This window comes from Ochotona curzoniae, unplaced genomic scaffold (genome assembly GCF_017591425.1).
Source record: "Ochotona curzoniae isolate NIBS_2020 unplaced genomic scaffold, NIBS_Ocur_1.0 contig_1274, whole genome shotgun sequence".
Taxonomy (NCBI): domain Eukaryota; kingdom Metazoa; phylum Chordata; class Mammalia; order Lagomorpha; family Ochotonidae; genus Ochotona; species Ochotona curzoniae.
The window spans coordinates 36,655,612-36,943,969 of NW_024465023.1; the positions used below are offsets into that span (position 1 = coordinate 36,655,612).

The window sequence follows — 288,358 nt, forward strand, 5'->3', positions numbered from 1 at the left end:
AGGAATAGACAGAGAAATCCTCCCCAGTTCAATGGACTGGATTGTGTCATATAGAGGCATATCTCCTTTTGAATGGTAGGATCTTTGGCATTTGGTCTGTTCTCATGTAGGCTGACAGTTTGGGGTAACTATTAGAACTCTACATCTTGCTCCACTGCCCTATACCTTTCAGAGAATGTGAAAACAATATTAATGTGGGATGTTTCCCACCCTCCTCAGTTTCAGCAGTCAAAACAAACAAAGCAACTTTAAAATGAAGACACAAAACAAGTATCAGATAAACCATTGAAACCGTTTATAAAAGGATAACAGCCTTTGAAAAACAGCCAAGCAATTGAAAAATGTGAAATCAGTTGCACTGCAAAGCAGAAGCAGAAATAACAAAATACATTTTTAGATAGCCTCTGAATTTCCAAAGCCAGCACCTATGCTCTTTCTTTGATGAGCTGCTATCATGGCATTCACCTCAAGAAGCAATGTGAAATTGCTTAGAAATTCCTTGTAAAGAAAGTGAAATCATTAAAACAAAACAAAACAAAACAAAACAAAACAAAACAAACAAAAAAACTGACCATTATACTGAATCTTCGATTCCTCTTTCCCAAAATAAAAGCATATGAAAATTACATAAAAAAAAATGCAGTTCTTTGTGGCTAAATGGGCCCAACTGGAAACTATAATGCTAAGGGAAATGAGTGAAGCCCAAAAGGTTAGATACCACATGTTTGCCTTGATTTAACCTGTAATTTTTGTTTGGTTGTTTGTTATTTTTTGAACCTGTCATTGATACTGTCTCAACCCAGATGCTTTGAAGAATTGAACTTGCATTATTTTTAACATATTGTTTACTCAATACTATGTCAATTAATTCCATAATGTTGTATATTGATGCTGATGTTATGTTGGGGATCTTAACTGACTGAAACTTTACTCTGTTAGCTCTACCTTCAGACCAGAGAAGGTCTCCCCAAGAAGCCACTGAACTTATCTGGACAATAAGATGCTGGACTTTATGCTAGGTATATGCTTGCAATGAAGGAATCTCAACTGAACTTGAACTGAGGTTATGCAGCAAGGTGGAGGAATCCACTATGGGGGGAGGGGTGTGGGAGGGGTGGGGGGAATCCCCAGTGCCTATAAAACTGTATCACACAATACAATGTTAATAACAATAAAAAAAAAAAAACAACGAAGTGAAGTTTGTTGTTTGTAGTGGATTAGATAGAGTACAAAGGAATGTAGACATCATACGAGATACCCAGGGAATGAAGATTGTTCCATTTTTGTCCCTCTCCACTTAACCTCCTCTAAAAAATCCATTTCTTCTCTTCTCCTCTCTTCTCCTTCTCCCTCTCCTCTTACTCTCTCTTTTCCCCAAAAACTCTTTCAAATAAGCTTTCTATATGTATATATATATAATTCTATATGTATATATACATATAATTCGAAAGTGTATATTTATATATCAGAAGTAATCACACAACATGCTCAGATCATGACTGGCACTATCTCCTATTTTGAGACAAAATCAAACAAACAAAAACATCTACCTTTGCATTACCAGTTTGGAATTCCCATGCTTTGATTCCATTTCAAGGTGCCAAGAATCCCAGTATCATGCCATGCTAGAGAATGGGTTACCAACCCTACTCTTATAGCAGGATGCAGTCTTCCCAAGTATAATTCAAACTAAAAATATTTCTATAGAGTAAAAACCATCAACTAGCTGAGGAGTAATTTTGGTTGCATAAGCAGTTAATGCCCTATTGCATTAGAACCAAACTGCTTCCTTTTTACTCGCCCCCAATAAAAGATGATGAAAACTTCGAAATGGCATTTTGGGTTTACTAGTCTATGAACTTAAAGCATGTCTAGTTAATGTCAAGACACAAGTCAAAGAACAGCCAACAAGAACATCACCTAATGTCACCCAGGAGTATTCACACACTGAGAAACCACAGGAATCAAGCACATACAACAGGTGGCAGGAAATGGGGAATGGGAAAACAAAATGATGAAACTGGATGAGGGTTGGTTAGGAAGGGGGTAGGGTAGGTCTAAGCACACCAACTAAAAGTATTACTTCAACATTAACTTAAGCAAGCTAGAGGCAATGTATATTTCAAGACATTTTCATTAAGAGTAATAGAGTGGGCATGCTCACAATGTCTCTCTAAAGTTGACTGGTCACGGTCATCTCAGTAATGATGTGGAGATTGAAGGATGTTAAACTTGAGGAATAGGTTTCCACATTAACATTTTAACTCAGTTCTGGAGGTATTTGGCAACTTTGAAATATGTGCTGTAAACAGTCTCAAGTCTTATGAGTTACACTTCAATAAATTCTCTGACAAAAGTGATCATCCACAATGAACCAGTTTGATAGTCAATAGAGGCAGCTGAGCGCTGGAGCAAATCGCCCACTCCTGTGTCCAGGGAAAAGCTGCTCAGTTCTCTGGACTTGTGCAGGGGCCCTCACTGTGAGCAATGCTTCTCTCCCTGGGGTGATACAAGAAATTGCATGTCACATATATGGGGAAAACCACATCTTGGTTCTCCAGATTCACCACCTCTAGCTCTTCATCCTTCCCCAGGGAAAGCATCTGATATCCTGTGTCTTTCCTGAAAATGACTCTTCCAACTCTGTTCAAGGAGGTCACGCGGAGGCGAAATGCTACTTTTCTCTGCCACAGTAAGCTGACCCCTAGGCCACAGGATTTGTTCAGTGCACTGCGTCGGAAAATGATGCGCCGGTTGGCATAGCACACCACCAGATCCCAGCCAAAATTGAAGCCAGCCCACCTCCAGCTACGCTGCTCATCCCTATGGAGCTGCCCCCCACATCGCATGCTGTTCCCTTGGATGTCAGACACGTAGATGTTCATAGGTCCCAGCTCCCTGGTCTGTTCAGCCTGGAGGAGTGCAAGCCACTGCTCTTTGTACACCGGGGTCAACCAGGAGGCAGGAATCAGTGCATCCTGATCAATGACACGAGCAGAAGGCAAGTCGCATATTATGTAGGCAAGCCGCAGCTGCTGGAATGCTGATACAAAAGGTCTGCCTTGCTCGCTCTCCAGAAAAGGGGCTCCCTCTCGCTCCCTCTTGTACCTGGCAAAGCAAGAGTCGGCGTCCTGCAGCAGTGCTCTTCGGGAGCCCTTCCATGTTGGGTGCAGTTGCAGAAACATCCACTTTTTCAGTGTGGTGTACACATCCATCTCCACTTCCATCACCAAGAGATCTGAAGAGGCGGTGAGCTCCTTCATGAGATCCAGGCTAATTTCTCGCAGTAACTCCTCACTGCAGTGGGGCATTAGGTTGTCCAGAAGCCACTGGAAGCATATGGCCCTGATATTTTGTAGGCCGTAGCTGTCGGCAGCATAGAAGTAGCTGCACACGGTCTGGGCACTGATCCTCTCCTTCATGATCTCCTCGCACTGCAGAATTAGCTCATCCAACTGCAGCATACTGGCTGTGGCCAGTATGGCAACAACTCGGCTGGGGGGGATGGCCACTGCATTGCGATATAAAGAGCCCAAAGCTTCGTGCAGGGCTTGAGTGTCAATGTTCCTGTCAGGCATCTGCAACTCTATGGTGTCCATGTTTGTTTCCCGCCATGCACCACTGAACATGCTCGCAAAGTACCCGGACTGGCACAGGTAGACCCTGTGTAAGTTCCATTCCTCCCCTAAAGCCCGGATCTGTACATCACTGCCTTCACCCCTCAAAAAGAGCGCCTCATAAATCGGCAGGGATTTGTCTTTACAACGCTTATGGCCGAGGGTTTTTGCCAGCGGCCCTTCCGGACTGGTCTTCCGCTTGCGGACGCCATGACTGGTGGTGGGTCTGTCCTCTTCACGCTCCTCCTCCTGCTCCACTGGCACTTCCGCCTCCCCAGCCACTGCCTCTTCTTCCCTGGCGGCACCTGGTTCTTCCGGGACACGTACTCCCTGGCGCCTCAGGAACCGACTGCTTAGTCCTCCCATGGTTGATACCTCAAGGGCAGAAAGCTGTACTTCCTCAATCGCCGAATCTTCCTCAGGCGGAAGTTCTGCCCGGGTGCTGCTGGGAAAAATTTATGCTTCCCCCAACGTCATTATGACGCTAAGCCACGCCGCATTGTTTCTATCTTTACTCCGTTAAATAGTTGCGATCCCTACCGTGGCGGACCTTTTTCTGTTACAATGATGTTACTGTGATGTTCAGGAATTTATTGATACTTTTGTTTCAATTTCTTTCATTACCTTTGAGGATACCAATATCACATGACTATCTTTCTAAATAAATTACATGTTCGTCATTTTTGGATTTTTTTCCCCCTTATTTATTTCACATTAGTGAAAGCGTCTTCTATGCTAAATGTTTATATTTGCCACCGTCCTGTCTTTATTTGCTGAAGTTCTCTCGCGCTCTCTCTTTAGAAAAACATTACTGGTTATAGAACCATTATTAATTATGCTCCTTTGAATCCCTTAATGTAGGTCTCAATGTTTGATTCTCAGACCTACAAAGCAGTACGTATAAGGAGTATAATTTTTTTTAAAGATTTATTTATTTATTGGAAACTCAGATATACAGAGACGAGGAGAGACAGAGAAGATCTTCTGTCTGATGATTCACTCCCCAAGTGACCGCAACGGCCGATGGTATGCCGATCTAAAGCCAGGAGCCAGGAGCTTCTTCCGGGTCTCCCACACGGGTGCAGGGTCCCAAGGCTTTGGGCCGTCCTCGACTGCCTTCCCAGGCCACAAGCAGGGAGCTGCATGGGAAGTGGAGCTACTCGGATTAGAACCGGCGCCCATATGGGATCCTGGGGCGTTCCAGGCGAGGACTTTAGCCACTAGGCCATGCCACCAGGCCCAAGGACTATAGTTTTTAAGTTGTACAGTTTATTTAAAAGATCAGCACAGGGCCAAGGTGTGCTAGCATAGCGGTTAAAGTGCTCACCCTGAACACCCCAGGATCCCATATGTGCGATGATTCTAATCCCGGCAGCTCCACTTTCCATCCAGCTGCCTGCTTGTGGCCGGGAAAGCAGCCGAGGACAGCCCAAAGCCTTGGGACCCTGCACCCGTGTGGGAGACCCAGAAGAGCTCCTGGCTCCTGGCTTTGGATTAACTCAGCTCCAGCCACTGCGGCTGCTTGGGAAGTGAACCATGGGTGGAAGAGCTTCCTCTATGTTTCTGATCTCTGTATATCTGACTGTGTGATAAAAATAAAATAAATCTTTTTTTAAAAGATTTGTTTATTTATTGGAAAGTCAGATATACAGAGACAAGGAGAGACAGAGAGGAAGATCTTCCATCCAATGATTCACTCCCCAAGTGAGCGCAACGGCCAGTGGTGTGCCAATCTGAAGCCAGGATCCAAGAACTTCTTCCAGGTCTCCCACGCGGGTGCAGGGTCCCAAGGCTTTGGGCCATCCTCGACTGCTTTCCCAGGCCACAAGCTGGGAGCTGGATGGGAAGTAGAGCTGCCTGGATTAGAACTGGAGCCCATATGGGATCCCGGTGCGTTCAGTGTGAGGACTTTAGCCGCTAGGCCACGCCGCTGGGCCCAAAAATAAAGTAAATCTTAAAAAAGAAAGTTCAACACAGATGTAGGAAGCACATATATATGTGTGTGTTCGTGCATCTATGTTTATATGTGTGTATATATATAGAGAGAGAATGAATGATTTTACATAGTACTGATATAACTGTCCTTCATTTATGTTCTATCTCTTTTCAGAAAAATATTTAGCCATTTAGCTTAATGCCTGCACTCAGAAACTGTCAGCCATCCACAACTCCACACCTGTCCAATACCCACATACTTACACTTAGTTCACATCAGAGTAACATACTACAAGTTATGACTTAGTGGTCTTGACCAATTTCAGTGATTTCTTACTTGTGTATATTTTGAGGCTTCATTTTAATTATACACATCAGTCAGAAGTGCCATCTGTACATCCTATGTTCCCACTTATCATAGAAGAATTGAAGGGATAAAAAGTATGTCCACAAAGAGCCTATGGATCCATTATCAGTTTGCCACAGTAATTTCTATCTTAATAGTTGTTCCTGTCATCTTATTTGTTTCTTTTTCAGTGCTATTAATTATTTGCCCCTCAGGTTCTCTTGTCTTCTCTCTTCCTTTTTTTCTCTGCTGATAAAATTGATTCTTAACTACAGTTTTATGGATTGAGTGGTCTTTATTACCTCAGGCCTTCTTGTGGTTTAAAAGAGGTTTGTAAAACATGTATTTAGTATTATTTGAGTAGAGTGACATACAGAACGAGAGCAAAAGGAGAGAGAGAGAGAGAGAGAGAGAATCACACCACTTGCTATACTTTCCAAATGACCACAGCTGTCAGGAGTGGGACAGACCAAAGCAGGAGGTCCATGAATGTCTTTCACATGGATGGCAGCAGCCCTGAGTATTTAATCTTTTTCAATTGCTTTTCCAAATGCATTAGCAGGAAGTTGGATCAGAGACACAGTAGCCAGGACTGGAACTGTCCCTCTCAAGTGAGTTGCTGGCCTTGCAAGTGGCAGCTTAAGCACTGACTCACAATGCTCACCCCTGTATTCTACTTCTGTTTTTTTTTTTTTCTTTTTTTCCTAGCCATTTTAACATACATTCTAAAATCTTCAGTTCGGATGTGATACCATGAATGAATAATACTGGCCTAGTCGCTTCTCAATGCAAACCTTAAGCTTGCAACACAATTTAATGGATATTGCTACAAAGACTGAAAATATTTAGTTTCCCCTCAGAGTGGAGCAGTTGTGGTGGAGCAGGGTACTTAACATGTACTGAACACTATTCTGAATACTTTATGTACCTTTCTTCCCTGATTTTTCCCATATAGACATTTTGACAAATATGAATCCTTCTGTCAACATCGGAGATGAGAATCAGAGAGGTTAAGTAACTCTTCTCTCATTATATAGCTATACTACGAATTGCTGGGAGAGGATATAAATCCAACCTGCTTGGCTGTAAATTTTAGGGCTTTCCATTCTGCATCATTTTCAGAATGAGATACATAAACTGTTGCCACATGTGGCCTCTTAGATGTGAAGCGTTAAATTTGAGAGACTTGGGTCATGCTCTTTTATAAGGGAAAAATAACCACAAAAATAGTGAGTTCTTTTGTTCCAACTGCATGCAGTTCGTCCTTGATGGACCATTCTCATAAAGGGAAAGCCATGCTTTATGCCTTTCATACTTTTACTCCAGTCCCCCATTTCTGTCTACTGATTCCTTATTTCTTAAAGAAGCAGAAATTTCTTCAATGATCTTCACAAACACAGATACAAGAGACACATACATGTGTATATAGGTATGTGTGTATGTACCAACAAATATTTTATATATGTGTGTATAATCTTTCTTTGTGTGTCTATCTTTCTATGCCTTTATATAGTACCAAATGCCTTTTCCTTCTCTTATTTTTACCTCCTTTCAAAATGTTCTTTTTAGCCATTTTTCTAATGCCTGTGCTTAGAAACTGCCAGCTATCCCTACCTCCACACATGCCCAACATATGCATACATACACTTCATTCACAATAGGGGTTTAAAGCCTCAGGTTCCATATCTGTAAATTAGGACTACCTCTAACACATCAAAAACATAGCAAGTCAGAGATGATATCCAATCCATGTACTATTATCGTGGCATTAAGAAGAATAAAACACTACCATTTGAAGCAAAATGGTCCCTACTTGAGACAATTATGTTCAGGGAAATAAGCCAATCACAAAAGGAGATATATCATAAGTTCTCTCTGATAAAAGACAACCATTATGCAAATCATGTGTGTATGTATACACAAATCAAATAAATATTATCTATCAATCCCTCAATCTAGTTATCTATGTCTATATATATACATATATGTATATGTAAGCAGATATGTGCATATATTCATCTAGAAAAATTGTGTAATGGAAATTGGCACATGGAGAAATGAAGAGAAATTGCAGTATGCATCTCTATTGCCAAACAGAAGAAGTACATTTGATATATCTTATACCTAGCAAGAACTCAACATATTGAGAACATATTCATAGTATTCTTGACAAAAGTTCTGAATAATGCACTGCATTGCCAAATGATTTTGTGACAATGGAAGCCAGGGGCAACATGACATTTTTGGCCACAGAATTTAAAACAAAGTTAAGAAAATTCAAGAGGAGAAATAAATTCTCCCACAGTTAAACATCACTAAACACTCTTTTATTTTACTTTCTTTGAAATTCTGATCCTACTGGATTCCTTCTAAGTCATTTGCTGATTATTTCCAAAACTTTTTAGGTATTTCCAAAGCATGCATTTCGGGCACACATTTTTTTCTTTCCTTCACCCCATAATACATTCAACGATCATTCATACATTAGAGAAAATTACAAAACCTGTGTCCACTCGGGTGATACATTATTTATTTCTAGTCAAGGTATGTGGAATGCCTTGTATTTACTTTCTAGCATAAGTGCTTTCAAATTAGATTCACTGAGATACTAGATGACATAAACTGTTAGATCTTTCTTTTATAAACCGATAAATCTCTGAAGCTCTGTGCATTTTCTTTTTCACTGTTTTGTTTTTCAGTCTCAGTGACTGCCATACCTCTATTTTCATATTTATTGATTCTTTTTTCCATCTGCTCCATTTTTATCATTAACTAAACCGAATTGAGGATTTACTTAGAAAAATAACAAATCTCACATTATTACAATTTTTGTTGCCAGCCTGAACTAAGCATTGGTGTGTGTGTGTGCGTGAGAGAGAGAGAGAACAAGAGAAAGAGGAAAGAAAGAGAGAGAGCACTCCAATAAACAGCCTTGAAAATAAATGTGAAGTATAGGTGTTATCTTGTTGTGGATATCTATCGATTATCTTTTCTCATTCAACTTGGTATTTTTACCCATTCTCCTGATTACTTTGGGTGTTACAAGACTGAGTATATTTTTAAAATCTCCTGTTTAATCAAACCTCCTCTGACATCTTGCCAGAGGGTGAGATGGTCAGCACCTATTTATTCCCAGAGGAGTGGTGGAAATTCAATGTTAACATGCTGGAAGAAGTAGGGGGTTGCCCCACAGCGGCCTGTACCCAAAACTCTTATAAATGATAGGAATCTTGGGCCCAGCAGCGTAGCTTAGTGGCTAAAGTCCTCGCCTTGAATACGCCACAATCCCATATGGGCACCAGTTCTAATCCGAGTAGCTCTACTTCCCATCCAGCTCCCTGCTTGTGGCCTGGGAAAGCAGTTGAGAACAGACCAAAGCCTTGGGACCCTGCACCCGTGTGGGAGACCTGGAAGAAATTCCTGACTCCTGGCTTCAGATTGGCATAGCACTGGCCGTTGCGCTCCCTTTGGGAGTGAATCTTTGATGGAAGATCTTCTTTGTCTCTCCTTGTCTCTGTATATCTGGCTTTCCAATAAAAATAAAATAAATCTTTTAAAACAGTGATAGGAATCTTGATATTGCTGGATGGTTGTGTCTGCATCCCCTTTTATAATACATATAAATGCCTACTGAGAGGAAACTGTTCCAAAATTGATCACACAGAAAACCCAATTATGACATATGATATACACAATATGGCATGTGCAAGATAAGCAAAGCTTGGGAATTAAATATATACTAAAGTGGCAATGAAACACAAAGAGAGCAGAGGGCAGCGTAACAGCATTGTAAGATTCAGAAGGAAGATTATGATATTAGGTAAAATATAGAATTCAATGAAGAAACCGTTTACAAATAACTTTATGCCAAATAACATGGACTACACATTTGTGGGTTTTGGCTCATACTAACCTCCCCATATGAGAGCAAGCATGTCATATTTGTCTCTCTGTGTTGTGCTTGTTTGACTAAGTGCAAAGATTTCCATTTCCTTCAATCTTGTTTCAAATGCCAGGGTTTCATTTTCTTTTTATGCCTGAATGCGTTAATTTCCTATTGCTGCAACAAGTTGACACAAACAAAATAGCTCCAAACATAGGTTTATCTCACAGTTCTGCAGGTCAAGAGTTTGGTAAGGATCTCTCCAGAATAAAACTGACATGTCCAAATTCTGTGTTTCTTTCTGGAGGTTCTCGGGAGAGTCTGGTCTCTATACATTTGGGTTATTGAAGAATCCAATTCCCTGCGGCATCAGGACTTTCTTCCTGTGTGTTGAGGGCTAACCCCATCTTCTCGAGGCTGCCCCACTCCTTACTTCATGGCTGCCCTTTCTCCAAATTCAAAGCCAACAAAGCTGGTGGGCCACATCCTTCTAGCTTCACATCATGTTAACCCAAATATTTCTACATACCTCTTTTGCCTTTTTAGGTTTTGTGTGATTACGTGGGGTCTAATCCAGGAAAATTGCTCTATATTAAATTCAGATTATAATCAGCAGGTTTAACTTAAGCAGCAATCTTAGTTACATTTTACTACAGAAGACGACATAGCTCAAAAGTCCTGAGACTAGGAAGTGGACAGTAGGAAGCCTGGCACAGTTTTGCCTGGTACAGCAGTGGTCAGGACTCTACTAAAACATCTCTTCTGATATCATTCCACCATCCCATCAATGAAGGTAAAGGTCACCTCATTTTTGCTCTGAGTGAATGAAAGGGCTTCCCACACAGCATTATTTGATGCCAACCTAGCAGGCAAGAGGTAATTGAGTCAGCTCATTGGGGCTGTATGAGGGAAGAACTGCATGCTTTCTGATCTATATTTGTTGTTGAGAGTTGAGGGTGGGTATGTGCCCACTGTCTCCACTCTCCCATGGCATTTGGCAGGTATTATCTGAAAGTTTTCTGTTTTGCTAGACTAACCCTTCTTCCGTGTTCCTTCAGCTAAAGAGAAGGCTTTTTTGGAGAGTCTCATGTGTGTCCATTGTACTTTTCATCATTTCTGATTTTTCCATTTACCAGTCCTTGAAATGTGAGCTGAAAATCAAATCCAGGAACATAGTATGCTGTTGATTTATGGGGCCCTAGTTCCTACAATGGTTGGTCTTCTTTCTGGAGACTTTGAACCTTTGTTTCATCCACTTTGCAAAGCCTGAATTCCGAAGACAAAATTCTGCTACTCCTAAATTGAAAGTGAGTCCTTCATCCTGTTGCGGGCATCCGCCAAGGTTCAGCGACCCAGCAACGGTTCATCCCTGTGACCTCGGTACCCAGCAAATCAAGCCACAAATCAGAAACCCCAAAGTCAGAGGCCCATAAGGCATCACAATCTCTCCCACACATGTAGTTAAAGCCGTATCCCCTTACCTCAGGGCAATGGCGTCCGTTACCTGCACAGTTAGTGGAAGACACTTTTGAGGTAATCCTGGTCCAACTCTTGACCTAAAGCCTCACCAGTGCCTCACAGAAAGCACACAGCATTTCTTATGTCCGTGCCCACTGCCTGTGGATGGTCACTTAGAACAGAGAAGCACCTGGAGCACCACCTGTATCCTGAGAACTTGCTCTAACTGCTCACATCTCCTTGGAACTCTTTTCCAATGGCTGTACAAGTTTCTGAAGCACAGCCACATCTTAAGGCAGACAAGGACCAAAGATAAAGATATTTTCAAGCTGGTTATGCAGTGACTGTTTCCCAGAGCTTAAAGAATCCCAGCTCCTGCTTGAAGTCAAGTCATCCAAACTACACAAATGGAAAAATTTGATTCCAGCTTATCAACTAGCAGTGAATAATGCTTTTGTTATTTTTTTTCTTCATGGACTATTTTTTTAGTATATTAACATTATTTTAAAACAGAAAAATAAATGTGATCAAATGTTACCAATGCAGGACCACATCATTCTTTTATCAAAAATATTGTTTTCCAGCATATTGTTTTATAGGTATAGGGAATCCATCTTGCACCTTCCTGTCCTCCCTCCCCATTCTCCTTCATCCTCCAGTGTTTCCCTGCATATTATCACAATAATGCAGTCTTTAAGTTAAATACACCTTGATACCTGCATACTAGATCTTCTACCTCTCCCATAGCCTATATGCTCAATACCATGATAGACTTAAATAGCACAAATTTGGGCTTGTGTCTGTTGGTTTCTTCAAGTGTGCTTGACGACGATGATGGCATGCTGTATGTACAGTATCTATTCAACTGCCTGCTCATTCCAGTCAAACCTGGATGTGGTTAGGTAGTATGAAGTGCACAGTAGGGAATAGATCCATGAGGCAAAAAGAAACCTCCTTTGCTCATCACTGTGCTGAGGAGGCTGCTGTCACTCAAATTTGGTTGGTTCAGGACTTTAAAGCAATTGTGTCGTTTTCAATCAATTCCCTGAAACCTTGAGCAAACTTCAAACGCAGGCGCTACATTCAGTAAAAGTATATGCGGAGAAACCAGAATATAGCCACAAATCAGATGGATTCTCAACTGACAGAGCTCTCTCTCTCAAGGGTAGCTTGGTGAAAATCTGCACACTCTGACTGGTCACAGTTAGCCCCACATGGAAACTATTCTGGGGAATAGTTGGTTGAGAAATAAATCAGATACAAGAGCAAGGTCCCCACTCATACTATATATCCTTCCTCCTCAAAACTCAGGTTTCTGTAATAGTTTTCTGTTTTGCTAGATGTGCAAGATGGATTGATTCCCTAAGGATTTAAGGGATTGTAAGAAACCCTACCTTTGCTGGGTTTCCTGTTGCAAATGAGAACTGTTCCATGCATGTATTAGTGCCTGCAGTCATATATTCACCCAATATTTGCTGAGCACCTAATGTGAGTGCATCTGGTCCTACATGCGTTCATCTGGTCCTGTACATGGGCGTTACAGATATGGTAGTGAAACGGGGAGACTCCCAGAAACCCAATAAGGGAATAAATGAAAATGTAACCATGGGGCCGGCAGATACTGAGACACAGTGAGGAAACCTGTGGCACCAGCATTCCATGCCCCGGACGCTCCATTTCCAATATAGCTTTCTGATACTGTTCTGGAAATGCAGCAGAAGATGGCCAAGTGCTTGAACCCCTGCCACACATGTGGGACCCATTTGAAGCTCTGGGCTCTGGGCTTCAGTCTGTTGCAGCACTCGCCATTGGGGAGTGAACCAATGTGCACAATCAATCTCTATCTCTCTATGTGTCTCTTATTCTCACTTGGTTATACAGGGACCTGTGGTTATTTGAGCTTAGTTCAAAATGAGAATCAGAGAGTCAGTCATATGGAAACCTGGTGTAATAATCATTTGCCACGTATGTCTTGAGGAGGTGGATGTAGAGGTTTTCGATACCAGTCCTACATGGCAGCTCCCTTGTGAACAAAACAGAGATGAGTATGAGACGAGGTACTAGAGGTAGACAGGCATCTGATGGCTGACAGCCCAGTGTACCAAGTTGGAAGTCTGAAAGTTATAGTGCAGAGAGAAGCCACTATAGCATCTGAAATCAGCACATGATAGGAGAATATTTAAGCTTCAGAATGGTCACTATGTCTACTGTGTAGGCAGCAGAAAGTTGTTGGCTAAAGGAGCCACCCCCACGTTCTCACACCAATGGTCATTACACAGTCTCTGCTTAGGATGAAATCACTCAATTTTGCCAGAGACACTTTGTGGCCTACACAAAATATAGTCTCAAAAATAATGGGAGTGATTCTGAGAATGCAGACAAAGTGGAAATGTGACAATTGATATGACCTCCTGTTTTTCCTACTGCCTTACCACACTCCTTAGGCCTGACACATTGGCATGGTGGCTGGAGTTGTAGCAACGACAAAAATCCACGGCAAGGTCCTGAGTGCTGAAGCCATGTATCTTCATGCAGGCTGGTGCCTGAGTCACTTATGACTCAATGGAAGCTTCATACCCAGGGAGAATGGAGACAGAGAAGGGGGATGGAGACAGAATCTAAGACACGATCATGTTTCTTTTTCTTTTATAAAGATTTATTTATTTTTATTGGAAAGGTGGATATACAGAGAGGAGGAGAGACAGAGAGGAAGATCTTCTATCAGATGGTTCACTCCCCAAGCGACCACAAGGGATGGAGCTGAGCCAATCTGAAGCCAGGAGCCAGGAGCTCCTCTGGATTTCCCACGCGGGTGCAGGGTCCCAAGGCTTTGGGCTGTCCTCAACTGCTTTCTCAGACCACAAGCAGGGAGCAGGATAGGAAACAGGAACGCCGGGATTAGAACCGGCACCCTATGGGATCCTGGTGCATGCAAGGCAAGTACTTTAACCATTATGCTATCGCGCTGGGCCCCACGGTCATCTTTCTATGGCCTGTGTTTGAACACAAACCAGCAAACGTGACTAAAGAGGAGTGTTTGAACAGATGGGCAGAGGCGGCAGCAGAAGGGGAGGCAGCAGCATAATTGGAGTCCGAAGCAAGAAGATGAGGATGAAGAGCCACTCAATGATGGATGGGACAGAGATAGAAAAGGAAAAAGCACAAAGGTATACAAGCAGAGACACAAATAGTCAGGGGGTGACACAACAATGGCAGGCATGAAAAAATGAATAAGCATATCATGGTCACAGAGTCCAAACAGGAACAACAACAATGAAATACCAGTGTGTGGGTGTGTGTGTGTGTGAGAGAGAGAGAGAGAGAGAGAGAAACAGCAGAATGGATCCATTTGAGGCAGACAAGACAGAGAAAATAAGTTGAAAGGACAGACCAAGAAGAATGCAGTGTCAGAGGCTAAAAGGTAAACAGTCCAAAGGTTAAAAAAAAAAATCAAACACACAAAAAAGAAAACAAAACAACAACAGAAACACTGATGGAGAATCAGACATAAACAAAAAGATAAGAGGGAACCAGATTGTGTGTCTCAGAGCTAAACAAAAGGAGAGCTAGACAGGCAGGCTGAAGCATATGGAAACCAAAGCAGACACTAGGTCTTTCTCTATTTCTTTACCTTCGTCTTGCACTGTCGGGAAGGAGAACAATCAAATATCAGAACTTGGAGCCAGAGCACCCAGAGTATAGCAGCCTATTAGCTACAGAGCAGAAGAGTTTCTTTGATAGTGAAAGATACTGATTCCAAACTATCCAGTCCCATCAGCTTGGTAGGCAACTAGACATCATAAAACAAAGTGATGGAGACAGAGAAGGGGGGTGGAGACAGATCCTAAGAAACGGTCATATTAGTGTTTCTTTCTTTTACTTTTTAAAGATTTATTTTTATTATTATTTTTTTTTTATTGGAAAGGCGGATATACCGAGAGGAGAGACAGAGAGGAAGATCTTCTGTCCGATGATTCACTCCCCAAGTGAGCCTCAAAGGCCGATGCTATGCCGATCCGAAGCCAGGAGCCTCTTCCGGGTCTCCCACGCGGGTGCAGGGTCCCAAAGCTTTGGGCCGTCCTGGACTGCTTTCCCGGGCCACAGGCAGGGAGCTGGAAGGGAAGCGGGGCTGCCGGGATTAGAACCTGCGCCCATATGGGATCCCGGGCGTGCAAGGCGAGGACCTTAACCACTTGCGCCACGGCGCCGGGCCCTACTGTTTCTTTTATAAAGATTTATTTATTTTTATTACAGCGTCAGATATACATAACGGGGGAGAAATAGAGAGGAAGATCTCCCATCCGATGATTCATTCCCCAAGTGAGCGCAATGGCCGGTGCTGTGCCAGTCTGGAGCCAGGAAGCAGGAACTTCCTCCAGGTCTCCCACACAGGTGCAGGATCCCAAAGTATTGGGCCCTCCTCAACTGCTTTCCCAGGCCACAAGCAGGGAGCTGCATGGGAAGTGGAGCTTCAGGGATTAGAACCGGTGCCATATGAGACCCTGGCGAGTTCAAGGCGAGGACTTTAGCCACTAGACCACGCTGCTGAGCCCAACTCAGCTATTTTCACCACAAGAATTGGAGGACAGGTGTCTTGTAAGATACATGCACTTATATTCTAGGACAATTGTCCAGTATGTGTTTGGTCTTTATTTATAGCAGAACTGAGGTAAATGTTGTGCTTTGGTTTATAAAATGTCAGATTGCTATGCCTACCAGTAATTGAGACATTGTTTAACCTTAAGTGGCAGGCGTGCAAGTGCTGCAGGCTAACCCTCTGCCCTGTAGTAACAACATTCCAGCTTCCTGGCATCCCATTATAGTTGCAGGTGCATGTCTCGGTGAATCCACTTCAAATTCAACTGTCTGATTTGCACCTGGAAAGCAGCAGAGAATGGGTCAAGATTTTGAATCCTCGAACAAACATGGAAGACCCAGAAGGAGCTCCTGGCTTCCAGCTTTATATCAGCTCAGCTCTGACTGTTACAGCCATTTGGGCAATCAAAGAGGAGATGAAGACCTTCTCTATCTATTCTCTCTGTGTATCTCTCTCTGTGTATCTCTCTCTTACACTCTTCTCCCGACTCTGTATAAAATCTGCATGAAAGTAAGTTCATCTTAAAAAAAAAAAAGACCCAGCTTAAGCATTGCAAATGACTGCTTTAAAAAGATTTATGTATTTTTATTGGAAAGTCAGATATACATAGGAGAGGAGAGACAGAGAGGAAGATCTTCTGTCCAATGATTCACTCCCCAAGAGTCCGCAACAGCCGGGGCTATGCCGAACTGAAGCCAGGAGCCAGGAACCTCCTCTAGGTCTCCCACACGTGTGCAGGGTCCCAAGGTTTTGGGCTGTCCTGGACTGCTTTGCAATGCTACAAGCTGCGAGCTAGATGGGAAGTGGAGTTGCTGGGTTCAGAACCAGCACCCATAGGTGATCCCGGCCTGTTCAAGGCAAGGACTTTAGCCGCTAGGCCACGGTACTAGGCCTGCAGATTATTTTAGTTCTACTTTGTTTAAGAAGGTTGCAGTTTTCCTAATAATGCTGTAGAAGCAAATAAAGTACCTCTGAGAAATCCTCTTGGCATCAGAGATGACCAAACATTAAACTCCTAGCCCAGGTAGCTCTGATAGAATTGAAAGTACCTCTGGAAATTGACTGTTCGCTGCACCCTACTCCCCCTGGTTGAGGTTCTTGAGACATATGGAGTCAAACTACATAAATATGTAAATAGTCTAATTTTTCATAAACTGACTGACTAAATTGTGTGATCATTAGCACAAGAAGCATACTTGATATTTGGGAGAGAATCTTCTCCTTCCAAACACCCAGGACAGTGTTTTTTTTTTTTTTAAGATTTATTTTTATTATTTTTGTGTTGGAAAGGTGGATATACAGAGATGAGAGACAGAGAGGAAGATCTTCCATCCGATGATTCACTCCCCAAGTGAGCGCAACTGTCGATGCTATGCCGATCCGAAGCCAGGAGCCTCTTCTGGGTCTCCCACGCGGGTGCAGGGTCCCAAAGCTTTGGGCTGTCCTGGACTGCTTTCCCGGGCCACAGGCAGGGAGCTGGAAGGGAAGCGGGGCTGCAGGGATAGAACAGGCGCCCATATGGGATCCCGGGCATGCAAGGCGAGGACCTTAACCACTTGCGCCACGGCGCCGGGCCCAAACCCAGGACAGTTTTAATCTAGACATCCTGGTCCTAGTATGAGCCAAGATACAAAGAGGATATTTTGACTGACCGCAGTGCTTGAGACTGGTTCTCACCCAAGTTCAATCATCTCAGAAAATTCAGAGATACGGTTGCTGTGCATAACTTCTATGGTACTTGAAGCAAACCTCAATTGCAAGTTCCAGAGTCTGCTGATAATTAAAACAGACAGCAAACAAACATTGAGGGAAATATGGGCATGCCCTTTCATCAGGGAGATTGTTGAGTCACTGACACAGCCTTTTTATCCAAAGACCCCTGATGGCGATTGGAGAAAAACATGGAGACTGAGGGTTTTGGAAAACACATACAAAATTAAATAAATGAGTAAGTAAGTAAGTAAGTAAGTAAGTAAGTAAGTAAACCTATGCAGCGTGCCCCAGGAAGTAACCTGACTACAAATATTGTGAAATTACACTGGTGAGAAAAGTGTAGTTCGCTCGCACAGTAGTACACCCTCAGTTTTCATCACATCTGCCAGATGCCTGAACCTAGATAATGTGTGAAGGTGCAACAGAGATGGAGACCACAGCCTCAGAACTTCTGTATATCTTCAGCTGAAATTTATGCATGTTCCTGTGAATGGCTGCCTTTCTTCTGGATGTCTGGAGTTTTCTTCCCATGGGAGGCAGTGGCTCCACTTTTCTCTCCATGGTGCGGGAGATACTCATTTATCTTTCCAGTGAGGTAGGAACTAATTCCACAGTGCAATTATGGAAGGTTGTGAGGATTTTACCATTAACAATAAGCTGCCCCATCCTTACCATCTTAAATATCTGTGAGTGCGCACGTGTAGAACTGAAGACACCATTTGAAACTTGAAACTTGCTAGACCCTCTGAAAACCAACTGTTACCTTAGTCTATGTTTAGACTTTCCACTTTGATGTTAACTGACTTCTAGTCACCTCCCTCTGGAGATCACACAGTTTGGTCCTCTACATGAACAAGTTCAGTAACATTTTGAAGTGAATCAGACAATTTTCCTGCTGCTTGATTGTCATAATAAAAGAAACATGGACCCCTAGATGTTTAATAACAAACATTTCCATTGCAGTGCTTTCATGATAATTTCAACAGGAAAAATGTAAATATGATAAAACAACTATAATAAAATTAGTTGATGAATAATTAGCGATCCACATGGTCTGGCGCAGTAGCTTAGCGGCTATTGTCTTTGCCTTGCACACACCAGGATCCCATATGGGTGCCAGTTCTAATCCGGGCAGCTCCAATTTCCATCCAGCTCCCTGCTTGTGGCCTGGAAAAGCAGTCAAGGATGGCCCAATGTCTTGTGACCTGCACCCGCGTGGGAGACCCAGAAGAAGCTCCTGGCTCCTGGCTTTGGATCGGCTCAGTTCTGGTTGTTGCGGCTGCTTGGGGAATGAATCATCACATGGAAAATCTTCTTCCCTGTCTCTCCATTTCTCCATGTATCTGACCTTCCAATAAAAACAAAGAAAAGTAATTAGCAGTCCATAAATTGCATTTTCCATTTCATAGAGTTTAACACCTCATTTTCTATGTTAGAAAAGGAATTCTGCAACTAAATATATGTCTGGGTCTATGTATACACTTATGGGGGTGGGGTAAAGGTGGCAATGAAAAATTCGGAAGCCTCTGTGGCGAGTTTCCCAGGTGATGTGATTCTGGACAAGTAGTGAGTTTGCTGTAGGACTGTCTCTAATTTTCTAAACTTCACATAACCTAGACACCAAGGATGATGAAAAGTTCAATGGTTCACTAACTTTTATTTCTCCAGTTTATATCAAAGTGTGCATACTTTGATCAAGGTATATATCAATCCTTTCTCTGTCCTTCTGCCATATCACCTCCTCTCGTAACCACATGTGTATTCAAGCACTTCTGTGAGATCTACATCTTCTATATTTCACACTTAAGTGTGACCACACAACACCGGTCTTTCTTTGCTTACCCTACTCATTTCAATTATGCCCTCCATGTCTATCCACACTGTGAAAGTTAGAAATTCCTTGTGTTTTTAAAACTTTATGTATTTGAAAGGCCAAGAAAACATTTTGGCTTAAATATAAAAAAGAAAATGCTAAAATGCATTCAACATCTATAAATAATTTATAGGGATTGCATTAAATACATAGAACAATTTGGACAGTGCTGTGATTTGAATATGGTCTGTCTCCACCAAAAAACATGCTGAGGCTCCATTCCCCTCGGTACTTGAATAGACAAAGTGTTCCCAATAAGGGAGATAATTAGGGCACATGAGCACTGCCCTTCACTGGATTAATGACAATCTTACCGAAGTGGATTCTGCCTCATAAAAATTGCAAAGTAGTTATTGCAAGATTGTGATTAAGTGAGAATTGGTTTTATTTTGATCCCCCTCTTTCAAAATGCAATCGTAACATCTTTAAGGCTCCTGGAGGGGAAACAACACCAGCAGCATGCTTATTTTACAATCTCCAATTTATCCACTTTGATGTCATTGTACAGAAACGTTAGGTGTTTGGGTAGGTTCATTTATCTAGGGAATTTTATGAGTGTGTTTGTTACATGGAACAGGTTTTTGGTGAACACTTTCTTGAGTATTCTATGTTTAGGATCACATCTTCTGTAAGCCACATTTATTTAACTACTTCCTTTGAATGTTATGCCTCTTATAATTTTCTCTTGTCTAATTGCTCTAGCTAGTACTTCTAGTACTACACTGAACGAAGGTAGGGAGAGTAGGCATCCTTTTCTTCTCCATGATGTTAGAGAAAAACACAATTAACACATACACGCTTCAGGATGTGGAGAGGTATCCTTCATGCTCCCAAATTGTTAAGAGTTTTCATGTGCGATGGCTCTGGAGTTTTGTCAAATGCTTTGTCCTGCCATGTTTAAATGACCTGTGTCACTCATTTTGTTGATATAGTGCATCAAATTTATTGATTTACAGATGGTAATGCATCTTTTCATCCCTGGAGAGATTCCTACCTGTTCATAGAGAATGATCATCTATTTTTAAATAATTAATTGTTTTTATTGAAAAGGCAGGTCAGCTTCATGGAGAGGAGAGACAGAGAGAAATATTGCTATTCAGAGTTTCACTCCCCAAATGGCCACTGTAGCTGGAGTTGAGCCTACCCAAGGCCAGGAGCCAGGACTGTCTTCTGGGTGCCCCTGCAGGTACAGGGTCCCAAGGATGTGAGTCATCCTCCACAAGGCCACAAGCAAAGAGTTGGATGGGTGCCAGGACATGAACCAGGGTACATATGGAATGCTGGAGCTTTTAGGCAGAGGATTCGCCAATTCAGCCATCATTCGGCCCATTATCCATTATTGAGCATTTGATGTTTTATTTGCCTCATAATTTAAATATGAAAGCTTGTATTTGTCCAGAAATTGAGCCAATTTCCTGATGTACAGATTGCTTCCATTTCTTCATTTCCTATTTAACATTTCTGTGGTATCTTAGTAATGATTCCCTTTTTGCCCACAATTTTGTATCATCTTCCTTCCTTCCATACTTCCTGCCTTCCTTACTTACTTCATTCCTTCCTTCCTTCTCGCCTTCCTTTCCCCCTCCTTTCCCCCTCCCTTTTCTAATTAGTGGCATTGTCAATTTGGATTTATCTTTCCAAATATGTGAACCTTGATTATGTGGAGAGAGAAAGATGGGTGGGGAAAAGGTTGAGAGAAAGAGTCATCTGCTGGATCACTCTGCAAATGTTCTCAATTGTAGAGGCTAACTGGGTGGAAGCCACAACCTGGGAACTCAATCCATGATTCTAACAGTGATATCAGGAACACCACCGGCTCCCAGCATCGGCATGTTTTCCAGAGCTTCATCCAGGAACCAAAGCTAGATATTATTTCCATATATTGCACTGTGGGAGTAGTCATTTTAAAGATTTTTTTTAAGATTTATTTATTTATTGGAAAGTTGAACCAAAGCTAGATATTATTTCCACATATTGCACTGTGCGAGCAGTCATTTTAAAGATTTTTTTTTAAGATTTATTTATTTATTGGAAAGTTGAACCAAAGTTAGATATTATTTCCACATATTGCACTGTGGGAGCAATCATTTTAAAGATTGTTTTTAAGATTTATTTATTTATTTATTGGAAAGTCAGATATACGGAGAGGAGGAGAGACAGAGAAGATCTTCCGTCCAATGATTCACTCCCTAAGTGAGCACATCGGCCGAAGCTATGCCGATCTGAAGCCAGGATCCAGGGGTGCAGGGTCCAAAGGCTTTGGGCCGTCCTTGACTGCTTTCCCAGGCCACAAGCAGGGAGCTGGATGAAAAGTGGAGCTGCCAGGATTAGAACTAGCACCCATATGGGATCCTGGCGCGTTCAAGGCGAGGACTTTAGCCACTAGCCCAAGCCGCCAGCCCCATGGGATGCAGTCATTTTACATGGCATCTCAAGAATTCAGCTGAGCACCAAACTGCTTTTGCAAAGTTGTGATTGATATGAAATGCTTTAATTGGTGTTCATGTTACAGAGGAAAACTTCCAAAAAAAAATTACATACAGCATAAAGCAATCTAGTTTTGCTGCTGGAATTTTACCCCCTTTATTGTAGATAACTTGTTTTGGGAAGCTGCCAGATTCTCTCCCGCAGTTATCGTTCACCACTTAATGCACTACAGTAAATTAAAGCTGTACTGTGGAACTGCGCTGTGATGTTTACCGCAGTGTGGAACACTAGAAATTGTTACTTCTCTATGGCTATGTTTTGCTATTCATGATCCTATCTCCCTCTATCCTCCTCTTCCTACTCAGCGTAACCTGTAGTGCTCAATAAGCTCAGTTAAGGTCAACTGTCTTATACCTTCCTCATGTGAGGGAAGACACATGGTATTTATCTATTGGTGTCTGTTTTATTTCCACTTAACGTAAGTATTTCTGGTTGGATTGCTTTCCTACAAAATGCTGGAATATCTTTTCTCTAATGCCTAAATCATATTCCATCGTGGACACATGCCATAGCTGCTTCATCTTTTTCTCTCTCACTGGCTGGCTGCATTGTGAAGCTGCAGTGAGCATGGGCTAGGCATCTCTTTCACATGAAGAGTTGGATTGCTTCATACATGTACCCAAAAACGTGAAAACTAGGTTAAATTCTAGATCCATTTAAAGAAAAATCTTTTCTTTTTTAAGATTTACTGTATTATTTTTTTATTAGAAAGACAGATATACAGAATTGAGGAGAGACAGAGAGGAAGATCTTCCATCTGATGGTTCACTGCCCAAGCAGCTGCACTCCTCCGGGTCTCAAACGTAGGTACACGGTCACAAGGCATTGGACCATCCTCAATTGCTTTCCCAGGCTAGAAGCAGGGAGCCGCATGGGAAGCGGGGCTGCCGGGATTAGAACTGGTGCCCATATGGGATTGCGGCACGTGCAAGGTGAGGACTTTAACCACTAGGCTATCATGCCAGGTGCAAGAACAATCTTCACTGTGAAGATTTAACTCTGCTGGAAAACTGCAAGGATGGGTTAACATTTGAGGCCTCCAGTCTTTTCCCTTGGTCAGCATGTCTGTTTTCCTGCCAGTCCCAAGTTCTATTCATGTGTTTATTTTAATATTAGGACCAGCTGCCATTTTTGTCAGTGAGGTCTGACTCATCCCTTTAGCCTTTCCTTTGAAATTTCTTCCATTCTCACACACAGTGATGATGCCTGTTCAGAAAAGGAAATGGGACAGGTCTATATAGCGTGTACTTAAGGAGTACTTGATTGCCCACGAATGGTCTCTTGTTTGGAAACACAGTTTCCATAGATGTAATTACTTAGGTGATGATGCATTCACATAGGATGATTTCACATAGGATGTAGGATGATTTGTTGTGGCAGCCATTGGAAATAATTATACTAATTTGCTGACCTTCATGCCCAGAATTTCTCTTTAAAAAGACAAAAACACTAGAAGGGAAGAACTTGATGTCCACAGACACAAAGAAATTACGAATGCTTAAAACTATAGAAATGTTAATTACCCTAGTGGGTAATTATGCATTGTCCAACAGTACTGAATTCTCACACTCAATCCAAAATCTAGGGTAAAACATCATGGACCAATCAGGAACACACACACACACAAAGTAAAAAGAGGAAGAAGAATGAAAACAAATGGGCAAAATGAAAAATTTTCCAGTAACATGTCCAAACAAATGATTAAAATGTGATGGTGTGAATCAATGTAATGTGATCTGACCTATAGCATTCTCTGTTTTGATTTTCCTCAACTAAGTACTACTGCTAACATTTGCTTAACTACAGTATAAATAAAGGCTGCCTCGTCAAAGGCATAACTACATAAAGGAAATCAGTATGGCTAACAGATTACTTAAGCATTTAATGTATTAAGTATTTAATATATTCTATTCTTTCATAAATGCATGTTCATCGTGATAAAAAGTATAGATGAGGTTGAAGCTTTATTCAGCTGAAAATTAAAAATTTATGTAGATTAATTAACTAAAAATAGTTGAGTAATAATTTTCCTGTTCTTAATCATTTTTGAAAATTTAGTGAGGTATTTTATCTTTTGAATTTTGTTTCTTTAATTTTTTATAATGTCTAAAATCTCACATTTTTATGCTACATGGAATAGTTCAACACACATGTATCACATGCAAATGTATCAGGAAATAGCCATCCTATTTGTGTGTGTGTGTGTGTGTGTGTGTGTGTGTGTCTGGAGGTCTTTTGTTCCAACTGTTTAGACACTGTATGACCCTGTATGCTTAACTGTAGTCATACCACTGTGTTGTGGAACAAGACTTGTCATTTCCAGTTATATAATGGTATGCACTATCCAATACCCTATATTGATCCTCACCCCAATAGTTCTAGTAACTGATTAGCTCAGTTCCGATGGACTACCTGTTACTTTCACAAATGAGACAGAACTTACACTATGTGTTTTCCTGTGTCTAGATTGCCTTATTTAACATTTCCTGCTTCATATATTCTACTGCATGTGTCAAGATTTTACTATTTTATATAACTGAAAACTATTCTAATAACTGGATGTGATTGTGTGAATGTGTTCATGCAATCCTCCTTATCCATTCATGCAGTGACAGAGACAGGAATCAAGATAGGAAGTGGAGCAGCCAGTAATTGAGCTAACACAGCAGAATGGTATACAGACATCCCAAGTGGTGTCTTAACTCATCATTTCTTTTTAATCCATTAAGCCATATTGTATATTAAATTGGGCAATTGTACGCATTTTTACAGAGTTTGATTTTAATCAATACAGATGTATTGATTTTATGTCTTTTTTACATTTAAAATTTCTTCAGGTTATCTTGAACATGCTTTTCTCAGTTCCCATTAAATTTCATGTGTCTTGCTTGCTTTCATAATGGTTGTTATCTTTCTTTGATTCTATATGCACTATCCCTTTAAGATTCATTTTTACTGCTCGTCTTGTGCTGCTACACTTTCTCATCTTGGAAAATCTGCATGCCACCTTGATTTAAGAAAGATAGTTTCTCCAGGTAAAATGTTCTTAATTGACAGCTATTGTTTTTCAGAATTCGCAATGTATAATTTCTTTCCCTATTGGTTTGCAAGATTTCGCTTGAAAATTTGCTCCTTTTTTTCCATGTTGGGTTTTTTTTTATTGCATTTATTTTTATAACAACTTGTGCTAATGTGAGCAACCTTGAAAGTGACTGCCACAAATGTTAAACAGGTGAACTCAAACATTCAGGTTCTCTTTTTCAATCCTATCTTTTGCACATTATCTCTCTTTTTTTTTAAGATTTATTTCTTTTTTTGTTACAAAGAAATACAGAGAGGAGTAGAGACAGAGAGGAAGATCTTCTGTCCAATGATTCACTCCCCAAGTGAGCACAACAGCCAGTGCTATGCCGATCCGAAGCCAGGAGCCAGGTACCTCCTCTGGGTCTCCCACACGGGTGCAGGGTCCCAAGGCTTTGGGCCGTCCCTGACTGCTTTCCAGGCCACAAGCAGGGAGCTGGATGGGGATTGGAGCTGTCGGGACTGGAACCGGCGCCCATATGGGATCTTGGCGCGTTCAAGGGGAGGACTTTAGCTGGTAGGCCACGCCGCCGGGCCCTGCAAAATGTCTTGAAATGTAAACATTACATATATGAGCACCTGTCTATGTCTACACTATTTTCATGGGGAAAAAGGATATAGTGTTACAAAGTGAGAGGTTAACATTGCTAAAGAGTGTGCATTGTCATTCAAATGGGATGAATGATTGAAGCAACATTTATTATCCACATACCAAATGGTAGGACAGCCACTCCTTTTATGCATTTTATTTATAACTTCTAACAGAGTGCAAGGAATCATGTGATTACCTCAACTGATGGACAAAAGCACACAAACACAATTCAACATACTTTCTTGGGAAGAACTCTTAACATTTTAGGTATGTGAGCGATGCTCCTTGACACAAGACACCATTTCTAAAAAAACCACAAATAGTATCATAATCATTGAGAGAGAAATGACAGCTTTTTCTCTAATACCTGGCATATTGCAAGAATACTCACCCTCACCACTTTTTGGTCATCAGTTTTGCTTGGAATATAATAATTGTACTATTCTATAGTACGATGCTGTCTCCTGTAGATGAAGTCGTTACACCAGCTGCACATCAGCACTGCTCCTGTTTCTTTCCACTGGCTATTGAATTCTCAGTACGGTTTTCCACTGCCATAATTTCCTAATGAGAACTTTACATCAAGCAGTTGCTGAGAAAATGTCGCTGCCCATATTGTTCTGATAGTTTTCTATGGTTGATTTGAACGAGCATACACACTTAACAAAAAAAATATTTGTTTATTATTATTAGAAAGTCAGATATCCAGAGAGGAGGAGAGACAAAGAGGAGGATCTTCCGTCTGATGGTTCACTCCCTAAATGTCCGCAGTGGCCAGCACTGCACTGATCCAAAGCCAGGAGCCAGGAACTTCCTCTAGGTCTCCTATTTGGGTGCAGGGTCCCAAGGCTTTGGGCCCTCCTTGACTGCCTTTCTAGGCCACAAGCTGGGAGCCGGTTGGGAAGCGGGACTGCCAGGATTAGAACCGGTGCCCACATGGAATCCTGGAGCTTCCAAGGCAAGGACTTTTGTCACTAGGGCATTGCGCTGGGCCTGAGAATAAGCTCCTTTTAGCCACTCTAGCTCCTTCCTCTAATTTTTTCCTTTTTGTATTGCTATAACTAAATCCCACACATTTCCAATGGTTGCATGTTTAGGTCCTTAACTTTCTTTACTCGTTTTAAAATTTTTATTTTGATGATCTTCACATAGTTGATTAGGGGGCAAAGGGTCAAGGGCTACAGGAAATTGGTAAGATCATTGTTTCCACATTCTCTTTTTTCCTTCCTGTTTCTGGGAGAAGGGAAGAGACAAAGGGAGAAGCCACACCCACCCTCCCAACCATTCCAGGGTCCCTGATGTGGGGCATGTTCCAAGGGCATTGCTCAAGCGGCTTTGATAGTTCAGCTGTTCTGGATTGCTGCCAATCTTGCCATTCCAAGCACAATGAGATCTCTTCAGAATACACTGGCTGACATAGTCCACTTTAGCTTCTCCACTTGCCTAGATTTTCACTGCGAAAACTTGGCTGGGGTAGTTGATCAATTAGTTCTGTCCTCTGTTGTGGTATCCGATGTCCCCTGCAGGCTCCAATGTTCTACAATATCCTCCATGTGCACGTGGATATGCTGTCCGCTGCTCTGAGCCACGAAGGAGGCTCAGATCTGACATGGCTGGGATTCTGAGTCTGGCAGTTCGATTGGGGGATCCCCAGATAGTCTTCAACTCAAGTGATCCTAGACCTGATTCTTTTTTTTTTTTTTTATTTTTTTTTAAAGATTTATTTTTATTATTTTCTCATTGGAAAGGCGGATATACAGAGAGGAGAGACAGAGAGGAAGGTCTTCCGTCCGATGATTCACTCCCCAAGTGAGCGCAACGGCCGATGCTATGCCGATCCGAAGCCAGGAGCCTCTTCCGGGTCTCCCACGCGGGTGCAGGGTCCCAAAGCTTTTTGGGCTGTCCTCTGCTGCTTTCCCGGGCCACAGGCAGGGAGCTGGAAGGGAAGCGGGGCTGCCGGGATTAGAACCGGCGCCCATATGGGATCCCGGGCGTGCAAGGTGAGGACCTTAACCACTTGCGCCACCGCGCCGGGCCCTCCTAGACCTGATTCTTATGTGTGCATGCCAGTACAGGACGGCACAGTCCATCACCCCCATCAGTTTATGCGTCTACTGGTGGTTGCAATTGCTGGGTCAGTTCTGTTTCCAGCCCTGTCTTCCACACAAACCAATGAGTGTTGGAGCCCTTCCCAGGAGATCCTGCCCACAACATACTTGGCCATGTAAACCAGTGGGAGCTGCAGCCTAGTAGGGGTGACTGCCAATAACCCTCACCAGGACTGCCCCCTGCCCTGGTTTCCCTGTTTACCAGTGTACAGTAGACTGCCCCAGCCTCTCCCACATCCCATTCAGCTAGACCAGTCTGCTGTATATAATTAACTTTCAATGGATTGTTAAATCTCCTTTTTGAAACATTTTATTTTATTGAAAGTCATATATACAGAGAGGAGGAGAGACAGAGAGGAAGATCTTACATTCCATCCTTCACTCTCCAAGTGGCCGCAAAGGCTGGATCTGAGTTAATCTGAAGCCAGGAGCCCAGAGCCTCTTCCAGGTCTCCCACATGGGTGCAGGGTCCCAAGGTTTTGGGCTGTCCTCAACTACTTTCGCAAGCCACAGGCAGGGAGTTGGATGGGAAGCCAGGCCACTGGGACATGAACTGGTGCCCATAGGGGACCCATGTGCCTGGCAGTTGAGGACTTTGGCTGTTAGGCTACCAAACTGGGCTCTCAGTATCCCTTTTGGCTTTTCCAGTAACATGTAATTCACTCAGGTGTATGCTGCTCAAATTCTGTGCATTTGCATGGGTTTTAGAGTATGTTTGGTTAATAATTTCCAGCATCATTCTGTGCTTCTATGCTGGTTACAAAACACACATGGTTAGATTTCTGTTTCTTTCTTTTTTTTTTTTTTGAGTTTGTTGGTACCTGTTTCATGCCCTAATATATAGTCCACCCTATAGTTGGTTCCATCTCCTGACGGAAAGAATGTGTTTTCTATGTTCCTGTTACTGGGTGCAAGCAAGACGTCTAAGTTTTTATTAAGGAGTCTTTCTTTATCAACCTTGGTGATAACAGAACATACTAAGATAGCAGACCACTAGTCCAGCCAAAGCAATATACAGGGACCATGCTCACGGGGTTACCTGTCCTGGATCAGCCAAGAGTCAGGGTGCTAAAGTAACAGGAATACCTGACCAGAAAAAGAAATAGAGCGAGCCCGGATTCAAGGAGTTTAAAAGGGGCTGGTGAGGGGAGGGGTTACAAAACAATGCAATATGATCCCCTCTCAGTTGATGGATGAGTCACAGGTGGGCAGGAGCAAATACCTAAGTGTTGTGAATTAAGGAGCTAATTGGCGCTCAGTGGGATGGGCAGGAACAGGAACTGGGCTTGTAGCTAAAAAGACTAATTCGACTAATCTGCATCCAACATCCCTACCGGATGAGGACATGGTGGGAAGAGTATATACGGAGAGATGAAGGAACAATCACTGGCTGCACTCCATAAATTCCTGGTGCTGTAGCCTAGTTGGAAAATTCTTGCCTTGTATCTGTCGGTGCCCTATATATATGGGCAAAGGTTTGTGTCCTGGTTGCTCCACTTCCCATTCAGTTCCATTCTTGCAACCTGGAAAAGCAGTAGAGGACGGCCCAAATCCACGGGACCCTGTACCCAACGTGGGAGACCTGGAACAAGGTCATGGATCCTGAACTTCTGCTCAGCTCAGCTACGGCCATTGTGGCCACTTGAGGAATGAACCAGTGATTGGAAGATCTTTCTTTCTGTATCTCCTCTCTATATATCTACCTTTCCAATAAAAATACATAAAAAAAGATCTTTTTAAAAATGTGTATCCTGCATCTGTAGAACATAGTATAAACTTACCCTGTTTTTTTGTTAGTTCTCTTTTAATTTTGTGTTACGTGCCCATTGATGAATAAATGGGAGTTAATCTGTCCATTGATGAAAGTGGGTGACTTAACTCCCCTTGGAATACCATATTGGAGCTTGTGTCTTCATTTAAATTAATAGGTAGTTTATAAACCTGGTGCTCTAGCATTGCTGCAATGCACATTAGCAGAGGATACACATTCTTGCTGAATTTGTCCCTTGATTGTCACATAGTAAACTCCTTTGTGGTTTTAACAGTTTCACCCTGAAGTATCTTTTGTTTTATATTAGTAAAGTTACTCCAACTTACCTTGATTTTCATTTGCATGTGATAACTCTATTTATATTTTGCCTTCATTCTGTGTGTATCCTTACTTGCGAAGTGGTTCTTTTTCTTTTCTTGTAAGCAGCATATAATTGAATAACTTATAGACTCCACAAATCAGTTTATACTGATTAGGTTAAATTGTTCCTTAAATCAAGGTTTCAAAGATGTGGTGGCTTGGTCTGTTATTTCTTCCTACACATTACTATTGACAGTATAGAATATGTCTGGTTGTTATACTGGCATGTTTTCTACTTTGTAAAAATGTTCTGATGCTAATCCCCTTTCTTTTTCTGAATGTAAAAAGGACATGACCACGTGTGATTAATTCTATCAATTTTCTTACCTTGCAGTGTCTTTATTTCACCATTATTAATAAATTCAAACTTCAATGGGTAAAGTATTCTGGGTTTCCGCCCTTTTTGCTCTCTCTCTTCCTCTCCTTGGTTCCTCTCCCCTGCTCTTCCTCCCTTCCCTCCCCTTCCCCTGTTCCTGCCCCACTCGGTTCTCTCTCTCTCTCTTGCTCTCTCTTGCTCTCTCTCTTGCTCTTGCTCTCTCCTTGGTTCCTCTCCCCTGCTCTCCCTCTCCTCCTTCTTACCTCCCTTCCCCCTCCTTCCCCTTCCCCTATTCCTGCCTCGCTGGAATAAACTTCCTAAGATAAAAAAAAAAAAAGTATTCTGGGTTTCCTAACTTGCACTATACCTCTCCATTCTGTCCAGGCTGGCTCTGTGCATATACCTGCTATCAGTTGTGTAAGAGCTCCTTTTAAGGTTGACCTATCAACTTTCTCTTGAATATCTTAAGATAATCTATTTCTCTTTTACTTTTAGAAATTTGAGTAATATGTTTCACAATACAATTATTGCAGATCACATTTTTTCTTATAACATTTAAACATTTTTTTTTTAAAATTTTACTTCTTTTAGTGATTATCATTATATGATACAGTTCCATAAGGCCTGGGATTTCCCTTATCCCCTCCTCATTCCCTCTTCACCGCCACTGAGTTCCGCTAATCATTACGATAGTACAGTTCTTAATACACAGTCATAGGTCCATTATTGCGGGCATGGACAATGGAAGAGTCCAGCATCCTATTGTTAAGATCTGGTAAGCAGTTTCATTGAGAGTCCATCTTTGTCTGGAAGTAGAGATGCATACTGCATTGTTTCATCACATCTGGATGTGATAGTCTCCATTACACAGTTACTGTATGTCCCCTTAAATGAAAAGTCGCAATACAAAATCTACAACAGGAGGAAAAACAGAAATTTACAACGCCATGAAGTTAAATAACATTCTGCTAGATATGATAGTCTCCATTACACAATTATTATACATCCCCTTAAGTGAAAGGCTCCCAAACAAAATCTACAAAACGAAGAAAAAAAATACATTAACACCACCATGAAGTTAAATAACATGCTACTGAATGTCTAATGTGTCACTGAAGAAATGAAAAAGAAAGTCAAGACCCTTCTTGAAGAAAATGTTGCTTGTGCATGATCTATGAGTTATTGAAGAATTTAATCAGAAGAAAGTGTTTTGAAGAGATGAAACTCCTGTAAGCAATAAAGAAATGGGTTTTGTTTTTGTTTCTTTTTTTTTAAGATTTATTTATTTATTGCAAAGTCAGATATACAGAGAGGAGGAGAGACAGAGAGGAAGATCTTCCATCCAATGATTCACTCCCCAAGTGAGCACAACTGCTGCTGCTATGCCAATCTGAAGCCAGGATCCAGGAACTTCTTCTGGGTATCCCACTTGGGTGCAGGGTCCCAAGGCTTTGCGCCGTCCTTGACTGCTTTCCTCAAGCCACAAGCAAGAAGCCAGATAGGAATGGAGCTGCCTGGATTAGAACCATCACCCATATTGGGTCCTGGTGCGCACAATGTGAGGACTCTAGCTGCTAGGTAGGACACGCTGCTGTGCCCTGGGTTTTGTTTTCTAATCTTGTCTACCAATCTGTGACATTTGATGGATGAGTTTAAGCTGTTTACATTCAAGGTTAATACGAATGGGTGTTGATCTGGTTCTGTCATTTTAGCAATGAGCTGTTCTTTGATTTCGTCTTCTGTTGTTTTTTTCCTGGGATGTTCTTCACATTTGCCTTTGGTTTTGGTGGGCGCTATTCTTTTTCTCTGTCAACTTCTTATCAACACTTCTTATAGACATTTTATTGAAAAAGCATTGTATTTTAAGCTAGAGTTGTTTTCAAAACAGGAGCGTGGTTAATTGATTACATTTTTGACAAATGCTTGAAAGTCATCCCACAAGCAGGGGGACACATCAAAATACATGAAAATGATAGTAAAAATGATTCGTTTGATAACAGTATGGCTATTGTAGGAGAAAATGGAGAGTTGAAAAAGAAACTCTAAAAGCATTCATATATGTGGCGTAAGATTAAAATTTTCAAAGCATCAGTGAAAGTGCTAGTGCTGTGACTCACCAGCAGTTCCTCCACCTTCACGTATCACCAACTCATATGGGTGCTGGTTTGTTCACGGTTACTGTGCTTGTGATCCAGCTATCTGTTGTGGCCAGAGAAAGTGAAAGAAGATGGCTCAGTTCTTAGGACTCAACATACATGTGTGGAAGACCCAGAAGAGGCTCCTGACTTCAGATTGGCTCAGCTTCAGCTGCTGCTGCCTTTAGGGGAGTGAACCAGCAGACAGAGAACCTTTCTCTCTGACTCTCCTTCCCTCTGTAAACGTGAATTTTTCCATAAAAATATATAAACTTTAAAAAGCAACAGAGAAAGAAAATAAAAAATGAAATGATCTCAGGTTCATTTTCATTGTCCTAATAGGCAAGTGATGAACTTGGTATGTAAGAAGCAAGTAAGATCAGAAAACTGTAAGCTTTCACTTACTGAGAAAAAAAAAATACTTGAAAGACTTTGTAATTGATGTTATTGCGCTATAGAGCTGGGGTTCTAGGATCTCTCTGAATTGGATAGCTTTATCTTTTTCTAAATTGGTTTACTTTTCAAGAAGGCTTTAAAATTCACTTAAGGAATTTCAAGACGCCCTTTAAAAGTTTTTTTTTTCATTTATTTCTTTATTGGAAATACAAAATTATAGAGAGAAGGGGATACAAAGAGAAAGATCTTTAGTCTGCTGCTTCAGTCCCCAAGTGGCTGTGGTGTCTGGAGCTGAGCTGAGCCAAAATCAGGATCTAGGAGCTTCTTTTGGGTCTCCACGTTGGGGCAAGGTCCCAAGGCCTTGGCCCATCCTCTACTGCTTTTCCAGGCCACAGGCAGGCAGCTGGATAGGAAGTGGAGCAGCTAGAATGAACCGGTGCCCATATGGGATCTGGGTGGTTACAAGGCAAGCATTTAGTCACTAAGCTATGGCACCGGGACCTCCATCGTGTTTTAATTTGCTTTATTGAGTGCTTCGTGTCTAACATTTGTTTGAATTCTTTTTCAGTAGCTTCACTCTGCTGAACTTCACTGTCACATCATACACTGATTTGCTAATTTAATTTTAACTGGTTACCTGTGTTTGTATGTCTGAGTAACGTCTTGGAACTGTATGTTTTAGCAGTGCAATTCATAATAGCTAAGACATGGAATCAACCAAATCCCTTCCACAGATGAACTGATAAAGAAATGTAGTGCATTTACTTCTTGGGGTGCCACTCAACAATAAAATACATGATTTCTTTTATAAAATTTTTCAACCCAAGTGTTTTAAGTCCAAGTGCAAATAAACTTGAAAGCAGCAAGAGAGATATGTCTTGTTACATACAAATGGTATCTAATGCAAACATGGAATGTACAACATGGTGAAACAGCATTTACAAAGTATTCTAGGGAAAAGTGGTTTGTCTCTGTTGAATATTCTTAACTCATTGATAAATACATATAAAATTGAAAATAAAACTGAGCAACTCAGTGATGTTGAGTACACTCATGATGTTGTGTAATCACCATTTGTTAGTTTCTGTAGCATCTTTTAAATTGTTTACGTTTTTTGGCAAGGCAGATTTACAAAGAGAAGAAAATCAGTAAAGAGCTTTGATTTGGTGGTTCACTACCGAAATGAAGTCAATGGCTGGAGCTGAGCCAATCTGAAGCCAGGGTCCAGGAGCTTCTACCAGGTCTCCCACTCAAGTGTGGGGTCCCATGGCTTTGTGCTGCCCTACACTGTTTTCCTAGGGCACATGCAGGGGATTGGATCAGATGTGTAGCAGCTGAGACACGAACTGATGCTTGTATAGCATCAGTGCTTGTGAGTGGAGAATCAGCTTGCTGAGCGACCTTTTCTGTCTCCATTCTATAGATTTTTTTTTTTGGTGGAGATTCTACATAATATGCAGCCTTTAGGATTAATACGTTTTTAAAGCTTATTTTCATTTTTATTTTATTTCACAGTTATTTTATGTTGTTGTATATAAGGTGAAACTGTATGTATTTCATATATACTGATTTAAGAGCATAACACGCTTCATACACTAATCACACTCCAAAACACTCTCCTGCCATCCCTCTTCCTTTTCTTATTTTTCTTCTAATTTGTATAATCGTATATTTGTAGTTTATTTTGTCATCACAATTTCACTATCATTTAAGCAATTCATCATATTTGCTTAAATGTAAATATGTTTGCATGTGCATACACATGTTTGAGTGTAAGTGTGACTATATCCCCACATAATGTAAGATTCATGAAATTTAAAAAATTAAAGAAAATTCAGCAACATTTGCCAGAAGTCAGCCCCAGCTGACTTGAGGCTTGCAAAGGATGAACGTATTGGTGAGAAGACAAGAAGAAAGATGAACCACTACAGTATGATGCTTATAATGGATAACTCATAAAGTTGCCATCTTTATTTGTACAGAATTCATCGCAAGCTTTTGCACAACATCCAATTGTTTCATTTTTACATCATGGTTAAGAGAATCCAAAAAACGATCTTTACAACGTTATTATGATTTTACTTCAAACAAAACATTTTCAACACATCATCACTCATTCAAACCTGCAGTCTCCCTGCTGAAGCCAATGAACTCCACATTTGGCAGCACTTCCGTTTACATAGTGACAGGTCGTTTACTTATATATCACAGATTTTTTTTCATTAAATCATATAATCAATAATATCCTGACTACCATCACCTTCAGCTAGTGCTGATTCAATTGTTTTCAGTTCTTTTGTTAAAAGGCAGTGAACAGGATCAGGGCAACTCAGCTTTTCTACGAATGGAGAGCCTTTACAAAGAAAACTTTTTATCTTTTCAAACTATTTTCTTTTCTTTAATACAAGTGCCAATACAAGGTAGAAGTTTTAAAGCATTTTTCTTTGGGGTTCACATTTGTTTCCCTGTAGAGAAGCCCCATATACCTTCTGCTTTCCGTGGTGAGAAACCAAAATGTGTCATTTCATGTATTGTAACAGTCCAAGGCTGCACCGTATACAAGCTTTGTACCTCCATGATTGCCATCTGTTCCAAGATATTATCAAACCATTTCTTATGGAGAACATCATGTATCTTAGAGCAGATTCCGGGTCAAAAGTGGGTACGCAATGAGACATTTGGGAACCATATAGGTTGAATTGTGCTACTGTATGCTTTTAGCTATGTCTCATTGTCTTAAGGTGCTAAAGAGCCTTTTACCATAACATGATCGATAAAATCAGTTTTCAGTGTTAAACCAGTTAAAAAATCATTTCACATTTGCAGAAAAATAACAACACCCTCAGAACAATTCCATGAAATATCAGAGAGGTGATTGAATGTCCATAAAATGGGGTGAGGCAGCAATGAGGTGATTAGAGAGACATTCTTCCAGGCCTTGCCATGCAGCCAGAAACTCCTTGTAGCCTTACAAACAGAGGAGCCATGCTTATCAAAGCCCTTGCCCTCCACCCCACTGCATGTTCCCCCGCAATTTATAATTGTAGCATATCAAGTATTTAGATACACACATTTATAAGTATAAATGTAAATATTTCTATGTGCATGCATGATTCTGTATGACAGTTAAGCATATAGTATATGTCTTCCTGTGTTTGGCTTATTTAACTTACAATATTGATCATCAAATTTATCTACTCCATTGTAAATGTCAGGGTTTCACTATTTTTTATGGCTAAGTAATACTTCAATATATGTTTGTGTGTGCAGGTTTTTGTTTTTTTTTTTGGTTTGTTTCCTAACCCAATTACACTAATAGACATCCAGGCTCACTCCATTTCTTTGTTGTTATAAATTAAGCTTCAGTAAGCATGTAGGCAAAGGTATGGCTTTCATTTGCTGATTGAATTTTCTTTGTATGAATTTTTTGAAGTGAGATAACTAGCCCATGTCATAGACAGATTTTTAGTTGTATGTGTACTCTCCAAATTGTGTACTATTTAGTTCTTTTGCCAACAGTGTGTTAGAACTCAATTTTCTCCAAATATTCATCGGTACATTGCTAATTTTCACTTTTTGAAGTTGTGTTTCACATCTATTGTCATTGAGATATTGGTGTATAATTTTGTTTTTGTTCCATCCTTGCCTGGTTTGTTCAAGATGAAGGTAATACTATCCTTACATAATGAGTTTGGATAGCTTCCCTCATTGCTGGTGTTTTGAGTCAGTTTGAGAGCAAATGATATTCAATTTTCCTGACAAACTATGTAGGATTTAATAGGAACACCATTGGTTCCTAGAGCTATACAAAAATGATTAAAATACTGGTCCCTTTGAAGATAATAGTGAAATTTGATCAGAACAATTCTGTAATTACAAATAGTCCTCCCATTAGATAGGTTGACAGGGGAAGAGCAAGGATAGCCGTAATCAGCATGCTGTTTTAAGGTGATGACAGTCTGTATGCCTCATGCTAGAAGCATTGTTTGGTGACCGGGAAACTCTTTGTCACTGATTGAATTATTTCATCAGCTGTTGGTATTTCTGTTCTTTCTTCAATGTGTTGAAAACCAGTTTTGCTACACGATGTTGGCACATTGCTGTTCATGATAGATTTGTACTTCCACATTATCTGGCATATTAATCTTCCTTGTCATATTTGATTCTATTGATTTAATGCTTCTTTTTCCTTGCATAGACTGGCTACCTATCAACTTTGTTTTATCTTTTTCTAGGAACAAACAATTCATTTAATTAATATTCATTTGTTCTATTACAATTATTTCTGATTTCTTTGTTGAACTATTTTTTCTCACTGATCTGTCCATTGATGGAAGTGCAATACTGAAGCCTCCCAGGAATACTGTATTGAAGCTAATGTCTCCCTTCAGATCTGCTAATCCTTGCTTGATAAAATTGGGTGCTCCATAATTAGGTGCATATACATTTAAATTTTTTTGTTAATTTATTAGTATAACGAGAACAGGTTCCATGTATACCATAGGTAAAATTCTTTTTTTTCTGTTCAAAGACAAAATCATTATTTTATTTTTTCTGTGGGGGAGGAACAAAAATAACAGCACTGTGTGCATTCTCTTCTTAAATAAATGCATTTAAATTTTAGATTGAAACACATAATTTTGCAAAGAACCCACTTCCTGTACCAAACATTAACCAAGACCTGCTAATATTTATTTCGGAAAATTGGGTGCTCCAAAATTAGGTTCATATACATTTATAATGGTTATAGTGACCATTATAATATGGTGTCCTGCTTTGTTTTTTAACAGCTTTTCCCAAATATCTATTGTTTCTGATATCAGTATGCCTACTCCCTGCTTTAGAGTTCCATTTACATGTAATAGGTTTTCTGACCATTTGCTATTACTTTGTGTGTGTAATAGTAATAGTAATAGTGCAATACTTTGTGTGTGTAATATTTCCTTGAGGGAAATAGTGTGTTTCTTAGAGGAAGCAGTGTTGGATATTCATTTATCCATTCTGTCACTCTGCATGTATTCATTGTGGAATTTGGTCAATTTATATTTAAGCTATTGATAAACAATGACATGGCCATTTGATTTTCTCCTTAAAATTTTGCTTAGTGTTCGTTCATATTATATTTATATAAATTGAACAGATTTCATGTATTTCATATATATGTATATATATATGTGTGTGTATATATATATCCTATCTTCTTCCTGCCCTTTCTCCCACCTTATTTCTTTATTTTTCTTTTATTTTTTTACATGATGTATTTCCAGTTTATTTTATAATCTTAAACTTAAAATACTGAAACAAAAAAATTGAAAAACTGCTATTTCTCAAGAATATAGACAGTTGCTATAAACAAGTTAATTTAAAAATCTCAGTTTTGCTCATATAAATTACAATTTTGTGCTCTTTATTAATTAAAGCAAATCAGGGAAGATATGTTAAATCTGTCTCATGTCCTGACTAAGTTCACTAAATGTAATTGCTTCCAATTGCATCCATTTCAATTCAAAAGAGGATTACATTCATTTTATTTATTCCATAGTGTATGTATAACGCATTCTATCTGTCCAGTTATAAAATGATGGAAATCATTTTATGCTTTTTTTTTTCATTTTATGATTAGGTTTCCTATATTGGCTATTGTTAATTAGAATGCAATAAACATGAGAGTGCAGGTGCTTCATCTACTGATTTCCTTTCCTTTGCCAATTTCATTTCCATTTTTCAATTGCCTGGAGTTGTGTGGCTGTGTCATGTGCTAATTCCCTTTTCGAATTTCTGATGAATCATCATGCTGTCATCCACAACAGTTGTACCAGTTTACCAACCAAACAATTGTGAATTAGGATAACATTGCCATTCTAACTCAGATGAGGTGAAATATCATTATGTTTTTTATTTGTATATCCTTGATGGCTAGTTAACCTGAGCATTTTTTATGTATCTGCTGGCTATTTAATTGCCATCCCTTAAAAATTCCTGTTTATATCTTGTCCATGTCCTAGTCAAATGGTTTGCTTTGTTTTTGAACTTTCTGAGTTCTTTATAGATCCTGGCTATTAATCCCTGATCCATTGCAGAGATGCACATCTTTTCTCTCAATTTGCTGGTTGCCTCTTCGCTTTGTTTAGACTAACATTTGCAGCTCAGAAGCATCTGTTCTTGATTTGATCTCATTTGCTCTTTGTCTTTAGTTGCCTGTATTTCTGTCTTTCAGTTAATTTGGATATTCTTCCCTTTTTTGGTTTAGGAGAACCAGTAGTGTATCATTTTGTTTGTTTTTTCAAGAAACCACTTTTATTTTCGATGACTTCTGCATGTATTTTCACTTCAGATTTGTTTCTTCTCTAATTTTAATTATTTACTTCTTAAAATTTTGACAGTGTTGTTCTTGTCTTTCTAGATCTGTGAGATATGTGGTTAGGTCATGGTATCATTGTATCATACATTGATGACTTTCCAATTACTTCATGTAAGCACTACGTGCAATAAACTGCCCCCTCAAACCAATTTTGCTGTGTGCTATAAGATTTGAAATATTGTGTTGTCATCTTCATTGTTATCCAGGATTTTTTTTTAACGTCCCTTTTGATTTTTCTAGAAACCAATGGTCCTTCAAGAGTGTGTTCAGCACCGTTTTGTTGGGATCACAAAATATATACATCATGATTTGTTTTCATTCAAAGACTTGTTCTATGGGTGATCATATGGTCTATCCTAGAGAAAATTTCATACAATGTTAAAAAGAATATGTATTCTGAAATTGTTGAATAGCTCTGTAGATATCATTTAAGAAGAATGGTTTTTAGTCCAACAGGTTCTGTTTTTTCTTGATTGTTATTATATCTGATCTGTGCATCAAAGAGTGTTGGATGCTCAAACTTCCTATAATTACTGTATTGGAACCGATAAATGACTTTAGATCCATTTGCATTTACTTAATATGGAGCAGGGCACACAAGGATTGTGTGAATATACATTGTATGTTACATAACCTCATAGAACTAATGCTTTTGTCATTTTACAAAGCCATTCCTTGGCTCTGATAAATGTTATTGGGTTAAAGTCAGTTTTCTCTCATATTAGAATAACTACTCATTTTTTGGATTTACATTAAGCAGAAAATATCCTTTCTACCTTTTAACTTTAAATCTGTCTGTATCTTGTTTTGTATGCCTGGAAATGGTGGGTTTGTTTTTAAATACATTCAGCTAATTTGCATCTGTGGTGAATTTAAACCATTTACATTTCATTGTGGTATTGATACATAGTGATTCTGTCCTCAATTTTTACATGTTTTTTCAGCTTTATACCTCCTTTATACTACCAAATTTTCTGTCTTCACATTCTTTCATTTTTTTAAGATTTACTTATTTTTATTGGAAAGGCAGATACACAGAGAAGAGGAGAGACAGAGAGGAAGATCTTCCATCCAATGGTTCACTGCCCAAGCAGCTGCAATGACTGGAGCTGAGACGATCCAAAGCCAGGAACCAGGAGCTTCTTCTGGGTCTCCCACATGGGTGAAGGGTCCCAAGGCTTTGAGCTGTCTTTGAATGTTTTCCCAGGCCACAAGCAGGGAGCTGGATGGGAAGTGGGGCTGCAGAAATTAGAATCAGTGCCCATATGGGATCCTGGGGCACTTTGAAGGCAAGGACTTTTGCTGCTATGCTATTGTACCAGGCCCAGAATCTTTTCTTTCTGCTTTTCTGATGAAAGATAGACTATATTTAGTCAAGGTGAAGATATTAGCTGAAAATATTTCTTAGTTTTATAAGTTTCATATACTTATATGTCCCTATATTTAATCAAATTAGTAATGTTTTCTGATATTATTTCAGTTAATAGCCCTTCTAATTCGTTCTCTCTTCCACACACTCAGGAGTCCTTAGCACTCGCATGCTAAATCATTTGATAGCATACCATAGACTATATTATGCCAAGAATAGTTTCAATTTTTCTGATGATTTCTTATACTATTTGTTATGTATCCAAAGGTATACTTTTTAAAAAAAAGATTTATTTATTTTTATTACAAAGTCAGATATACAGGGAGGAGGAGAGACAGAGAGGCAGATTTTCCATCTGATGCTTCACTCCCAAAGTAAGCATAAAGGCAGGTACTGTGCAGATCCGGAGCCAGGGTCCAGGATCCAGTAACTTCCTCCAGGTCTGCCACACGGGTGCAGGGTCCCAAGACTTTGGGCCGTCCTTGACCGCTTTCCCAAGCCACGAGCAGGGAGCTGGAAGGGAAGTGGAGCTGCCAGGATTAGAACCAATATGGTGTCAATATGGTGCTACTATGGGATCCTGGTGCTTTTCTTTTTTTTTTTTTTTTCCTTCAGTCTAGGCAGTTGAGATTTATTCAGGAAGTAAAAATTCTTATATAGACCAGCGAACAGCCTCAGGCCAGAAATTCCAGGAATTCCAGGAGGGAGAACTAAGCGCCAATTTTCTTTCTTTCTTTTTTTTTTTTTTTTTTTTTTTTTTTTTTTTTGTATCAGCACATCTTTAATTAGCTTCTATTTTGGGATTGCACACCATCATCAAGAGGAAGGTGGGATTCTTAGTCTGTGCCTCTAACAGGCTTCTTCTTTTTTTTTTATTAATAAAATTTATTTTGACATTCTTTACATACTTAGTTAGAGTAAGAAGGTTCAAGGGCTACAGGAAAGTGGATAATACTAGTATGTTTTCCATATTGTTACCTTCATGTTTAAAAGGGGGTTATTAAGGGGGAAGGCCCACCTAATTTCCCACCCTCCCCAAGTCCCGGGTGTAGGGCATGCTCTGAGGTTCTTGCTCAAGTGGTTTTGATATTGCCACAGTTATGAATCGCTGTCAATCTTGCCACTCCAAGCACTACTGCTACACTTACTGGCAAACCAGGGTAGGGACGGTCCTGGTGGGGGTTATTGTGGGTCGCTCCAACTAGGCTGCAGCTCCCACTGGTTTAGGTGAGGGCCAAGTATGTGTGGGGCAGAACCAGGCTGGACCGCAACACCCATTGGTTCCAGTGGAAGTCGGGAGTGAAAACAGAACCAACCCAGCAATTACAACCACCAGCTGATTGGAGCGATGGACGGTGCCAGGCCCTGTACTTGTTAGCACATACAAGAAGTTTCTTTGGAGATCTTCCTAATCTAAATGCTGGACTCAGAACCCTAATGAAGAAAAGAGAGAAGACAGAACGGGTCTTAGCTATGATGGACTATGTCAATCAGTGGATTTTTCAAAGTGCCAATTTTCTAAAGAACGACTGCAGAAGCCACCTCCCATAGGCCAGGGGCAGATGAACCAGATGAACAAAATTGTCCTGGGAAATCAGTCTTTCTTTGAAATGACCTGACCTTTGGCAGTCATCTTGCTCGCCACGTGTAACCCAGTAACTTTGACTGTTACTCGCCATCTTGTTGACTTAGTGACCTATTCACCCCTTTGAACCCCACAGCTCTGGTAGGCAACATTAGCTCCTTTCTCTAAAGCTGCTTACACTCCAGGGTAGGCAGTGCCTCTGCCCATAATATATGCAAAAACAGAGACCCAATGGAGGGTGATCTCCCAACAGGGACAGGACTTCATTTCTTCATTAGTGTGGTCTTTTGCAGGAAAAGACGTTGAGTGAATGGCAGGCTTTGGAGAAAAGATCACGTTTTCAAGAGTGGAATTGATCTTAGCTCCGTTCCCAGCACAGCTGTTTATTAGCTATATGACCATGATCAAAACAGCTAATTCCACTGCACAAGAACAGTTAAATGGGGGTAATAGTTTTATCCCTACCATAGTAGTATTTAGATCAACTGAAACTGGCACAGTATCAGGAGTATTCTATGCAAATTTCTTCACTGATTCTTCCACACAAAATGACTTAGTTCACACTTAGGTCCCTGCCAGAGTACCCTCCCCAAGTTGCAAAGCAGATTCTTGAGTGCCTCCTTGGGTCTGTTAGGATATATGGGTTGAAATACTTTTAACTAAGAGACCAAAAAATGACAGTAGCATTCAGAAGATAGGAATTTCCTTATCTCTCTCTCTCTTTCTTTTTTTTATTGATTACATTGCATTATGTGACACAGTTTTATAGGTACTGGGATTACCCCCCCCAACCTCCACCCCATGGTTGAGTTCTCCACCTTGTTGCATTACCACAGTTCAAATTCAGTTGAGATTCTTTCATTGTAAGCATCTACCAAGCATAAAGTACAGCATCATATTGTCCAGAGAAGTTCAACAGTTTCTTGGGGAGACCATTTCTGGTTTGAACGTAGAGCTGGCAGAATATCATCCCAATCAATTAAAAGCCCCGGCATTACATCAGTAACAATTTATAATGTTATGGAATTAGTTGACATGGTATTGAGTAATCAATATGGTAAAAGAGAAAAAAAAAAAAAAGAATGCAAGTTCTGAACCACATCCTATGACTTCGACATTGACACTTCAATTATTTGTTTATATAAAACCTGATTCTATACACCTTAAAATGGCTATAGATTACTATTCAGCTGTCTCATGTCTATTTTAATTTTTGTATTTAACAGTTTATAGCGTTGAAGCATGATTTTGCTGAACCTGGCTGTTTTTCAGGTAGTCTAACTCTATAACTCTATAACTCTAACAATACATATGTCAACAGTTTAGGCAAACAGTTTTAGGTGGGTTGTACAGAGAAATCCTCAATACACTAGTAAAGGAGTATTTAATCACTATGTCTCACTCAGTGAGTTATAAGTGCATCCCCGCTGACCATTTCCTGTCTGATTCCAAGCTTTCCTTGTTGTTCTCTATCTATTCTAGTTTTTTCTTGTTCAATTGTTTGTTTGTTTGTTTGTTTTGAGGGGTTTCTGGAGCGATGCTGATGATCATTGCAAGAGAGGGTGGGGACCCAAAGTCAGAACCAGGCAAGAACCAGAGAGAGCTCCTCTCCCGAGTCCCGAAGGAAGTTTACTCTTCTTCTGTTTCTGCAGACCACTCAGTGCTCCTGGTTGTCATTCTGATGCTCTTGGATCCTGCGAGGCAGGATGTGGGCTTCTTCCATCCCATGTGGTGGATCCAAATGGGGGTGAGTGGCTTCAGAGTTCTTGGCCTCCAAAGGCACTCCAATTCCCCGTCGCCTCCTTGGCAGTTGGGATGTAGTCGTTGGCGCTCGTACTGATAGTCTTTGGTGAAGATCTGGGAGTCTTCAGGGTTGGGATACAAGCCTCCTCCTGTCTGCCTGCTTCACTCTGGGTTCTCCCCCTGCTCTGTGCATATGACCTCCTCTTAAGAGTTTGTTAGGTTCGCTCCTGATTCCCCCCATATGCCTTTGTAGTTTAACTATTGTCTAATGCTGACTCGAGTCTGTTGTCTATGAGTTACCAGTTATGATCCTGATAGGTTATACTTCCCATTTTCCTCATACCTTCTAGGGTGATGGAAGATTTCTCTGGTCTCCCTCCCCATTTCTGATTAGCATAGGGCCTTACAAGTATATTATGTTTTACAATTCTTTGATGTAGATCATAAGCAGTCTGACTTACATTGATTATTGGCTCATTGGTTACTTCACAATATCTTATTCCATGAGATACAGGCTGTTTGAGGTTGAAATAATATTACTGTTTTTTGGATTGGCATAATTTCATAAAGGCCACATCAACAACAATAACAACAACAACAATATCAACAGCAAATTATACCACCCTGAAAAAAATAACGCGCCACTGAGTAACCAACACATGCATGACGAAAAGGGAACACAGAAGTCTCTTGGGGAAAATGATGTCATCGTATACTTCATGAGCACGTGATGAATTCTAATAGAGAAAAGATATTATTTGGAAGGAACTAAACTGAAGCAAAAACATGAAAACACAAGGGATACAGCCAAAAAAGCAAAAAAATGATTAAAAAAAAAACAGTGTAGATTGGACTATTGGAGTTACACTTTCCATATTGGCTTCATTATATGAGAAAGCATATATAGTATTTGTTCTTTTGTGATTGACTCATTTCACTGAGCATAATGGTTTCTAGTTGGGACCACCTTGTTGTAAATAGAATAATTTCATTCTTCTTAATAGCTGAATAATATTCCATGGAGCAGATATAACACAGTTTCTTTAACCACTCTTCCTTGGATGCACATCAGGATTATCTCCATGTCTTTGCTATTGTAGATTGTGCTGCTGTAAATATAGGATTGCAGATCCCCTTCTCACATGCAGATTTCACTCCTTTTGTGTATATTCCTAGGAACGGGATAGCTGGGTCATATGGCAGGTTTATTTGCGATTTTCCAAGCACTCTCCATACTGATTTCCACAGTGGTTGTACTAGCCTACACTCCCACCAGCAGTGAAGGGGGGTGCCTTTCTCCCCACATCCACGCCAGCAGGTGTTGTTATTCGAGTTCGAAATGTGGGCCAGTCTCACTGGAGTTAGGTGGTACCTCAACATGGTTTTCATTTGTATCTCTCTTATGGCTAGGGAGACATAAGACAGACAAGGATAGTGGAGAGGAAGGCCCCGTGCCACCCCCACTAGGCAGGAGGAGAAAAGGGGTGGTACTTGCAACCCCTCCAGCACTGAGGAGGAACAGGGCTCTAACCCTTGCCACCCTCCCCTCCTCCCCACCTCCACACCCCTAGACTGGGCTGCCGCTTTTGGGTGGGGGACAGTGGGTTCCAGCTTGGCTCACACTTGAGAATGTAAGAACTACAAATGAAAATTTCTATTAAATTAAGTTTGCTGTTAAAAAAAATCTAGGATCCTGCTATCAAAGCATTTAATGCATAAATGAAAACCATCAACCATATAAAAAATGAAATCATAATCCTTGTTTATGGTTTGGATTAAATAATATCATTATAATACCTGTACTACACAAAGCAAACTACAGATTCAGTACAATCATATTGAAATATCAATGACATTCTTACATTTGCATCTAAAATTTGCATGGAATTGCAAAATATATTGAATAACCAAAGTAATACTGAGGGGGTGAAGGAATTATGAAATTTCAGCTTTATCAGTCATAATGAAAATATGTTGTAAATAAATGCTACTGGCATAAAAGTTGATATATAGAAATTTAAAAATTCAGAGCAGAAAATGTAGAAATAATGTCACCCATGTAATTCAACCAACATTTCATATAAGTACAAAGGCCATACATTAGATAAAGGAAGGTCTGTTTAATAATGGGAATTATATTCCCACTTCTCAGCACTTATAAAAATCAACTCAAGATGGAGAAAACCCTAAATCTAATAACTGAAATTGTGAACTTACTACAAGAAAGCATAAAATAAAATAATTCAATACCCTGGTGTGAGTGATGGCTTCTTGGATAAAATCTGGAAAGCATAGCTTTTCTCCTTTTCTCCTGCCTGCCTAGTGGGGGTGGCGGGGGGCAAAAGCATAAGCTAGACTAAATAAATTATATGAATAAATTATATAAAACTCAGAATCTCTGGCATGACAAAGGAAAAAAATAAATGAAAAGTCACCCAACTAAATGGAAGAAATCATTTGACACAAGATTAATATCCAGAATATATCAACATTTTTAATGATATAATCAACACAGTTAAGTAATGTTAAGTAATGTTATCATTATCGCAGTTAAGTATTAGTTATCAAAGGAATAAATATAAATGACCAAACAAAGCATCAACATTTCTCAGAATCACTACCTGTCAAGGAAATGAATTCAAAACAGCAATTTAATGTCACCTGACAGAATGGTTGTTACCCAAGACAGCAAAAAATGCTTGTGAGGGTCTGGAGAGCAGCTGTAAATACCCTCTGAGAAACAGTAAAGATGTTTCTTTGAAAACTACACACAGATCCACCATGTGATCCAGCAATCACATTAATAGACATATTTTCAAAAAACAATAAAGCATTGCATCAAATAAATGACTGATCATTATGTAGCAGTCCTTCTCACCGTAGTCAAAATGTGGACTCAATCACAGTTTCCATCATCAGATGAAAAAATATTATATATATATATGTAATTCATTTATAAAAAGAATAAAATTGTATAATTTGCAGTGGAGTTATTTGAACTGAAGGACATTGGGTTGATTGAAATAAACAAGACACAGAAGACACATGCTGTATCTTTTCCATTATGCATTGGAGTTAAAATTAAAAAGAAATTGATTCACGCCTACAGGTGTGTATCACTTTTGTCAGTTGTACTTTGCTAAACTTTGTTTAAGCCTTTCGCAAACAAAAGGATAGTAATTACATGGTACTATGGCATTAGGGAATTTGTGAACATTTTGAAATTTATGTGAATGAAGTTAAACAGCTTTTATTTTATTGCTTTTGCCATCTTAATGTATTTTCCTGCTTGATCTTATTACAAAATTGATTTTGTAACAACATTCCTTTCATACACAAACCACACAGGAGAATATATGAAGAGAAAACCACCAGCCAATATTCCTGACAACCATAGATGCACACACACCCAAAATGCTAGCATACCATACAAAATGACCAAAATGACACATTAAAATAAACATGTCACAATCACGTGGTATTTGCCTCTGGGATATAAGGATTACGGAAGTATTAAAATTATGAGGAGATCTAAAGAGTTAACAAACATTTGAAGTAATTTTAATTCTTTAGTGATAAAAGTTGTATAGAAAATTGATTTAAAAATAATACACCTCAACATATATGACCAGCTAGCAACTATTACCACCTTTAGTAATGGTTAAAAGCTGGAATCTTGGTACCAGGATAATGGTGAAGTAGGTTAAGTCACTGTCTTCATGTTAAGACACCACATCAGAGCACAGGTTCCAGTACCAGTTGTTTGACTTCTCAACCGGCTCAACACTAATACATCTGGGAAAGCAGCACAAGTTTGAAAGAAAATGATGCTAAAATGCTAATGGGAACCCCAAAGACCCAGAATAGCTGAAGCAATCTTTAAAACATATATATTTATTTTTATTGGAAATGAAGATCTACAAATAGGAGAGAGAGAGTGATAGAGAGAGAGTGAAGAGTGAGAGAGAGAGAGAGAGAAGAGAGAGAGGAGAGAGAGATATCTGGTTCACTCATCAAATGCTGAAATGACCAGAGTAGAGCAGGTTCAAAGCCATAAGCTTCTTCCAAGTCTCCCTCATGGGTGCATGGGCCCAGTGACTTGAGACAGCTCCTAAACTTTCCCAGAAAATAGGCAAGAAGCTGGATCAGAAGCAGCACAGGCAGAGGTTTATCCTGATGTGCCACCTATAAAGCAATGTTTAACAGCAACAACAAAAGCAACGAAGCTGAAAGCATAACAAACTTTGAATTCAAGACACACTACAGAGCAGTTGTAATAAAAACTGCCTGATCCTGTTGCAAAAACAGACATGAAGATTAATGAAACAGAATAGAAACCCAAGACATTTTTGCATACATTTATAATTGACTAATTTTTGACAATCAAACCAAATCCAAAGCAGGGAGGAAGGAAATTCTCTTTAACAAATGGTTCTGGGAACATTGGATCTGCATGTGCTGGATTAAGACACAAGACGCCTACCTTATACAAAAATAAACCATAGGGCCCGGTGGCATGGCCTAGCGGCTAAAGTCCTCGCCTTGAATGCGCCACAATCTCATATGGGTGATAGTTCTAATCCCAGCGGCTCCGCTTCCCATCCAGCTCCTTATTTGTGGCCTGGGAAAGCACTCGAGGACAGCCTTGGGACCCTGCACCCATGTGGGAGACCTGGAGGAAGTTTCTGGCTCCTGGCTTTGGATCAGCACAACACCAGCCGTTGCCCTCACTTGGCGAGTGAATCAATCGACGGAAGATCTTCTCTGTCTCTCCTCTTCTCTGTATGTCTGATTTTGCAATAAAAATAAGTAAATCTTTAAAAAAAATGAACTATAAATATATCCAGGATCTAAATCTATGAACTGATGCTAACAAATCAGTAGGAAAAAAAAAATCAAGAATACTGTGTAAGACAGTCATAGACAATAACTTGCTGAAAAATATTCCAAAAACATAGGAATCAGAAAAAGATATACAAATGGGGGCCCGGCGCGGTGGCGCAGTGGCACAGTGGTTAAGGTCCTCGCCTTGCACGCCCCAGGATCCCATAAGGGTGCCGGTTCTAATCCCGGCAGCTCCACTTCCCATCCAGCTCCCTGCTTGTGGCTTGGGAAAGCAGTCTGGGACGGCCAAGGGCTTTGGGACCCTGCACCCGAGTGGGAGACCCGGAAGAAGTTCCTGGATCCTGGCTTCGGATCGGCATAGCATCGGCGGTTGCGCTCACTTGGGGAGTGAATCATCGGACGGAAGATCTTCCTCTCTGTCTCTCCTCTCTGTATATCTGCCTTTCCAATAAAAATAAAATAAATATTAAAAAAATATATACAAATGGGCCTATATAAAGCTAAGACGCTTCTTCACTGCAAGCAAAACCAGTAAAGAATGAAACGGCAGTCAATGGAACTGGGGAAAATATGTGCAATCCATGCAACTGGCAGGGGATTAATAGCCAGGCTTCATACAAAGCTCAAGAAATAACAAACAGTTCTGTTGAGAAATGGGCAAAGTACAGGAACCGACATTTTTAAAAGCATGACATTGAAATGTTCAACAGACAAATGAATCGCGTCTTCAGGAAAATAAAACTACAAGCCAGCATGAGGCTTTACCTTACCGCAGATACTGACTTATCTTCGAAGTTTCTATCCTACAAGAGAAGTTTTTCATTCATGTCATTTGGAAATCTTAATTTTTGGATTTGTTTCTTGTTTTGGTAACCTTGCCATCATTTTTAGAATCGTTTTAGAGGCAGGCCCTTAATCTCTTTAACTTTGCATTCTAATACTGAAGTGTTTTTGTGTTTCTTTGGGGGAGTCATGTTGTCTCTCATTTATATAATTCATAATCTTAAATATTAATTTGTGGGTTTTCTCTCTGATGGTTTTTGTCTTTTAACTGTATCTGTGGCTTAATGGAATAATGGAGTAACTGTTACTTTAGTGGATACCCTGGGAAAAGTGCTAACAGAGGCAATGCACTCTTGTCAATGTTGAAATGAAGGGTCAGTCCAGCTTAACCCCCAAATTGAGCATTGTGTATCTCCCCTTTTGTCCACACAAGAAAGGAAATGATCATGACTGTTAGTGTAAATACTCCCAGTTCCTTGGCTGATTTAAGATGATTGACTACTGAGATTATTCCACCATGATTATAACCCCCTCCCCACCCAACAAAAATAGCATTCAATAGATCTATGCAGTTCTGTGTGTGCCCTGAGACACAATTACACATCATACATTACCACATGATTGCAGAATAACCAGGTTTTTTTTCCTACAAGACTTCCACAGTTACAAGGTACTGGGATTCCACTCAGCTTCATGAGGCTGTTACAAGCTATGAAGAGCAAGCTGATTTCCCACACCAGCTACCTCTGTGTTCTCTTTGTTGGTTGCTTAGTTCTCAGATGGGTGGCAGGACATGTGTGCACACTTCTGAGTTTCCAATGAGGGAATGGTTCCCTATGTAAAATTTCTAGTTTCTCTAAGTCTAGTTCCTATTGGGAACACATACTTACTTTCTTAATGGAATTAGCAAGATGCATTCACCACAGTTGGTAAAGTGGATACATATAGAGAGCTAGACATGTGTTCCCACAAGCCCAGCTGCACGTTGAGGTAAATGCCAATGCTTGTGTTTTCTGCAGTCCCAATGTGGATTGGGCTAACTGTTTCAGCTTCTTCTCTGGGACTCTGCTAATATGTTCCCTTCTATATGCCAGTCTTGGAGCTCCATGGATTAAGGAAGGAAGGAATGCATTACCCTCCCACAAAAACCCACAGGGAACTCACTCCTCCAATCTGGTTCTATCTAAACCTGAGTCAGTGAAATCCCAGGAGTTTGAGTCAGGCAAAGTCACCTCCTATTCTGGATCCCACCACTTGTCCCATCTTTCTGTTAGAGTGTTCCAGTCAGATGCAGAAACCCTGCTTGCTGTAATGCAACCACATCATCCACATCACTCCGTGATGTCTCCATGCCCCCTGAAGAATCTCCATCATTGTGTAACTCTCTCCCAAAAGCACGGCTTGCCGTATGCTCCTTCACTAACGCTCCATTAACAAAAATAGCTTTCTAACCTATATTAATTCATGTTAGACGTCCTCTCTTGATATATTTACCTAATTCGGTATTATACCTGTGATCACAAAGTGAAATAACAGTATGTCATATGTCATTGTACAAATTAGGGGAAAAAAGAAGAAAAAAGAGTGTCTGTCAGTAGGGATGTGGATAGGAGAGAAGGTAGCATGGAAAGTATCACTATTCTCTGAAATTTGTATCATGTAATTTACACACTTTAGATGGATTTCAAAAAAGAAAAGAATGTAGGGGAATGATGTTTCACAAAATATGAACGATAATAGCAAATAGAAAATCTGAATTTAAAAGTACAACGACTAGGAGAAAGCAGTGACAGAGCAGTTAAACTGTCATTTAGGATGTCAATGTCCATATGGGATTGACTGAAGTTAAATCTTGGCTGCATTTCTGATTCTGTTTAATACTAAAGCACTCTTAGCAAGAGCAGATGATGGAATCAGGTATTTGTGTCCCCATACCTAAGGTAGGAAACTTAAAATAAGTTTCAGGCTCCTGGCTTCAACATGCCCCTGCCTCTGCCATTGTGTACATTTTGGGTAGTGATTGAGAAAACAAAAATAATTCTATCTCCCTCTCTCTTTCTCCATCCCTCTTTCTCCTGTGTGTGTGTGTGTGTGTGTGTATAATGTTTTAAATATATGGCCATTTGTCACAGACGTCGTGCCACCACTTAAGACATCCACAACACATATCAGAGTATCTAGTTTGAGTGCCAGATGGTAAGTTCCAATTTTGCTTCCTGCTAGTGTGTATCCTGGGAAGTAGCTGTTAATAGCTCAGGTGCATCTCCGCTACTCACATGGGAAATCCAGACTGAGTTCTTGTCTACTCCATAATTGTCTGTTGCAGGCATTTAAAGCACACACCATTTACTGTATAATCTATTTTCTCTCAGTGTGTTCACTTCGTATGAAACAAAAATAAACTTTAAAAAAACAAAAATGTTAAAATACTTTAAAGGCTATAAAAGCTTACACAGATGTTATGAGGAAGTGAAATAAAAAATCAGTGAATAGTATGGTAGGTTACTTGAGATTGTTCAAGAGGATGAAGAGAAAAATAAGAGAGAAGAAAATTAAGCAGAACCCCAAGGCCCTATAGATATCATTAAGGATACCAAAATGTGTGTAATATGACTCTGAGAAAGAGAAAAGTGAGTGAAAGAGGCATCAGGAATTTTTAAAATGGTAATTACCAAACACCACACAAACTTGAACAACATCACCATATACATACATTAATTACAGTGCATTTTTAGTAGAATAAACTCAAAAAAGATTAATGCTGAAGTATCATAATCAAAGTACTATAAGACCAAGTGGCTGAGTTTTTTTCTCCGTCTTACCTTAAGTTCTTACTAAAATACAATTTGGGAGGTGATAATGACTGCTCAGGTCGTTGGATTCCTGACACCTTCCAAAAATACCTTTTTTTTTTTTTATTATTGTTGTTAACATTGTATTATGTGATACAGTTTTATAGGCACTGGGGATTCCCCCCACCCCTGCCGTTCCCCTCCCCCCATGGTGGATTCCTCCACCTTGATGCATAACCACAGTTCAAGTTCAGTTGAGATTCATTCCTTGCAAACACATATCTAGCATAAAGTCCAGCGTCTTATTGTCCAGATAAGTTCAGTGGACTCTTGGGGAGACCTTCTCTAGTCTGAAGATAGGTCTAACAGAGTAAAGATCCGGTCAGTTAAAAGCCCCAACAAGGCCTCAGTATCAATATACAACATTATGGAATTAATTGACATAGTATTGGGTAAACAATATGTTAAAAATAGCTTTTCAGAGTAAAACGGTAGTGAATAGTAGCTCTTTCTATCTCACAAACGAAGAAAATAAAATCTAAAAATCAGCATATTATTTTGAATAACATATGTTTACCCTTTTAAAAATCAGTTTGGTCTGCCTTTCAGAGAAACTTTTTGGCAGTGTTCTTAAAAAATTGTGAGATAAAATCAAGATTCTAAAAAAAAAAAAAAGGCTGAGGAACATTTTGAAAGAAAACAATGTAATATGACAATTTGTAATGGGCTTGAAAAAGACGCGTGTGTCCTATGTTAACCTGATACTGTGTAGTTTGACCTCTGATCCAAAAAGTGTAACCATGCATTCCATGTCTTAAATTCCTAAATTTTATATTTTCTCGTTATACAGCATATTATGATTATATACTTGTATTTCAGAACATTAGGATATGGAATGTTATTGTCACTAGCCATATATTCTGCTCAACACACCAGTGTACAGATATTGTACAATGGTTGAAGTTCAAAACTAGGAAACACTAAAAATGCTATATAAAAGGCATACTAAAATGTTCTGATAGTCATGAATTAGAGTGTCAAAAATGTTAAAGGTGTTTATTCTGCAATTATTTTATTACATCTGAATCCTTGTACATTTTATTTGAACAAAATATTATCTGTAAAGCAATCAGAAGAAAAGAATCATAAATGTGGAAAATTTTAAAAATCATCCAAAAAAGCCAGGGTGCCTTGGTAGGAATAACAGCTTACATCTCAGAAAAAAAAAAAAGAAGAAGAAGTCAGAATATGATAGATAGGATAGATACATAATATAGGAATACTTCAAATACATATGGAAACGTGGAGTTAGCAATAAATTTAAAGGTCATGATTGTAGCCAGGGGGTTAAGCCATGGCCAAAAACACATCGGTTTCTCATATCTGAGTGTTTTCAACATGTCTGTTTGAAGAACAAACAATGTCAAACTGCACATTTCCAATTTAGCTCCCTGATAATGCACTTGGGAAAGCAACCCAAGATAGCCCGTGTACCTGAGTGCCTGCCACCAATAAATGAGTCCCAAATAGAGTTTCTTGTTATATGCCTAGCCTGGCCCATACTTGACAACACTTGATAACTTCTAACAGTGAACCAGTGATGGAAGATCTCTTGCTCTCTCCATCTCCCTCTCTCTGTCACTCTGCCTTTAAGATACATAAATAAATATTTTAAATATATATGTATATTTACATATATGTATATCTTAAAATGTGTAATTGTAAAAATCCTAAACATAAACTTTCTGCAACTTAAAAGTATACGTTATTTAATTTCTCCATTTCAAATCTATACAGGGAATAGACAAAGAGAAAATATTTGTAATGCATGCACATCTAACAAAGAATGTTACCTCTGAATAAATAAATATCTCTTACAACGAAAACAGAAAAAGATTTGAACAGATATATTTTTTAAAACTGACAAAAGCACATGAAAATATGTTCAATATCATTATTTCCTACCTTCAACCTGAATATTTGCGCACCTTATGTCTTTGACAAATCTCTCAAAGCTTTAACCAAATTTGGAAACAATCATTAAATTAAGGCAGGGTAGCCCGTAAGTAGACCTGATAAAAGTATCCTACCTCAAGCTATCTGCAACCCTGGTGACCTGTATGAGATACCTGAGAGCCTGGGGCGTGATATCACCACTGCCTCCACAACAACATATGCTCACTAAGGTGATTACTTGCCTGTACTCATCATGTATGCCTGAGCAGCTGTGAAACAGTATACTGGAACAAACCAGTTTGAAGCAGAAATACAGTAAGGTATCAACATAATGTCAAGAATAGTCCTGTCCAAAGAAGAACTCTGAAGATGATTCAATCTTCCTCAACCGCCACATCTCTTGTTGGAAGAGAAACTTAGTTAATCAAAAGTATATCAAAACACAAATATTGAAATGACCTAACATTTGAGATTTCCAGCCATAATGTTGTTATTGTCACAGGACACAGTGAAAACAAAAATTTTGAAGTAGTCACACAAGAAACATTTGATCCTATAGTTAAAGAAAATACGTCCTCCCAATATTGAAAAGATGAGGCAGAAAAAAAAAAAAAACAGGTGAAGGTTCTCTATGAAGCAATTAAGAAAAATAAGAAAGTATGTATTGAGTAGCTTATACTATATAAAACTGTCCTAAGAGTGTTTTCCTTTTCCTACATAGTAATATGATTACAGCATTATAAAATAGCTTTACTGTTAGCCTGTTATTTTAAAAAATAGTTTGAGAAATACACAGGTCTCCTTCCTGCTTGTTCTTTTCTCAGACGCTCATATCTGGGACAGGGCCAGGTAGAAGCCAGGAGCCAGGAGCCAGGAGCCTTAATCAGGGTCTCCCACATAGATTACCAGAACCCAAATACTTGAGTAATCATCATCTGCTTCATCCCAGTTTGTGCATTAGCAGGAAAATTGGAAGCACAACCAGGACTTGAACCCAGGCACTTACAGATGGGTTGTAGACATCCCAGGGGACATCTTAGCTATGGTCCCAAATGTCTGTGTCCTAATAAGAGCTAAAGTCAAAAGGTATCTGTTACCAACGTTAACACACAAACCAATCATGTTAGTAGAGTGCCCTAGGCTGGACCATGCTGCCTGGGCCCTGAAAGTTACTGGGGCTGTGTGCAAGGAGACAGTCTGTGGATTATCAAAATAGGGGCCACAGAGGGAGTATTTGAAAGGAGTGAAATAGTTTCTGAGGACTTCCACGGACCATGTCACTACACTCACAAGTAACTAAGAGAGCCAAATGGGGTAGCTCCGAAAGGGGAATATAGAGGGCATTTCTGAGTCAAGCCAAGGTATCTGCTCACATGGAAGAGCTGTATTGAGCTAGGTAGCATCGCAAAAGCCTGGACGGGCCAGGTCATGCTTGGCCTCAGCACACACCAGTGAGTGTATGGATAGGATTGGGCTACATCAATCTTGGTTACATACTTAGGAAAGAGAAGGGAATCATAAGACTATGGCAATCAGTTCACTCTGTGTCTCTCTCTGAAAATTTACCTTTTCAATAAAAATAAATAATATTTTTAAAATGAAAAAGAGGAAATTAAGCTAGAATAATTTGCAGATTACATAATTTTTATACAAAGGAGCCAAAACCTTTACTAAGAGACTACTGGAATTCATAAGAGAATTTTTCAAAGCTGCACGATATATAGTCAACAGATAAAAATGTGTAACATTCCAGAAGCCACCCTTGTGATCTAACAAGTCAAACTACTTCTTGCCGCACTAGCATCCAATTTCTGTACCAGTTCATGTCCCAGTTGCTGAACTTGAAATTCTTTCCCACATGGTGTAGAAGCAGAACACAGTCCACATGCTTGAACCCCTGTTGTGACCCAGTCGTAGTCATTGTGGCCACTTGGGGAATGGATCAGGGGACAAAAAACCTCTGATCTCTATGTCTCCCCCCTTTTCTCCTTTTTTTCAAATAATAAATAAATAAATAAATAAATATTTTTTAATTGACAGTTTTCATACATATCAAAAATGCTTTGGCTGAGAGAGATATAAAATTAGTTTCATTCACAATAGCTTCATGACATTTATGCATCTTTGTTAAGTTTAACCAAGGTGGAGAAAGATCTCTGCCATCAAAAGTATGAAACATTTAGGAAAGAAACAGAAAAATACTCAAAATAATGAAAGTATCTTCCATTTTCAAGAATTACATCAGATGAATTATTTTCAAAGTTTTCATACAACCCAATGCAATTTACTAATTTAATGAGATTCCAATAAAAAAAAAAAACCCTAGGACATTCTTAACGGATTGAGAAAAAATTCTAAAATTCTTATGAAAATAGAGGAGACTTCAAATATCTAAAACTATTATTAACAATAAAACAAAGCCAAATCGTAACAATAACAGATATAAAGAAATACCACGGGGTAGTGAAAGTCAAAATATTCTGAGAGCAACACAGAACTGTGTATAGACACAGGATGGAACAGAACAGCAATGCCAGAATTTAGTCCACATCTACAACCAAGAACTATTTCAAAAGTGAGCTGAAATCACTTTTTGGATGAAGAACTGACTCTTCAGCCAATCGTGTTGGGAATATTGGATTTTCACATACGGAAATTTGATTCAAGTCTGCTGCCTTACACCCCATACAGAATGCAACTCATAGCGGGTTTTCATCCTAAGATCTGAAATAATTGAATTACCAATGGAAAACTGGAGAAACGCTTTAAGGCTTGGTATATGAAAAGACTTTTTGGATAAGATCCCAAACGCACAGGAAAAAACATACAAATATGATCACATAAGGGTAGGAAGCTTCTGCACGAGAAAGAAAGCAATCAACAACGTGAAGGACCAACAGACAGAATGGAAGAAAAACTTCGCAAATATGCATTCAATAAAGGTTTATCCAGAACATATAAGAAGTTAAAGAAACTCAATAGTAAAACAAACAGTTTTTAATGGGCAAAGAATATAAAAAAGCATTGTTCCAAAGGATAAAATACAAATTTCAAAAAAACATGAAAAAAAATTCCTCAAGGCCACTATCCATTAGGGAAATGCAAATACAAACTACAATGAGATATCAACCTACCCTAGTTACAATTACTTTTATTTTTTTAAAAAAGTGGCTAGGATGTACAGGAGGAGGTACTCACAACCGGCAATTGGTGAGAATGTAAATTGGTACAATCATTATGAAAAGCAGTATGGAGAATTCTTAGAAAATTAAATATACAAATATCATATAACTAACTATCCCAATCTTGGTGATATAGACAAAAAAATTAAATCATCATATGAAAGCAACTTGTACCCCCATGTTTATAGCAGCTCAGTTAATGATAGTAAATCAAAACAGATTATCTCTCAATGAATGACTGGATAAAGGAAATGTAGTTTTATGGCTTTTCATTTAAGGGATGTATAATAACTGTCTATTAGGGATTATCATATCCAGATGTGAAGATGCAATGCAGTATCGATCTCTACTTCCAAATCAAAGATGGACTCCCAATGGAACTGTTAAATATAACTGGACAATAGGATGCTAGACTGTCTGCCATTATCTATATCTATAATGTCAGGATATACTAAAATAGCCAAATGACAGACTTATGACTATTTATGAAGGAATATATTATTGAAATAATATAGGGGAAATCAGTGGAAGGGAGAATTTTGACCAGAGGGAACGGAAATCCCAAAGTACCTGGAACTGTATCATAAAATAAAATAAATAATTTTTTAAAAAGGAAAATGTAGTGGATATACACGATGAACTATAACTAAGCCATAAAAATCATGAAATCCTGACATTTATAATAAACTAGATGCAACTGGAGATAATTATGCTGAGTGAAATAATTCAATCTAAAAAGAACCACACAAAATAAAATAAAATCTGTTGTAGTTAATATAGAGAATAATAATAAAAACTGTGTGGATACACAGTTATGATAATGTTGTAACAAACTGTATCAAGAACTAAATGATTAATTCTTCTTTCCCAGTTTCAGAAAATGGAGAAGGGGAAAATGCTTAATACTCCTGTGATACAATTAATGCTCTAAGTTTCTGCATAAGCTATGAGTATGATCAGAAAACCAAAAAAAAAAAAATCTGTAAACTTACATGAATTTTGGTATGTATATTATTTTTCAATAAAATAAGATTTTTCGGGCCCGGCAGTGTGGCCTAGCAGCTTAAGTCCTTGACTTGAATGTGCCAGGATCCCGTATGGATGCCGGTTCCAAACCCAGCAGCTCCACTTCCCATCCAGCTCCCTGCTTGTGGCCTGGGAAAGCAGTCAAGGATGGCCCAAAGCCATGGGACCCTGCACCCACATGGGAGACCTGGAAGAAATCCCTGGCTCCTGGCTTCGAATCAGCATAGCATTGGCTGTTGCGCTTACTTGGGGAGTGAATCATCAGATGGAAGATCTTCCTCTCTGTCTCTCCTCCTCTCTGTATATCTCACTTTGTAATAAAAATAAATAAATCTTTAAAATAATAATAATAACATTTTCAATAAAATAATAAAATGGTTTCTATAAGGAAAAATGGAAGTATCTCAAAGCTTCAAAAAAAGAAAAAATAATTCATTAAGAGGCGCCAACAGACTGTATAACTTTTTTATTGATTACATTGCATTATGTGACACTGTCTCATAGGCTCTGGGAATCCCCCAACCCCTCTTTATACCCTAACCCATGGTGGATTCCTCCACCTTGTTGCATTAACACAGTTCAAATTCAGTCAAGATTCGTTCATTGCAAGCATAGAGTCCAGCATCTTATTGTCCAGATAATTCAATGGCTCCTTGAGGAGACCATCTCTGGTCTGAAAGCAGAGCTGGCAGAATATCATCCTGGTCAACTAAAAGCCACAATATAATATCAACGACAATTTACAACATTATGGAATTAATTGACATGGTATTGAGTAACAAATATGTTTAAAAAAAAATTCAAGTTCTTAACCACATCCTGTGACTACTTCATTGACATTTCAATTTTAGCTTATACACAGAACCGGCTGCTATACACCTTAAAATGGCTCTAGGGTACTATTCAGCTTTCTCATGTCTATTTTCATTTTAGACTGTATAACTTTAAAAAAAATGTGTACAGGTCAGGAGGAATTCAGAAAACAATTCGATCATATTGAAAAATATCTTCCCAAATACTTAACCCCGCCCCCCAAAAGCCATTCTTCCAATAAGAAGAAAAAAAAGACACTGAGAAATAGGAAAATAGCTGATAAAACAGATAGTCACCAGACCTGTCTTCCAAAAAATGAAGAGGAGAGCTCTTCAAACTCTGAAAAAGAGAAACACTAGTAACAAGAAAACATTGTTTGCTGAATACCCACCAGAATGAGTCATTCCAAAAAAATCCAGAATGTCCTAAAATAAACATGGTATTTAAAACATTCGTATCTCTATTGGTGAAATGAAACACAAAACAAAAATAACTATATTAAGATGTTATCAGGCGAAATAGAAAATTACACAAATGAAATATAAAGAATTCAATTTTCTCCTTATTTTTGCATTCCATCTTCAGTTGCTATCATTTCAACAGTTTATTATTACCAGAGGTCGTTTGCATATTCTGAATGATAACACGAAACCAAAAAAGTCTATCATAACTTTACCATGAATACTAAACAAAAATCAAAGAACACTGCTGAAGAAATCATAAAGGCATATTTTAATAAATGAACAAAGAAGGAAAGGAATAACAATCAAATTAGAAAACATCTATTAAATGTCAGCAGTAACAACTTAAATAGAAATAATTATTTTAAATAAAAATAAAGAACATTTTCAATTAAAGACATAGGATCCCCAGATCTAAGCATATGATTTTTACAAGAAATGAAATTCATAACAGAGGTCAAACAATTATGAAAGTGAAAAGATACACCATACAAAACAACTCTACAATAAGATAGGAATACTTATTGTTAGATCTAATGATGGAATTATTATCAAAATCTTCCAAAAGAAACAAGGTATATCATAACATGAAAATAAACTATTATATGCAAAAAAGGAACTAACAATTGTAAATACATATGCAGTCAACATCAGAGCACCCAAATACAAAAACCAAATATTAATGCACATGAAGAGAAAAGCTGAGTCCAATACAATAGCAGTATGAAAGTCCAGCATGCCACTCCCAAAATTGGAAAGAGTATCTGGAAAAAATTTGATAAGGAGGATGAAGAGGTAAACTGAACTATAGGTCAATTGAAATTAGCAGACACTTATAGAACAGAATAGACATTCTTCTCAGTAGCACATGAACATTTTACAGGACAAAAAAAAAGAAAATATTTTTAAATGTATGCACAATTATTAACCATATTTTCTGAAGATAATTCAATGAAACTTGAAACAAACAAGATAAATTTTCAAAATTGTACACAAAGAATAAGCATAATCAATGAATCAAGGTAGAAATTTAATGCAAGTACAGAAATGACTTCAAAGGGATGAGAAAACAAACACAACCACCAAACCTGGGGAAACAATAAAAGTAATAGAACTATGGAATGTTATATGAATCCATGTGTGCATCCAGAAAAAAAAGGAGGAAAGGAGGCAGTGTTTGGTCTAGTGGATAAAACAACTGCTTGCAATGCTGAAATCCTGCATGGCTCCAGTTCAAGCCCTGGCAGCCTCACATCTGATCCAGTGCTCTACTAGAGGCCTGGAAAATGCAGCTGCTTAGGTGCATGACACCCACAGGGGGGACTGGGGAAGAAAACTTGATTCCTGGCTTTAGCTTTACACAACCAGAGCCTGGCATCATGGTCACCTGGAGAGTGAACCAGTGGATAGAAGATTCTCTCCCTCCCTCTCTCTCTCTCTCTCGCATTCTCTCATTCTCTTGGTTCTCTCTCCTCCACCATTTCCACAGTCACTACTACTCTGTATCACTGTAACTATGGCTTGTAGATTTTAAAAAAAATCTCAAAAAAATCAGAAAAATCTCAAATAAAGAATAGTCTGAAAAAAAAAAAACAAAACATCAAATGAAGCACTGTCAAAAGTTAGATGTCAAATAGAAAGTTGGTAGAATGGAAGAAATAATAAAAGATAGAGTATATAAATACATGAAAGAGCAAAAAACAAATACGATGCACTCCTATGTTCACTGCAGCACAATCAGTAATTGTGATCCAGCTCTCTGTTGTGGCCAGAGAAAGTGAAAGAAGATGGCTCAGTTCTTAGGACTCAACATACATGTGTGGAAGACCCAGAAGAGGCTCCTGACCCCTGACTTCAGATTGGCTCAGCTTCAGCTGCTGCTGCCTTTAGGGGAGTGAACCAGCAGACAGAGAACCTTTCTCTCTGACTTTCCTTCCCTCTGTAAACGTGAATTTTTCCATAAAAATATATAAACTTTAAAAAACAACAGAGAAAGAAAATAAAAAATGAAATGATCTCAGGTTCATTTTCATTGTCCTAATAGGCAAGTGATGAACTTGGTATGTAAGAAGCAAGTAAGATCAGAAAACTGTAAGCTTCCACTTACTGAGAAAAAAAAATACTTGAAAGACTTTGTAATTGATGTTATTGTGCTATAGAGCTGGGGTTCTAGGATCTCTCTGAATTGGATAGCTTTATCTTTTTCTAAATTGGTTTACTTTTCAAGAAGGCTTTAAAATTCACTTAACGAATTTTTTTTTTGTTTTGTTTTTTTTTATTGTTGCTTACATTATATTATGTAGTACAGTTTTATAGGCGCTGGGGATCCCCCCCACCCCTCCCATACCCCTCCCCCCATGATGGATTCCTCCACCTTGTTGCATAACCCTAGTTCAAGTTCAGTTGAGATTCATTGCTTGCAAACACCTGCCTAGCATAAAGTTCAGCGTCTTACTAGCCCTTTAAAAGTTTTTTTTTTATTTATTTCTTTATTGGAAATGCAAAATTATAGAGAGAAGGGGATACAAAGAGAAAGATCTTTAGTCTGCTGCTTTAGTCCCCAAGTGGCTGTGGTGTCTGGAGCTGAGCTGAGCCAAAATCAGGATCTAGGAGCTTCTTTTGGGTCTCCACGTTGGGGCAAGGTCCCAAGGCCTTGGCCCATCCTCTACTGCTTTTCCAGGCCACAGGCAGGCAGCTGGATAGGAAGTGGAGCAGCTAGAATGAACCGGTGCCCATATGGGATCTGGGTGGGTTACAAGGCAAGCATTTAGTCACTAAGCTATGGCACCGGGACCTCCATCATGTTTTAATTTGGTTTATTGAGTGCTTTGTGTCTAACATTTGTTTGAATTCTTTTTCAGTAGCTTGACTCTGCTGAACTTCACTGTCACGTCATACACTGATTTGCTAATTTAATTTTAACTGGTTACCTGTGTTTGTATGTCTGAGTAACGTCTTGGAACTGTATGTTTTAGCAGTGCAATTCATAATAGCTAAGACATGGAATCAACCAAATCCCTTCCACAGATGAACTGATAAAGAAATGTAGTGCATTTACTTCTTGGGGTGCCACTCAACCATAAAATACATGATATCTTTTATAAAATTTTTCAATCCAAGTGTTTTAAGTCCAAGTGCAAATAAACTTGAAAGCAGCAAGAGAGATATGTATTGTTACATACAAATGGTATCTAATGCAAACATGGAATGTACAACATGGTGAAACAGCATTTACAAAGTATTCTAGGGAAAAGTGGTTTGTCTCGAAGATTCATAACGGATTGATAAATACATATAAAATTGAAAATAAAACTGAGCAACTCAGTGATGTTGAGTACACTCATGATGCTGTGTAATCACCATTTGTTAGTTTCTGTAGCATCTTTTAAATTGTTTATGTTTTTTGGCAAGGCAGATTTACAAAGAGAAGAAAATCAGTAAAGAGCCTTGATTTGGTGGTTCACTACCGAAATGAAGTCAATGGCTGGAGCTGAGCCAATCTGAAGCCAGGGTCCAGGAGCTTCTATCAGGTCTCCCACTCAAGTGTGGGGTCCCATGGCTTTGTGCTACCCTACACTGTTTTCCTAGGGCACATGCAGGGGGTTGGATCAGATGTGTAGCAGCTGAGACATGAACTGATGCTTTTATAGCATCAGTGCTTGTGAGTGGAGAATCAGCTTGCTGAGCGACCTTTTCTGTCTCCATTCTATAGAAATTTTTTGTGGAGATTCTATATAGTATACAGTCTTTTGTATTAATAGGTGTTGTTTTTGTATTTTTTTGTGACTGATAAAGTTGTACAGTTTATTATTTGTGAGCATGTACTAACATGTACACAGCAAGACATTTCGATGGTATGAGATGCCATACAGTGAGAACAAAGTTCTCTTTTCCTGGACTTCAGTCATTGTGTCTCCTTCTTCAGAGATATTTTCTTGTGCCTGGCTAACTAGCATGCGCCTGGGCTGGTCCTCATGTAGATGGCCGCACCATTCACACTGAGGCTTAGTATATGTCTGCCTGAAAACACTGCACACGGTTATATTTCGTGTACTATTTTGCCACTATATAAGTAATACTAGCTCTGTTTTTTTGTTTTTTTTTTTTTGAATAATGGTACAATATCCATAGTATGGATTTTCCTTGTTTATAATCCAATCCTCAAGTAAGGGATATCTGATTTTATTGGTAAAAATAGTAGTATGGTAATATCCCTATTATTTGAGTTTCATTATTGCTCATTGAATTATAAAATATTTACCTATTTGGTATTGATTATTGTAATGTAGATAATAAAGGTATCCAATGTTCACTTTTTAAAAGATTTATTTTACTTCTATTTAAATGGCAGAATTACTGAGAGGAGACAGAGGTCTTGAATCGGCTGGCTCACTCCCAGATGGCCTTAATGACCTTAATGACCAGAGCTGAGCCAAGCAGGAGCCAGCAGCTGCCTCCAGTTCTGAGTCACGGGGTAGGAGTTCAAGGACGTGAAACATCCTTTACTGCTTTCCCAGGTCCCAGGCAAGAGCTGAATCAGAAGTAGAGCAGCTGTGGCCCTGCGTGATAGCTTAGTGGCTAAAGTCCTCATATGGGAACCCCTAAGGGTGCTGGTTCTTATCCTGCTGGCCCCGCTTCTTGTCCAGCTCCCTACCTGTAGCCTGGGGAAAGCAGTCAAGGATGGCCCAGAGGCCTTGGTACCCTGCGCCTGTGTGGGAGACTTGGAAGAAGCTCATGGCTTCGGATCAGCACAGCTGTTGCCACACTGGGAATAGATCCTCGGACGGAGGATTTTCCTATCTCTCCTTCTCTCTGTGTATCTGACTTTCCAATGAAGTAAATAAATCTTTAGAAAAAGAAAAAAATAATAAAGTAGAGCAACAGGCCACAAATTGACATCTACATGGATTGCTGGTGCAGCAGGTAGAGACTTGGCCTACATGGTGCCAAAACCTACAATGTCATTTTACTTTTTTTTATTAATTGCATTGCATTATGTGACACAGTGTTACAGGCACTGGGATTCCTCCCACCCCGCTCCAAACCCTCTCCCCATGGTGGTTTTCTCCACCTTGTTGCATTACCACAGTTCAAATTCAGTTGAGGTTCTTTCATTGCAAGTATTTACCAAGCATAAAGTCCAGCGTCTTATTATCCTAGTGAGTTCAACGATTTCTTGGTGAGACCATCTCTGGTCTGAAGGTAAAGCCAGCAAATTATCGTCGTAATCAATTAAAAGCCCCAACATAACATCAAAACCAATTTATAGCATTATGGCATTAATTGACATGGTACTGATTAACCAATATGTTAATAGGAAAATGCAGGTCCTTAACTGCATCCTGTGACTTCTTCATAGACATTTCAGTTTTGGTTTATATTCAACCTGGGATCTATGCACCTCAAAATGGCTAGAGATAACTGTTCAGCTGTCTCGTGTCTATTTTCATGTTAGTATTTAGGTGTTTAGAGTGTTGAAGCATGATTTTGATGAACTTGGTTGTTTTGTGGATGGTCTGAATTGGCTTATAACTCCAGCAAGATATGTGTCGTCAGTTTAGGTACAGATCATTTTTTTTCTTAGGAGGTGTGCAGAGAAATCCCCAATACCCCAGTGAGGCGTAACTAACCTTTGTGTCCCACCTAGTGAGGTATGATTGAGTCCACGCTGACCATTTCCTGTCTGATGCTAAGCTTTCCTTGTTGTTGTCTGTCCATTCTAGGTTGTTTGTTTGTATGTTTGTTCGTTTGTTTCAAGGGGTTTCTGGAGTGATCCTAATGGTCATCGCGAGAGAGGGTGAGGACCCAGAGCTGGAGCTAGGCAAGGACCAGAGAAAGCTTGCCTCCCTAGTCCCAAAGGAAGTTTGTTATTCATCTGTTTCTGCAGACCGCTCAGGGCTCCTGGTTGTCATTCCCATGATGCTGGCTTCTGTGCAGCAGAGTTTGGACTTCTTCCATTCCCTGTGGAAGCTCCAGATGGGGGTGGGTGACCTCAGAGTTCTCGGCCTCCGAAGGCACTCCTATTCCCCGTGGTCTCCTTGGCAGTTGGGATGTAGTCCTTGGTGTCTGTACTGATAATCCTTGGTGTGGATCTGGGAGTCTTCAGGGTTGGGATACGTGCCTCCTTCTGTCTACCCGCTCCACTCTGGGGTCTCCCCCCTGCTCCATATGCATGACCTCCTGTTAAGAGGCTGTCAGGATCGCTCCTGATTCCCCCCTCATGCCTGTGTAGCTTTACTATTATCTAGTGCCAACTCGAGTTTCTTGTCTATGAGTTACCAGATTTGATCCTGATAGGCTATATTTCACATCTTCCTCACACTTTTTAGGGAGATAGAAGATTTCTCTGCATTCCCTCCTCATTACGGATTAACATAGGGTATTAAAAGTGTTTCAGGTTTTACAGATTTTTGATGTAGATCATAAGCAGTCTGACTCACATTAGTTGTTGTTTTATAGATTACAACACATTATCTTATTGCATTGGATACAGGATGTCAGAGATTGCAATAATATTACAATATACAGGTAACTATAATGTCATTTTTTTAATCCAGATGTGAAGTATGCTATTATTTACCAAATTCCTTGTATAGATAATAAAACTTAATACTTGAGGATATTTGTTCTGAAGTCCAACTGTGTGGATTTGAATAGTTCCTGCTCTTACCAATGGTATGAACTTAAACTATTATCTTTACCTCATCACCATCATCTAATAAGTGAGGATAAAAATAGTACCAACTTCATGGAATAAGTGATGATGACATTTGTGGAAGGCGCAGATGAAGCTGCTGGCTACTGACCTGGGCATGGTCCAGTCCCAGCTGCTGCGGCCACCTGGGGAGTAAACTAGAGATTGGAAGATGTCTGTGTATTTCTCCCTGTCTTTCTCCGTAACACTTTCAAATAAATAAAATTTTCCATGGGCTTTCAAGAGTCTCCTAAGTACATGTGAATATTAGCTTTTCACGTTTGGAACAAGAAAGCACAATGTTTGTCAGCAATGTGACTCATATAGCTACCAGTCACTGCAATAAGACAACAACAAAAGAATTAGAAGTATAGAATTTCAGGAGAAGAAATTAGTGTTAAAAGTTACATGTTTTTTATCTGAAAAACCCAAGAGAATCAACTAAATAATACCATGAATAATAAAACCATTTAGATAAATTCTGCATAAAAATTAGTTTTTATATTGACAAATAAGAATCACTTTGATTTAGCAAAAACTAGATACTAAAATACTTAATGTAAAAACTTTATGACACTGTAGTTTGTGGACAATAAATTTAAAATCTGGGAGTCCAGTGTAATCTTAAATAGGAAGCCTTGATATAAAATCATTACTCAATATATTTTAATTGAATTCAATTCCCCAAAAATGTAATTTTTAAGCTATAGGAGCTGATTTTTAAATCATGATAATATAGGAAGGCCATTTGTGAAATGGAAAAGTAAGGAAGAAGAATAAATCCTACCGCATACTGAAACATTAGAATTCTGGATTAATAAGTGCATGGACGCCAGCCTCACACTTCATGAGCAGCAGGTAGTTCAACTGGAACAACACTGTGAAGGTAAGAAATATTAATAAAAGAAACAATGAAAGTCAAAATTTTGTAGAACTTCATGTATCATGCCAATATTTTAAGCCCTTGTATTTATTTTAAATGTATTTATTAATAAACGTTTTTAAAGCTTATTTGTCATTTTTATTTCACAGTTATTTTATGTTGTTTATATAAGGTGAAACTGTATGTGTTTCATATATACTGATTTAAGAGCATAACACGCTTCATACACTAATCACACTCCAAACACTCTCCTGCCATCCCTCTTCCTGTTCTTATGATTTTTCTTCTAATTTGTATAATCGTATATTTGTAGTTTATTTTGTCATCACAATTTCACTATCATTTAAGCAATTCATCATATTTGCTTAAATGTAAATATGTTTCATGTGCATACACATGTTTGAGTGTAAGTGTGAATGCAAGATTCATGAAATATAAAAATGAATGAAAATTGAGCAACATTTATAAATGTGGTATATCAAATAATCAGACACACATATTTATAAGTATAAATACGAATATTTCTATGTGCATGAATGATTCTGTATGACAGTTAAGTACCTAGTATTTATCTTCCCATGTTTGACTTATTTAACTTGTACAATTGGTCATCAAACTTACATGTCAGTGTTTCACTCTTATGGCTGCATATCATTTCAATGTGTGTGTGTGTGTGTTTATGTCCATTTTTTTTTGTTTCTTGTTTTGAAATTTAAAAAAAAATTAATAACTACTGGTCCTTCAGTAGTGTGTTGCTAAGCTTCAGAGGTTTGCATATTTTATACCTTTATTAACTTGTTGATTTTCAGCTCCACTCCATATGTATATCATGAAGTGTTTTCCTTTTTTAAAGATTTATTTCTTTTTATGGGAAAGTCAGATATACAAGGAAAAGAAACAGAGGAAGATCTTCCATCCAAGGATTCACTCCCCAAGCAATGGCAACGGCTGGTGCTGAGCCAATCTGATGCCAGGAGCCTGGAGCTTCATTCAGGTCTCCCAAATGGGTGCTGGATCCCAAGGCTTTGGGCAGTCTTTGACTACTTTCATAGGCTACAAGCAAGGATCTGGATGGGATATGTGGCTGCTAGGATTAGAGCCAGTGCCCACGTTATCCTGGTGCTGCTAAGCTATCGCTCCGGGCCCATGATGCATTTTCATTCAGAGGCTTATTTTATAGATGTTTGCATGACCTATCCTAGAGCAAGTTCCATGTACTGCTGAAGGAATGGGTATTCTGAAATTGTTGAAAATTGTTTTGTAGATACCAATTAAGTACAGTGATTCATAGTGCATCATATTCTATTATTTCTTGGTTGTTTTCTTGTCTGGTTGATGCGTACATCAAAGAAAGTTGGATGCTGAAACCCCCATTATTATTCTATTGGAACCTATAGCTGAGTTTCGGTCCATTTGCATTTCCTTCATATGTAGCAGGGCACATTGGAATTGTCTGAGTATGTATTTGTTATGTCATATAACCTTTAAGATTATTTCTTTAGTCATAAAGACATTCCCCATCTCTGATAAATGTTCCTGCACTAAATCATTTTTCTGCTACATTAGAATGGCTACTCATTTCTTTTCTATTTATATTAGCATGAAATGTCCTTTCTACCTTTTCGCTTTCAGACTGTGTATATTTTCTTTATGTGTGCATGTAATGATGGGTGTGTTTGTAGCATTGATATGTAATGATTCTGCCCTCCATTTTTACATATTGTTTCTACTTTGTATTTCCTTTATAATTTTTTTTCTTTTTAAAATATTTTTGATGATTTTTTACATAGTTGATTACAATAATAAGGGTCAAGGGCTACGAGAATTTGGGTAAGATCACCATTTCCACATTCTCTTTTTACCTTCCTGTATCTGGGAGAATGGGGATGATAAGAAGAGAAGCCACACCCTGTCTCCCAAACGCCTCTGCACCCTGAGATGGAGGGTAGCCACCGGACAAGATCCCAGGGTCTTTTATGCAGACATGCTCTGAGGGTCCTGCTCAAGAGGTTTTGATAGTTCAACAGTTTTGAATTACTGCCAATCTCACCACTCCAAGCACGATGAAATCTCTCGAGAAACTACTGGTTGACACAGTACAACTTAGAGTCTCCGTTTGCCCAGTTATTCATTGCCAATATTTGATTGGGGTAATTAATCAATTTGTTTCATCCTCCCTCTTCAGTTGTGGTACCAAGGGTTCTCTACAGACTCCAATGCATGGCCATGCCCTGCATTTACACTTGGATATGTTGTCCACTGCTCTGACACACTGAGGAGGCCCAGCTCTTACACATGCACTCCATGGATCAAACCATGGAACCTGAAATTCTCTTCATGGTTGGGATTCTGAGTCTGGCAGTTTGACTAGGGGGATCCCCAGATTCACATCAAAGGGGTGAATCATTATTTTTTCAAGCATCACTTCAACTCGTTATTCTTCATTGTTCAACTTGGTTAAAACAACAGATACATTTAACAAATGACAGAAATTTAGTTATATTATTAATGACTGAAGAAAATATATACAGTGACGTGTCAGATAATCTGAGAGGCTCTCAAGGACTCACCAGAAGGACATCTGTGAAGAAATGATCCCAGGGGCCAGCTTTGTGGCCTAACAGGCGATGCTGCTGCCCACCTGCTCTGTGTGCCTCTAATCCAGTGATCCCTGACCTGATTTTTGTGTGTGCATGCCAGACCTGATTCAAGTGATCCCAGACCTGATTCTTGTGTGTGCATGCCAGTACAGGGTCTGGCACAGTCCGTCACCCCCATGAGTTTATGCATATACTGGTGGCTCCAATTGCTGGGTAAGTTCTGTTTCCAGCCCTGAATTCTACACAAACTAGTGGGTGCTGCAGCCCAGCCTGATTCTGCCCAGCACATACTCAGCTCCCATGTAAACCAGTGGGAGTTGCAGCCTAGTCTGAGTGACTTGTAATAGCCCCTTCCAGGCCTGCACCCTGCCCTGGTTCCTGTGCTTGCTAGTGTGTACAGCAGACTGGTCCAGTCTGTCCCACATCCCATTCAGCTCTCATACATGTCAATGGGCATTGAAGCCTAGTTCAACCCAACCAACCCCACTATCCAGCCCACACAGCTACCAGTGAGTGTCATTCTGTTTAGCCATGCTTGCCCCATTCCTGGTATTCATACTTACTAGTTGGAGTGGCAACCCAAGAGGGTTGTGCCCACTGCTTCCCTACTGGGCCCACCCCTGGAACATGCACTCTCCAGGTGATTCTGCAGTTTAACTTTACGGAATGTGCTGCCCATGCAGGCATCTGCCAGCTGATGCTGCAATAAAACCCAACCAACTGACACACATTTTGACTTATGCATGCACCAGCAGGAACAGTCATGCCAGCCTGGTTTTCCCTAATCCAGCTCGCATTAAGCCATCAGGTGTTGTAGCCCTGCCAGGCCTGGTCTGCTGCCATCCCAACTCACCCTCTCCAATGGGAGTGGTGGTCCAGCAGGGGAGCCTCAAGCAGCACCCTTACAGGGTTCAGCCTCTCCCCTTAAGGTCTCATGTGTACTGTATTCCATTCTGGCATGGCCCGCCTCACCTCAGCATTTGTCAGTGGGAGCTGTGCTTGGCCAGGCCTGCCCCCCCACCCCCTTCCAGCTCACTCTGGTGGAAACTAGAACCTAGCCTAGCCCAGTTAGGCCCCAGTCCTGGCTCTCATGTGAACTGGCTTGTGCTGTGACCCAACTTGGCCCAAACTCACACTCCATTCTGGTTCTCAGATTCACCAGCAGGTGATATTAACTGGCCCATTCTGGTTCACCCCCACCTGTGCCAAATGTATTCCAGTGGGTACCATTGCCAGATAGGTTCAGGAGCCCATGGATTTGTGCCATGTTCTTCTGCTTTCCCAGGATCATTTTCTTTTCTTTTCTTTTTTTCTTAGGTGGAAGACCCAGAAGAAGCCCCCAATTCCTGGCTTTAGATTGGCTCAATCTGAACATTGTAACCACGTAAGGAGTGGAATTATGGAAAGTCTTTCTCTCTGTCTCTTCTTTTTTTTTCTATAAATTTAACTTTCCAATAAAAATAAATATTAGCAAATACTTTGACAGAAATCCATCCAGTCAGTATTTGAAACTGTTCAAAAATTATTGAAGTTCATTGCACTTTCGATGTTTGCTGAACTATTAGATCCTGTTTTTTTTTGTTTTTTTTTTTTCCTGGATGGCAGACATTTGGTTATGACCACAATCTTGCATTTAGTGCTTATGCTCATATTGATTCAATTTTGGTAGATTATATGATTATATTCATCAAAAATTTATTCATTTCTTTTAGATTTTCCAGTTTAAAAGCTAATTATTTTTCATATATATTGGCTATACTGTTTGTATTTCAATAGTGTTTATTGTTATATCTCTCATCTATAATTTATTTCTGATTTTCTTTTCTTTGTTTATGTACATAAAGTTGTGTTCATTTTTTTGTGCTCTCAGAAAGCATAGGTTTTCTTGAATTTTTGTGTTTTCTTTCTTTTTTATGATTTATTTTCATTTTTATTGCAAAGCCAGATGTACAAGCAGGAGAGAGAGGGGGATCTTCCATTTGATGATTCACTGCCCAAGTAATGGCAATGGCCAGAATTGAGCCGATCCAAGCCAGGTGCTAGGAGCTTTATCTTAGTCTCCCATGTGGGTGCAGGCTCTCAAGGCTTTGAGCCATCCTCTACTGCTTTCTCAGGCCACAAACAGAGAGCTGGAGTGGAAGCAGGGCTGCCGGAATTACAACCGGTGTCCATATGGGATCCAGCTGCATTCAATATGAGACTTTAGCTGCTAGGCCACTGTGCCGGGCCGTTTCCTTCCTTTCAATCTCACTTATTTCTACTCAGTTCCTTTATCCTCCTCTGCTGATTTGATATTTGGTTTGTTTTTGTTTTACAGTGTGGGAAAGCAATATGTACACCATTTATTTAGACTTTTAAACGTGAAAACTTAATGCTATAAAATTCTATCCTAATACTGCTTTAGCTGTATCCCATATATTGTGATGTGTTGTGTTTCCATTTTCATTTATTTCAAGAAAGTTTCTGGTTCATTTGAAAGATTTTTTTTTACAGATTTATTTATTTTTATCAGAATGTCAAATACACAGAGAGGAGGAGAGACAGAGAGGAAAATCTTCCATCTGCTGATTGACTCCCCAAGTGGCTAAAATGACCACAGCTGAGCCAATCCAAAGCCAGGCAATTCTTCTGGGTCTCCCACATGGGTGCAGGGTCCCAAGGCTTTGGGCCGTCCTCAACTGCTTTCCCAGGCCACAGGCAGGGAGTTGGATGGGAAGCAGGTCCGCCGGGAACATGACCCAATGCCCATATGGGATCCTGGTGTGTGCAGTGCAAGGCAAGGACTTTAGCTACTTAGCTACCATGCTGAACCCCAGTTTTGATTTGTTGAATAACTCATTGATCATTCAGCAGTACGTTTTTTTTTTTAATGTGTATGCATTTATTGATGCTCTTTTTCTCTCGTTTTTGATTTTTAGTTTTAATTCTTTGTGGTATGAGAAGATGCATAGCAAGATCTCAATATTTTAAAATTTGATGAGGCTTGATTTTTGATCTAATGTGGTCTACTCAAGAAAATGTTTTCTATGCTGATGAGAAGAATGTGCTCTCTGTAGGCATTCAATGAAGTGTCCTGTGTATCTTGACTTTATTTTGTGTCTCATTGACATAAAATTATCACTCAAATATCTTTAAAACATGAGCATAACCTTTGTTTATTCGAAGCAATGAGATCTTAATGAGAGGTTGAAATCACAAAAAGCACCTTACTATGTAAAAATACTTGTAGATAATAATTAGCACATTAATTTAACTCATATCTTGAGGCAATTGAACAATGACTTAGAGTTCAGTTTTCTACCAAGTTATTTTCATTATGAATGTTACATTTTAGAAGATGTTACAAACAATATCCTAAAAGTTACCAAAAAGAAAGAAAGAAAAACACAAAATAAAAGGAGTATTTTCTTTGAGTTCCACAATCCTAGCATCAAGGCCCAGATTGCCTGGGTTGTGCAGATATCAGCAGTCTGTTAATCGCAGGTAATCTGCAGCAAGCCTCAGAAACATGGAGAAACCAAATTAAGTTACAAAACAAGTTTTAACAACTAGGTTTTTATTCTTTTATTTGAATAACACAATATAAATTTGATGTTGTTCAAGGGACTATGTGGTTACTACTGGCAGGGGTGCTGTCTAGTGATAAGCATACTAACTGAACATGTCTTTAAAGAAAGTTCAAACCCTCATAGAGCCAGCAAAGTGGCTGACTTTCCTGCAGGCTGAACCAGAGAACACAATGGAGACAGTTCTTAAACTTGCTTAGCTGGAACATAGGCTCAAAGGCAAGGGTCAGGTGGTGGAGAGAATGGCACAGCACAAGTGGTTCCAGTGCCATATGAGAAGGCATAGGGGGAGCTTGATATTGATTCAGACAGCCTGCTCTTGGCAATGAATAGTCTCCCTAGCTTCCTCAGGAGCCAAGTCACAAAAAACAACAGCCCTAAAACAGCTCTCAGAGCAATATGCTCCACAGTAATGTCCCCCTGTTGGTCAGAATTATGTGGACAGCAGGGTCTCACTACCCTCATTCACATTCAGAATGGGATTCCCTTGCTTACCTCTGAGAAATCCATCTCAAAGGCTTTTGAGTTCATGATTTGAACTTGAAATCCATTGAATTTGTTTGATCCATGGCCACAGTGAAGCAATGTATTTACAAAGAAAACACCCACAAAATGGGTGAATGTTTATGTGATGCAGAGACACAATTGAATGGTGATATTTTTTTTTTCCACAAAGAGACAGAGAGAAATTATATTCTCAGAGCCCCACAAGGGTGATATCAGATAGCCTAAAGAAGTTAAACAAAGGATACACACAAATGAGGGCATAACCTGGGGCCTGCTACCTGGGCAAAATACGGGCCCTTCCAACCAGGGAGCAGGCCTCAGCTGAATTTACCTGATGTCCCTGTTTGGGATTTACCAAAAGTCCCTGTTTGAGATTTCAGTTCTTTTTTTTTTTTTTTTAAGATTTCTTAATTTTTATTGGAAAGTCAGATATACAGAGAGGAGGAGAGATAGAGAGGAAGATTTTCCTTCAGATGGTTCACTCCCCAAGTGACTACAACGGCTGTAGCTGAGCCAATCCAAAGCCGAGAGTCAGGAGCCAGGTCTCCCACGTGGGTGCAAGGGTCCCAAAGCTTTGAGCCATCCTCGATTGCCCTCCCAGGCCATGAGCAGGGAGCTGGATGGGAAGTGGAGCTGCCAGGAGTAGAACCAGCGACCGTATGGGATCCTGGGCGTGCAAGGTGAGGACTTTAACCACTATGCTATTGCTTCAGGCCTGAGATTTCCATTCTTGTGTGAACTTCCTGACAGCAGGCGCTGAGATGACTAAGGGGTGAGGATAATGTGTTTTTTGGCTATAGAACCACAAAGCACAATCTAGGGATGGAGGTCCATTTATTATGAAGCCAATACAAACTTATATAGACTAAGAAAGGGGGTGGGACAAAACGACATTCCCAGAAATTCCTGCCACTCAACAATGAAGCTGTAATTGGCTTAAAGGCATGTCCAATCTTTCAGACTCTCCACTCATATCACATATCACATTTTGCCTGCACAGATGGAAGTTGTGCTTCAGGTTATGGGCAGGTAAACCATGAGTAACACTAACCAAGTAGCAGGCAGAAGTCCAGGGACAATCTCCCACAGCACAATAGCTTCATTTGCTTCAGGAAGGTCTTTGATTTTTCTTTTTCATTTCTTTAGCAACATGTTAAATTTCATTCAGTAGCACATTATTTAATTTCATGTTGTAAATTTTCTATTTTTCTCTATTTTTCATTTTGTTTTATGTCTTTTCATTTATGGGGATATATAGTAACTGTTTAGTAAAGATTGTCGGGCCCGGCGCGGTGGCGCAAGTGGTTAAAGGTCCTCGCCTTGCACGCCCGGGATCCCATATGGGCGCCGGTTCTAATCCCGGCAGCACCGCTTCCCTTCCAGCTCCCTGCCGGTGGCCTGGGAAAGCAGTCGAGGACAGCCCAGAGCTTTGGGGACCTGCACCCGCGTGGGAGACCCGCGTGGCTTCGAATCGGCATAGTATCGGACCGTTGCGCTCACTTGGGGAGTGAATCATCGGACAGAAGATCTTGCTCTCTGTCTCTCCTCTCTGTATATCCGCCTTTCCAATGAAAAAATAATAAAAATAAATCTTTAAAAAAAAAAAAAGATTGTCACACGAAGATGCTAATGAAGTGTGCATCTCTACTTCCAAATTAAAGATGGACTCTCAAAGAAACTATTTGACAAGAGGATGTTGGACTCTGCTGTATTCCTACAGTGTCAGCATACACTTAAATAGCAGAATGATAGACTTATGACTGATTGTAAAGGATTATAGCATTGTAATGACAAGTGGGAAGTTAGTGGGATGTCAGGAGTTTGGGCATGATGAAGGGAAATCATGGAGCCTATAGAATTGTAACATGGAAAAGTAAACTTAATTAAATAAATTAAAAAATTAGTTTGATGGACATGTAAAAAATCCAGAATAACTAAGCTAATACGGAGCAAACAAACAAAACCTGAAAATGAAGCTTCACCATTGCCAATATCTCATTACAAATCAAACTACACATTTATAGTCAAAAAGTGGCATGGCATTAGCATGAAAGTTGACACACAAGTCAAAAGATCAGAGTAGAGTCCCTAGTGTGATAACCTAGTGGCTAAATCCCTTGCCTTGCTTTCACCAGGATCCTGTATGAACACTGGTTGTAATCCTGGCGGCCCTGCATCCCATCTATCTCCCTGGGAAATCACTGGTATATGTGGCCTGGGAAACAGTGCAGGATGGCCCAAAACCTTGGGACCAGGCATCCACATGAGAATCCTGGAAGAGGATCCTAGGTTTGGACTGGCACAGCTCCAGCCATTGTGGCCACTTGGGAAGTGAATCAATAAATGGAAAATCTTCCTCTCTTATCTCTCCTCCTCTCTGTATATCTGATTTTATAATAAAAAGAATCAGAGTATAAAGCATTTGTATCTGAAGTTTGATGGAAGTGCAAATGTCATACATTATAGTACAAATAGTTCCAACAATAAATCATGATGGCAAAAAGCAAGTATCAAGGTGGAACAAAAGACCTAAATTAAATAACTGGAATTGTGAACTTGCTGGAGAAACTATAGTATTTAAAAATTTCAATACACTGGTATATGTGAGGATTTCTTGGATAAGACTCTAATACCATAGGCAACAAAAACAAAACTAGACAGTTTTTATAACAGAAAATTGTGAAGTATTAAAAAATGATAAAGTGGCTAAAATATGTGCAAGCTAGTTAACTGACAAATGATTAGTCTCCAGAAATATGACAGTAGCTTCAAAAATTCAACAATAAAAGACAATTCCGTTTAAAAAAATGGGCAGAAGACCTGAACACAAATGACCAAAAACTATATGTAAGTTTTTTCAGACACACTATCAGTCAGGGAAATGAAACCAAAATAACAATTAAAATGCAGATTAAAATGAAAGAGACCAAGAAATGGTAATGAGGATCTAGAGAACAGTTGATTCCTTTACACTTGTAGTAGAAACTTGAAGTAGCGGTAGTACAGCCACTCTTATGTTCTTAGGCCTTCCCCCAGACTGTACCAGCAAGTGCTGTAGCCCAGTCTGAGATGCCCCATCACAGTCTTGGCATTCACCAGCAGGAATTTCAGCCTGGATTAGTCCTGTCTGCCCTCAGCCCCAGCTCTCACCAATAGGTGCACTAGCTTATCACAGTCTTGCTCATTCCAAGCCCTCATATGAACTGGTGTTCAAACTGACCTGACTTGCACTCCGTCCTTGCTCACATGTGTTCTAATATGTGCTATGGACTCACACTGCCTTTTTTCCAGACCCAGCTCACACATTTGCCAACAGTTGCTGCAATCAAGGAAGCAGTAGGCTGCTCTCAACCCCTGCTGTCATGCTCAACACACAATAGCTGTGCCTAACATGGGAGTTACCTGAGTTCCAGAATCAGGCCTGCCCCAAGTAATGGATATCATGTTGCCAGCATGTCCTGATTCCCAAACTGACAGGGCCAGCTTCCAGTTCTGGCACTCACCAGTGGGTACTGCAGCCTGGCCTGCACCCAACTGGCCTGCACCCATTCTGGCTCTCACTAGTGCAATCTGCACTATACCTAGCACTCATGTGACCTGGTCAGTGCTCTGGCATAGCTTGGCATGTCCCATCTTGGATATTGTAACAATGGAGCAAGTGTGGTAGGCAAACCCAGTTTGATCTGCTCCAAGAACCAGCACACAGGTATGCCAATGGGTCTGGTAGCCTTACACAATAAAAGCAGACCAAACTCCAACTCTTGCTTTCAGCAGTAAGAGCTACAGCCCAGCAGAGGTATCCCCAGAGCTCCCCAACAGGCCTATTCTCAGCCACAGTCTTGTTTGTGCTGGCAGTTTCTTCAGTCCAGCCTGGCAGAGCCCACCCACAGTCTGAGCTCTTGCTGGTGTTACTGCCAAGCCCAGTCGAATAGTAGAACATGGCCCACATCCTGTCCTGTCTCTGATGAATGCCAGTGGATGCTAAAGCCTGGCCCAAGAGTCATGCCTGGTCTGCCTGCCCTCCCAGCTTCCACCCAGTTTCAGTTACCATGTTCCACACAGGGAGCTGTGTAGTAGTAAGGGAATTTCACAAGTTCTCCTATGAGACTTGCTACCAGGCCTGGGATTACATGTGTTCCAGGAGATGCAGGGGCCCAGCTTGGCAACGGCTGCCCTCAGCCTCTTAACCTTTGCATGCATCAGCTATTATTGCAATCTGGCCCCACTGAAATTTCTCCCGGCCACAGCCCCTGTGAGTGTCTGGTGGTCTCTTGCCAGGTGAGTTCCATGGTCCAGGCTTGGTTGACCTGTCAGCTCCCCAGCTCTCTGTGTATATCAGCTGGTGCTGCAGTCTGACAGATGTGAGTCCACAAGTCCCCTACAAAATCTATTCCCAAATATGGTTATCTAGTGTTCTGATAGGTGCTATGGCTCAGCCTGATGTAGTCCATTCTTAGCTCTAACAATCTGAAATAGGTACTGGGGACAGCTTTGCCATCAGCGCCAGCTTTTGCAAGTGTCAGGGACAGAGGGTGATGCTATTTAGCCTAGCCTAGGTCTTACAAGTTGGTGGGTCCCTTGGCCTGACTCAGACATGCTCTCTTGTTTCCCCTTCTGATCACTCCATCTCAGTTCCTCTGAGAGTGCCTTGGCCTGGTTCATTGAAGACCCCAGAAATAATTCCTTCTCTGTTAAATATGAGTTCAGGTGTGCCCACCCCAATATAGGCCCAGACCCCTTCCTTGGTCGATCTTCAGCCCCCCATGTCAAACCATGAGCCTGGGAAATTGTTTTACTGCCTGGAGTTGCCTCTACAACTTGTCTTACTAACAAAAAACCAAGCAACTATGGTGGCATACTCGTGTAGTTAATAAAAATATGACATTTATCACACCCAGAATGCCCACTAGCTATTGCATGCTTTTCTCCCAGTAGCGTAACACTTGCCTAGATATAAGACAGTCTTAGGCAAAAAAAAAAAAAAAAAAAAAAAAAAAAAAAGATAATTATATGGTACTACTAATTAGTGAATTTGTGAAAATTTCAAATTTTATTTTGCATAAGTGAGTGCAATTAAGCTCTTTTTCATTGTTTGTGGCCCTTCCTTATTTTTCTGTTGTGCCAATGTCCTTTTATTTCATTTTATTGAACTACAGCTATGCCGGTTATTAAGATTTTGACTGTAATTAATATCCAAAAGATTTTTATTATATTTTTTATTGATTACATTGCATTATGTGACACTGTCTCATAGGCTCTGAGATTCCCCCAACCCCTCCCCAATACCCTCCCCTCACAGTGGATCCCTCCACCTTGTTGCAGTATTACATCAAGGGTAATGAACAAGTTATTAAAGAAAAATTCCATCTTATCCAGATACACTAAAGCCACCAAATATCTTTTCTCAAGTAACTGTCCAAGGTATCTACTATGAATACCTGTCAAAAATGTGAACAGGAAGTTGACAGAATAAGAGAAAATAAGTGCATTCTGTGCAACTGTTCAAGGATCAATGCTCAGAATTTATAAAGAGCTCAGGAAATTCATCAAACAATCAATCCAGTAAATCAGGAAAAAATGACACAGACAGGCATTTTAAAGGATGGAATTCAAAGAGCTGAAAAACACATGGAAACATGTGCCTTCATTTGGAGTATCATGGAAATGTAAAAAACATAGCACAATGATATTTTATGCCACCTCAGTTAGAAATGGCTATCACTCGAAAGTGAAGAAAACCAAAACAAAACAAAACAATAAGATGCTGGCGACAATGTTGGAAAAATGGTACCCTAATCCACTGTTGTTTCATGTGTAAAATAGTACAACCATTATGGAAGGCAATAAGGAGATTCATCAGAAACCTGAAAATAGAGTTAATATAAGACACAGTTGTGCTAATCTTGTCAATTTATTTCAGGAAATGAAAGCAACAGATGAAATGATTATCTGTACCCACAGGTTTATTGCAGCTCAATTACCAATGGCTAAGGTATTAAATAAACACAGATTTTCATCAACTGATAGCTGTATAAATAAAATGTCACACACAAACACTATGGAATTCTACTCTGCTGTAAAGGAATGAAAGAATAGCTTTTGCCACAAAATGGGTGAAACAGGAAGCCATTATGTCTAGAGGACTAGGCCTGGATCTTAGAAACAAATACACATGCTTTTCCTGATTTGCTTTAAATAATATACACAGCAAAAATATGTAGTTTATGTGAACAAAATTGACATTTTGAAATTAATTAATTAAAAATTTATTTATTTTTATTGGAAAGGCAGATTTATAGAGAGAAGGAAAAGCATAGAGAAAGATCCTCTGTCTGCTGATTTACTCCCCAGTTGTCAAAAACAGCTGGAGTTGAGTTGATTTGAAACCAGGATCCAGGAGTTTCTTATGGATCTTCCCTGTAGGCACAGTGTCCCAAAGCCTTGCTTTCCCAGTCCACAAGTAAGAAGTTGGATGGGAAATGGAGTAGCCAGTACAGGAATCAGAGTCCAATGAGATTCTGCTGTGAGAATTTAGCCAATGAGCCATCACTTCAGGCCTCCATGTTTTCTTTAGAAACCATTTTTATATGGCAAGTCCTTTCTTGCTGCTTTTAAGTCTATCTCTTTGCCTTTGAATTTTGAACACCTTATCACATCTCTAGGTGTGTATATTCTGACTCCAAATTTATCATACTTGAGGTATCCATTAACATTGGCGGGCCTGTAATCATTTCATCAAATTTGGGAACATCTAGGATATAATTCAGTCATTATTTCCAGCATTTTGTCTCTCTCTCTACTTTATTCATATTGTGTTTCTGTTGGTAAGCTTGAGGCATTGTTTTTCTATATCTTTCTCAGACTATGATCTCACTAAAATATTTTGTAGGCAGTTGGTTCGTTCTTTCAGTACTCAAATCTGGTTAACACATTTTTGTGCCATTTGAATTTTGCTTCAGTTATTTACTTTGCGTCTCTAGAGTTCTTTTTCACAAATCCTGTTTGTTAATTCAGAACTTTTATTTGACAGAATGATGCTTCCACACTTTCCTTTAAGCTTTCTGTATCACTCCCTCTGAATTTATGAAGAGGTTTACGCAAGCTAAATTAAAATTCTTTTCTGTTTAAATCAGTTATGTGCTTCTTCAATGAGTGTCTATTAATTATACACTATTTTCCTGCTTGTTGGTTGTGGTATCTCGCTTCTTTACATGTTTCAAAGTATTTAGTTGGAGAATGAATATTTAAGTAAAATGATGCTGTTATAGTCATCATGCTGTGAAAAGGTTAGCTACAGGCTGTATATTTCTATGCAATATCTGAAGTAGAGATATTAACAAGCATAAGAGCATGTGACAGGAAAACCAATACAGACTTGGGCTGCTTTCTGATGTTTCCTATTAGAGAAATGAATGCATTGGCATGGCTACTCATAAGAAAGACACGTATGCTTGACCCTGGACACATTTTTTTCCTAGGGCTAGCAATGATTTAAGCATGCATGTGAATCTGAATCCCACATGATCAAATTAATTCTTTTGCCTTTTGAATCTTCAGCATTCACATTTTGTTTTATTTTTTCTGAGGGCTGGGACTGGGTTAGACTGCAGCCATTAGCCAGGGACTTCATCTGCATTTTCCAGATAGGTTCAGGAGCCCACGGATTTGTGCCATGTTCTTCTGCTTTCCCAGGATCATTTTCTTTTCTTTTCTTTTTTTCTTTGATTTCTACACTGACATTTCAATTATTAGTTTATATACAACTGGGTTCTATACACCTTAAAATGGCTACAGATTACTAGTCAGCTGTCTCATGTCTATTTTAATTATAGTATTTAGCAGTTTATAGCGTTGAAGCATGATTTTGCTGAACCTGGCTGTTTTTTGGGTAGTCTAACTCTATAACTGTAACAAGACATATGTCAACAGTTTAGGTGAACAGTTTTAGGAGAGGTGTGCAGAGAAATCTTTAATACCCTAGTGAGGAGTAACTAATCTTTGTGTCCCACCCAGTGAGTTGTAAGTGCATCCCCGCTGACCATTTTGCCCAGGATCATTTTCATGGAGCTGTATCTGAAGTGAAGCAGCCAGGATCACATCAGCTGGGGTTGGCAGGCACAAACTTCATCCATGTCACTGATGTGAAGGAGCAACATGAGGACTTTAGTCCCTTCCAACTGCTTTCCCAGGTGCTTTTGTTTTGAGCTATATTGCAAGCAGTGCAGCCAGGAATTGAACCAGCATCAGATATGAGTGTTTTCCCATCCTAAGCTCAAATTTCTAAATAAAATGTAACCTGCAATCCCTAATTTAGACAAGCAATCCACTCTGTAGCTTGGAAACAGGAAAAGATCTGGGTGTACTTAGTATTAGTTGGTTCTACTTTCACAATCTGTGGTTCCTTTTCCTAATTAACTGGATTCAGTCTTTACAGAATGTGCTGCATGCTTATGACCAGTAACTTACACATTTGCTGGAACAATAGCAATAACAATAATACACAGTTAACTAAGCCAAACTTGAAGTTCAAACTCCATAACAGGTGCAAGGAATTCTAGGAAAAAAAAAAAAAAAAAAAAAGGACACCAGTTGGTAGTGGCTGGAAGTGAATAAGGTTCTTCATTTATATTCATCTGAGATCACTTAAAGTATACCAAATCCTCAACCTAGGTACTCTACTGCCATCTAAAGGCACAAAAAAAAAACCCACCAAACAAACAAACAAACAAACAAACAAAAAACCAAACCTATCTCACTCTTGTTACAGAGATCATAGAACATGTGTATCTAAGCTGACCTGATTTGTCAGATAGAGACCTGGAAAACCAGATGCTAAATACTTTGCCAATGGCAGATAATTTCCGCAGATATGAGGGAAAAAATCAGAATATCCTAAGCAAGTGATAAAAGCTTAGATATTTCCACAAACAACTTAGGTTCAAAATGCTGAACTTATTTTTTGACATGATCCTCACAATTACCAAGAGATCAAAACTCAGTATTCCATAGACCACAAGTATGATTTCCTGTGTTACGTGTGTGCATCAATTTATAATGAAAAGGCTTACTGGTTGCAAGAAACTCTCCCATTTAGGCGAAGGAGAGATTTGAGCTTTATTCAGGCAGTTTTGGAGCATCTGGAAGTTTCTCAATTTTCCACTGCAGGGGACAAGAAAAAGAACAATAACTATTCACTAGCAGACATGAAGCATATAAGGCTATTGCTTAAAATGCATTTTAGAAATGGTTCTAATACCTCAGACTACAGACAAAATAATATCACTGTATCATTCTATATAAATTGGGCTCACCAATGAGGTTGATATGAAGATGCCAAGGGATGGGGCTATTAAATAATGATGTCATATTCAGAATTGCCTCACAATGAAAATGTAATAAAGAAATATATTACTTTTCCCATCCGGAAAGATGTGTTGTAATGGAAAGATTTTTTTCTCTATATTTTAGGTAGAATAACAACACCATTATAAGGTGGTCTTATTCTTTCTGTTTATAAAGTTGTGCTAATGGCCTTACCAGATTATTCACTCCAGTTTAAAGCACAAGATCCATATAGGTAATTGTTAACAGACAGGCTTCATTATTTGTATCCCAAAGAAATGCATATTAATTGGTTAATACATTCAAGCTTCATTCCATGGTTGCTCTGAACATATGATGGGATTTCAATTTTCCTTTATTTAGTTGATATCTGTTTATTGTCCTAGTATATGGTCCACCACACTGTTTTTATAATCCATTCATCTGTTGATAGGCATTTGGGTAGATTCCATGTTTTAACGATCATGAACTGTACTGTTATTCATTGATCAGAAACAAACCTTTCTTGAAAGAGAATACTGACACTTCTTAAAGTAAACACAAATAGAGCATTTTAAAATATTCAGGAGAAAGTTGGTAGAAAAGAGAAAAGGAGCTCTTATGCAACTGACAGCAAATTTGTTAACAGACAGCCCAGGAGAGAATGGAAAGGTATAGTGCAAATTAAAAAGAAAAAGAAAAGGGGAAGAAGGGGGATCCAGAATATTTTACACATTGAAGCTTGAATTTATTAATGATGAAATAAAGATCTTCCCATCCAACAAAAATTGATAAAATTAATCACACGTGGTCATACCCTTTTTACATTCAGAAAGAAGGAAGGGATTCGACATAAGAAAATATTATAAAGCAAAAAACATACTAGTAAAACAGCAAGACATATTCTATACTGTCAATAGTAATGTTTAGGGAAAAACTGTTAGATCAAGTCACTACAACTTAATAACCTTGACTTAGTGAACAATATAACCTAATTAGTAGAAACTGATTTGTGGAGTCTATAAGTTATTCAATTCTATGCTGCTTACAAGAAAAGAAAAAGAACCACTTCGCAAGTAAGGATACACACAGAATGAAGGCAAAATATAAATAGAGTTATCACATGCAAATGAAAATCAAGGTAAGTTGGAGTAACTTTACTAATATAAAACAAAAGATACTTCAGGGTGAAACTGTTAAAACCACAAAGGAGTTTACTATGTGACAATCAAGGGACAAATTCAGCAAGAATGTGTATCCTCTGCTAATGTGCATTGCAGCAATGCTAGAGCACCAGGTTTATAAACTACCTATTAATTTAAATGAAGACACAAGCTCCAATGTGATATTCCAAGGGGACTTAAGTCACCCACTTTCATCAATGGACAGATTAACTCCCATTTATTCATCAACAGGCACATAACACACAAAAAATATGCTAATGAAAGTGGGGTAACAATACACTGTATGTAAAAATGCAGAATATAGTTTTTCAAATGATCTTTTTATTTATTTTATTTGAAATTTATATATGCAGAGAAAAGTGGATTCAGAGAGAAAGATCTTCCATCCACTGGTTCATTCCTCAAGTTGCAACAATGGGCACTTGAGCTGATGTGAAGCCAGAATAGGAGACTCTTTCAGATCTCCCATGTGCGTGCAGGATCCCAAGGATTTGGGCCATCCTCTACTGCTTTTCCAGGTTGCAAGGAGGGAGATGCATGGGAATTGGAGAAGCTAGGATACAAACCTTTGCACATATGGAAGTCTGGCAGGTACAGGGCTATGACTTAGCCATTAGACTGTGACATAGGACTGCAGAATGGTGGGACCAAAGTATCGTGGACCATACACTAGGACAATAAACAGATATCAACTAAATAAAGGAAAATTGAAATCCCATCATATGTTCAGAGCAACCATGGAATGAAACTTGAACTTATTAACCGAACATACGCTAAAATTTATGTGAAAACTCAGTTTGAATAGCATACTCTAGAATGAATGTTGTATCATCAGAAAAATCAAAAGGGAGATTAAACAATCCATAGAAACATAAGGAGGGGAGAGCATAACAATTGAAATTCAAAACCCAAACAGAAAAACAGGAATGGTGCTATTGTGCAGCTGCTGTGATGACTTTCTCTGCAGGGGATGACATCTTACTCTGTAAAGGTACAGTTATTACATTCCAATTAAAATTGATAACTAAAAAGCAGTGAGAGTGAGCATTCTTCCAATGTACCAAATTTTAGAGGAAAAGTTGTCATTTGTCTGTCACTGATTATGATATTACCAGTGGGGTTTTCAGAAATAGATTCTTTGTGTAGTAGTACATGTAGGGGAATTGTCCTGGTACTCTGAGGACATCTCTACTCATGTCTCAGGCGCCTTCTGGAGTATACATAATCGCTGCTTGAAGGCTTTCCTTTTAGTTGCCAAAAATGTCAGTGGGAACCTTCATGGAAATTTCCTCAAGATGTCAGAGGTACTGGGTTAACACTAGGGGTAAGTTTGCTGGCATTTCCCAGAATGTCAGGACCTGACCTGCAAGTTATTCTCTGGACACTATGGGGGATTCAGGGCTGTGTGTGGCATGTTTCACATGGAGTTGTGCATTCTTTGATGTTAACAGGGGAAATGGAATATCATTGCAATGCAGGTATTCCATTCATTACCCCTGAGTCTTCCCTGGGTTGACTCTTGAGGTGGCTGTTGCATGACCCCAGAAGACTTTGAGGGTCAAGGAGTGCTTCAGGAAGCTGTTTCAAAGCCAAGTTTTGTTGTGCATTCAGAGTATCTTGGAGTGTCCAGGGACCATCATCTATCTGCCAAGGTCTCAGTTGGCAGTGGTAATTGTACTGAGAGTGCTCCCATGAAAGACTCTATAGGGTTTTCAATGCAATCTTTTTGTTATGGTTTTATTTTGACTTTTTAAATTTCGTGGTACAATTTTGTGTAGACTGAGATTCCCCCTCAAGCTCCCACCCCCTACAGATTTTCCCCATGTTGCTACAATAATATAGTCCTTCATAAGGAGTCATAATTCCATCAGTCTCTAATGTAAATGTTCCCCGACATTGCTGGTATAGATGATGTCAGACTGTCCAGCATCCCATTGTCTACACATTTCCAACGTTTCATTGGGTGTCTGTCTTTTGTTTGGAAGCAGGGATGCATGTTACATTGTACCTCCACATCTGGATATGATAGTCCCCAGTACTCCATCACTATACATTTCAATGCAATTTTGATGTGGCTTTGGGGCCTCTAGGAGCTTTCCTTTTGTGCCTGTTGGTATGCTTTAATGGATCCTTGAAGTACTGCGAGTGAGTCTGAGCTGAGTTTCTGACATGTGAGTCTATGACATTATAGTCTCTGACCAGGGTTTTGGAGAGAATCCGGCTGACAGTTTGGGGACATTTCTTGGGATTGTGGGAGAACTTCACTAAAGCATCAAAGGATGGTATGGGGCTCCTGAGGGCCATTTGGCATCTCCCTGAGAACCACAACATAGAGTCTTAAGGCATTTGGGAAGATATATATGTACGAACATCTGGGACTTCTCAGGTGGAGAAGATGTGGTTCATAGCTCTAGGAAAGCTCAGCTCAACATTCTCACTAGTACTTCTCTGGGACAAGGCAAGTCAAGGCTAGAGTCATGGTATCTGTGGTTTGTTGTGTCTTCTCAAAAGGATTCTCTCAAACCTTCCTTTATAGAGTAGGTCTTAATGTACAGTTGGGATTTCTGCACATGGTTTCAATGGGCAACTCCAAGGACTGATGTGGGATGTTTGTAGGGCCTCTCTGGTAGCAAAGGAAGGGTATCAGTTGAGTGCTATGGGTGGTTTTCATGAGAATCCATAGGAGATTTCAGGAGGGCGGGTGAGTGAGCACCTACTGAACCTCTTAGGCCTCTGGTGGAAGGAGAGTGTCTAGGCAAAACTTTGAGGGGGCAACTCTGGAATTAAGCAACAGGATACTTCCAGGGGGACATTTACAATGTCATGGATGGTACATGTGTAATGCCCATATTGTTTCTGAGGGGTTTGTATGAGGGCTATGCTAGTGAGCTACTTTGATGTTGTCCTAGAATCTCCCTTCCACATTTTGTAGTATGCATGTGTGGCCTCCTCTGTGTTGTTTCGGAAAGTTCCTCATGGTCCTGTGGTGGCTCTCACTGTTGCTTGTGTGGGATGATGCTAGAATGGTTTTGGGGGGTGGGGGCTGTGCTTGGGAATTTCCTATGGTGCCAGATTCTCCAACCTAGATTCCAATGGTTGGATCTGTGGAATCTCTGTGTACCTAGAGCTTTGCCCTGATGTCTCAAAGGGGCTTCTCCATTGGATGATACCACGTCATTCTAGTGTCTGCAGGACATTCTAGTGTCTGCAGGGATTCTAGTGGCACTAGAATATAGGCACCCTAGGTGTCATGGGCATCTCTATGACTATATTGAGGGTGTGTCTAGGAGATTTAGGAGGTATTAAGGGTCCAGAAAAAGCTCTTCTGGGACTCCGAGGAACTCCCTACTCATTTCCAGTGTGCCTTCTGGAACATGCCTAAAGGATGTTTGAGGACAACCCTGTTCAGTGTTCAGTGTCTTTGTGATTTCTGTGGGCATCTGCATGAATAACACTTAGAGCTTTCACAAGGGTCCTCAAGTGAAGGTTGAGTACTTCTCTGGGTTCACACCAGCGGTTAGTGTGCCTATATTTCCTGGAAAGTCCAGGAGAAGAACAACTTGTTGGTTTCAGAAGTTTGTGGGGCATTCCGGATTTTTTGGCATGCCTCACATCCTATTGAGTATTTTTTTGAGATTTTCTGGGGGCATGAAATATCACTGAAACTAAGGCATGCCAAAAATTTCCCCTAAGTCTTCCCTGGGTTGTCACTTGGAGTGGCTGTCAGATGAACCCAGCACACATGAGGGTTCAGGAAGGGCATCAGGAAGCTGTGCAAAGGGCATCTGCGCATTCAGATCATTCAGGAGTCCATCTTACGTTTGGCAGGGTCATCTGGGAGCTGTGGTGGTTGCGTTCAGTGTGTTCCCACTGTGTTAAGGTCTTCAACGCAGCTGTGAGGAGGCTTAAGAGAATCCAAGAAGTTTGTGTCCATGTCTTTTGTATGCTTTCAGGGAACCTTGATCTATTCTGAGGGAGTCTGAGATATATAAATGGAATATATGAGGGTCTCCCTGGAGTCTTTTACCAGGATACTGGGGGGAAACAAGCCAGAAATTTGAGGACATGTCTAAGGAATGTTGGTGAAATAAAATAAAGCATCAAAGAATGGTCTGGGGAATCCTGAGGGTTGTTTAATAGGTTCTCTGAGTATGACTCAATACATTCCCGAAGGTATTTTGAGGACATATCTGTAGTCACATCAGGGACATCTCAGGCTGAGAGGATGTTGTGCAGGCCCTTAACAAGATTCTGATTTCCTTACTAGTAACTCGCTGGAACAAGGCAAGCAATGCCAGAGGCATGATGTCTCTGGTTAGCAATGCATTCTCACAAGGATTCTTCCATGACTTCCTTCAGAAACAGGACCCCTGTGTGGTAATCAGGGATTCTGCATATGGTGTATTGGGACATCTCTGAAGGCTATTATAGGACATGTGTAGGGCCTCTCTGGCAGCGCAGGAAGAGTATCATAGAATCTCTGAGATTTTGCCAAGAGAATCCTCAGGAGATTTTAGTAGGGCAGCTGCATGGGCACCTCTGTAACCTTTCAGACCTCACGTGTAAGGGCAGTATCTAGGCAAAAATTTTGAGAGGGCAACTCTGGGAATGGATGTCAGGGTGTGTCCAGGGGAATCTTGATGACATCTTAATGGTGCATTTCCGACCTGTACATTGTTTCTGAGGTGTGTTTGAGGCATTTGTAAAAGGAGATTCTCTGTGGCTCTCCTAGAGTAACTCTTTCACGTTTGACAGGAAGCGTCTGAGGCCACCTTTGTGTTGTATCAAAAAGAGCCACAGAGTCTTGTGGAGGTCTTCAATGTTGCCTGTGTGGTATGATCTAGAATTGTTTGGGAGGAATTTTCAAAGAGACTTCCTAAGGGCGTCAGGGTATGCTACCCAGAACCTAGTTGTTGAATCAGTAGAATCCCTGAAAATGTATCTAGTGCGTCACCTTGGTGTCTCCAGGGACTTCTCCTTCGGTTCATATCGTTTCACTCTAATATCTGTAGGAACTCTAGGGGTTCTCTGAGAATGTCACAAAGACCTTGTTAATGACTATGATTACGTGGGGGATGTGCATAGGGCTTTTGGGGAGGCACTAAGGGGTCTACAGGGAGCTGTCCTGGGACTCTGAGGACATCTCTGCTTGTCTCTAGTGTGCCTTCTGGAACATACCCTAGGAATGCTCGAAAGCCATCTTGTTAGTTGCTTAAGGAATTAACAGGAGAAATTGTCTGGACACCAGTGGAGTTTCAGTGTTGTGCTCAAGTGGTGCTTGAAGGCTTTCCTAGGTTCACATCTGGTGTGTGCCTCCTATCGTTTATAGGAATGTCCACAACTGCAACTGCAGATCAGTTTTAGAACTTCTGTGGAATTTCAGGGGCTTTCTGTAATATGCCATGTATGGATTTATGTGTTGCTTAAAGCTTTCTGGGGGATTGCAGTGACACCGACACTAGGGTGTCTCAGACATTGCCCTTGAGTTTTCCCTGGTTTTCTCTTGAGGTGCTGTTGCATGACACCGATATACTTCAATGTAGGCATCAGAAAAGTGTGTCAAGGTCACCTTTCTGTGTGTACTGAGAGGATCTTAGGAGTCTCCAGGAGTCCATTGTCTTTTTGCCAGTGTCATCTGGGGACAGTGGTAGCTGTGTAGTGTGCACCCATGAGAAGTTCTATAAGGTCTTCCATGCGATTGGGAAGAAGTTTGGCGGACTCCAGGAGGTTTCTGACTGTGCCTGTTTCATGCGTTCATGGATTCTAGTTATACACCAAGGGAAAATTGAGGCCTGTAATCAGCCTGTGTGAGGGTCTCCCTGTGTTTCTGAGCTGAGTTCTGGAGCAGATCAGTCCAGCCATTCAGGAACATGTCTTAGGATTATTGGAGAGCCTTATTAAAGCATCAAAGCCTGGGGAAGCCTGTGGGAAATTTGACAGCTTCTCTGAGGATGACTCAAGAAAGACCCTAAGAGATTTGGGAGAATGCATCTGTAGGCCCTTCTGTGGCTTCTCAAGCAGGGAGGGTGTGGTGTGACATCCCTAGGAAAACTCTGACCACCTCAGCAGTAACTCCCTGGAACAAGGCAAGGCTAAGGTTGTGGTGTCTCTGGTTTATCATAGGTTCTCAAAGCAATTCTCTCATGGCATCCTTTGTAGAAATGGAATCTCTAAGGCACATTCATGTCTTCTGCAAGTGATTTCTGAGAGCATCTCCAAGCACTGCTGTAGGACATCTGTAAGGTACCTCTTGCAGTATAGGGAATGTATCAGTAGAGTGTTTTGTGGGGTTAGATAAGCAAAAACATATTAAAATTTAGGAGGTAACTGGCTATTCATGTGATGGGCCCTCAGACCTCAAGTGGAAAGGAATTTTCTACTGCAAATTTTGAGGATATAGTTTGGGAATCTGTAGCAGGCCATGTCCGGGGGATTGTTATGATGTCCTGGAGTGTGCATTTTTGATTTGCATATTGTTTCTTAGCAGGTGGTAGAAGCATTAATGAAATAGGCTTCTCTGTGGTTGTCCTAGTATGTCTCTTCCCCATTTGGCAGGGCATATGTTTGGCCACCTCTGTGTTGTCTCAGGATGGGTCTCAGGGTCCTGTGGAGGACCTCACTGTTGCCTGTGTGGGGTGATGGTAGAATGGTTTGTCTTATTGTCTAGGCGAGTTCCCACTCATGTCACATTATGCCACCCGGATCACCAAATTAGAATAAGTGGAATCCTTGAATATGTATCTAGGCTGCCAGTTTAGTGTCTCCAGGGTAGAGAATACCCTGGTAGAGAATACCCATGGTGTTGCAGCATGGCACCCTAGTGTCAGTAAAGACCTCCAAGAACTCTCTGATGGTGTCACAAAAGTGACATGGGGGATTCTCTTTGTATATGGATGGTGTGCCTAGGGTTTCAGGTGACATTAAGTTGTCTAGTGGGAAGTATCTTGGGACTATGGGGACATCTCTAATTGTCTCTAAGTAGACAAGTATTTTTAATTGCCTTTTGGAACATACTCAAAGGATGCTTGAGGGCAAGCCTAAGAAATTTTTTTTTCAGCACATGCGTGGACAACAGTGTGAATTGTCTGATGGGTCCTCAACTTAAAGTTGAAGGTTTTATTGGGTTTACACCAGGTGTGAGTCTATTGGTGTTTCTAGGAATGTACAGAGACTGATTGGCAGGCCAGCATCAGAAATTCAGCAGCACTTCAGGGCTTTTCTGCGGCATGCTTCACATGGAGTTGGGGTGTTCTTTGAGGACTTCTGGGGGATCGAAGACACTGTGTCTGTTTCTACTGGGCTTTCTCTGAGTTTGTCTTGGAATGGCTCTTCCAAATTTTGTAGGGCATTTATATGCCTACCTCTGTGTTGTCTCAGGAAGGGCCTACAGGTCCCGTGGAGGTCCTCACTATTGCCTATGTGGGATAATATTCAAACAGTTTGTGAGGTATCTCTAGGCGTTTTCCTAAGGTGTCAGGATTAACCCATGCTCAAATCAGTGGAATCCCTGCAATTGTATCTAGGGTGTCGCCATGATGTCTCCACAGCTCAGACATTGCCCCTGAGTTTTCCTTGGGCTGTCTTTGCAACGACCATCAGATAAAACCAGCATACTTTGGGGGTTAAAGAGGGAATACAAATGGTGTGTAATGATCATTTCTAGCTGTGCATTCATAGCATCTTGGGAGTCTCCAGGGTGTATCCTATATTTTCCAGAGTCGTCCATGGGTGGTAGAGGTTGCACTGAAGGTGTGCTCATGAAAAGCTCTATTAGTTCTTCAATGCAACTGTGAGAAGTCTTGGTGCACTTCATGAGGTTACTGTCTCTGCATGTTATACCTCCCTGTAATCTTTGTGGTTGTCCTCTGTGTCTTTGAGATGTGTACACATTATGTGTGAGTCTCTTTGGGTTTTTCAAACCGGGTTCAGGAGGGGTCAAGCTCGCTGTTTGGGTACATGTCTTAGGACTATTATTGGGCTTCATTAATGCGTGAATTATTAAGACTTCTTACCAAGAAAATATGTTGAATAGTGTTTTCATGCATTTTTCCATCAATCGGATTATCATGTGATTCCTTTTAATCTTTTAGAAATTATAGATAATATACATAAAATGAGTGGCTGTCATATAATTTGGTATGTAATTACAAATGTTGTTTCACTGAATCACTCCATTTAAATGACAACATACCTTCTTTTCTGATATTAACCCATCACTTTTTAACACTATAATTTTTCTCAAGAAAAATAGTGCAGACATAGTTATAGATATGTGTTTATCTCTGTAATCTTCGCATTTCAAGGTAATGTACCAAAGATAAGATTTAAAAGAGAACTTTATCATTCATTTGAGTCCACATTTTAACATTTGTGGCAGTTCAATTTTAAGGTTACTCACATCAGAATAACAAAAGATTTTTCAAAACAGATCAGTAGGGAAAGGAATTATACATTGAAGATTCTGAAGAACAATAGCTGTCAATAAAGAATATTTTAACTGGAGAAGCTATTTTTCATAAATCAAGGTGGAATGCAGACATTCTAAGATAAGAAAATGTATCACACAAGATGAGCCTTAAAAAGAGAGGCCTGAAGGAGTAGTAAATATAGAATCAAAGAAAAACAACAACTGTTAGGAAAGCAAGCAAATCATATGAAACTTTGACTCAATATCTGGAGAAATGCAACCTTCCATGATTAAATCATGTGGAGATTAAGAATAATTAAAATAATCAATAATGGGTAAGGGAGTTCTTTTTTGGCAACAAAAGTTCTCTCTCTTAAAAGGAATTACCAGGAGCTAATTACTCTACTCAGGATTCTGTGAGCATTTACAGAGCTAATTAATCACATTTTCCATATTCATCCAAAACACTGAATTGAAAGGGTGTACTAAATCCCAACACCTTTTATAAGAAAAGCACTGCTCACAGACAGGAATATTCCAAGCAAAAAGAAAAGTGCAGGGGAAAATTTCTGTAACTAGACATTCAAAATTCCTCAAGACAACGCTAACAAACTTTAAACAGTGCATCAAGATTATTCTTGGGATTGGTATAATGGTTGAATTCGTGAATCCTCTGCCTAAAAGCTCCAGCATTCCATATGTACCCTGGTTCATGTCCTGGCACACATCTAACTTAGCTTATGGCCCGGAAAAGCAGTGGAGGATGATTCATATCCTTCGGGAAAGATCTTGCATGGAAGACCCAGAAGTCATTCTGAACCCTTGACTTTGAATAGGCTCAACTCTGGCTACAGTGGCCATTTGGAGAGTGAACCTGTGAATAGCAATATTTCTCTCTGTCACTCCTTCTCTCTATTAAGCTGACCTGCCTTTTCAATAAAAACAAATAAATCTTAAAAAAAAATAAATGACCATTCCCTATAGTTTGGTAGGATTCTCTCTAGGGATGAAAGGATGCATTGACATCTGTAAATCAATAAATCTGGTACATTATATCAACAAAATGGGTGACACAAATCATTTAAACATGGCATGCCACAGCATTTGACAAAACTCCAGAGCCATTGCACATGAAAACTCTTAACAGTTTGGGAGTGTAAAGGATATGTTTCTACATCCTGAAGCGTGTATGTGTTAAATGTAGACATTGAAATAATTTTCTCTAACGTCATGGAGAAGAAAAGGATGCCTACTCTCCTACCTTCGTTCAGTGTAGTACTAGAAGTACTAGCTAGAGCAATTAGACAAGAGAAAATTGTAAGAGGCATAACATTCAAAGGAAGTAGTTAAATAAATGTGGCTTACAGAAGATGTGATCCTAAACATAGAATACTCAAGAAAGTGTTCACCAAAAACCTGTTCCATGTAACAAATACACTCATAAAATCCCTGGATAAAATGAACCTACCCAAACACCTAATAATTCTGTACAATGACATCAAAGTAGATAAAACGGAAATTGTAAAATAAGCATGCTGCTGGTGTTGTTTCCCCTCCAGGAACCTTAAAGATATTACGATTGCATTTTGAAAGAGGGGGTAAAAATAAAACCAATTGTCACTTTAATAACAATCTTGTAATAACTAACTTATAATAAACTGTAATAATTAACCAAGTTTTATGAGACAAGATCCACTTCAGTAAAATTGTCATTAATCCAGTGAAGGGCAGTGCTCATGTGCCCTAATTATCTCCCTTAAGATACTTAGGATACTTAAATACTTAAGAACATCTTTAAGTATCATTTGTAGGACAGGTTTGGAAGAGGCATATTTTTTACTGTGGAAGTATTCTATTTCATTTTAAAAGACAAAGGAAAGTCTTGCTGTGTATGTTATCCTGGATCGACAATATTTTTCTTTTAGAATCTGGAATATGTCGCTCAATTCTCTTCTAGACTATAGAGTTTGCTGTGAGAGGTCTTTCTATAGCTTAGGAAATTTTCCCTTATTATTTCATTTAATACATTTTTAAACCCAGTTTCTCTTTTTGCACCTTCTGGGAGTGCCATAATTCTTATATTTGGCCTTTTAATAGTGTCTTTCAAACCTTGAATACTTTTTTTAGCCTGATCCACCTCTGCTTCCATCTTTTTGTTGGTTCCCCCTGGTGACAGGAAATATCTTCTAGTTTTGAGATTCTTTCTTCTGCCTCCTTCATTCCATTTTGGAGACTCTACATTATACTTTTCATTTGTTCCACTCTATTCTTCATTTTTGATATTACAGCTCTCATTTGATTAATTTCCTGTGTGACATACTCCTTAAATTCCTTGAATACCTGCTTTACGTGCTTCTCTTTCTTGATAAGAAGTTTTATAACAAGTGTTTTGAATTCTGTATCCTCCATTTTCTTGATTTCTTCCTCAGTGAACTTTGAGGTTGGCAAAGGGCTTTGCTCCTTTACAGGGTAGTCTTCAGTGTGCCTCTGTCTCTTCTTTTGCTTTTGGCCATTTTACTTCTAGCTATCAGATTCTTTTCCTTAAGGCAGATTTCTAAGCACTGTCACCCACAGATCTGCAGTTTGATTTTACTTATTACAGTTGCTACACGGCTCTTTGTTTGTAATTACTTGTGCTACTCCCTACAGTGATTTCCAGGTCTGGGCTATTATGTTAGATATCCACCATGATCTCCAAGCCCCAGCTCCTAGCTCACCAAACTCCACCCCCTATGACCCGTGCTGAGGCTGCACCATTGACTCACAAACTTTCTTCCACTTCCAGTTGGAGCAGATCCCAGGATTAGGGAGCCACCAGGTGTCCTATATAGCTAAATTGTTGGTGTTGCTGATCTTGCCAGAACCTATTGGCTGCTAGGTCTGAGGGCCTCATGGACCTATTTTGACCTACATGAAACCATAGTTGTTATTATTTTCTTGTGGGATCAGTGCAATGCACTGAGCTCAGTGAGAACTCACTGAGCTCAGCTCATGTGCAGCTTACTGTTGTCCCTGCTGTGTTAAAGCCTTTGGTATATTGTAAAAAGTGACATCTGATGTGCCACTGCTGGAGTTCTTGATTTGCTGGCCATCAAGTCTGAGGGCTACCTGGACCTATCTTTGGTGGAACCTGTAGGATGCCACATTATTGCACTTCACTGAGTCAGAAATCAGTTCACCTCCAACTCATTGCATGTACAGTCCTGTCCCGTAGCCTTGCCTCCTTATACAAATGCCACCTCCACCTTATACAGCTCTAGGATGCCAACTGGGCTATGCAATTCATCCTGTTCCTGTACCGCCCATCTGGGACCTGATGCTCTCTATTTGTTCCTGGTTAAATTAAGCAAATGTGTAGGACGGGCAGTTCTTTGTATGGATTCACTTCCTGAGCTCACAGTGAATGCTCGTTCCCACCTTGTTGCTGGTGAATTTCTGGCTGCAGGTGGAGTTGAGATCTCCATTTGCTGAATGTCACTGGGGTATCAGTCACTGCTACATACACCGTTGTGTTTGCTGCTTTCCTGTATCTGTCAGTCTTCATTTGGCCCTCTGTTGTTCTCTCCTCTCCAATTTCCTGGAATGTGCCATCTGTGTTTCATACTGGCTAAGGATTCTTCATCTGTTTAAACGTGCCCTTACCTTATTCTGCCATCTTGATTCTCCTGTCTCATTTCTTCCAATGGCCTTAGAGCACTCTGTATGGAAATGAAGCATATTGAGTATCCCAAACAAAACAAGGTACTAGATTTTGTCTCACTTTGCTAGAGTCTCCACATCCAAAGATAACTTCAAAGACCAAAAGATTTTGAACTTGCATTTCAATCAATGTAATAGCCTGAAAGTAACAGCACACGTGTTCTACTGGAAAACAACTCCATTTGCGTCACTAATTTCACATCCCAACAACCTTGCAAGCAGCTGTAACCGAAAGCCAGTTTTGTCACTTTTCATCTAAAGTCAATAGAGCTCACTGTATCAAAATGAAGCATGTTGAGAAGTCCAAACAAATTAAGTTTGTAGATTCTCGTTCATTAGGTAAAAAAACAAAAACAAAAACAAAAACAAAAAACCCTCCATATCAAAAGAGAACCTCAGGGTCAAAGTGATTTTCAGGTAGCATTCAAAACAACTTCTCTGGCACCACATTCTGCTGAGAGGGTATGTGAACCTAGGGAAGTTAGCATGTTGGTGAATGGCATAGTTCATAGGACATGGCATAGGTATTCTACTGGCAAAGCAACTCCATTTGTATAACAAAAAATATACCATCACACTTACAAGAAGCTCTCAGGAAAACCCAGTTTTGCCATTTTCTGTGTAATGGCTATGGAACACTGTATTGAAATGAAACATGCTTAATATTTCAAAGAATCAAACCTTGTACATTCTGGCTCAATGTACTATGATCTCCACATCCAACGAGAACCACAGCACCCAAGTGATTTTGAGCTAGAATATAAAACAATTGATCTGTCTTTCTATAATCTCTCATGTGCATGTGACAGCTAAGGAACTGAGCATGCTGGTGAATGGACTACTCCAGAAGATACAGTAGAGCTATTTTACTAGCAGAAAAACTTAATTTGGGTAAGTAATTTCACATAACATCAGGATTACAAAGAACTCTAATGGTAACACAGTTTTGTCACTTTTTGTCTAATGACCAGAGAATGCACTGTATTAAAATTAATCATGTTGAGCACCCCACACAAATCAAGGCAGTAGATCCTCGATCAGCATGCTAACAACTGCACATCCAGAAAGAACTTCCGCACAAAAGCAATTTCAGCTAGCACTCAAAACAACTGCTCTGTCACCACATAATGCTGAGTGTGCATGTGACAGCTAAAGGAACTGAGCATGTTGGTGAATGGCATTGTGCAGAAGTCACAGCAGAACTGTTCTACTGGCATTGTAATCCATTTGGCTCACTAGCTTCAAAGAGTGTCAGGCTTACAAGCAGTTCTCACTGAAACACAATTTTGTAACTTTTCTTCTAATGCCCATTAGAGCGCATTATATGAAAGGAAGCATGTTCAGCATAACAAATAAAACAAGGTTGTAGAGCCTTGTGCAATACACTACAGACTCCACAACCAAGGGGAACTTAAGTGCACAAGATTTTTGAGCTTGCATTCAATTAAATTTACACACTATCAAGCATACAAGTACTTTTCATGGAAAAATTTTTTCAGTTTTTGTAAATGCTGATAGAGCGTACTATATTGAGATGAAGAGCTGTGAGAAAAAAAGCTTATAAATTCACCTACAATGGGAATTGAATTTGACATCCAAGGAGTACTCCAAATGCTCTGACACCACATAATGCTGAATATGTTTGTGACACCAAGGGAACTCAGCATGTTGGGGAATGGCATCTGCCTTGCAAACATCCATCTTACAAAGGTTTCTTAAGCAAACGCAGTTTTGTCATTTTTGTACAAAGACCATAGAATGCAACCCTATTCAAATGAAGCCTGTTGAGCACAACTCACAAACCAAGGTTGTAAATTCTCCTGCAACCCACATGAAACTCCACATGCAGAGAGATCCTCAGTGCCCAAGTGATTTTCAACCAGCGTTCAAAACTCCTACTCTGGCTCCAAATACTGCTGAACGTGCATAGGACACATGTGGAAATCGACATGATTATGAATGACTTAGTCCTGAAGATAAGCACATGTTTCCTAATGGCCAAAAAATACTTCTTGCATCACTATTTTCACATATCATCAGGATTAGAAACAGCTCTCCCAGAAACCCAGGTTTGTCATTGGTTGTCCAATGCTGATTAAGAGCATTGTTTTGAAATGCTGCTAGCTGAGCACGAAAAAAATCCAAAGTTGTTGATTCTCCAAAAACACAACAACAAACTCCACATCCAGAGCATATTTAAGCACAAAAGCATTTTTCAGCTAACAATCAAAACAACTGCTCAGGCATCACATACTGCGGATTTTGCATGTGGCAAGTTGGGAACTCAGCATTTTGGAAAAAGCATATCTCAGAAAATATAGTAAAGGTGTTCTACTGACAAAGCAACTCCATTTGGGTTACTAACATCATGTAACAAAAAACTTACAGTCAGCTCTCACAGAAACCTAATTCTGTAACTTTTTTTTAAAGCTGATCGATCTTATTTACTGAAATGAAGCATTTTGCACACCCCATAAAAACCACAGCTGAGGCCCAGCGCTGTGGCCTAACGACTAAATTCCTCACCTTGAACATGCCCAGGATCCCATATGGTCGCTGGTTCTAATCCTGGCCGCCCTGCTTCCCATCCAGCTCCCTGCTTGTGGCCTGGGAAAGCACTTGAGGACGGCCAATTGACCCTGCAGCCACGTGGGAAACCTGCAAGAATTCCTGGCTCCTGGCTTTGGATTGGCGCAGTACCGGACATTGCACTCACTTGGGGAGTGATACATTGGACGGAAGATCTTCCTCTCTGTCTCTCCTCCTCTCTGTATATCCAACTTTGCAATAAAAATAAATAAATCTTAAAAAAAAAAAAACAAAGCTGTAGATTCTCACGCACCTGATTACAAATTCCACATCCAAAAGACAACTTCAGCTCCATTGATATGTACGTAACAAATCAAAACAAATCAAAACAAATGCTCTGGCACCACATATTGCTAAATGTGCTTGTGACAGCTGCATAATTCTTCATTTTGACTAATGGGATAATTCAGAATGTATAGCAGAAGTGTTGTACTGACAGAGAACTCCAATTGGGTTACTAGCTTCACACATCATTAGGTTTACAAGCAGCTCACATGGAAAACCACTTTTGTCATTTTTCATCTAATGCCCATTGAAATGAAGCATGTCGAGCACCCCACACAAACCAAGACTGTAGATTCTAACTCAAAGCACTAAGAACTCTACATTCAGAGAGAACCTGAGTGCCCAAGTGATTTTCAGATATCAGTGAACGCAAATGCTCTGGCAGGACGAAGTGCTGAATGTGCATGTGACACCTGGGGAACTAAGCAGGGAGGTGACTGACACAGTCCCAAAGATACAACACAGGTGTTCTAGTGGGGGAAAAATAACTACATTTGTGTCACCAACTTCACAAACCATCAGGATTATATGGAGCTTTCACAGAAACCGAGTTTTGTTTCTCTTCGTCTAATGAAAAGAAATTACACTGTGATGATATGAAGCATATTGAGCAGAGCACATGAACCAAGGCTGTAGCTTCTGGCTCAAAGTGATGTTAATCCAAATCCAGAGGGAACTTTTGTGCCCAAGCATTTTCAGCTAGTATTCAAAACACCTGCTCTGACACCAACAATGCAGGATGTGCATGTGATACCTAAGGGAGTATAGATGTAGATGAATGGCATAGTGCAGAATATTCAGAAGAGATGTTCTACTGGCAGTAAAACTCCATTTGGGTCATCAGGAGTAAAAACCATAAGGCTTACCAGCAACTTTCACAGAAACCTTGTTGTGTCATTTCTCATCGGGTGTACTATGTTGAAAGAAACACAACTGAGAACTAAGAACAAAACCAGGCTGTCGATTTTTGCTCATCCCACTATGAACTTCACATTTGAGAGAACTTTAGCACTAAAGCAATGTTCAGCTAGCATTCAAAACAAATGAACTCACTTCACATAATGCTGAATGTGCATGGGACACATATGGGACTCAGCGTGTTGTTCAATGGCATAGTCCAGAAAATACAGCAAAGGTATCCTACCGGCAAAATAAGTAAATTTGGGTCACTTATTTCATATAACATCAGCTTACAAGCACCTCTCATGGAAAACCAGTTTTCTCACTTTTCGTCTAATGCCCATTGTGTACACTCTCATGAAATACAGCATGTTGAGTACTCAACACAGAACAAAATATAGATTTTCACTCAGTGTGCTACAGATTCCAATCCAGAGAGCTCTTCAACACCCCAGTGATTTTCAACTAACATACAAAACAACTACAATGGCGGCAAATACTGCAAATTTGCATGTGACAGCTAGGAAACAGCATATTTGTGAACTGCATAGTGCAGAATATACAGCTTATGCTTTCTACTGGCATAACAACAAAAATTTGTATCACTAACTTCACATACCATTAGGCATGCAAGAAGCTCTCATGGAAACCCACTTTTGTCACTTGTCATCTAATGACCAGAGAGCATAGTTGTATTAAATTGAAGCTTTTGGGCACAACTCAGGAACCAGGGTTGTAGATTCTCACTCCTGTCACAATGAACTCCATATCCAGAGAGAACTACAGCACCTAAGCCATTTTCAGCTACCATTGAAAACAACTGCTCTGGCACCACATACTGTGGAATGTTGATGTGACAAGTTGGGAACTCAACCTGTTTGTGAATGACAAAGCCTGGAAATTAAAGCAGAGGTGTTCTATTGACATAACAACTCCATTTGGGTCACTAAAGTCACATACTTAGGCTTACAGACAGCTCTCACAGAAACTTATTTGTGTAACTTTTTTTCTAATTCCAAGAGAGCTCACTGTATTGAAATGAAACATGTTGTGCACCGCATAAAAATTAAGGTTGTAGATTCTCATGTAACAAGCTACAGACTCCACATCCCAAGATAACTACAGGCTCTACCAATATTTTGATAACATTCAGAACAAATGCTCTGGCACACATACTGATGAAAGTTCAGGTGACATCCACATAATTCTGCTTGTTGGCAAAATGGATAATCCAGAAGATACAAAAGAGGTGTTAGACCAGCAGAATAACTCCGTTAGGGTCACTGGGTTCACACACCATCATGCCTACAAGCAGCTCTCACGGAAATGTTGGAGTTCAATTTTCATCTAATGCCCATCTAAAGCAGTCTTGTTGAAATGAAGCATGTTGATCACATCAACAAACAAAGTGTGTTGGTTTTCTCTCAATGCCGTGTGAACACAACATAGAAAGAGAACTTCTGTGACCAAGCAATTTTCTGCTAGCATTCAAATCAACATCTCTGACACCACAGACTTCATAATGCACATCGACACCTAGGGAACTCAACATGTCAGTTAATACAATAGTCTAAAAGGTAAAGCAGACATGTTCTACTGGCAGAATGACTCCCGTGGGGTCCCTAACTTTACATACCATCAATCTTAAAAGCAGCTCTCATTGTAACCCTGTTTTGTCACTTTTTATCTATTATATGGTTCACTATATTGAACGAAATCATGTTGAGTACTCCAAAAAAAACAAGATTTTAGATTTTTGCTCAAATCACTACGAACTCCACATTCTTAAGTAACTTCAGCCCCAGAGCGATTTTATGCTAGCATTCAAAACAAACAAACAAACTCATCTGTATCCATATACCTCTGGTTTTGTATGTCACACCTAGGAACATACAAAGTTGATGACAGGGATAGTCCAGAAGATATAGTACATGTGATCCACAGGCAGAATAACTCCATTCGGATCACTAACTTCACATACCATCAGGCTTACAAGCAGCTCTTACAGAACCACACTTTGTCATTTTTTGTCTAATGCCCATTGATTGTACTCCTGTTGAGATGATTTATGTGGAGTACCACATACAAACCAAGGCTGTAGATTCATCCACTACCAATTAAAAACCCCACATGCAGGGAGAATTTTAGCACCCAAGCAATGTTCAGCTAATATTCAAAACTATTGCTCTGGTACCTCATACTTGTGAATGTGCATGTTTCTTCTGGAAAACGTAGTATGTTAGTGAATGGCATAGTATAGAAAATACAGAACAATTGTTCTGTCAGAACAATTCCATTTGTGTGACTAACTTCACAAAACATCTGGCTTATAATTTGCTCTCACAGAAAATAACTTTACCACTTTTGTCTAATGCACACAGTCCTATTGAAAGTGTATTGAGCATAACACACAAACCAAAGTTGTAGATTCTCGCTTAATGAGCAATGAACTCTACATCCAGTGGGAACATCAGTGCCCAAGCGATTTTAAGCTAGCATTATAAACAGCTGCTCTGACACCATATACTTCTGAATGTGCGTGAGACACCTAGATATCTCAGCATGTTTGTGAATGGCATGACTCCAGAAGATACTGCATAGGTGTTGTATTATCAGAGCGACTCTATTTGGGTCACTAACTTCACATACCATCAGGCTTATAAACAGCTCTCACAAAAACCCAATATTGTCACTTGTTGTCTAAAGCCCATAGAGTACTCTGTATTGACATAAAGCATGTTGAGTAAAACACACAAATAAATGTTATTAATTTTTGCTGTATGTGCTATGTACTTCACAAATAAAAAGCACTTCAGTGCCCAAATACTTTTTAGCTAACATTAAACAATGTCTGTGGCACCACATACAGCTGAACATGCATGTGACACATAGGGAACATCACATGATCTTAAATGGCCTAGTCCACAATATATGGCACAGATGTTCCACTGGCAATATAGTCCACAATATACAGCACAGATGTTCCATTTCAGTCCCTAACTTTGCATACCATCAGTGCACGTTTACTTTACGGGTTCCTAGGGTAGTTATGTGACCAAAAAAAAAAAAAAAAATGGGACAGTGATTTCTTATGCAACTGACAAAGTTTATTTCCAGGGTTCCACTTTATTCAGCAAAACAACACTTTGAGCTTAGTTCAGGTCATATATTAGAGTTATCAGGTTTGATATACAACTCATGTCACATGTTTTTAAGCAGGTAGTTCCAGGACAGCTAATAAGGCACCAGGATCAAAGCAACATTGGTATGAGATATTGGAATGGACACTATTTCATCTAGGGTAATTGGCTAACTAAGCACAGATGTTCACCATATATCAGGGAACCATGAAAGCACATCCAAGTACTCACTGGGGGCAAGAGTGCACTCTGGGTGAGAGGCCCTCCGCCTCCACTTTCCTGGAGCATTTTTTCAACAGGATCCCACAGTCCTCTGCTGTCTCAGTTATTCTGTTGAATATATTCGTACATCTTTGCCTTTAATGACAAAAATTAAAAAAATTGTTTTTAAATGACAGCAACATCAGTGTAGTGACCGATCTATTAGCATTCTGAGCATTTAGTCATCCTTGGAACTATCTTTATCCTATAAACGGAAAAGGGAGACAAATAAGAATAGCTACAATAGTAGCTGGTCGCCAGCTACTAAAACACTTTGTCACCAGGCTTTAGGGTCCATCTTTTGAAGTTCATTAGCAATGCTCTCAGCCAGCCCTTGGCAGGAAGTTATTTAGCAAATATTTGAAGTATCTCTTTTTCAAGGAGTGGACGTCGAGGAATTGGTTCCCTCCAAGGTCCTAAAGATATTTTAACATTTCCCAGGCATATTGGCTATGGTTAAAATGAGCAGGGTGATACAGAAAAATGTCACATTCCAATCACATTACAATGACAGTTGTTTTGTAAATCTAAGACTTGTTCTCCCAATCACTGTGTAGGAGTTTGAACATCCTGTAGCGTTGATTCTATCTGCTTATCAGTATGAGCCTGCAGTGTCCATAGGATGTGAGAGTCATTTTGTCATTGTTCCACAAATTGGTGTGTCTGGATAAATGAATAAAATGCCACTCCAGAGACTGCAACTGTCTCCGTAATAGCAATAAGTTCGATAATCCCCAATAAACCAGTAGCAAATTATTTACTGTGACACAGGAGATGTTGCAACATATATTGCATGATTCCTGCCATGGGACTTACCTCTCAAGACCTGCTAAGGTTTACTGGTAGCCAAATCCCAAGTCTTTGCTTTAGGGGAAAAAGTATATCAGAAGTAAAATCAATAGATACAGAAGCATTAACACATAAATGCAACAATTACAACAATCCAGGCTATTAAGAGTAAGATTTAATATCACTTGACCAATAGCTATAACAGGACAGTTTTACACAGGCTTCTAAATATCTGGTAAGATTTTGGTGAAAAGTGTAATTTGTCGACTTCTGCACTGAAGTTATTCCTGTTCAGGTAGAGAGGAAGCTTGTATCCGCAGGCAATTTCCAAAGATACCATTGCTCAGGTCCAAAAAGTCCTTTAGGTAAGACTATTCATGGCCTAGGTGGGGCAAGCCCTCCATCATGCCATGTAAGAATTCAGTATCCTGCTTCCAAATATTCAAATTAGAGATGTTAAACAATACAGTATTATTATTGCAGTGTGATAACTGAGAGTCACCAGTAGAGTTTGTAATAACGAAACCACGAGAGCCCCAATCAACAAATGGATAGCCTGCATGAATGGAAACTTTTCCCATTCATCATCCACAAGTGGACCAATGTATATCAGAAATATTATAGCATTTCCAGGTGACTGTTTAACAAACTGGTTCATTAGTCTGTCTAATAGTACATGTCTGACTCCCCATAAAGTGCTTATTATTCAGAACTTTTGGAAAGACAAATATTAGAGCGCCAAACAATCCTAGATGTAGCCTTTTGTGGATGTTATATCCCTGTAACTGAGACTTAGACCTCAGGCATAGTTCATGGCGTCTGACACATAGGGGCAAGGTGTCAAATCCTAAGAATACGTAAATAGTGTTGCCTTCTTTTGTGTGAAAGGCAGGTCCAGAGGAATGCCAGAAACCAGGCACATTTACAATATCATTAGTATGCACCATGGGCCCAGAGTCAGTCCAATCTACCAATTGTAGCAGAGGTGAATGGGTAATATAGGACCAATAAACACGTTCACCACTCACCATAATAGCACAAGTAAGCACTGCTACAATTGCCAACAGAAGGTTTTCTGCTGTTTTTGTAACCCCAGTATTGGTAACTATCCCTCCAGTCTTTTTAGCCAAAGCCTTTACCTGGCCCCAAGTAGGAAAGTCACTTTTATGTTGATACTGTCAGTATCTCTTTAGTCTCTCCTTGGGGAGGTTTAGCACTGCCATTTTCTCTGTCACCTCTTCTACTGGTGTTCCTCCTGGTATCTGCACCCTCCTGGGATCAGATACACCAAAGAGAAACCCATACAGCTTGGAGAATCCATCAGGAATGACAAGAGCATATCCCTTCTCAACCCTTGTCTTTTTCCCTGCTTGTCAAATTCCCAGCTGTTTATACCACACAATGGTATCATAATGTTGCATGTAGCCTTGTCAGTCAGAAAAGTGACAAGATGTCCTAGAAATATATCCTTGTGGCAAATTGAAAAAGAATAGTCAACAGAGTAAAACAGAGTATATCTTTTGGGCTAGGGCTTACTCCCGCTCTGTTGTTTTTATAATTGAAGACTTAAGGTCTGGTGGGGTCTTTCAACAAAGCCTTGTCCTCATGGATTGTAAGGTATTCCTGTAACATGTTAATTTGCCAATCAGTGCAAAATTGCCTCGATTTTCTGCTTGGAAAAACAGGACCATTATCAGTTTTTAATTTTTGTGGAACAACTATGAGGGTAAAAGTTTGTGATAGAGCTGAAATAAGAACTTGGGAAAGATTCAGATGTATGTAAAGTAGCCCAATTGGACTGAGAATAAGTGTCAATTACCACACAGGCCTAAAGTGTCTGTAGGAAAGGAACATGTGTAAGGTAACATTGCCACAACTGATTGGTTTGTAATCCTCAAGTGTTCAGCCTTCAAGATGCTCAGTACAATGTAGGGGTTGACAAACAGGGCATTATTGAGCAATACAATGAGTTTGGTGAACAGGTATCCTGTAATTAACATGTAAGCATTGTCCATCAGAATGCAAGGCTGAATGCTCCTCCTGAGGGGGAAAACAAAAACAAAAAACAAAAATAACAACAAAACAAACAAACAAGACAGGACAAGTTAAAAGATCTTCTTGGTAATTTGCTTATGTTAAGGGTCCTGGAAGATTTGAGTGAGAATGAATATGTCCAACATACAAAGGAAAGACATGTTGTTGAAGCAATAGCTGCAGAGAAATAAGCATTGTTAAAAGATCAGTATCATTGTTCTGGAATGTTGCAATGATAGTATCAGGGAACAGCTTTAGTACATGCATAGAATCAGAAAGGACAGTAAGTCAAAGAAACTTTTTTTCAGTAATGTGATAATTGTGTACAGCTTGACTTTTTGAGCAGACACATATGGAGAGTTAATTGTGAGATGTAAATCTGGGCCATGTATTCCACGTTTTGCTGTGCTGGATCCATCTACAAAACAAACAGGAGCATTAGAGATAGGAATAGGTTGAATAATGGAATTAATAATAAACTCAGTTTTCTGTAAAAAATCCCATAATTTTTCAGCAGGATAATGGTTCCCAATACATCCATAATCACCAGAAAAAGCTATTTTAATCTTTTCATTTAATATTAGTTCTCTCTCAAAGTCTTTTTCTCCAAGGGGCAGTATAACATCATGGGGATCAAAGGCCTGACAGACAAGTTCTGCAACCTTATGGAGATGAGGAGTTAAAACTCTAGTTCCTTTATGGTGCAAATATATCCATTCTAATGGGAGGTTATTCTGTGTCAACAGACTTGTAGGAGATAATTTTGTGGGAAGGATCAAAAGAAGTGGGGGACTAAGATCTATTCTATGGGCAACAGCTTCCCTTAATTGTTGTTCAAAAAGTGCAACTCTTTATTAGCCAGGGGGTTTAGAGTGCGCTCTCTGTCAAGTGCAGTGTCACCCTCTAATGTAGCAAACAAATTCTGTAATTGATAATTAGGAATTCCCAGCATAGAATGTAGTCAATTAATACCACCTAGCAGCTTTTAATTTAATAATCATTCAAAGTTTTTAATGTGGACATTCTAATTGTGACTTTTTATTTGCAACAGAATTATTTTTCTTTTAAAATTCTTCTTATTATTATTACTACTACTTTTACTGTTTTATTTTGATGATCTTTACATAGTTGATTATGGCGCAAAGGATCAAAGGTGGGAAATAAAGGCAGCAGCCATACCCAGCCTCCCAACCATCACAGGGTCCCCAAAGCGAGGTATGTTCCAAGGGTCCTGCTCAAGTGGTTTCGATAGCTCAACAGTTCTGAGTTACTGCCAGTCTCACCATTCCAAGCATGATAAAGTCTCCACGGGCTGATATAATATACCTTAGAGTCTCCGTTTGCCGAGAATTTCACTGCCAACACTTGGCTAGGGAAGTTGATTAATTTGTTATGTTCTCTTTCATGGTACCAAGTGTCCTCTACAGGCTCCAATGTACTTCCATATCCTCCATGTGTATGCTGTTCACTGCTCCATGTGAGCCACTGTGGAGGCTCAGCTTTGAAACATGCACGCCACAGTCAGGCCATGGAATCTGCAATTCTTTTCATGGTTGGGGTTGAGTTCCACAGTTCAGTTGGGGAGCTCTCCAAAGAAACCTTGTCTGAGGTGGTCCCAGACCTGATTCTTCTGTGTGCTTGCCAGTGCAGGGTCTGGCACAGACCATCACCACAATCAGCCTATGCATATGCTGGTCGTTGCAATTTCTGGATCAGTTCTGCTTCCAGCCCTCATCTTCTCCACAAATCAATGGGTGCTGAAGCCCAGCCAGATTCTGTCAACCCCACACTTGTGCCTCACACAAACCAATAGGAGCTGAAGCCTAGTTGGAGGGATACTGTTCTTTGTACTTTCTTAGGAGTGATAACAAATCCTTGTTGTTGTAAATTTTCTTGGAACATACCATAGGCTTTTTGTAGCATGTCAACATAGGCAGCAGAAAGTAAAACATCATTCATATAATGAATAAAATAAACACTTGGAAATGTTTTGGAAATAGGATTTATAGCCGTTGCAACAAAGTATTGACACATTGTAGGTGAATTAGTCGTGCACTAGGGGAGCACTATATTGATTTTATTTAAGAGGTTACTTACTGTAAAAGCCAGAACTGAAAGGACCAATCTGGGCCTATCAGTCTCATGGATAAAAATATTATACAAACAGTCCTTGAGCTCTAACGCTGTAAGTTCCCAATTCTCAGGAACTGTAGGAGATGTAAGACCAGGCTGTAATGGTCATAGTAATCAGAGTGGCATATACATTTCGTAAATCAATTCACAGTCTCCACTTTCTCGACTTCTTTTTTGTTGTTGTTATTTTTAAATATTTATTTTGAAATTTTATTTCTTCTTATTATTATTATCATTTTATGATACAGTTCCTTAGGCCCTGGGCTTTCCTTTTCCCCTCCCCAATCTCATCCCCCCTCACTGGGGATCCCTATATTACTATAGTATAGTTCTACATAAACCGTCATATGATCATCATTGCGGGCATGGACAATGGCAGAGAGTCTAACATCCTATTATCAAAATATAGTAAACAGTTTCATTGGGAGTCCATCGTTGCTTCGTGAGTAGAGATGCATACTGTATTTTATCTTCACATCTGGATATGATAGTCTCTATTACACAGTTACTACACATCCCCTTAAATGAAAAGCCACAAAACAAAATCAATTACAGGAAGAAAAAAGAAATTAACAACGACACGAAGTTAAATAACATGCTACTGAATGACTAATGTGTCGCTGAAGAAAAGAAAATCAAACCTTCCTAAAGAAAATGATGTTACGACGATGTTCTATGATTATACAGTAACCCCGACTTCTTTTTAATAACAAACACAGGGAAATTCCAGGGGAGAAAGAAAGTTTTTTGTGTGTCCCTTTACTAATTGCTCTTGTACTAATTCTGTAAGAACCTGCAATTTCTCTTGATTTAGGGGCCATCGAAAAGTCAGTCCATACCAGTGTATCAGACTTCCATTGTATTTTAACAGGCTCAATTGTCTCAACAGTCCCTATGAAAAACCCAAATCCTGGCGATGCGAGTTAGCAGATGGACTAAGCAGCTCAATAGTTTCTTCCTGATATTTTCCTAAGCCTTTCCCCCTTTCGTATCCACATGTAACCATGATATATTCCACCATGGGTGGATACTTTTATTGGGGGGGTGTTGGTAAATAAAGTTGTGCATTGGTTTGCTGAAAGAAATCTCATCCTCACAAATCTGAACTTCAGTAATTAGAGGATGGATCACTGCCTGTATGTCATCAGGCCCCACACAATGCAATTTATGACTGCTGAGCCACACTTGAGAATGGCTTTTTCCTCCCAAGCCGATTAACCCTATAGTAGCCTCCTGCAGAGGCCTGTTTTCAGGCCATTCACTTTCCCTAATGATAGACACATCAGCTCCAGTGTCAAAACCCAGTAAAAGTCCCTCCTTGTATTACCAAATCAAAGCAGTAGTTTTTCAGACTCATGGAGAATAATGCTGAGGGCAATGACAGCACCTGTGCTGCCACATTGCACATGACACTTTTTTTTTTTTTTCTTTTCAAGGGAGGACTTAGGGTAACAACAGAAGCTGTGCAATGTTACCTCCCTTTTTAACAGTCATCACAACAGCAATTTCACCAGTGTAATCTTCATCAATTATTTCTCTCTCTATATATATAGTAATGCCCTTTGAATACAGCCTGCTTCGACCTAAAATCAGACCCACCACCCCAGAGCAAATGGGTGAATAACATCCTAGAGAAATCTATGGACACAGAAAAGGATGTATGGTCAGATCATAGGGACCAAGCAGAGCAATAGCAACGCTACCCGTAGTGGCTTTGGACAATTCCATAATATTCCTGTTCCTTAATTTTGACTGGGTGCCAGCGACTGGCCTCCCAGAAGTTTGCTGTGGTGGTGGTATCTGGGTCCTAGGATCCAAATTAGGAGCAGACAGGAGATTTCCATCCTTATCATACTTAGAGTCGCGTTTTATTAGCCAAGTGATTAGCTATCTTGCATTGAGAACATAAGCCTAGTTGAGAAATGTTTATACTCTTGTCCCCTCTCACTTCTTGCCAATCAGAGGCTATAAAAGGGGCATGACATTGTCTTTTAAAATGTCTGGGCTTGCCACAATTAAAACATTTGGCTCTCTGTTTTTTATTAATAGATAGCATCTCCACGCAGCAATTCTGGACTTAGGATAAAGAGTACCAACATTTCGACACAATCTCAGATAATCCATTAAATTTCCCTCCTCCTTTTGAGGCTTTATAATGCTCTGGCAGTCCGAATTTTATCATAGGCCAACTGCCTGGCCTGAACAATAGAGTTTGTAAATCAGTGCCACATACTTGTTTCTCTATGGCATCCTTAATCCATCCCACAAAATCCAAATCAGGTTCCTCTGGACCTTGTAAAATTTTTGGATACTGCCAAAATGATCAGATCACACATGAATTTTTCCCAAGCCTTTAAATTTACTTTTCGGGTGTGTCAAATAGCACAGGGCCAATATTAGCAGCTCGATGTGCCACATTGGCCCATACACCATTGCTTGTAAGCATATCAATAGTTACTCCAATTTTCCTATCCTGCTGACAAAACTGAGTTTTCCCTAGCTTCATCACCAAGCCACATTTGCCATTGTATAAACTGTGATTTTGACAACACCATTTTTGCTACAAGATAAAAATCATAATGAATCCATTTACCATGATCACTCCTGCTTGAAAGAAGCTCATAACAAAAAAGGAGAATTTGGTCCATAATTAGAACATGCTTTTTTAAAAATTGGACATAATGTTAAGATCAAATCCTGATCACACATTACCCTCATGCTGATTGATGGTAACAGGAACGATTAATCTTAAATTATGCGGCCGGGGCACCACAACAGTGTGAAGGCTGATCCGCAAAATGCACCTTCTGAACTTGTTTGCACTCTGTACCCTGGGGTGCTGTCTCTTTTCCATCCTTTCATCATCAGATGTAATCGTTAACTCTTGGAAAGAACTTTCCTCCCACTCCTCAGTATCACTAGAGGGTAGTAGGGGATAAGGATCTGGAAAGAGCAGCGCAGTCAGCTTAAGGCCTTCATTTTCTCTCTCAGTTTCAGGAGTGAGCTGCATTAATGCGTTTACTTTTATTTCTCGATTCTTATTGCACGCTGGGAAAAACTCCCGTTTAACCTTCTCTATTTCTTTTCAAGTTTGTTCATCCAGCTCGCATTCATACAGAGTCCTCAGTGGCTTTTTCTAAATTTTACAGCTTTTACCCCACTAATAATAAGAAGCGCAACTCAGAACAAAGCAAAATTTATTAAAAATTGGACCAGAAGATGTATATTTTTCCTATCTGTTTTTAAAATATTAAAATACTTCACTCTCTCCCAGACTCTTAAGTCTAAGTTCCTTCATCAGGCAACCAAGGATTATGTTCTAACATAGTGTCCCAGCACTGCTGCAGTTGTGCCTTTGAAAACCACACTGAAGTTCTGCTCCAAAAACTGATGAAGCAGCTCAATGTAGAGAATATACTTCCCCTTTTCTACTTTTTGCCCCATTCCATTCCTGCTTACCTCCTGCAAGGACTGTTATACATTTATTTTTTCTTCTTACTTCAGTCCCATATTGTAGTGTCAGTTAACAAGTTTACCTTTCAGGTTCCTGCAGAAGAGATGCAACCAAAAAGAAATGAGGGACAGTACTTTCTTAGGCAATTGACAAAGTTTATTTCCAGGGTTCTACTTTATATATATTCAGCAAAGCAACAATTCAAATATAGCTCAGCTCAGACATTGCTTACAATGATCAGGATTGATACACAAAATGTGACGTATGTGTAAGCAGGGAATTCCAGGGGAGAAAACGAGGCACCAGGATCAAAGAACTATTGGTGTGATTTATTGTGAGACATTGCTTGAATCTAGGATAATTGGTTAACTAAGCACAGATGTTTGCTACATATTTGGAAAGCATGAAAGCACATGGAAGGACTGACTGGGGGCAGGAGTGCAATCTGGGAGAGAGGCACACTGCTCTACTTACAGGAATCTCTTCTCAGTCCCACAGGCCTCTGCTGTCCCAGATACCACATTGGATGTATTCCGACAATCAGGCTTATAAGCAGCTATAACAGAAACTCAACTGTGTCATTTTTCTTTGAATGCCCAAAGAGGCACTGTGTTGAAATGAAGTATATTGAACATACCACAAAAACCAAGCTTGTAGATGCTGACTCGGTGTGCAAAAAACTCCACATACAGAGAGAATTTCAGCATAAAAGTGATTTTCAGCTACCACTGAAAACAAATGCACTGACACAATATACTTCTGAATGTGCAAGTTACATCTAGGGAAATCAGCATGGTGGTGAATTGCATAATCCAGATATTACAGCAGAGGTGTTTTACTGGCAAAACAAACCCATTTGGGTCACTGCCTTCACATACCATCGGGCTTATAAGCATCTCTCCCAGAAACCTAGTTTGGTCACATCTTCACTAATAACCACAGAGTCCAAAGTACTGAAATGAAACAAATTGTGCACCCAGCACAAATGAAGGTTTTAGCTCAATGCCATATGATTTCACATAAAAGAAAATTTAAGGACACAAAGAGATTTTCAGCTAACATTCAAACCAACTGTTCTGTCACCACATACATCTGAACATGCAGGTAACACCTAGTGTATACAGCATGTTGGTGAATATGGTAAGTCCAAAAGATGCAGCACAGGTGTACTAATGGTATAACAACTGCCCTTGGGTCACAAAGTACACATATCATCAGCTTTACAAGCAGCTCACTAGAAACCCAATATTATCATTTTGTCAAATGACCATAGAGTACTTCTATTGAAATGAAGAATATTGAGCAACAAACACAAAACCAAGGTTGCAAATTTGGCAAAACACACAATGCACTGTACACAGAAAGAGAACTTCAGTGCTAAAATGGTTTTTAGCTAGCATTCAAAATAACTGCTATTGAACCACATACTGTGAGACCTAGGGAACACAGCATGGTGGTGAATTGCGTAAGAACAAAAGAGAAAGCACAGGTGTTCTAAATGCAGGAGAACTCCACTGGGTTCATTAAGATCAAACATCATCAGGAATACAAGATTTCTTATGTAAATCCACTTTTTTCACTTGTCTTCTGATGCCCATAGAGCAAATTGTATTGAAAAGAAGCACGTTGTGCAGAACACACAAACCAAGGTGTAGATTCTCAAACGACGCGCTACAACCTCGACATGCAGAAAAAAACTTCAGGTTACAAGTTATTTTCAGCTAACATTATAAACAACTGCTGTAACCCAATACCTAATGTATCCAGCATGTCAGAGAATGGCATATCCAGAAGAAAAATCACAGGTGTTCTACTAGAAGAACAATTCAATTTGGCTCACTAACTTCACATACCATCAGGCTAACAAGAAGCTCTCCCAGAAATGCAGGTTTGTTCCTTCTCGTCTAATGCTCATAGAGAGCACTTAAATGAAGTGAAGCATGTTGAGCACCCCCACACTAACCAAGTTTGCAGGTTTCATTCAACACTGTGCGAATTATACAATAAAGAGAAATTCAGCACACAATCTATTTTCAGGTAACATTCAACATGACTGATCTTGCAGCACGTACTGCTGAATGCGCAAGTTGCACTTAGTGTATTCAACTTGTTGGTGAATGGCACAAGTCCAAAAGATACAATAGAGGTGTTCTACTGTCAGAACAACTCCATTTGGGTCACTACCTACACATACCATCAAGTTTACCAGCAGCTCTCACCTAAACCCAGTTTTGTCACCTTTTTCTAATGTCCAAGTAGTGCATTATATTGAAATGAAGAATGTTGTGCACCCCACACAAACCAAGGTCATAATTTTTGGCTTGATATTCTGTACACTTCACAAATGAAGAGAAACTAAGCTCCTAAACCATTTTTATCCAGCATTCAAAACAACTGCAACTGCAAAAGATACTACTGAACATGCATGTGTTCTACTGGCATAACAATTCCATTTGGGTCACTAACTTCAAATACCCTGAAGCTTACAAGTAGCTCTCACAGAAACTCACTTTTCTCACTTTTCATCTTAGGCCCATGGAGAGCACTATATTGAAATGAAACATCTTTTTCACAACACACAATCCAACATTGTAGAATTTTGAACACTGTGAACACCACAACCCAAGAAAATGTCAGACTGCAAGGGATTTTCAGCCAGCATCCAAAACATCAGAATTGGCAACACATACACCTTAATGTGCATGTGGCACCAAGTGTATTCAGCATGGTAGTGAATGGCATAGTCTACAAGACACAGTGCAGGTGTTTAGTGCAAGAAAAACTCCATTTGGGACAATATGTCACATACCATCAGGTTTAGGAATAGATCACACAAAAGGTACTTTGGTCACTTTCCAGCTACTGCCCAGAGAACATACTGCATTGACATTAAGTATGTTCAGCACAACTCACAATCCAAGATTGTAGATTCTCGCTCAATATGCAACGAACACCACACTAAGAGAGGACTTCACCACACAGGCAATTTTCAGCTATAATTAAAACAATTGTGGCGGCACCACATGCTTATGAATATGCATGTCACACCTAGGGAACTCAGTATGTTGGTGAAAGGCAGAATCCAAAAATGTACAGCAGAGATGTTGCACTGGCAGAACAACTGCATTTGGGTCACTAATGTCACATACACTAATTATTATGAGCAGTTATCACGGAAACCAAGCTTTGTCACTTTTTGTCTAATACCCATAGGGTTGAAACTGTTGAATTCAAGCTTGTTGAGCACCACACACAACAAGGTTGTAGATTCTAAAATTGCAACAAACTCCACCACCAGAGAGACCTTCAGACAAGCAATTTTTAGCTAGCATTTTAAATAACAGCCATGGCATCACATAATTCTAAATGTGAAAGTGACACCTAGATATTCAGCAGGTCGATGAATGGAACAATTATAGAAGATACGGTACAGGGGCTCTACTGGCAGAAAAAATATATATATTTTAGTCACTAAGGTCACATATTTTCAGGGTTACAAGCAATTTTTACAGAAATACACTTTTCTAACTTCTCCTCCAATGCCCATAGAGTGTACTGTGTTGAAACAAATTATGTTAAGCAGAACACAAATACCAAGGTTTTAGATGATTGCTCAACACCCTACAAACTCCACATACAGAGAAAAGTTCAGCAACCAAGCAATTTTCAGCTAGCATTCCAAGCAATGGCTCTGGAAGCACATATTCCTGAACGTGCATGTGACAGCTAGGGAACTGAGCATGTAGGTGAATCGCATAGCCTAGAAGATACATACAGGCGTTTAACTGTTAGAACAACTGATTTGAATCCCTAACTTTGCATATCAAGAGGATTATAAACGGCTGTTATGAAAATCCACTTTTGCCAGTTCTCTTCTAATGCCAAGTGATCATAGTCATTAGAAATGAAGCATGTTGATTTTACTACAGAAACCAAGGTTCCAGATTTTTGCTCAATACCCAGGGAGTAAACATATGAAGAGCACTGCAATACCCAAGCAATTTTCAGCTATCATTTGTAATGACTGCTATGGCATCACATACTGATGAATGCACATGTGACACACAGGGAAATAAGCATGAATGTGAAAAGCATAGCACAGAAGATACAGCACAGGTGTTCTATTGCCAGAACAAGTCCATTTGGTTCACTACCATCACAAAGCATCAATTTACAAGAAGCTCTCACAGAAACACAGTTTCGTCAATTTTTGTCAAATGGCAATAGAGGCACTATGGTGAAATGAATCATGTGGAGCACAATACTCAAACAAACGCTGTATAGTCTTGAGCAATCAAGTACATACTCCACATACAAAGACAGCTTCATATTGTAAACAATTTTCAGTTGTCATTGAAAACAACTGCTCTGCCACCACATACTGCAGAATATGCATGTGACAGTTAAGGAACTCAGTGTGTTGGTGAATGGCATAGTCTCGAAGGAGCAGCACAGGTGTTCCAGTGGCGGAACTACTCCATTTGGGTCATTAACTTCACATACCATCATGCTTACAAGCAGTTCTCCCGGAAACCCAGATGTGTCGATTGTTTTTTTCCTAATGCTCACAGAGCACACTGTATTTAAGTGAAGCAAGTTGAGCACAACCAAAAATCAAGGTTTTAGATTCTTGCTCAATGTACCTAGAACTCCACATGCAGAGAGAGTTCCAGTGTCCAAGCAATTTTCAGCTACCCTTCAGAACAACTGCTCTGGCAAAACATACTGGTGAATGTGCATGTGACATGTAGAATGTTGGTGAATGGCATAGTCTGAAAAAACAACACACACATGTTCTACTGGCAGAACAACTCCATTTGGGTCACTAACTTCACATACCTTCAGCCTGACAAGCAGCTCTCCTGGAAATCCCCCCCTCCTTTTTTTTTCCAGTTTTCCTCTAGAACACATAGAGCTCTGTGTTGAAATGAAGCATATTTTGCACTCCCCACACACCAAGGTTGTAGATTCTCACTCAACAAATTATAAACTACACATCCAGAGAGAACTTCAGAGCCTAGGTGATTATCAGCTAGGATTGAAAACAACTGTTTTGGCACCACATATTGCTGAATGTGAATGTGATACTCCTTGGAAATGAAACCATTACCTTTCAAAATTCATTGGAGAGAGGATCAACCAATATGGACAGAACAATGGCCTTTAAGTAATGAAAAACTTGAAGCTGCTACTCAATTAGTAGAAGAACAACTTAAACAAGGACATATTGAGCCTTCCACATCTCCTAGTAACTCTCATTTTTGTTATTAAAAAAACCTCTGGTAAGTGGCAGTTACTTACTGACCTTAGGACAGTTAACTCTTCTATGTATCCTATCAGAGCCTTATCACCGGATTTACTTCAAACTTCATTGATTCCTATGGACTGGCATATTATGGTTATTGATTTACAGGACTGCTTTTTTTTTACCATTCCTGTTCACTCTGATGATTGTGAAAGATTTGCATTTTCTTTGACATTTTTAAATAATGTCGGTCACCATATTCACTATCAGTTAGTTGTTTTGCCTCAGGGGATGATGTTTTCTCCTACTATGTGTCTAATGTATATTTCCACCATTCTATAACCCATTAAACATCAGTTTTCTGAATTATTATTTCTCTATTTTATGGACGATATTTTGCTCACCTCTCTCAAGGCCGGAATTCTTAATCACGTTTTAACTGTACCTATCAATCACTTTTACCACTTATGGCCTTAAACGACTATCTTGTTCATTATCTAGGACAAACTCTGAAATGTCATTTTATTAAATCCCAGTAGTTTCAGATACACAGAGATTATCACAAAATGCTTAATGACTTTAAAAACTTTTAGGTTGTGAGGCTCAGGGGCAAAGAGGTCACTATGCCAATAAGATGGGGACTAACAGTCCAGGTCACTGGCGGGCAAGATGGCAGCCAAGGACAGAGCCCTGAGTGTGAACCAGGGCAGAAGTCGCATTGTTTCAGAGAAATACTGATTGGTCAGGGCCATCTTGCTCACTTACCCCTGGCCTATGGGAGATGGCTTCCACAGTCATTCTCCTAGTAATTGGCTCCTAGTTTCTCCCCTCCTGGAACTCCTGAAATTCCTGGCCTGAGGCTATCCCTTACCGTATATAAGAAACTGAATTTCCCCAATAAATCAGAACTGCTTAGACAGAACCCCTGTCCATATGTTTGTCTCTTGCACATCCCAGGAGGCTGGGTGGCAGGCAGCAGGTTCACCTCCTCCGGCAATGGGGTACTAAAGGAATCTGTGGGGGAGATCCCACATTAGGTGATATAAATTGGCTCAGACCTTTCTTCGGGATGCCTACCTATGCCCTTCACAATTTGTTTTCTACTTTTCAAGGTGATTCCTCACTTAACAGTCCACTAATTTCCATTCCTGGGGCCAAGCATGAATTTCCAGTAGTAGAAAATGCCATTAAAAATAGCCTTCTGGGCCCAGCACAGTGGCCGAGCAGCTAAAGTCCTTGCCTTGCACATGCTGGGATCCCATATGGGTGCCAGTTCTAATCCCAGCAGCTCCACTTCCCATCCAGCTCCCTGCTTGTGACCTGGCAAAGTGGTTCAGGATGGCCTGAAGCCTTGGGACCCTTTAGCTGCATGTGGGAGATGTTGAAGAAGTTCCTTGCTCCTTGCTTTGGATCAGCACAGCATCAGCTGTTGCAGTCTTTGTGGAGTGAATCATTGGAAGGAAGATCTTTCTCTCTGTCTCTACTCTCTGTATATCTGACTTTCCAACAAAATAAATAAAATCTTTAAAAAATAACCTTATTACTACAATGGATTTGTCCCAAACTATTGAGTTTTTAATTATTAGTACTCAGGATTATCTGACTGGGACAGTGGCTCAGGATAATCTCCCATTGGAGTGGATTTATACCAAACATTACTTCAGGAAAACTTTGATGATGTATAAATATATTGTGCCTGCACTGATTCAACAGATAGACTGCACAGCTGACATCTTACAGGCTTTGATTCTCATTACATTATAAATGTCTTTTAATAAACAACAACTTAATTTTTTGTTTACCACCAATGAACCTATTCAAATAGCTTTGTTCTCATATTTTGGGTAAATTTTATACCATCTTCTTGCAGGAAAAATGTGTGATTTTTTAAAAAGAACTCATGTTGTTTTCAACTCTATTATTTCTCAAAGTTCACTATCCTTAGCTGATAATGTATTTATTGATGGGATAAAGAATGGCAAAAGTGCTTTTTTGGACAGCTAAACAATATAAGGTATTTTATACTTGTTATCATTCTGCTCAACAAAATAAGTTATTTGCTCTTATCAAAACACTGAAATATTCCTCCAGCTCTATTAATATCATTGCCTATTCTGCCTATGTGGTTCTGATAACTATATGGATTCCAACCTCTGTTATTTCTAACTATAAGGAACCTTTATAAACTTCATATCTACAATTGCAAACCTTAAATAGACAGAAAAATCCACCTCTTTTAATTACCTATATTCACCCAAATTTGGGATTACTAGGACCCCTAGTACAGGGAAATGGCAATGTAGATGCTTTCCTTTGCCTCAGCAGAGGAAGAACTTAAAGCCTTACATATTAACACCAGAGGGCTACATATAAAATATAAAATTCCCTATTGACAAGCCGAACAGATTATTAAAATATGCCTTATCTGTAGACCTTTGCACTTAAGCTGTCTACCACAAGGAACCAATCCTTGAGGATTACAACCTAACAAACTATGGCAGATGGACATTTATGTTCCTTTATTCAGCCATTCCAGTTTTATTCATGTTTGTGTTGATGATTGCTCTTCTTTTATTTTGGGCTGTGACATTACTAGGAGGGAAAAAAAAAATCCTTCCATGTAGTCCAACAGTTGTTAGAATGCCCTGCAGTTATGTGAATTTCCGCACAAATAAAAACAGACAATGGCCCTGTCTATCTCAGTCATAAACTCCATCCTTTTCTTGAATTTTACAAAACTCAACATTTAACTGGCATTAACATAATCCTCAAGGACAAGGTATAACTGAGCACATTCATGGAATCCTAAAGTTACAAATTAAAAAGTTAAATAGTTGGAATGTCTACCCTGAAACAGATGACTGTACTTATGTGTGTATAGTAAAAGGATTTAATTCACCGAATACAATATTCATGCCAACTCTTTTCATTATTAATTTTTAAACCTCCCTCAAGGAGATATTTTATCTAAAGCAGAGAAACACTTTTTAGACTAGGAAGGAACAGGTCCTTTAAATCAATCATTATGGATAAAAATTACACTGACATCAGAATGGGAGAAGGGGCTCCTCCTAATGAAATGCAAACAATATGCTTATGCTTCCACAGAGGAGTGCTCAATCTTTTGGCTCCCACTCCACTGTGTTTAGCTTTGAGAAGAAGGAGGATACTTTGCCAATAAAAACGGAACACCAGAAATGTGTTCTTGACAATCCTAATAATAATTGGGAATCTGAAGACCACCAGGAAATGGAAAGGTTCTTGGACTCCTACCACTTACCAAAACTTAGCCCAAAGGCAACAAAAGACCTGAACATATCTATAACCAAGGCAAGGATTGATTCACGGATTAAAGATCTCCCAACAAAGAAAAGTCCAAGTCCAGAGAGTTTCACTGCAGAATTCTACAAAATATTTCAAGCAGAGCTAATCCCAATCTTCTACAAACTCTTCAAAACGGAAAAGGAAGCAACCCTTCCAAACTCATTCTATGAAGCCAATATCACCTTAATCCCAAAATCGGATAGAGAATTAACAGAGAAGGAAAACTACAGACCGATCTCCCTGATGAACATTGATGCTAAGGTCCTCAACAAAATCCTAGCCAATAGAATTGAAAAAAAAAAAAATCAGACAGATCATTCATCCAGATCAAGTATGAATTCATCCCTGGAATGCAGGGATGGTTCAATACAAATCCAAAAATATAATCCATCACATCCAAAAACTGAAAAACAAAAATCATATAATAGTATCAATAGATGCAGAAAAAGCTTTCGACAAACTCCAACACCTCTTCATGCTAAAAACTCTAACCAAGATAGGCATAGAAGGAAGAATCCACAACATAATCAAAGCAATATATGAAAAAACCAATGCCAGCATCATACTGAATGGAGACAAACTGGAACCCTTCCCACTGCCATCTGGGACAAGACAAGGATGTCCACTATCACCACTACTATTAAACATACTACTAGAAGTACTTGCAGAGGCTATAAGACAAGAAAAAGAATTCAAAGGAATTCAAATGGGAAATGAAGAAGTCAAACTTTTACTATTTCCAGATGACATGATCCTATACGTAGAAGAACCAAGAGACTCAGTACAGAGAATGCTAGAACTTATACAAGAGTTTGGCAGAGTGGCAGGGTAAAAAATAAATGAACAAAAATCAACAGCCATATTTTATGCAAACAGCCCCAAGATGGAAAATGATCTAGGAATAAGCCTAACTAAAAATGTAGAAGACTTCTTTGAAGAAAACTACAAAAAACTGAAAAAGAAATTAAAGAAGACCTGAAAAGATGGAGAAACATACCATGCTCCTGGTATTCAAAAGAATATGTACATTCAGCACAATCCCAATCAAATTACCCAAAACATTCTTCATACAACTGGAAAGAATGATACAAGGGTTCATCTGGAAACACAAAAAAACCACGAATACCTAGAAACATCCTGAAGAATAGGAAGTTAACCAGGGAAATCATAATTACAGACCTCTGGACATACTATAGGGCAGTGGTTATAAAAACAGCCTGGTACTGGCACAATGATATGCCTACCCCTAAACTTAATCCTAAGCCTAAGCATAACCGTTACTTTACCCTAAACCTAAGGCTAACCCTAACCCTAAGACTAACTAAGCCAATGTAAGCCTAACTGTACCGCTAATCATATACCTCACTATAGCCCTAACCTTAACCTTAACCCTAACCCTAACCCTAACAAAAACATAAACCTATCCCTGTCTGTAGCCCTAAACCTAACCCTTACCCTAAAACTAGCTCTAAACAAAGCCTAAATTTAGGCTTAGCACTAAGCCTAAATTGTCTAACTCCTGACCTAACCCTAACCCGAATCCAAATCTAACTGTAACCCTAAGGCTAACACTCACCATAAACTTAACCCTAATCCTAACCCTAAGTGTAAGCCTGACCTAAATCTACCATAACTCTGAGCAGAAGTGTAATCCTAACCCTAACCAGAACCCAAACCCTAACCCAAACCTGAACACTAAGTTTAACCCTAACTCTAAGCCTAAGCATACTCCTAACCTTATCCCCAAACCTAACACCAAGCTTAAGAATAACCCTAACTGTAATCCTAACCCTTACCCCAAACCTAAACCTATTATAACTCAGCATAACCTAACTCTTACACTAAACTTAAACCTACCATAACCATAAGCCTAACCCTGACACTGAGCCTGACCCTGAACATAAACCTAAGCCTAAGTCTAATATTGATCCTGAGCCTGACCCTGGATGTAACACTAAATCTAACACTAAGCTCTGCCATAACCATAAACATAAATCTAACCCTAACATTAAAAATGAACCAATCCCAAAACGTTAAATAACACGTTTGCCTTAATTTGAGCTGAAAAGATGTCAATCTGGAAAATAGAACCTGTATATTGTAATATTATTAAAATCTCTGACAGCCTGTATCCAATGCAATAAGATAATGCGTTGTAATCTATAAAACAACAACTAATGTGAGTCAGACTGCTTATGATCTACATCAAAGAACTGTAAAACCTGAAACACTCTTAATACACTATGTTACTCCGTAATGAGGAGGGAATGCAGAGAAATCTTCTATCTCCCTAAAAAGTGTGAGGAAGATGTGAAATATAGCCTATCAGGATCAAATCTGGTAACTCATAGACAAGAGACTCGAGTTGGCACTAGACAATAGTAAAGCTACACAGGCATAAGGGGGGAATCAGGAGCGATCCTGACAGCCTCTTAACAGGAGGTCATGCGTATGGAGCAGGGGGGAGACCCCAGAGTGGAGCAGGTGGACAGGAGTAGGCTCATATCCCAACCCTGAAGACTCCCAGATCCACACCAAGGATTATCAGTACAGACACCAAGGACTACATCCCAACTGTCAAGGAGACCATGAGGAATAGGAGTGCCTTCAGAGGCTGAGAACTCTGAGGTCACCCACCCCCATCGGGAGCTTCCACAGGGAATGGAAGAAGTTCAAACTCTGCCGTGCAGAAACCAGCATCATCGGAACAACAATCAGGAGCCCTGAATGGTCTGCAGAAACGGGGTATTGGGGATTTCTCTGCACACCTCCTAAGAAAAAAAATGATCTGTACCTAAACTGATGACACATATCTTGCTAGAGTTATAAGCTAGTTCAGACCATCTGCAAAACAACCAAGTTCATCATAATAATGCTTCAACACTATAAACACCTAAATACTAACATGAAAATAGACACGAGACAGCTGAACAGTTATCTCTAGCCATTTTGAGGTGCATAGATCCCAGGTTGAATATAAACCAAAACTGAAATGTTTATGAAGAAGTCACAGGATGCAGTTAAGAACCTGCATTTTCCTATTAACATATTGGCTAATCAGTACCATGTCAATTAATGCCATAATGCTGTAAATTGGTTTTGATGTTATGTTGGGGCTTTTAATTGATTACGACGATACTTTGCTGGCTTTACCTTCAGACCAGAGATGGTCTCACCAAGAAATCGTTGAACTCACTAGGATAATAAGATGCTGGACTTTATGCTTGGTAAATACTTGCAATGAAAGTACCTCAACTGAATTTGAAGTGTGGTAATTTAACAAGGTGGAGAAAACCACCATGGGGAGAGGGTTTGGGGCGGGGTGGGGGGAATCCCAGTTCCTATAACACTCTGTCACATAATGCAATAAAATTAATAATAATAAAAAAAGATATTACAGCACGCCAAAACCAATATGAAGGCTTTGCCATTCATATTCAGTCAATAAATTAGAGATGATCGGGCCCGGCGCGGTGGCGCAAGTGGTTAAAGGTCCTCGCCTCGCACGCCCCAGGATCCCATATGGGCGCCGGTTCTAATCCCGGCAGCCCCGCTTCCCTTCCAGCTCCCTGCCTGTGGCCTGGGAAGGCAGTCGAGGACGGCCCAAGGCTTTGGGAACCTGCACCCACGTGGGAGACCCGGAAGAGGCTCCTGGCTTCAGATCGGCATAGTATCGGCCCATTGCGCTGACTTGGGGAGTGAATCATCTGACGGAAGATCTTCCTCTCTGTATCTCCTCTCTGTATATCTGTCTTTCCAATGAAAAAATAATAAAAATAAATCTTTTAAAAAAATAAATTAGAGATGATCCTAAAAAAAAAAAAAAAACTAATCTTAAATCTAACAATAAGCCATAGCCTAACACAAACCCTTAACCATCACACTAACACAAAGCATAAGCCTCACACTAATACTAAACATAAGCCCAAACCTAACCCTAACCATAACTTTAACCCTAAGACTATTTCTAAAAATAGCCCTAACCCTAACCCTAGGTCAAAGTCTAACATTAAACACAAAACCTAAAACTAACCCTAAAGCTAACCCAAACCATAACTCTAAGTCTAATCCTAAATCTAATCATAAAACTAAGCCTAAGCCTAACTCTCACCCTAACCCTTAACTCAAACCTAACCTTAACCCTCAGCCTATCCTTAACCTTAACCCTAACCCTAACACTATGCCGAAATTTAACTCTAAACCAACCCTAACCCTAAGCTTAACACTAACCCTAACCCTAAAATTAATCCTAATACTAAGCATAAGGCTATGACTAACCCTAATGGTAACCTTAGACATAACCCTAACCCTAAATCTCACACTGAGTCTGATTCTGAGGCTAAACCTAAGCCTAGGTCTAAGCCTAATCCTAAAACTGGCCCTAACCTTAGTCTTTGGTTTCAGATTAGCGTTAGGGTTGGGCTGAAGGTTAGAGTTAGGGTTGGATTAGGGTTAGGGGCAAGGTTAGGTTTAGGATTAGGATTCGTGTTAGTTTTAGGCGTATTTTTACACTTAGGCTGAGTCTCAGGGATAAGATTGTGCTTAGTGTTAGGGTTAGGGTTAGCATTAGATTGATTCTTATGGTTAGCATTATGGTTAGGCCTAGAATCCTAGACTCTTATTTAGTGGGAAAATAAATTCCTCAAAAAAAAAAAAATGGCAGCGGTGCCCAGCGGGCAGGGGCCTAGAAGCCAATAAGCTGGGTGGGCACCATGGGGTTGTGAAGGCTCCCCAGCCGCGGCTTCGGTTCAGGAGGATGGTCAGGGGCAGGAGGCAATGGCCAGGACAAAGGGCCCATGTGGTCCCCCAGCCCTGCCAGCCGGCAGGTACCTGCTCAGCATGGGGCTGGAGACCAGTTTATCCAGCAACCGGTTGCCTCACCCCAGCTCTGGAAGGAGCACCTTCTGCTCCATCATTGCTCAGCTAACAGAGGAGATCCAGCCACTATTAGAGACCACACTCAAGTCTAATTCTGTGTACGAGGACAGCGACATCAGGTTCACCTGCATTTTCACAGGCTACCAGGAGCCTGAGGTGACCTGTTACAAAGATGACACAGAGCTGGACCGCTACTGTGGCTTGCCAAAATACGAGATCATTCACCAAGGTAACTGCCACACACTACAGCTCTACAGGTGTCGAGAAGAAGATGCTGTCATCTACCAGGCCTCTGCCCGCAACACCAAGGGCATTGTGTCCTGCTGGGGGGTCCTGGAAGTAGGCACCATGACTGAGTACAAGATTCACCAGCATTGGTTCGCCAAACTGAAGCGCAAGCCTGCGGCCAAGATGCTGGAGACTGAGCAGAGCTGGAAGCACGGGAAGGAGGCTGGGGTGGGGGGGTGGGAACACCGATGTTCCGTGCAAGTGGTAGCTGAACAGAGGCGGGGCACCCAGCCCCTCCGCTCTGACTGTAAAGGTCAATGAGGAGCCCTGGCCTTGGCAGGAGGGAGATGACGAGTCTGGTCAGCACCCAGGCTTGGGCGTGATCACCAGTTGTCCTCCTGAAGAGCTGCTCACCAACGGGGAGGCCGCCTCTGAGAAGGGGGAAGATGCTGAGCATGGCCTGCTGATGTACATCTGTGAAGCCATGGAGCTGGGGCCCCACAGGGCCCCCAGGAAGCAGTCCCGGGCCAAAAAGAAAAAGAAAGAGGAGGAGTCCAAGCAAGGTCAGCGGAGGCCAGAGTCAGAGCAGGCAACCCAAGGCCAGCGCTCTTCAGAAAACTGTGTCCCTAGTCCCTGACCCGCCTAACTCTCCAGCAATGTAGGGATCCAGGGATACAGAGTAGGTCCACAGCCAGCCCAGAAGCAGAGCCCCTCAGGGCCCTTGGTCCTCCAGGACTGATAATTCTCCCTGAAGGGCATGTACTTGGAGAACACCTGGGCAGCCAAGCCTCAAGGGGAGGAAGTGTCCCAGGTCCCAAGTATCAAGGTACCCAGAGAGACTCTTTCAAGGAAGGCCAGAGATGAGAGGGTACCTGCTGCTCCTGGCCAGCCCGTGCCCTCCTTGGCCCCCCAGCTGACAAAATCTTTGAACAGGAAAAGATTTGCTCCTTCAAAGCCAAAAGCAGCCAAGAGGTACCCGGAGCAGCTTCTCTTCCTGGGTCTGGCCTGGCAGATAGGCCACAGGAGGGGCTGCCCCACAGCCTGGCTTCCACACACAGCTGTCCTGCTACTGTCTTGCCTGCTGTGGATCAGTCCCTGCTGAGTTCTGCCCCCACACTGCACCTGGGCCCAGGACCCCCTCCATAGGATCCCCCACCAGAAACCATGGCTCCCAGCGGTGAGGGAGCCTATGCCCAGACAGCCCCAAGGGAAGGGGGCACCTCAGGGCCCCGCAGCTGTGACCCTGGCTCCTCAGGGAACCCTTGGGCAAAGGTACAAGCAAAGAGCTGCTGCAGGCAGAGGCATCTACCCCATCCACTGTGGCCCCCAGTATGGAAGTGGCTGGGCTGAGTCCATGGACATTGAGGCACATTCTAGAATGTGTGGAGAACAACCACTTGCTGCAGAGTGCACAGAGCCTGCTCCTGAGCCTCTGCACCTCCCGCCACCTCACTGACCTCCTAGACCAAGAGGTACAGGCTGGCCAGTGGGCCCTGGCCACAGCTCAGGGCTCCTGTGCCCCAGGTCCCAGCCCCCTCACCATCCCTTCCATTGTGGTGGGGGAGGAGGGCACTGGGCAAGCATCAGCAGGAGACCATGAGGGGGAGGAGGAGGGGTCCCTTGAGGGACCAAGAGGGCTCCTGGGGCAGGCAGGGAAGCCAGAAGCCCCTGAGCAAGGACTGCTCCCATCAGGGGGCTGATCCCAGGAGGCCATCCCAGATAACAAGGTCCCAGGGGAGGATGTGGCAGAGCTGACCGCAGCCACCCCTGGGGAGCTGGCTCTGGGTGCCCCGAAGAAGCAGTTTCTCCCCAAGGTCAGGGCGTCAGGAGATGGGGAAGCAGTGAGGCCAAGGAGAGAGCCCTTCAGTGTCTCCACAGAGATCCCGGAAGAGCCTGGCACCTAGGTCCCCAGGGACTCCAGGCCGGGAGAGGCGTTCCTCCAATCAGGGTAGAAGGGTGAGCATGCTGGAGGTGCCCAGGATGAGGAGGAGCTGACCCTGGCCAACCCCCAGGCCAGTGGGCTGCACACAGAGCCGAGCCCAGAGGAAGGCAAGCAGGAAGTTCTGACCAAGCCCAGGTAAACCAGAGACCAGCTCAAAGCCTCCCAGATAATCCGGAAGATTTGGGTGGAACAGTTTCCTGAGGCCTCTGGCAGCCTGAAGCTCTGGTGTCAGTTCTTTAACATCTTCAGTGATTCAGTTTTGACATGGGCCAAGGACCAGTGCACTGTGGGTGAGGTGGGCAGGAGTGCATGGGACGAGGGCCCGGCGACCTTGGCCATCATGCAAGCATTGCCTGTGAACTGTGGCGTGTACCGATGCCCATCCACAACTAGTGTGGCGTGGCCTCCATGGACTTCTGCCTCAGCCCCAAGGTGCTGTCTGGATTCATCTCTAGAGAAGAAGGTGAAGTTGGAGAAGAGATTGAGATGGTCTCCTAAGGGCCTGGCAGATTCTGGCTGCTGAGGGGACAAGCTCTTCAGACGGCTGCTGAGTGAGGACCTTCGAGGGTGTGGACGCTGTTGTGGCCTTTGGAAGGCCTCCCAGGCCAAGGTCATCTATGGACTGAACCCTCTGTTTGAGTCTGGTGGCACATACATCATCAAGGTGCACAGTCTGCTGGTGTTTAGGCCCGTTAGTGAGACTTCTCTCCTGAGAAGGAACTACGACGTCACTATCCAGGGGGTGCAAGATGCAGAACACGAGCCAGGAGTAGTGCAAGATCTTTGTGGCTGAGGCCTGGCTGTGCTGGCTTCAGAGAAATGCCTGAGATCACCCCCCTGTACCTCATCTACCGGCCCGCCATCGCCATCCCATACACCACCCAGGAAGTAGACCTGGGCAGGCCTCTGGAGTCCTGCACAGGACCACCCACAACCACAAGCCTCCCTGAGGCAGTGCACAAGTGCCAGACCTTCCAGCACTGGCTGTATCAGTGGACAAATGGCAGCTTCCTGGTCACAGACCTGGCAGGAGTGGACTGGAAGATGATTGATGTGCAGATGACCACCACGCTGCACGAGTACCAAGGCCTCAAGCAGAGCTGCTACCCAGCCCTGTTGGACCAGTTTGCCTCCTCCCACCAGTGCAACAGCTACTGCGAGAGGCTGGGCCTCAAGTCCCTCAAGGGCCCCGAGGCCCACCTCCAGGCCAAGGCCATCTGCTGGCAGGAAGGGCAAGCTGAGTCCTCAGCCCCAGAAGAAAGTCCCTTTGAGTCCCCAGTGTGCCCGCAGGAGTGCCTCAAGCACCAAGGCCACCCTGCAGGTTTCAGAGGCAGCTGCCATCCAGTTCCTGGGACAGCCTCCCACCTAAGAAGGGAGCTGCAAGGCCCAGGGCATATGGTAGCCCCACCAGGATGCTGGGGGATTCCACGCAGCAGCAGATCCAACCGGAAACAGCTTGAACCAATGGAGACTTTCTCAGTATGGAACAAAATAGAGTGAGCAAGTGTGCGGCAGAGGCTCCAGCAGGGTCTCCCTGAGCCGCCGCTGCTCACTCAGCTCCTCATCTAACACCATAGGTGTGGGGCCCACAAGTCCTTGGCCTGGGCCAGGGCTGTTGTCACTCAGGGCTCCAGGTACATGACAAGTTTAGTCACCGCTGCTGGCCCCAGCCCCCTGCAGGCCTGGCCTGGTGACTCTCATGTGCCTTCTCCATCAGCAGCTGCCACGTTTGATTCACTGCATTCTCCTGCACTAACCTGTCCCTCAGCCCAGTGATGAACTTTTGGGCTCTTGCATGTGCTCTCTAATGATGCGTATTTCTCAGCACTCCCCAATTCCCACTCCCCACTGGCACACACATCCTTGGCCTGGACCCCAGCTGCAGCTGCACATGCCTCTGCCTGCTGCAGCTCTTTGCTTGTACCTTTGCCCAAGGGCTCCCCAATCCTGATCCCCCCAACATGCGGGTGAGGAACAGACCCCAGCCTTGACTGGCCTGTGTGCTCTGGCCCTGCTTTTCTTGGGGCCTCTGCCTGGGCCAAGGGCTGGCGTGAGGTTCACATCAATCATTGTAGCTCAAAAAAACGGGGTTGATGTGGAATCCCCTTGTACCCAAACTGAAGGATGTCCCAGGATGTTTACTTCCTGTCCTTCTCACTAGGGTAAAAGGCCTGGGGGCCAAGGCAGCAAGGTTCAGCCCATTGGTGCCCTCTGGTGGCAGGCCCTCTTTGTGCCTGCCCCTGCCATCAGCTGCAGCCTTGGACCCCCAGTAAGAGCAGCTCCCCAGGGATTTCTGCATAAGCCAGTGAGGGCAGCCCCTTGGGTTCCCCAGGAGTGCAACACCCCAAGGTCTGCAGTGGGGTGCATCTGGAGTGAGCCTGCCTCCCTGAGCCTGCCTCCCCTGGAATGCAACGAAGGCAGCAGTTATGCATTTGGGGGAGGGGGGGAAACGAAAAAAAATGAGGTGGGGAGCGACAGTAGGTGCAGCAACAGCCAGCAGAGCCATGGTTAAGGAATATGTAGGTTTTGCCGCTCTCCCCAGCCAGCTGCAATGCAAGTCCGTGAAGAAGGGGTTTGACTTCACACTCATGGTGGTAGGGGAGTCAGATCTGGGGAAATCCACCTGCATCAACAGTGTCTTCCACACCAATCTCTATGAGGAGCGGCAGGTGCAGGAAGTCAGTGCTTGCTTGACGCAAACACTGACCATCAAGCGCCAGGATGTCTAGATCGAACAGGGAGGCATAAAAGTGAAGCTGTGAAGATGTGGTGCATACATCTGCCTTTGGGGACGCGGTGGACTGCTCCGACTGCTGGCTGCCTATGGTGCACTATATTAAAGAGCAGTTTAAGCAGTATCTTAGGGAGGAGAGTAGCCTGAACCGCATGAACAACCAGGACTCCCCGAGTCCACTGCTGCCTCTACTTCATCTCGCCCTTTGGCTAGGGGCTCCAGCCCCTGGATGCAGTCTTCCTTCAGGCGGTGCACGAGAAAGTCAACACCATCCCAGTCATCAGCAAAGTAGACACTTTGCTGCGCCAGGAAACCTAGGCCCTCAAGCAGAAGATCCGGGATCAGTTGAAGGAGAAAGAGATCAGCATCTACCAGTTCCCAGATTGTGATTCAGATGAGAATGAAGGCTTCAAGAGGCAGGATGTAGAAATGAAGAGCAGCCTCCTCTTCACAGTCATGGGTTCCTGCGACGTGGTGAGAGATGGCAGGTCACAATCAGTGAGGGGACGCCACTACTTGTGGGGCACTGTGGAGGTGGAGAACCCACATGACTGAGATTTCTTGAACCTGCGACAGATGCTGGTGCAGGCACACCTGCAGGACTTGAAAGAAGTCATACAAGTCACTACAAGGGCTACCGGGCCCGCTGTCTCCAGAGCTTGGCCCAGCCTGGGGCACTGACCAACCATAGTAAGCTTTCCCGCCAGAGCACCACAGAAATCCCCCTGCCCATGCTGCCCCTGGCCTAGGCGGAGAAGTTGATCCGCGAGTAGGATGGAGAGCTGCACCTCATGCAGGAGATGCTGGAGAAGATGCAGGCCCAGATGCAGCAGAGCTAGGCTTCAGGCTAGCAGTTGGATGCTCTCTGAGGTACCCCGCCCGACTGGGCTCACCTGTGCTCTGCCTGCAGTTTGTCTCCAGTCCTATGCTGCCAGGCGCCTTAAGGGCTCTCCCAGAGTCCCGGAGTTTGGAGCCCCGCTCCATGCCCTGCCCCTGAGCTGCGGCCACGCCCCTCCTCCAGCCAACTCCTCCAGCTGCCCTGCGGCAAAAAAAAAAAAAAAAGGGCCCAGCGCGGTGGCGCAAGTGGTTAAAGGTCCTCGCCTTGCATGCCCCAGGATCCCATATGGGCGCCGGTTCTAATCCTGGCAGCCCCGCTTCCCTTCCAGCTCCCTGCCTGTGGCCTGGGAAAGCAGTCGAGGACGGCCCAAAGCTTTGGGAACCTGCACCCACGTGGGAGACCCGGAAGAAGCTCCTGGCTTCGGATCGGCATAGTATCGGCCCATAGCGCTCACTTGGGGAGTGAATCATCGGACGGAAGATCTTCCTCTCTGTCTCTCCTCTCTGTATATCCGCCTTTCCAATGAAAAAATAATAAAAATAAATCTTAAAAAAAAAAAAAGAAAGAAAAGAAAAAGAAAAAAAATGTTCAGTCTTAGTTTTAGGCTTAGGGTTAGGGTCAGGGTTAGGTTTAGGCTTATTCCTAGGCTTTGGTTTAGGGTTAGGGTTAGGATTAGGGTTAAGCTAGGGTTAGCATTGGTTTACATTTTTATGCTTAGGGTTAAAGTTAGGTTTAAGATTTGGGTTAGGGTTAGGATTATCATTAGGGTTTGGATTAAGGTTAGCTTTAGGGTTGTTCTAGTCAGAGTTAGGGTTATGGTTGGGCTTAGGTTTAGGATTAGTTTAACTCTGAGGGTTAGTGGTAGCTTAGGCTTAGGCTTTGCTTAGGGTCAGGTCAAGTTCACGGCCAGGGTCAGCATCAGGGTCAGTGCTGGCTTAGTGCTAGTGTTAGGGCTAGGTTAGGTTTAGGGCTCGGGTTAGAATTGAGGTTAGGGATAGGGTTAGGATTAGGTTTAGGCATCGTTTTAGGTTTAGGCTTAGGCTTTAAACTTATGCTTAGGGTTAGTTTTAGTCTTTGGCTTAGCCTTAGGACAAGGATTAGCATTAGGCTTAGGTTTAGTGTCAGGATCACGGTTTGGGTTAAGGTTAAATTTAGGATTATGGTTAGGTTTAGATTTAGGCTTAGTGATAGTGTTAGGCTAGGATTAGTGTTAGAGTTAAGTTCATGGTTAGGAATAGTACTAGGGTTAGGGTTAGGATTAAGGTTAGGATTAGGGCTAGGTTTAGTCTTTTTTTTTATTATTGTTATTAACATTGTATTATGTGGTACAGTTTTATAGGCACTGGGGATTCCCCCCACCCCTCCCATACCCCTCCCCCCATAGTGGATTCCTCCACCTTGCTGCATAACCACAGTTCAAGTTCAGTTTAGATTCCTTCATTGCAAGCATATACCTAGCATAATGTCCAGCATCTTATTGTCCAGATAAGTTCAGTGGCCTCTTGGGGAGACCTTCTCTGGTCTGAAGATAAGACTAACAGAGTAAAGTTCCGGTCAGTTAAAAAAGCCCCAACAAAACATCAGTATCAATATACAACGTTATGGAATTAATTGACATAGTATTGGGTAAACAATATGTTAAAAATAATGCAAGTTCCATTCTTCGAAACATCTGGGTTGAGACAGTATCAATGACAGGTTCAAGAAATAACAAACCAAACAAAAATTACAGGTTAAATCAAGGCAAACATGTGGTATCTAACCTTTTGGGATTGGCTCATTTTCCTTAGCATTATAGTTTCCAGTTGGGCCCATTTAGCCACAAAGAACTGCATTTTGTTTTTTTTAATAGCTGAGTAGTATTCCATGGAGTAGATGAACCAAAGCTTTCTTATCCAATCTTCTGCTGATGGGCATTTCGGTTGCTTCCATGTTTTTGCAATTACTGATTGTGCTGCAATGAACATAGGGATGCATGTTGGTTTGTCGTGAAACAGGTGTTTTGGATATATTCCTAGGAGTGCTATTGCTGGGTCATATGGTATGCAGATTTTGAGTTGTTTGAGTGTTCTCCAGACTGATTTCCATAAAGGCTGTACCAATTTGCAGCTCCACCAGCAGTGGAGTAGGGTTCCCTTTTCCCCACATCCTCGCCAGCAAGCGTCGTTGGTGTTCTTGTTTATGTGGGCCAATCTTACTGGTGTTAGGTGGTACCTCATCGATGTCTTAATTTGGATTTCCCTTATTGCCTGGAACTGGAATATTTTTTCATATGTTTGTTTGCCATTTGGACTTGTTCCCTTGTGATATGTTTGCCCATTTCCTGCACTCATTTCTTGAGTGGCTTGTTTGTTTTTGTTTTTGGTTGTTTTGAAGTTCTTTATATATCCTGGAAATTAGCCACCTATCACCTATGTAGTGTGCAAAGATCTTCTCCCACTCTGTGGGTTGCTTTTTTACTTTGTTGATTGTTTCCCTTGCTGTACAGAAGCTTCTTAGTTTGATGAGGTCCCATTTGTTTATTCTGTTCTCAACTGCTATTGCTTTTGGTGTCCTTCTTCGAAAGTCGGGACCCACTCCTAGGTCTTGCCGGGTATTTCCTACATTTTCTTGCAAGAGTTTGAAGGTTTCTGGATGTAGGTTTAGGTCTTTTATCCATGTAGATTGGATCTTAGTGTATGGTGATAGATATGGGTCTATTTTTTTGTTTCTACAGGCTATCAGCCAGTTGTCCCAACAACATTTACTAAAGAGGCCTTCCCACTTGCTTGGACTGTCATTGGTCTTTTTGTCGAAGATTAATTGGCTGTATCTGTGTGGGTTTCCTTTTGGTGCTTCTATTCTATTCCATTGATCTTCCTTTCTATCTTTGTGCCAGTACCAGGCTGTTTTGATAACCACTGCTCTATAGTATGTCCAGAGGTCCGGGATTGTGATTCCCCCTGCTAACGTCTTATTCTTCAGGAGGGTTCTAGCTATTCGTGGTTTTTTGTGCTTCCAGATGAACTTTTGAATCATTGTATCCAGTTCCGTGAAGAATGTTTTGGGCAATTTGATTGGAATTGCGTTGAAAATGTATATAGCTTGTGGTAGTATAGACATTTTAATGATATTGATTTTGCCTATCCAGGAGCATGGGATGTTATTCCATCTTTTGAGGTCTTGTTCAATTTCTTTTTTGAATAGTTTGTAGTTTTCTTCGAATAGGTCTCCTACACTTTTAGTTAGATTTATTCCCAGATACTTCATACTTCTCTCTGTTGTTTTGAATGGTATCCTGTTGGTTAAATCTTCTTCCATCTTGGTATTATTTGCGTGCACTATGGCTGTTGATTTTCGTTCATTAATTTTGTACCCTGCCACTCTGCCAAACTCTCGTATAAGTTCTAGTAGTTTCTGTACTGAGTCTCCTGGTTTTTCTATGTATAGGATTATGTCATCTGCATATAGTGAAAGCTTGACTTCTTCGTTTCCTATTCGTATGCCTTTGATTTCTTTTTCTTGTCTTATGGCCTCTGCAAGTACCTCTAGGACTATGTTGAATAGCAGTGGTGATAGCGGGAATCCTTGTCTTGTTCCAGATCTCAGTGGGAAGGGTTCTAGCTTTTCTCCATTCAGTATGATACTGGCGTTGGGTTTTTCATAAATTACTTTGATTATTTTGTGGATTTTCCCATCTATGCCTGCCTTGGCTAGAGTTTTTAGCATGAAGAGGTGTTGGATTTTGTCGAAAGCTTTTTCTGCATCTATTGAAACTATTATGTGGTTCTTGTTTTGCAGTTTTTGGATGTGGTTTATAACATTTATGGATTTCCGAATGTTGAACCATCCCTGCATTCCAGGGATGAATCCTACTTGATCCGGATGAATGATCTGTCTGATGATTTTTTGAATTCTATTGGCTAGGATTTTGTTGAGAATTTTAGCATCAATGTTCATCAGAGAAATAGGTCTGTAGTTTTCCTTCTCTGACGGTTCTCTGTTCGGTTTTGGGATTAAGGTGATGTTGGCTTCATAGAATGGGTTTGGAAGGGTTGCTTCCTCCTCTATTGTTTTGAAGAGCTTGTAGAGGTTAGTTCTGTTTGGAATGTTTTGTAGAATTCTGTAGTGAAGCCATCTGGGCCTGGGCTTTTTTTCGTTTGGAGATCCTTGATGACTGCTTCAATCTCTGCCTCGGTTATGGGTTTATTTAATTCTTCAGTTGCCTCTGGACTAAGTTTTGGTAAGTGGTGGGAGTCCAAGAACTTTTCTATTTCTTGGTGATCCTCAAATTTGTGGGAGTACAGTTCTTTGTAGTAATTTCTAATTATTTTCTTAATGGTTGCAGTGTCTGTTGTTTTGTTGCCTTTTTCATCTTTAATGTTGTTGATTCTCACTTTCTCTTGTTTTTGGTCAATCGGGCCAGTGGAGTGTCTATTTTGTTTATTTTCTCAAAAAACCAACTTTTTGATTTGTTGATTTTATGTATAGTTTTTGATTTCTATTTGGTTTATCTCCTCCCTTGTTTTGATGATTTCTTGTTTCCTATTGTGCTTGGGGCTTTTTTGCTGCTGTTTTTCCAGATCCTGGAGGTGTGTGGTTAGTTCCTGTATTTGGCGTCTTTCTTGGGCCTTGACATGGGCTCCAATTGCGATGAATCTACCTCGTAGCACTGCTTTGGCGGTGTCCCACAAGTTTTGGAATGTTGTATCAGAGTTTTCATTGGTTTCCATAAATTTTTTGATCTCATCTTTAATTTCTTCTCTGACCCATTGTTCGTTTAATAGCATATTGTTCAATTTCCAAGAGTGCCTATATTTCTTGGGGAGTTTTGAGTTGTTGATTTCCAGTTTCATCCCATGGTGGTCTGAGAGGGTACATGGTTTGATACTAATGTTTTGGAAGTTATTTAGATTCGCTTTATGTCCTATCATGTGGTCGATTCTGGAGAAGGTGCCATGCACCGCTGAGAAGAATGTATAGTCTGTGGCCTTAGGATAAAGAGTTCTATATATGTCTTCTAAGTCCAGTTGTTCTATTGTTTGTGTGAGCTCTGTTGTTTCTTTGTTGAGTTTTTGTTTCGTAGACCGGTCCATTGATGTTAGTGGCATGTTGAGATTGCCTACAAGAATTGTGTGGGTATCTACGTCTTCCCTTAAGTCTGTAAGTAATTGCTTTACGTAACTAGGCACATTGAGATTTGGTGCATAAACATTAATGATGGTGATTGCTTCTTGATGGATCATTCCTTTCACCAGTATAAAATGGCCTTCCCTGTCTCTTTTGATGTTAGTTAGATTGAAATCTATCTCGTCTGAAATTAGGATAGCTACCCCAGCTTTTTTTTCTCGTCTATTAGCGTGAAATATCTTTTTCCATCCCTTCACTTTCAGTTTCCTTGCATCCTTTCTGGTTAGATGTGTTTCTTGTAGGCAACAGATGGTTGGGTCTTGTTTGATGATCCATTCTATTAATCTATGTCTTTTGATTGGTGAATTTAGGCCATTTGTGTTGAGAGTTAAAATTGAGAGGTTGCAATTTTGCCCTGCCATGCGATTGTGTTTTGTTTGTGTTGTTATCTGTGTAATTGCCTTCTTTGTGTGGGCTTTAGTTTGGAGACCTTCTTATTTGCCATCTTTGTTTGTGGTTTGCCTCCTTTTTTTCTGGGATTAGCGCATTTCTAAGGAGACTTTGCAGAGGTGGTTTTGTGTAAACATATTCTTCTAGTTTTTCTTTGCTATGGAAGCATCTGATTTCGTTCTCATATACAAATGAGATCTTTGCTGGGTAAATTATTCTTGGTTGACATTTGTTTTGTTTCAGGGCTTGGAAGATCTTTGTCCATTCTCTCCTTGCTTGTAGGGTCTCTTCAGAGAAGTCAGCAGTGATTCTGATGGGTTTTTCCCTGTATGTGATCTTTTCTCTACTTCGTACTTGTCTCAGGATTCCTTCTTTGTCTTCATTGGAGTAGAACTTGAGCACCGTGTGTCTGGGTGAAGATCTCTTTGGATCATGTCTGTTGGGGGTTCTCTGTCCGTCCTGTATGCGGGGTGGATTCCTATTCCAAATGTTTTGGAAGTTTTCCAGTATAATTTCGTCAAGCACTGCTTGCATTCCTGATTCTCTTTCTACTCCCTCGGGGAGGCCGATGATCCGAATATTCAATTTTCCAAGGTGATCTTTGATTTCTTGCATCATTTTATTAGTTTTGCTGAGGCTTGTCCCCAGCTGTTTAACTAGCTGGGCACCTTCATTTTGTGTGTCTTCTGTTTCAGAGATCCTTTCCTCTCCCGTATTTATTCTGTTGATCAGGCTTTCAATTTTATTATCTTGGGCATCCAGTTTGGTTTTGATTTGTTGTATTTAGGCGATTATGCGGTTCTTGAAGTCTTCCCGCTTCATGTCCTCGTCTCTGATAAATTTTAGCATTATTTTTTTAAATTCCTTGTCTGGTAACTCCTCCATGTCTTCATCTCACATCTCTGATATTGATAATGGCTTTTGGCCCTTTTTGGTGGGGTGCTGGCTCTTTCATCTGGAGCACAACTTTTTCTGGTGTTTTTTCCCATTGCGTTGATGTATTTTTGGTGAGGCCAATGAACCCTTGTGTTGAGGGGTCGTCAGGCGCTTTCCTGTAGAGATTGGAGCCTGCAGGTGTGGTGTTGCAGGGTGTGGGAATTTTCAAGTCACCTTTGGTGCGTTCTCAGTGCCCGGGACTGTAGGGCACCACCTTGGGGGCCCAGTGGATTCCAGGCACACTCTGGGCACCTGTTCTACAGGTATGGCATCCCAGGGCATGGAGGGATGAAGGCGCTCTCTGGGTGTGCCCTCTGCACGGGAATCCACAGGACGTGGAAGGTTTTATGTGCTTTTTCCCTGCGTTCTCCGTGCCAGGGACTGCAGAGTTTTTCAGAGCCCACCTGGTGTGTCGCCCACACATGGGACTGTGGGTGAGGCACTTTCTGGGCGTGGCTCTTGTGCAGTGATTCCACCACTCGTGGTGTGTGGGTGTTCAGAGCCCTCCTGGTGTGACTCCCTCACACAGGACTGCAGTGGAAGAATGACCCAGGTGCCTTGTTAGAGTGACTTCGCGGCGGGTTTGCACAGTGCCAGTGTGACACAGGAGTTTTCAGAGCTCTCCTGGTGGGTCGCCCACGCTCAGAACTGCGGAGTGAGAGGTGAGGAGTGGGCAAGTCACTCTATGGGAGTGGCTCCTGCGTGCCAGGGTCACACAGCGCTGCACGTCCCAGTGCTCAGAGCCCTCCTGGCTCCTGCGCTGCGGAGGCGGTTTCTGCAGGCGGGACCACCCAGCCTGGCGCGGTGTTCAGAGCCCTCCTGGTATGTCGCCCACCCACAGGGTATCAGGGTGTGGGGGATTCTAGACCCTCGCTGGTAGTTTCTGCGCACTGAGATGCACTGGCCCACACAGTGTGGGAATATTTGGGGCACTTTCTTTGTGCCTTCTCAGCACCCAGGACTACTGTGCGCCACTTCCAAGGCACAGATTAGGCAGTTTCAAGGCGCTTGCCCTGTGTTCTCAGAGGCTGGAACCTCTGCAGTGAGGGAGGGTAAAAGGAGCACCCCAGAGGCTTGGGCTTTGTGCCCGCCCCTGGAATGCGGGCTCCAGAAGCTGTTTACCCTTCCCTGGCTCACCCGAACTTCCGGCTGTTGCAGTCTGCCTCTGCTGCTGTTGAAGACCTTTGCCGGTGACGATCCCTCCCGGTTTCCTTGTCTCTGGGTCGGCTGCGTCTCCTGTCGGCTGCTCTTAAAGGTGACTCAGCAGGTCTGGAGCAGGATGCCGTCTTCCCAGCCTTTTGTTTTGTTTTGTTCCCTCCAATTAATTGTTCAAAGTTACTCCCTAAAGGTAGGACCCATTAGGGTCATGGTAGGAGACCTCTCCAGACTGTACCACTGGCCGCCACAGAAATATCCAACTCAACTTTCTCTGTGCTTGGTTTTAACCCCACTCCCACCAGAAGCACGCCGAGATCTACTTCTTCAGTGACAAGTCCCACTTCCCCTAGCTGGACAACAGGTGATCTGTATAGTTCAGATCCTCTCTGGACCCCCATTCAAGTGGCATGGGGGGCCTTTAATATGTCTGGGTTTAATTTCACTCATCCTTGCTGGCTATGTTATAGTGCCCAACACCCTTTCTATGAGGGTCTTGCGGTAATGGGTAATTTTTCGAACCAGCCAATGCCTCGTCAATGCCACTGGCAACAACTGGGCACAGCAAGACTCACTATCCCATCTGTGTCTGGGCAGAGTCTCTGTGTTGGCAAAGTCCCCCTCAGACACCAGCCTCTGTGCAAACTATTACGGACACCTCCAACTATGATTATTTGGTCCCTGCTAATGGAACCTGGTGGACTTGCCAAACCGGTCTGACCCCTTGCACCTATGGGAAGGTATTAAGTAGTAGCAGCAATGATTTTTGTATTTTAATCGTATTGCTTCCAAGAATTATATATCAGGAAGAGATACATCCCCCAGAGCTCTCTAACCTATTCCTGAGAGTCAAGCGAAAACCAGTGACTGCTGTCACCCTGGTCGCCCTAATGGGCCTGAGTCTTATGGGAGCAGGTATGGGCATCTCTGCCTTGGTCCAACAAGAAGAGGTTGCAGGCATTACAAACTGCTATTGACCTAGATATGCAGAGGATAGAATGGTCCATAAGTTATTTACAGGACTCTTTAACATCCTTATTTGTGGTGGTCCTTCAGAATAGATGAGGTTTCAATCTTCTCTTCCTCCAACAAGGTGGACTTTGTGCAGCTCTCAGAGAAGAATGTTGTTTTTATACTGATAGTTCAGGAATAGTTAAAGATTCTATGGCCAAGGTCAGAGAAAGTTTAGCAAAAAGGAGTAGAGAACAGTATCAAGAACAAATGTGGTTCAAGTCATGGTTTAATTCCTCTCCATGGCTCACCACTTTATTTTCCACTCTTGCTGGCCCTCTGATTATCCTATTACTTCTGCTCTCCCTTGGCCCCTACATTTTTAATAAACTTGTTCAGTTTATTCAACAGTGCTTCAGGACCGTGACACTATTGTCTGAAGTGGTTGAAGATTTGGCCACCGAGCACTGCCCACCCGATGCCTGGGTTCATGTCGCCCTTCAAGAAATCGCCAAAACAGCCTACCACCCCATAAGCCCTTTAAGCCCATTTCATTGGCTTAACCGGCTAGTCAATGATGGGTAAGACCTCGGAGAAGGGCAGCCTAAGCCGGACATGGTCACCCAGGGTCCTGTGATGGCTGGATAGTCAATGACGGGTAAGATCCTTAGAAGAGGGCAACCTAAGACAGGCACAGCCACTACGGATCCTTGCCCCATTTAACAAAGAAAGAGAGAGATGTGGGGCTCAGGGGCAAAGAGGTCACTAAGTCAATAAGATGACGACTAACAGTCCAGGTCATTGGAGGGCAAGAATAGAGCCCTGGGCGTGAACCAGGGCAGGAGTCACATAGCACCATGGAATTACTAATTAAGCAGGGCCATCCTGCTCACCTACTGCTGGCCTATGGGAGATGGCTTCCACAGTCATTCTCCTAGTAATTGGCTCCTAATTTCTCCCCTCCTGGAATTTCTGAAATTCCTGGCCTGAGGCTATCCCTTACCCTATATAAGAAATTGAATTTCCCCAATAAATCAGAACTGCTTAGACAGAACCCCTGTCTGTCTGTTTGTCTCTCTTGTGCACTGGGAGGCTGGGTGGTAGGCAGCAGGCTCATCCCCTCTGGTAGTGGGGTACTAGAGGAATCTGTGGGGGAGATCCCACAATGTATCACGTTTGTTGATTTGCAGACATTGAACCATCCCTGCATGCCTGGGATGAATCAAGCCTGGTCCCAATGAATGCCTGATGTGTTGTTGGATCCTGTTGGCTAGTATTTTATTGAGGATCTTTGCATCTATGTTCATCAAGGATATTGGCCTGTAGTTCTCTTTCTCTGTTGTTTCTCTATCTGGCTTTGGTATTAAGGTGATATTAGCTTCATAGATAGAGTTTGGAATGGATTTCCTCTCTTTCTGTTGTTTCAAAAAGCTTGTGTAGGATTGGGGTACATTCCTCTTGAAACGTTTGGTAGAATTAATCAATGAAGCTATCTGGTCCAGGATTTTCCTTGGTTGGGAAGAATTTAATTACAGATTCAATTTCAGTGCATGCTATTAGTCTGTTCAGATAGTTAATTGCTTCTTGATTCAATTTTGGTGGATTGTATGTTTCCAAAAATCTATCCATCTCTTCTAGGTATTCTGATTTATTTGCACGTAGTTGCTGATGATTCTATTTCTGATGTTTCTATTGTTATATCTCCTTTCTTGTCTTTGATGCTATTGGCGTGTATTTTCTTCCTCTTTTTTTGATTAGTTGGGCTAGTACAGAATCTATTTTGTTGATTTTCTTGAAGAATCAGCTTTTTGATTGATTGATCTTATATATAGCTCTCTTGACTCTATTTGGTTTATTTCCTCCCTTATTTTGATGATTTCTTTTTTCCTACTAATCTTGGGGTTGCTTTACTGTTGCTTTTCTTGTTCCTTCTGCTGCAAAGTTAATTGATTTACTTGATGCTTTTCTCGTTTCTTGACATAAGCACTGTTAGAAATGAACAGTCCTCTTGGCTTTGATGGTGTCTCACAAGTTTTGATACTTTGTGTTGATGCCTTTATTTGTTTTAAGAAATTTTTAATTTCCCTCTAACCATTTGTTCATTTAGTAGCATATATATTCATTCTCCATGTGTTTGCAAGCCTTCCTTGGTGTTTTGACTTCTTGGTCTCTAGTTTAACTCCATGATGGTCTGAGAAGATGCATGATATAATTTCAACTTTTTAAAATTTGCTATGGTTTGTCCTGAAGCCTATAGCATCATCAATCCTGGAGAAGGTTACATGTATTGATGGGGAAAAAAAGCATGTTCTCTGTCTGTAGGATGAAAAGTTCGATAGATGTCAACTAATTCCATTTGCTATAGAGTTGGGGTGAATTCTATTGTTTCTTTGCTGAGTTTCTGATTTTTTGATCTGTCCATTAGTGTCAATGGGGTATTAAATGTCTCCCTCTATGATTGTATTAGAGTGTATTTATCCCTTTAAACCCGTTAATATTTGTTTCACTTAGCTAGATGCTTTGATATTTGCCGCATATACATTTATTATGGTGACCTCTTCATTCTGAATGCATCCTTTGATTATAATGCGATGCCCTTCTTCATCTCTTTTGATGTTCTTCACATCAAAGTCTATGTCATCTGATATAAGAATGGCTACACTTGCATGTCTTTCCTTACCATTCACTTGGTGTATCTGTTTCCATCCTTTCATGTTCAGTTTCCTCTGATCTTTGTTGGTGAGATGTGTCTCCTATAAGCAACAGATGGCTGTGTTGTATTTTCTGATCCGGTTCTCTATTCTCTGGCATTTGACTGATGAGTTTTTAAGCTGCTTACATTCAGAGTTATTATGGATAAGGGACAATTTAATCCTGTCTTTTTAGGGATGGGTTGTTCTGTGATTGAGTCTTCTGTTAGCATTTTTTGGGACGTTCTCCACATTTGCCTTTGTTTTTGGTAGTTGCTATTCCTTTTGTCTTTTATGGGAAAATCTTTGTGTATCATTTGTAGGGCAGGTTTAGATGAGGCAAATTTTTCGAGTTTTTCATTATTGTGGAACAATTTAATTTCATTTTCGAAGACAAAGTAGAGTTTTGCAGGATATGTTATTCTGGACTGAAATTTTTTCTCTTTTAGAATCTGGAATACCTTATCCCATTCTCTTCTGGCCTGTAGTGTCTCCTCTGTGAGGTCAGCCGTGAATTCGATTGGGGTTCCTCTATATGTTACTCAATTTTTTTTTTAATGTTCATGTTTAAGGATTTTTTTTTTTCTATTTGAGCTTGATTATCATATGTCATAGCGAAGTTTGTTTTTGATCAACACTGTTGGGAGTTCTATGGCCTTCATGTATATTGTTTTCTAGTTCTTTGTTCAGATTAGGGACGTTTTCATTTATTATTTCATTGAATACACCTTTAATCCCAACTTCTTTCTGCACATTCTGGAACTCCCATGACTCTTATGTTGGGCCTTTTAATCATGTTGTTTAATTCTTGGATACTTGTTTCAGCTTGATTAAGCTCTTCTTCCAGCTTTTGGTTTGTTTCCTCTTGATGAAAGAAAATATCTTCCAATTCTGAAATTCTTTCTCCTGCCTCGTTCATCTCATTTTTGAGATTCTCCACTGTGCTTTTAATTTGCTCCACTGTGTTCTTAATTTCTGGTATATCAGCCTTAATTTGATTCATTGTTGCTGTTTCTTGTGTACCATATTCCTTAAATTCTTTGAACTCTTGTATGTGCTTTTCATTGTTGATCAGAAGCTTTAAGATGCATTTTCTGGACTCTGTGTCCCCCATTTTGTCAATGGCTTCCTCATTAACTCTAAGGGTGGGTGGGGCTTTTGGTCCTTTGTTGGAAAATCTTTCTTTTACCTTTTGTCATTGCCATTCTGGTTGGCAGAATCGTCTCCTTCATGTAGATTTCTAAGATGTATTGTATACAGGTCTATAAGTTGATTTTTATGTTCAATCAGTGCCCTGGATTTGGAAAACAACAATTGTTCTAAAAAATTGCTTTGTAAGCAGCACTGGTCTTGTCAGCAACACTGATCTTGTGGCTACCTGCTGTCTGATAAGTCTGAGTTCCTCCTGGAATTATTTTGGGTGGAGTTGGTAGCATGCCTTATGGGGCTGGGTTTTTTTGTTTGTTTGTTTCTGCAGAGGTTGTGCAGTGCTCTAAGATGTAGGTAATTTTGTTCCCAGCTTAGCTCTTGTTCAGCTCAACTGTCCTCTCTTCACTCTGACGGTGCCTGGTCCTGTGACACTGATATTTGAGTGCTACTGATTCAGCACATACACAGTTTACCATTGCTCCTCTTGCATTTTATCAGTGTTCACAGCTCTTGCCTGTCTGTGTAAGATGGCACCCATAGGGGCACCAACAAATATCTCAGGCGGTCAAGTCCAGCAACCACAAAGACCCTGCAGGCTGCAAGGCTGACGTTGCTTTTTCTGTGGGCTCAGCTAAGTCAAATTAGCTAGTAACAAGCCCACTCTAGACCTTCACTTGAGATCCACACTTGTCCTGCTACATGAGATGGCATCAGGCAGGATGCTGCTGGAGAATTGGGGCTGCTGATTTCAGCTCCAGGGACCACACAGACACTGCTGGGAGTGAATGTGGCACTATTCTCCCTGCTGGATCAGTTCTGTGTAATCAGCCAGAAATGAGCTATGTTTGGGCAGTTCCGTCAATTCTGTATTCTGCTTCTCCACCAAGATGGTTCTTAGAGTCCCTTATTTTTTCCTCCGCTTCAGGCTGGCCCAAGATATTAAGTGTGATTGGCACTTCTAAGACTGCATTCAACTCCCGAGCTCCCTACTTGGACCCAAGCTCACATCTGGGTGCCACAAGAGCTGAGCAGAGGCCACTGCTGGATATATGGCTGGTGCTAGAAACTGATTGCCAGAGTCAGAATTGCCCCTGACCGCTGGTGGATTTTTCACTCCACTGTGACACTACCTGCTGCCACCAGTATTGTTGTTGTGTTCAAGCAGTCTCCAGGTACCCCCTGCTTACTGCCTGAGCCCTATTCATTCTCTGCATTCTGCTTCCTGTACTTCACTCTATCTAATGATTCAGCATAATATCAAACATGTGTGTACCCTATGCTGCCATTTTGCCTCCCCTGCTATCAAATCCATTTCAGTCATGACCTTCTCATACCATCAGGCTTAGAACCAGCTCTACTTGAAACTCTGTGAAAATCTGTTTTCTTACTTCTCATCTAACAGCCATAGAGCCCAGTATATTAAATCATGCATGTTGAGCACCCAACACCAAACAAGGATGTAGATTCTCACTCAACACACTAAGAACTCCTCACCCAAAGAGAATTTCTGCACCCAAGCCATTTTCAGCTATCATTGAAAACAATTGCTTTGGCACCATATACTACTGAATATGCATGTAAAACATAGGGAACTCAATTTGTTGGTGAATGGTATAGTCCCAAAGGAGCAACACAGGTGTTTCACTAGCAAAACAACTCAATTTGGGTTATTAACTTCACATACCATCAGGCTTAGAAGCAGCACTCCTGAAAGCTTGTTTTCTCATTTCTCGTATAAAGCCATTATATTCAATCATAAAGAGATCAGGCATATTGAGCATCCCATACAAAAAAAAACAAAAAGTTCGAGATTCTCACTGAACACCCCCCAAAAAATCCACATCCAGAGTAAATCTCTGTCGCGCCCACGTGTCTTACCGCCCAGCAATAAGACGCAGACGCGAGTGAAGCCTCCTGCGGTAAAATTTATTGTGCACACCAACATGAAGAGGAGGGACGACGAACCCCGGCAGGCTTTCTGCTCTTATGTGCTGTCTGTCCCCGCCTCCGCCGATGATAGGTCGGCGTCATGATTACGCAGGGTTCTGGGCGACTGGATTCGTCAGTCCCAGTGTTTACGTGCCTGCCGCGCCGCAGCTCACTGCGCATGCGCTAGGCGCCTGCGCAGTACAGTGAATGCTACGTGACTCTGCACCAAACACCAAGATGTGGCTTTTCTGGCCGGCGCCATTTTGGGTACGGCATGTAGCCAGTACATACAGATATGGCTGGCAACAAATCTCAGCACCCAAAAACTTTTCAGCTATCATTGAAAACAAATGCTCTGGCACTACATACTGCTGAATATGCACATGACATCTAGGGAACTCAGTCTGTTGGTGAATGACAGAGTCCTGAAAAGGCAGCACAAGTTAGCAGCTCTCCCAGACACCTTGTTTTGTAGCATCTTGTCTAAAGGACTTGGAGCTCAATATAAGGAAATCAATCACGTAGAGCACCTCACACAAACTAAGGATGCAGATTCTCAGTCAACGCACTAAATTCCACAACCAGAGAGAAGTTGTATCCCCAAGCAATTATCAGATATCATTAAAAACAACTACTCTGACATTATATAATTCTGAATGTGCACCTAACAGCCAGGCAACTAATTTTCTTAGTAAAAGGCATAGTCCCCATGGAGCAGCACAGCTGATCCTATTGCAAAACTACTCCAATGGGGACATTAATATCACATATCATTTGGCATAGATGCAGCAATCTCAGAAAACCTGTTTTGTCACTCTTGCTCTATTGACTATAGAGCCCAATATAATTAAATCAATCATGTTAAGCATTCCACAGATAAAAAGCACAAACATTATTACTCCACACTCTGAGAACTCCACATGCAGGGAGAACTTCAGGGCCCAAGAGATTTTCAGCTACCACTGAAAACAACTACTTTGACACCACATAGTGCTTAATGTGCATGTGACACATGAGCAACTGAGTGTGTTGGTGAACAGCATAGTTCTGAAGAATACCACTGGTGTTCTAGTGACAAAATACTATTCCATTTGGGTCATCAACTTCACATACCATCAGGGTTACAAGCAGCTCTGTCAGAAACCCTGTATTGACTCTTTTCATATAATGTCCTTATAGACCAGTATAATGAAATCAAGCATGTTGAGGACACCACGCAAAACAAGGATGTCGATTCTCTCAACATGTTAACAATTCCACATCCAGAGAGAAGTTCTGAACCCAAGCAATTTTCAGCTACCAATGTTCCAGTTTCAGAACTACTGCATTTAGGTTACTAACTTCACATACCATCAGGCTTACATTATATCTCACGGAAACCTAGTTTTTTCTCTGCTTGCACAATCCCTCAAAAGCAAACTGTATTGAAATGAAGCATGATGAGCATCCTGCATAAAACATGGTTAAGCATTTCACTCAACACGCTAAGAACTCCACATCCTTCTATATCCAGAGAGAAGATCCATGAACAAGTGCTTTTCAGCTACTATTGAAAGTGATTGCTATGGCACCGCATACTCATGAATGTGTCCTAGGGAACTCAGCGAGTTGGTGAATGGCTTAGTTAATAAGGAACAGCACAGGTACTGCAGTGGCAAAACTATTGCATTTGGGTGACTAGCTTTACATACCATCAGGCTTACAAGTGGCCCTTCCAGAAAACTCTGTTTTGTCATTTCTTGTCTAATGCCCCTAGAAAGCACTGTAATGAAATTAAGCATGTTAAGTATCCAGCACAAAACATGGTTGAAGATTCTCACACAACATGGTAAAAGCTCCACATCCAGAGAGAACTTCAGTGCCCAAGCATGTTTCAGGTACCATTGAAAACAATTGCTCTGGCAGCAAATACTTCTGTATGTGCATGTGGCAAATGGAAAACCAGATTGTTGGTGAATGGCCTAGACCCGAGTAGCACAGGTGTTTCAGTGTGAAAATTACTCCATTTGGGTCACTAACTTCACATACCGTGAAGCTTACAACAAGCTCTCCCAGAACCCAATTTTGTACTTTCCCTTCTAGCACCCCAAAGCACACTGTATTGATTGAAGCCTGTTTAGTAGGAACACAAAGCAAAGTTGTAGATTTCACATCAACATGCTAAGATCTGCTCATCCAGAGAGAACATCAGTGCTGAAGCACTTTTCTGCTAACATTGAAAAAAAATCTCTGGCATAACATATGCTGAATGTGCATGTGACACCTGGGGAACTCAGTCTTGGAGAATGGCACAGTTTCAGAGGAACTTAAATGTTCCAGGGACACAATTGGACCATTTGGGTCATTAACCTCACATACAATCAGGCTGAGAAGGAGATCTCCCTGAAAACCCAGTTGTCCCAGTTGTGCCTTTTTTTTTTTTTTTTTTTTTGTCTAATGCCCATAGAGCACAGTGGGATGAAAAGAAACAATTTGAATATCAACATAAAGCAAGTTTGCAGATTCTGGCTCAAAGTGCTAACAAATAGACATCCATAGAGAACGTCTACATGCAAACACTTCTTAGCTACCTTTGAAAACAGCTTCTCAAACACCACATATTCCTGAACGTGCCTGTGACACCTGGAGAACTCAGTGTGTTGCTGAATGGCATAATTGCAAAGGAGCAGCACAGGTGTTCCAGTAGCAGAACTACTCCATTTGGGTCACTAACTTCACATACTATCAGGCTTACAATCAGCTCTCCTGGAAAATCAAGTATTGTATTTCTTGTCAAATACCCCCTAGAGTGCAATTTATTGAAACCAAGCATGTTGAGTACCAACACAAAGCAAAGTTGTAGATTCTAAGTGCTAAGAAGTTCACATCCCGAAAGAATTTCAGTGCCCAAGCACTTTTCAGGTCCCACTGAAAACAATTGCTCTGGCACCACATATTGCTCAATACGCTTGTGACACTAGGGAACTCAGTATTTTGTTGAAGGGCATAGTCACAAGAGACCAACATACGTGTTCCAGTGGCAGTTCTATGGCCTTGGGTCACTAACTTCATATACTGTCAGAATTACAGGCATATCTCACTTCTCAAATGATGTAGATCGAAATTATGATGAAATTGAGCATTATGCGCACCCAGCACAAAACAAGTTTTTAGATTCTCACACAACACGCCGAAAACTTCTCATCCAGAGAGAAGTTCAACACACAAGAAATTTTAGGTGCCATTGAAAACAATTGCTCTCACATGACATATGCTGAATGTGCATGTGACACCTAGGCAACTCAGTGTTTTGGTCAATGGCATAGTCCTGAATGAGCAGCACAGGTGCTCCAGGTAGAACTATTGTATTTGGGTCTCTAACTTTACATATCATCAGGCTTAAATGCAGCTCCCCCAGAAAACCCAGTTTTGTCTTTTATTGTTCATGCCAACAGAGAGCACTATGTTGAAATGAAGCAATGATCACCCCTCTAATATAAGGTTTCAGATTCTCATTCAGTGCATTAAGAACTCACATCCAGAGAAAACTTCAACATCCAAGGCGTTTTCAGCTGCCATTTTAAATAACCTCTCTGGCACCATATACTGCTGAATGTGTATGTGACACCTAGGGAACTTAATGTATATTCTCATTCAAAACGTTAGTAACTCCACATAAGGTAGAATTTATGCACCCAAGCAATTTTCAGCTACCAATGAAAAAACAACTGGTAAGCCAGCACATATTGCTGAATGTGCAGGTGATACCTAGTGAACTCAGCATAAATTCTCAATCAATATGCCAATAACTTCACATAAGTAGAGAACTGACACACCCAAGCAATTTTCAGTTTCTATTAAAAAAAAAAAAACTGCTCTGACACCACATAATGCCGAATGTTCTTGTGACTTTCAGGAACTCAATATGTTGGTGAATGGCGTAATCCCAAAGAGCAGCACAGGTGTTCCAGTGGCAGATCTAATGCATTTGAGTCAATAACCTCAAATACGATCAGGCTTAAAAGCAGCTCTCCTGCAATCCCAAGTGTGTCACTTTTCGTCTAATGCCCATACAGCACATTGTATTGAAATGAAGCATGTTGACCACTCCACACAAAACAGGATTGTAGATTCTCACATAACATGTTAAGAACTCTTCATTCAGAGAGAACTTCAGTGCCTTAACGTAACCCTAATCCTAACGCTAAGCCAAACTCTAAACCTAGCATTAAGTTAAGCTTAATCTGAAGCCTAATAATATACCTAATCTAATTCTGATGCTTAGTCTAACCATAATCCAACCCCATAACTAAGCCTAAGCCTAATCATAACCCTAACATTAACACTAACCCTAACTCTAAACCTAAGCATAGCACTATTTTGAAGACTGATTCTCACCCTGAACCTAACCCTGAACCTAAACTAAGCCTAAACCTAAGTCTACGCTTAACCCTAAGCCTAAGGCTAAACCAAATCTTAAACCTAATGCTAATGCTATCCCTAAAACAAATCTGTCACTAACCTCAACAAAACCCTGACCCTAAAGCTAACACTTAGTATAACCCTGACCCTGACCCTAAGCCTAAGGCTAAGCCTAAGCCTAAACCTGAACATAACATTAATCTTAACCATAACTCTAACACTAACACAGACCATAACCTGATTCAGACCATGAGCCTAACCAAAGCCTAAGCCTAAGATTAAACAAAAACCTAATCTTTTTTTTTTAATTAAAGATTTATTTATCTATTGGAAAGTCAAACATACAGAGAGGAGGAGACAGAAAGGAAGATCTTCCATCCGATGATTCACTCCCCAAGTGAGCGCAATAGCCGATGCTATGCTGATCCGAAGCCAGGATCCAGGAACTTCTTCCAGGCATCCCACCCGGGTGCAGGGTGCCAAAGTTTGGGCCATCCTCGACTGCTTTCCCAGGCCACAGGCAGGGAACTGGATGGGAAGTGGAGCTGCCAGGATTGGAACTGGCACCGATATGGGATCCCGGGGTGTTCAAGGCAAGGACTTTAGCCGCTAGGCCACACTGCCAGGCCCAAAAACCTAATCTTAATCTTAGTTCAAAATCTAACACTAAACCTACTCCACATCTAAACCTAAATGTAACACTAACCCTAAACTTAATCCTAAACCTATGCCTAAGCCTAAGCCTTACCCTAACCATAAACTTAATCCTAATCATAACACTAACACTAATTCTGACTCTAAATCTAACCATAAGCCTAATGCTAATCCTAAACCTAAGCATATGCCTAACTCTAACAAGAACCCTAAACCTAACACTAACACTAAGCCTAGGCCTAAGGCTAACTATAACACTAATCTGAGCCCTAAGCTTAATCCCACCCCTAAACATAAGCATAAAACTATATGTAGAGCCTTAATCCCCACGGCTTTCCCAACTGCCATGCGGTGAACTTTTTTTTTCCCTCTTCCATGAAACTGATCTTTAATCTATTACATCTGCCCCCAGGAGTACTCTTAGCAAGACTTTGACTGGGAGTGTTTGAATCATAACACACTCTACAGCTTTGTAGTTCACCTGGCTTTCCTGGTATACTATACCATCCCAGACTAAGGTCTGTCATGGGTGCTCGTTGGACCTCAATAAGATCATTTTTAATTGGGGGAGACCAGGAAGCTCCAGCCAGTACTTTCACATCCCCAACTTCCACAATAAAAATATTCAGGCCCACCACATTGGTCTTGTCTTCCCCTGCTTCTAGCTCCTCCTTGGCAGACGTAAAAGGGGAGTTTGGTCATAGAATATCTCCAGCCCAGATGGCGGCATCCATACTCAGAGAAAGGCTCTTGCTCAGTAGGATTGAACATATGATCCGTGAGGTCACATAGATATTCATACAGATCTGCCCACCAGGTTCCCTGGGGGGCTATACTGGAGGTGCTATTGGCGATCTTTCCTGTAGAGGCATTTCTACAGGATCACCCAGGTTAAAATATGGGGCAGATGTGGGGTAGATATTACCATCAGAGGGAGTAGGAATAGTCCAGTGATTCTCATGGTTCATTTTTCAAAAGATTTAATATATTTAATGTAAATAATGCTAGGCCTAACTGCTGATATATGGCCTCCCATATGCAGATTATCAGGATCATAAGGACACCGATGAAGGATCCAGAACAGCCTTTTTATGCGTCCTGTGAAGAGAAGGATCAGTCTCAGGAACCTCCGGTTCTTGGGCATTATGAGTTAAATTCTTAGAAGTATAGAATTTGAGGCTTCTGGCTGGTACCCATAATGGGTTGTTCTCCCCTATGGGAAAGACACACCCAAATCCTCTGCCCATTGTTAATGGATTTGGGCCTCTCCATTGTCTAGTCATTGAGTCCTTCCATCTTACCATGACCTCAGGCTTAACTTCTTGACTGGACCAATGTTTTTGAAAATGGGTTATTGGTTCATTTTTCAAAAGATTTAATAAATTTAATGTAAATAATGCTAGGCCTAACTGCTGATATATGGCCTCCCATATGCAGATTATCAGGATCATAAGGACACCGATGAAGGATCCAGAACAGCCTTTTTATGCGTCCTGTGAAGAGAAGGATCAGTCTCAGGAACCTCCGGTTCTTGGGCATTATGAGTTAAATTCTTAGAAGTATAGAATTTGAGGCTTCTGGCTGGTACCCATAATGGGTTGTTCTCCCCTATGGGAAAGACACACCCAAATCCTCTGCCCATTGTTAATGGATTTGGGCCTCTCCATTGTCTAGTCATTGAGTCCTTCCATCTTACCATGACCTCAGGCTTAACTTCTTGACTGGACCAATGTTTTTGAAAATGGGTTATTGGTTCATTTTTCAAAAGATTTAATAAATTTAATGTAAATAATGCTAGGCCTAACTGCTGATGGGGACTAACTCCCCGTTTTTGTTTTTGTAATTGAGCTTTTAGATCTTGATGGAATCTCTCTATAATAGCCTGTGCTTGGGAGTTACAAGGGATTCCAGTAGTATGGCTAATCTTCCAACCTTTGAAGAATTCTTTTAAGTTTTGACTAACAAAGCATGATCCATTGTCAGATTTAATCTGTTGTGGCAGGCCTAAGACAGTGAAACACTGTAAAATATGACTCCGAGCATGTCTGGCTCATTCTCTGGAATGAGCTGGTGCCCAGGCTGCATGAGAATATGTGTCCATCATCACAAAAACATATTTTAATTTGCCAAATGGTGTATAGTGAGTAGCATCTCTCTGCCACAAGACATTTAGGTCTTAGCCCTTGGGGGTTTACCCCAGGAGATTGTAGGGGTGGCACCTGGGTAAAAGGCCTGCGTGATTTACAGGTATGGACAATCCTTTTAAGATCTTCAATTGGCACACAAGGAAACAAATTGTGGAGGCCTCTCCAATTAACATGGGTATGATCATATAGCTCCTGGGCCGCTTATACTGAACTAATAAGGACTCTTTGAGAGGCTAACTGATCAGCCATAGAGTTTCCTCATGAAAGAAAGCTAGAGATGTTTTGGTGGCCCCTGAGATGTGTTACATACAGGGGATGGGCCCGCCCTCACAGCAACAATCAGGCCTGTATCATAAGAGGGGTGATAGGATTATCATCCAACCTTATGTATGCCTGAGACAATCCTGGCAGCAAATTTACAACATACAGGCTATCAGAGAAGAGATTAAAGGGTTCTTTGACTTTTGAGAGAGCTAAAACTACAGAAAATAATTCCTTATACTGTGCTGATCCTTTTCATGGCTTAAAATATATCTCACAGACATGATCAGGCAGGAAAACCACACCGTGGCCCCTTCTCTGCCTCTGTCGGTAAAAACATCATAAGCATGGCATAATGATTTTTTGGTAAAAAGAGCAGGATTTTCCCAATCCAAGCAGTTGAAGGAGCTGACCCATTTATGTGGCCCATAATGGCAGTCAATGGCGCTGAGATAACCTTCAAGGAAGGCTGCCAGCCTGTCACTGTTTCTTCGGATAAATTCAAAGTCATTCATTCGGTAGGGGACAACAAGCTTTGTTGGTTCAATACCATAGCACCTAAGGGCCAGCTCCCTGCCTTTTTGAATCAGATCTGCCAGATGATTGGGGCAAGTATAAACTCTGGGTGGCCTTCCAACAGACAAATGGACCCACTGGAGGGGATTATCCTCCTGGACAAGGGCAGCCATAAGCATGAGAGAGTTTGAGAATGTCCACAGTTGTAATTCCTTCTGAGGGCAATAAGGAACAAGTTGAGCCTTACTCAGGGCCTTTTGAATCTCCTGTAAGGCTTGTAGATGAGGGGTGTCTAGGGAAACCCTGTCCCCTGGAATTTTGTCTTTTAACAATTCAAATAATGGAACTAATTGCCCTGTGTGCACGGGTAGCCAAGGGCATAGCCAATTGATCTCTCCAAGAAGCCTTTGCAATTTTACTAGTGAATATTGTTCCTTAATGCTTAGGTGGAGTTTTCAGGGGGAACCCTTTTTGAGACATAACTCAGTGCCTAAAATCTTAAAAGGGGGGGGGTCATCTGCACCTTCCCTGGGGAGATATTCATGTTAGCTTTCTCTAAAAGTTATTTTACTTTTCCCCAGACCACTTGCAACTCCTGTGCTGTTGGGGCTTCTAAAATAATATCATCCATATAGAGATACAAAAGGATAGACCCCAAATCCTTTACAGGTTTTAAAAGATCTTTCATAAAATTTTGGCAAAAGGTAGGACTGTTGGCCATCCTTTGAGGGAAGACAGCCCACTCAAAATGCTCATCAGGTTCCCTATGGTTAATTGCCAGGACAGAAAAGGCAAATTTCTCACAATCTCAGGATTGTAAAGGAATGGAGAAAAAGCAATCTTTGATATCTATCACCATTAACAGTAGATCACTGGGGATGGCTGGAATCCAAGGCAACCCCCGGGATGAAGTCCCTTGGATGACCATGCACTCATTAACTTTTCTAAGATCCTGTAGTATCCTCCAATTCCCGGCGGCCTTTTTGATGACAAAAACAGGAGTATTCCAGGGGCTAATGGAAGGGCGTATATGTCCAAGTTGTAGCTGTTCTGATACAATCTGCCTTAGGGCCAAGAGTTTAAAAGAAGGTAACGGCCACTGCTGCACACAAACTGGTGACCCTGGATTCCATTGTATTGGCAGGACCTGGGGGGCAGTGGCCTTTAGGATTGGGGGCGAACAAGAGATGATCTTTTACCTGATGCTTTAGGAGGGACAGTAGTATGGGGAGCGATAAAAGGGCCATGATCAAAATCCTGTCTACCTAATCGCCTGTCAGCGGGGGTAATTTCCTGGTCAGTGGTAATGTAAGCCTCAGCTTGTCCTAAGATATCCTGGCCCAACAGATTTGCACTCAGTCCAGTCACCACAAGGAGACGAACTTGCCCTGCGACTCCATCAGTATCCTCCCATAGGAGGGGCCGAGCTGCCTCTGATAAGGGAGTATTGCCCCCAATGCCCAGGATGTGAAGACCAGTGACTAATTCCCAATGAGGAGGAACCTCTTCCTCTCGGAACACAATTCAGTCAGCCCCAGTATCTATAAGGCGTCTAAACTTCTTTCCCCCTATAGTTATGTTCATATTTGGTCTCAGGCCAGGCACAATGGGGATGGTCCAATTAGCTTGGGAAGTCTCAGTCTGGGTGGACCTAGGGTTCCCCCCTTTGGGTAACGGGGCTGGGGGTTGCCCCTTACCTCGTTTAAAGACCTGCCTTCCTTATCCATTTTAGATCTACAATCATTCTTCCAGTGGTATCTCTTCTTACACTGGGGAGAAGGTGTGGTTAGTGGGGGCCTAAAAGAGGGCCTTTTTCTGCTGGCTGGGCAGTCGTATTTAAAATGTCCCTCTTGGCCACAACCAAAGTAGAGTCCCATCCTGAGGGACTTATTACCACTTGGCAACCCTCCTCCTTGTCTCGGAGTGGCCCTAGCTGAGAAGGCTTTACTCATAGCCTCAGTGAGGGCCTCCGTTTGGGCCTGGAGTGCGACAGCAATGGCCTTGGACTGATGACTTTGGGTGGCGATATCCTTACTACTGACTACCCATCGACTCATAGAGTGATCTTTCTGCCCTGCACCAGCAAGCTTGTGGTCAGCATTCATTTCGTCCCACACTAGCATCTTAATAAATTGATCTCTAAGGGGACCTGGGGGAAACTTTCTCTGGAGACTTTTATCAACCCTATCGATAAATGTAGGGAGGTCCTCATCAGCCCTCTGATGCACTCCAGTGGTCGGGGGGGTTGGTTGGGCCATCATTCAGCTTTTGCCATGCTGCTAAACTCAGGGTCCGAACCTACTCTACGTAAGGGGCTGGAATAGCAGCCTGTTGTAGCCCTGTGCTATATCGGTCTGAGGTCCCTGTCAGCATACCGTGTGTAATGGGAATAACTGGATCAGCAGCTTGATTTCTCTGCACCTGTTGGCGGCATTCTTCCTTAAAGAGTGCACACCACTTGATATACATGGGACTTGGGAAGACCACCTTGCACAGTGTCATCCAATCAGCTGTGGAGCAGGGCTGGTGGGCAAGACCCTGAAGAATAGTCTCAGCCCAGGGCGAGTTAGGCCCATCTTCTGCTACGGCTTTCTTCAGTTCCTTCCACTTCCCAGGGATACCATGCCGTTGGGTGGTTCATTCCAGGGTTAACATTTAACAGGGAAGATGTGCAGCGCCTTACCAGGAGGCTCATGGTAGCAAGGCAGAGGCTCCGAGCCCCATGAAGTGGTGCAATGAACTTTCAAAGGAAGGACTGGGGGAGTGGGGTACGGGGTTTCCTCTGGCGCACTGGGGGCAGGATTTTCTTCCAGGGTCGGCGCCCCACCAGAAGGCTCTTCACAACTGGGGCCACACTCTTCCTGACTCTTTTTGGCCTGAGGGGGGCTCCCCCCAAATCTGAGCGTCCCTGAAGTCCTGGCCTAGGTGGCTTAGGTGGACCAGGGTCAGCACTGGGTGTCAGTTTCACCCTTACTACCATTTTCTGGTGAGAAGCAGAGTTTCTACGCGGATATGGTGGGGTGAAATCCCGGAGAGGGGGCTGCTCTCCGTGTTGGACTTCCCTGCACCCAAGTATCACAGGCAAATAAATTAGCCGACGTTATCCACGGAGCCAATCTGACCACAGTCTCCCAGACCTTAATTGCCTTTGAGTCTGATATTTCCAGCCCCCGGGACTTCAGTATGCATTTTAGCGCCTTAAGCGCGGGGTCATCGATTTTCCCACCATTGTTGCCCATGGATCAATAAAGACAGCAGAGAGGAGAGAGGTACTTGTATACCCAGTCGGGCTGTCGGCCCAGGGGATCCACTGCAGAGTTTCCGGTAACGCGGAAGTGTCACCTCAGCCAGAAACCGTCAGTCCTCAGACAGGTTCACCCCAGAGCTACGCATCCACGGCTGTCCCTCAAAGCAGAAGATGAGAGGATAGGATAGAAGCCAATTGGGCACCTAACACCTCCCTTCCCTTCCCTTAATACCACTCAGGGGATTCAACCGTAGCTACACCATGGCCAGTGGTCCCCACGTTCGTGCACAGCTGCGGGATGCTAATGGTCACTTCTGCAGTGTACACTCCCACTTGAGAGGAGGAATACTGTACCTCATGTTGCCTTCTTTTCTTTCAGGCTCACCTGAAGAGCCACCACTTCTCCGGCAATGTACTTCTCTGGGAAGTGCTGTGCTGAAGCTGTTTCTTGCTTCTCTTTCTTTCTTTCTTTCTTTTTCTTTTTCTTTTTTTTTTTACTGCAGTATGTGACACAATGTTAAAGGCACTGGGATTCCTCCCACCCCTCCCCGAACTCTCTCCCCATAGTGGATTTCTGCACCTTCTTTATCACCACAGTTCAAATTCAGTTGAGGTACTTTCATTGGAAGTGTTTACCAAGCATAAAGTCCAGCATCTTATTATCCTAGTGGATTCAACGATTTCTAGTCTGAAGGTAAAGCCGGCAAAGTATCATCCCAATCAATTAGAAGCTCCGACATAACATCAACAACAATTTACAACCTTATGGCATTAATTGACATGGTATTGATTAATAATATGTTAATAAGAAAACGCAGGTTCTTAACTGCATCCTGTGGCTTCTTCATAGACATTTCAATTTTTAGTTTGTATTCAACCGGATTCCATACACCTCAAAATGGCTATAGATTAATATTCAGCTGTCTCGTCTATTTTTATTTTAGTATTTAGCTGTTTATCATCAGTTTAGGTACTTAGGATGGGTGTGCAGAGAAATCCCCATACCCCAGTGAGGCATAACTAATCTTTGTGTCCCACCTAGTGAGGTATGATTGAGTCCACGCTGACCATTTCCTGTCTGATGCTAAGCTTTCCTTGTTGTCTGTCCATTCTAGGTTGTTTGTTTGTTTGTTTGTTTCAAGGGGTTTCTGGAGTGATCCTAATGGTCATTGCAAGGGAGGGTGGGGACCCAGAGCCGGAGCTAGGCAAGGACCAGAGAAAGCTTGCCTCCCTAGTCCCAAAGGAAGTTTATTATTCTTCTGTTTCTGCAGACCACTCAGGGCTCCTGATTATTGTTCCGATGATGCTGGTTTCTGCACGGCAGAGTTTGAACTTGTTCCATTCCCTGTGGAAGCTCCAGATGGGGGTGGGTGACCTCAGAGTTCTCAGCCTCCAAAGGCACTCCTATTCCTCATGGTCTCCTTGGCAGTTGGGATGTAGTCCTTGGTGTCTGTACTGATAATCCTTGGTGTGGATCTGGGAGTCTTCAGGGTTGGGATTTGAGCCTACTCTATCCACCCGCTCCACTCTGGGGTTCCCTCTGCCTGTTCCATATGCATGACCTCCCGTTAAGAGGCTGTCAGGATCGCTCCTGATTCCCCCCTTATGCCTGTGTAGCTTTACTATTGTCTAGTGCCAACTCGAGTCTCTTGTCTATGAGTTATCAGGTTTGATCCTGATAGGCTATATTTCACATCTTCCTCACACTTTTTAGGGAGATGGAAGATTTCTCTGCATTCATTCCCCATTATGGAGTAACATAGTGTATTAAGAGTGTTTCAGGTTTTACAGTTCTTTGATGTAGATCATAAGCAGTTTGACTCACATTAATTGTTGTTTTATAGATTACAACGCGTTATCTTATTGCATTGGATACAGGCTGTCAGAGATTGCAATAATATTACCATATACAGGTATTATTTTCCAGATTAACAACTTTTCATCTAAAAATAAGGCAAACATGTGTTATTTGTTATTTAACCTTTTGGCATTTGTTCATTTCTCTTAGCATAATGGATTCCAGTTGGGCCCATTTGGCCACAAAGAAGTGCAGTTCATTTTTTTTTTTAATAGCTGAGTAGTATTCCATGGAGTAAATAAACCATAGCTTTCTTATCCAGTCCTCTGTTGATGGGCATTTCAGCTGCTTCCAAGTTTTTGCAATTACTGATTGTGCTGCTATAAACATAGGGGTGCATGTTGGTTTCTTGTGAAACAGGTGTTTTGGATATATCCCTAGAGTGCTATTGCTGGGTCATATGGTATGCTGATTTTCAGTTGCTTCAGTATCCTCCACACTGATTGCCGTAGAGGCTGTACAAGTCTGCAGACCCACCAGCTGTGCAGTAGGGTTCCCTTTTTCCCACATCCTCTCACCATCAAGTGTTGTTGGTGGTTTTTTTGTACGTGTGCCATCCTTGCTGGCATTAGGTGGTACCTCATTGTTGTCTTCATTTGGATTTCCCTTACTGCCAGGGAACTTGATCACGTATTCATATGTTCGTTTGCCATGTGGGTTTGTTCTTTTGTGAAACATCTGCCCATTTCCTGTGCCCATTTATTGAGTAGTTTGTTTTAGTGTTTTGGTTGTTCTGGAGATCTTTGTATATCCTGGAGATTAGCCCCCTATCACCTATGTAGTGTGCAAAGATCTTCTCCCATTTTGTGGGTTGCTTTTTTACTTTGTTGATGGTTTCCCTTGCTGTGCCGAAGCTTCTTAGTTTGATGAAGTCCCATTTGTTTATTTTGGTCTTGATAGCTATTGCTTTTGGAGTCCGTTTTAGGAAGTCAGGACCTACACCTAGATCTTGTAGTGTGTTTCCTACATTTTCTTCCAAAAGTTTGAAGGTTTCTGGGTGTACGTTTAATTCTTTTATCCATTTAGATTTGATCCTAGTGTATGGTGAGAGGTATGGGTCTATCTTCTTGTTTCTACAGGCTATCATCCAGTTGTACCAACAGCATTTTGTTAAATAGACCTTCCCATTTGTTTGAGTTGTCGTCTGTATTTTTGTCAAAGATTAATTTACTGTATCTATGTGGGTTTCCTTGTGTTGTTTCTATTCTGTTCCATTGATCCTCTTCTCTATCTTTGTGCCAGTACCAGGCTGTTTTGATAACCACTGCCCTGTAGTATATCCAGAGGTCCCGAACTGTTATTTCTCCTGATAAGTTCCTGTTCTTCAGAATGGTTCTAGCTATTCATGGTTTTTTTGTGTTTCCAGATGAACCTTTGTATCATTTTTTCCAACTCAATCAAGACTGTTTTGGGTAATTTGATTGGGATTGCATTGAAAGTGAATATTGCTTTTGGTAGTATAGACATTTTAATGATATTAATTTTGCCTATCCAGGAGCATGGGATGTTGCTCCATCTCTTGAGGTCTTGTTCAATTTTTAAAGTATTTTGTAGTTATCTTCAAAAAGGTCTCCTATATTTTTTGTTATATTTATTCCTAGATACTTCATACATTTCTCTCTTATTATGAATGGTACCTTGCTGGTTAGATCTTTTTCCATCTTGAGGCTATTTGCATAAACTATGGCTGTTGATTTTTATTCATTTGTTTTGTACCCTGCCACTCTACCAAACTCTTGTACAAGTTCTAGCAGTCTCTCTATTAAGTCTCTTGGTTCTTCTATGTAAAAGATCATGTCATGTGCGAATACTGAAAGATTGACTCATCTTTTCCATTTGAATTCCTTTGAATTCGTTTTCTACTCTTATGGCCTCTGTGAGTACTTATAGGACTATGTTGAATAGTAGTGGTGATAGCGGACATATTGTCTTATTCCAGATCAGAGCAGTTGTTATCAGTGGTAGCTGAAAATGGCTTGGATGCTGATCATCATTCTGAATATGGAGTACTTAGCATTTTGAGTGTGGATATACACGCTTGATTTGTGTGGGTGCTCAACATAATTGATTGTATCATACTGGCTCAATTGGCTATGGATGAGAAGTGACCACACAGGATTACCAAGAGATCTGCTAGTAAAGCTGATAGTAAATGAAGTTAATGACCCCAGTGCAGTAGTTTTGCTATTGGAAGAGCTGTGTTGCTGCTTTGGGAAGATGCCATTCACCAACAGCCTCAATTCCCTAGGTGTCACATACACATTCAGCCATACGTGCTGCCAGAGCAGTTGTTTTCCACTGTGGCTGAAAATGGCTTGGGCGCTAAAATTCTCTCTGGATGTAGAGTTCTTAGGGAGTTGAGTGAGGATCTATATCATTGTTTTGTGTAGGTGCTCCACCTGCTTGATTTCCTCATCCTGGGCTTTTTGGGCATTGAATGAGAAGTGACCAAACAGTGTTTCGGCAAACTTTGCCAATAAAGCTGATGGTATGAGAAGTTAATGACCCCAGTGGAGTAGTTTTGGCATTAGAAGAACTGAGCTGCAGCTTTGGGAAAATACCATTAATAAATAGCTTCAATTCCCTAGGTGTCACACACCAATTTAAGCTGATGGTATGTGAAGTTAATGTCCCAGTGAAGTAGTTTTGGAACTGGAAGACCTGGGATTCTCATCTGGGAAGTTGCCATTCACTAACACCGTGAATTCCATTGGGGTCACATGAATATTCAGACATACGTGCTTCCAGAGATTTTGTATTCACTGCTAGCTTGCAATGGGTTGGGCGCTGAACTTCTCTCTGGATGTGAAGTTCTTAGTAATTTGCCTGAGAATTCATATCATTCTTTGTGTGGATGCTCAACATGCATGATTTCATCATACTGAGCTCAATGGGCATTGGACAAAAACTGATAAAAGAGGGTTTCCACAAGACATGCCAGTAAAGGAGATGGTTTGTGAAGTTCAAGATCCCAGTGGAGTACTTTTAATGCAGAATGGAATGTGCAGGTTAATCAGGAAATTGCCATTCTCCAAAAGCCTCAATAGTTGCAGGTAACCTGCACATTCAGCCATATGTGCTGCCAGATAAGTTGCTTTTGACAGTAACTGAAAATGGCTTGAGCAGTGAACTTCTCTCTGGATGTGGAGTTCTTAGTGTCTGGAGAGAGGAGAGACATCCTTGTTTTGTGTGGGTGCTCAACATGCTTGATTTCATCATTCTGGGCTCAATGGGCATTGGAGGAAACACGACCATGCTGGGATTGAAGGAGATCTGAAAGAAAAGCTGATGGTATGTGAAGTTAATGAGCCAAGTGCAGTAGTTGTGGCACTGGAAGACTAGGGTTTCTTCCTCGGGAAGTTGCCATCCATCAACACCCTAAAGTCCATTGGTGTAACATGCGTGTTCAGACATATATGCTGCCAGAGAAGTTGTTTTCTCTCCTGGCTTACAATAGTTTGGGTTCTCAACTTCTCTCTGCATGTGGAGTTCTTAATGCCTGGAGTGAGGATCTGCATCGTTGTTTTGTGTGGATGCTCAACATGCTTGATTTCATCATTTCATCATCCTGGGTTCCATGGGCATTGGACGAGAAGTGACAAACAGGGTTTCCCGGATATCTGCTAGAAAAGCTGATTGTATTTGAAGTGAATGAGCCAAGTGGAGTAGTTTTGGCACTGGAAGAGCTGTGCTGCTCCTTCTGAATTTTGCCATTTAACAACATACTGCCTTGTGTAGGAGTCACATACACATCCAGATACACGTGGTGACAGAGCATTTGTTTTCAATGGTAGGTCGAAATGCCTTGGGCATTCAACTTCTCTCTGGATGTACAGTTTTTAGCACAATGTGTGAGGTTCTGCATCCTTGCTTTTTGTGGGGACTCAACATGCTTGATTTCATCATCCTGGGATCCATGGGCATTGGAATATAGGTGACCAAACTGGGTTTCCCGGAGATCTGCCAGAAAAAGCTGATGGAATATGAGGTGAAGGACCCCAGTGGAGTAGATTTGGCACTGGAATACCTGGGGTGCTCCTTCAGGAAGTTGCCATTCACTAACATACCTAGTTACCTTGGTGTCATATGCACATTCCAACATATGTGCTGCAGAGAATTTGTTTTTTGTGGTAGCTGAGAATGGCTTCAGCGCCACACTTGTCTCTGGATGTGGAGTTGTTAGCGCCTGAATTGTGCACCTGCATCCTTGTTTGTGTGGATGCTCAACATGCTTGATTACATCATCCTGGGCTCTCTGGGCATTTGATGAGAAGTGACAAAACAGGGTTTCTGGGAGAGCTTCTGGGAAAGCTGAGGAATGTAAGTGAATGACCCCATTGGAGTATTTTTGGCACTGGGAGACCTGTGCTGCTCCCTCAGTAAATTGCCATTCACCAGCACACTCTGTTCACTAGGTGTCATGTGCACATTCATACAAACATGCAGCCAGAGCAGTTGGTTTCAATGGTAGGTGAAAATATCTTGGGTGCTGAACTTCTCTCTTGTGCGGTGTTCCTAGCAGATGAAGTAGGATCTACATCCTTGTTTTGTGTAGGGGCTGAACATGCTTTTTTCAGCATATTGGGCTCAATTTTCATTGAACGAAAAGTGACAAAACAGGGTTTATGAGAAATCTGAGAATATAAGTGATGGTATGTGAAGTTAATAACCCCAGTGGAGTTGTTTTGGCACTGAAAGACCTGGGCTGCTCCTTCATTAAGTTGACATTCACCAACACAATGAATCCCCTAGGTGTCATATGTACATTCATACCTACATGCAGCCAGAATATTTCTTTTCTATATTAGCTGAACATGGCTTGTGTGCTGACATTCTCTTTGTGTGTGGAGTTCTTAGTGCATTGAGTGAGGATCTACATCATTGTTTTCTGTGTGTGATCAACACGCTTGATTTCATCATCCTGGGCTCCATGGGCATTGGACGAGAAGTGACTAAACAGATTTTCTTGGAGATCTACTATTAAAACTGATGGAATGTGAAGTTAATGACCCAAGTGGAGTATTTTTGGAACTTCAAGACCTGTGCTGCTTTTTCAGGAAGTTACCATTCACCAACAGCCTGAGTTCTCTATCTGTCAAATGTACATTCAGACATCTGTGCTGCCAGAGCTGTTGTTTTCAATGGTAGCTGAAAATGCTTTGTGCAGAACTTCTCTCGGGATATGGAATTCTTTTTTTTTCTCTTCTTATTATTTTATTATATTTTTGACAATCTTTACATGGTTAATTTGGGCAAAATTGTTCAAGGGCTATAGGAAAATATGCAAAACTATTATTTCCATATTTCTTCTCCATGTGTCTGAGGTAAAGGAGGTTAATGAGAGAAAAGGAACACCCAGTTTCCCACCCTCCCCTCTTCCCTGATGTGGGACATGCTCTGAGATTCTTGCTCAAGTGGTTTGATATCTCACTATTTATGAATCGCTGCCATTCTCACTACTCCAAGCATGATGAAGTTGTTGATGAATCCACTGATTGACGTAGTCCATCATACCATCTCCATTTGCCCAGTATTTCGCTGCAAACATATAGCTGAGGTGGTTGATTGACTTGTTCTGTCTTCTCTCTTCTCTTGGTTAGGGTTCTGAGTCCAGCATTTCCTTTGGGGATATCCCCAAAGAAACTTTGTCTCAGGTGTTCTCAGACTAGATTCTTGTATGTACTAGCAAGCGCAGTGCACGGCTCAGTCCATTACTCTGATCAGCTGTTTGTTGCAGTTGCTGGGTTTGTTCTGTTTTCAGCCCCAACTTCCACTAGAACCAATGGATGTTGCAGTCCAACCTGGTTCTGCCCAGCACATACTCGGCCCTCACATAAACCACTGGGAGCTGCAGCCAGGTTGGGGCGACCCACAATAACCTCCACCAGGCCCGCCCCCTACCCTGGTTAGCCAGTATGTATAGCAGACTAGTCTAGTCTGTCCCACATCCCATTTGGCTCTCTTACATGTTGATGGGTATTGAAGCTTAGTTCCATCTAACCAACTCAACTATCCAACCCTCACAGGTGTTGCTGAGTGCCTCTCTGTCTAACCACCTCAACCTCTGTCCTAATTGTTGTGCCCTCCCATGGGAATGACAGCCCAAGAGGGAGGAGCCCACTATTTCCCTCCCAGATCTCTGTCACTCCCGGATTATGCACTCGCCAGGTGGTTCTGTGGTTTGACTTGACAGAATTAGCCCCCAGTGCCAGCTTCTGCCTGCTGATGCTGCTACTAAGCCCAAACAGCCCTCACCCATTCTGATTTTGTTTGCACCAGTAGGGATAATCAGCCCAGCCTTGCTTTTTCCTGATCTAGTCCACATGAGGTACACAGGTGTTGTATCCCTGCTTAGTCTGGTCTGCCCCCATCGTAGCTCATGCTCTCCAGTGGGAGTAGCTGTCCAGCAAGGGAAGGCCTCCTTATTCCCCCTGCTGGCTCTGCCCCCTCCATTCCTTGTTCTCATGTGTGCTGGTTGGGTGCTGTTGGAATTCCATATTGTGCACTGGTTTTTGTCATGACCGAACCTGGCCCAACCCACACTCTCTTCCAGTGTTTGAATTTGCCAGTGGATGATGTGAACTGATTCAGCCTGGTCTGCCCCCAACCAATGCCAAATGCATGCCAGTGGGACACTTTCCATGACCTCTTGGCTGTTTCCTTCCATGCTTCTTGTGCTTGCCTGTAGGGTCTGTGTCCTGCCAGAGGATTTGGCCAAGCTCCTCCTTCAGAACCCCTCCAAGTGCCAGCTTTCCTGCATACCGGTGGGTCCATGTGCCAGTACTACTCAGTTTGCCTTCTGTCCTAGCAGAAACAGTGGCTTTTAACTGGCCTTCAAACCATTCTCATTAGGATGTTTCAGCCCAGCCATGGCTCATCCATACTCACATACGGCTCATACAGGTCAGTAGGGGGTTGAGACCTACCCTGGTCCTACAGGACACCAGACGGTATTGGAATCTGGCCCTGCAAAGTGCATCCAGTCCCAGTCTACACTTGTGCCAAGGGAGACTACAGCCGTTTCCTGATCAGAACACAGCTGCCATTCTAGCCCATTCATCTCATGGTGGGAACCTCAATCCTGTTAGGGTGTCCCCTTAGCTCCACAACAGGACCTGTTTCCAGCCATAGATCATGTGCATGCTAGCGGTTGCTCTGACTCAGCATGGCTCAGGCCCTCACCTATCCTGGCCTCTGCCTTAGACACTGTGGCTTAGAGTCCCTGACTCACACAGACCTGTTGGTGCAAGAACCTAGCTTGGCATAACCAGTGCTTGATCCTGTTTTTTTGATATGCTTGGAGGCTAAGGTTTGCTCAGTCCTGCCCAGCAATTCATGTACCATTACCAATTCACGCATTAGCCAGCTGTTGTAGCTACTTTGCCCAGCTTGAATGACCCCTAGTTATGGACAACATATTCCCCAGTGGGAGCTTTGAATCACCAGGGGAGTTTCCCAAGTTCCTCCAACTGATTGAATGTGGAGATCTCAGTGCATTGATTGTGCATCTACATACTCATTTTGAGTGCTCAACATGCTTCATTTTATCACACTGGACACAATGAACATTGGACGAAAAGTGACCAAACAAGGTTTCTGGGAGATCTGCTAGAAAAGCTGATGGAATGTAAAGTTCATGAGTAAAGTGGAGTAGTTCTGCAAATGGAAGACCTGTGCTGCTCCTTTGGGAAGCTGCCATGCACCAACACCCTGTATTCCCTTGGTATTACATGCACATTCAGATAAGTGCTGCCAGAACAGTTCTTTTCAATGGTAGCTGAAAAAGGCTTGGGTTCTGAACTCCTTTGTGGATGTCGAGCTTTTAGCACATTGAGTGAGGATGTACATGCTCGATTTTTGTGGGTGCTCCACATGCTTGATTTCAACATATTCGTCACAAGGTACATTGGCCCAGAAGTGACAATAGAGTGTTTTTGGCAGATCTGCTAATAAAGCTGATGGAATGTAAAGTGAGTGACATAAATGAAGTCGTTTTGGCACTAGAAAACTATGCTGCTCCTTCTGGAAGCTGGCATTCACCAACACAGTGAATTACGTAGGTGTCAAACGCACATTCAAATATATGTGCTACCAGAGCAGTTGTTTTCAACGGTAGCTGAAAACAGCTTGGGCGCTGAACTTGTCTCTGAATGTAGAGTTGTAAGTGCATTGAGTGAGGATCTACATCCTATTCTGTGTGGGTCCTCAACATGCTTGATTTCATTATACTGGGTCAAAGGGCATTGGACGAGAAGCGACCAAACAGGGATCCCGGGAGATCTGCTAGTAAAGCTGATGGAATGTGAAGTCAATGACAAAAATGGAGTCGTTTTGGCACAGGAGGACCTGTGCTAACACTCCTTCCGGAAGTTGCAATGCACAAACACCCTGTGTCTCCCAGGTGTCACATGCACATTCAGATACACGTGCTGTTTGAGCAGGAATTTTCGATGTTACCTAAAATGGCTTGGGCACTGAACTTTTCTCAGGATGTGGAGTTCTTAGCGCCTGGAGTGAGGATCTACACCCTAGTTTTTTGTTTTTTGTTTTTTTGGCTTTTTTTTTTTTTGGTAGAAAACATGCTTGTTTTATCATCCTGGGCTCAATGGGCATAGTACAAGAAGTGACCAAACAGAATTTCAGGGAGATCTGCTACTAAAGCTGATGGAATGTGAAGTTAATGACTGAAGTAGTTTAATTTGGTTCTGGATGGCCTGTGTTGCTCTTCAGGAAGTTGAAATTAATAACAGCATGAATTTCATTTGTGTCACATGCACATTCAGAAATGTCGGCAGCCAGAGCAGTTGTTATCAATTGTACCTGGAAAAGCCTTGGGTGATGAACTTCTCCCTTAATGTGAAGTTGTTAGCGCCTCGAGTGAGGAACCACATCCTTGTTTTGTGTGGGTGCTCAACATGCTTGATTTCATGATAATGGGATCAATGGACATTGAATGAGAAGTGACCAAACAGGGGTTCCGTGATACCTGAGAGTAAATCTGATGGAATGTGACGTTCATGACCCCACTGGAGTAGATTTGAAACAGCAAGACCTTTGCTGCTCTTTCAAGAATTTGCCATTCATAAACACACTGTTTTCCCTAGGTGTCACAAGCATATGCAAATGTTTGTGCTGTCAGAGAAGTTGTTTTCAATGGTAGCTGATAATGGCTTGGGAGCTGAAATTCTCTCTGAATGTGGAGATCTTAGCAGGTTGAGTGAGGATCTACATCCTTTTTTCTTGTGCGTGCTCAACATGCTTGATTTCATCATTCTGGGCTTCATGGGCATTGGATGAGAAGTGGCCAAATGTGCTGGAAAAGCTGATGGAATGTGAAATTAATGACTAAAATGGAGCAATTTTGGCAAAGAGAGACCTGTTTTGCCGTGTGGAGTAGGTTTGGCACTGGAAGAGCAGTGCTGCTCCAATTGCAAAGTAGACATTCACCATCAAACTGAGTTCCCTGGCTTTATCATATACTTTCAGGTATGTGCTGCCAGAGCAGTTGTTTTGAATGGTTTCTGAAAATGGCTTGGACGCAGAATTTCTATCTGGATGTGGAGTTCTTATCGCATTTAGTGTGCATTTACATCCTTGTTTTGTGTGTGTGGTAAACATGCTTGATGTCGTACCCGGCGCCGTGGCCTAGCGGCTAAAGTCCTAGCCTTAAACATGCCAGGATCCCATATGGGCGCCGGTTCTAATCCCGGCAGCTCTACTTCCCATCCAGCTCCCTGCTTGTGGTCTGGGAAAGCAGTCGAGGATGGCCCAAACTTTGGCACCCTGCACCCGGGTGGGATGCCCGGAAGAAGTTCCTGGATCCTGGCTTCGGATCAGCATAGCATTGTCTGTTGCGCTCACTTGGGGAGTGAATCATCGGATGGAAGATCTTCTCTGTCTCTCCTCTTTTCTGTATATCTGACTTTCCAATAAAATAAAATAAATCTTAAAAAAAAAAAAACCATGCTTAATGTCATCATCCTGGGCTCAAAGGCCATTGGATGATAAGGGACAAATCAGGATTTCTGGGAGAATTTCTAGTAAAACTGATGGAAGGTGAAGTTAATGACCCAGTGGAGTAGTTTTGGAACGGGATGGCTTGTGATGCTCCTTTTAGAATTTGCCATTCACCAACACACTGAGATTCCTTCATGTCACATGCACGATTTGATATATGTGCTGCTAGAGCAGTTGTTTTCAGTGGTAGCTGAAAATGACTTTGGCACTGGACTTCTGTCTGGATGTGTAGTTGGAATGGGAATTGGATGAGCATTATCTAAACAGGGTTTCCAGGAGATCTACTAGAAAACCTGAGTGTATGTGAATTTAAAGATCCCAGTGCAGTAGTTTTGGACCTGGAAGACATATGCTGCTCCTTCAGGAAGTTGTCATTCACCAAAACCCTGTGTTTGTTAGTTTTCACTGTCATATTTAGACATATGTGCTGCCTAAGAAGTGGTTTTCAGTGTAATCTTTCAATGGCTTGGGCACGGAACTTCTCCCTGAATGTGGAGTTCTTTGCACATTGAGTGGGCTTATGTATCCTTGCATTGTGTGGGTGCTCAACGTGTTTGTTTTCATCATACTGGGCTCCATGGGCATTTAGCGAGAAGTGACCAATCAAGGATTGCAGGAGATCGGCAATTAAAGCTGAAGCGATGTGAAATTAATGAATGGAGTGGAGTGGTTTTGGCACTGGAAAATCTGTGCTGCTATTTCAGGAGGCTGTCATTCATCAACACACTTAAGTTTCCTAAGTTTCACAGGTACATTCAGACATACATGCTGCTAGATCAGTTGTTTTCCATGATAGCTGACAATGGCTTGGGCACTGGATTTCTCTCTGGATGTGGAGTTCTTAGCACCTGGAGTGAGCATTGCCATTCTTGCTTTGTGTGGTTGATGCACATGCTTGATTTCATCCTCCTGGTCTCAATGAGCTTTGGATGAGAAGTGACCAAACAGTGTTTCTGGGAGATATGCCAGTAAAGCTGATGAAATGTGAAGGTAATGAGCCAAATGGAGTAATTTTGGCACTGGAAGACCTGTGCTGCTCCTTTTTGGAAGTTCCCATTCACCAACAGCCTGAGTTCCTGAGGTTTCATATGTATATTCAGCCATGAGTGTGGCCAGAGCAGTTTTTTTCAATGGTAGTTGAAAATGCCTTGGGCACCTAATTCCTTCTGCATGTTGATTTCCCAGCACCTTGAATGTGCATCGATATGCCCACTTTCTGTTGTGTTACACATGCTTGTTTTCATAGTAATGACCTCAATGGTCCTTGGATGAGAAGTGACCCAACAGGGTTTGTGGCAGATCTGCTATTAAATCTGATTTTATGTGAAGTAAATGACACAGGTGGAACAGTTTTGGTACTGGAAGACCTGTTCTAAATTTGCCATTCACCATCAAACTCAGTTCTGCAGGTATCACATACACTTTCAGGCATATTTGCTGCCAGAGCCGTCATTTTCCATGGTAGCTGAAAATGGCTTGGGCGCTGAACATGTCTCTGGATGTGGAGTTGTTAGCGCCTGGACTGAGGCTCTGCATCCTTGTTTTGTGTGGGTGCTCCACATGCTTGATTGCATCATCCTGGACAAGAAGTAACCAAACACGGATTCTTGCTCGAAAGTGAACAATCCGATTTCAAAGCAATCTGTTACAAAACCTGATGGAAAGTAAAGGTAACAAACGAAGTGTAGTAGTTTTGTAAACAGAAGGCCATTGTGCCCCGTTTGGGAGGTTGGCATCAACGAACACATTTTGTTCACTAGGTATCACATGCAATTTCAGGCCTATGAGCTGCCAGAGCAGTTGTTTCCAATAGTAGTTGAAAATGGCTTCGGTGCTGAACTTCCCTCAGAAAGTGGAGTTATTAGTGGCTGGAGTGAGGATCTACACCCTCATATTGTGTGCGTGTTCAACATGCTTGATTTCATCATATGTGGCTCAAAGGGCATTGGACAAGAAGTGACCAAACAAGGTTTCTTGGACAGCTGCTCGAAAAGCTGATGGTATGTTAACTTAATTACCCAAGTGGAATATATTTGGTACTGGAAGACCTGTGCTACTATTTTCAAAATTTGCCATTCACTTACACCTTGTTCCTAACATATCACATACACTTTCAGGCATATGTGCTGACACAGCACTTGTTTTCCATGGTAGCTGAAAATGGCTTAGGTGCTAAACTTCTCTCTCAATGTGGAGTTGTTAGTGGCTGGAGTGATGATCTACATCCTTGTATTGTGTGGGTTCTCAACATGCTTAATTAGATCTTATTGGGCTCCATGGGCATTGGATGAGAAGTGACCAAACAGAGTTTCTATGAAATCTGTTCTAAAAGGTCATGGTGTGTGAAGTTAATCAGCCCAGTGGAATAGTTGTGAAATGGAAGACCTGTGCTGTCCCTTTCAGAATTTGCTATTCTTCAACACATTGAGTTCCCTTTGTATGATGTACGTTTTCAGGCATATGTGCTTCCAGATCAGATGTTCTCAGTGGTAGCTGAAAATGGCTTGGTTGCTGGATTTCTGTTGATGTGGAGTTCTTAGCACCAGGAATGAGGATCTACTTTGTTGTTTTCATGTGCATGTTCAACATGCTTGATTTTATCATCCTTGGCTGAGTTGGCATTAGATGAGAAGCGACCAAACAGCGTTTCTGTGACATCTGCTAAATTGCTAATGGTAGGTGAAGTTAATGGCCCCATTGGAGTTTTTTGGCATTCAAAGACCTGTGCTTCCCCTTGCTGAAGTTGCCATGAATATATTCACTTCCCTAGTTACTATATACACTTTGAGGCATATGCTATGCCAAAGCAGTTGTTATCTTTTCTGCTAAAAATGGCTTGAGCGCTGAACTTCTCTCTGGATGTGGAGTTCTTTGTGCCTAGAATGTGGATCTACATTGTTGTTTTGTGTGGTTACTCAACACGGTTGATTTCATCCTTCCTGGTTCCTTGGGCATTGTATATGAGTGACCAAACAGGGTTTCCAGGAGATATGCTCGAAAAGCTGATAGTATGTGAAATTAATGACCTCATTGGAGTTGGTTTGGCACTGGAAGACCTGTGCTGCCCTGTTGAAAGTTGCCATTCAGCAATACACTGAGCTCCCTAGGTATCATATACACTTTCAGGTACATATGCTGCCAGTGCAGTTGTTTTCAATTGTAGCTGAAAATGACTACGGTGCTGCATCTCTCTCTTTATGTGGAGTTCTTAATGGCTGGAATGATGAATGTACCATCTTGTGTTGTGTGGGTGCTCAGCATGCTTGACTTCATTATAGTTCACTCCATGGGCATTAGACCAGAAGTGACCAAACAGGGATTTCTGTGAGATGTGTTAGAAAAGCTTAATGACCCAAGTAAATTCGTTTTGGCAGTTGAAGACCTGTGCTGCACCTTTCGAAAGTTGTGTTTCACCAACTCATCGATTTCCTTTATTATCACATGCACTTTCAGGCATATGTGCTGCCAGAGCAGTTGTTTTCTTCTTTTTTTTTTTCCTTTAACTTGTTTTATTGATAACAGAAACTGTACAGTTGCAGATCTGACTAACGACTTGCATGTGACAGAATGTTCAGCTGTGAGCAAATTGGCACGTTCATTAAACATATATTCACAGAGTTGCTTTCATCAGACAACTCTTGTGTAATAAATTCATTTGAGAACATTTTGCTGTGTTTTTACAAAACCTTCATAAAATGAGGTAGTTTCCTTTGCCCACTCAATTGTGCATTCCTCTGTCATTACAGTTTACAAGCTTCCATCCTTTCAACAGGAGCCTTCATCAATTCTCCATGAAAGCCCATCCTCACTAACACAGTTTGTCTTTCTACTCTCTCTTTTTGTTGAAGAGAATTTCAAAAAACGCACAGTGGGAGAGACTAAAGTCTTGCCATCATGGTTGGGACTCATCATTACAACATACGCTACTGTCAGATTCAGATGCAAGAAATCAGGTTCTAAAAATGCCACAGCAAACCCAATATCCCATTCCAATCCGTATGCTCTGATTTGACAGCTTCTCCCAAATACTAATTTTCCTACAGCTGTCTTAGCAGGCGGGCACAGTATTTCTGAAAGTGTGAGCACAATTCTAACTCCCTGTGTTGACTAAGTGGGCATATTGTAAGATTACTCAGTGAAAAAACTCAACAAGGAAATATCTGTAGGATTTTCTTATACATACAGGTTAGTTAAATTATTTCTAGAATCTGATTTGGCATCTTCTTATTGCCATATTCTTGAGAATTTCTGGGACTCTTCAAAAGTATTTGCAACCCTTCCTAAACTTTGAGAACTGTTTTAATGACTATGAAAAAGTAGTCTGAGAAAACTGGAAGTCTGTTGTCACATATTTCAGTTAATCAGCATGTAAGTTATTTACTCTCACTGAGAAGCAGAGGATAGTGGTTTCTTAAGGTTAAATCAATGGCAAGGAGTGTATCATGGTATTTGTTTTCTTGCCATTGATTTAACCTTAAGAAACTTTCATGAGACTTTAAATAAAATGGTTTAGAATGGACACAACAGTTCTTACAGACTATGTAATTATAAAGTTCACTCCCCTAACGTCCACAGTGTCCCGTTGGTCACCAGGAGCTTCATTCAGATCTCCCATGTTGGTGTCAGGGGCCCAAGCACCTGAAAAATCCCCCACTACCTTCCCAGTCAATTAACAGAGAGATGGATGACAGGTAGAGCCCAAGCCCAGAGCCAGGGTTCAGACAGGATGCTGGCATTGCTGCCAGCTTAATCTGCAGCAGCACAATGCCAGCCCAAAGCTTCGTAGTATTAGCTTCCCTGTCAATGTCCCTAAGAAAGCAATGGAAGATTACCCAAATACCTGGGACCCTGCATGCAGTGGGAGACTTTGAAGAAGCACCTAGCTCCAAACTTCAGCCTAGCTAAACCCTACTAGTTGTGGGTATTTGTGGAGTGAACCAGTGAATGGAAGCCTTCAGTCTGTTTCTCCCTCTGTCTAATTCTACCTTTCAAAATAAAACGCTGTGGTGGTAGGAGGAGGTGGTAAGGGTTTTTAGGCAATAAGAAAAATGCATCTCTTTGTAATGCTTTTAATGGTCTTTCTTAAGAACCTCAAAGTATAAGAGACTTTGGTTCTTGAAAAATTCTTTCCTAACTCTTTCCTAACAGACATTTCCTTAACAAGTTCACTCTAGCCTCATTTTCTTAGTTTATTGCAGTATGATTGGCTTAGAAGTTGACAAAGATGCTGTAATCTGCAGGGTTTGTTAGATAAAATACACAAACAAAGGCATGAGATCTATAATGAGGAATACAGAAGAAATTCATTCACACTATGCAGGTCATGGCTGAATAACTACATAATATCCTTTTGAACACATTTGAAACTGCAGGAAAAGAAAGGTTAATAAAAAAAGGACACATTTCCTAAAATAACTATGATGGAAGTGGGAACTGGGCTCAGTAGTGGAGATACCACTTGGGATGGCTACACCCCAGATTGAAGTGGCTAGGTTCAAGTTTCAGCTCAACTTTGGGGTCCAGCTTCCTGCTCATGTGCACACTGGAAGGCAGCACACTAGTTCAAATATTTGATTCTCGACCATATCCTTCTGAGGGAGGACACTGAGTGCCTGGCTCCTTGATTTGGCCTGGTTCAGCCCCAGCTACTGCAGGCATTCAGGAGATTGCCCACTGGATGGAAGATTCCTTTCTGTTGGTCTCTTGACCTCTCTCTGCCTCTCAATTAAGTTTTAGAAATAACTAAAAAATTAGGAAGAGATATTCATTGTGATTTCTTAAAGAGACATGCACTTTGACCTTTCTATACTTATTATAAACAATTAACTGTTAAACACTGGTTCTATAGATAAAAAAAAATTGGTCAAGTAATGGACAATAAATTGCATGAGGGTAATGCTTACATACTATTCTCTTCCAAATCTAAGTTTTTAATGTCAGCATTTATTACATAACCTCTATAAACATTAGTTAATATTTTTTCTAGTCAACTACACAAACTCTGTCAATTAACAGGCAAGGCTTCTTTAAAAGATCACATTTCCTGTACTACCTTTTGACAGTGTTTGGGGAGGACTTTACTTGGAAAACTGATAGCTGAACAATTTCTACTTCTGGCAAACAAAAGATAGTTGTTATAAAACATCCTCTAACTAACTTTATCAATTGTAACTTCCATGTTTGTATATCCAGCTAGACAAAACCCATATATCCATATTACAATGAAGTTATTTGATCTTTGATCGTGTTATGGATCAGTTAATGAAGTAAAGTGTTTCTCTAACACTTGCTAAACAATTTTCCCAGGTGCATCTGCCAAACATTCATCGCTTGAAATATTTTAGACAGTATCACTCAATGAAGATGAATAAAGGTAGTTTTCTACTTAAAATCCATTCTCCCACATCTCCCTAAGGGTAAAGTGAACACAGATATTTTTAAAAAGGAAACAGAACCCAGTGATGGAGCACTGAGTGGAACTGGAACTGGGGAAAATAAGCAAGATTATTTTGGCAGCTGTTTTCACAGCATAATTACACTAAAGCAGAAGTGAAACTGCAGTTTTAATAATAACAGCTTGTACATTTTTCCTATGATATAAACTGCTTTCAAGTGCCCCAGAAGGCTCAGACTGGAAAGCACCAAATGAACCCAAGAGCAAACCCAATACAGGTAATAGGAGTGCTCAAGGGTGCTTCGAAACATTTCTGGAACAACTATGAGTTTTGGGACAGGCATTTGGCACAGGTCTTATGTTGCAGACGGAAGCATCCAGTCCATGTAGAGATCTGGCCAAAACAGTGGGATTTTATTGTCTACTCCTCAGAATGCCTTCAGTTCTTCAAACAACAGGAAAGACTTGGTCACCACTCCAGCTCCAACAACTCCTCCCCATTCCACAGCACATCACTAATTGATGTCCTGAAGGGAGAAGGTTGTGGAGGCAAGGGACAGACTGGCCATGGTGGGGTTGAAGGGTCACTGGGAGGTAGACGGGGGTAGCAGCAAGAAGCTCACAGTGGATGGGAGAATTGGCAGCACAGCAAAGCACAGGGGCAGGGATTGGAGCCAAGCAACACGATCCCACAGCAGTTGCTTTCAATGGCAGTTGAAAATGGCTTGGGCTCTGAAGTTATCTCTAGATGGGGAGGTCTTAAAGCTTGGCTAGAGGAGAGACATCCTGGTTTTGTGTGGGTGCTCAACATGCTTGATTTCATCATGAGGGGCTCAATGAGCATCGGACAAGAACTGACCAATCATTTTTTTCAAGGTGATTTTCTACAGAAGCTCAAGGTATGCGAAGTTAATGAACAAAGTGGAGTAGTTTTGGAAATGGAAGGCGTTTGCTGTGCCTAGGAGAAGTTAAAACTCACCAACACATTGGGCTTCCTAGGTATCACATACACTTGGAGGCATATGTGGGGCCAGAGCCATTTTGTTCTCAGTGGTAGCTGAGAATGGCCTTGGTGCTGAACTTCTCTCTGGATGTGGAGTTGTTAGCACCTGGACTGAGGATCTGCATGCTTGTTTTGTGTGGGTGCTCAACATATTTGATTTCGTCATCCAGGGTTCAATGGACAGGGGGCAAGAATAGACCAAACAGGAATTGAGGGAGATCTACTGGAAATGCTGATGGTATGTGAAGTTGATGAGTCAAGTGGAGTCATTTTAGCACTGGAAGACCTGTGCTTCCCCTTGGGGAAGTAGCCTTTGACCAACACACTGAGTTCGCCAGGGATCACATATACGTGAAACCATATGTGCTGCCAGAGCCATGTTTTTCAATTGTAGCAGAGAATGAACTGGGCGTTGAACTTCTCTCTGGATGAGGAATTGTTAGTGCCTGGAGTGAAAGTCTACATCATTGTTTTGTGTGGGCGCTCAACATGCTTGATTTCATCATCCAAATTCAATGGGCATTGGCAAGAAGAAACAAAACAGGGTTTCTGTGAGATCTGCTGCAAAAGTTAAACATATATATATTTCATGACTCAAGGGAAGTCGTTTTGGCACCTGTGCTTCCCCTTTATGAAGTTACCATCACCAACACATTGAGATCTCTAGGTATTACAAACACTTGGAAGCATATGTTCTGCCATACCGTGTTTTTCAATTTATCTGAGAAAAGCTTGGCAGCTGAACTTGTCTCTGGATGTGGAGTTCTTTGCGAATGGAGTAAGCAACTACATCCTTGTTTTGTGTGGGTGTTCAACATGCTTGATTTCATCATCCTGGGCTCCATGGACATTTTCGTGAAGCGCCCAAACAGGATTTCTGAGAGATCTGCTGCAAATACTGATGGTATGTGACATTCATGAGTCTAGTAGAGTTATTTTGGCACTGGACGTGTTGTGTTTCAGCATGCTTAACCTGCCTTTCACCAACACAATGAATTCTCTAGGTATCACATACATGTAGAGGCATAAGTGCTGCCAGAGCTATGGCTTTCAATGGAAATTGAATATGGTTTGGGGCTAAACTTGCTTCTTGATGTGGAGTTCTTAGTGCCTGGAGTGAGAATCCTTCTTTCTGTGGGTGCTCAAAATCTTTGATTTCATCATCCTCTTCTCCATGGGCATTGGGCAACAAGCGAACCAACAGTGTTTCCAAAAATCTGCTAGTAATGCTGATTTATGTGATGTGAATGTGTCAAGTGGAGTCATCTTGGCACTGCAAGAACTGTGCTCCCAGCTTCAGAAGTTTAAAATCTTCAAGACACTGCGTTCTACAGGTATGACAAAGACTATGAGCCCTAGGTGCAGCCAGATCATTGATTTTGGATGGTAGCTGAGAATGGCTTGGGCACTGAAATTTTCTCTCTGGATGTGAAGTTGTTCAAACAAGGAATAAGGATCTTCATCCTTGTTTGCGCCTGGGTGCTCAACATGCTTGATTGCATCATCCTGGCCTCCATGTGCATTGGACGAGAAGTGACAAAACAGGGTTTCCCACAGATCTGCTAGAGAAGCTGATTGTATGTGAATTGAATGAGCCAAGTGGATTTGTTTCGGCACTGGAAGACCTATGCTGCCAATTTTGAATGTTGCCATTCACCAACACACTCAGTTCCCCAGAGATCACATACACTTTCAGGTATATATGTGCTGACAGAGCAGTTGTTTTAGTTGGTAGCTGAAAATGGCTTGGGCGCTGAACTTGTCTATGGGTGTGGAGTTGTTAGCGCATGGAGTGAGGATCTATATTATTGTTTTGTGTGGGTGCTCAACATGCTTGATTTCATCATCATGCTCTCCATGGGCATTGGAAGTAAAGTAACCAAACAGGGTATCCCGAACATCTGCTCGACAGGCTGATGGTATGTGAAGTGAATGAGCCAAGTAGAGTTGTTTTGGCACTGGAAGACCTGTGCTGCCCCTTTCAAATATTGCCTTTCAACAACACAATCATTTAACCAGGCTTGACATACACTTTCAGGCATAAAAATGGCTGGGTCGCTGAACTACTCTCTGCATGTGGAGTTGTTAGCACCTGCAGAGAGGATCTACTTCCTTATTTAGTGTGGGTGCTCAACATGCTTGATTTCATCATCCTTGGCTCAATGGGCATTGGACATGAAGGGAATAAGCAGGGTTTGCTGAAAACCTGCTCAAAACGAAGATGGTATGTGAACTTAATAAGCCATGTTGAGTCGTTTGGCACTAGAACACCTGCACTGCCCTTTTCAAATGTTGCCATTCACCAACACTCAATTCCCCAGGCATCACATACACTTTCAGGCATTTGTGCTGCCAGAGCCGTTGTTTCCATGGTAGCTGAGAATGGCTTGGTCGCTGAACTTCTCTCTGAACAAGGAATTGTTAGCGCCTGGAATGAGAGTCTATATCGTGTGGTTCTCAACATGCCTTTTTTCATCTTGCTCGGGTCCAGGGGCATTGGATGAGACGTGACCAAACAGGATTTCCCAGAGATCTGCTCAAAAAGCTGATGGTATGTGAATTGAATGATCCAAGTGGAGTAGTATTGGCACTGGAATTCCTGTGCTGTGTTTTCCAATGTTGCCATTCACATGTATACTTATTTTAACAGCTATCACTAACACTTTTAGGCATATGTGCTTCCAGAGCACTTGTTTCCCATGTTAGATGCCAATGAATTGGGTGCTCAACTGTTCTCTGGATGTGGATTTGTTTGCACCTGGAGTGAGGAGCTACATCGTTGTTTTCTGATGGTGCTCAAACTTCTTGATTTCATTTTCCTGGGCTCCATGGGCATTGGACGAGAAGTGACCAAACAGGGTTTCCCGGAGATGAAATCGAAAAGCTAATGGCAATAAGAGGTGAACTATCCAAGTGGAGTCGTTTTGGCACTTGAAGAACTGTCCTGCCCTTTTGAAAGTACCCATGAAGCAACACACTCAGTTCCCCAGGGATCACATACACGTCCAAGCTTATGTGCTGCCAGAGCCACTGTTTTCCATGGTAGCTGAAAATGGCTTGGGTGCTGAACTTGTCTCTGGATGTGGAGTTGTTAGTGTCTCCAGTCAACATCTACATCATTCTTTCGTTTGTGTGCTCCACATGCTTGATTTCATCATCCTGGGCTCCATGGGCATTGGACAAGAAGTGACCAAATAGGGTTTCCCAAAGATCTGCTAGAGAAGCTGATGGTATGTGAACTGAATGAGCCACGTGGAGTAGTGTTGGCGCTGGAAGATCTGTGCTGCCCATTTCGAATGTTGCCATTCACCAACACACTAAGTTGCTGGGGATCACATACACTTTCAGATATATCTAGAGCCAGAGCCGTCGTATCCATGGTAGCTGAAAATGGCTTGTTTTCTAACTTCTCTCTGAATGTGGAATTGTTAGTGCCTGGAGTAAGGGTCTCCATCGACATTTTGTGTGGGCGCTCTATATGCTTGATTTCATTATACTGGGCTCCATGGGCATTTACCAAGGAGTGACCAAAAAGGGTATCCTAGAGATCTGCTCGACAAGCTGATGGTATGTGAAGTGAATGAGCCAAGTGGAGTCGTTTTGGCACTGGAAGACCTGTGCTGGCACTTTCAAATATTGCCTTTCAACAACATACTGATTTCCCCAGGGATCACATACACTTTCAGGCATATGTGCTGCCAGAGCCGTCGTTTTCCATGGTAGCTGAAAATGGCTGGTTAGCTGAACTTCTCTCTGGATGTGGACGTCTTAGCGCCAGGATTGAGGATCTGCATCCTTGTTTAGTGCGGGTGCTCAACATGCTTGATTTCATAGGCTGACAAATGACCAACAGGGCTTCACGGATATTTGCCTGATAGTTGCTGGTGTGTGTATGAATGGACCAAGTGGAGTCATTTTGGCACTGGAAGACCTGTGCTGCCCCTTTCGAAAGATGCAGTTCACCAGTACAGTAGTTCCCCATGGATCACATTAACTTTCAGTCATATTTGCTCCCAGAGTACTTGTTTTTGCATGGTAGCTGAAAATGGCTTGCGCGCTGAACTCTTCTCTGGATGTGGAGTTGTTAGCGCCTGGACTGAGGATCTACATCGTTCTTTCATGTGCGTACTCAACATGCTTGATTTCATCATTCTGGACTCCAAGGGCATTGGAAGCAAAGTAACCAAACAGGTTTTCCCGGAGATCTGCTCGAAAAGCTGATGGTACATAAAGTTAATGAGCAACGTTTAGTCATTTTGGCAATGAAAAACCTGTGCTGCCAATTCTGAATGTTGCCATTCACATACATGTTAATTTCCCTAGGGATCACATCACATTCAGGCATATGTGCTACCAGAGCACTTGCTTTCTATGGTAGCTGAAAATGGCTTCAGCGCAAAACTTCTCTCTGGATGTGGAGTTGTTAGTGTCTTCAGTCAACATCTATATCATTGTTTTGTATGGGTGTTCAACATGCTTGATTTCATGATCCTGGGATCCATGGGCATTTTCGAGATGTCCACACACATGGTTTCCCACAGATCTGCTCAAAAAGCTGATGCTATGTGAATTGGATCAGGCAAGGTTAGTTGTTTTGGCACTTGAAGACCTGTACTTCCGCTTCGAATGTTGTCATTCACCAACACACTCAGTTTCCCCAGGAATCACATAATTTCAGGCATATGTGCTGCCAGAGCCGTCGTATTATATGGTAGCTGAGAATTTCTGGTTCGCTAAAGTTCTCTCTGGTTGTGGAGTTGTTAGCGCCTGGAGTGAGGATCTGCATTCTTGTTTTGTTTGGGTGCTCCACATGATTGATTTCATCATCCTGGCTCCATGGGCATTGGACGAGAAGTTACCACACAGGTTTCCTGGAGATCTGCTCAAAAGCTGATGGTATGTGCAGTGAATTAGGCAAGTGGAGTCGTTAGGCACTGGGACACCTGTGCTGCCCCTTCAATATTTTGCCATTCACCAACACACTCAGTTCCCCAGGGATCATATACACTTTCAGGCATATGTGCTGCCAGAGCTCTTGTTTCCCATGGTAGCTGAGAATGGCTTCTTCGTGGAAATTCTCTCTGGATGTCCAGATGTTAGCGCTTGAGTTGAGGATCTATATCGTCATTTCGTGTCCGTGCTCTACATGCTTGATTTCATTCTCCAGAGCTCCATGTACATTGGACGAGAAGTGACCAAACAGGGTACCCCGGAAGTCTGCTCAAAAAGCTGATGATATGTGAAGTTAATGATCCAAGTGGAGTAGTTTTGACACTGGAAATCCTGTGCTGCCCGTTCAAATGTTGCCATTCTCATATACACTGATTTCCATAGCTATCAATTACACTTTCAGGCATTTGTGCTATCAGAGCCCTTGTTTCCAATGCTAGCTGCAAATAGCTGGGGCACTGAAATTCTCTCTGGATGTGGAGTTGTTAGCGCCTGGACTGAGGACCTACATCCCTGCTTTGTTTGGGCATCCAACATGCTTGATTTCATCCTCCTGGGCTCCATCGAAAATGGACACGGAGTGACCAAGCAGGTTTTCTATGAGACCTGTTTGAAAAGCTGATGGCAACGAGAAATCAATGAGCCAAGTGGAGTCGTTTTGTCTCTGGAAGACCTGTGCTTCCAATTTCGAATATTGCCACTCAGTTCCCAAGTGTCACATACAATTTTAGGCATATGTGCTGCCAGAGCACTTGTTTTCTATGGTAGCTGATAATGTCTGGGGCACTGAACTTATCTCTGAATTTGGAGTTGTTAACGCCTGGACTGAGGATCTACATTGCTGTGTTGTGTGGATGCTCAACAAGATTGATTTCATCCTCCTGGCCTCCATGGGCATTGGACGAGAATTGTTCAAACAGAGTTTCCTTCTAGACCTGCTCAAAAATCGAATGGTATGTGAATTGAATGAGCCAAGTGGTTTTATTTTGGCACTGAAAGACCTGTGCTACCAATTCTGAATGTTGCCATTCACCAACACACTCAGTTCCCCAGGCATCTCATATTCATTCAGGCATATGTGCTGCCAGATCACTTGTTTTCTATGGCAGCTGAAAATGGCTTGGGCGCTGAACTTCTCTCAGGATGTAGACTTGTTAGCACCTGGACTGAATATCTACATGATTTTACTGTGTATTTGCTGAGCATGCTTTCTTTCACCTTCCCGGGCTCCATGGACATTGAACGAGATGTGACCAAACAGGGTTTCCCGGAGATCTGCTCAAAAAGCTGATGGTATGTGAAATGAATGAGCCAAGTGGAGTCATTTTGGCACTTAAAGAATTTTGCCACCCCTTTTGAATGGTGCCATTCATACATACACTGATTTCCATAGCTATCACACATACTTTCAAGTATATGTGCTGCCAGAGACGTTGTTTTCCATGTTAGATGATAACGGCTTAATTGCTGACCTTCTCTCTGGGTGTGGGTAGTTTGCACCTGGGTGCTCAACATGCTTGATTTCCTCATCCTGCTATCTATGGGCATTGACTGAGAAGTGACCAAACATGCTTTCCGGAAGATCAGCTTGAAAAGCTGATGGTATGTGAAGCGAATGACACAAGTGGAGTCATTTTGGCACTGGAAGACCTGTGCTGCTCCTTTCCAATGTTGCCATTCACCAACAAACTCAGTTTTTCAGGGATCACATATACAATCAAACTTATGTGCTGCCAAAGCTCTTGTGTTCCATGGTAGCTGAAAATGGCGTTGGTGCTGAACTTCTCTCTTGATGTGGAGTAGTTAGTGCCTGGAGTGCGGATCTATATTGTTGTATTGTGTGGGTGGTCCACATGATTGATTTCATCATCCTGCCCTCATGATCATGGGAGAATAAGTTACCAAACAGGTTCCCTGAGATATGCTGAAATAGCTGGTGGTATGTGAAGTGAATGAGCCAAGTAGAGTTCCTTTGCATTGGAAGACCTGTGTTGCCTTTTTGAATGTTGCTATTCACCAACACACTCAGTTTCCCAAGTATCACATACACTTTCAGGCATATGTACTGCAAGAGCACTTTATTTCATGGTAGCTGAAAATCGCGAGGGCGCTCAACTTCTCTCTGGTTGTGGAATTGTTAGCGCCTGGAGTGAGGATCTGCATCCTTGTTTTGTGTGGGTGCACAACATGCTTAATTTCATCATCCTGGGCTCCCTGGGCATTGGGCGAGTTGTGACCAAACAGGTGTTCCCAGAGATCTGCTCGAAACGATGATAGTATGTGAAGTGAATGAGGCAAGTGGAGTCATTTTGGCACTGGCACACCTGTGCTGCCCCTTTTAAATGTTGCCATTCACCAACACAATCAGTTCCCCAGGGATCATATACACTTTTAGGCATATGTGCTGCCATACCACCAGTTTTTCCATGGAAGCTGAAAATGGCTTGATCACTAATATTTTCTCTGAATGTGAAGTAGTTAGCACCTGGAGTGAGGATCTACATCCTTGTTTGGTGTGGGTGCTCAACATGCTTGATTTCACCATCCTGGGCTACATGGGCATTGGTAACAATTGTCTAAACAGTGTTTCCTGGAGATTTGCTCAAAAAGCTGATTGTATGTGAAGTTGATGAGCCAAATGGAGTCATTGTGGTGCTGGAAGACCTGCACTGGCACTTTCAAATGTTGCCATTCACCAACATCTTCAGTTCCCCAGGTATCATATACACATGTTCAGGCATATATGCTGCCAAAATATCCATTTTTCCAGTAGCTGAAAATGGCTTGGGCGATGAACTTCTCCCTGGATGTGGAGCTCTTGGAGTTAGTATCTACATTGTTGTTTTTTGTGGGTGCTCAACATGATTGATTTCATCATGCTGGGCTCCATCGGCATTCCACAAGAATGAACCAAACAGGGATTACTTGAGATCTCTCGAAAAGGTGATGGTTTCATTCCTATAGCTGACAAGTGCTTAATGCTGTAGCTGGTGCCAGTGTCTTGGTTTCAAGACTCACTGATAATTGCTTTGGCGCTGATGTTCTCTCTGGGAGTGGAGATGTCTGCATTTCAAAGGAGCAGCTAGAACATCACTCTGTATGGAATACTCAGTAAGCTTTAGCCCTAAACCTAAATTTACTGCCTACCGTAACCCTAAACCTAAACCTTATCCAACCCTAACCTTAATCTTAACCCTAACCCTATCCGTAACGCTAACCCTAAGCATAACAATAACAGTAACACTAACCCTATCCCTAAACTGAACTCAAACACATATGCACACTGTGATAAAATATGGTCTACATGATAGCTGGCTGTAATTGTAAATGTGTGTGTGAAGTCAGTGACCTAAATCGAGTTGGTCTCACACAAGAACCGCTCTGCCTGATTAGTGTTGAGCAGAAACATTTTCACTTGCTGCCTTTTGTTCCTATAGGTAACTCGTTCTTAGAGCTGTGGCTGGTGTCAGAGAATTGTTTTTCAAGCCTAGCTGAAAATTGCTTTGGGATTGACATTCCCTCTGAGAGTGGAGTTATGTGCATTTCAAAGGAGCAGCTAGAGTGTTACATTGAATGGAATACTCAATAAGCTCTAGCCATGAATGTAAACCTATTGCCAACCCTATCCTTAACCTGAACCATAACCCTAATACTAACCATCACGCTAATGCTAATCCTCACCCTAACCTAACATGGGCTTAGTGATGTTGCGGGTGAGAGAGCCTTGATTTTCAAACGTAGCTGAAAATTGCTTTGGCATTGAAGTTCTCTCTGAACGTGGAGTTGTCTGCTTTTCAAAGTAGCAGCTAGAACTTTGCCTGTGTGGAATACTCAATAAGATTTATTTCAACATATTCCATTCTACGACCATTAGCAAAACGTGAAAACTGGGATTTCTTGCGAAACAAGGTGAAATTGTGAAGGTGTGTGTTGTCATTGACCTGAATGGAGTTGGTCTAACAAATGAACCACTCTGCCTACTTGTACTAGCAAAAGCATTTTCACATGCTGAGTTTCATTCCTATAGCTAACATGTACTTAGTGCTGTGGCTGGTGCCAGAGCCTTGGTTTTCAAGCCAAGCTGAAAATTGCTTTGGCATTGATGTTCTCTCTGAGAGTAGAGTTGTGTGCATTTCAAAGGAGCAGTTAGAGCATGACTTTGTATGGAATGCTCAATAAGCTGTGGCCCTAAACCTAAACCTACTGCCAAGCATTACCCGAATAATAACCCTAATGCTAACCCTAACCTTAACGCTAACGCTATCTCTAACACTAACTCTAACCCTAAATCTAACCGTAAGGCTAACTTTAACCCCAATGCTAAGCCTAACCTTTACCCTAACCATAAACCTATCCCAAACCGTAAGTCTAAACATAACCCTATCCCTAACCCTAACGCAAACAAATTATACACTCTGTGAGATGCTGGAGTCCAGCTCCAGCTGAGTTCGGAACTCGAGAAGGGTGCGTGGATGTGGCGTAAAGTGGAAAGAAAGAGACAGACCACTAGGACTTCATGATCATAATGGACTACGCACAAAAGCTGTCCGCTTTATTTATACAAAATCAGTTAAACTCTGGCCCAGACATTTTACGTCATGGTCAAGTGGGTGTTTTTAAAGATAACTCTGCTGTATTATTACCTAGAAGTTCATGTTGCTAGTACCTAGAAGTTCCTGCTACAATTCTTATCTTACAATTCAATCTTGTATCACAAAGAAAAGGGTAATCTATAGAATGAGGAAAAAATGAAAGCCTAAATCTAGATCCCCTGATTAGCATAGGCTCAATGGGGACAGCCAAGACAGCAGGAATAACAAAGTGCCCTTTTTGCAAGACATTGACCTCCAAGCTCAGGGTGAAAAAAAGGCCAGCCTCCAAGTAGCAAATACCAGAATGGGTTAGAATTCTTCCGCAGGGTGGACTGGTGTCCATGCAAAAGGTGGAGATGCATTCAGGTAGTTGTAGTGACATCCGCTGGGCAGGCCATACTGGTTAGCAGGAAATTCCTTGCGGGTCCGCTTGCAATGGAACAATACTCTTCATCCCTTCATGTCCCCCACATCTACTGCATGATACCAACAGTGAGAAAACATGGTTACCGTGAATGCTGGGTATATTCGTGAAGGTGTGTGAAGTCAGTAACCTGAATGGAGTAGCTCAAAAACAAGAACCACTCTGCCTGATTAGTGTTGAGCAGAAGTATTTTCACTGCCTGAGTTTTGTTCCTAAACTAATATGTACTCATGCTATAAATGGTGCCAGAGTCTTGGTTTTCAAGGGTAGCTGAAAATTGCTTTGGTGTTGACATTCACTCTTAGAGTGGAGTTGTTGTAATTTCAAAGGAGCAGCTAGAGCACGACTTTGTATGGAATACACAATAAGGTCCAGCCATAAAACTTAACCTACTGCCAACTCTAACCCTAACACTAACACAACCCTAACCCTAATGCTAAACTTAAACCTAACCCTAACATTAATCATAACCCTAACCCTAACACTAAACCTAATGCTAACCCCAACCCTAGCCCTAATCTTAACCCTTAACCTAACGCTATACTTAAGGCTAACACTAACCCTAGCACTAACGCTAAACCTAACCCTAACCATAACCCTAACTGTAACCTTAACACAAACCCTAACCTTAACCTAACGCTAAACCTAACCCTAATCCTAAGTCTAAACCTAACCAAAACCCTATCCCTAACCTTACCCTAACGCTAACCCTAAAGATAACCCTAACACTAATAGGAACCCTAATGCTAAACTCAACTCTAATCCTAACATTAACCCTATACCTAACTCTAATGCTAACCCTATTCTAACCCTAACCATAAACCTAACACTAACCCTAACGCTAAACCTAACCCTAATCATAACTCTAACCCTTATCGTAATCCTAACGCTGACCATAACCATAACCCGAACCCTAAGGCTAACCCTAACTATAACCGTATCACTATCCATGAAGCTAAAGCAAACATATTACACACAGTGTGAGAAAACATGGTTACTGTGATAGTTGGGTGTAATCTTGAAGCTGTGTGAATTCAGACAACTGAAAGGAGTTGGTCTCTCACAAGAACCACTCCGCCCGATTGGTGTTGAGTAGAAGCTTCATCCACATGCTGAGGTTTGTTTTTATACCTAGCATGTACTTAGTGCTGTGGCTGGTGCCAGAGAATTGGTTTTCAAGCCTAGCCGAAAATTGCTTTGGTGTTGACGTTTTCTCTGAGAGTGGAGTTGTGTGCATTTCAAAGGAGCAGCTAGAGCATGACTTTCTATGGAATTCTGAATAAGATCTAGCCCTAAACCTAAACCTACTGCAAACCGAAACCATAAATCTAAACCTAACCGAACACCTAACCATAACCCTAACTCTAACCTTAACGCTAACCCTAACTCTAATGCTAACCCTAACCCTAAACTTAACCCTAACCATAACGCTAACATTAACACTAACCCTAACCCTAACCCTAACAGTAATTCTCACCTAACACTATCCCTAAGAATAAAGCAAACACATTACGCACAGTATGAGAAAACATAGTTACTGTGATAGTTTGGTGTAATCATGCAGGTGTGGGAAGTCAGTGACCTGAATGTAATTGGTCTCACAGAAGGACCACTCTGCCATTCATGTTGAGTAGAAGCTTCATCCACACGCTGAGTTTTGTTCTTATACCTAACATATACTTAGCGCTGTAGCTGGCACCAGAGCCTTGATTTTCAGCCCTAGCTGAAAATTGCTTTGGTGCTGACGTTCTCTCTGAATGTGGAGTTGCCTGCTTTTTAAAAGAGCAGCTAGAAAATTGCCTCTGTGGAATACTCAATAACATGTATTTCAAAACATGGGGTTATATTGCCGTTAGGCACAATGTGTAAAACTGGGATTTGGTGCGAACCTGGTGAAATTGTGAAGGTGTGCATTGTCAGTGACCTGAATGGAGTTGGTCTCACACAAGAACCACTGTGCCCACTCGTACTGAGCAAGAGCATTTTCGCATGCTGAGTATCATTCCTAGAGCTAACATGTACTTAGTGCTGTAGTTGGTGCCAGAGCCTTGATTTTCAAATCTACCTGAAAATTGCTTTGGCGTTGACATTCTCTCTGACAGTGGAATTGTGTGCAGGTTAAAGGAGCAGCTAGAGCATGACTTTCTATGGAATACTCAATAAGCTCTAGTCCTAAACCTAAACTTACTGCCAACCCTAACCCTAAGCATAACACTAACTCTAATGCTGACCCTTACCCTAAAACTAAGGCTAACCCTAACGCTAACCATAACCCTAAATGTAACTCTAACACTAACACAAACATTAACCCTAACCCTAACGTTAACTCTATCCCCCTCCCTAACACTAACGCAAACACATTACACAGTATGAGAAAACATGGTTACTATGATAGTTGGGTGTAACCGTTAAGGTGTAAAGTGAGTGACCTGAATGGAGCTGATCTCACCCAAGAACCACTCTGCACATTCGTGTTGAGTAGAAGCTTCAACTGCATGCTGAGTTTCATCCCTAGAGCTAACATGTATTTATTGCTGTTTCTGGGGCCAGAGCCTTGGTTTTCAAGCCTAGCTGAAAATTGCTTTGGCGTTGAAGTTCTCTCTGAGAGTGGAGTTTACTGCTTTTCAAAGCAGAAGCTAGAAAATTGCTTGTGTGGAATACTCAATAAGATGTATTTCAAAAAAGTGTGTTTTATGGCCATTAGGCACTATTTGCAAAACTGGGACTTCGTGCGAACCAGGTGAAATTGTGAAGGTATTTGAACTCAGTAACCTGAATGGAGTTGGTCTCACACAAAAACCACTCAGCCTGATTAGAGTCGAGCAGAAGCATTTTCGCTTGCAGAGTTTTGTTCCTACATCTAACATGAACATAGTGCTGAGGATGGTGCCAGAGCCTTGGTTTTCAAGCCTAGCGGAAAATTACTTTGGCGTTGATGTTTTTTATGAGAATGGATTTGTGTGCATTTCAAAAGAGTAGTTACAGCATGAGTTTGTATGGAATACTCAATAAGCTCTTGCCCTAAATCTAAACCTACTGCCGACCATAACGCTAACCCTAAACCTAATGCAAACCCTAACCCCAACCCTAAACTAACACTAACCCTAACCCGTACCCGAACTCTAACCCTAACCCTAAGAATAACCCTAAGCGTAAGCCTAACCCTAAGCCTAACGCTAATCCTAACCCTATTGTTAATCCTAACCCTAAGTCTAAACCTAACATTAAAGCTAACACTATGCCTAACCCTAAACCTAAACCTGAGTGTAAACCTAAAGCTAAACCTAACCCTAAAAATAAACCTAACACTAAGCCTAATCCTAAACCTAAACCTAAGGCTAACCCTAATCCTAACCCTAACCCTGTCCTGACCCTAACGCACACACATTACGCACAGTGTAAGAAACATTGTTACTGTGATAGTCGGGTGTAATCATGAAGGTGTGTGATGTCAGTGACCTGAATTGAGTTGGAGTCACTCAAGAACAAATCTGCCCATTCGTGTTGAGCAAAAGCATGATCACATGCTGAGTTTTATTCTTAAAACTCACATGCACTTAGTGCTGTAGCTGGTGTCAGAGCCTTGGTATTCAAGCCTAAGAGAAAATTGCTTTTGCATTGATATTCTCTATGAGAGTGGAGTTACGTGCATTTCAAAGGAGCAGTTAGAGCATGACTTTGTAGGCAATACTCAATAAGCCCAAGCCCTAAATCAAAACATACTGCAAACCTAACACTAACTCTAACAATAAACACTAACCATAACTTTAACTGTAATGCTAACCTAATGATTACACTTAACCTACCCCTAAGGCAAACACAAACAATAAGGCTACCAATAACCTTAACCATAACGTTATCCCTAACCATAACACTAACCTAAACACTCGAATCTAACACAAACCCTAAGCCTAACAGTAACCATAACCCTAACAGTAACCAAAACATTAAATCTAAAACTAAACATAAACATATTTCTAACCCTAACTATAAAGCTAAACGTAAGCAACCCTAAAACTAAACCTAAGCCTAATGCTAACCCTAACGCTGAACCTAAACCTAACCAACCAAAACCCTATTCCTAAGGCTAACCTTAGCGATAATCCTAACCATAACCCTAAGACTAACATTAACACTACCTTAACGCTAACTCCAAACCTAATCCTAAACCTAACTCACACCATAAATTTAAAACTAACCCTAACCCTAAGGCTTACCCTAACACTAACCCTAAACCTTACACTAACGCTAACTCTAAACCTAACCCTAAGTCTAACTCAATAACCTCTATCCCTAAACCTGAACCTGGAGCCAACCCTAACCCTAACAATTAACCCTACCCTAAACCTAAACCTAACCCTAAGGCTAATCTTAACGCTAACCCTAAACCTAAACCTTACACTAACACTAACATAACCCTAATGATAACCCTAACCCTAACATTAACCATAACCATAACCATAAACCTAATCCTAATATTAACCTTACCTAACCCTAACCCTAACGCTAACCCTAACATACCCCTAACACTATCTCAAATTCTAACAAAAACACATTATGTGTATTGTGAGAAAACATGTTTACCTGATAGCTGGGTGTAATCATGAAAGTGTGTGTAATGAGTACCGTGAATTGATTTGGTCTCACACAAGATCCATTCTGACCAGTATTGTTGAGTAGAAGCTTCATGCACATGCTATGTTTCATCACTAGAGCTAATATGTACTTAGTGCTGTTTCTGGAGACAGAGCCTTGGTTTTCAAGCCAGCTGAAAATTGCTATGACACTGATGTTGTGTATAAAGGTGAAATTGTCTGCCGTTAATAGGAGCAGCTAGAGCATGGCTTTGCATGGAATTCTCAATAAGATCTAGCAATGAACCTAAACCTAAAGACAACCCTAAACCTAACTCTAAACCTAACCATAACCCTAACCATAATATTAACACTAACACTAAAACTAGCAATAACTCTAACCCTAATTGTAATTCTAACACTAAACTTAGCCCTAACCCTAACGCTAACCCTAAACCTAACAAACCTTAATGCTAACTCAATAAGCTCTAACACTAAAACTCATCCTACTGCAAACGCAACTGACAACCTAATCCAAACCCTAAACGTAACCCTAACACTAACTCTAAGACTAACCCTAACTCTAACCCTAACGCTAACCCTAAACCAAACCCTAAAGCAAACTCTAACGCTAACCTTAATGTTAAACAATATCCTGACCTGAACCCAAAACACTAATGACAATCTTAACCCTAAACCCAACCCTAACCCTATCACTAACTCTAAGGCTAAACCTAACTTTAACCCTAACGCTAAACCCTAATCCGAACCCTAACGAAAAACCTAACATTAACCCTAACCCTAAACATAACCGTAACCCTAATCCTAACAGTAAAGCTAACCCTAACCCTAACTCTAACCCTAACTGTAACTCTAGTTATAACATTAACACTAACAATAACGCTAAAGCTAACCCTAAAGCTAAATAAAATTAACGCTAACTCAATAAAGTCTAGCCCTAAACCTCAACGTACTGGCAACCCTACTGACAACCATAACACTAACCATAACCCTAACCCTAAACCTAATAATAACGCTAACCCTAACAATAACAATAATGCTAAGCATAACACTAACTCTAACGCTAACCCTAAGTGTAAGGCTAACCCTAAACCAAACCCTAAAGCTAACCTAAATGCTAACCCTAAACCTAACCACTAATCCTAAGGCTATTCATAACCATAACACTAACCACAACACTGACCATAAATGTAACACTCACCCTAACGCTAACCCTAACACTAACCACAACCCTGACCATAAACCCTAACAATAAACCTAACACTAACCCTAACGCTATCCCTTATACTAACGATAACCATAACGCTAACCCTAATTCAAACTCAAACGATAACCCTAACCCTTACTCTAATCCTAACCTTAACCCTAACACTAACTCTAACCGTAACCCTAACATTAACCTTCACACTAATCCTAACCCTAACCATCTTCCTAACCCTAAAGGAAACACATTACACAGTGTGAGAAAACATGGATACAGTGATAGCTGGGGGTAATCGTGAAGGTGTGTGAACTGAGTGACCTGAATGGTGTTGGTCTCACACAAGAACCACTCTGCCCATTGGTGTTGGGAAGAAGCGTTTTACTTGCTGAGTTTTGACCTTATAGATAACATGTATTAGTTCTATAGCTGGTGCCAGAGCCGTGGTTTCAAGGCTAGTTGAAAATTGCTTTGGCGATGACATTTTCTCTGACATTGGAATTGTGTGCATTTCAAAAGAGCAGGTAGAGCATGACTTTGTTTGGGATACTCAAGAAGCTCTAGCCCTAAACCTAAACCTACTGCCAAACCTAACTCGCACCCTAACTCTAACCCTAGTGCTAACCATATCTCTAACCTTAACCCTAACCATAACCCTAAGACTAACCCTAACCATACCCTAACGTTAACACCTCCCTAATCCTAAACCTAACACTATCCCTAAGGCTAACAGTAACCCTAACCATAACTCTAAATCTAAACTTAAAAATAACCCTAACATAACCATAACGCTAACACTAACGCCAACCCATACCCTAACCATATCCCTATCTCAAAAACTAACCCTATCCCTAAACCTAATACTAACACTAAACCTAAACCTAACCTTAACTCTAATCCTAATGCTAAACCTAACACTAACCCTAATGCTAACCCTAACCCTAACTCTTACGCTAACCCTATTCTTACCACTAACGCTAACCCTAAACCTTCTCTAACCCAAAACCTACCCGTAACTCTAAACCAAACCCTAACAATAACAATGACCCAAAATCTAACCAACCCTAACCGTAACCTTAAACCTAAGACTAACCCTAACCTAACCCTAACCATATCCCTAAGGTTGGCCCTACACATAACCCCAACCCTAACACAATTAGCTGTAGCACTAAAACTAAACTCAATGTCAACCCTAAATTTAAACTTAACCCTAACCCTAAAGCTAACATTATGACTAAGCTTAGCCCCAAACCTAACACCAACGCTAACCCCATTCCTAACGATAATCCTAACCCTATCCCTAAAGCTAACCCTAACCTCAACCGTATCTCTAACTCTAACACTAAACCTAACCCTAACCCTAACGCTAACCCTAACCGTAACACTAACCCTAACCCTAAGGCTAACCCTAACACTTCCCTAATGCTAACACTAACCCTAACCCTAACACTATCCCTAAACCTAACTCAAACACATTACACACAGTGTGAAAAAACATGGTTACCGTGATAGCTGGGTGTAATGGTGAAGGTGTGTGAAGTCAGTGACCTGAATGGAGCTGGTCTCACACAAGAACCAATCTGCCCATTCGTCCTCAGCAGAAACTTCTCTCTGAACGTGGAATTGTCTGCACTTCAAAGGAGCAGCTAGAGCATGGCTTTCTGTGGAATGCTCAGTAAGCTGCATTTCAACACATTGAGTTTTATGGCCATTAGGCACAGTGTGATCAAATAGGGATTTTGTTCGACCTGGGTTTTCAATTTTGAAAGTGTGTTTTCTCATTTATCTCAAAGGAGTTGGTTTCACACAGGAACCACTCTGCCCGATTAGTGTAGAGCAGAAGTATTTTCACTTGCTGAAATTTGTTCTTATAGCTAACATGCACTTAAAGCTGTGGCTGGTAACAGAGCCTTGGTTTTCAAGGCTAGCTGAAAATTGCTTTGGCATTGAGGATCTCTCAGAGAGTGGAGTTGTGTGCATATCAAATTAACAGCTACAGCATGACTTCTTAAGGAATACGCAATAAGATCTAGCCCTAAAAATAAACCTACTGCAACCCTATCCCTAACCCCTAAACCTAAACTTAAGGCTAAACTTACACCTAATGCTAACACTAACCCTAACATTAACTTTAACAGTAACCGAACCCTAATTCCTGAGCCTAACACAAACATTAACACTAACACTAACCCTAACCCTAACCCTATGGCTAACCCTAACCCTACCCTACGCTAATGCCAATCATTTCCATAAACCTAACACTAATCCTAAACCTAAACTAACCCTAACCATAACCCTAAGTCTAACCGTAACACTAAATGTAACTCTAACCCTAAACCTAACCCTAACTCTAACCCTAACTCAAACTCTAGCCCTTATGCTAATAAACCTAAACCTATCCCTAAACTTACCACTAACCCTATACTTAACTCTAACCCTAACGCTAACCCTAAACTAATCACTAACCCTAACGCAAACACATTACGCATAGTGTGAGAAAACATGTTTACCATAATAGCTGGCGGTAATCCTGAAGGTGTGTGTGAAGTCAGTGACCTGAATGGAGTTAGTCTCACACAAGAACCAACTTGCACATTCATGTTCAGCAGAAGCTTCATCTAAATGCTGAGCTTTGTTTTCATAGTTAACATGTACTTAGTGCTGTAGCTGGTGCCGTGGCCTTGGTTTTCATGCCTACCTGAAAATTGCTTTGGCAATGACGTTCTCTCTGAGACTGGAGTTGTGTGCATTTCAAAGGAGCTGCTAGAGCATGGCTTTGTGTGAAATGCTCAATAAGTTGCACCCCTAAAAGTAAACCTAACCCTAACCTAAAACCTAACCATAATTCTAACCTTAACGACAACCCAAACTCTAACAGTAACGCAAAACCTAACACAAACCCTAAAACTAAACACAACACTAAGCCTAATCCTAACCCGTAGGCTAACTCTAAAACTACATCTAACTCTAACCATAACAGTAAAACTAACACTAACCCTAACACTAACTCAAACTCTAACGCTAATCAGAAAACTGTGCAACATTAACCCTAACTCAATAAACTCTAGCCCTAAACCTCAACCTAATGCCAACCCTATGACAAACCTAACCCTAACGCTAACTCTAAACCTGACACTAAACCGAACACTAAGGATAACCCTAAAACTAACACTAACATTAATGCTGACCCTAACCCTAACGCTAACCCTAAGCATAAACCTAAACCTAATACTAACACTAATCCTAACCCTAAAGTTAGCACTAACTATAAACCTAGCCATACCCATAATGCTATCTATAAACGTAACACTAACCATAACACTAACACTAAACCTAACCCTAATGCTAACCCTAACCTTAATGCTAACCCTAAACCTTACGCTAACCCTAACTCTAAGGCAAACCCTAAACCTAAACCTACTGCCAACACTAACCCTAACAATATCCCTAACCCTAACAGAAACACATTATGTACAGTGTGAGAAAACATGATTAACGTGATAGCTGGATGTAATCGTGAAGATGTGTGACCTGAATGGTGTTGGTCTCACACAAGAACCATTCTGCCCATTCGTGTGATTAGAAGTTTCATCAACATGCTGAGTTTTGTTCTTATAGATACCATGTATTAGTGCTGTAGCTGGTGTCAGAGCCTTGGGTTTCAAGCCTAGCTGAAAATTGCTTTGGCGTTGACATTCTCCCTGAGAAAGGAGTTGTGTACATATTATAGGAGCAGCTAGAGCATGACTATGTATAAAATGTAAAATAAGCTCTAGCCCTAAACCTAAACCTACCACCAACCCTAACCCTAACACTAACCCTAAACCTAACCATAACAATTACTCTAACTGTAACGCTTATACTAACACTAAGTCTAACCCTAACGCTAACACTAACCCTAAACCTAACACTAACCTTACTTTAGGCTAATCCTAACCCTAACCCTAACGCTATCACTAACCCTAACCCTAAACCTAACCCTAATTTTAAGCATAATGCTAACCCTAATCCTAACCCTATCCCTGTCCCTAACCTTAACCCTAACCCTAAATCTAACCATAAACCTAACGATAACAATAATGCTAACCGTAACCCTAATGCTAACCCTACAGTAACCCTAACCCTAAGGCCAACCCTAACCTTAACCCTAACCATAACCATAAGGCTAACCCTAACCCTATCCCTAACGCTAAACCTAACCCTAAACCTATTGAACCATATCACGTACAGTGTGAGAAAACATGGTTACTGTGGTAGCTGGGTGTAATCGTGAAGGTGTGTGAAGTCAGTGACCTGAATGTAATTGGTCTCACACAAGAACCACTCTGTTCACACTTGCTGAGCAAAAGTATTTTCACATTATGAGTTTTGTTTCTACATCTAACATGTACTTAATGCCGTAGCTGGTGCCAGAGCATTGGTATTCAAGCCTAGCTGAAAATTGCTTTGGCAGTGAAGTTCTCTCTGAACGTAGAATTGTCTACATTTCAAAGGAGCAGCTAGAGCATTGCTTCGTGTGGAATACTCAATAAGCTGTGTTTAAATACATCATGTTTTATGTATTTTACGCAGTGTGAAAAAAAATTGGGATTTCATTCGACCCAGGTTTTTAAATTTTGAAGGTGTGTTTTCTCATTGTCTCAGAGCAGTTGGTTTCACACAAGAACCACTCTGCCTGATTAATGTTGAGCAGAAGCGTTTTCACTTGCTGAGTTTTGTTCCTATAACTAACATGTACTTAGAGCTGTTGCTGAGCCAGAGGCTTGGTTTTCAAGCCTAGCTGAGAATTGCTTTGGCGTTGAAGTTCTCTCTCAGTGTGGAGTTGTGTGTGTTTCAAAGAAGCTAGAGCATGACTTTGTATGGAATACTCAAAAAGCTCTAGGCCTAAAGCTAAACCTACGGCCAACCCTAACCCTAAACTCAACCCTAAACCTAACTGTAACCCCAACCCTATCTCTAACCCCAACCCGAAACCTAACACTAACACTAACCTATACCCTAACCCTAACCGTAACCCAAACCCTAACGCTAAGACTCACCAAATCCCTAAAGTTAAAATTAAGGCTAACCCTAACCCTGACCATATCCCTAACCCTAAAACAAACACATTATGCAAAGTTTGAGAAGACATGGTTACCAAGATAGCTGGGTGTAATCATGAAGGTGTTTGAAGTGAGAGACAGGAATGGAGTTGGTCTCACACAAGAACCACTCTGCTCATTCGTGTTGAGTATAAGATTCATCCACATGCTGAGTTTCGCTCCTATAGCTAACATGTACTTGGTGCTGTGGTTGGTGCCAGAGCCTTGGTTTTCAAGCCTAGCTGAAAATTGCTTTGGCACTGGCATTCTCTCTGAAGGTGAAATTGTATGCATTTCAAAGGAGCAGATAGAGCGTTACTTTGTATGGAATTCTGAATAATATCTAGCCCTAAACCTAAACCTAATGCAACCCTAACCCTAACACTAACCCTAAGGCTAACTCTAACACTAACCCAGAAACTAACAATAAACCAAACGCTGATGTTACCCTAAGGCTAACCCTAACAACAAACTTAATGCTACCACCCACACTAAGACAATTCGTAACTCTAACCCTAACTCTACCACTAATGCTAATCCTTACCCTAACACTACCCCTACACCTAACAATAACCCTAAACCTAACACAAATCCTAATGCTAACGCTAAAGCTAACCCTAACCCTAAATCTAACCCTAACCTTACCTTAGGCTAGCCCTAAGACTAACCCTAATGCTAATCCTAACCCTAACACTAACCCTAAAGCTAACCCTAATGCGAAACCTAAACCTAAATCTATCTCTAAGGTAACTCTAACCCTATCGCTAAACCTATCCCTAACCCTAACCCTAACGCTAACCCTAAACAAAACACTAACCATAACACTAAGGCTAACACTAGTCGTAAGCCTAAACATAACCTTAACCTTAACCTTAACCCTATCCTTAACCTAAACCTATTCCTATCCCTAAAGCAAACAAATCACGCACAGTGTGAGAAAACATGGTTACCATGAGAGCTGGGTATAATTGTGAAGCAGTCTGAAGTCAGTGACCTAAATGGAGTTGGTCTCACACAAAAGCCACTCTGCCCATTCGTGTTGAGTAGAAGCTTCATCCACATGCTGAGTTTTGTTCTTGTAGCTAACATGTACTTAGTGCTGTTTCTGGTGCCAGAGCCATGGTTTTCAAGCCTAGCTGAAAATTTCTTTAGCGTTGACGTTCTCTCTGAGAGTGGAATTGTGTGCATTTCAAAGGAGCAGCTAGAGTATTACTTTATATGGAATACTTAATAAGCTCTAGCCATAAACCTAAACCTACTGCCAATCCTAGCCCTAACAATAACACTATCTCTAAATTTAACGCTAAGACTAATGCTAACCCTTACCATAAACCTAACAACTACCATAACCTTAACACTAACGCTAACACTAAACCTAGCCTTAACTTTAACACCAACGCTAATACTGACAGAAATCCTAACCGTAACCCTAAGGCAAACATTAACCCTAACCCTAACCCTAAAACTAACACTATCTCTAAACCTAATGCCTACCCTAACCATACCTGTAACCTTAACCCTAACCTTGACCATCACTCTGAACTTAAGCTTAACCCTAAACCTAATCCTAAGGCTAACCCTAACTCAAACCTTAGCACTAACCTAACCCTCACCGTAACATTAATGCAAACTCTAACACTAACCCTACCATTAATGCCAAACATAACAATAAACCTAACCCTAACCCTAAACCTAACCCTTACGTTAACCCTATCCCTAACTCTAATGCTAATGCTAAATCTAACCCTAACCCTCACTCTAAACCTAAACTTAACTCTAAACATAACCCTAATGTTAACTGTAACTAACACTAAACCTAACCCTAACTCTAACGATAAACCTAACCCTTATTCTAACAATACCATAACCCTAACACTAACCTAACGCTATCCCTAACCCTATCCCTAATCCTAACACATTACACATTACACATAGTGTGAGAAAACATGGTTACCGTGAGAGCTGGATGTAACTCTGAATTTATGTGAAGTCAGTGAGCTGAATGGTGTTGGTCTCACACAAAACCACTTTGCCCATCTGTGTTGAGTGGAAGCTTCATCCACATGCTGAGTTTCATCCCTAGACCTTACATATACTTAGTGCTGTAGCTGGTGCCAGAGCCTTGGTTTTCAAGCCTAGCTGAAAATTGCTTTGGCGCTGATGTTCTGTCTTAGAGTAGAGATGTTTGCATTTCAAAGGAGTAGCTACACCATTGCCCATGTGGAATACTCAATAAGATGTACTTCAAATCCTTGCTTCTATGCCCATTAAGCACAATGTGCAAAACTGGGATTTCATGAGAACCTGTTGAAATTGTGATGGTGTGGGCTGTCAGTGACCAGAATGGAATTGGTCAAACAGAAGAACCACTCTGCCCACTCATACTGATCAAAACATTTTTACATGCTGAGTTTCATTACCAGAGATAACATGTACTTATTGCTGTAAATGTAGCCATAGCCTTGATTTTCAAGCCTAGCTAAAATTGCTTTGCCGCTGAGTTCTCTCTGATTGTGGAATTGTCTGCATTTCAAAGGAGCAACCAGAGCATTGCTTTTAGAGGAATGCTCAATAAGATCTAGCACTAAACATAAACCCACTGCCAAATCTAGCTCTGACCCTAACCATAACCCTAATCCTATCTCTAAACCTAACCCTAACCTTAACCCTAACTCTAACCATAACACTAACCCTAACCGTAACCCTAACCCTATGGCTAAGGCAAACACATTATGCACAGTTTGCGAAAACATGGTTACCGTGACAGCTGGGTGTAATCGTGAAGGTGTGTGAAGTCAGTGACCTGAATGGAGTTGGTCTCACACAGGAACCACTCTGCCCATTCATATTGAGTAGAAGCTTCATCCATATGCTGAGTTTCATCCCTAGAGCTAACATGTACTTAGTGGTGTGGCAATGCCAGACCCTTGGTTTTCAAACCTAGCTGAAAATTGTTTAGGCGCTGACGTTTTCTCTGAACGTGGAGTTGTCTGCTTTTCAAAGGAATAGCTAGAACATTACCTGTGTGGAGTACTCAATTAGGTGTAATTCAAAACATTGCGTTCTGGGCCCATTAGGCACAATGTACAAAACTGGTATTTCATGGGAACCAGGTGAAATTGTGAAGGTGTGTGTTGTCACTGACCTGAATGGAGTTGGACTAACACAAGAACCACTCTTCCCACTCGTACTGAGCAAAAGCATCCTCACATGCTGAGTATCATTCCTAGAGCTCACATATACTTAGTATTTTAAATTGTGACAGTGCCTTGATTTTAATTATACTTCTATATTGATTTGTTGCTAATGTCCTCTCTGAATGGTGAGTTGTCTGCATTTCAAAGGAGCAGCTAGAGCCCTGCTTTGTGTGTAATACTCAATAAGCTGCAATCCAACACATTGTGTTTTATGTATTTTACGCAGTGTGTAAAAAAATTGGGATTTCATTCGACCCGGGTTTTTAAAATTTGAAGGAGTGTTTTCTCATTGATCTCAAAGGAGTTGGCCTCACACAAGAAATATTCTGACCAATTAGTGTAGGGCAGAAGCATTTTCATTTGCTGAGTTTTGTTTCTATAGCCAACATGTACTTAGTGCTGTGGCTGGTGCCAAAGCTTTGGTTATCAAGGATACCTGAAACTTGTTTTTGTGTTGGCATTCTATCTGAGAATAGAGTTGTGTGCACTTCAAAGGAGCAGCTGGGAAACTGTGTTGGTGAACGGCAACATTCAAAAGGGGTAGCACAGCACAGGTCTTCCGTTGCCAAAACGAATCCACGTGGCTCACTCAGTTCACATACTATCAGCTTTTTTAGTAGATCTCCTAGAATCCCTCTTTGGTCACTTCTCATCCAATGGCCATGGAGTCTAGGATGATGCAATCAAGCACGTTGAGCACCCACACAAAACAACGATGTAGACCCTCACTCCAGTGGCTAACAACTCCACATCCAGAGAGAAGTTGAGTGCCCAAGCCATTTTCAGCTACCATGGAAAACGACGGCTCTGGCAGCACATATGCCTGAAAGTGTATGTGATCCCTGGGGAAGTGAATGTGTTGGTGATTGGCAATATTCGAAAGGGGCAGTACAGGTCTTCCAGTGCCAAAACAACTCCACTTGATTCATTCACTTCACATACCATCAGCCTGTCGAGCAGATGTTCGGGATACCCGGTTTGGTTACTTCTCGTCAATGCCCATGGAGCCCAGGATGATGAAATCAAGCATACCGAGCACCCACACAAAACAATGATGTAGATCCGCACTCCATGCCTTAACAACTCCACATCCATGGAGAAGTTCAGCACCCAAGCCGTTTTCAGCTACCATGGAAAATGACGGCTCTGGCAGCACATATGCCTGAAAGTGTATGTGATGCCTGGGGAACTGAGTGTGTTGGTGAATGGCAACATTCGAAAGGGGCAGCACAGGTCTTCCAGTGCCAAAATAATTTCACTTGCCTCATCCACTTCACATACAATCCATTTTTTGCGCAGAACTCTTGGAAACCCTTTTTGGTCAGTTTTCATACAATGCCCATGGAGACCAGGATGATGACATCAAGCATGTTTAGCACCCACACAAAACAACGATGTGGATCCTCAATCTGGGCGGTAACAACTCCACATCCAGAGAGAAATTCAGCGCCCCAGCGATTTTCAGTCACCATGGAAAATGGCGGCCCTGGGAACACATATGCCTGAAAGTGTGTGTGATACCTTGAAAACTGGGTGTGTTGGTTAATGGCAATATTTGAAATTGGCAACACAAGTCTTCCAGTGTCAAAATGACTCCACTTGGCTCATTAACTTCACATACTTTCATTTTTTTTTTACAATCCTTGCATATTTAATTGGGTTAGAAATTGCTCAAGGGCTATAGATAAGTGGGCAAGACCATCACTTCCATACCGCTTCCTTCATGTATCTGAGTACAAGGGGATATAGAGGAAGAAGCCCCACCCAGTTTCCCATCCACTCTAATCCTGAATGTGGGCATGTTCTGAGATACTCTATCAAATGGTTCCAATAGTTCACCATTCATGGATCGCTACCAGTCTCACCACTCCAAGCATGATGTGGTAGTTGAAGAATCCATTGATTGACACAGACCCTTCTAGAGTCTCCATTCGCCCAGTATTTTGCTGCCAACAGGTAGCTGAGGTTGTTGATTGACTTTTTCTGTCTTTTCTTGGTTAGGATTCTTAGTCTGGTGTCTCGACTGGTGAGCTCCTCAAAGAAATTTTGTGGTATTCCCAGTACAGATTCCTGCGTGTTTTAGCAAGCATAGACCCGGCACAATCCATCACCCTGATCAGCTGGTGGTTGCAGTTGCTGGGTCGGTTCTGTCTCCATCCATGTCCTCCACTGGAACCAATAGGTGTTATAGTCCGGCCTGGTTCCGCCCTGGACACACTTGGCCCTCACAAAAAACAGTAGGAGCTCCAGCCCAGTCAGGACAGCCCATAGTAACCCCAACCTGGCCTACCCCCTACCCTGGCTTGCCAGTATGTATGGCAGACTAGTCTAGTTGCCCCACATTCTCTTCTGCCCATATACTTGCCAACGGGTGTTGCAACCTAATTCTACCCAACCATCTCATCCAACCAACCCTAACAGATGTTGTTGGGTATCTGTCTAGGCACTCCAGCCCCTGTCCTAGTTCCCGTGTACTCCCGTGGAAGGGTATGACCCAAGAGGGAGATGCCCACTATTTCCCTCCAAGGTCGCTCCCACTCTAGTTGTGCCCTCTCCAGTTTGCCCTGTGGTTTAACTCGACATGATTAGCCCTTTGTTGCAGCTTCCGCCAGCTGATGCTACGACCAAGCCCCAACAACCCTCACCCACTCTGATTGTAGATTGCACTAGTGGGAATAGTCAGCCCAGCTGGGTTTTCACCCAATCTGGTCCACATGAGGTGCACAGGTGCTGTGGCCCTGCCTGGTCTGGTCTACCCCCTACCCAGCTCACACTCCTCAGTGGAAGTAGCTGTTCAGCTAGGGAACCATCCCTTATTCCCCTGCCAGCTCTTCCTCCTCCCTTCCTGATTCTCATGTGTGCTGGTTGTGCGCTGCGGCTGCATCCAGGTCAGGCTATCTCACCTTGGCATTCCAAATTGTGTATTGCTTTTGTCACGACCGGACCTGGTTCGACCCACACTCTGTTCTGGCGTTCGAATTTACCAGTGATTGACATGAATAGATTCAGCCTGGTCTGCCCCCGAACCATGCCAAATGCATGTCAGTGGGACACTTTCCATGACCTCTTGGCTGTTACCTTCCATGTTTCTTGCACTGACCTGCAGGGTCTGTGTCCTGCCAGAGGAGTTGCCCAGGCTCCTCCATCAGAACCCCTCCAAGTGCCAGGTTTCATGCATACCAGTGGGTCCATGTGCCAGTTCACCTCCTGTCCTAGCAGGAACAGTGGCCTTTCCTAACTGGCCTTCATCCCATTCTGGTTCTTGCTGTAGGATGTTTCAGCCCAGCCACAGCTCGTCCGCACCCCCATTTAGCTCGTATATGGCTCAGTTGGGGTTGAGACCTAGCCTAGGCTGTCCCACATCTACCCTGGTCCTTCAGGGTAGCACCAGAAGGTGTTGCAATCTGGCCCGGCCTGGTACGTCTTATTCCATTCCACACTTGTGCCAAGGGAGATGACAACCCGACCGCAGCCCCATCCACCTGTCACGACCCCTGGCTTAGACACCATGCCACAACTCTCTGGTTAATGTGGACCAGTTGGAGTCAAAACCTAGCTGGGCATGTCTTGAGCTCCACTGTGTGTTCCAATCATGCTTGTGGGCTAAGGTTTTCTTAGGCCAAACCTTTAAGTCTCACTACCACACTTGCATTAAGGTTTCATGTCCCTGTTCCTGGGAATCACCAGAAATTCGTGTCTCACCTACACTAACGCTGGTCTTATTTATGGCTGTCCCTAAGCAGCTATTTCATATCATAAAAACTCCAGAGCATGCCACTGGGAGGCCAACAGGCAGAGCCTGGCACAACTTGGTGCACTGGCCGCCCAGAGCCCAGGCCACTGCCCATGTCTTGCGGCGGGGGACTGTGGCCTAGACCCCAGTGGGGTTCCGTCTGGCTGGAGCACCCCTGCCAAGTGCCACCTTGGGGGGGTTAAGCCTGCCCCTTGCCCTGAGACTGGGACCTACCTAACCAGTCCTGCCACCAGTTTTTGGCTGGCGGAGGGCAGGTGGAGCTAGGAATTCACCCCAACACGGAGCCATGTCTCACGGGTACTCACCCATAAGGGGCTTTAGGTGCTCCCTGGCCAGGAAAAGGCCAAGGCCTCTGTTTCCGCCTTGTGGCGGGGACTGTGGCAGAGACCCCAGCAGGGTTCCGTTCAGCAGGAGTTCCCCCTACAAGTTCCACATCAGTTTTTGGAGCAAATCTCCTGGAGAAACCCTGTTTGGTCACTTCTTGTCCAATGTCCATGGAGCCCAGGATGATGCAATCAAGCATGTTGAGCACCCACACAAAACAACGATGTATGTTGGGGGCACTGACCATTTCCTGCCCTGTGATTGGCCCTTTGCCCTGATTGGTGTGCCTTGGTTATCTTTAAGCTGATTGGACAAGGTTGACAGATAAGCGGGGGGCTTGGCGGGGGAGGGGCTGGAGTGTAATGGACATAAGAGACATAACGGTTTTTTAACGGAAGATCGGAATAAAGCACCTCGGAGACTCTCTCATGTGTCAGGTGATTTCTTCCGTGGGACAGGAGGACCCCCGATAATTGGTGCTGTGCCTCGGATAGCAGATAATTGGTGATGTGACTGCTGTAGAAGATAACTGGCACTGTGAATTGGATAGAAGTCAGCTGGTGAACGCCAGGAAGATAAGCTGAGCAGATCGCTCAGGGAGCCGCTTACAGCAGGAATTAGTTTACAACTGAGGTTTTTGCTCAGGAAGCCGCTGATAGCAGTGGGACATGCACGTCAAATTCGCAGGGTAGCAACAAGTCAAGTTCATGGGGTAGCGACCATTAAGGCTCGGGTCTAGCGGCCATTCAGGCTCGTGGTCTAGCGGCCAATCAGATTCATTCAGGTTCACTCAAGATTGTGTTTACCGCCCATTCACGACTGGGTTTACCACACACTCACGATCGTGTTTACCGCCCACTCATGATGGCATTTATCGCCCACTCAAGATTGCGGTTAACGATCACTCAAGTTCGCGGTTAATGATGGGTCAATTTTGCGATTTGACAATCAGTCCAGTTTGCAGGTTAGCGACGATCAGAGGTGTTAGAAATATGGCCAATTTAACTTCTTCAGTGCACATGCAGCCTTTATTGCAGAAACTGCTGACACTGCTGTTGTTTTTGAAAACTGTGCAGAGGATCACCTTGCGATTTCTGGAGAAGGAGAAGGCCTTTTGATCCTGCTGCAATGGGAGCACTTAGGCAGAGACTTAGCTAGGGCAGAACGGCAGGAGCCCCTCCCTCCAGGAACGGTCAATTTCTGGACGTTGATTAAGTCTTGCCTGACAGATGGCACTGATAAATTCAGAGGACTTATACAGGAAGGTGAGAAAGTCTTACAGAGACGCAAAAAAAAAAAAAAAAAAACCCAAATCAGAATGGAAGGTTTAAAGACCCTTAATGATTTCCAACAGGTATTGCAGCATATCAATTGGATCCAACCATATTTTTGTATTATTAGACAATTCCAAAATTGTGTTCCATTTTTATCCCAGCCTTGCTTTGGGGTTAATCCCTGTGGTCTTATGCCTAATCATATATGGCAGATGGATGTTACCCATGTTCCTAGTTTTGGTCGCCTTTCTTTTGTTCATGTCTCTATCGATACCTGCTCTGGGGTTCTTTATGCCTCAGCTCATATAAAAGAAAAGGTTAAAGATGTTATATTTCATTGCTTTCAGGCTTTTGCAGCCTGGGGCATCCCCAGTGTTATAGGACTGATAATGGACCTGCCTATAGAGCCAAAGCATCAAGTTTTGTTCTGAATTTGCGATTAAACACTCTACTGGTATCCCATATAATCCCATGAGCCAGGCTGTGGTAGAGCGTGCCCATGCAACTCTCAAAGCATTATTAATAAAACAAAAAGGGGGAGTAGGAGCCACCCTATATCCCAATAGTCCTAAAAATCAATTGGCTTTCGTTACTTATATTTTAAATTTTTTCATTCTGGATTTGGATGGCCATTCTGCTGCTGAACGCCACGCTGTTGGCGCAGTCCCTGCAAAGATTGGGTGATGTAGAAGGATGTTTTAAAAAAACAATGGATGGGCCCGCATCCTGTCTTACGACAGATGCGAGGAGCAGTTTGTGTTTTTCCGAGGGTTCTGATGGACTGGTGCGGTGCTAGAACATTTGACGCGAGTGATAAGAAAGCCGGAACAAGATGAACCTGAGGACGTGTTGGATGCTAACCAGCCTGATGTTCATTCAGATACCAAGAAGAGACAGCCAGAATCTCCAGCTATAACTGTACTGTAAAAGGGGTGCAGCAAACATTGCCTCGCTGTCTAGGGCCTTGGAAATGGCCCCCAGAATGGACAGCTCTCAAAGTACTGTGACTCCTAGAAAAGTGGCACCTGCTGTTGCTGTGATCAATTTATATCCTACTTGTTCACATTCTGATGTTGCGGGACATAACTGTACATCTGGTAACCTTGTTCAATCCGTTTCTACTCAGTCTTGGAATGTCTGGGTACATGCGTATGTGATCCCTGGGGAACAGAGTGTGTGGGTGAATGGCAACATTCGAAAGGGGCAGCACAGGTTTCCAGTGCCAAAACGACTCCACTTGGCTCATTCACTTCACATACCATCAACTTTTCGAGCAGCTCTCTGAGAAACCTTGTTTGGTCACTTCTCATTTAATGCCCGTGGAGCCCAGGATGATGAAATCAAGCATGCTGAGCACCCACACAAAACAACAATGTAGACCCTCAATCCAGATACTAACAACTCCACATTCAGAGAGAAGTTCAGCGAGCAAGCCATTTTCAGCTAGCATGGGAAATGACATTTCTGGCAGCACATATGTCTGAAAGTGTGTGTGATCCATGGAAAACAGGGTATGTGGGTGATGGCAACATTCAAAAGGGAGAGCATGGTTCTTTCAGTGCAGAAATGAGTCCACGTGGCTCAATGACTTCACATGCCATCAGCTTTTCCAGCAAATCTCAGCAAAAGCGTGTTTGGTCACTTCTCGTCTTATGCCCATGGAAACAAGGATGATGAAATCAAGCATGTTGAGCACCCACACAAAAAATGATGTAGATCCTCACTCCAGGTGCTAACAACTCCACATCCATAGAGAATCTCAGCGCCTAAGCTATTTTCAGTTTACATGCAAAACAAGTGCTCTGGCAGCACATATGCCTGAAAGTGTATGTGATCCCTGGGGAATTGAGTGTGTTGTTGAATGGCAACATTCAAAAGGGGCAGCACATTTCTTCCAGTACTGAAACATCTCCAACTGCCTGATTAATTCCCATGCCATCAGATTTTGAGCATATATCCGGGAAAGCCTGTTTGGTCACTTGTCGTCCAATACCAATGGAGCTCAGGATCATGAAATAAAGCATGTTGAGCACCCACAAAAAGCAAGGCTGTATGTCCTCACTCCAGGCCTTAACAACTGCACATCCAGAGAGAATTTCAGCGCCAAAGCCATTTTGAGCTACCATGGAAAACGACGGATCTAGCAGCACATACACGTAAAAGTGTATGTGATCCCTGGGGAACTGAGTGTGTTGGTGATTGGCAACATTCAAAAAGGGCAGCACAGGTCTTCCAGTGCCAAAACGAATGCACCTGCCTCATTCTCTTCACATGCCATCAGCTTCTCGAGCTGAGATCCGGGACCCTGCTTGGTCACTTCTCGTCCAATGCCTATGGTGACGAGGATGATCATGAAATCAAGCACGTTGAGTACCCAAACAATATAGATCCTCACTCTTGGCGCTAACAACTCCACATCCAGAGAGAAGTTCAGGGCCCAATCATTTTCAGCTACCATGGAAAATGGATGCACTGCCAGCAAATATACCTGAAAGTATATGTGATCCCTGAGGAACTGATGGTCTTAGTGAATGGCAACTTTTGAAAGGGGCAGCACAGGGCTTCCCATGCAAAACTGATCCCATGAGTCTCATTCACTTCACATAGCCTGAGCTTTTGAGCAGATCTCCGTGAAACCCTGTTTCTTTACTTCTTGTCCAATGGCCTTGGAGCCCAGGATGATGAAAACAAGCATGTGGAGCACCCACACAAAACAGCAATGCAGATCCTCACCCCAGGCGCTAACAACTCCACATCCGGAGAGAAGATCAGGGCATAAACATTTTCAGCTGCCATGGAAAACATGTGCTCTTGGAGCACATATGCCTGAAAGTGTATGGGATTCCTGGGGAACTGGGTGTGTTGGTGAATGGCAACATTCTAAAGGGGGTGGCACACGTGTCTTAGAGAAAAAAGGACTCCAATTATCTCATTTACTTCACAAACCATTCAGGGGGAACAATTCCACATACATAGAGAAGTTTATCGCCCATGAGGTTCTCAGCTACCATGGAAAATGACAGCTCTGACAGCACATATGCCTGAAAATGTATGTGATCCCTGGGGAACTGAGCATTGTCGTGAATGGCATTTGGCTCATTCACTTCACTTACTATCAGCTTTTCGAGCAGATGTCCGGGAAACCCTGTTTTTTCACGTCGTGCCCCATGCCCATAAAGCCCATGATCATTGAATCAAGCATGTTGAGCATCCCTGCAAAACAACGATGTAGATCCTCACTAAGGCCGCTAACAACTCCACATCCCGGGAGAAGTTCAGCAGCCAAGCACATACAATGGAAAACAACTGCTCTGGCAGCACATATGCCTTAAAGTGTGTGTGATCCCTGGGGAACTCAGTGTGTTTGTGAATGGCAACATTCAAAAGGAGCAGCACAGTTCTTCCAGTGCCAAAACGACTCCACGTTTCTGATTCACTTCACATACCATCAGCTTTTTGATCAAATCACCAGGAAAACCTGTTTGGTCATTTTACGTCCCATGCCCATGGAGCCCATTGTGATGTAACAAAGCATTTTGAGCACCCACGCAAAACAACCTCGTAGATCCTCTCTCCAGGTGCTACCAGCTCAATGTCCAGAGAGAAGTAGGAGCCCAAGCATTTCCAGTTACCATGGAAATCGTTGGCTCTGGCAGCACATATGCCTGAAAGTGTATGTGTTCACTGGGGAACTGAGTGTGTTGGTGAATGGCAACATTTGAAAGTGGCTGCAGAGGTTTTCCAGTGCTGAAACAACTCCACTTGGCTCATTCACTTCACATACCATCAGCTTTTGGAGCAGATAACTGGGAAAACACTGATTGGTCACTTCATGTCCAAAGTCCATGGAGCTCGGGATCATGAAAAGAAGCATGATGAACACACACCGAAAACAACAATGTAGATCCTCACTCCAGGCACTAATAACTCAACATTCAGAGACATGTTCACCCAAGCTATTTTCAGGTACCCTGAATTAAATGTGAATTGGCAGCACATAATCCTGAAAGTGTATGTGATCCCTGGGGAACTGAGTGTGTTGGTGAATGGCAACATTCGAAAGGGGCAGCACAGCTCTTCCAGTGCCAAAACAACTCCACTTGGCTCATTTACTTCACACATCCTCTAGCCCAAAAGTTAATCCTACTGGCCACCCTAAACCTAACCCTAACCCTAACTCTAAGCCTAAGCCTAACTCTAACCCTAACCGTAACCATAACTCTAACCCTGATGCTAACATTAACGCTAACCCTAACCCTAATACTAACCCTAATTCTAACCCTAACCGTAACCCAAATGCTAACCCTACCCTAACGCTAAACCCAACCCTAACTCTAACACAAACACATTACGAACGCTGTGAGAAAACATATTTACCCTGATAACTGGGTGTAATTGTGAAGGTGTGTCAAGTCAGTGAGCTGAAAGGAGTTGGTCTCACACACGAAGTACTCTCCCAACTCGTACTGCGAAAAACATTTTCACATGCTCAGTTTTATTCCTAGAGCTAACATGTACTTAGTGCTGTAAATGGTGCCTGAGCCTTGGTTTACAAGCCTAGCTGAAAATTGCTTTGGCACTGACCTTTTCTGTGAGCGTGGAGTTGTCTCCTTTTCAAAGGAGCAGCTAGAGCATTATGTTGTATGGCATATTAATAAGCTGTAGACCTAAAACAAAATCTAGTGCCAATCCTAAACCTAACCTTAACCCTCACCCTAACGCTAACACTATCCCTAACCTGAACACAAACACATTATGCACAGTGTCAAAAAATGTATTTACCGTGATAGCTGGGTGTAATCGTGAAAGTGTGTGAAGTTGGTGAGCTGAATAGAGTTGGTCTCACACAAGAACCACTCTGTCCACTCGTACTGAGCAAAAGCCTTTTCACATCCTGAGTTTCATTCCTAGAGCTAACATGTACTTAGTGCTGTAAAAGGTGCCAGAGCCTTGATAAACTTTTCAAGCCTAGCTGAAAATTGCTTAGATGCATAATTTATCTAACTCTAGAATTGTCTGCATTTCAAAAGAGCAGCAAGAGCATTGCTTTGTGTCGAATACTCAACAAGCTGCATTTCAATACATTGTGTTTTATGTCTGTTAAGCACAGTGTGAAAAAATTGGGATTTCGTTCGACCTGGGATTTTCAGTTGTGAAGGTGTGTTTTCTCATTGGTCTCAAAGGAGTTGGTCTCACACAAGAACCACTCTGCCCAATTAGTGTTGAGCAGAAACATTTTCACTTGCTGAGTTTTGTTCCTAGAGCTAACATGTAATTACTGCTGTAAATGGTGCCAGGGATTTGGTTTTCAAGCCTAGCTAAAAATTGCTTTGGGATTGACATTCTCTCTGAGAGTATAGTTGAGTTAATCTCAAAGGAGCAGGTAGTGCATTACATTCATGGAATACTCAATAAGCTGTAGCACTAAAACAAAACCCACTGCCAACCCTAAACCTAACCATAACCCTAACCCTAACACTAACCATAACACTAATCCTAAATCTAATGCTAACCATAACCCTAACCCTAACACTAACGCTAACCCTAACCATAACACAAACACATTACGTACAGTGTGAGAAAACATATGTACCATGATAGCTGGGTGTACTCATGTAGGTGTGTGAAGTCACTGAGCTGACTGGTGTTAGTCTCACACAAGAACCACTCTGCCCACTCGTACTAAGCAGAAGCATTTTCACGTGATGATTTTCATTCCTAGAGCTAACATATACTTATTGCTATAAATTTTGCCAGAGCCTTGGTTTTCAAGCCTAGGTGAAAATTGCTTTGGCGCTGACCTTTTCTGTAAGAGTGGAGTTGTCTGCATTACAAAGGAGCAGCAAGAGCATTACTTTGTATGGAATGCTCAATAAGCTGTAGCCCTGGTGGCAAACCCTAACTCTAACGCTACACCTAACCCTGATCCTAACGCTAAATCTATAACTAACACATTCAAAAACATATTACGCACAGTGTGAGAAAACATATTTACCATGAGAGCTAGGTGTAATATTGAAGGTGTGTGAAGTCAGTGAGCTGAATGGTGCTGGTCTAACACAAGAACCACTCTGCCCAATCGTACTGAGAAAAGCATTTTCACTTGCTGAGTTGCGTTCCTATAGCTAACATGTACTTACTGCTGTAAATGGTGCCAGAGATTTCGTTTTCAACAACAGCTGAAAATCGCTTTGGTGTTGACATTCTCTCTGAGAGTGGACTTGTGTTCATTTCAAAGGAGCAGCAAGAGTATTACTTTCTATGTGATACTCAATATGCTGTAGCCCTAAATCAAAACCTACAGCCAACCATACCCTAATGCTAAACCTAAGCCTAACCCTAAACCTAATCCTAATCTTAACGCTAACCCTAACCGTAAAGCTACCCCTATCCCTACCCGTAACCCTAACCCTCACCCTAACTCTAACTCTAACCCCAATCCCAACGCTAACCCTAATGATAACCCTAACCCTAACCCCAATGCTAACCCTAACCCCAACCCTAACGCTAACCCCTAGGCTAACCCTATCCCTAACCATAACACAAACACATTAGGAACAGTGTGAGAAAGCATATTTACCGTGATAGCTGGGTGTAATCGTGAAGGTGTGTCAAGTCAGTGAGCTGAATGGAGTTGGTCTCACACAAGAAATACTCTGCACGATTAGTGTTGAGCAGAAGCATTTTCACTTGCTGAGTTTCATCCTAGAGCTAACATGTATTTAGTGCTGTAAAAGGTGCCAGAGCCTTGATAAACTTTTCAAGCCTAGCTGAAAATTGCTTTGGCACTGATATTCTCTCTGAAAGTGGAATTGTCTTCATTTCAAAAGAGCAGCAAGAGCATTGCTTTGTGTCGAATACTCAACAAGCTGCATTTCAATACATTCTGTCTTAAGGCCATTACGCACAGTGTGAAAAAATTGGGATTTTGTTCGACCCGGGTTTTTCAGTTGTGAAGGTGTGTTTTCTCATTGGTCTCAAAGGAATTGGTCTCACACAAGAAACACTCTGCCCGATTAGTGTTGAGCAAAAGCATTTTCACTTGCTGAGTTTTATTTCTATAGCTAACATGTACTTATTGATGTAAATGGTGCCAGGATATTAATTATCAAGCCTAGCTAAAAATTGCTTTGGGATTGACATTCTCTCTGAGAGTAGAGTTGCGTAAATCTCAAAGGAGCAGGTAGAGCATTACATGCATGGAATACTCAATAAGCTGTAGTCATAAAACAAAACCTAATGCCAATCCTAAACCTAACCCTAACCCTAACCCAAACTCTAACCATAACACTAACCCTAAAGCTAATGCTAACACTACCCCTTACCCTAACGCTAACCCTAACCATAACACAAACACATTACTAACAGTGTGAGAAAACATATGTACCATGATAGCTGGGTGTACTCATGCAGGTGTGTGAAGGCAGTGAGCTGAATGATGTTGGTCTCACACAAGAACCACTCTGCCCGATTAGTGTTGAGCGGAAGTGTTTTCACTTGCTGAGTTTTGTCCCTAGAGCCAAAATGTACTTATTGCTGTAGCTGGTGCCAGAGCCTTGGTTTTCAAGCCTAGGTGAAAATTGTTTTGGCACTGACATTCTCTCTGAACGTGGAGTTGTTGCAATCCAAAGGAGCAGCTAGAACATTGCCTGAGTGGAATACTCAATGAGGAGTATTTCAAAACATTGCGTTCTAGGGTCATTAGGTACAAAGTGCAAAACTGGGATTTCGAGCAAACATGGTGAAATTGTAAAGGTGAGTGTTGTCAGGAACCTGAATTAGTTGGTCTCACAAAAGAACCTCTCTACACATTCATACTGAGCAAAAGATTTTCACATGCTGAGGTCCATTCTTAGAGCTAACATGTACTTATTGCTGCATCTGAGGCCAGAGCCTTGAATTTCAAGCATAGGTGAAAATTGCTTTCTGCTGACGTTCTCTCTGAACCTGGAGATGTCTGCATTTCAAAGGAACAGCTACAGCATTACTTAGTATGTAACCCTAACACTTATGCTAAAGCAAACCATAAAGCTAACCCTAACCATAACGCTAACCCTAATGCTAACCCTAAAGATAACCCTAACCCTAAACCTATCTATAACTCTAAACCTAACTCTAACACTCACCCTAAACCTAACCATAACCCTAATGCTAACCCTAACCCTAACGCAAAGTCTAAGCATAACACAAACCGTAATACTAAAACTAACATTAACGCTAAACCTAACACTAACGGTAATGCTAACCCCAGCCCTAAATATAATGCTAACGCTAACCCTAACACTTGCCCAAACGCTAATCCTATCCCTAACACTAATGCTAACGCTAAACGATTCCTAACCCTAACCTTAACACTAACGCTAAACCTAACCCTAGTACTAAACCTAACCTTAACCCTAATCCTAACAATGATGGTAATCCTACCCCTAATCCTGAAACTAAGCCAAACTATAAACCTAACCCTAATCCTAAAGCTAACCCTAACCCTAAAACTAACACTAACCTTATCACGAACATTAATCCTAACCCTAACCCTAACTCTAAGGCAAACCCTAACACTATCCCTAACCCTAATATGAACACAAAGCATAACGCTAACCCTAACCCAAAACTATCCTTAAACCTAAACCTACACCTAACACTAACACTAACCCTAACGCTAACCCTAACCCTAAACCAAACGTGAACTATAATCCTAAACCTAAACCAAATGCTAAAAGTTACCCCTACTTTAAATCTTACCCTAACCCTAAATCAAATTATAACCCTTACCATAAACCTGAACCTAACCCTAATACTAACCCTAACCCTAATTCTAATCCTAATGCTAACTCTAACACTACACTAAACCTAACTCTAAAACAAATAGTAACAATATACCTAAACCTAAACCTAACTCAAACACTAACGCTAAACAAAATGCTTATCCTAACCCTAACACTAATGCTAACACTAACCCTAACCCTATTCCTAAACCAAACCCTAATGCTAACCCTAATCTAACCGTAAAGCTAACCCTAACCCTAACAGGAAAATTAACACTAAACATAATGCTAACCGTAACCCTGAATCTAACGCTAACACAAACCCTAACCATATAGCTAACCCTAACAAACACACATTACACATAGTGTGAGAAAATATATTTACCATGATACCTGGGTGTAATCGTAAAGGTGTGTGAAATCAGTGGGCAGAATGGAGTTAGTCTCACACAAAAGCACTTTGTCGCTCGTGCTGAGCAAAAGCATTTTCACATGCTGAGTATCATTCCTAGAGCTAAAATATACTTAGTGCTGTAGCTGGTGCCAGAGATTTCATTTTCAAGCCTAGCTGAAAAATGCTTTGCCACTGACATGCTCTCTGAGAGTGGAGTTGCGTTAACTTGAAAGGAGCAGCTAGAGCATTACTTTGTATGGAATACTCAATAAGATGTAGCCCTAGAATTAAACCTACTGTCAACCCTAACATAACCCCAACGTTAACCCTAAACCTAACGCTAATGCTAAACCTAACCCTAACCTGAACCCTAAACCTAACTGTAATGCTAAACCCAAACCTAACGCTAACCCTAACCCTAGCCCTTAACAAAAAACTATCCCTAACCCCTAAAGCTAACGCTAACTTTAACCCTAACCTTAACCATAACGCCACCCGTATAATTAACATTAACCACAACTCAAACCCGAAAACTAACCATAACCCTAACCCAATCCCTAAACCTAACACAGACACTAACAATAACCCTAACTGGAACCTGAACCCGAACGCTAAGGCTAAACATAAAGTTAATCCTAAACAATACCAAAACCCTAACTCTAAAGAAAACCCTAAATCTAACCCAAACCCTAACTACAACCCTAACCCTAACCCTAATCAGAAACCAAGCGCTGCATATAAAATAACCATAACCCTAGCCCTAACCGCCAAGCTAACCCTAACAGTTGCTATCCCTAACAATAAACATAACCATAACACTGACTTTAACCCTAACAATAGCCCAAACCCTAATGCTAACACTAACCATAACACTAATGCTAGCCCTAACCCTAACGCTAACCCTAAAAAAATCCTAACAGTAACGCTAACCACAACCATAACCACAACACTAAACCTAAACTTAACCATAACACTAAACGTAACCCTATTTTTAACCCTAACCCTAAGGATAAACTCAACCATAACACTGACGATAAGCATAAAACAAACCCTAACACTAATCGTAACCCTAATTCTTAAACTAAACCACTTTTGAACTCTAACCCTAACCATAAGGCTAACCACAACCCTACCGTAAAACTACCCTAACCTAACCCTAAAGCTAACCCTAACCATAACCCTAACCCTACCCCTAACCCTAATCCTAACCATAACCCTAACAGTAACTCAAACCCTAACTCTATCCCTAACCCTATCCCTAACCCAAGTGATAACATTAACCCAAACCATAACGCCAACTCTAACGCTAACCATATCCCTATTCCTAATGTTACCACTAAAATTAACCCTAAACCTAACGCTAAATCTAACCTTAACCCTAAGCCTAAACCTAACCCTAATGCTAACCATAACGCTAAACCTAAAAGTAATGCTAACCCTAACACTAACGCTAACACTTACCCTAACCTAACCCTAACTCTAACCCTAACCCTACACCGAACACTAACCCTACACCTAACTGTAATCCTATACCTGACCCTAACCTGAAACGTAATGCTAAACATAACCCAAACCCTAAAAATAACCATAACCCTAATGCTAACCTTACCCTAAAGTTATCTGTAACTCTAACCATAAACCTAACCCTACCCTAACCCGATCCCAATGCTAAACATAACATAAACATAATGATAACTCAAATGTTAACCCTAACCCTAAACCTAAAGCTAACCCCAACGTGAACCCGAATTCTAACGCTAAAGATAACTCTAAGGCTTACACTAACCCTAACCCTAACACAAACACTAACAATAAACTTTAAGCTAAACCCAACCCTAACCCGAACTCAAAGTTAAACATAACGCTAACCCTAACATAACCCAACGCTAAACCTAAACGTAACCTTTTCCCTAACCCTTAACATAATGCTAACCCTAACGCTAACCCTAACCTTAACGCTAACCCTATCCCTAAACCTAACACTAACTTTAACGCTAAACCTAAACCTAAACCAAAAATAAACACTTACGGTAACCCATATCCTAAAACTAAAGTTATTGGTAACCCTAACCCTACCTCTAACTGTAACCCTAACCTTAACGATAACTCTAAACCTAACAGGAACACTAAACCTAACACTAATCCTGAACCTAAACCAAACTCTAAACCTAACCCTAAACCCTAAGATAACACTAACCTTAACCTGAAAGATAACCCTAACCATAACACTAATCCAAGCCCTAACCTATACCTAAACCTACGGCTGCACCTAACACTAACCTTCACCCTAACACTAACCCTAACGTGAACCATAATCTTAAACCTAAACCTAATGTTAAACCAAAGCCTAGCTTTAAATCTTTCATTAAGGAATGCTAACCCTATCCTAACCCTCACTCAAACCCTAACCCTAACCTTAAACCGAAACCTAACCCTAATGCTATCACTAAATCTAATCCTACCCTAATGCTAACCCTAACCCTAACGCTAACCCTAAATATACCCCAACCAAAACGATATCCCTAATATTAACCCTAACTTGAACCCCAACGCTATACATATTGCTAACTCTAACTCTAACCTAATGCTAACACTAACCCTAACCCTATTCCTAACACTAAACCTAGTGCTAAAATAACCCTGACCCTAAAGCTAACCCTAACTAGAACCCTAACTCTAAAGATAACACTAAACATAACCCTAACCCTAAACCTCACGCGAACCCTAACCATAACCCTAACGCTAACACTAACCCTTACCCTGCCCTAACATTAACCCTAACCCTAACCATATACCTAAACCTAAGCTAAAAACATTACACATAGTGTTAGAAAATATATTTACGATGATACATGGGTGTAATCATGCAGGAGTGTGAAATCAATGAGATGAATGGAATTGGTCTCACACAAGAACCTCTCTGCCAACTAATAATGAGCAAATGTATTTTCATATGCTGAGCATCATACCTACAGTTAACATGTACTTAGTGCTGTAGCTGGTACCAGAGCCTTGATTTTCAAGCCTAGCTGAAAATTGCTTTGGCATTGACATTCTTTCGAGAGTGGAGTTGCGTTAATTTGAAAGGAGCAGCAAGAGCATTACTTTGTATGCAATACTCAATAAGCTGTAGCACTGAAACTAAACCTACTGTCAACACTAACACTAACCTAAAACCCCAAACAAAACAATAAACCTAACGCTAACGCTAAGCATAACCATAACTTAAACCTATCCCAAACAATAACCATAATGTTAAACCTAACCTCAACCCTACACTAACCTTAACCCAAACACTACCCTAATTTTAATGCTAACCCCAAACCTAACGCTAACCCTAACCCTAGAGCTTAACCTAACACTATCCCTAACCCCAAAAACTAACGTTAACTTTAACTCTAACACTAACACTAACACTAACCATAGCCCTAACACTAACCCTAACCCTGAAAATACAAGTAACCCTAAATCTAAACCAAACGCTAACTCTAAACCAAACCATAACACTAAAGCAATGCAAGCACTAATCCTAAAACCTATCCCTAACCCTAAACCTAATGCTAAACCTAAAATTAAACCTATCAAAAACACTAACCCTAACCCTTCACCTAAACCAATAGCTAACCATAACAATAAACATAACCCTAATCCTAACCCTATCCCTAACCCTAACCCTTACGCTAACTCTAACACAAACCCTAACCTAACACAAACAATTACAATAACCCTAACCATAACAAGAACACAAACCCTAACACTACACATAACCCTAACCCTAAACCTAACCCTAAGCGTAACAATAACCCTAACAATAACCCAAACCCTAAAGATAACCCTAACCCTAACCTGAATCATAACAGTAAACATAACGCTAAGCCTAACCCTAACGCTAACATTAACCCTAACCTTAAACCTAACGCTAAGCTAAACCTAACCCTAATGGTAACGCTAAACCTAACGCTAACAATAGCCCTAACTCTAATGCTAACACTATAGGTAACCCTCACCCTACTCCTAACACTAACACTAACCCTAACACTAACCCTAACCCTAACCCTTACTCTATAGGTAACACTAACCAAATCACATTACACACACTATGAGAAAACTTATACTGTGATAGCGGTGTAATCGTGAAGGTGTGTGAAGTCACTAGCTGAATGCAGTTGGTCTCACAAAACAACCATTCTGCCCATTCATAATGAGCAAAAGCATTTTAACATGCTGATTTTCATTCCTAGAGCTAACATGTACTGGGTGCTGTACCAGGTGACAGAGCATTGCTTTTCAAGTCTAGCAAAAAATTGCTTGTCTTTGACATTCTGAGAGTGCAGTTGCGTTAATATCAAAGGAGCAGCTAGAGCATTACCTTGTATGGAATACTCAATAAGCTGTAGCCCTAAAACTAAAGCTAATGTCAATGCTAACCATAACCCTAACCTTAAACCTAAACCTAACATTAACGCTAAAGCAAAGGATAACACAAAACCTGACCCCAACATTATTCCTAACACTAACTTGAACCAGAAATTGAACACTAAACATAATGCTAACCCTAACCCGAACCCTCACGTTACCCCAACATTTAACCCTATCTCTAACGCTAACCTTAAACTTTAACCTAACGCTAAATCTAAGCCTAACCCTAACAAAAACACTAAACCTAACGCTAACCATAACCATAATACTAACACAATCATATTATACACACAGTGTGAGAAAATATATTTACCGTGATAGCTGGGTGCAATCGTGAAGGTGTGTGAAGTCAATGTGCTGAATTGTGTTGGTCTCACACAAGAACCGCTCTGCTCACTCATACAGAGCAAAATTACGTTCACATGCTGAATTTCATTCCTAGAGCTAACATGTTCTTAGTGCTGTAGCTGGTGACAGAACCTTGATTTTCAAGCCTAGCTGAAAATTGTTCGGCGTTGACATTCTCTATGAGAGTGGAGTTGTGTTAATTTCAAAAAAGCAGCTATAGCATTACTTTTTGTAGAATACCCAAGAAGCTGTAGCACTAAAACTAAACCTACTGCCAACCCGAACCCTAATTCTAACCTATACCTAAATCTAAACCTAACCTGAACACTAATGCTAACAGTTACCCTAACCCTAATGCTAACCCTAACCTCACCCTAATTGTAATGCAAACCCCAAGATTTACACTAACCGTAACCCTAGTCCTAAAACTAACACTAACCCTAACATTAACCGTAAAATTAACCATAAACTTAACATAAACGCTAAAACTAAACCTAAACCATAAAATAAACCTAACCCTAAAACTAATATAAACACAACCCTATCGCTAACCCTACCCCTAACCCAAACATTAACCGAAACCCTAAACCCAACACTAAAGTGAAACATAACGTTAACTCTAAAACTAACTCTAACCCTAACCCAAACCCTATCGATAACCCTAAATCTAACCCTAATCGGAACTCTAGCACTAAACAAAACACTAACTCAACCTAACACTAACCATAACCATTACGCTATGCCTAACCCTAAACATAATGTAAACCACTACCCCTAACTCTAACCCTAATTCTAACCCTAAAAATGACCCTAATGCTAACGCTAAATCTAATGCTAAACCTAACCCTAAACCTAAACCAAACGCTAACACTAACCCAAACACTAACACGAAAGCTAACAATAACCCCAACCATAAACAGATCCCTAACCCTAACTCTATTGCTAAATCTAAAGCTAACACTAAACCTAACCCTAAATCTAACCCTAAACATAACGCTAAATCTAACCTTAAACGTATCCCTAACACTAACCCTAACACTAACACTAACCCTACCTCTATAGGTAACAGTAACCCTAACCCAATCAATAATCCTAAAGATAAGTTTAACCATAACACAAACTGAACCCCAAAGCAAAATATAACACTAACCCTAACCCAAACCTAACCCTAACGCTAACCCTAACACTAACGATAACCCTAAACATAACACTAAAATTAAATTTAAACCAAACGCTAAACCCTTTCATAACCCTAAAGATAACGCTAAACCCAACAATATTCCTAAACCTAAGGCAAACACTAATGCTAACTGTAACCCTAAACCTATCACTAACCCTAATGCTTACCCTAATCATAATCCTAACAACAACACTAACCCTAAACATAACAATAACTCAAAGCCTAAACCAAATTCTAACCCTAACCCCAGCCCTAACCCTAGCCCTAACACTAACCGTAACCCTAACACGAACCTAACTGTAAACATAACAGTAAACCTAAACCTAACCTAACACTAATCCTAACACTAATGCTAAACCAAACCATAACCCTATCCCTAACTCTTACCCTATCCCTCTCCATAACACTAACCATAAACCTAACGCTAAACCTAAGGCTAACCGTAACCCTAAGCCTAATACTAACACTAATGCTAACACTAAACCTACACCTAACCCTAACAATAACCCAAACGATAACCCTAACAATAAACCAAACACTAAAATTAAACCCTAACCCTAACCATAAACTTAACCCTAACTCTAACTCTAACCCCAATCCTAACCCTAAAAATAAAGCTAACCGTAAGGATCGCCCTACCACTGACACTAACCCAAATCCTAACAATAAACTTAACCCTAACCTGAATTCTAACGCGAAGCATAATGGTAACCCAAACCTTAACCCTAACACTAACCTTAACGCTAATCTTAAACCTAAAGCTATCCCTAACCCTAACTGTAAACTTAACACTAACCCTAACGATAATCGGAATCCTAACACTAACGATAACCCAAACGCTAATCCTAACCATAACGTTAACAATAACCCTAACACTTTCCTAACACTAATCCTAAGGCTAGCCATAACCCTAACCTAAGGCTACCCCTAACCGCAACCCTATCCCTAATCCTAACCCTATCGCTAACACTAAAACTAACGCTATGCCTAATGATAACCCTAACACTAAATTAAAGCTAACCCTAAACCAACGCTAACCCTAAACCTAAACCTAATGCTAACTCCAACCGTAAGCATAACCTTAACACTAACCCTAACCTTAAACCTAACCCGAACACTAACAATAACAATAAACCTGACCTTAACCGGAATTCTAACACTAAACCTAACGCTAACCCTAAACTTAAACCTAACCCTAAACTTCAAGCTAACAATAACCCTAATTCAAACGATAACCACAACGCTATCGCTAAATCTAACGCTAACCCAAGCCTAAACCGATCCCAAAGGTAAATAATGCTAACCCGAACATAACCCTAACGCTGCCACTAAACCTAACACTTTCTCTAACAATTACCGTAATGCTAACTCTAACTCTAACCTAAAAGTAATGCTAACCCTAACGCTAACCATAACCTTAACCCTAACCCTTATGGTAACCATAACATTAACACTAACTTTAATGCTAAACGTAAACCTAGACCTATCCCTAATCCTAACCCTAACCCTAAACCAAATCCTAACCCGATAAATATAGGTAACCCTAACCCTAACGCTAAACCTAAACCTTGCTCTGGCGCTAACCCTAACATTAACTCAAACCCTAACCATAGCTCTAATCCTAACTCTAAGCCAAAACCTAACCCTAAAGCTTACCCTAAACTTAATCCTAACCCCAACGCCAAGGCTAACCATAACCTTCACCCTAACACTAACCCTAACGATAACCTTACCCTAACCCAAACCCTAACACGAACCCTAAATATAATCATTATACTACCCTAATCCAAACGTATTCCTAATCATAAACCTAATCCTAAGCCTAACAATATGCATAACACTAAGCCTAACGATACCCCAACCCTAAACCAAATCCAAACACTAACAATAACTCTAACCCTAACCATAACCCGAACCACAACACTAAACAAAACACTAACCCTAAACCTAACTCAAAATCTAACGCTAGTCCTAACACTAACCCTAACCCAAACCCTAACGATTACCCTTACACTAAACCAAACCTGAAACCTAATGCTAAACATAACTCTAACCTACACATAACCCTAAACCTAATGCTAACCATAACCCTAAAGACATGCCTAAACATAACCCAAACACTAAACCTAAAACTAAACCAAATCCTAAACTTAACGCTAATCCTAACCCAAACCTTTACGATAACCCTAATGCCAAAACTAAACGTAAACCAAAAGCTAACCCTAATGCTAACCTTAATCCTAAACCTAAAGATAACCCTAACCTTAACCCTAACACGAACCCTAAAGCTAAACTTTATGCTAAACTTAAACGTAACCCTAACCATAAGCCTAACCTGAACCCAACCCTAAACATAACGCTAACAATAACCTAAAACAAACGCTAACCTTAAACCTAAACCTTTTCTAACCCTTACCGTAATGCTAAATCAAGCCATAAACCAAACCTAAACCTAACCATATCCGTAACCATAACCTTAATGCTAACCCTAACACTAACATTACCCTAACACTAACCCTAATATTAACGCAAAACCTAACGATAACCATAAACCAAACCCAACGCTTAACAAAACGCCAACCTAAACCTGATGTACACTACAGCTAACCCTAAAATTAACCCTAACCCAAAACCTAACTGTAAACCTAAACCTAACGCTATCCCTAACACTGACCCAGACACTTACACTAACCGTAAACCTAAAACGAACCCTAACCCTAACTCTAACGCTAACCTTAACCCTAACAATAACGCTAAACCTACCCTTAACCCTAAACATAAACCCAACTCTAAAGCTAACCCTAAACCTAACGCTAACAATAATGCTAACCCCAACACTTACGCTAACCATAACAATAACTCTAACCCTAATCTTAAACATAAACCTTAACCTAAACCATATTCTAACCCTAACCCTAACCTTAACCCTAACCCTAAAATCAACCCTAACTCTAAACAAAAAAAAATAACCGAAAACTAACCTAACCCTAACATTAATGATAAACCTAACACAAAACCTTACCATAACCCTATCCCTAACCCTGAAACTAACGCTATTCATAACCCTAACCGTAAACCTAACACTAACTCTAAAACTAATCCTAACCCTAAAACGAACACTAAGCCTAACCCTAACAATGACCAAACACCTAAACATAATATTAACACAAACACTAAAAATAAACAATAACTCTAACCCTAAACATAAACATAACTCTAAAGAAAACCCTAAACCTGACCATAAAACTAACCCAAACACTAACGATCACCCTAAACCTAACCCTAACCCAAATCCTAACAATAAACCTAACCCTAACCTGAACCCTAACGCTAAACATAACACTAACCCTAAGGTTAACACTAAAGCTATCCCTAAACTAACCACAAACTTAACACTAACACTAACCCTAACGCTAAACCTAACCATAACGAGAACCGTAACCCTATACCCTAACCATTACCCTAGTGCTAAACCAAATCCTAAACCAATCCTTACCCAAACCCTAAGCTAAAAACAACCCTAACACTAAAAATAACGCTAAACTAACTTTAAGCCTAACACTAAACCTAATCCTAAGCCTAAACCTAATGCTAATCCTAACGATGAACAAAACACTAACCCTCTCCCTGAGAATAACCTAAAGCTAACCCTAACACAAACCATAACTCTAACCATAACCTTAACGCTAAACCTAACTCTAACCTTAGGCTAACTCTAACCCTAACCCTAAACCTAATGCTAACTCGAACCCTAACCCTTAATCTAACCCTAACCGTAACCCTAACACTGACGCTAAACCTAACCCTAACACTAAAGCTAACCCCAACCCTAACACTAACCCTAACCCTAATGCGAACCCTAACCACAATACTAACTGTAGCAGTAAACTTAACGCTAAACCTAACCCTTACCCTAACCCTAAACATAAACCCAACTCTAAAGCTAACGCTAACCCTAGCGCTAACACTAAGGCTAACCAAAACCCTTACGCGAACCCTAACACTAACGCTAAACCTAACAATAACTCTAATGCTAACCCCTAAAATAAACTTGAAGCTAAACCTTAACCTAAACCTAACGCTAACCCTAACTATAAGCCTAAACCTAACGCTAACGATAACAGTAATGCTAACCCTAAATCTAACATGAACCCTAAAGTAAAAATTTATGCTAAACCTTACCCTAATCCTAACCATATCGCTAACTCTAACCCTAACTGCATCCATAACACTAACGCTAACCCTTACCCTAAACCTAATCCTAAAGCTAACTCAACCTTAACCCTATCTCTATCCCTAACACTAAACCTAAAGCTAAATCTGACCCTAACACTAAACCTAATCCTAATGCTAATCCTAACCCTAATCCTAACCATAATGCTCACCCTAACACTAATGCAAACCTAACGCTAACCCTAACCACAACACTATCCATAAAACTAAGGGTAACCCTACCCTTAACACAAACCCTAACATTAACACTAACCCTAACACTAAACAGAACCATAATGCTAAATATAACACTTACTGTAACCCTAACTAAACCCTAACACTAAGGCTAACCATAACCCTAGCCCTAACCGATACTGAAACCAAAAGTGAACCCTAACCCTACCCTAATCCTAAAGACAATGATAACAACAACACTATCCTTAAACCTATCCCTAAACCTAACCAGATCCCCAACACTAACCATAACACTAATGATTACACTGATCCTAATCCTAACCTTAAAACGAATACTAACCCTAACCCTAACGCTATCCTTAACCATATTCCTAAGGCAAAACCTAACCTTAACCCTTACCCTAAACATAAACCTAACCCTAACACTAACCCTAACCCTAGCCCTAATGATAACTCTAATGCTAAACCTAACCATCCACATAAACCTAAATCAAACGCAAACCTTAAGGCTAACCCTAAACCTTACCTAACACTAACCCTAATGCTAACGATAAACTAAAAATTACTCTAACACTAACGCTAACTTTATCCCGTACCCGAACACTAACCCTAATCCTAACCCTAAAGTTAAGCCTAACCCTAAAGATAACAGTAATGCTGGTCCTAACCCTAACCTGATCCCTACTGCTAAACTTTACACTAAACCTAAACATAACCCTAACCGTAATCCTAACCCTAACGATAAAGATAACCCAAACCCTAAAACTAATGCTACCTAACCCTAACCCTAACCGTATCCCTAAAACTAATGCTAACACAAAATCTAACCATAATCCTAAAGCTAACCCTAAAGCTACACCTAACCCCAAAGACACACACCCTAACCTGAACCCTAACCCTAACGCTGACCTTAACCCTAAACCTTACGTTAAACCCAAACCTAACGCTAACCCTAAACATAACATTAACACTAAGCCTTAATCTAACGATAACCCTAACCCTAACCCTAACACTACCACAATATGCACTGTGTGAGAGAAGATATTTGTCGTGATAGCTGGGTGGAATCGTGATGGAGTGTGAAGTCAGTGACGTGAGTGGAGTTGGTCTCACACAAGAACCACTTTGACCTCTCATACTGATCAAAAGCATTTTCACATGATGAGTTTCATCCCTAGAATTAATATGTACTTAGTGCTGTAGCTGGGCCAGTGCTTTGATTTTCAAGCCTAGCTGAAAATTGCTCTGGCGTTGAAATTCTCTCGGATAGTGGAGTAGCGTTAATAACAAATGAGCAGCTAGAGCATTACTTTGTATCCAATACTCAAAAATGATGTAGACCTAAAACTAAACCTGCGGCCATCTCTAACACCAACCTTAACCCTAACCTAAACCTAAACCTAACGCTAACACTAACCCTAACCCAAACACTAATGCTAAAACGAACCCTAATCCTAACGATAATCCTAAAACAAACCCTAACAATACTGCTAACCCGAAGCCTAAACCTAACGCTAATCCTAAATTTAACCATAAATATAACCCTATTACAAAACATGACCTAACAATAACATTAAGCCTAACACTAACACTAACCCTGACCCTAACGCTATCCATAACCCTAACCGTAAACGTAACACTAACTCTAAAACTAACCCTAACCCTAAAACTAACACTAAGCCTAAACCTAACAATAACCAAAAACCTAACCCTAATATTAACCAAAACACTAAAAATAAACCATAACCCTAAACATAAACCTAAACATAACTCTAAAGGAAACCCTAAAACTGACTCTAAACCTAACCCAAACACTAACGATCACCCTAAACCTAACCCTAACCCAAATCCTAACAATAAACCTAACCCTAACCTGAACCCTAACGCTAAACATAACACTAACCCTAAGGTTAACACTAAAGCTATCCCTAAACTAACCACAAACTTAACACTAACACTAACCCTAACGCTAAACCTAACCATAACGAGAACCGTAACCCTATACCCTAACCATTACCCTAGTGCTAAACCAAATCCTAAACCAATCCTTACCCAAACCCTAAAGCTAAAAACAACCCTAACACTAAAAATAACGCTAAACTAACTTTAAGCCTAACACTAAACCTAATCCTAAGCCTAAACCTAATGCTAATCCTAACGATGACCAAAACACTAACCCTCTCCCTGACAATAACCTAAAGCTAACCCTAACACAAACCATAACTCTAACCATAACCTTAACGCTAAACCTAACCCTTACCCTAACCCTAAACATAAACCCAACTCTAAAGCTAATGCTAACCCTAGCGCTAACACTAAGGCTAACCAAAACCCTTACGCGAACCCTAACACTAACGCTAAACCTAACAATAACTCTAATGCTAACCCCTAAAATAAACTTGAAGCTAAACCTTAACCTAAACCTAACGCTAACCCTAACTATAAGCCTAAACCTAACACTAACGATAACAGTAATGCTAACCCTAAATCTAACATGAACCCTAAAGTAAAAATTTATGCTAAACCTTAACCTAATCCTAACCATATCGCTAACTCTAACCCTAACTGCATCCATAACACTAACGCTAACCCTTACCCTAAACCTAATCCTAAAGCTAACTCAACCTTAACCCTATCTCTATCCCTAACACTAAACCTAAAGCTAAATCTGACCCTAACACTAAACCTAATCCTAATGCTAATCCTAACCCTAATCCTAACCATAATGCTCACCCTAACACTAATGCAAACCTAACGCTAACCCTAACCACAACACTATCCATAAAACTAAGGGTAACCCTACCCTTAACACAAACCCTAACATTAACACTAACCCTAACACTAAACAGAACCATAATGCTAAATATAACACTTACTGTAACCCTAACTAAACCCTAACACTAAGGCTAACCATAACCCTAGCCCTAACCGATACTGAAACCAAAAGTGAACCCTAACCCTACCCTAATCCTAAAGACAATGATAACAACAACACTATCCTTAAACCTATCCCTAAACCTAACCAGATCCCCAACACTAACCATAACACTAATGATTACACTGATCCTAATCCTAACCTTAAAACGAATACTAACCCTAACCCTAACGCTATCCTTAACCATATTCCTAAGGCAAAACCTAACCTTAACCCTTACCCTAAACATAAACCTAACCCTAACACTAACCCTAACCCTAGCCCTAATGATAACTCTAATGCTAAACCTTACCTAACACTAAACCTAAATCAAACGCAAACCTTAAGGCTAACCCTAAACCTTACCTAACACTAACCCTAATGCTAACGATAAACTAAAAATTACTCTAACACTAACGCTAACTTTATCCCGTACCCGAACACTAACCCTAATCCTAACCCTAAAGTTAAGCCTAACCCTAAAGATAACAGTAATGCTGGTCCTAACCCTAACCTGATCCCTACTGCTAAACTTTACACTAAACCTAAACATAACCCTAACCGTAATCCTAACCCTAACGATAAAGATAACCCAAACCCTAAAACTAATGCTACCTAACCCTAACCCTAACCGTATCCCTAAAACTAATGCTAACACAAAATCTAACCATAATCCTAAAGCTAACCCTAAAGCTACACCTAACCCCAAAGACACACACCCTAACCTGAACCCTAACCCTAACGCTGACCTTAACCCTAAACCTTACGTTAAACCCAAACCTAACGCTAACCCTAAACATAACATTAACACTAAGCCTTAATCTAACGATAACCCTAACCCTAACCCTAACACTACCACAATATGCACTGTGTGAGAGAAGATATTTGTCGTGATAGCTGGGTGGAATCGTGATGGAGTGTGAAGTCAGTGACGTGAGTGGAGTTGGTCTCACACAAGAACCACTTTGACCTCTCATACTGATCAAAAGCATTTTCACATGATGAGTTTCATCCCTAGAATTAATATGTACTTAGTGCTGTAGCTGGGCCAGTGCTTTGATTTTCAAGCCTAGCTGAAAATTGCTCTGGCGTTGAAATTCTCTCGGATAGTGGAGTAGCGTTAATAACAAATGAGCAGCTAGAGCATTACTTTGTATCCAATACTCAAAAATGATGTAGACCTAAAACTAAACCTGCGGCCATCTCTAACACCAACCTTAACCCTAACCTAAACCTAAACCTAACGCTAACACTAACCCTAACCCAAACACTAATGCTAAAACGAACCCTAATCCTAACGATAATCCTAAAACAAACCCTAACAATACTGCTAACCCGAAGCCTAAACCTAACGCTAATCCTAAATTTAACCATAAATATAACCCTATTACAAAACATGACCTAACAATAACATTAAGCCTAACACTAACACTAACCCTGACCCTAACACTATCCATAACCCTAACCGTAAACGTAACACTAACTCTAAAACTAACCCTAACCCTAAAACTAACACTAAGCCTAAACCTAACAATAACCAAAAACCTAACCCTAATATTAACCAAAACACTAAAAATAAACCATAACCCTAAACATAAACCTAAACATAACTCTAAAGGAAACCCTAAAACTGACTCTAAACCTAACCCAAACACTAACGATCACCCTAAACCTAACCCTAACCCAAATCCTAACAATAAACCTAACCCTAACCTGAACCCTAACGCTAAACATAACACTAACCCTAAGGTTAACACTAAAGCTATCCCTAAACTAACCACAAACTTAACACTAACACTAACCCTAACGCTAAACCTAACCTTAACGAGAACCGTAACCCTATACCCTAACCATTACCCTAGTGCTAAACCAAATCCTAAACCAATCCTTACCCAAACCCTAAAGCTAAAAACAACCCTAACACTAAAAATAACGCTAAACTAACTTTAAGCCTAACACTAAACCTAATCCTAAGCCTAAACCTAATGCTAATCCTAACGATGACCAAAACACTAACCCTCTCCCTGACAATAACCTAAAGCTAACCCTAACACAAACCATAACTCTAACCATAACCTTAACGCTAAACCTAACCCTTACCCTAACCCTAAACATAAACCCAACTCTAAAGCTAATGCTAACCCTAGCGCTAACACTAAGGCTAACCAAAACCCTGACGCGAACCCTAACACTAACGCTAAACCTAACAATAACTCTAATGCTAACACCTAAAATAAACTTGAAGCTAAATCTTAACCTAAACCTAAACCTAACGCTAACCCTAACTATAAGCCTAAACCTAACGCTAACGATAACAGTAATGCTAACCCTAAATCTAACATGAACCCTAAAGTAAAAATTTATGCTAAACCTTACCCTAATCCTAACCATATCGCTAACTCTAACCCTAACTGCATCCATAACACTAACGCTAACCCTTACCCTAAACCTAATCCTAAAGCTAACTCAACCTTAACCCTATCTCTATCCCTAACACTAAACCTAAAGCTAAATCTGACCCTAACACTAAACCTAATCCTAATGCTAATCCTAACCCTAATCCTAACCATAATGCTCACCCTAACACTAATGCAAACCTAACGCTAACCCTAACCACAACACTATCCATAAAACTAAGGGTAACCCTACCCTTAACACAAACCCTAACATTAACACTAACCCTAACACTAAACAGAACCATAATGCTAAATATAACACTTACTGTAACCCTAACTAAACCCTAACACTAAGGCTAACCATAACCCTAGCCCTAACCGATACTGAAACCAAAAGTGAACCCTAACCCTACCCTAATCCTAAAGACAATGATAACAACAACACTATCCTTAAACCTATCCCTAAACCTAACCAGATCCCCAACACTAACCATAACACTAATGATTACACTGATCCTAATCCTAACCTTAAAACGAACCTAACCCTAACGCTAACCCTAACACTAACGATAACCCTAAACATAACACTAAAATTAAATTTAAACCAAACGCTAAACCCTTTCATAACCCTAAAGATAACGCTAAACCCAACAATATTCCTAAACCTAAGGCAAACACTAATGCTAACTGTAACCCTAAACCTATCACTAACCCTAATGCTTACCCTAATCATAATCCTAACAACAACACTAACCCTAAACATAACAATAACTCAAAGCCTAAACCAAATTCTAACCCTAACCCCAGCCCTAACCCTAGCCCTAACACTAACCGTAACCCTAACACGAACCTAACTGTAAACATAACAGTAAACCTAAACCTAACCTAACACTAATCCTAACACTAATGCTAAACCAAACCATAACCCTATCCCTAACTCTTACCCTATCCCTCTCCATAACACTAACCATAAACCTAACGCTAAACCTAAGGCTAACCGTAACCCTAAGCCTAATACTAACACTAATGCTAACACTAAACCTACACCTAACCCTAACAATAACCCAAACGATAACCCTAACAATAAACCAAACACTAAAATTAAACCCTAACCCTAACCATAAACTTAACCCTAACTCTAACTCTAACCCCAATCCTAACCCTAAAAATAAAGCTAACCGTAAGGATCGCCCTACCACTGACACTAACCCAAATCCTAACAATAAACTTAACCCTAACCTGAATTCTAACGCGAAGCATAATGGTAACCCAAACCTTAACCCTAACACTAACCTTAACGCTAATCTTAAACCTAAAGCTATCCCTAACCCTAACTGTAAACTTAACACTAACCCTAACGATAATCGGAATCCTAACACTAACGATAACCCAAACGCTAATCCTAACCATAACGTTAACAATAACCCTAACACTTTCCTAACACTAATCCTAAGGCTAGCCATAACCCTAACCTAAGGCTACCCCTAACCGCAACCCTATCCCTAATCCTAACCCTATCGCTAACACTAAAACTAACGCTATGCCTAATGATAACCCTAACACTAAATTAAAGCTAACCCTAAACCAACGCTAACCCTAAACCTAAACCTAATGCTAACTCCAACCGTAAGCATAACCTTAACACTAACCCTAACCTTAAACCTAACCCGAACACTAACAATAACAATAAACCTGACCTTAACCGGAATTCTAACACTAAACCTAACGCTAACCCTAAACTTAAACCTAACCCTAAACTTCAAGCTAACAATAACCCTAATTCAAACGATAACCACAACGCTATCGCTAAATCTAACGCTAACCCAAGCCTAAACCGATCCCAAAGGTAAATAATGCTAACCCGAACATAACCCTAACGCTGCCACTAAACCTAACATTTTCTCTAACAATTACCGTAATGCTAACTCTAACTCTAACCTAAAAGTAATGCTAACCCTAACGCTAACCATAACCTTAACCCTAACCCTTATGGTAACCATAACATTAACACTAACTTTAATGCTAAACGTAAACCTAGACCTATCCCTAATCCTAACCCTAACCCTAAACCAAATCCTAACCCGATAAATATAGGTAACCCTAACCCTAACGCTAAACCTAAACCTTGCTCTGGCGCTAACCCTAACATTAACTCAAACCCTAGCCATAGCTCTAATCCTAACTCTAAGCCAAAACCTAACCCTAAAGCTTACCCTAAACTTAATCCTAACCCCAACGCCAAGGCTAACCATAACCTTCACCCTAACACTAACCCTAACGCTAACCTTACCCTAACCCAAACCCTAACAGAAACCCTAAATATAATCAATATACTACCCTAATCCAAACGTATTCCTAATCATAAACCTAATCCTAAGCCTAACAATATGCATAACACTAAGCCTAGCGATACCCCAACCCTAAACCAAACCCAAACACTAACAATAACTCTAACCCTAACCATAACCCGAACCACAACACTAAACAAAACACTAACCCTAAACCTAACTCAAAATCTAACGCTAGTCCTAACACTAACCCTAACCCAAACCCTAACGATTACCCTTACACTAAACCAAACCTGAAACCTAATGCTAAACATAACTCTAACCTACACTTAACCCTAAACCTAATGCTAACCATAACCCTAAAGATATGCCTAAACATAACCCAAACACTAAACCTAAAACTAAACCAAATCCTAAACTTAACGCTAATCCTAACCCAAACCTTTACGATAACCCTAATGCCAAAACTAAACGTAAACCAAAAGCTAACCCTAATGCTAACCTTAATCCTAAACCTAAAGATAACCCTAACCTTAACCCTAACACGAACCCTAAAGCTAAACTTTATGCTAAACTTAAACATAACCCTAACCATAAGCCTAACCTGAACCCAACCCTAAACATAACGCTAACAATAACCTAAAACAAACGCTAACCTTAAACCTAAACCTTTTCTAACCCTTACTGTAATGCTAAATCAAGCCATAAACCAAACCTAAACCTAACCATATCCGTAACCATAACCTTAATGCTAACCCTAACACTAACATTACCCTAACACTAACCCTAATATTAACGCAAAACCTAACGATAACCGTAAACCAAACCCAACGCTTAACAAAACGCCAACCTAAACCTGATGTACACTACAGCTAACCCTAAAATTAACCCTAACCCAAAACCTAACTGTAAACCTAAACCTAACGCTATCCCTAACACTGACCCAGACACTTACACTAACCGTAAACCTAAAACGAACCCTAACCCTAACTCTAACGCTAACCTTAACCCTAACAATAACGCTAAACCTACCCTTAACCCTAAACATAAACCCAACTCTAAAGCTAACCCTAAACCTAACGCTAACAATAATGCTAACCCCAACACTTACGCTAACCATAACAATAACTCTAACCCTAATCTTAAACATAAACCTTAACCTAAACCATATTCTAACCCTAACCCTAACCTTAACCCTAACCCTAAAATCAACCCTAACTCTAAACAAAAAAAAAATAACCGAAAACTAACCTAACCCTAACATTAATGATAAACCTAACACAAAACCTTACCATAACCCTATCCCTAACCCTGAAACTAACGCTATTCATAACCCTAACCGTAAACCTAACACTAACTCTAAAACTAATCCTAACCCTAAAACTAACACTAAGCCTAACCCTAACAATGACCAAACACCTAAACATAATATTAACACAAACGCTAAAAATAAACAATAACTCTAACCCTAAACATAAACATAACTCTAAAGAAAACCCTAAACCTGACCATAAAACTAACCCAAACACTAACGATCACCCTAAACCTAACCCTAACCCAAATCCTAACAATAAACCTAACCCTAACCTGAACCCTAACGCTAAACATAACACTAACCCTAAGGTTAACACTAAAGCTATCCCTAAACTAACCGCAAACTTAACACTAACACTAACCCTAACGCTAAACCTAACCTTAACGAGAACCGTAACCCTATACCCTAACCATTACCCTAGTGCTAAACCAAATCCTAAACCAATCCTTACCCAAACCCTAAAGCTAAAAACAACCCTAACACTAAAAATAACGCTAAACTAACTTTAAGCCTAACACTAAACCTAATCCTAAGCCTAAACCTAATGCTAATCCTAACGATGACCAAAACACTAACCCTCTCCCTGAGAATAACCTAAAGCTAACCCTAACACAAACCATAACTCTAACCATAACCTTAACGCTAAACCTAACTCTAACCTTAGGCTAACTCTAACCCTAACCCTAAACCTAATGCTAACTCGAACCCTAACCCTTAATCTAACCCTAACCGTAACCTTAACACTAACGCTAAACCTAACCCTAACACTAAAGCTAACCCCAACCCTAACACTAACCCTAACCCTAATGCGAACCCTAACCACAATACTAACTGTAGCAGTAAACTTAACGCTAAACCTAACCCTTACCCTAACCCTAAACATAAACCCAACTCTAAAGCTAACGCTAACCCTAGCGCTAACACTAAGGCTAACCAAAACCCTTACGCGAACCCTAACACTAACGCTAAACCTAACAATAACTCTAATGCTAACCCCTAAAATAAACTTGAAGCTAAACCTTAACCTAAACCTAACGCTAACCCTAACTATAAGCCTAAACCTAACGCTAACGATAACAGTAATGCTAACCCTAAATCTAACATGAACCCTAAAGTAAAAATTTATGCTAAACCTTACCCTAATCCTAACCATATCGCTAACTCTAACCCTAACTGCATCCATAACACTAACGCTAACCCTTACCCTAAACCTAATCCTAAAGCTAACTCAACCTTAACCCTATCTCTATCCCTAACACTAAACCTAAAGCTAAATCTGACCCTAACACTAAACCTAATCCTAATGCTAATCCTAACCCTAATCCTAACCATAATGCTCACCCTAACACTAATGCAAACCTAACGCTAACCCTAACCACAACACTATCCATAAAACTAAGGGTAACCCTACCCTTAACACAAACCCTAACATTAACACTAACCCTAACACTAAACAGAACCATAATGCTAAATATAACACTTACTGTAACCCTAACTAAACCCTAACACTAAGGCTAACCATAACCCTAGCCCTAACCGATACTGAAACCAAAAGTGAACCCTAACCCTACCCTAATCCTAAAGACAATGATAACAACAACACTATCCTTAAACCTATCCCTAAACCTAACCAGATCCCCAACACTAACCATAACACTAATGATTACACTGATCCTAATCCTAACCTTAAAACGAATACTAACCCTAACCCTAACGCTATCCTTAACCATATTCCTAAGGCAAAACCTAACCTTAACCCTTACCCTAAACATAAACCTAACCCTAACACTAACCCTAACCCTAGCCCTAATGATAACTCTAATGCTAAACCTTACCTAACACTAAACCTAAATCAAACGCAAACCTTAAGGCTAACCCTAAACCTTACCTAACACTAACCCTAATGCTAACGATAAACTAAAAATTACTCTAACACTAACGCTAACTTTATCCCGCACCCGAACACTAACCCTAATCTTAACCCTAAAGTTAAGCCTAACCCTAAAGATAACAGTAATGCTGGTCCTAACCCTAACCTGATCCCTACTGCTAAACTTTACACTAAACCTAAACATAACCCTAACCGTAATCCTAACCCTAACGATAAAGATAACCCAAACCCTAAAACTAATGCTACCTAACCCTAACCGTATCCCTAAAACTAATGCTAACACAAAATCTAACCATAATCCTAAAGCTAACCCTAAAGCTACACCTAACCCCAAAGACACACACCCTAACCTGAACCCTAACCCTAACGCTGACCTTAACCCTAAACCTTACGTTAAACCCAAACCTAACGCTAACCCTAAACATAACATTAACACTAAGCCTTAATCTAACGATAACCCTAACCCTAACCCTAACACTACCACAATATGCACTGTGTGAGAGAAGATATTTGTCGTGATAGCTGGGTGGAATCGTGATGGAGTGTGAAGTCAGTGACGTGAGTGGAGTTGGTCTCACACAAGAACCACTTTGACCTCTCATACTGATCAAAAGCATTTTCACATGATGAGTTTCATCCCTAGAATTAATATGTACTTAGTGCTGTAGCTGGGCCAGTGCTTTGATTTTCAAGCCTAGCTGAAAATTGCTCTGGCGTTGAAATTCTCTCGGATAGTGGAGTAGCGTTAATAACAAATGAGCAGCTAGAGCATTACTTTGTATCCAATACTCAAAAATGATGTAGACCTAAAACTAAACCTGCGGCCATCTCTAACACCAACCTTAACCCTAACCTAAACCTAAACCTAACGCTAACACTAACCCTAACCCAAACACTAATGCTAAAACGAACCCTAATCCTAACGATAATCCTAAAACAAACCCTAACAATACTGCTAACCCGAAGCCTAAACCTAACGCTAATCCTAAATTTAACCATAAATATAACCCTATTACAAAACATGACCTAACAATAACATTAAGCCTAACACTAACACTAACCCTGACCCTAACGCTATCCATAACCCTAACCGTAAACGTAACACTAACTCCAAAACTAACCCTAACCCTAAAACTAACACTAAGCCTAAACCTAACAATAACCAAAAACCTAACCCTAATATTAACCAAAACACTAAAAATAAACCATAACCCTAAACATAAACCTAAACATAACTCTAAAGGAAACCCTAAAACTGACTCTAAAACTAACCCAAACACTAACGATCACCCTAAACCTAACCCTAACCCAAATCCTAACAATAAACCTAACCCTAACCTGAACCCTAACGCTAAACATAACACTAACCCTAAGGTTAACACTAAAGCTATCCCTAAACTAACCGCAAACTTAACACTAACACTAACCCTAACGCTAAACCTAACCTTAACGAGAACCGTAACCCTATACCCTAACCATTACCCTAGTGCTAAACCAAATCCTAAACCAATCCTTTCCCAAACCCTTACGCTAAAAATAACCCCAACCCTAAAAATAACGCTAAACTACCACTTAACCTAACTCTAAACTTAATCCTAAACCTAATCCTAATTCTAATGCTAATCCTAACGATGACCAAAACACTAAACCTCTCCCTGACAATAACCTAAAGCTAACCCTAACACAAACCATAACTCTAACGAAAACCTTAACGAAAAACCTAAATCTAACCATAGGCTAAATCAAATCCTAACCCTAAACATAATGCTAACTCGAACCCTAACCCTAAATCTAACCCTAACAGTAAAGCTAAAACCAAACCTAACGCTAACACTAACCCCTAACATTAACCCTAACGCTAATTCTAAAAAAACCCTAATGATAAACCTATCCCTAACCCTAACCCTAAAGGTAACCCTAAACCTAACCTTAACCCTAAGCCTAACACTATCCCTAACCATAACACTGACGCTAAACCTAAACCAAACCCTAATCCTAATCCTATCCCTACTCTAATCTAAAGCAAACCCAAAATCTAACCCTAGCCCTAACTCTAACCCTAACACTAAGTCTACCTGTAACAATAAGCGTAGCCTAAACCTAAACCTAAGGCCCTAACGCTAACCCAAAACCTAACCCTATTCCTAACCCTAACTCTAATTCTAACACTCATCCTAACGCTAAAGCTAAACTAAACGCTAACCCGAACCCTTACCCCAACACTAAAGCTAAGACTAACCCCAACCCTATCCCTTACATTATGCCTAACAATAACACTAAATGTAAACCTAACCCTAACCCAAAAACGAATGCTTACTCTCACCATAAACCGAACACTAAGGCTAACACTAACATGAACCCGAACCCTAACTCTAAACATAACGCTAAACCTAAACCTAACCCTAACAAAAACACATTAAACACAGTGTGAGAAAACATATCTACAATGCCACCTAGGTGCAATTGTGAGGGTGTGTCAAGTCAGTAAGCTGAATGGAGTTGTTCTCAAACAATAACCACTCTGCCCACTTGTACTGAGCAAATAAATTTTCACATGCTGAGTAGCATTCCTAGAGCTAACATGAACTAAGTGCTATAGCTGGCGACAGAGCCTTGACTTACAAGCCTAGCTGAAAATCGCTTTGGTGTTGACATTATCTCTGAGAGTGGAGTTGTATTATTTTCAAAGGACAAGAAGAGCATTACTTTGTATGGAATAATCAATAACTGTAGCCCTAAAACTAAAGCAACAGCCAACCCTAAACCTAACCCTAAAGCTAACCATAACCCAAACTCAAACCCTAACGAAAATGCAAAACCTAACTCTAACACAAACTCTAAGACTAAATATAACACTAACCCTAACCCTAACCTAACCCTAACGTAAAACCTAACCTTAACCCTAAAACTAACCCTAAACCTAACTCTAACCCTAACCCTAACTCTAAACCAAACCCTAACGCTATCCCTAAAAAATACGCTAATCCTAACCCTTACCTTATACATAACCCTAACCCTAACCCTAACCCTAAAAATAACACTAACGCTAACCCTAAACTTAACACTAATGCTAACCCTATTCCTAACACTAATGCTAACATTAACCATAACCATAATGTTAACCTTAACCCTAGCCCTATTCCTGAACCTAACCCTAACGCTAACCCTAAACCTAAACCAAACACTAACCCTAAATCAAACCATAACCATAAAACTAACTCCAATCCTATCCCTACCACTACCTCTAACCCTAAAACTAACTCTAACATTAATCCTAACCATAATCCAAACCTTAACGTTAACCCTAAACCTAAGGCTAAACCTTACCTAACCCACACCCTAACGTTAATCCCAACCCTTAACCTAAACCAAATGCTAACCCTAACCCTAAACCTAACAATAAAGTTAACTCTATCCCTAATCCTAATGCTAAATCTAACCATAACCTAACCAGAACACTAATGGTAACATGAACCCTAATCTTAACCCTAACACTAACCCTAACTCTAACGCTAACACTAACCCTAAACCTAACCCTTACACTATACCTCACCCTAACAAAATCACATTGCACTCAGTGTGAGAAAACATATAAAGTGAGAGCTGGTTGTAATCGTGACGTTGTGAAGTCAGTGAGCTGAATGGAGTGGGTCTCACACAAGAACCATTCTGCCAACTTGTACTTAGCAAAAGCAATTTCACATGCTGAGTTTCATTACTTGAGCTAACATGTACTTAGTGCTGTGGAATTCTCTCTGAGAATGAGTTGCGTTAATTTCAAAGGAGGAGCTAGAGCATTACTTTGTATGGAATACTCAATAAGTTGTAGCCCTAAAACTAAACCTACTGTCAACCCTAACCATAACCTTAACCCTATTGTTAACCCGAAAACTAACACAAACGATAACCCTAACCCTAATGCGAACTCTAACCCTAACGCTAAACCTAACCCTAAACATAAACGGAATGCTAACCCTAACCCAAACAAAAACCATAAAGCTAAAACTAACCCTAAGGCTAAGCCTATCCCTAAACTTAACCCTAATGCTAACTCAAATCATAACCATAACCTTAACACCAACCCTATCCCTAACCCTAACCCTAACACTAACGCTAACCGCAACCCTAACCATAGATCGAAATCTTACCCTTACCATAAACTGACTGTATGCTAACCCTAATGCTGACAGTAAACCTAACCATAACATTGACGGTAAATATAACCTTAACAGGAAAGCTAACCCTAAGCCTAACCCGAACCCCAACTATAAATATAACTCTAAAACAATCCCAAACCTAACACTAATGCTAACCATAACCCTATCCAAACTCTAAACCTATTGCTAAACCTAACACAAAACCTATCCCTAACCAGAACCCTAACACCAACCCTGACCATATCTCTAAACCTAAACCTTACCCTAACCTTAACGCTAATGCTAAACCTAAAACTATCCCTCACACTAAGGCTAATGCTAAACCTTATCAAAACCCTGACACTATCCCTAACCCTAAACCTAAACCTAACCCTAACACCAAACCTAACCTTAACAACAAACCCAATTCTAACCGTAACCCTAAAATTAACCCTAAAGCTAACCCTGACACTAACACTAATTCTAACCCTATCTGTAACCCTAACCCTTTAGCTAACGCTAACCCTAACCATAAACTTATCCCTAACCCGAACCGTAATGCGAACTATAATCCTAACTGTAACCCTAACACTGACCCTAAAACTAACCCTAACGAGAATGCTAACCCTAATCCTAACACTAACACTAACCCTAACCTTAAAACTTGCCCTAACACTAACCCAAATGTTAACCTTAATGCTAATCCTAGCCCTAACCCTAATATTAACCCTAATCCTAATCATAACGCTAACACTAATACTAACCCTAACGCTAACTCTAACCCCAAAACTAATCCTAACAGTAACCATAACCCTAACCCTATACCTAACCCTAACAAAAACACATTACATACAGTGTGAGAAACTATATTTACTGTGATACTTGGGTGTAATTATGACGGTGTGTGAAGACAGTGAGCTGAATGGAGTTGGTCTCACACATGAACCACCATGCCCATGAGTACTGAGCAAAAGTACTTTCAAATGCTGAGTATAATTATTAGAGCTAAAATTTGCTTAGTGCTGCAGCTGGTGCCAGAGCCTTGATTATAAAACCTACATGAAAATTGCTTTGTCTTTCACATTCTCTGCGAGTGGAGTTGCATTAATTTGAAAGCAGCAGCTAGAGCATTACTTTGTATGGAATACTCAGTAAGCTGTAGACCTAAAACTAAACATACTGTCAACCCTAACCCTAAACCTAACATTAACCGTAACCTAAACCTAACACTAACCCTAAACCTATTATTAACCTGAAACCTAACCCTAACTCTTACCCTAACCCTAAACGTAACCCTACCAGGAACAATAACCCTAAACCTAACTCTAACGCTAACCCTTACCCTAACCCAAACAGTAACAATTACCTAAATCCTAACCCAAACCGGAACTCAATCTCAAACACTATACATAACCCTATCCCTAACCCTATGGCTAAACATAGCACTAACCCTAACCCTAACGCTAAAACTAACCCTAAACCTAACCCTGATCATAACACTAACACTAACCCTAAACCTTAAAAAACATTAATCCAACACTAACCCTAGGGCAAAAGCTAACACTAAACCCAATCCTATCCCTAACCATAACCCTAACCCTAACACTAACCATAACCGTAACCCTAACACTAACACAATTGCTTACCCTAACCCTAATGCTAACACTAACCCGAAACCAAACCGTTACACTAAGATAAATCTAAACCTAATGCTAACGCTAACAAAAAACCTAACCCTGACCAAAAGTCTAACCCCAAAATAACCCTAACTATAATGCAAAACCCTACCCTAACCCTAACGCCAACCATAAACCTAACCGTAAAACAACAACAATCAATAAAAACAACCCTAAAGCTAAACCTAATTATAAAGATAAGATTAACGCTAACGCTAAACCTAACCATAACCCTAACACTAAAAATAAGCCTAACCCTAGACCTAACCCGAGCCATAATGCTATACATAATGCTAACCATAAAGTGAACCCTAACCGCAACTCTAACAATAACTCTAATCCTAACCCTAACCATAATGCCAACCCTAACCCTATAACTAAAACAAACGCTAACCGTAACCTAAACCAAAACACTAACCCTAACAATAAATCCAAAACTAACCTTATCCATAACCCTAACATAACACTAACTCTAACCCTAATCCTAAACCTAACCCTAAAAATAACCATAATCCTAACCCTAAACCTATCCCTAACCCAAAACCTAATGCTAAATCTAACCCTAAACGTAACCCTGAACCTAAATTTAAACCTAACCCTAAAGCAAACCCTAACACTTATCCTTATGCTAACCATAACGCTAACCCGAACCCTAATCCTATGCCTAACCATAAACCTCACACTAACCCTAATATAAACCCTAACGATAATCCTAACCCTAACATGTAAACTCTAACCATAACGCTAACCCGTACCCCAAACCCAACTGAAACTTTAAACGCAAACCTCTCCCTAACCCTAACCCAAATAATAATGCTAACCATAACTCTAAACCTAACCATAACCCAAATGCTTACCATAAGCTTCAACCTAACCCTAACGTTAACGATAATCCTAACTCTAACACTTACACTAAGCTAAACCTAAATCTAAAGCTAACGCTAACCCTAACACTAACTATGACCCTAACGCTAACCCTAATCTATACCAAAACCAAAAGCTAACCCTAAACCAAAACCTAACCCTAAAGCCATCGCTAACTCTAAACCTAAACCTATCACAAACCCTCACCCTAACCTTAACGCTAACCCTAACCCTAACCTAAACACTAACAATAACCCAAACAGTAACCCTAACGCTATGCTAACCCTAAAGCTAATCCTAACCCTAAACCAAAACCAAACACTAACCCTAAACAAAACCGTTACATTAAAGCTAACGCTAACTCTAACCTTACGCTACCACAACCCTAACACTAATGCTAAATCCAGTAAAACCTAACCCTAACCCTAATGATACCCCTAACCCTAAACACAATGCTAACCCTAACCCTGATGCTTACACTAAACCTAACACTATCCCTAAATATAACCATAACGCTAACTTTAACCCTAACCCTAACACTAACTGTAACAGTAAATCAAACGCTAAACGTAACCCTAGACATAAAGAGCACCCTGATGCTAAACCTAACCCTAACGCTAACCTAAGCCTAAATCTAACGCTAACGCTAACATTAGCCGTTACCATAACAATAAACTTAGCCCTAACCCGAACCCTAATGCTAACTATAATCCTAACCATAAACCTAGCATTGACCCTAAACCTAACCCTGACTGTAATGATAACCCCAAACCTAACCCTAACCCTAACGCTATCCCTACTTTAGCACTAACCCTATCCCTAACTCTAAGGCTTAAACGAACCCTAACCCTAAACATAACCATAACCATATCCCTAACACCAACCCTAATTCTAACAATAACAATTACCATAAAGATAACCCTAACCCTAACTCTCACTCTAAACCTAATACTAACGCTAACCCTGACACTAACGCTATCCCTAACCCTAACACTAAAGTTAAACCTAACCCTAACCGTACCCGTAATGCTACACTAGTCCTAACTTAACACTAACCCTAACCTTAAAAATAACGCTAAATCTAACCCTAACCCTAACCCAAACTCTGACGCTAACTTTATACCTAAACCTAACGCTAAACCTATCCCTAACCCTAACCCTAACAATAACCCTAACCCTAACCGGAATCCAATGCTAAACATAATGCTAGCTCTAAACCTAACCATAATCCTAACGTTAACGCTAACCCTAACCCTAACCCAAACAATAACCATAATGCCAAATCTAACCTTAACACTAACCGTAGCCCTACTGCTAACCCTAACACTATCCTAATCATAATGATAAAACTAACCCTAACCATATCCCTAACCCTATCCGTAAGGCTAACCATAACCTAACCCTTACTCTAATGCTAATGCTAATCCTAAAGCCATCTCTAACCCAATACCGAAGGCTCAACCTTACCGTATTCAGAAAAATAACCTAAACGTAACCCTAAGCCTAATGATAACAATAACGCAAACCATAACCCTAAACGTATCGCTAACCCTAACCATAACCATAACCATATCCCTAAAGCTAACTTAACACTAGCGCTAACACAAACCCTATCCCTAACTCTAACCATAAAGAGAAAAGTAACGCAAAAACTAACGCTAACCCTAACCCTAAACTTAACTTTAACCCGAACACTACCCCAACGTAACTCTAATCCCAACATTAAGAGTAACCCTATCCCTATCGCTAACCATAATGCTAACACTTACAGAAAACCTAAAACTTATCCTAACCTTAACGCTATATCTAACCCTAACCTAACACTAACCCTAACCATAATGCTAAAAGTAACCTTAATGCTAAGCCTAACACCAATGTGAAACCTAAACATAAAAATAACCCTAACGCTAACGATGATCCTAACCCTAACTCTACCCCTAACCCTATCCATAATTCGAACCCTAATGCTAACCCTAACCCAAACCTAACAGTAAACATAAATCTAATCCTAACCCTCACCATACCCTAACGCTAAACCTAACCCTAAACCTAAACCTATCCCTAATCCTAACTCTAATGCTAACACTAACCCTATCCCTAACACTACCCTAACGCTAAACCTAACCCTAAAGCTAACACTAACCCAAATGATATCTCTAAACCGAAATTTAAATCTAACCCTACCACAAACCCTAACCCTAACACTAACCCTTACCCTAAGGTAACCCTAAATCTAACCCTAACCCTAATGCTAATTATATCCCTAACTATAACATAAACCCAAACTTTAAACCTAACCCAAACTGTACCGCACACCGTAACATTAACCTAACCAATTAGCTAATCCTACCCTAACCATATTCCTAACCCTAACTTAAGTCTAGCCCTAAGCCTAAAACTAACCCTATCCCCAACCATAACTCTAACGCTAAACCTAACCCTTAATCGAAAAATAACACTAACACTAAACCTAACGCTATCACCAACACTAATGCTAACTCTAAACCAAACCATAACCCTAACCTAAAACATACTAAAAGCCTAAAGCTAACCTTCAACCTAACCCTAAAACTAATACTAAACTTAACCCTAAAACAAACCAGCAAAACCGTAACCATAATTGGAACCCAACACTAAACATAACGCTAGCCCTAACCCTAAAGAAAACACTAACGCTAACCCTAATCCCAACCCTAACCCAATCCCAAACAACAACCCTAATGCCAAACCTAACCCTAGCCCTCACCGTAGCACTACTGCTAACTCTAACCCTATAGTAACAATAATGCTAAAACTAACCCTAACAATATTCCTAACCTATCCTTAAGGCTAAACTAAACTCTAACCCTTACCCAAACGCTAACCCTAACCCAATCCCTAACTCTAATGCTAAACCAAATCCTATACCGAAAATAAACACTAACCCTAACCATAAGCCTAATGCGAAACTTGAACCTATTCTGAAAAATAAAGCAAACACAAACCCTAACCCTAACCTTAACACTTTTTCTAACCCTTACGTAACCCTAACACTAAACCTAATGCTAACCCTAACCCTAACAAAAACTCTAACGCTAACCCTAACCCTAACACTAATGCTAACTCTATCCATAACCCTAATCATAAACTAAACCTAAAACAAAGCATAACACTTACCCTAACACTAACCTTAACGCTAACCCTAGCCCTAATGCTAACACTATCAATAACGGTAACCATATCGCAAACCTAACCCTCACCCTAATGAAAACCTTAACGCTAACCCTATCACTAAAACTAACCCTAACGCTAACAATATCCCTAATCTAACCCTAACTCTAACTCAACCCTAACATTACTCAAAACCGAACATTAAAGCTTACCTAACCCTAATTCTAAACCTAATGCTAACCATAACCCTAACGTTAACTCTAACACTAAAACTAACCATAACACTAACCCTAAACCTAACACAAACCCTAAGCCTAACCCTAACGGTAATGCTATCCCCAGCACTAACACTAATGCTAACCCTATCCCTAACCCTAACATTAACTTTATCCCTAACCATAACCATAATGATCAAACTAAACCGAACACTAACGCTAAAAATAAACCTAACCCTAGCACTAATGCTAACCATTAACATGAACCTAAACCAAACTCTAACTGTAACCCTAAACCTATCCCTAAGAGTAACCCTAACAATAACTCAGAACGCTAAACCAAACACTAACCCAATCCCAACCCTATCACTAATGCTAACCCTAACCATAATGGTAACCATAAACCTAAACCCGAACCAAACGCTAACCCTAACCCAAACCATAAACTTATGCTAACGCTAACCCTAAGCCTATCCATAAACTAATGCTAACTCTAACCCTAACCATAACAATAACCCTAATCATAACGCTACTCCTAACCCTTACTGTATCGCTACAACTAACGATAACCAGAACACTAACCTTAAGCCTAACCCGTATGCTAACCCTAAACCTAACGATAACCCTTACCCTAACCCTAACACTAATGCTAAACCTAAGAATAACCCTAACCATAACACAATAACATTATGCACAGTGTGAGAAAACATATTTATCGTGACAGCTGGGTGTAATCGTGAAGATGTGTGAAGTCAGTGACGTGAATGGAGTTGGTCTCACACAAGAACCACTCTGCCCATTTGTACTGAGCAAAACATGTTCACATGCTGAGTTTCATTCTTAGCTGCTGCCAGAGCATAATTTTCAAGCCTAGCTGAATATTGCTTTGGTGTTGACATTCTCTCTGGGTGTGGACTTGCGCTAATTTTAAAGGAGCAGCTAGAGCATTACCATGTATGGAATACTCAATATGCTGTAGCCCTAAAACTAAACCTACGGTCAATTCTAGCCTAACCCTAAACCTAACACTAGAGCTAACCTAAACCCTAACCCTAACCCTAACATTAACACTAATGCTAACCCTAACACTAACGCTAACCTTGAACCTAACCCTACGCCTATCCCTACCTCTAACCCAAATGCTAACACTAAGCCTAATCTAAACCTAACGCTAACCTTATCCCTAACGCTAACACTAACCCCAACCGTACTCTAACGCTAACCGTAACCCTAAACCTATTGCCAAAAATAAATCTAATGCAAACAGTAACAATAACCTTAACCTGAACCCAACGCTTAATATAACACTAACCCTAACACTTACCCTCACGCTAACAAAAACCCTAAACCTAACCCTAATGCTAGCCCTAACCCTAAAGCTAACCCTATCCCTAACCCTAACACTATTCCTAACCCTAAAGCTAACCTTACTATAACGCTAACACTAACACTAAATCTAAGCCTAACCTTCACGTTAATGCTAAACCCTAACCCTAACCCTAACAATAATCCTAACACAATCACATTATGCACAGTGTGAGAAAACATATTTACCGTGATAGGTGCGTATAATGCTGAAGGTGTGTGAAGTCAGTGAGCTGAATGGAGTTGATCTCACACAAAAACCACTATAACATCTCGTACTGAGCAAAACCATTTTCACATGCTGACTTTCATTTCTAGAGCTAACAAGTATTAGCACTGTAGCTGGTGCCAGAGTCTTCATTTTCAAGCCTATCTGAAAATTTTTTTGGCGTCGAGATTATGAGAGTGGAGCTGCCTTAATTTCAAAGGAGCAGATAGAGCATTACTTTGTATGGAATACTCAATAAGCTGTACCCCTAAAACTAAACCTACTGTCAGCCCTAATCCTAAACCTAAACTTAACCCTACCCTAAACCTAACGCTAACCCATATACTATTACTAACGCTAACCATAACTGTAACACCAACCCTAACCCTAACTCTAACCCTAAACATAATCCTAACCATAAACCTATCGCTAACGATAACACAAACCCTAACCCTAAGCCTAAACCTACCACAAAACCTAACCATTTTCCCCAACATTAACCCCAACACAACGTTAACATAACACTAATCCCAACCATAACCTCAACCTAACCCTAACCCTAATCTTAACACTAACGCTAAACCCAAACCTAACCCTATACCTAACGCTAACAATAAACTAATCCTAACCATGAAACTAAACATAACACTAACCCTAAAAATAACACTAACCTAACTCTAACCCTAACCCACACGCTAAGCATAAACATAACGCTAGCCGTAACCCAAACCGTATCCCTAACACTAACACTAACCCCAAACCTAACCCTAAAGCTAACCCAAATCTACTCCGAAGCCTATCACCAAACATAAACCTAACCTTAACCCTATCTGTAACCAAACCCTAATGCTAAACCTAACAAATACTCTAAACCTAAGCCTAAAGCTAACCCGAACCCTAACCTGAACCCTAACAAAACATATACCGCTAAATATAACCATAACCTCACCAAACCCTATCGCTAAACCTAACACAAACCCTAACCTAAACTTAACACTAACACTAACGCTAACCCTAACCAAAACACAAAGCTAAACATAACGCTAATAACCCTAAAGATAAACCTAGACATAAGCTAAATGAAATGCTAACCCTAACCCTAACCGTAAAGCTAACCCTAACACTAAAGCCATCACTAACTCTAAGCCTAACGCTAACTCTTACCCTAACCCTAAACCAAAACTTAACCATAACGCTAACCCTAACCAAAACCCCAAACCTAAGGTTAACCCTTACAATAACCCTAACACTAACACTAACAATAACGGTAACCCTAACCCTAAAGCAAAACCTACCAATAACCATTACCAAAACCCAACGATTAACAGGACGCTAACCCTAAACCTGACCGAACACTAAATAACACTAAACATAACACTAACCATAACCCTAACCTATATCGAAACCTAACGCTACCGCTAACCCTACCTAACCGTGACCCTAATCCGAACCATATAATGAACCCTAACGGTAATGCTAACACCAACACTAACCATAATACTAACCCTAACCCTAATCCTGACCCTAAGCCTAACCCTAACGCTTACACTAAAAATAATTCTAACACTACCACTAACATTAACCCCAAAGCTAACCCTAGCCCTAAAACTAACCCTAACCTTAACCCTAATCCAAATGCTAAAGCTATCGCTAACCATAACCTTAAACAAATCCTAACAAAATCATATAACATCAAGGGTGAGAAAACATATACCCTGATAGCTAAACAAAGCCCATGCATAACGCAAAACCTAATGATAACCTTAAACCTAATGCTAACACAACCCTAACCCTATCCGTATATCTAACCCTAAAGCTAACATTAACCCTAATCCTAACTTTAAGCCTAAAAATAACCCTAACGATAACAGTAAAGCGAACCCTACCCCTAACCCAAACCCTAACTATAAACATTACGCTAAAATTAAACCTAACCCTAACTGTAACACTAAAGCTAAACCTAACCATAAATCTATCTCTAACACAAATCCTAACCCTAACCCAAACCCTAACGCTAAACACAAACGTAACCCAAACTCTCACGTTAAACATAAAGCTAAAACTAAAACTAAACCAAGAACTAACATTAAAACTAAATTTAATCCAAAACCTAACACTGACACTAACTCTAACTCTTACCCTAAACCTAACCCTAACCTAAATCTATCCATAAGCCTAATCCTAACGCTAAACCAAACCCTAACAATAACCTTCCCCTAAATCTAAGCTGAACCCTATCCCTAACAATAACCCTAAACCTAACGCTAACTTTAACCCTAGCCCTAACACTAACAATAACACTAACGCTAACCCTAAACCTAAAATTAAACCAAAGGCTAACTCTAACCCAAACCATAACCCTAAAGCCGCAGGAATTTTAACAATAACTCTATCCCTTACCCTAACACTAAGGCTTACTCTAAACATAACCCTATAGCTAACTCTAACACTAACAATAACACTAACATTAACCCTAACCAGAACCTGAGCCCAAGCCCTAATGCTATACATAATACTAACCCTAAACCCAACCATAAGCGAAATGCTAACACTAACCCTAACATGACCCCAAACCCTACGAAAACACTAACCTACACCCTACACTGAAGCCTACCAGTAAAGCTGACCGTAAACCTAGCTCCATCCCTAACGCTAAACCTAATCCTAAACCTAAAAAAAAATGCTAACCTTAATCCAAACCCTAACCCTAAATCTAACACTAACACTGAACGTAAAACTAGACACAACCCTAAACTTAACGTTAATTGTAACCATAACCGTAAACCTAACCATAACGCTAAATCTAACCCTAACTCCAATACAAACCATAATGTTAACCCTAAATATAACCGTATTGTTAAAGCTAACACCAACACTAACAAAGAAGCTAACCCTACCAATAACCCTAAAATTAAAGCTGATCCATCCCTAACCCTAACCCTAACCCTAATGCTAACTGTAATCATAACCCTAACCAGATCCTAACCATTACCATAACCTAAACCAAACTCTAAACCTAACCCTAACCCTAACACAAACACTAACCCGAACCCTAACCCTAAACCTAACGAGAAGCCTAAAGCTAACCCTAAACCTAATGCTAACCTAAACCAATCCCTAAACCTAAGTGCAACAGTAAACCTAAACCTAACGCTAACCCTAACCCTAAAGCTAACAATAACCCTAAACATAAACTTAAACCTAACCCTAACCCAATCAATAACCCTAACACTAATGCTAATCCTAACCCAAGTCATTATCCCTAAGCTTAAACCTAAACCTAACCTTAACCTTAATGCTAAGGATAAACCGAACACAAACCCTAAAAATAACCCTAACAGTAACACTAACCCTAAAGTTAACCCTAAACTTAAAGCTAACACTAACACTAAACCTAATCCAAATGTTAACCCTAAACTTAACCCCAATCCTAAAGCTAACTCTAACCCCAACCCTATCCCCAACCCTAAACAGAACACCAAACTTAACCCTAAACCTAACGCTAACACTAACCCTAAAAATAACCCTAACGCTAACACTAACCTTAACAATAAAGGTAACGTTAACACCAAACCTAAAGCTAAGCAACCACAACCCTAGCACTAACCCTATTCCTAGCCCTATGATAAATCTAATGTTAAACCTAACCCTAACCCTAACCATAACATTAACTATAACAGTAACCCTAATACTAGACCTACCGCTAACCGTAATACAAAACATAAACCCAACCCTAACACTAAACGTAATCCAAGCCCTATGATAAATCTAACGTTAAACCTAACCCTAACCCTAAACCGAACATTAACCTTAATGCTAACACTAACGCTAACAGTAATGCTAACAAATACGCTAGGCCTAAACTTAACCCTAACGATAAAAGGAATGCTAACCCTACCCTTTATCCTAACGCTAACACTAAACATAACATTAAGCCTATCACTAACCCAAACCCTAATGCTATATACACATAACCCTAACCCTTAAAACAACTGTAAACTAACCCTAACTTAAATGCTAAAACTAACTCTAACCCTAACCATAAACCTAACCCTACCCTTTACATTAACCCTAACACTAAACCTAACATTAAGCCTATCACTAACCCAAACCCTAATGCTATACATAACCCTAACCCTTAAAATAACCATAACCTAACACTAACTTAAATGCTAAAACTAACTCTAACCCTAACCCTAACCCCTAACCCTAACCCTAACCCTAAACCTAATCCTATCTCTAACTCTAAACCTAATACTAACCTTAACACAAACCATAATACTAAACTTCCACCTAACCCTATCACAAACACTAAACCTAACCATAAACCTAGTGATAACCACACTCTTAATGTTAACCCTAACACTAAACCAAACCTTAACGCTAACCCTATAATTAATCCTAACAATAATGCTAACCCCAACCTTAACCCAAACCCTGACACCAAACCTAACCATATCCCTAACCCTAACCTTAACCCTAACCCTAACCCTAACAATATACCTAACTCAAACCCTAAGAAAATCATATTACACACAGTGTGAGAAAACATATTTACCATGATACCTGGGTGGAATCGTGAAGGTGTGGGAAGTAAGGGAGCTGAATGGAGGTGGCCTCACACAAGAACCACTATGCCCACGAGTACTGAACAAAAGCTTTTTCACATGCTGAGTATCATACCTAGATCAAACATGTACTTAGTTATTCAGCAGGTGCAAGTGCCTTGATTTTCAAAACTACCTGAAAATTGCTTTGGCGTTGACATTCTCGCTGAGAGTGGAGTTCGCTAATTTCAAAGAAGCAGCTAGAGCATTACTTTCTATGGAATACTCAATAAGCCGTAGCCCTAAAACTAAACCTAATGTCAAACCTAACGCTAACTCTAACCCGAATGCGAAAGCTAAACCTAACCCTAACCCTAACCCTAACACTAACCCTAACCCTAACCCTAACCTAACCCTAACCCTAAACCAAACACTAACCCTAATCTCTAAACCTAACCAGAACCCTAAAGCTACCCTAACCCTAATGGTAACTCTAAACCCATCCCTAACTCTAAGTGCAGCAGTAACCCTAAACCTAACGCTAAGCATAACCCTAGAGCTAACACTAACCCTAAACATAAACCTAACGCTAACCCTAACCCAATCACGAACACTAACACTAATGTTCATTCTAACACAAGTCTAACCCTAACCCTAACCATAACCATAACACTAACCCTAACCCTAACACTAATCCTAATGCTAACCCTAACCCTAACCTAAACCTAACGCTAAACCTATCCATAACTCTAACCCTAACGTTAACAACAACCCTATTCCTAACAATAAACCTAACAATAACACTAAGCGTAACCCTAACCCTAGCTCTAATGCTTTAACCTAACCATAATCTAACCCTTATGCTAACCCTAATGCTGAGTTTAACCCTAACCGTAACATTGACAGCAAACAAAAACCCTAACTCTAAACCTAAAGCTGACCCTAACCCTAACACGAACCACAACTCTAAAAATAACTCTAACGCTAACACCAAACCTATCCCTAACCCTAACTCTAACGCTAACACTAACACTAAACCTAATCCTAATCCTAACCCTAACCGTATTGCTAAAACTTAACCTAATCCTAACCCTAACGCTAACCCTAACAGTAATCCTAACGGTAACACTAACACAAATCCTAACCCTAACGCTAATGCTAAACCTAATCCTACCCCTAACAGTAACCCCAATGCTAAACCTAATCCTAACCCTGACCCAAGACTGAACAATAGCCCTAACGCAAATGCTAACACTAACCCTAAATCTAATCCCAACCCTAAACCTAACTCTAACCCAAATGCTAAACATAAGCCCTAATCCTATTCCTAACTCTAACCCAAACGCTAATCCTAATCATAAAGCTAACCCTAACACTAATCTTAACGCTAACCCTAACCCTAAGGATAACCCTAATACTAACCCTAACCCTTACCCTATACCTAACCCTAACAAAAACACATCACACACAGTGTGAGAAAATAGATTTACCTTAATACTTGGGTGGAATCGTGATGCTGTGTGAAGTCAGTGAGCTGAATGGAGTGGGTCTTACACAAGAACCATTCTGCCAACTTGTACTTAGCAAAAGCATGTTCACATGCTGAGTATCATTCCTAGAGCTAACATGTACTTAGTGCTATAAATGGTGCAATAGCCTTGATTTTCAAGCCTAGCTGAAAATTGCTTTGGCGTTGACATTCTCTCAGACGGGAGTTGCATTATTTTCAAAGGAACAGCTAGAGATTTACTTTGTATGGAATACTCAATAAGCTGTAGCCTTAAAACTAAACCTACACTCAACCCTAACCCCAATTGTTACCTTAACCCTAACCTAAACCTAACGCTAATCCTATAACTATCACTAGCAATAACCCTAACCCTAATGCTAACGCAAACCCTAACCCTAAAACTAACCAAAAAACTAACAATTACCCTAACCCGAACCGGAACCCAAATCCTAACACTAGACATAACCCTAACCCTAGCCAGCCCTAGCACTAACCCTAACCATAATCTTAACCTTAGCCCTACCCCAATGCTAAACCTAAAACTATCCATAACTGTAACCATAACGCCAATTCTAACCCTATCGCTAACCCTAACCATAATCCCAACACTATCCCTAACATTAAACCTAACGCTAAATTTAACCCTAACACTAACACAAACCAAAACCTAACGCAAATGCTAAGCCTGAACATAATCCTAACGAAAATGCTAACCCTAACCCTAAAGCAAACCCTAACAATAATTCTAATCCTAAAAAATACCCTAACATTAATCATAACTCTAAACCGAAAGCTAAACCTGATCTAACCCTAATGCTAACCCTAAACCTAAAAAAACTTTAACCCTAACGATAAACTGAAACCTAAAGCTAACACTAACACAACCCTACAAAATAACCCTAATCCTAACACTAAGGCTAATTGCACCAGTAACCATAACCCTAACCCAAATGCTTACCCTAACCATAAACCGAACCCTAACACTAACATAAACCCTAAACCAAACCCTTACCATAAGATAAACCTAACCCTAACCCTAAACCTAACCCTAACCCTGACCCAAGCGCTAACCCTAAACCTAACCCTAAAGGTAATGCTAACACCAACCCTAATCCTAACCCTAACACTATACTACACTAAACCTAACCCTAATGCTAAGTGTAAAGCTTAGCCAAACCGTAATATAACTAACCCTAGCTAACTCAAAACATAACGCTATACATAATGCTGACCCTATCCCTAAGCTAACCAAAATCCTAACCCTATCTCTAACCCTAACATTACGCTACCTATAACACTAACCCTAAAGATAAAGCAAAACCTAAGCGGAAACCGAAAACGAAAGCTAAAGCCAACGCTAACATTAACCAAAACACTAACATTAACCTTAACCCTAACGCTAACCCTAACGCTAACAGTAACCCTAACCTAACCCAAACAGTAATTCTAACGCTAACCATATCCCTAAACCTAACCCAAACCCTAACCCTATCTCTAAACTTAACACTAAACCAAACCATAATGATAACACTAACCCTAAGGCTAAACCAAACCCAAACAGTATACCTGATATTAACGCTACCGCTAAAAATAAGCCTAAACCGAACCCTAACCCTAAACCTAAACCTAACTCTAAACGTAAACCTAAACCTAACACTAACCTAACCCTAACGGTAATCCTAACCCTAACCATATCACTAACCCTATCCCTAACGCTAAACCTAAACATAATCCAAGAAATAAAGGTAAACCTAACACTAAATGGAACCCTACAGCTTACTTTAGCGCTAAACTTACCTTAACCCTGACACTTACACTAACCCTAACCCTAACCTTGACTCTAACACTAACATTAACAATAACCATAACACTAACACTAACACTAACCCTAACCCTAATCCAAAAGCTAACCCTAATGCTAACCCTAACCTTAATTCTAACCCTAACGCTAACCATAACTCTAACGCTAAACCTAATGCGAAACCTAACACTAACGCAAACCATACCAATAGCCCTAACCAAACCCAACACTTACCATAACGCTACCCTAAACCTGACCTAATCCAAGGCTAACCCGAACCCTTACCCTATCCCAAACCCTAACAATAATCCTAAGCCAAATCCTAGCGCTAACCGGAACTCTAAAGCTAAACTTAACCTTAATCCTTACACTACCACTAACTCTAAACTTAAACCTAACTCTAACGCAATCCTAAACATAAACACAATAGTCACTGTAACAGTAACCCGTACGAAAAAGCTAACCCTAACCCTGAACCTGAATATAAACCTAAACCGAAACCTCACCCTTACCCTAACCTTAATGCTAACCCTAACAGTAGCAAAAAACTAACCCTAACCCTATCAATAACAGTAATGCTACACCTAAATATAACACGAACACGAACGTTAAATTTTACATTAAACCAAAACCTAAACCTAACGCTAACCATAAGCATCATGCTAAACCTAACTGTCGCTAACCCTAACTCTAACCCCTACCCTTAACCTAATCATAAAGCTAAACAGTAGCACTATCCCCAATGCTAAATATAACACTAAACCTAAACATAATCCTAATGCTAAACCTAACCCTAATCCAAACCATAAAGCTAACCCTAACCCTAACGCTAACCATAACTCTAACCATACCCCGAACCCTAACACTAAATATAATACTAACACTAACCCTAACCTAACCATAAAGCTAACCCGAACAATAACCCTAAGCATAACCCTAAACTTACCATAAGTCTAACCATAGCGCTAGTGCTTACCCAACACATAAACCAAATGCGAACCCTAGCCCTAACAATACTCCTAAAGATAACACTAAACCCAACTATATCCCTAACCCTATCCCTAAATCCTAACCATAACGCTAACCATAACCTTAAAGCTTACACTAAACCTAACCCTAACCCTAATACAAACTGTAACAGTAAACCTAACGCTAACCCTAAGCCTAAACTTAACACAAAGCCTAATCCTTACCCAAAAATCAGGCTAAGCTGAAATTAACAATAACCCTAACACTAATCTTATCCCTAACCGTATCCCTAACCATAACCCTAGCCCTAACCCTAAACCTAAACCTAACCCTATCTCTAACCCTAAACCTAACCTTACCCCTAATCCTAACACTAATGCTAAACATAAACCTAACTCTAATGCAAACCATAACCATAACACTTTCCCTAACCATATCCCTAATGTTAACTGTAAACCTAACACCAACCCCAACTCTAGCCGGAACCTAACACCAACGCTAAACTTAACCCTAACCCTAACACTAACCATAACCCTAACACAATCACATTATGCACAGTGTGACATAAGATATTTATCGGGATAGCTGGGTGTAATCGTGAAGGTGTGTGAAGTCAGTGAGCAGAATAGACTTGATCTCACACAAGAACCACTCTGCCCACTCGTACTGAGCAAAAGCATGTTCACATGCTGAGTTTCATTCCTAGAGCTAACATGTACTTAGTGCTATAAATGGTGCAATAGCCTTGATTTCCAGGCCTAGCTGAAAATTGTTTTGGCGTTGACATACTCTAGGAGAGTGGAGTTGCGTTAATTTCAAAGGAGCAGCTAGAGTACTACCTTGTATGGAATATTCAATAAGATGTAGCACTAAAACTAAACCTGTGGCCAACTCCAAAGCTAACCCTAACCCTAACCCTAATGCTAATGCTAAACCTAACTCTAACGCTACACCTAACCTAACCCTAAACCTATTTTAACACTAACCCTGAAACTAAACCAAACTCTAACTGTAAACTCAACCCAAACCCTAAAGCTAACCATAAACCTAACCCTATCACTAACCCCAACCCTAACTCGAACTCTAACGATAGACATAAGGCTAGGCCTAACCATAATCCTAACGAGGACCCTAACTTTAACCCAAACCTAAGGATATCTCTAACACTAATCCTAACGCGAACCCTAATGATATACGTAGCCCTAATTGTAACTCTAACCCTAACGCTAAACCTAAACCTAACCCTATCCCTAAACCTAAACCTATTCTTAATCCAAACCCTAACGCTACCTCTAAACCTAATCTTAACCCTACACCTGAAACTAAACCAAACTCTAAACGTAAAACTAACCCTAACCCTAAAGCTAACCATAAACCTTACCCAATTCCTAACCCTAACCCAAACTCGATCTCTACTGCTACACATAAGCCTAACCCTAACCACAATCCAAATTAGGACCCTAAACCTAACCCCAGCCTTAATTCTAACCCTAACACTAACTCTAAACATAAATCTAACGCTAAACCTAACCAAAAACCTTTCCCTAACCCTATCCATAACGCTAACCCTAACCCTAACACGAACCCCAACTCTATACATAGAAATAACCCTAACGCTAAACTAACCCTAATGCTAACCCTACCCCTCACCCTAACACAATCACATTACGCACAGTGTGAGAAAAGATATTTATCGTGATAGCTGGGTGTAATCGAGAAGGTGTAAGCTAAATGGAGTTGGTCTCACACAAGAACCAATCAGACCCCTCGTACTGAGTAAAAGCATATTCACATGCTGAGTTTCATTCCTACAGCTAAAATGTACTTAATGCTGTAGCTGGGCCAGAGCCACGATTTTCAAGCCTAGCTGAAAATTGGTTTGGGGTTGACACTCTCTGAGAGTGGAGTTGCGTTAATTTCAAAGGAGCAGTTAGAGCATTACGATGTATGGAATACGAAATAAGATATAGCACTAAAATTAGACCTGTAGCCAACTCTAACGCTAATCCAAACCCTAATTCTAATGCTAACCCTAGCCCTATCGTTAAATCTAAACCAAACCCTAAGGGTAATGCTAACCCCAAACCTAACCCTAACTCTAACCCTAACACTAAACCTAATCTTAACCCTAACCCTGAACCTAAACCAAATTCTAACCGTAAACCATATATTAACCCTAATGCTAACCCTCAACCTAAACCTATCCCTAACCCTAATCCAAAAACTAACCGTAACCCTAACTCGAACTCTAACGCAAAACATAAGGCTTACCCTAACTATAACCCTAACGAGAACACTAACTCTAAACCAAACCCTAAAAATAAGTCTAACAATAACAAAAACAAACCTAACTCTATAGGTAACCATAATCCTAACACTAACCCTAACGCTAAACTAACCCTAAACATATCCCTAACCCTAAACCTAAACTTAACCCTAATCCTAACCCTAATGCTAAACCTAACCTAACCATAATGCTATCCATAACCATAACCCTATACATAAGTCTGTCTTTAAGTTTAACCGTAACACTAACACGAAGACTAACTCTAAAAATAATAATAACCCTAACCTTAAACTAAATCTAACACTAACCCTAAACCTAACACAAATGCTAACCCGAACAATAACACTATTTATAACGCTAAACCTAACACTAAGAGTAACCCTAACGCTAACCCTAACCCTGAACTAACACTAACCCTAATCCTAACTCTTAACGCTAAACCAAACCGTAACCCTACCTGTAACGCCATCCCTAAACCTTAAACCTAACCCTAACAATAAAAATAACCCTAATACTAACCATAACCGAAAGCTTAACTCTAAATGCAACGCTAACCCAAAACATAACCCTAATTATAACACTAACCCTAAGTCTCAACATGAACATAAAGCTAGCCCTAAGATGACACTAACCCTAACTCTAACCCTAAAACTAACACTAACGCTATCCCTACCCATAATCTAAACCTAACCATACCCTAACACTAATGCTAATCGTAACCCTAACCTAACCCTAATGCTAACATTAACCCTAACACTTTCTCAAACCCTAACCATAATGCTAACCATAACCCTAACCATAGGATAACCATAATCTTAATGCTAACTCTAACCCTAATGCTAAATCTAATACTAACCCTATTCCTAATGCTAACGATAACCCAAACCCTAACACTAACCCTTACCAGAAAACAATGCTAAACATAATGATAACCCTAACAATAACATAACACTCACGCTAGCCATTACCCTAACCCTTTCCCTAACCATAAGTCTAAAGCTAAACATAAACCTAACCCTTACGCTGCCCTAACCTTAACACTGTCACGGGACCTAACCCTAACCCTAATGCTAACACCAACCCTAACGCTATTCCTAACACAAACCCTAAGGCTAAACCTAAACCTAACCCGAAAAATAACGCTAACAAAAACCGTAACGCTAATGCTTAACCTAAATCTAATGCTAACGCTTTCCTTAACCTCAACCCTAATGCTAACTCTAACCATAACAGTAACACTAACCTAAAGTCTAACCATAAACTAGCACTATCCCTACCCATAATTCTACCCTAACCCTAACTGTATCCCTAACGCTAACTCTAACCTCAACCCCAACCCTAACACTAACCCTAACTCTAATGCCAACACTATCCCCAAATCTCAACCAAACGCTAACCCTACCCCTAACCCTAACATAACCCTAAAGTTAACCCTAACCCTAACACTTACACTAAACCTAAACCAACCCCTACCACTAATCCTAAACCAATCACGAAACCTAACCCTAACCCTAACCCTAAGCCTAATACTAACTGCAACAGCAATAATAACATTAAACCTAACCCAAGCCCTAACCATAAACATAAACCTAACACTAACACTAACACTAAATGTATCACTAAAACTAAAACTAAGCCCAACCCTAACCATATCCTATCGCTAAGCCTAACACTAACCCTAGCGATAACAGTAATGCTAAACCTACGCATAAAATGAAACCTAATGCTAAACTTTACGCTAAACCTACCCTAATCCTAATCCTAAACTTAACGCAAATCTTTCCATTACCCTTACCCTGACACTAACCGTAACCCCAAAACTAACGCAAAACCCAACCCTACACTATCCCTAACCCTAACCCTAACGCTAAACATTACAATAACCCTAAAAATAATGCTAACCTAAGCCTAACCCTAACCCTAACGTTAATCCTAAACCTAAACTAACCCTATACCTAAACCTAACCCTAATGCTAACCCTAACACAAACCCTAACACTAATCCTAAACTATACGCTAAAAGTCTAACACTAAAACAAACCCTAAGAATAACCCTAAACCTAAAGTGAATGAAAACTCCAACACTAACGCTAACCCTCTCCCTAAAACAAAAAATAACACTAACATTACCCTAACCCTAACACTGAGGCTAACCCTAAACCAAACCCTAACACTAACTCAACCAAAACACTAACCATAAAGCTAATTCTAACAGTAAACCTAACACTATCCCTAAACTTAATGCTATTCATAAAAAAAACACTAATGATAACTCTCTAACACCAATCCTAACGGTATCACTAACCTTAATGCTAACCGTAACAATAACCCTAACGCTAAACCTAACATTAAACTTAGCTCTAACCCTAAAGCTAATCCTAGTGCTAACCCTAAAAATAACCCTAACACTATCCCTAACCCTAACACTGGTCTTAACCCTAACACTAACCCTAACCCTAACGCTAAGCCTAAACTATCACTAAGGCTAAACCGAATCCTAACACTAACCGTAAACCTAACCTAAACCAAAAGTTAACGCTAAGCCTAACCCAAACACGGACCCAAACCCTAACCCTAACTCTAAATCCAGCACTAACCCTAATCTTAACACGAACACTAACCCTAAAGCTAAACCCGAATGCTTACCATAACCCTTAAGCTAACCCCAAAGCTAATGCTATCACCAACACTACCCCTAACTGTAACCATAAACCTAATGCTAAACATAACCCTAACCCAAAGGCTAACCCTAACCAAACCCTAACTCTAAACATAACGCTAACCCTAACCCCAACGCTATACTTAAGCGTAACAAAAACACATTACACATAGTGTGAGAAAACACATTTAATGTGATACCTTTGTGGAATCGTGAAGTTCTGTAAATTCAGTGATCTGAATGGAGTTGCTCTCACAGAAGAACCCCTATGCCCACTCCCACTGAGCAAAAGAATTTTCACATGCTGAGTATCATTCCTTGAGCTAACATGTACTTAGTGCTGTTGTTGGTGAGAGAGGCTTGATTTTCTAGCATATGTGAAAATTGCTTTGGCGTTGACATTCTCTCTGAGAGTGGAGTTGCGTTAATTTCAAAGAAGCAGATAGAGGATTACTTTGTATGGAATGCTCAATAAGCTGTTGCCCTAAAACTAAACCTACTGTCAACCCTAACATTAACCCTAACCCTAACCCTAATGATAACAGTAATGCTAAACCTAACTCTAAACCAAATTCTAACTCTAAACTTTACGCTAAACCTAAACATAACACTAATTCTATTCCTAATGCTATTCCTAACACAAACCCTAATTCTAAACCTAACACTAACACTGTCCCTAACCCTGAGGGTAACTCTACCACAAATGATAAACCTAATCATAACTCTAACACCAACAGTAACAGTATAAGTAAACCTAACGGTAATCCTAAACCTAGCCCTAACCCTAAAACTAACCCTAACCCTAACCCTAGCACCAACACTAGCCCTAACGCTAACTCTACTACTAACCCTGACACAAAACGTAACCCTAATGCTAACACTACCCATAATCCTAACCCTAACCTAAAGCTAACCCTAAACCTAATGCTAAACCTAACCCTAGGGAAACCATAAAACTAATCCTAACACTTAACCTAAACCAAACGCTAATCCTAACCCTAAAACTACACTTAAATCTAACCATAACCCTAATCCTAACACTAACCTTAAAGCTAATCCTAACGCTAACTCTAAACCTAAACCTAAACCAACCCAAACACTAACAATAACCCTAACCGGAACCCGAACCATAACGCTATACATAAAAATAACCCTAAACTTAACCCTAATTGTAACACTAACCCTAACCCTAACCCAGCCCTAACTCTAACCCTAACCCTAACACTAGCCATAACGCTAAACATAACGCTAACCCTAAACCTATCCCTAACCATTACGCTAAAATTAACAATAACCGTAACCCTAACAGTAACCCTGAAATTAACCCTAACCCTAATACTAACCCTAACCATAACCCTAACAGTAACCCTACTCATAACCCTAACACTAAACCTAACTGTAACGCTTACCCTATACGTAACCCTAACAAATTCATATTGCATACAGTGTGAGAAAACATGTACTGTGACTGCTTCGTGTAAACGTGAAGGTGTGTGAAGTCAGTAGCTGAATGGAGATGGTCTCACAAAAGAATCATTCTGCCCACTCAGACTGAGCAAAACCATTTTTACATGCTAAGTTTCATTCCTTGAGCTAGCATGTACTAAGTGCTGCTGACATTCTGAGAGTGGATTTGCGTTAATTTCAAAAGAGAAGCTAAAGCGTTACTTTGTATTGAATACTCAATAAGCTGGAGACCTAAAACTAAACCCACTGTCAATCCTAACCCTAACCCTAACCCTAAGCTTACCCCTACACTAACGTTAATGCTAATGCTAAACCTAAGGCTAAACCTCACCCTAACCATAACCCTAACCCTAATCCTAACGCTAACCCTAACCCTAACCCTGCTGCTAACCATAAACCTAAACCTAACATAATTCTAAACAAAACCTAAGCCTGAACCAAACTCTAACCCTAACCCTAACACTAACCCTAAATCTTAAGATAACATTAACTCTAAATCTATCTCTAATGCTAACAATAAATATAACCCAAACCCTGACCCTAACCCTAACCCGAACCCATACAGTAACGCTAAACATAACCCTATCCTTACCCTAACCCTCACGATAACCCAACCGTAACCCTATCACTAATGCTAACCTTAACATTAAATCTAATGCTAACCCTAACCCTAACGCTAATAAAACCCTGACCAAAACACTAACGCTAAACCTAACACTAACTCTAACACTAACCCTAACACAATCACATTATGCACTCTGTAAGTTAACATATTTACCTTGAGAGCTTGGTGAAATCGTGAAGGTGTGTGAAGTCAGTGAGCTGAAGGGAGTTGGTCTCACATAAGAACCACTGCCCACTCGTACTGAGCAAAAGCATGTTCACATACTGAGTTTCATTCCAAGAGCTAACATGAACTTAGTGCTATAGCTAGTGCCAAAGCCTTATTTTCAAGCCTAGCTGATAATTGCTTTTGCGTAGACATTGCCTCTGAGAGAGGAATTGTCTGCATTTCAAAGGAGCCGCTAGAGCATTGCTTTGTATGGAATACTGAAAAAGCAGTAGCCCTCAAACTAAACCTACTGTCAACCCTAACCCTAACCCTAACCTAACCCTAACTTTAACCCTAAACCGAACGCTAAACCTAACACTAACCCCAATGCTAATCCTAACCTAAAACTATCCCTAACACTAACCCTAATGCTAAACAAAACCCTAACCCTAACGATAACACTAAATCCAATCCTAACACTAACAAAAACCCTAATATTAACCCTAATTGAAATGCTAATCCCAACCCTAATGCTAACCCTAAACCTAGCCCTAGACCGAACCCTATCCATAAACCTAACACTAACCCTAACCCTTGTCCTAACGCTAATTGTAGCCTTAACATTAATGCTAACTGTAACCCTAAGCCTAAAACAAAACTAACCCTAATCCTAACACTAAAAATAACCATAACCATAAACCTAACCTTATCCCTAACCCTGAAACTAACTGAAACACTAATAATAACCCTACACCTAACCCTTTCCCAAAACCTAAGCCTAAGGCTAACCCTAAACCTAAAACTAACTGTAACACTAACCCTAACGTAAAACCTAATCCTAAAACTAACCCTAAACATAAACCTAACACTAAAACTAACCCTAACCCTAACGATAATCCTTATGCTAAACCTAACCATGACCCTAACACGAACACTAAACTTAACACTAACCCTAACCCTTACCTAACGCTAACCTTAACTCTAACGCTAAGCCTAACCATAACTGTAACCCTAACGATAACAGTATCCCTAACCCTAACAATAACAGTAATGCTAACCCTAAATCTAACCCGAAATCTAAAGCTAAATTTTACACTAATCCTAATCCTAATCCTTACACAAACCCTAACCATCACTCAAACCCTAGCCCTAACTGTATCCCTAACCATACGGTAACATCTACCCTAAACCTAATCTTAATGCTAATCATCAACCTAACAATAACCTTATTCCTAAACCTAACCCTAAAGCCAAAACTAACCCTAAACCTAAAAATAACCCTAACGCTAACCTAGCAATAACCCTCACCCAAATACTAAGGATAACCATAACACTAACCATTTCCTATACCATAATGCTCTACATAACTCTAATCATAACACAAAACCTAAACCTAACGCTAAACCAAACCCTAAAGGTATTCCTTACCCTAAACCTACAACCAACCCTAACGCTAACACTACACCTAACCCTAACGAAAACCCTAAACCTAAACCTAACGCTAACACTAATCCTAAAATTAAAGATAACCCTAATGCTCAACCTAACACTAACTGTAACACAAACCTGAATGTTAAGCTACACACTAAACCTAAACCTATCCCTAACCCTATCCCTAACCCAAACCCAAAGCTAAACATAACGTGAACTCTAACCCTAACCTCACCCTAACGTTACCCCTAACCCTAACACTTATGCTAACCCTGACAATAACCCTAATGCTAGCCCTAACCCAAAAACAAAATCTTACCCGAATCCAACCCTAAACATAACGCTTACCAGAACCTTAACCTAAACCTAATTCTAAACCTAACCCTAACCCTAACCATAATCGTAACCATACCCTAATCCTAACATTAACACTAACAATTACACTAACACTAACCTAACCCTAAGGCAAATAGTATACCTAACCCTAAACTTAACAATAATCCTAACGCTACACCTAACGCTAACCCTAAACCTAACCCTAAAATTCATGCTAACCCTAACCCTAACCCAAAACTGAACCCAAACTTTAACGCTAACCTTAACCCTAATACTAAAGTTAAACCTAATGCAAACCCTAACCCTAAACATAACACTAAGCTTAACACTGCCCCCAGGAAAACAGTAACGCTAACCGTAACCTAAACATAACTTTAATGCTAAATTTTATTCTAAACCTAAACCTAACCCTAACCTTAACCCTAACCCTAACCCTAAACATATTGCTACCTAACCCTAACTCTATTCATAACACTAAAACTAATTCTAAACATAACCCTAACCCCAAAAATAACGATACCCTAACACTAACCCTAATGCTAACCAAAACCCTAATCATATTCCTAACGCTAACACTAACCCTAAACCTAACCATAAACCTAAGTTAACCCTAACCCTACAAGTAACCCAAATGCTTACCCTCACCCTAACCTGAACCCTAACGCTAATGTAAAACTTAAACCTAAACTTAACACTAAACCTAAATCTAACCCTATCCCTTACCCTAATACCAAATTTAACAGTAACGCTAAAAGTTAACCTAACCCTAACTCAAACCCTAAACATAAAGCTACCCCAAAGGCAAACCCTATCCATAACGATAAAATTAACACTAAACCCAATCCTAAACCTATCCCTAACTCTAAATGTAACGCTAAACATAACACTAACCCGAAACATAAACCTAACCCTAATGCTAACCCCTACCATAGACCTAACCAAAACCCTAATGCAAACCCGAACCCTAATGCTAACACTAACCCTAAACCTATCCCTAACGCTAATCCTAATGCTAACACTAACCCTACACTAAGGCTACACTTAACACTAACAATACTTAAATCTAACCCTAACAATAACTCTAACCATAACCCTACTCAAAACCTAATCCTAAGACTAACCATAACACTAATCCTAACAATTACGCTAACCATAACCCTAACGCTAACCCTAACTCTAACCCCAAAACAAAAACATAACGCTAACCTAAACATAATGCAAAACCTAACCATAAAACTAACCCGAACTTTAGGCTTAACATAACACTAACAATAACACTAACTCGATTACTAAACCTAGCGCTAATACTAACGCTAAAGCTAACACTAACCCCATCCTTAATCCTAACCCTAATGCTAAACATAACCCTAACCCTAAAGTGAACCCTAATCCTACCCTAACCCTAACCCTATCACTAACGCTAACCCAATCCCTAACCTAACAGTAACGGTAACTTGAACTCTAACCGTAACACTAAACTTAACAATAAAACTAAAATAACTCTAAACCTAATGGAAACTTAAAGCCATTCCTCACACAAAACTAACGGTAAACCTAACACTAACCCTAAACCCTAATGCTAACCCTAAACCTAACAATAAACCTAAATGTAACCCTCAACCTAATGCTAGAGCAAACCCTAAACCTAACATTAACACTAACACTAACCCTATCCCTAACCCTGACACAAATATTATTGCCTAACTCTAACCCTAACCTAAAACTAACCCTAATGCTAACACGAACACTAACTCTGAAACTAATGCTAACCAAAAATCTAACCCTAATGCTAAACCTAAACCAAAGAAAGTGATAACAATAACCCAAACCGTAACTCAAAAAAAAAGGCTAAACCTAACGCTAAAACAAACGCTAAACTTAACCCTAAACCTTTCCCTAATCCTAACCCTAATGCTAAAACTAACCCTAACACTAGCCTAACCTACCTCTAACCCTAACCCTAACCCTAACCATAACCCTAACATTACCTAAACCCTAACTCTAACCCTAAAACTAACCATAACGCTAAGCATAATGCTAACCCCAACCCTTACCTAACACTAACACTAAACCTAACCATATTCCTACCCCTAACCGTAACACTAACCCTAACCCTAACCTAATGCTAACTCTAACCATAGCACTAATATGAACCGTAACATTAACCCTAAATGAAACGCTAACCCTAATTCAAAGCCTAATGATAACCTTAACCCCAACCCTATCCCTAAGCCTAATCTTAACGTTAAGCCTGTAACATACCCTAAACCTAACGCTAACCCTAAACCTAACCCTAAATCTAAACCTAACCCTAACCTAAATCTATCAATAAACCTAACCCTAACCCTAACACAATCACATTACACACAGTGTGATAAAACATATTTACCATAATAGCTGGTTATAATCATGAAGGCTTGAAGTCAGTGAGGTGATTGGAGTTAGTCTCGCACAAGAACCACTCTGCCCACTCCCAGTGAGCAAAACGATTTCAATATGCTGAGTATCATTCCTAGAGCTAACATGTACTTAGTTCTGTAGCTGGTGACAGAGCCTTAATTTTCAATTCTATGTGAAAATTGCTTTGGCGTTGACATTCTCTCTGAGAGTGGAGTTGCGTTAATTTCAAAGGAGCAGGTAGAGAATTACTTTGTATGGAATACTCAATAAGCTGTAGCCCTAAAACTAAACCTACGGCCAAGCCTATTTCTAACCCACACGCCTAAATAAACCTTAACGTAAAGTTAACAATAACCCTAAAATTAATCCAAACCCTAACCTAACCATAACTATTACTCTAACAATAAACCTAAACCGAACCCTAACCCTAACCATAATCCTAACCCTAACCCAAATCCTAAGCCTAAACATAAACCTAAACCGAACCCTAACCCTAACGCTAACCATAATCCTAACCCTAACCCAAATCCTAAGCCTAAACATAAACCTAAACCAAATTCTAACATTAACCCTAGCCCTAACACTATCCCTAACCCTAACCTAACCAAAACGCTAACCCTAACCCAAACCCTAACCTTAAAGCTAACTGTAACCCTCAACCTAAGCCTTCCCTAACCCTAACCCAAACGTTAACTCTAAACCTAACCCAAATTTAATGCTAAAACTATACCGAACCATAAACCTAAGGCTAAACCTAAACCTAACCCTAAATCTAACACTAATTCTAACCCGTAATCTTAACCCTAAGGCTGACTCTAATCCTAACCCTAACCCTAAACCTAACCATAAACCTAATTCTAAACCAGACCCTAATCCTAAACCTAATGCTAACTCGAATGCTAACGCTAACCTAATCCTAAAACTAACGCTTATCTTTACCCTAACCCTGACGCTAACCCTAACCCTTACACTAACCCTAATCCAAATCCTAACAATAATCATAACCGTAACCCGTCCACTAATGCTGAACATAACCCTAACCCTGAAGATGACCCTAACAATAACACAAACCCTATCGCTAAACAAAACGCTAATGCCAGCTCTAAATCTCACCCTAACAGTAACCCTAACAGTAACCCTAACCCGAACCCTAAACCTAACCATAACTCTATACCTAACACTAACAAAACACATTACACACAGTGTGAGAAAACATACTTATCAGGATAGCAGGGTGTAATCTTGATGGTGTGTGAATTAGGTGGGCTGAATGTAGTTGGTCTCACACAAGAACCACTCTGCCCACTCCCACTGAGCAAAAGAATTTTCACATGCTGAGTATCATTCCTTGAGCTAACATGTACTTAGTGCTATTGTTGGTGAGAGAGGCTTGATTTTCTAGCCTATGTGAAAATTGCTTTGGCGTTGACATTCTCTCTGAGAGTGGAGTTGCATTATTTCAAAGGAGCAGCCAGAGCATTACTTTGTATGGAATGCTCAATAAGCTGTTGCCCTAAAACTAAACCTACACTCAACCCTAATCTTAACACTAAACTTACCTTAAACCTAACGCTAACGCTAAAACTAACCCTGACGCTAAACTTAACCATAATTCTAACCCTACCTTAAACCTAAAAAAATGCTCACCCTAACACAAACCCTAATCATAAAGCTACTGGCACCCTATCCCTAACCCTAACGATATCTTTAACCCTAAACCTAACCCTAACCTTAAAGATAACTCTAACCCTACCCTAACCCAATCTATAATCCAAACTGTAACCATAACGCTAAACGTAACACTAACTGTATCCCTTACCCTAGCGCTAACCCTAACACTGAACCTAACGCTAACACTAACCAGAACGAGAACCCTAACACTAAACCTAATTCAAACGCTAACCCTAACCCTAACCATACCTCTATATCTAACCCTAACGCTAACTATAAACCTAACTCTAACCCTAAATGCTAACCCTAATGCTAACCCTAACCCAAACATTAACCCTAACGTTAACCATAACACTTATGCCTACCCTAAAAATAATGCTAAAGCTAATAATAAAACTAACCCTAACCTAACCCGAAACCTAACGCTAAAAATAATACTAACCCGAACACTAACGCTAACAGTAACTCTAAGCCCATCCCTAACACTAATCTTAATGTTCATCCTACCACTAAATCTCATGCTAACCCTAACAATATCCCAAACCTAACACTAACACTAACCCTGACCCTTACTATAAATCTATCTTTATCGCTAACCCTAATGCTAACTATAGCCCTAACTCTAACCATAACCATAACCCTAAGCTAAACATTACGATAAGCATAATGCAAACCCTAACATTAAAGCTACCGCTATCCTGAACACTAACTCTATCCCTAATCCTAACCCTAACCCTAAATTTAACCTAACCCTAACCCTAAAGCTAACACTACCTTAACCTAAACCTATCCTTAACCCCAACCCTAACGTTAACCCTATCCATACCCTAACACTAAGTCCACACCTAACCCTAATGCTTAACTTAATCCTAAACCTAATCTTTATCAAACACCTATTGATAACCCTAAACCTAACCCTAAACCTACGGCCAAACCTAACCCTAATCATAACGGTAAACCTAACACTAAACCTAAATATAAACCTAATACTAAACCTAACCCTAGCACTGATCATAACATTAACCCAAACCCTAAGGCTAACAATAACCCTAATCTTATCGCCAACACTAAACCTACCCTAAATCGAACAAGAACCCTAACCCTAAACCTAACACTAATGCTAAACCTAAACCTAATACTAATCCTAACACTAACCCTAACCCTAACGCTGACACTAACCCTAACCTAAGCATAATGCTAAACCTAACCCCAACGCTAACCATAACCTTCAGCTAAACCTGTTCCTAACCCTAACCCTAAACCTAACCCTAACGCTAAACCTAACACTAACCCTAACCTAAACCCAAACCCTAACAATAAGCCTAACACTGACCCTAACCCGAAACCTAACACCAAACATAATGCTGACCAAAACCATAACCCTAGACCTAACGCTAGCCCTAACACTAACCCCATCACTAACCCCCAAAATAACGCTAACTTTAAACGTAAACCTAACCATAACCTTAGCAAAAAACACTAAAACTAACACTAACCTTTGTGCTAACCCTAACACTAATGCTAACACTAAACTAACACTAACAGACGCTAACCCTAAACCTAACACCAGCACTAACCCTAACTCTAACCCTAACGCTATCACTAACCCTAACCCTAAAGGCTAACCATAAAACAGTCCGCTACCATAAAACAAACCTTAACCTTAACACTAACCCTAAACCTACTAACCCTAACCCTAAACCAAAACCTAACACTAACACAATCACATTATGCACAGTGTGAGAAACATATTTAACGTGACACCTGAGTGTGATTGTGAAGGTGTGTGAAGTAAGTGAGCTAAATAGAGTTGGTCTCACACAAGAAGCACTCTCCGAATTCATACTGAGCAAAAGCATTTTCACATGCTGAGGTTTATTCCTTGAGCTAACATATATTTAGTGCAGTAAATGGTGCCAAAGCCTTGACTGTAAAGCTTAGCTGAAAATTGCTTTGAGCTGATATTCTCTCTGAGTGAAGTTCGTTAATCCCAAAGGATCAGCTAGAACATTAATTTTTAACGAATAAAGTATAAGCTGTAGATCAAAAACTAAACGTACTGAGAATCCTAACCCTAACCCTATACCTAATCTTAACACTAACCCTAACAATAAACCTAACCATAAAATTAACCGGAACCCTAATCTTAAAGCTAACCTTAACACTAAACCTAATGCTATCACTAACCCTAATCCTAACCCTAACGTAACCTAATCCTAACCCTAACGCTAACCCTAACACCTACTCTAAACCAAACGCTATCTCTAATGCTAACCCTAACCCTAATGCTAAACCTAACCCTAATTCTAACGCTAACATGAATGCTAACCCTAAACCTAACACTAACACAAACCCCAACCCTAACCATAACACTAACCCCAACCCTATCCCTAACCCTAACACAATCACATCATGTACAGTGTTAGAAAACATATTTGCTGTGATAGCTGGGTGTAATCGTGATGTGTGTGAAGTCAGTGAAATGAAGGGAGTCGGTGTCACACAAGAACCACTCTGCCCATGAATACTGAGCCAAAGCATTGTCACATGCTGAGTTTCAGTCCTAGAGCTAACATGTACTTAGTGCTGTAGCTGGTGCCAGAGCCTTGGTTTTCAAACCTAGCTGAACAATGCCTTGGCATTGCCATTCACTCTGACAGTGGAGATGCGTTAATTTTAAGGAGCAGCTAAAGCATTACTTTCTATGGAATACGCAATAAGCTGAAGCCCTAAAATAAAGCCTACTGCCAGCGTTCACCCTACCCCTAACCCTAACCTTAAACCTCACCCTAATGCTAATGCTAAGCCTAATGCTAAACCTAACCGTACCCTAACCCTAAGGCGAACGCTAACCCTAACCTTAATACTAACTGTAACCCTAAACCTAACGATGAAATCCTCCCTAACCCTAACCCTAACGCTAACCCTAACCCTAACACTAAAGCTAATCCTAGCCCTAACCCTAACTAATACCCTATACCTAACCAAAACCCTAACACAATCATATTACACACAGTGTGAGAAAACATATTTACCATGATAGTTGAATGTAATTGTGAAGGTGTGTGAAGTGAGTGAGCTGAATAGAGTTGGTCTCAAACAAGAATCATTCTACCCACTCGTACTAAGCAAAAGCATTTTCACATGCTGAGTTTCATTCCTCTAGCTAACATGTATTTAGTCCTATTGATGGTGTGAGAGCCTTAATTTTCAAACATATCTGAAAATTTCTTTGGCGTTGACATTGCCCCTGAGAGTGGAGTTGTATTAGTTTCAAAGGATCAGCTAGAGCATTACTTTGTATGGAATTCTCAATCAGATTTACCCGAAAACTAAACCTACTGTCAACCCTAATACTAACCCAAAACCTAACCCTAACACTAAACCTAATTCTAATTCTAACCCTAATGCTAACCCTAACGCTAACACTAAAAGTATCCCTAACGCTAGCCCTTACACTAAATCTAAATCTAACCAAACCTAAAACTAACGCAAACCTGAACCCTAAGGCTAATGCAAAAATTAACCCGAAATCAAAGGCTAACCGTAACCCTAGTCCTAATCCAAACACTAACCCAAACCCTAACAATAACCCTAACACTAAATGAAAAGATAACATTAATGCTAACACTCAAACTAACACGGAAACTGATTCTAAGCCTAATATTAATGCTAACCGAAATTTTAACAAAACTCTAATCAAAACCCTAACCCTAAGTCTAAAACTAACCCTGACTCTAACAATAACCCTAACCCTAATCAAACCGTAACCCTAACCTATTCATAAGGTTAAATCTAACCCTAACCCTAACACTAAGTAAAATCCTAAATCTAACAGTAAAACTAAGTCTAACCATAACACTAACCCTAACCCTAACTCTAACCCTAACCCCAACTCTAACACTAACACTAAGCTGAACCCTAACCCTAACCCTATCTATAAGTCTATACCTATCCCTAGATTAACCCTAACACTAACCATAAACCTAAGTCTGACCGTAAACCTAACCCAAACTCTAAGTCTAATCCTAAGTATAACCCTATCCCTAAACCAGACCTTAAGTCTAATACTAACCCCAAGTCTAACATAACCATAACTCCAAAGATAACCCTAACCCTAAACTTATCTCTAACCTAACGCTAACCCTAACCCTAACAATAACCCTGACCTAATAGTAACACTAACCCTAAAGTGAAACCTAAGGCTAACCCTAACGCTAACCATGAACTTAAAGTGAAACCTAACCCTAAACTTAAATCAATCCCTAGCCCTAAATCTAACCCTAAAGCTAAGCCTAACCCAAAGCTAACCCTAACCCTAAAACTAACCCTAAACTTATCCTGACCGTAAAGTAAAACACTAGACATAAACCTAACCAAAATCTAAACGCAACCCGATACCTAAAACCTAAGTCTAACATTACACTAACCTAACCCCAGTGCTAACCCTTACCCTAAACCTAACACTAATGCTAACCCTCACCCAAACCATAACCCTAAGCCTAAGTATAACGCTAACACTAAACCTAACACTATCACTAACCCTAACACTACCCCTAATCCTAATGCTAACCCTATCCCTAAACCAAACGCTTAGTGTAACCCTAACAATAACGCTAAACCTAGAACTAAGCCTAACAGTAATGCAAACCCTACCCGAACACAAACACATACTTTAACCCCAGCCTTAACCCTAACTCTATCTCTAATCCTAACCCTAACCCTAATGACATCACTGACACTAAAACTATCCGTAACCCTAACGCTAAACCTAACCCTAATTATAATCCTAACTTTACCACTAACAATAACCCTAAAGCCAATGTTAATCCTAAACTTGACACTAACCCTGACCCTAACCCTATCCTTAACAATAACCTTAATGCTAAACTAACTCTAACCCTAACCTAACACTAACCCTAGCCCTGAAGATAAACCTAACACTGATCCTAACACTAACGCTAATGGTAATCATAAACCTCAGCTGATTTTTAAAAATATCCCTTACCCTATGCTAAACCTAATGCTTAACCTAATCATAACCCTATCCATAAACTAACCCGAACAGAAACGCTAATAGTAACCCTAACACTGGCACTAACAAAAGCCATAACCCTAACCCGAACCTTAACCCTGATGCTAAACCTATTTCTAACTCTAAACATAACCTTCACGCTAACCCTTACCTAAACACTAACCCTCACCTTAACACTATACTTAACCCTTACAATAACGTTAAACTAAACCTAAACCTAACCTTAACGCTAACCCTAAACCTAATGCTAAACTTAACGCTAGCCCTGACCAAAAACATAACGCTAACCCAAAACCTAAGCATAATGTTACCCATAATCATAAACTTAATGCTAACCCCAAACCTAAACCTAACCCTAACCCTAACGGTAACACTAACCCCAACAGACGCTAACCCTACACCTAACCATAACAATAACCGTAACTTTAACCCTAACACTATCACTCACCTAACCCTAAAACAAAAGTCTAACCTTAAAACAATCCGTCACCATAAAACTAACCTTAACCCTAACACTAACCCTAAACCTATACTAACCCTAATACTAACCCAAAAGCTAACACTAACCATAACCGTAACCCTAAACCTATTCCTATACCTATCCTAAAAACTATCACTAAACCTAACCCTAACCCGAACCCTATCCCTAACCATAACACTAACCCATACACCAAACCCTAACCCTAATTTAAACCTAAAACTAAACCTAACCATAATCCTAACCATAACACTAGCTCTAAGCTTATCCCTAATATTAACCCTAAACTATGCTGACACGATCCGTAATCATAACTCTATGTTTAACCCAAAGGCCAACGCTAACTCTACCCCAAGCCTAAAATTAACACTAATCCTAACCCTAACCCTAACCCTAATGATACCATAACACTAAGTCTAACGCTAACATTCAGTCTAAACTTAAACCTAACCATGACCTTAACCCTAAGTTGAACCATAACCATAACTCTAATCCTAAATCTAACCCCAACCGTAAGTCTAATCATAACCCTTACAATAACTCTAACCCTTTCCCTAAGTCTAACCCTAACTCTAAACCAAATGCTAACCCTAATTCTAACCCTAAACCTAAGTGTAAACCTAACCCTAAGTTTAAAACTAACACTTACCCTAACACTAATGCAAACTGGAAACTTAATCCTAACCCGAAACCTAAACTTAACCCTAATTCTAACCTTAATGCTAACACTAAACCTAAGTCTAAGCCTAAATGTAACCCTAAGTCTAACCCTAAAATTAAGTCTGACCCTAACCCAAATCTAATTCTAACCCTACCCCTAATGCTAAATCTAACAGTAACTCTAACCCTAAAGCTAAACAATAAATAAACAATAAATAAACAATAAATCTTTCCCTAAGCTGAAGTTTAAGCCTAAGCTTCAGTCTAATCCTAACTCTAAACATAACCCTAAAAATAACCGAAACATAACCCTAAACCTAAGTCTAAACCTAAACATAACACTAACAATAATGCTTAATCTAATGCTAACGATAACACTAACAGCATGTCTAAACATTTCCCTAAACATATTTCTCAAACTCACGCTAAACCTAACCCTTGCCCTAAACCTAACCCTAACAATAAGTCTAAAACTCACCACAGACCTAAATCTAACCCTAACCTTAAGTCTAACCCTAACATTAACTCTAAAGCTAACAGTAACCTTAAAACTAACCCTACCACTAATGCAAACCCTAAACCTATGTCTAACCCAAACCCTAACCCTAAGTCTAAAACTAACACTAAACCTAAACATAAGTCTCACCCTAACTCTAACCCAAAGTCTAGCCTTTACAACAAGTATAAACCTAACACTAATGCTAAAACTAAGCCTAAACCTAAAACTAACTGTATCCCTAAGACTAAATCTAACCCTAAATATAAACATAATAGTAAGTCTAACCTTAACCATAAAACCAATGCTAACCCTAACCTTTACTTAAGTCCAAACCTAACCCTAACGCTAAGGTTAATTCTAACCCTAACCCTAAGTGTTTCTTTAACCCTAACCCTAACCATAACCTAACCATAAACCTAAGTCTCAATCTAACCCTAACGATTACAATAACACTTACCCTAATGCTAACCCTAACCCTATGTCTAACCATATCATAACACTAATTCTCAAACTCACCCTAAACCTTAACCTCACACTCAACCTAATCCAAACGCGAACTACAACCCTAACCCTAACCCTAACCCTAACCCTAACCCTAACCCTATCCCTAAGTCTCAACCTAACCCTAAGTATAAACATAACCCTTACCCTAACACTAAGTCTAACCCTAACAATAAGTTTACAACTCACACTAATCCTAACTCTAATGCTAACTATAACCCTAAGTGTAGCCCTAACACTAATGCTAACCCTAACAGTCACGCTAACCCTAAAGTTAGGTCTAACACTAAACCAAACCCTAACCTAATGTCTAACAGTAACCTTAAGTCTAACCCTAACACTAAAACTAAGTCTAACCCTAGCCCTAACCCTAAGTCTAACCCTAACCCTAACCATAATTCTACCTCTACCCCTAACCATATCCGGAAGTTAAACCCTAAGACCAACCCTAACCCTAACCCAAATCATAAATATACCCTTAACCCTAACACTAACCCTAACCCTAACCAAAAGTCTAACCGTAATTACAACCTAACCATAACCCTAAGGCTAACCCTAAACCTAAGTCTAACCCTGACCCAGTGCTAAACGTAACACAGACCCTAACATTCAAGCTAAATCTAACCGTAAACATAAGTCTAAACCTAAGCCTAACCCTAACCTTAAATCCAACCCAAACCCTAGGTCTGACACGACCGAAAGTCTAAGGCTAATGGTAACCCTAATCCTAAGTCTATCCCTAACCCGAAAGCTAATCATAGGTCTCACTGTAACCCTAATGATAACCCTAACCCTAAACCTAATGCTAAATCTAACAGGAACGCTAACCCTAAAGATAAGTCTAACCGTTACTCTAATCACAACACTATTTCTAACCAAAACCTTAACCCTAATTCTCAAAATCATCCTAAACGTAACAGTCTCCCTCAATCTAACCCTAACCCTAACGCTAAACCTAAGACTAACACTAACCTATCGCTAAGTCTAACACTAACAAATAGTCTAACCGTAACACTAATGCTAACACCAAACTTAACCATAAACCATAATCCTAATGCTAACGTTAACCATAAGTCTAACACTAACACTAAGTCTAACCCTAAACCTAACCCTAATACTATGTCTAAAAATAATCCTAACCAGGATGCTAACCCTAACGCTAAGTCTAACCATAACTCACACTTAATCTAAAGTATAAACCTAAACCTATGTCTAAATCTAACACTAATCCTAACCATAAGTCTAACCCTCAACATAAAGCTAAGCATAAGTCTGACACTAACCCTAAGTCTAAACCTAACCCTAACACCAATGGTAACCCTAACCTTAACGCTAATCCTAATGAAACCTGAACCCTAACCATAAGCCTAACACTAACGCTAAATGGAACCCAAAGACTAACACTCACCCTATACCTAGCTCTAACCCTAAACATAAGTATATCCCTAACCATAAGTCTAACCATAATCTTAAGTCTAACCCTAATCCTATCTCTAAACCTAAACCGAAATCTATACCATAACCCTACGTCTAACACTAACCGTAAGTCTAACCTTAACCCTAAGTCTAAACCTAACCCTAACGATACCCATAACACTTACCCTAATGCTGACTTTAAACGTAAAACTAACACTAAGTCTAACATTAACCCTAACTCTAACCCTAACCCGAAAGCTAACGCTAACTCTAAACCTAATGCTAACACTATCCCTAAGTATAACTGAAAACCTAATGCTAAACCTAACAGTAACCCTAACCCTAACCATAACTCTAACCCTAACCCTAAACCTAAGCTTATGTCTAACCCTAAGCCAAAGAGTAACACTGAAACTAAACCTAACCAGAACCAAAACCTAAACTTAAGTTTCAACCTAACCCTAACGATAACAATAACGATTGCCCTAATAATAACCCTACACCTAACCCTATGTCTAACCATATACATAACCCTAACTCTCAAACTCACATTAAACTTAACCTCACACTCAACTTAACCATAACGCTAACCCTAACAGGAACTATAACCCTAACACTAACCCTAAAACTAATGATAACCCTAATCTTATACTTTACCCTAAGTCTAACCCTAACTATAAGTCTAGCGCAAACTTTAAGTCTAACTCTAACACTAACCCTAGCCCAACGTCTGACCCTAACCCTAAAAATAACACTAACCCTAACCCTAACCATAACCCAAACCCTAACCTAGCCCTAACCCTAACATAAACCTAAGCCTAACCTTAAGTCTAACCCTAACCCTAAGTCTAAACCTAATGATAACAATAACAATAAAGCTTACCATAATGCTAAGTCTAACACTAACACTATGCCTAATCATAAACTCTAAATTTAACACTCAAACTCACCCTAAACGTCAGCCTCACCCTGAACATAAACCTAAACCTAACAAACGTCTAACCCTAACAATAAGTCTAACACCCACCATAACCCTAACTCTTACCTTAACCCTAACCCTAACAATAAGTCTAAACCTAACGCTAAACCTAAGTCTAACCCTAACCCTATTCTACCCTAGCCCTAAACCTTTGTCTAACCGTAACCCTAACCCTAACCTAATTCTAACCCTAACCCAAAAGCTAAGTCTAACCCTACCCTAAAAGTAACCTTAACACTAATGCTAACCACAAGTGTAACTCTAACCCTAATGCTAACAATAACGCATACCCTAATGCTAAGCATAATCCTAACACTATGCCAAACAATATCCCTTACTGTAATTTTGAATGTCACCCTAAAATAACCCTCACCCTCAACCTAACCCTAAACTTAAACCTAAGTCTAAACCTAACCCTAAGTCAAACCGTAAACCTAAGGCTAATACTAACCATATGTATAACCCCAATCCTAAGTCTAACCCTAAACTAATCTTAAGTCTAACCCTAACCCTAAGTCTGAACCCAACCCTAATGATAACGCTAACCCTAAGTCTAACCCAAACTCGAACCCTAATCCTATTTCTAACTCTAAACCTCATTCTAACCCTATCCTTAACCCTAACCCTAAACCTAATATTAACCCAAAAACTAATAAGATCAATAAGTATAATCCTAAACCAAAATCTAACACTAATCATAACCCTAACACTAAGTCTAACCATAACGATAACACTAACTTTAACACTAACATTTACCCTAACCATCTGTCTAAACTTAAATCTAACAACAACAAGGACTCCAACCCTAACCCATAACCCAAAGTCTAACACTAACCCTAAACCTAAAGCTAAATCTTACCCTAACCCTAACTCTAACAATAACCCTATTCCTAACCCTAGCAGTAATGCAAATCATACAGCTAAGTCTAAACCTAACCCTAAACCTAAGGCTAACCCTAACCCTAAACCTAATGCTAACCCTAACAGTAAACTAAACCTTAAGCTAAGTCTAAACCTAACCCTAACCTTAAGTCTAACCTTAAAACTAAGTCCAACCGTAATGCTATGTCGAACTCTAACCCTAGCCATAATACTAAGTATAACCAAGACACTAACCCTAAACGAAAGTCTGGCTCGAACAATAACCCCAACCCGAAATATAACCCTAAATCTAACCCTAACCCAAACCCTAAACATAAGACTAAGAATAACCCCTAAATCTAACCCTAAAGCTAACACTAATGCTAACACTAAACCTAACCCGAAGCCTAACAATATCACTAACACTAATTCTCAAACTCACACTAAACATAACTCTCACACTCACCCTAAACCTAAGCCTAAGTCTAACAGTCACCATACCCTTAACTCTTACTCTAACCATAAGTCTAACCCTAACCACAACAATAATTCTAAGTCTAAACCTAACCCTATGTCTAACCCGAAACCTAACCCTAACACTAAAGCTAACCCTAAACCTAAACTTAACCCTAACCCTAAAGTTAACCCTAAGGCTAAAACTAATTCTAAACCTAACCTTAACCAAAAACCTAACCCTAACGCCAACCCTAAAATGAATCCTATCAATAAGTCCAACCGTAACCCTTAGTCTAAATCTAACCCTAAGCTTAATATCAACGGTAACCCAAAGGCAAACCCCAACCCTAACCCTAATGCTAACCATAACATTAACATTAACCCTAAAGCTAAGTCTAACCCTAACCCTAAAAATAAGTCTAACCCTAACCAGAACACTAGCCCTAAGTCTAACCCTAAACTTAAGGCTAATTATAACGCTAAACCTAAGTCTAAACCTATCACTAGGTTTAACCCTAACATTAAGTCTAACCCTAAACCTAAACTTAAGTCTAAATTTAACCTAAGTCTAAACCCGACCCTAATGATAACCCTATCCTTAAGTTTAACTCTAACTCTAACGCTAAGTCTAGCAGTAACCCTAAGTCAATTTCGAACCCTAAGTCTAACCCTAACCCTAAACCTAAACCTAAGTCTAAAAATAATCATAACCGTAAGAATAACCCTAATCCATAACCCAAAGTTTAACACTAAAACTAAACCTAATGCTAACCCTAAGTCTATCTCTAATCCTAACCCTAATGCTAACCCTAACAATAACGCTAATACTAAACCTAAGACTAACCCAAAACCTAATCCTATGTCTAATCCTAACAATAATCCTAACCCAAACCCTAAGACGGACTGTAACCATAACCTAAACATAAGGTTATTTCTAACCCTAAACCTATGCCTAAATCTATCCTTAACACTAACACTAATGCTAACCATAACACTAAGGCTAACCCTAACTCTAATCATAAATATGACCCAAAGTTTAACAATAACCCTAAGTCTAACCCTAACCCTAAGTTTAAATCAAACCCTAATCATAAGTCTATTTTAATCCTAACCCTAATCCTAACACTACCCCTAACCCTAACACTAAGTCTCACCGTAACCCTAACCTTAACTCAAAGTTTAAATATAGCCCTAACCCTAACCCTCACTTTAGTCCTAACACTAATCCTAAAGCTAAGTCTAACCTTAAGCGTAACCCTAATCCTAAATCTAAAAATAACCTAACTAAAAGTCTAACCCTAACCCTAACTCTAACCAGAACCATAACCCTAACACAAATGCTAACCCTAAACCTAAGGCTAACCCTAACTCTAATCATAACCATAACTCAAATTCTAACAATAACCCTAAGTCTAACCCCAACCCTAACCCTAAGTTTAAATATAACCCTAACCCTCACCCTAACTTTAATCCTAACCCTAAGTCTAAACTTAAGCGTAACCCTAACTCTAACCTTAACCCTAACCCTAAGTCTAACCGTAACCCTAACCTTAACCCTAACTCTAACCTTAACCCTAACACTAAGTCTAAACTTAACCCTAAACATAATGCTTAACCTAATGCTACCCATAAGCCTGACCCTATGCTTAACCATATCCCAAACCCTATTTGTCAAACTCACCCTAAACATAATCCTCACCCTCAACAACCCTAACCCTAACCCTAAGTTTAAAACTCAACCTTCGGCCCAGAATGGTGGCGCAAGTGGTTAGGGTCCTCACCTTGCATGCCCGGGATCCCATATGTTCGCCGGTTACATCAAGGCAGCCCTGCTTCCATTCCAGCTCCCTGCCTGTGGCCCGGGAAGGCATTCTAGGACATCCCAAGGCTTTGGGACCATACACCGCGTGAGAGACCAGGAAGAGGCTCCAGGATTTAGATCAGCATAGCATCGGTCGTCGCGCTCACTTGGGGAGTGAATAATCAGATGGAGGATCTTACTCCATGTCCCTCCTACCTGTATATCCGCTTTCCAATAACACAATAATAAAAATAAATCTTAAAAAAAAAACCAAAAAACCAAAACCGAAATCTAAAACTCATCATAATTCTAAGTATAACGTAACCCTAATGCTAACGCTAACAGCAAAGCTAACACTAAACCTAAGTCTAAAAATAACAGTAACAATAACTCTAAACCTATCCCTAACTCGAACAATAAGTCTAACACTAACTCTAACCGTAATCTAAGTCTGACTCTAAACCTAAGCCTAACTATAAATAAAATCCTAAGTCTAACCCTATCCCTAACCCTAAGCTTAAATCTAAACCTAAACCTGAATCTAACCCTAACCCTAAGTCTAACCCTAACCATAATGATAACCCTAACCCTAAGTTTAACCCTAACCCTTAGTCTAACCCAAACACTAACACTAATGCTAACCCCAAACTTAGGCTTAAACCTAACACTAACCTTATCAATAAGTCTTACCCTAACCCTAACACTTACACTAAGTCTAACTCTAATCCTTACCCTAACAATAAGTCTAAAGTTAACCCTATCCCTCACCCTAAGTCTAATTCTAACCCTAATACTAAGTCTAAACCTAAACTTAAACCTATGTCTAGCCCTAAACCTAACTCTAACCCTAACCCTAACCCTCTTGCTAACCATAACCCAAAGTGTAACCGTGACCCTAACCCTATTGGTAACCCGAACTGTAACGCTAACACTGAAGCGAAGTCTAACCATAACTCTATTTCTAAACTTAAGTATAACCCAAAACATGAGTCTAAACCTAAACCTAACGCCTACAATTAAGCTTACCCTAAGGCTAACCATAATCCTAACCCTATGCTTAACATATGCCTATCCTAATTCTCAAACCTATCCTAAACATAATCCTCGCCCTCAACAAACCTAACCCTAACCTACGTCTAAACCAAACGCTAAGTCTAAAACTCACCATACACCTAACTCATACTCTACACCTAACTCTAAGACTAACCCTAACGCTAATGATAACCATAACATTAACGCTAACAATAAAGTCAAGTCTAACCCTAAACCTAATCATAAGTCAAACCCTATCCCTAACCCAAACTTAAGTCTTAACTTAACTCTAACACTAAACCTAAGTCTGACTCTAAACCTAACCCTAACAATAAGTCTAATCCTAAGCCTAACACTATCCATAAACGTAACCTTAAGTCTAACCTAACCTTCAGAATAACCATAACACTAAGTCTAATCCAAATCCTAACCTTAATGATAACCTTAACCCTAAGTCTAACCAGAACCCTAAGTCTAACACTAACCGTAATCCTAACACTAAGTCCAACCGTAACCCTAAACCTAAACAAAATGCTAACCCTAAATCTAACACTAACCCTAACACTATGTCTAACATTAAACCTAACGTTAAGTTTAACAGTAAGCCTAAATCTAACCCTAATGTTAAGTCTAAATATAAAACTAACATTAAGTCAAACCTTTACCACAACCCTAAAACCTAAATTGAAGTCTAACACGAACCCTAAATCTAACACTAATGCTAAACGTAGCGTTAAGTCTAAGCCTAACTCTAACCATAATTCTAAACCTAACGCTAAATCTAACCCTAACCTTAACTCTAACCCAGACTCTACCCTGACCCTAACCCTATTGCTAACTCTAACCCAGACTCTACCCTGACCCTAACGCTAATGCTAACCTGAACTGCAACGCTAACCCAAAATCTAAGTCTAGTCCTAACCCTAAACATAACTCTAACACTCAGCTAAGTGTAAAAGTAACCCTAACCCTAAGTTAAACCTAACTCTAACCCTAATCCTAACTCTAATCATAACTGTAACCATAAGTCTAACACTAACCCACAGACAAACCTTAACCCTAACCCTAAACCTATCAATAAGTGTTACCCTAACCAAAAGTCTAACCCTAAGAATAACCCAAAACCAAAGTCTGACCATAAGTCTGACCCTAACGCTAAGACTAATCGTTATTCTAACCTTAGGAGTAAACCTATCCCTAAGTCTAACCCTAACAATATGTCTAACCCTAAACATAGCCAAAATGATAACCTTAAACCTAACACTAAATCTAAGTCTAAATTTAAATCTAACCCTAACCATAACTCTAACAATAAGCCTAACCCTATATAAAAGTCTAACACTAACCATAACCCTAACCTTAACTTTATTCTAACACAAACTCTAACCCTAACCCTAAGTCTAAACCTAACCCTCACCGGTAGTCAAAACCTAACCCTAACCCTAATGGAACCTTAACCCTAACTCTAACACTAACCCTAACCCTAATGATAACCTTTACCCAAAGTATAACGCTAACCCTAACCTAATGCTAACCTTGACATTAATGCAAACCCTAAAGCTAATTCTCACAGTAACCATAAGGATGAGTCTAACTCTAAGCTGAAGCTAACCATAACCCTAACTCTAACCATAAGTCTAACCCTAACCCTAAGTATAACAAGAACGGAAACCTAAAACTAAGGTTTAATTTAAACATAACCCTAAGCCTAATGAAACCCTAAACCTAAGTCTAAATAAAATCCTAAGTCTAAACTTAACCATAAAACTAACACTAAGTCTAACCCTAACACGTATCCTAAACATAAGTCTAACTTTAACCTTAACCATAACAAAAAGTCTAAAAAAACCGAACGCTAACCATAACTCTTACTCTAACACTAACACTATTACTAACCCTATGTTTAACCATACACCTAAAACTACTTCTAAAACTCTCCCTATACATAACCCTCCTACTCAACCTAACTCTAAACCTAACCCTAAGCCAAAGCCTAAAACTATCACTAACACAAGTGCTAACCCTAAACTTAACACTAACCCTAACTATAACCCTAACCTTGTGCCTAACCCTAACCCTAATTCTAACTCTTTAAATAACACTAACCCTAACACTAAGTTTAACCCTAATCCTAACCTAATCCTAAACCTAAACCGAAGTCTAACCCTAACACTAACCGAAACCTTAAGTCAAACACTAAGTTTAAGTCTAAGTATAACCCTTATCCTAAAACTAAACCTAAACCTAAGTCTTAACCCTAAACTAACCCCAATGCTAACACTAATGCTAAATCTAACCTAAACCGTAACCTTTACCCAAAACCTATCAATAAGTCTAAACATAACACTAACTCTAACCCTAACCCTAAACCTAAATCTAACCTATTCCCAAACCTAAGTCTGACCCAAACCCTAACCCTAAGTCTAACCATAACACTAACCCTAAGTCTAACCATAACACTAACCCTAATCTAAAACTAATGATAACCCTAAAGAAAAAATTAACAATAATTGTAAAGCCATCCCTAACGCTATGTGTAACCAAAACCTATGTCTAACCCTAACCGTAAGACTAACCCTAACAATAAATCTAACCCTAAGTCTGACCCTGACCCTAATCCTAACACTAAGATTTACACTAAGCCTAACATTAACTAAAGTCTAACCCGAACCCTAAGTCTAATTGTAAAATTTACCCGAAGTCTAACCGTAATCCAACGTCTTAACCTAACACTAAGACTAACACTAAACCTAAGTCTTATCCTAACCATAACACTAAGTCTAAACCTAAACCTAACCCTAAGTCTAAAACTAACCCTAAATATAGTTCTAAGTCTTATCCTAATCCTTACCATAAGTCTAAACCTAACCCTAAGTTTAACACTAACAATTACCCAAACCCTAATTCTAAAATTATCCCAAAACCTAACTTTGAAACTAACCCTAAGTCTAAACCAATCCCTAACCCTAAGACTAACCATAACCCTAACCTATGCATAAGGTTAAATCTAACCCTAAGCCAAACAAACCGTAAGTCTAATGCTAAACGTAACCCTAACCCAAAGTCTAACCATACACTAACCCGAATACTAACCCTAACCCTATCTCTAAACCTCATTCTAACACTAACCTTAACTCTAACACTAACCCTAAGCATAGCCCTAACCCTAACCCTAAACCTATCTATAAGTCAAACCCAAACTCTAAGTCTAACCCTAACACTAATACCAAACCTAAATCTGACCCTAAACCTAACCCTAACTCCCAGTCTAATCCTAAGTCTAACATTATCCCCAACCCTCATCTTACATCTAACACTAACATTAAGATTAAACCTAACTCTTACCATACTGATAACCCTAACCATAAGTCAAACTAACAACCCTAAGTCTAACCCACCACAACCCTCAGCCTAACCATAAGTCTAACCAAAATACTGAGTCTAAAACTAACACTAACCCTAAGCAATAACCCTAACACTAACCCAAACGCTAACCCTAACCTAACCCTAAACCAAACCTATGCCGAACCAAATGCCTAAACCTAATTCTCAAACTTTCCCTAAAAATACATATCGCCCTCAACACTCCTAACCCTAACCCTAAGTCTAAACCAAACCCTTAGTCTAACACTCACCATACCCCTAACTCTTACTCTAACCCTAACCCTAAGTCTAATCCTAACCCTAATTTTAAGTCTAACAATAACTGTAGTCTAACACTAACCCTAACCTTAATGCTAACCCTAACAGTAATGCTAACTCTAAAGCTATTACTATACCTAAACCTAAACCTAAGTCAAAAACCTTACCCAACCCTAAGTCTTACCCTAACACTAAACATAAGCCTAAGTATGACTCTAAACCTAATCCTAACTATAAGTCTAATCTTAAATATAACACTATCCCTATCCCTAACCTTAAGACTAACCCTAACTCGAAGTCTAACATTAGCCCTCAGTCTAAATCTAACCCTAAACATAATGATAACCCTAACCGTAAGTCTAACCACAACACTAAATCTAACATTAACCATAATCCTATCACTAGCCCTAACCCTAAATCTAAGACTAAGCCTAACCCTAAGACTAACCCTGACACTAACGCTAACACTAATGCTAACCCTAAACTTAACTCTGACTCGAACCCTAATGTTAACCCTTATCCTAAGTCTAGCCCTAAGTCTGCCCTAATTCTAACCCTAAAGCTAAATCTAACCCTACCCTTAACCCTAACCCTAACCCTAAGTCTAACTGTAACACTAAGCCTAAGTCTAACCCTAAACCTAAGTCTAACCCAAACCCTAACACTAATGGTAAATCTGACCTTAACCCTAACCTTAACCATAAGATTAACGCTGACGCTAACCCTGACGCCAACCCTGAGCCAAAGTCTAACCCTGACCCTAAACTTAATGCTAACCCTAACTGCAACGCTAACACTAAATATAAGTCTAACCCTAAACATAAGTCTAACCCTAAGCTAAGTCTAACCCTATCCCTAACCCTAAGTTTGGTTTAAACCCCAATTCTCAAACACTCCCTATACTTAACACTCACCTTCAACCTAACGCTAAGCCTAACCCTAAGACTAAACCTCACCCTAACCATAATGATAACCATAACCCTAAGTCTAAGCGCAACCCTAAGTCTAACCCTAACAATAACCCTAACACTAAGTCTAACCGTAACCCTTCCCCTAAAAATAAGTCTAACCTTAACGCTAATCCTAACACTTAGTCTGACCCAAACCTTACTCTAATGCTAAGTTGAACCATAAACCTAACCTTAAGACTAAAACTAACCACAACAGTAAGTCTAACCCTAAACCTAAGACTAATCATAACGCTGACCCTAAGTCTAACAATACACTAAGTCTAAGCATAACCATAAGTCTAACTGAAAGTCTAACCCTAAACTTTTGTTTAAATCTATCACCTACCCAAACCCTAAGTCTAACCCTAACTCTAAAACTAACACTAACTCTAAGTCTAATCCTAACCCAATCCCTAATCCTAAATCTCACCCCAAGTCAAACCCTGACGCTAATGCTAACCTTAACAGTAAGGCTAACCATAAAGCTAAGTCTAAAGCTAACCCTAAACCTAACCTTAAGTCTAACCTTAACTCTATTCAAAACCTAACCCTAAAGTGTAGTGCTGCGTGTCCCTGACACGCAGGTACCACTCCCATAGTGTGAACTGCTCACTTCTCACCTCCCACCCCGCAGTTCTGAGCATGGGTGACCCACCAGGAGAGCTCTGAAAACTCCTGCACCACACTGACACGGTGCGAACCTGCCGTGGAATCATTATAACAGGGCGCCTGGGCCACTCCTCTGCAAAGGGCCTGTGTCGGGGAGCCACACGGGAGCAGGGGCTCTGAA

The 288,358-nt window shown here is 40.8% G+C and overlaps 1 protein-coding gene and 2 pseudogenes across 1 annotated transcript; 2 read left to right on the forward strand and 1 right to left on the reverse strand.

Moving 5' to 3' along the window:
- Window positions 1-2,447: 2,447 nt before the first annotated feature.
- Window positions 2,448-3,983, reverse strand: LOC121170128 (germ cell-less protein-like 1). The gene has a single exon (XM_041001082.1). It carries the CDS (start codon window positions 3,981-3,983, stop codon window positions 2,448-2,450), a length of 1,536 nt encoding a protein of 511 aa, XP_040857016.1.
- A 10,301-nt stretch (window positions 3,984-14,284) lies between these two features.
- Window positions 14,285-129,049, forward strand: LOC121170138 (annotated as a pseudogene).
- Window positions 129,050-130,151: 1,102 nt separating this feature from the next.
- On the forward strand, window positions 130,152-131,220 carry LOC121171008 (annotated as a pseudogene).
- The last annotated feature ends 157,138 nt before the right edge of the window (window positions 131,221-288,358 follow it).

Coding starts and splice junctions, on each gene's coding strand:
- LOC121170128 (XM_041001082.1), bottom strand. CDS start 3,983: ATGGGAGGACTAAGCAGTCGGTTCCTGAGGCGCCAGGGAGTACGTGTC.